At 47.7% G+C, this 286,637-nt stretch overlaps 5 protein-coding genes and 2 long non-coding RNA genes across 9 annotated transcripts in view; 4 read left to right on the top strand and 3 right to left on the bottom strand.

The window, feature by feature from the left end:
* SAP30L (SAP30 like) overlaps positions 1-4,003 on the top strand; it is a 15,029-nt gene extending 11,026 nt beyond the window's left edge. Inside the window, exon 4 of the mRNA XM_030328723.1 lies at positions 1-4,003. This exon is cut by the window's left edge and continues 1,287 nt beyond it. The gene's annotated coding sequence lies outside the window, so the exon portion shown is untranslated.
* A 14,567-nt stretch (positions 4,004-18,570) lies between these two features.
* On the bottom strand, positions 18,571-21,316 carry HAND1 (heart and neural crest derivatives expressed 1). Its single transcript, XM_030306438.1, has 2 exons — positions 20,731-21,316; positions 18,571-19,210 (listed from the first exon to the last, which is right to left on the bottom strand). Exons 1-2 carry the CDS (start codon positions 21,280-21,282, stop codon positions 19,106-19,108), a joined length of 657 nt encoding a protein of 218 aa, XP_030162298.1. The 5' UTR covers positions 21,283-21,316; the 3' UTR covers positions 18,571-19,105.
* A 3,214-nt stretch (positions 21,317-24,530) lies between these two features.
* Positions 24,531-49,584, top strand: LOC115521488. The gene is made up of 5 exons (XM_030326792.1): positions 24,531-24,672; positions 38,909-39,106; positions 40,266-40,373; positions 41,282-41,403; positions 48,247-49,584. The coding sequence occupies exons 1-5, from the start codon at positions 24,531-24,533 to the stop codon at positions 48,298-48,300; spliced, it is 624 nt and encodes a 207-aa protein (XP_030182652.1). The 3' UTR covers positions 48,301-49,584.
* Positions 49,585-128,923: 79,339 nt separating this feature from the next.
* On the bottom strand, positions 128,924-197,522 carry LOC115523063. The gene is made up of 4 exons (XR_003971630.1): positions 196,408-197,522; positions 194,024-194,219; positions 130,881-131,027; positions 128,924-129,534 (listed from the first exon to the last, which is right to left on the bottom strand). It is a non-coding gene; the product is annotated as an uncharacterized LOC115523063 (long non-coding RNA).
* LOC115523070 lies at positions 150,235-161,543 on the top strand. Its single transcript, XR_003971631.1, has 2 exons — positions 150,235-150,360; positions 161,294-161,543. It is a non-coding gene; the product is annotated as an uncharacterized LOC115523070 (long non-coding RNA).
* Positions 197,523-197,843: 321 nt separating the features above from the next.
* Positions 197,844-254,051, top strand: LARP1 (La ribonucleoprotein 1, translational regulator). Its single transcript, XM_030328665.1, is given in 21 exon segments — positions 197,844-198,511; positions 198,513-198,714; positions 230,824-230,885; positions 231,136-231,201; positions 232,156-232,330; positions 233,256-233,384; positions 233,461-233,568; positions 233,767-233,929; positions 234,832-234,976; positions 237,691-237,865; positions 237,970-238,139; positions 240,007-240,399; positions 241,213-241,336; positions 241,460-241,572; positions 241,574-241,666; positions 242,120-242,226; positions 243,115-243,266; positions 246,676-246,820; positions 248,354-248,463; positions 248,659-248,786; positions 250,292-254,051. Coding segments are annotated over 21 exon segments (3,210 nt in total). The 5' UTR covers positions 197,844-198,271; the 3' UTR covers positions 250,502-254,051.
* Positions 254,052-257,509: 3,458 nt separating this feature from the next.
* On the bottom strand, positions 257,510-283,332 carry FAXDC2 (fatty acid hydroxylase domain containing 2). 3 transcript variants are annotated; one of them, XM_030328680.1, is made up of 9 exons: positions 283,210-283,332; positions 270,914-270,958; positions 267,708-267,799; positions 267,489-267,592; positions 264,533-264,654; positions 259,829-260,034; positions 259,240-259,345; positions 258,683-258,849; positions 257,510-257,764 (listed from the first exon to the last, which is right to left on the bottom strand). In XM_030328680.1, exons 2-9 carry the CDS (start codon positions 270,956-270,958, stop codon positions 257,608-257,610), a joined length of 999 nt encoding a protein of 332 aa, XP_030184540.1. In that variant the 5' UTR covers positions 283,210-283,332; the 3' UTR covers positions 257,510-257,607. The 3 variants fall into 3 exon arrangements, with proteins under 3 accessions (XP_030184540.1, XP_030184551.1, XP_030184559.1); XM_030328691.1 differs by lacking the exon at positions 283,210-283,332 and adding an exon at positions 283,015-283,060; XM_030328699.1 differs by lacking the exon at positions 257,510-257,764 and adding an exon at positions 258,153-258,330.
* Positions 283,333-286,637: the final 3,305 nt, after the last annotated feature.

Genomic DNA, 286,637 nt, shown 5'->3' with positions numbered 1-286,637 from the left:
AGATTCCTCTATCTTCTTATATCAGAGCCAAAGTCTCCTTTGAAAGCAAAGCTTTATACCCAAAAATATGCTTTTGAAAAAGTTTCTAATCAGTGTATTAGGGGACAAAGGATGTGAATAGGGGCTGGGAGAAAAAGAGAAGAAAAGGACTTGGATTCTAATTTCTGACCGTCTTGACATGTACTGTGGTCAAAAGTATCATTTTCTTACTCAGTTTCAATTGTGAGTTCTTTCTTAAGCCTTAAATTGTAAAAGGAGCCGTGGATGGCCTGGCCCGGCAGAAAGTTTTAATGTCCCACAGATGGCTTACTCTGGGCATCCGCACAGAGAAGTCAGAACAAAACCCCACTAAGCAGGGTGGTGCACTTTCTGAAGGTCTCCGCTCTGTGAGGCAGAGGGCCATGCTCTCTGTGGACCGGGGACAGGCCACCCTGTCACTAAAATGCAGTGTGTTCCATTGCAGCAAATTTTCACCAGTGTTCAGAATGCACGTCTAGCAGATTACAGCCTTTTTAAATATGTATAAATGAATGTACATAGAGCATACTCTAGACTATGAGGGGATCTTATTTTAATACACCCGGCTATGGATGGCACATCAAGGTACTCTCTGAGTGTTTTTAGTCATTCAGATTCAGTATGTAGAGATTGTCGTACTGCGTGTAGCTGAAAGATGTTGGTGTGTGGACATCAGGAAGGCTCAAAGGTTATGTGGTTTGTATGGGTTTTTTCCTAAGAGGCTGAGTTAGAAAGGCTTTGGAGGCATCAAACACCAAGCACCCCCCCCTTGTCAAGGGGAGTGTTTTCTCATCAGGCTGCAGTTTGGGGGGCCAGATAGGCCTAGAGGTTAAGGCACTGGTAACCCTCTGTCTGGAAAGGTCCATCTCTTGTCGAGAAAGTGTACCTTTCTGATGTGTAAGTGAAAATTGCAGATGTGTAGATCCTGTCACTGTTTCTTGAACAGCAGGTCCGTTTCCCAGTGGGGAGAGACAGCAGTACGTTTCTGTACAAGAAGCTGTGGTGTTAGGATCCATCTGTTCACGTGTATCGGTAAGCGCGCTCTGGTTCCAGCCAGAACCCCGGGGAGACTCGCACCTTCGGCCAGACGCTGTGCCGCCTCTCCTCGGAAGAGGTGCTTTTGGAAAATGGAGGTCGTGGGTATCTTTTCACCCTTTGAAAACGTGTCAGATGAGAGAAAAGACAAAGCTATCTGAACTGACGTTTCTCATGTGTGCAGAAATCTGTTCTTTCATCAAACCACTAAGCCGCTTGCCTTAGCCTCTTCTGCAGTTTCCCATGGCTTGATCTGTGCGCAGGAGGCTTCTGCCTATGGGAAATGGCGGGGCCCTCCAAAGGAGTGGGGTTTGGGGAAAGCAGTGTTCATCTTGGCTGCCTACATTTTTACGCACCTGCCAAGGACTCTTGCGCTTCTCTCCACCTGTAATGTTGCAACATTGCCTTCTCTCCTCTTGGTGCTCCTGGGCAAAACTGGAACGTGAAATCCAGAGCGGACGTTGTCTTCTTAAAGAGTATGGTGCCTGCCTCGGTCCACCCTGGTGTGGTTCTTTCATATGCGCTGAAGGCTGTCACGTGGAAATGTCAGCATCCTGCCACTCATGTCGCTCTGATTTAGGGTTTTAAAAAAACAAATGGACAAACTTCTTATTTCAGCAAACACACTCTTAGGTTGGCAACAGCATGTGAAAAAGATCGTAGCTGAATCCCATGAAAGATTGAAACCAAAGGCTTCAAGATTGGCATTGTAAAATGACAAGGAATTTCACTTATGTGTTAGAGCCGCCAAGTTGGTAGATGTTCCTGACATAGCTAAATATTCACTGCTAGCCTTCCAGGGAACAGATATTAATAATTGTTTGCAGCTGGAATGTCACATCTAACCTTGGCATTTCCGCTGCTTATTTTGTGGGAACTTCTTGGTTAATATCCTGCAGGACAACCAGCTGGTAGACGAGGGAGAAAGTAGGAGAGGGGACTTACTCGGGAGCCCTTGTCTGTTGAAGTAGGCTGTCCAGACCGTGGATCCCAGCAAAGTTGCTTCATGGAAGTCCCCTAAAGGCTCTCAGTCCTTATAATGGTGAGATCCAAAAGTAGGGAAAGGGTCTTTAAGTCATCAGTCCGGTCTCCCCACAGGTGCTGACATTCTGCCTACAACTGTCCCACCAAGGATTTGAGCAGTCTGGGTTTAAACATCTCTGAGGACAGGGAACTCACTACCTCCTGGGGAAGCCTGCTGTATCTTTGTAAACCTCTGGCTTTTCTGTGTTCTCTGTAATTTCCATCTTAGTCTGTCCCCAGTAGGGGCCATGTGGAACAAGTTGTTCATCTTGGCCAAGGACCCAATCGCTGGCACTGTCCCATGGCCTAGCAGCCATCTTTTGGAAAGGAGCAGCTGGCAGATGGACACTTTGGTGTGCTGACTGTCCTTCCCCCTCAGCATTGGTCCATTTAGTTCCTTGTTGAAGGATGTTGCGGAAACCCCATCAGCCTGTTTATACTCATTGCCGCTGAAGCTAACGGAGGGGTCAAGAGAGGAAGGGATGCTATCAGCCTGATAAATAACCTAAGAAGGGGTGAGACCCTGGTTCCATGCTTGCCACACAAAAACGGATGCTCACATCACTCAGGAAGAGTTTTAGCTAGAAGATTGTAAAACACTGCTCCCTGTGGAGTGTAAAGTTTCCACGGCTACTGAGGGCTTGTACCTTAAAATTTCTGCAAGTTCTTCACACGTTTTTATTGAGCAAATGAAGCTTAGGATACCTTGAGGGGAGGGGTACACCACATGTCTCTGTGTCCTAGAAGTGCCATACTTTCAAGCTGGAAAGTCCTTTAAGGTTGCTGGTGCGCCCTCATTCATTTTAAAGACAGGAGACTAAAATTCAGATCAACTTGCCCAAGTCACATGGCACTGTCTGGACTAACATCTCATCCTCCTGACCTGTCCAGAGCTCTGCTCGCTCTCTGACTTGCACAGGACTCAAATCCTGTCTAATGTAACTGCCTTCAGATTCTTGAGACCTGGCCACTGAGCAGAGAGGTTCCCAAGGCCATCTCTTCAGGGCTGTGAACCACCATGCTGAGCTGCTCAAGGTCGTGTGAAATGATTAGGAAAGCAGTCAGCTGAGTTTGCACAATGAATGTGAGGGGAGAACAGTTCTAGCTTATGACTTAAGACTGTGATTCAGAAGCCCTTGCGGGAGACATAGTGTTGCCCTAGAATCTAAGTTCTCACAAAATGGGCTTGCTCTGTGATCTGTTGGTCAGGCTTCTGCCTTTCATGTGGTCCTCTGGGGTTGTGTCACTCAGATGGCCCTGACTCGGACAGACACAGCTCTGACGCCCTGTGATTCCCAGCCTCCCGGCCCCTGTTACTGGGCTAGGCAGTTGAACTGAAGGACAAAAGTAAACTCAAGGTCATGGCCTGGAAAGCACGGTGTTTGGGGGTGCCTTTTTAGTCCCTTCATTTTATTGCAGACTGTTCCCAAGTTCAAGGTTGGGTCAAGTTGATCTGATGTTTTGAGATGGAGTCTAGTCTGGGGCAAGGTGGAACCTCTTCTTAAGGTAGAAATGTCTGCAATCAGTTATTTCACCTGGCTTGCGTCTTAAACCACAAACCCTCCGGTTGCTCTCACTCCATGAATGCATCTTCGCCAATGGCGGAGGGTCATACAGGACCCCTGTTTTACGTGTCTCCTCTCCATTATGCCCATCAGAATGTTTTCAGGGTGTGGGTTTGTTCTCCATTTTGTAACTGCCTTATCAAAAAGCAAGTGCCCTTCCATTCCAGGCCTCCTCATACTGTACTTGTTTCCTGCCAAATTTGGGGGATCACTTGTATTTTAATTTTGTAATCTATGGCTCTGTACTGTTGAAAGGCTCTCCATTCTGTGGGGTCTCCTTAGTATGTACGTGACTTTTCATGTTGCAATATCACACGGATGGGACGGCCCGACTTTCACTCTTAATAAACGATCTGAATGAATAACAAGAGACACATTCTGTTGTTCTCCTTGACCGTCCACATGGAATTCAGATGCTTTCACTTCTGTATTTGGCCCCTGGCTGTGTAGTTACAGCAATTGTTGCCAGCAGTTTTTCCTCCAGACTCTAACTACTAGCTCCTACATTCCCCCTTCCCATCCCAGTGCACGTCGAGTAAGTTTAGGTCACAGAAGTTTATTCCTGCTCTCCCACTCATGTGGAAAGAGATTGAGGGGTCCGAAGGCCGGAGTGTGGAGCCTGAATGCTGCACAGCGAGCCCGACACGCTGAGCAAGGAGCTTCAGTCTGGGTCTGCAGTTATCCACGTATAAAGCGAAGGCCTTGAGTAGCCTGGCTGGAGGGCTGCAGGTTGACATGCCCGCAGGGGCAGCCGGGGAACTCACGTCCCTCCTGAGGGCAGCCACCACTCTGCTCCGGCAACTCGTTGCCATCTGGGGATGCCAGCCCTGTGGGCCCAGTTCTTGAGATTTCACAAGAGGAGCTGGTAATATGGATCTTCATATAAAGATCTCAATGTTCAAATGTCTCAAAACTTATTTTTCACAGGATATGGACTGGCGTGTCTTTACCTATAGTAAAGGCTTGCTATTTAGAGTTCGTCCATCATCTGAATGCTTGTTAGACATGAAGAATCTCCGCCCCCCCACCTGCCAACTGTCTACTCAATCAGCTCTGTGTTTTAACAAAGGCCCCAGGCAAGTCACGTGCTCATGACGGGGTTAGCTGACTGGGTTGTGCTTGTGGAGGTCCCCGAGCCCTCATGGGATGAAGTCCCTTGCCCAGCCAAGCCTGAGACTTTCACATCTGCCATTAGTGCCACTTTAGCACACCTCTGTCCTCAGAATGAAAGGGAATAAAATGCAATAAATATGTATTTTTTAAGTTTAGTTTTTTTGTTTTTTGAGAGAGAGCGCATGCATGCAGGGGAGGGGCAGAGAGAATCCCAAGCAGGGTCTGTGCCGTCAGTGCGAGCCCCACGTGGGGCTCAAGCTCATGAACCATGAGATCATGACCTGAGTAGAAATCAAGAGTCGGGCGCTTAACCCACTGAGCCACACAGGTGCCCACAGTGAATGTTTGTCTTCATCTTACTAGTTAACCAGAAGTAATAAATACTAACTCTGAAACTTTAAACGGCATCAAAATTGACAGTGTGGTTGCCCTCCTCTCCACCCCACTCCCATTCCACTTCCTTGTGTGGAGGGTGACTTTTCAGGGGGCATTTTGGGGGCATTGCAGGTGGGGAGTCTTAGCTGTCCGTGGGAGCCCACAGGATTAGTGATGGATTGCTGCCGAAGGCCGCCATTATTTAGGTGAGTCCTGAGCTGATTTCCTTCAGACAACAAAGGAAGTCCTAATTTTCATACCATGTTCTCTCCATGTGAGTGTAACATAAATAGTTCTCTCCATTCCTTTGCGTGCCCTCCCATTCTTTCACAGAGAAGCATCGGGCTGCCTGATGTCCTCTAACCCCGCACCCACTGAACCTCAAAGAGGCGCTTTGTTCCCAAGCTTCCCCTAAACTGACCTCTGCTGGAGTCCACCTCCTGTGAGGATCCGTAGACATGAGTCGTGTTGGAAGGATAAACCCATGTCTTAACGTGCAGAAGTTTCACTAGGAACCAGACACCCTTTATTCAAAATAGACTCTTAGAATATTGAACATCAGATCGTCTGAAGTCCAACGTTTTTGCAAGTGTGGCTCTTGCCACCTCCCGCCGCTAAGAATCCCCTAAGAATGCCGTATACAATGCCAATTCCTGGGCCTCCATCCCAGATTGTCCGAACAAAAAGCTCAGGGGCTGAATTCCAAGAATGTGAATTTTTTAATTTCCCCGAGCAAGACTTAAACTCAATAAAGAATCTGGTCCAGAGGTTACAATCCAGCAGCTTCAGCCTCACTGAGAATACTTGTTAAAAGTTCCCAATGAGATCCCACTAAATAAAAATCCCCTCAAGTGGGGTCCAGGAAACCATTTTTATAAAATCTCCTAGAGCATTTGTATGCACATCCAGGTTTAGGAACCACTGAACTGAACCCTCACCCCCAAACACACACACACACCCAAGACTCAGGACAAGAAAGTAACTGTGTTCCACCTGGAACAGCTCAGAGGTGGCAGAGCCTGAGCAAATAGAGTGACATGCACAGCCACAGAGACACTGTTAAAACGCATCACTGGAACGGATACTCTTCAGTCTGGATAAAACCAGAATGAAAATAATCCACCGTTCCTAGCACTCTGCCTGGCATATTGGACAACATTATAAATGTCCAGAATTGAATCTTCCATTTGCTTAACAGTTTTTAGTTTATAGGGATCATTAACATCTAGAAACAATACTATCAAGTGCATTCCAGACAACACGCCGCTAGTTTTTCCTGCATTGATTCATTTCATCTCACTACAATTACATAAAATAGGAACTGTTGTTAACTCCAATTTATAGAGGTGTAAATGCAGGCTTGGAGAGGAGGAGCTTTCCCAAGTTAAAAAGCTAGAGGCACTCCTGGGATTGGGTCCAAGGGTCATCTGGTCCGAGGGACATGTCAGCCTCACCGTCCAGGAAATCAGGAATGCCACACTTGGAAGGAATAGAGCCGCAGTTACCCTTGTCCAAATCAACTGAATTTACTAAACTTTAATGAGGGATTCCTAGAAGCCACTAAGACTCTAGTTAGGAAATTTAATAGGGTTTAATGGAGGTTAACAAGGTACATCCAACTTTCCAGCCAGGTTTTAACTTCCCAGAGCTGAGCGGAGATTAACAAGCCCAGGAGGTGTAAAGGCACCTGCGTGATTTAATGGGGTTAATGAAACTGTCAGAGGTTGGCCGAGAGGGACAGAGCCAGAGCATGCCGCTGTGAATGACTCAGTCTGGTTGAGGTCAAGAGACATTTACCGAACAGCTGAAGCCTGTCCTGTCCTGCCCTGGGCACCACAGGGGTAGCTGGTAAAAGAAGGCCACAAGCACCATGCCAGCCTTGGTTAGTCCTGGTTGGTGGGATTTGGAGTTTTCCTTTCCTCTTTGTGCCTTCTTGGTGTCCTCTAAATCATTTTTAATGGGCATGAATCATTTTCACCAAATCTATAAAATTAAAGCAATGTTTTAAGTGCCCTCAAAGTACCTTTTCTCCACATGCATAGTTTTTAGGTTATATATTCCTCAAAGCTGTAGAAAATAGAAAAGTAAAAACAACCACAATAATACAATCTTAAATTTGGGCAGCACTTAACTGGTAAAGGGCCATCACCCATCGTCTCTGTGGGGTTTGTCATACCCTATGAAATCATGCTATTTGAGGTCATACTGGTCAGTGGGAAAGCCAAAGTAAATCCTCTCTTCTGCCTCCCCGATTGGTGCAGTGTTTTCACTGAGCACCTACTATGTGACAGGCCTAATGTTAAGCACTTTACATCCCAGCACATTGCCACATAGGTGCAAAAGACTAGTCTCACGACCCTAGATGCCACTTTTGCACACCTAGATGATAACTATTATTCTATTTCCTAGTTTAGAAAGGTGAAATCACTTGTCCAAGGCCACCAGAAAGTGGTGGGGACAAGAGTCAAATACAGGTCTGTCTGACCCCAAAGTGCGGTGTGCCAAGATGCTTGCTCGTTGGACAAGCTATTGTCTCATGGGAGCATTGTTCAGAGCAGTGAAGAAGTCATATAAAAGGGAACCGGTTCTGAAAGTATTATAATAAATATGTCAACACTGAAAAATAACATCTAATGACATGGAAGGGCTTTCATATCAGGTTAGAAATACTAGACAGGGGCACCTGGATGGCTCAGTCGGTTGGGCGGCCGACTTCGGCTCAGGTCATGATCTTGCGGTTCGTGAGTTCTAGCCCCGCGTTGGGCTCTGTGCTGACAGCTCAGAGCCTGGAGCCTGCTTCAGATTCTGTGTCTCCCTGTCTCTGACCCTCCCCTGTTCATGCTCTGTCTCTCCCTGTCTCAAAAATAAATAAACGTTAAAAAAAATTAAAAAAGAAATACTAGACAGGTGGGGTGCCTCAGTGGCTCAGTCATCAGTTAAGCGTCTGACTCTTGATCTCAACTTGGGTCTTGATCTCAGGGTTGTGAGTTCAAGCCCACACTGGGCTCCATGCTGGATGCAGAGCCTACTTTAAAAAAAAAGAAAAGAAAAGAAATACTAGATATGTATACTATGTAGATATATATGTGTACATAATATATGAATATGAGTGATATACAAATGTGGCTATGCAGATGTACATGTTGTATGTATACGTGCTATATGTGTATACACACAAATACGTGTTTCTATACACACACACACACACAAACACACACACACCCCTGTATCTGTGACTGTGGCCATATCTGTAGGCATATCAAAACACCTATTTACCAGCTCCACGTATAGCCATACTATAACTGTATCTATATGATTCAGAGGAAGGGGAACATAGGAAGGAAAAGGCTTTGAAAATCAAGGGAACTTCCTAGAATAAAAGGCTCCTAAGCAGGCCCTTGAAGAAAATGCAAGGTTTCAGGGAGGCAAGGATGAAGGGCAGTCCAGCTGGGAGCCTAAAGCCCCAGATACCAGAGTGAGGAGCATGGACTTTGGAGTCACCAAACCTGCTATTACCAAAAACCACACCAAGCAGTGAAATATGGCCAAGAAAATGTTTGAGTGTCTGCTGTGTGCCTGGTGTCTGAGGGAATCTGGAAAGGGGCTCCGTCCCCCGGGAGCTGGGAATTTCAGAGGAGTTCATTCTCAGACAGGGATGGAAAGTAATCCTTCCAGTGCTGAAATCCTAGGATCTGCAGGAGAGCTTCGGAGCCTGGCACCGGCCTTTCTTCTGACAAAGGAGCTGTGCATACTGGGCTCGTGCCCTCATAGAGAAGCCGGTGAGGCTTAGCAAATGTAATGAGCTTAATTAAGCTAAGACAGCTAATGAGACTTCCTGAGGGTTCACGATGACTGGGAAGATGGGACTGTGCGAAGGGAGCAGCAGGAGGACACCTGTGCCCAACCAGACCCCTCTGAGGATCCTGCTTCGGGGATGTGGTATACAGGGGCGGACCAGGCTTCAGGGGGAGCAGTGCAGTCAGCTGGGCAGGGGTTGGACTTTGCCGTGTCAGCAAGAAACCGCCTGAAAGTGAAACCGTTCCTAATGAAGCTTAGGGGAGCCCAAAGGATGAGGACTGAGGAAAGCAACTACCGACACATCCCCAGCCTGTCTACTGGGGTTCATCTCAACTAGAAGAATTTGAGCTTCACTAAAGCCAATTGAAACGGCTAAGGGGCACCTGGGTGGCTCAGCCGGTTAAGCGACCACGTTGGCTCAGGTCGTGAACTCCCGGCTCTTGAGTTCCAGCCCATGTTGGGCTCTGTGCTGACAGCTCGGAGCCTGGACTCTGCTTCAGATTCTGTGTCTTCCTCTCTCTCTCTCTCTGCCCCTTCCCCCACTTGTGCTCTGTCTCTCTCTCTCAAAAATAAAGAAACATTAAAAACATTTTTTTAATTTAAAAAAAAAAAAGAAACAGTTCCAAAGAGGCTCCACCACCATCAACGGTAAAGGTATTGATTTCTGGTTGCTAGTATCATTTTCAAATGCATACTATTCTTCTTTCTAGCAAGGAATATTTCCAAAGCTGTATATGGAAAAGTGGTCAGGACATACCCGCAGAAACAATAGCTATTATTTGTCAAACACCTACTCAGTGCTAGACACCGTGCTGGAGTATTTATATGCAGGTCATGATCCTCATACAAATCTGCAAAGAAGCAATTATTATCCTTGATTTTCTGATGGGGAAACTGAAGCTCAGAGAAGTTAGATGGCTTACCTGGGGTCTTAGGGTGAGCTGGAATTTGAACCCGTGTCAGTCTGACTCCTTGGTGCAACCTCTACTGCATAGAGAAGTCGAATATCAACAGTGTGGGGGAGATGGGGGGGGCAGTAACAGCTGTTAGAACTTGAGATCCCAGAAGTCTGGGGCTTTCAGCGTAGGGGAAAAGCCCTCCGAATTAGCCCCGTGCAGTAGTGACAGAAGGGTTTGAGTTACCAAGAGTGTTAGGTTCGGTGGCTCCTCTCCAAAGAAACAGAACAAAGTGCGTGATGCATTTTAGACTTTATACAGTAGGGAAACACAGACCCTTGCTCCAGCGTGCCTTTAGGGAAGAAGGCCTCCAAGGTCCCTGGGGAGTTAGCCTCATTCCCAGGACTCCTAGCTCTGTGAACTGTCTGGGTCCCCTTTCTGCTCCCCTGGGCTGCCAAAGGAAGTTAGAAAAAAGTGTGCCTGGGACTCTGGAGCCACTGCCTAAGGGAGTCTGGAGTCCTTACTGGTGTCTGTATGCTGAACACAGAGGAAGGAGTACGGCCACCAGGTGGCGCCCGCCCCCTAGTAGCAGCCCGAGGCCCCAGGGGAAGGCTCAGGGGTATTTTCTGTCCCCTCACAGGTACTGTGTTTGGTGAGTCTTTGAGTCAAACCCTTGTAAAAATCTAAACAATCAAGGCAGAAAGGGACTTAGATCTCTGGTCTGACTCGCTCGTTTTACAGAGGACACCAAGGTCCAGTGCGGGCAAGGAAATGCACAAGGTCGCACAACAGGCTAAAACCCCTTCTTTTGACCACTGGCTCTGGTGCTTTTCTACCACACTAAGTGTTGTCACACTCCCATGAACACCTCCCACACCCCACCACTGAACTGCCAGAATACTACCCTGAGGCAAGAGCTGTAACTCCAGGGGCTGGGGAAAGCCAGGCTCCTTTTCCTCTTCCCTCCATTCCCTGTCGCTTCCGAATCAGGCAGCCCAACCCCAAGTACAACAGAGGCAGTAACACTAGTTCATGCTTACCACTGCCCACTCTGGGCCAGGCTGAGCGTTTTCCACTCATCATCCAGTCATTACTGAATCATCACATCTCTGTGAGCCGTCCTGCTTTCCCTTTCACAGAACAGGGCTCTGGGTCTCAGAGAGGTTAGGAAATCTGTCCAGTGCCACACAGCATATCGCACCAGCTCATCTGGTTGTGAGCACAGGCCTGGGGGTCAGTCCAGACCTCCCTGTTCACCTTGGCCCTGTCTTCTGTGCTATATTCTCTGTTTCAAAACACTTTGAAAGACCTTTTCCCATTTTAGCCTGACAAGAGTTCTGTGGATTGAGAAAAGGCATCATTAGCCCATGGTAAAGATTAGAAAACTGGGGCCCAAGATGAGTGGCCCAAGGTCACCTGACTCATGGTAGGCTTAGAGCTGGAAAGAAGGGCTTTACCCGCTGTGTGGAATACACCAAAAGACATTCCACACCTCACTGCCCAACTACAGCTCTGCTGATGTCTCCTGAACTCATGGAGCTCAGCAGCTGAAACTGCAGGCTTGGGAGACAGACGAACCTGGGTCTGCATGCCAGCCCTGGCACTCAGTTATGATTGTGCATGAGTTACCTACCCTCCATTCCAGTTAGGAAGAGTAAATGAGCCTATAGACGTTGCATACCACTGCCTGGAACACAGGAAGTGCTCAGTAAATGGTGACTGTTTATCGATATGATTCACTAAAGCTCTGTGTTTAATGTTCCTGCTACATGAGCCTTAAGACCTGCATTGTCCAATACAGCAGCCATTAGCCGAGTGTGGTTATTGAATGCTCAGAATGTGGTCCAAACTGAGATGTGCTCTAAATATAAAATACGCCCCTGAATATGAAAAAAAAAAAAGAATGTAAACTATCTCATTAATAATTTTTAGAGTGACTACATGTTGAAATTGTATCTTAGACATACTGAATTAAATAAATAATGTATAAAAAATATAATATAATGTTCCATTTCACCTGTTTCTTTTACTTTAAAAAAAATTTTTTTAATGTTTATTTATTCTTGAGAGAGAGAGATAGAGCGTGAGCCGGAAAGGGGCAGAGAGAGAGAAAGAGACACAGAATCCGAAGCAGGCTCCAGAGTCTGAGCTGTCAGCACAGAGCCCGATGCGGGGCTCAAACTCACAAACTGTGAGATCATGACCTGAGCCGAAGTCAGACGCTTAACCAACTGAACCATCCAGGGGCCCCTCTCTTATCTTTTTGTTGTTGTTGTTAATATCATTTTTGAGAGCCAGAGCTTGTGCAAGAGGGGGAGGGGCAGAGAGCGGGAGATAGAGGATCCCAGGCAGGCTCTGTGCTGATAGCACCCAGCCTGGTATGGGGCTCGAACTCACGAACCACGAGATTATGACCCAGGCCAAAGTTGGATGTTCAACCGACTGAGCCACCCAGGCGCCCCTCTCTTTACCTTTTCAATGTGACTCCTAGAAAAATTATAATTACATACATGGCTCACATTTGTGGCTCACATTGTATTTCTACTATACAGTATTGCCTTCGTTTCAGGAATTCAGCTGTTGCAGCCTGCCTGCCCTGCTTTACCTTAATGATGTGGAATACAAGGGCTTTGAACCAGGAATCCACTCACTGGCTGGGTGGCCTTGGGCAAGTCATTGCGACTTTGTGCCAGTTGGAAATGCAGGTTTCCCTGCTCTCCGAAAGCAGAGCATTCCTATGACACCTTTTGTAAGCCAAAATGGCACAAGGCAAAGAAGCAATTCCTATTAATCTATGTGGGAAAAAATGTGGGCATTCCCAGACCCCAGAAATAACTTCCTAAGCTTTTGTGATACCTTAGGACACACCTTGCTAATGGATGCTCAAAATTAATAGATATAGAGCGCAGATGCTCACAGACACAGTCCAAAGCTCTGGCAGCTTGATGCTGAGATGCTGAGTGTAATTCCTGGGGAAGGAGCTTGGTGGGGCCACTCTGGCTGCTGGGGGTGCACGCTGCCTCTATGACGCCTCACTGCAGAACAATCACTGAATGCAATTTTCACTTTTTGCTTTTTTTTTTCATAAAAGCAAAAATTCTCAGGGCACCTGGTGGCTCAGTTCGTTAAGCATCCGACTTCGGCTCAGGTCATGATCTCACAGGTTCTTGAGTTTGAGCATGAGTCGGGCTCTGTGCTGACAGCTCAGGGCCTGGAGTCTGCTTCAGATTCTGTGTCTCCCTCTCTGCCCCTCCCCAGCTCACACTCTGTCAAGCTATCTCTCAAAAATAAACAAGCATTAAAACAACATTTTTTTAAAAGCAAAAATTTTCTTCTAATCTTTTGGTTAGTAGAAAACAGGTACTAACATAGGTCTTTCATAAAGCAAAGTGGCAGAACACAAACTTCCGAAAAGAGGGGGATACCTGTACATCCTACCTTTCTAAAATAAGAAAACAGGGGGCGCCTGGGTGGCGCAGTCGGTTAAGCGTCCGACTTCAGCCAGGTCACGATCTCGCGGTCCGGGAGTTCGAGCCCCGCGTCAGGCTCTGGGCTGATGGCTCAGAGCCTGGAGCCTGCTTCCGATTCTGTGTCTCCCTCTCTCTCTGCCCCTCCCCCGTTCATGCTCTGTCTCTCTCTGTCCCAAAAATAAATAAACGTTGAAAAAAAAATTAAAAAAAAATAAAATAAGAAAACAAACTGAAATAAAATCCTCAATGCCTCACAGGCTATTGTGAGGATGAAATAAAATAATAAAAAGATCTACCGAAGACAATGTGGTCCTTTGTATGTCTTATCATTCAGTCCTCACACACCCCAGGAAGTTGGAGCAATGATCTCTCCCACTTCATAGGTGAGGAAACCAAAGCTGGGAAATATCCAGTCACTTTTATAGAGTCTCTTGGTCATTGTATTGTTCTATATCCTGCGCTAGAAGCCGAAAGTAAACAAAGGGCAAAAAGACTACAACTCGCCTCCATGACCTTGGACAAGTCCCTCTGTTCTGTGGGTCTCAGTTTCCCCTTCGTGTAAAATGAGGGAAGTGTTCAGATGGTGGGTGAGGATCTTTGAGGTCCCAGTGTTACAGGGCGGTTTGAACATTTCAGTGAAAACAGGACTTCTGGAACTCTTCGAAAGTCCGATGACTTCCATTGTCCATTCTGTAGGGATAAATGTGCATTTCTGTTTGTTTTAATAACATTTGTAGGAGCTTTATATAGTGTCTATGTCTGCTTACATTAGACGCTGTGTATTATAGTTAAGAGTCTTTCACCATTTCCCATATAAACCTTGTTTTTTATGGGTTTGGGAGAGCTCAGCTGTAAAAACTCTCTCGGCTGAAAAAAAAAATTTTTTTTCAAACAAATTAGGTTTAAATCAGGAGACTGGTTTCAGACACTTTAGACCCTGCATATTTTTTCTTCCCAGTCACTTTTCATTTAAAAATGAGACTGGCTGATTTCTTAGTTTCGTTTCTTTTATGGGGATTTTGCAAGACCAAAAGCTTAACTGTTGGTTGCATGGAAAGAATGGATCCAGAGCCTTTTCCAAGGGAGCCCCGGGCCTGAAGTCTGCAGATGGCCTTCTAATCCTAGCTCAACCTTTGACTGGATGTGTGACCCTGAGCTGGTCATTTCACCTCTCTGGGCTTTCCTTTCTCCTGGCAGTGAGGAACACGATCCCTGCTCCGATCCCTTCTAGTTTATGGGCAGAAGCGTATGCTCGCAGAAGTGTAAGTTCCAAGGAAAGATGAATGTGCTATACAAATATCCGAGGCTGGTGCAAAGAATAACATGCTGAGTTTTTCACCAGCAGAAAATACATTCCTGGAATCAGAGTGTTCCAGTCAGGACAGGACCTAGCGGTCCAGGAGCCTGCCGCCTTCCTCATGTTATAGATGGGATCCACTCTGAGCCGGGGGGAAGGAAAAGAGCTACTGGTGAAGGCTGCGGTTAGAATCCTGATTCCTTCCCCACCCCACTTCTTTCTTTCTCCACCTTACTTTGGGGACCAAGGAGGATTCAACTGAGGAGGCTGTATTTTTATGAACACACACACACACACACACACACACACACACATCCTGGAGGTGCTCTAAGATGTGGGGAAAAGCCCCGTCTTCGTCTCTGCTGCAGCCAGAGATGCCCTTTGATCCAAGCCTATCCACCTTTTACCATCTGTGTGACTTTGAACAAAGCCCTTCACCTTTCAGTGTTCTGCTGCCTCAGTATTAACCTCATACAATCTTTGGAAATAGTACATACTAAGGGCTTAAATAATTTCCCCTACAAATTTCAGTTGTTGTGGATTACTTCATGCATTAATAAGTTTTAAATGTAAGAAAAATAAATCAATAAATGTAAGTAAAGATTATATTTACTGTGTGGAAGGCATAATAAAACTTCACAACAAATATTTACTATTGTATATTAATTGGTGATGATTATTAGAATTCTTTCTCATTCATTATATTTATACCCACAGTGCCTAGCACAAGGTGGGTGCTCGATTAATGTGCGTTGCATAAAGTGTATGAAAATTACAATGGTCACAGGAGAAATTAGAAGGAAATTGCAGCTCAATTTTTTTGTTGTAAAATACTTATTTGTTGTTTAAAAATGTAGAAAAATATAGCTAAGCAGAAGGAAAAGTCAAAATTATCCTTATTCCCAAAACTCAGAGATAGAGGTGTAAATGTTTTGATGTATATTCTTCCAGTTTTTCTCCACGAATGATATTTAATTAGCTAGTTTTACATAAAGCAGGTCTCAATAAACAACCTTTAGCAACCTGGAAGGGTTTTTTTTTTTTTTTCTGCACTTAATATATCATGAACAATCTCCATGTCAGTTGCTACACTTTTTCAAGTGACTGTGTTGCAACCCACTGTACTGACGGATTTAATTACCACTTCTGTAATTATAACACATCAGGTGCCTTTTGTATTTTTCACTCTTTAGCAGAATAGTCCTGCAGTTAAAGCTTTGTAACATCAGTGGGTATTCCCTTACAGTCAATTCCTGGAATTTACTTTTAAATTACTGACCATTCCATGTTCTCCCTAGATTAAAAGGCGGAGGGTGATGTTAATTCAAAAATACTAATGACACCGCCTCTGCCTCAGCTGGATTGAGGTAGGTTTCTGACAAACCGCGCTGAACCCTGGGAGAGAATGAGAAAGCGAACGCCAGGCTCTAGAGCCATTCCATGGAGGGAGCGCTGAAGAAAGGTGAGAGGCTAGAGAGCCGGCGAGGGGGTGAGAGTCTGGAGAACCCCTGGTTTGTGAGGGCTGGGCTTTTGCAACCCGCGAGGGAGGGCCGCAAGTGTGGCTCTGGCGTTCCATGGGACAGTGGGAGGGCATCCCCGTCACCTTCGCAATGGGCAGCCCCCGTCCTCCGCTCTCCCTGAGACCATGGGGCCACATGGCTGGGACTGAATTTGAGGCTCCAGCTATGTCTTCTGAAATGCGGCTTAGGCCCGGCCCGATGGGGTTTTCTGAGGGGGCATGGTTATGCCAAGCTTGGCTCTGGCTGCTGCGGGCGGTACCCCTCGGTACCCTCTCCACTTACTGGTCAGGGCTCCAAGAAAGCAGAACCCGGGTGCGCATTCCTACCGTGCCTAGGATACCTCCCGGGGCTAAAAATAGTCGAGGGAGCCGAGCTCTGTGTAAAGCCAGAGAACCGGCAGTGAACTCAACTGAAGTCCTGGGTTCGAATCCAGATAAGGTCCCCTCCGTATGGAGGCACCTCGATCCACTTGCTCTCCGAGTCTGTTTCCCCCATGCGTGCCAGGATTTCTAAGGGGTTTCTCAGCCCTCGGAGAGAAAAAGAAAAAAAACCCTCGATTTTTCTTTGCTCCTTCCCGAGGGCCTTGGGGCCTCGGGGCCGGGGACTGAGGCCGGGGGGAGGGGTGGGCCGGGCGGCTCATTACCGCGAGGTGTTGCCCTAGTTAAGTCGCGGGCCCGTTTGATCTGGCGGCGGGTGGCGAGAGGGAAAAAAGGAAAAAGTAGGGGGGTCAGCGTAAAGAGACGCTCACACCTCCCCCACCGTTTCCTCGCACCCATAAAACACCTTTTATTAACTCCTTCGCGTCCGGAAGGGCTGGCGTGGCCCATTCAGCTCCTGCCACGGTGTTTACAGCCAAATCTAATGGGGCCCCATATTCACCCCGATGCCAGGACGAGGCGCCTAAGACACGCCTGATCCCGGAGCTGCCTGGGGTCTCCTTTTTTGGCGCGCGCCCCAACGCGAGGGCCTCCAACTCCAGAGCAAGGAAACGCCCAGAGACCCGCGCGTGCGTCTGCGCGCCTCCCTCGCAGTGAGCGCGGAGACCCGGGCAGGCACCGCAGACCACCGGTTCCCTCGTGCAACTGTGGGAGCTGTTAGGACACGTAAAAGCGCTTAGCCTAGAGCCTAGCACACAGTGGCGCGCAAACAAGACTAGTTATCTGTACACTGTTACTTGGGGACTCGTAACGCCAGCGTTTGCCTGCCCCACTTTAGCCTTCCACGCATCCTCGCCTTAGCAAATGCACCGCTTCTACTCATCCCCACACCCAGTCATGGGTGCGCACGAGGGGTCACGAAACCAGCTGTCGTGCACGAAGTGCCCTAATTAGCATGCACACACACACTCCCCCGCTTTTGCACAAATCCAGATGCTCTCTCACAAGTATTTGTTGAGTGCTTTCTTGATGGAAAGAAACTTAACTGTCTCGCTGTAACCATAAGCACTCACAAGCTTACTTTACTCACGGATAAAGTAATCGCTATGATTTGTCATGCGTGCTGGGAGCTGCCCTAGGCAGACCCTGTGGTGGCCCCCGGCATAGCTGTGGCGCTCCGTGTGAGTTCCTGCACTATTACACGCACACCTATAAGATCAGAATCTCACGTACAGGAACATATTCCCCAGTGCAAACCGCTCCCCCTTCCAAGTTGCACTGCCTTCGGATGCCGGTGGTTTGTGTGCCAAGCCCCCTTCCCAATAACCCCAAACTACTTACTGCTTGCAGATACTGGTGTGCATACTATCCTACACACAAGCCCCAGTGCTGACCCACATAAATCCCAGACTGTCCTCTCTGGGTCTAATTCGTTTCCAGTGTTCCCTTCTGTGGGTTCATTATATTCTAAGAACTTTCTTTGTCCCACGAATAAATCCTTTATCTGCCCCCTTTTCCTGACTGGATTCGTAACTTGGTTTGACATTTATCAAAACAGAAGTCAGAACAGGAGGTTCTCTACCTAGCAGAAATGATGGGGCCAGTGGATATACCCACCAAGACATCACGCAGGCTACCTCCGATTTCAGAAAATCTTTTATTCGTCAAGAGCATAGATACTGCTTTGGCAAAGGGAGGGGGCGGTGAGTGGTCTTATAGGTTTGAGGTAGAAAAAGGGTAGGGATGGGGTAATAAACACCTGAGCACAGCAGGCATGGTAGGTAGTTTAAATACATAAAAACTTTTCAACATAGGGAAAAGTTTTTATTTAGGAAGGAAGGAAGGAAAGGAGAGAAGAAGGAAAGGAAAGGAAATGAAGGAAAGGAAAGGAAATGAAGGAAAGGAAAGGAAAGGAAAGGAAAGGAAAGGAAAGGAAAGGAAAGGAAAGGAAGGGAAGGGAAAGAAAAGGAAAAGGAAGTAAGGGAGAGAAGGAAAGGAAAGAGAGAAAGTGTTTCCCTTGAAACTAAGTAGGAAGTGCAGCGACAATAAAATAAAATAAAATAAAACAGCACTGTTTGTAGGAGAACAACAACAAAAGGCACCCCTCCATCTTCCTGGTTTGCTTCTCTTTCCCTGGCAGAAAACTATTGATTCCTCTTATTGCATTTTAATTAGGAAAGAGAGCGCCTGGGGGGTTTTGACGCAAAGCTGACTGGAGAACGAGGAAGAGAGCCAGAAGGCATAGTGGAGAAAGCATGGGGGTTCTAAATTCGCCCCAAGAGGGTTGGAAGGGTGCTTTTTAGCGCGCTGGAGTCCCGCAGTCCCTTTCTCCCGCATTGTGCAGCCAAGAGCCACTCTCTCAGTTTGGGGGGGGGGTGTGGATATATATATATATTTCTCTTTCTCTTAATGTATTAAAATCAACTTCAAATGACATTGCACGTGCGATCCAAGTGTGTTGTTGCAGCCAGCGACCTGCCAGCTCGCAGCAGAGGCTCTGCGGGATGCGCCCTTATAAGCCCCCGGCACCCAGAGCCTGGCCCTCGCCGCCGCCTTCCTCTCCTCCCGGGGCTCCGGGTGTCGGGCAGCGGTGAAGGGGTCCTCGGCGCGGCCTCAGCTCACTGGTTTAACTCCAGCGCCCAGACTTGCTGCGGCCAGCCTGTGCGCCCTTTAATCCTCTTCTCTCCTGGGCCCAGGGCAGGAGGAAAGCCTTCGTGTTGCTGCTGCCAGAGGACACACACAAGAAAAGAGGCGAGAGACAGGTTTAAATTTTTCTGCTCCGATCGCCCAGGCTTAGAGTTGGGGTGGGGAGAAGGTTTTGGGAGAAGTAACTGGGCGCCTTTAAATAAGTGACGGATTTCTGTTTGCGACATAGACAAACAGGCTCGTAAATTTGCCTTTATGCGCCAGAGTTCCTGGGGGCCCGGATGGGCTGGGCCACTTCTGGAGGTTTGGTAACGAGGATTTTCTGTGCCTGGTGAAATTGATGCGCGTAGTTTTGGCTTTAGGGCGCCAAAGGATGGCCGCAGAGGCGTTGGAATGGGAAGAGTGGGAATCGACAATTTTCCCGCTCTCGGACCTGCTCCCCCTACAAGTCCCACTCGCTTTCCAACCTAGTTTAGCGTCTGGGCTGGCTACTGGGTTGAGTCTCTCTGCTAGTGGACTGGGAGCCTCAGGTGGCTGGGCGAAGTTGGAACCAGTGGGCCTGGCCCGCCATCCTCCTTCCCGGCTCTTAGCAGAAACCAAGCGGTGCTACTTGAAGGAGGCGGCGACCAGCAGTGGGTGGGGATACGCCCAAAAACTCCCGGCGGGCAGGCATCGCCCCGGCCTGCCTTTCCTACATCCCGACGGCTGTTTGGAGACTCGATGCCTATCGATCTTTCCCAGTCTCCCCAGATGAGCTATCCCTAGTTTACTACAGCCCCTGTGGGTCAAAGAAAACCCGGCGGGGCTCTACAGCCAAACGTGCGGCGGGCCTGAGCGCAGCAATTTAGAGAAAATAGTTCGCCAGCCTGGAAATCGCCTCCTTCGGAGGTCCCAGAGCCCTAGCCCAGCGGAACCGCGCTCCAGTAAGTGTCGCCCTCACTGGAGAGGATCGAGTAGGGACTGCGATCTCCAAAGCCAAAAGCAGTAGGTGAGACCCGTGCCTCTTGGTTGTCAGCCTTTACACACAAAACAATCAAGGTCGCCCTCAGAACTAGCTCGTGGGCAGTGGGGCAGTGGGACGCGCCCCGGAATGGGAGTAGAAGACCTGACTTGTTTTACCCCAGCTCCACCTCTGAGTCCTCGGGTAGATGACCTTTACCTCCCCGTCCCACTCCGGGCCTCAGTTTTCCTATCCGTACAACAATGGAAGTAGCCTAGCCTCTGCAGCAAAAACCCTTGGAAAACAGTAACTGAGTCCACGTGCATAAATCGACACTCAGGCACATTAAAGTAACAAATTCCTGCAGCATTCTTAACGTGGATTCCCGGAAAGCCCGGGGATGGATCAAGACCCCTTTGAAATTGGAAGCGAAATAGAAGATGTGTGCATTTTCTCGGGTCTGAATCTTCCCTACAATTAATTCAAATATGAATCTGCTTCCCACCACACACGCGATCCCACACTACGGCCTCAGAGCTCTCCGCAGCCTCTCAAAATCGCACACACAGCAACGCAAACCCCTTCCGCTCATACAGGGCCTGCGGGTGCTCACCCAGCCCGCACCCTTGGCCGGCGCCTGCAGGCCCCCTGACTTACCAGATCCCTTTTCCGCTTGCTCTCGCGGCCGCCATCCGCCTTCTTGAGTTCGGCCTTGAAGGCTTCGGGGTCGCCGGCCTGAGCGTCCTTGGCCAGCACGTCCATCAGATAGGCGATGTAGCTGGTGGCCAGGCGCAGCGTCTTGATCTTGGAGAGCTTGGTGTCGGCAGGCACGTTGGGGATGCACTCGCGCAGCTCTGCGAACGCGCTGTTAATGCTCTCCGTGCGCCTCCGCTCCTTCTTGGGTCCCGAGCCTTTCCGCCGGCCCAGCCGGCCGCCGAGCGCCTCCAGCCGCGCGGGGCTCTGGCCGGGCCTGGCGTCCGGACCGTAGGCAGCGGTGGCCGCCGCGGCTGTGGGCGGTGGCCCGCCGGCGGGGAAGTCTGGGGCAGCGTCAGCGGGGCTCAGCAGCCAGCTCTGGAAGTAGGGCCGCTCCTGGTGACAGCGCGAGGCCGGGCCGAAGAGGAAGGGTTCGTGGAGCATGGGGTGCGTTGGGTGTGGGTGGTGATGGTGGTGATGGTGGTGATGGTGTGCGTAGCTGCCCACGAGGTTCATGTTGGAGCGGCCCCTGGCCTGCGCCTCCAGCCCGATTAGCGCCGCCCCATGCGCCCGAGAGACTGCCGGGGCCACCCGTGGGCTCTGGGGCGGCGCTCTGCTGGACGCCGCTTTCGGAGAGTCTGGGGCAAGGCTGGAGACAGACGCGCAGCCCACCGGCCTCTCTCGAGCTAGGACGCCGACGCCGGGAGACCTATTTAACCCTTCTTCGGCCTCCTCTTCAGGGTCTGGCTTATATAAGGCCACGGCTTTGATGTCAACCTCTCCCCGGAGCCAATGGCAGGGGGGCGGGGAGGAGGAAAAGGGGTGGCCGTCCCTGGCTTTAAGCTCAGCTAGCACCACCGGACTCTAGGCCGCCTGCGGGGACAGGGAGGCGGCCCCGCCTCTGCCTCCCCACCCCCAGTTCCCGGCTGGGCGGAGGCGGGGGCTACGTACTTGAGGCACAAGCCTGTCAACACCCTAGACGGTGGCTGCCACCTCCTTCCTGTGGACCCAAGGAAAGGCATCCAGAATCATCCAGCGAAAAGAAGGCCTTCATGTAGAGCCCACTCCTTGATTTTACAGATACGGAAACTGAGACCCAGACAGAGAAAGTTTCTTGTTTCTAGACTGTACAGAATTCAGAATCGAAATTCTAGCCATTCTCAGTCCTGAGCTCCATCTACTCCCATGAGCCTCAGAGTCAGAAGATGAGAGGTCCTTGCTGGAGGCAGCATAGGCCCTTAATGGTCTCCCCTAAGCACCCCCAGCCCTTAGTCATCATTCCCACCTGGCAGGGACTGTGAACCGTACTGTGGAGCCCAGTAGGGCATGCTCTTCTGCCCAAGGCATCTACACCATCCCAAAGACTGCCACTGGCTGGAGAAGACTGGAGTGTGAGGGAGGGGGAAGTGAAGGAAGGCAGGCTCCAAGCCCAGAGGCATTTAATGATTTGTTCCGGGCTCCAGGGCCTGAGAGTCACTTTTCTCGCCTCCGGGCGCTAGATGCAGTCCAAAGGCTGGATGGAAGGCCCGAAGCACAGCCACATTGGGTCACTCCACCCAGATCGTCACTGCTTGAGAATGTTCCCTTGTCTAAAGACACCAGCACCAGGGCTCACACCAAGAGAAATCTGCGTTTGGCAGTAAACACATAGCGAGGGGACCACGACCTCCACGCTGTTCACAAGGCTGGCACAGCCAGAGTACTGCCATGGCAGTATCTCACACCCACCAAAGCAGAGGGACATCCTGGCTGGGCAGACCTCCGCCATTTCCCCTCCCAGCTAGGGCCTCTCTGAATCTCCAGTTCTCTCCACAAGGGCCTTTCCCAGGGCTTTCATTGGGACCTGGAAATCCCTGGGTGGTGGTGTTTCTCCTAGAATTCTCTTTCACCTCCCACGGAGGTAGCTTCCCAGCTGATGCCCTCATAACTGGGCGCCCCCATCCACACCAGCCTTTCCCAGCCAACCGCCTTCCCTAGGTGGGGCTGAGGGAATACGCCTTTCTCTCCAAAGTGATGTCCAGGCGCAGGCAGAAGATAAATATGTGACTGCTTTTTCCAAAGGACAAATTCACTCCTTTATGCACTCATTCAACATTGTTTATTGACCGCCCTCTATGTGCCGGACCTACTAGTACAGAGGCAGAGGGAGAAAGGTCCACTCTCTCCTTGTGGGGATAGGAAAGGTAAGGCCCAGAGAAGATCAAAGATTATCCTTGGGGTTGGTAGCCCATGGAGATGTACTTTTCTCCTGCAAATACGTGGATCCAGGAGGGGACACCACAGGAGAGAAGAGGACAAGTTCCACTTCTGCCCAAGTCCTGGGCAGGTTCCACTTGTGGGAGCTCGGCAGGGCTAGAGGTGCACAGGGGTGGGGGGAAGGGAGGTCCTGGTTTCCTGCCTGAGGCGGGCTGGAAACCCGCCGCTCTCCCGGGCGCCTGGCGCCAGCAGCGCCGGGGTTGGGCCGATCGCAGAGCCGGAGGCTTGCCGGGAGGGAGCTCCAGGCGCCTGGTTCAGCCTCGGCTCCACGGGGTCCGCGCCTGCCTGGCCTGGAGGCGCTCACCAGTGAGGGTGTCCGGGTAGAGAGTTGTAATTACCCTGGGGAGAGGGACCTCCGTCCTCAACACACACCCAGCCAACCTTCACCCGCAGCATCACGCAGCAGCACACTGGGGCTCCTGATAACCCATGCGCATATATGTGCACACGGGCTCACAAAAATCACTGGCATCCACAGAAGCCCAGTATCCACACAGACGCCAAAAAGTATGCGTGTTCCCACGATAACACATTGACACCCACGAGACACACAGCACTTCAATATTCATGCATTCCTAGAATTTTATACATTATCTCTCTGTCACCCACAGGGCACACATCCCGATTCAGATGTGTTACAGCTAGGAGCCACTCCCCAACCTGTAAGCAGGCAGGCATAAAGATACCATCACTCAGTAGAGGCACACGAATTCTATGTAAGTAGCTCACAGCTGCAGGGTTTTACCCATAGTCTTACGCCCACGATTGTGCACAGGCACACCAATTTGTATTTTCTTACAACTCCTCACAATTATCAACACAGCACGGACTTCTGAAAACCTCATCATACATTTCACGTATTCTCCATGTGGAAACTAAGTCTTCAGTCCCGAAAACATACCCAGGTGCACAGCCGCAATGACTACTCTGTACACACAGGTGCTCAGACGTAGACGTTTTCACATGTGTGCAACACTACACACGGTCACACGGATTGCAAACACTTTAAGACAGCCTGACATATATTCTATATTGCCTATACAACCACATTCACAAGCCCTGGAAATGAAGTTGAACGATAGAGGCACACTGTGCCAGCACCCACATGAAGGGCAAGCACTCATATATATACTGGCAATTATGCACATACAAATTCACAGCTCCAGCACCCACCCACACACATCCAAGTCGGTTCCCCCACCTTAACACAGATCACTCGGGGGCCAAATACACCCCCAGAGATCTTTCCTGGTTAGTGTGGTAGGAAATGCATTATCACTATTGGACGATGACTCCCTTGAGGGCCCTGAGAGTGACCGGCAGCCTCTCCTGGGCAAAGAGCAGGGTGCCCCCCAGTCACCTGGGCTACAGAAAATGCTGTTTCTGTCCCCGCACAAGCCCCACCCCTGGGCGCGGAGGAGTGGAAGCCGTCAGCCAAGCGGCGCCCGCACTGGGAACGCAGCCCTAGGGGACCCGCTGGGGCTTCGGGTTTGGCGGCCTCCAGCAGGATGGACGCCACCGAGATCGCCCGCGTAGACCGCAAGGCGCCTAGGCTCCAGCCTCGGCCTTCAGGAGGACTCCAGTGTACTTTTAACTTCAGCTCGGCTCAGGTGCGTTTGGAGTGCGGCAAAACTCGGCAATGGGGACCTGGTGAGGATGCTCTCTCCGCCCCAGGCCGAAACTGCTGATTGAGAGATAAGACACGTGCGTTCCTTTCCCTTTCTGAGCCTCAGTTTCCCCAGTTTCAGAAGAAAGAACTGATAGTCTGGAGTTTTCATTCCCAGTTCTGGACTGTTGCACGGACCCCACCCTTGTTGCTCTCTGCGCGGACGCAGGCTTAGCGCTCCACTCTAGGAGGCCTAATGGGAGGCCCGGCCCAAATCTGCAGACCCAGGATAAGGAGCTGCGCAGTCCGAGCGGCCTACGCGCCTGGCCACACGCTCCAGGGGGCCCCCCTCCCTTCCGGTACCCCGCCGTGCTCACCCGGAGAGCGCCTTCTGATGGTCTGGCACTCTCAGCGTTTTCAAATGCGCGCTTTTTCCTCCAAGTGTGCTAGTGAGGTCCGGCAAGAACTCTACCCCCATCTTACAGGGCAGAGAGCTTAAGCACAGAGAGGTTAAAAAACTGCAGTAAAGGAGTGCTTAAGAGAGACTGGCTACGGAATCTGGTGCACTTGGGTTGAAATCCGCCACTGTCGCCCCTCCTTATGGGAACCTTAAGATCCTCAGTTTCCTCCTCTGTAAATTGGGACACGGTAACCACCCGCCCAGAGTGCTGGCTTAAGGCCGATTGAAATAATATAGGTGAAGCTCTTAGCACGATAACAGTAAACCTGGATAAGTAGTGCTCTGTTTGGGGGACTAATTTAGCAAGGGAAGAAATGGAGTTTGGGAGTCCATACGACTGCATAGCACTGGACAGGGAGAGTCCAGGCCACTGGTCACCGCTCGAAGTTTTGTGTCCTGATCTACCCAAGCCTGTTTCTGACTGCATTGGAGTCTTCCTCTTTCCCCAACTACCCTACAGAACCCCACTGCCCTAAGGCTGGAGGTGAGGGAGACCGAGCTTTGCCAGATGTGGGGGTTCTGTCGCCAGAGACTTGAATTGCTTCCCACCCACCGGCATTTCACTCGTTGTATGATTTGGGGGGAGTTCGGGCGCCCTCCGAAACTCAGTTCCCCCATCTGTACAGTGGGCTGGCTGTACCAGCCGCTCCGGAGTGACTTCGACCTGGGCCTAGGGGTCCTTCTCCTGACCTTGCCCCACTCCTCCCCTTACTCCCACCTCCACCCCTCGCCTCCACCACTCGCCCCTGGACAGGAAGGCCTGAGAGCCTGCGCCTCAGCGCCCACCGCAAAAACTTCTCCCACCGAGTCCCGTGACCTTGACGCCACCGGCAATCCCCGCACCGGACCCCTTATCTAAATAGGGCCGTAAATCAAAGACCTGTCAGGGCCCGGGTAATTACAGGAACTCCATAAAAAGGACCCGGCCGGCCGCCTGTTTATATTAGCGCCGTGTAAAATATTCTCGCTGTCTTGGGGAATCGCGTCGCGCAGTAACGCACCATAAATCAGCCCGCGGGCCATTTACCCCGCAGCTTGAGCGCGCAAATCCCTTAAACATTTCTCTGCGGCATCTAAAGAGTGCCTAGGGCTTTCCAATCTAGCCCAATCCGCTTCCTGGGTCCGGGGACAGTTACGGCAGGGGAGAGAGAGAAAGCTTGTCGATTGATTTCTCCTATAACCTCCTAGTGTGAGAGGACTCCTGGACTTCGCTGATGTGGGAAAGCAGCAAGTCTATGGAGAGATCTTGTTAGGACAAATAGGGGAAACCGGCGCAGAGAGGGAAAGAAGTTTATCTAAGGGCACACAGCCAATGAGTGGCAGAGACGCCGCTGGAGGCCAGACCTCTAGGGAAGACCCGACTGATGGCAGCCTCTGTCTCGCCTTATTCCCCCCTTTCCTGGGATGAGGACTGGTCCAGCCAGAGAGGGTCCAAGCCACACGCTGACATTCCATTCTCTACCTTTTCGCCTCGGGGATCCCTGAGCTTCCTGCAACTGCGCGCAGCATTCTGTGCGTTCTTGCGTGAAGCGGGACTTCTGGTTCCCTATATGGGCCCCTTGTTTTACAGGTGGCAAAACACGGGCGCAAAGGTTGGGGCGCAGCTAGGAATGAAGGCCCTCCGTTACTAAACTAATCCATTTTCAGTTTGCCTCCATTCTTTCCTAAAGAAACACTAAGAGAAAGAGAGAAAACGGGAGAGAAAGAGCGCATGTGTTGGGGGTGGGGGGCAGGGAACGAGAGGCAACCCTGTCCATTCTTAGGTTTGTAACTGCCTCAAAAATACACAATCTATTTAAGGTGAACCTGACGCTGCCCATTGTCTAGTAAGTAACATAAATCAAAGTTATGGAAAAAGAATATTAAATTTTCCGTGTCTTCCCTCGGGGCTGGGACCTAAGGAGTCCGGGAGAATTAAACATCTTCCTCCCCCATTCCCTTTCCTTTCCCTTCCGAAGTCCGTAAATGACAACGTGTTTACACAAGTTTTTATGTCGTCTAAGCTTCGTCCCGGCTCCGTTTCCTCCTCTGTGTATTTTCCGCGCAGAGAGATGTCTGCTTCAGGACACGTTCAACCTAAACAGAACCCCGTCTGATTGGAAAACGTATTTATTTGAAAAATCGTAACTCACAGTTTTGGTGAAAACGGCCCCCAAATTTATGGGATCGTTTGGGCGCAGGCCGTAAATTAAAAGCACCGGACACCCCCTTCATCCCCCTCCCCCCTGCCTCGTCCCGAGGCAGCTCCGGTCAGCTTCTCCGGAGCTGGAGCGGGAGACAACCCCCTCCCTGCTCCAGTCCCTCGCGTGGTTAGTTGCCTGTTCGCGGGCAGGTGGATTTCCTGGTTCCTTTCCACGCAGTCCCATTGCTTCGGGGCAATTTCATTCTGCTTAGCCTGGCAGCTAAGAGTTTCAAGTGGTCAGTTATCAGTGTTCTGTTGTGCACCCTCTGTTTTAAGGGTTCCAGGTTGTTCGTTAATTGCACGCTGGTTAGTTTCATGGTGCTAGGTTGCAGGTCGCTGGGGCTCCTCCACAATTGATCAATTGTGTGCCAGGCTGTTTTACACCAAGAGGCTTATCTCTGGTCAGTGTCACCAAGGTCAATTTCACCGCCTGGCCTGACGTTTCTTCCCAGGTCAGAGAATTTGTTTCCTTTTTCAATCCAACATGAATGCCTTGGAAGGATGAAATCAATCCATTCCACCTATCTTTTGGATCCTGCTGCTAGCCTACCAGGGTAGGCTGAGGGTTGGGGGAAAGCTGGAGCTGGGACCCTGTCCCCAAACACAGATGCCACCATGGGCTGGGGAGCCCTGTAGTCCAAACACAGCGGAAGCACAGGGCCTTCACCAGCAATCCTGGAGTATGCTTTCTCCCGGAAATGCATGGTTGAGCCACATCTCTCAGTCTTTTTTACTAGGGATCGTGCACTTCTCTGGCAGCATCCCCATGGGAAGGAAAGGGCGGGGGAGGGCAGGACCTCAGTTCCAGACTTGTTCCTTTAAGCACAGCTATCTCAGGGAGAGGGGGTTGGCGATTCACTCCAAACTTTTGCACACGCTGGAGCAATGCAAGAATGGTGGTGGAAATCTGAAGTTGTGCAGCATCTCATCCCAATCTACAGGTTTTCACAGCAAGCCTGGGCCCTCAGCCACTACCTGGCAAGAGTGACCTATACATGGTAGTATTCAGTTCAAAGAAATGCAATACGTTTCAGTAGAGAAAACCCAGTCGGGTCAACCTGATCTGTTCTGGAAGATTAAGAACTGGTAGGAGGTAGAATTGGTCAGAAATGGTGAGATGACAGGATTGTTCTCCCATTATCCCGCCTTAAAACTTGGGGCTGGGGGTATAAGAAGGGCTCCTCCTTCTCGAGCCTCATTTCTCCCAATCTAAAATGGAATGGGTAATGGGATCCACACTTTGTACAGCTGCTGACAGGACCGGAGCAAGACACGGACTTTTAAAATTTTTTTTTCAACGTTTATTTATTTGTGGGACAGAGAGAGACAGAGCATGAATGGGGGAGGGGCAGAGAGAGAGGGAGACACAGAATCGGAAACAGGCTCCAGGCTCTGAGCCATCAGCCCAGAGCCTGACGCGGGGCTCGAACTCAAGGACCGCGAGATCGTGACCTGGCTGAAGTCGGACGCTCAACCGACTGCGCCACCCAGGCGCCCCAAGACACGGACTTTTAAAGGTGCCTGGAGGCCGAGGTATTAATCCTGAGAAATCTGTGCTTGTCTGATGGAGAAGTCCACAGGAACTCAAATGTTTGGGCACTGGACTGGGGGGATGGGTCAGTGGCCAGCTACACTTACTGGTGAATATTCTGGCCTCCTCAACTCTTTCCTTCTGCAGATAGGCATTCGGAAACTGAGTCTGCGGGCAAGAAACTGCATCATTATTAGTCTTATTATTTTAAACGGGGCCAGGCAACATCCGTCATCTTTCACATAATGGTCAATTGTAAACACACTTTAAGAGAGAAACACAAAAAAGGGATTTAATGTTGACACTGGGAAAATGCTTAGCTCTGGCGTTGCTGGGGAATTGGCAGGCTCTCTTGTCCTTTGGGAGAGAAGTTAAGTGCTTAGTGTTTTTTTTTTTTTTTCTTCTTTGCTTTTTCCATTGAATTTTCAAATCTCTCAGGGGTCTTCTTTGTCTCTTTAGTTTAAGGAGAGAAGTCCTTGCTTAAAAAGTCAGGGGTGGATGAAAGGATAAAAGGGCTTTGGGAGGGAGAAGGGGTGGGGCAGGCATAGTTGGCCTGTCTGACCAGCAGCACCTTCCCCAGCGTCTGCTCCCTCTGCTCTACAGATCCCCCTGCTGCATTAGAATGTGGTTCTGGAGCAGGAGGATGAGAAACCAAACAGAAGGTGGGAAAAGCAGAAATGAGGAAGAAAAGCATACCTGGTAACTGAAGAAAAGGGAAGCATCCTTTTGTTTCCCCTCATTATCAAACGTGAGAGGCAGCTCCCTTCCAGAAAGTCCAGTCCAACCACCCCTTCCTGGTGGGAAGGTCACTCCCTAGCCACGTGAACACCACACCCACACCCCCATCAGATCACCTACACACACCACTGGGCACAAGATTGTCCCCATTCTCTTCCCAACACCATTCAGATCATGGAGCAAAAACCACGAAGTCACAGTGGAAATCACCCCCAAACTCAAACCAACTGCTGGTAGTTAGTAAATTCATTTTCATCCATGCAAGCAAGGCCCTCGGAAAGTCTATTTTAAAAAGAACAACAAAGGTGGCAGGAGAAGAGAGAACAGAAAGGAAAGCCTAGAAACCAGAGCAGAAATTAATTTAATTACCTCCTCTCCCCTGCTATAAATTCCACAGAGGAAATCAAATCTTTCTGTGCATGTGTATAAAAACCAATCAGTCTATGGAGCTCGCCAAAACCCATTATGTCTCAAACTGGGTATCCTAATTGAATGAATCTGACTGTACCAGGCAACCAGGAATCACCCGAGCCAGGTTTTTCCGAGCCTTTGCCACGGAGCCAGAGAGGATAAACATGAGTTGGAACCACACACTAATCAGCTTGCTTGCAGAGAAGGGGAACTTTCTCAGTCTCAGCGCTGGCAGATGCGTCCTAACATTTTGCGTCAGATTGTAATGGAATATTTCTCGTAAACAGCCAAGTGTCTCTCCCAGCCACTCACCTGACATGTTTCTTGTTGTTTAACTTCAGATCTGACAGATGATGATAACCTGGAAAAGAGAGAGGTTACAAATGCCGAGGGCTGTGGGGCTGGGCAGTGTAAAGGGCGCCCGCTCCAGAACTGGGACAGGGCTGTGATTTGTAGGGCCAGGAAAAGGCTGTTATGCAACCAGAGGCAAGCAGGCGCTGGTGCGGGACGGAAGCACGCAGTGAGAGAGCTTGGGCTGCTTGCTCTAAGGCCATGTGCCACTTGTTTAGTATCCCCTGTTGTCAGATGGAGGATGCCCCCTCCCTCTAGCCTCCCCACTCCCCCCCCACACCCCGTCTCAGGGGCACACTGATTTATAGCACCTGTTAAAAACACGTAATGGATGCAATTAGCTGTGGCACTAGAGGAAAAAAAGGAAGGAGTTGACTTTATTCCAATAAAAGATAAATGTGTTTGTTTTCATGAACTTAGTTCATTCATTTAAATTTCTGAGACCAATTAAAAAAAATCATTGCTGCTTTCTTTGCTACATGGGAATCATGCTATGATTGGTTTTCATTGGCATTGGTTCTTGAAGTCGAATGGGTATTACAATCCCCTTGTTGAACATGTTTCCAAGGCGGGGAAATTTGCAGGATTGGGATGGGCACAGGATATGCATTTCTAATAAAGCTCATTCTGATGCAGAAACCGTGCTTTGAGACTACAACTTGCATGAATATGGTAGGGGCTCAAGAGTAACCTATTTACCAACAAATATATTTTCTTGTTAGCTGCGTGACTCTAGCAGAGTCATTATAAACACACAGTTAAATGTGATACATGTCTATCGTGGAAAATTTAGAAAATATAGAAAAGTAGAGGAAGAAATGACAGTTTCCTGGATCCTAACAAGCTATTTCAACTCCCTGAGCTGTAGCTTTCTCCACAGAACCCTACAGACTCCAAAAAGAGACAATGGTCTTATCTTCACCTGTCCGACCCTTAGCACCCAACACACAACTGGCACATAGTAGGACCTCCAAAAAATATCCGCTGAAAGAAATAATTGGTTATATGAAGCTGTGGTTTAGATGATTTCTAAAGTCACTTCCAACCCTAACATTCTATTTTTCATTTTCTGCTCTAGGGGAAAAAATGTAATTGCATAAACTCAGATATATTTGTCACTGGGACTCTTGACGTTTAAACATGTATATGCTTTCTTTTTCCCGTGTCTTGTCACTTGATCTGACAGCTTTCTGCTTGCTCTGTTTGATATTAGGTTAGGGTTGTCCTTGCCTGAGGCAGTCCGGCTGCCACTGTGGATTGGAAGTGAGTCGGGTGGTCCTCACCTTGTACCAAACAGAATGAGCAGAGGAGATTTTTGAAGACTCTAGCAAAATTGCATGAACAGCCCAAGAAAGAGGATGCTGAGCTGTTTGCAGTTCACAAGTGTGTAGTTCTTTCCTGAAACTATGAGGCAGACCCCTCCCCTTCTGTCACAGCACACGAACATCGACGGCTGCATTAAGCTCTTACTGTGTGTCGTGCACTGTGCACACATCTCCCATTTAATCCTGGAAGTGAGGCTGTTAACTCCATTCTATAGATATGCAGATAGACCCAAGGTCACTCAGCTAGGACACTGGAGAAGTAGGATTCAAGCCCAGGTCTCTATTGACTCCAAAGTCCTTGTTTTTAACCACTGTAATGATGTGTGTGTTGAGAGTGGGAGAGGGATAGTTAATACCCTGAAAATATTTTTTATTTCTCCAACAAACAATACTTTAACAACAATAATGTACTGTCATTAAAGAATATGAACCTGCCACCTGTTTCACTCCCTCACCCCCAAATACCATATACTAAGACTCTTTCCTGTTACACAGAGTTCATGTTTATCAGGGTTTTTTTTTAAGTGTATTTATTTATTTATTTTTTTTCATTTTTGGGACAGAGAGAGACAGAGTATGAACGGGGGAGGGGCAGAGAGAGAGGGAGACACAGAATCGGAAACAGGCTCCAGGCTCTGAGCCATCAGCCCAGAGCCTGACACGGGGCTCGAACTCACGGACCGCGAGATCGTGACCTGGCTGAAGTCGGACGCTTAACCGACTGCGCCACCCAGGCGCCCCTAAGTGTATTTATTTTTGATAGAGAGAGGGAGAGCGTGAGCGGGGGAGGTAGAGAGAGAGGAGGACACAGAATCTGAAACAGGCTCCAGGCTCTGAGCTGTCAGCACAGAGCCCGACACGGGGCTCGAACTCATGAACTGTGAGATCATGACCTGAGCCAAAGTCAGACTCTTAACTGACTGAGCCACCCAGGTGCCCCATGTTCGTCAGTTTTAATGGTGCTTTAATGGTTCGTCAGTAGTATATGGTGCTCATCAGGCTGCATCTAAATAGATAACTCGCCATAATGAGGTTATAAACCCCATGAAGCGAGGAGTCAAATCCGTTCTATTCACCCGTGTATCCCTAGCACTTGGCATAGTACGTAGGCCTAGAAATCACTAAGTAAATATTTGACTGAACGAATGGTAACTTGCTTAATATAGACAACTCTGAGGAGATGCTTCTGGCACTGTGATCATCTAGAAGTTAATCATCACACAGTCAATGCTCAGCAAGATGTGGTTGAAGGAACAATCTTTTAGGAGGAGAGCTGGCACATGGAATTTTTAAAATAAAGTCTCACTTAAATTAGTAAAATGGAAGTAAAATAGCTTCTGCACCTGAGTTAAGTCCCTTGCTATGCTCCATAAGGAAGGCCATGTTTTCTGATCTCAGCTCTGTGCCCCTAGCCCCCAGATCCTCCCCGGAGACCATTAAGTCCCAAAAGTCTGTGTGTCTGTAAGGTGCTAAGTCACATGTCCTCCGCCAGAGCTAGCCCTGGAGTCAAATGCCAATCACGTCTGTCGGGATGATTTGCTTCTAGAAGTCATAGTTGTCATAGTTGGCACTACTCCCATTTATATTTTTAGAATGGATTTCTAGGAAAAATGTGAATATAGCATAATGTTGAGTTTAAAAAGCAGGAGACAAAATTAAATATACTGGGCTTTTTTTTCCCTTTAAAATAAGAAAGGCTTTATTTTAAAAAAAAGTGTTTTGTTTTTTTTTTTGCACGCGCGCAAGAGAACACATGAGTGGTGGAGAGGGCCAGAGGGAGAGAAAGAGAATCTCAAGCAGGCTCCATGCTCACCACAGAGCCCAACACAGGGCTCAATCCCCTGACCCAGGGATCATGACCTGAGCTGCAATCAAGAGTTGGACGCTCAACCATCTGAGCCACCGAGGCACCCCAAGAAAGGCTTTAGACAAAACAAATAGCATGAATCCACATCCAAATGCAAGTGAGAGATTTCACTGGGTTTTATAAAAGAAATTTGCACTCGGGCATCAACTAGAAACCAGGGCCATCACATAGGCATATGCAAGAAGACATCCCAAAATAATCATCATTGATGGAATCATTGGAATTATGGATGATAATTTTGCCTTTCCTCTACTTTCACACTTACTGTAATGGTGTATAACTAAAAAATAAATCCAGGGCACCTGGGTGGCTCCATTGAGCATCAGACTCTTGATTTTGGCTCAGGTCATGATACCGGGGTCATGGGATTGAGCCCAGCATTGGGCTCTGTGCTGAGTGTGAAACCTGCTTACAATTCTCTCTCTCCCTCTGCCCCTCTCCCTGGCTCATGCTTTCTCCATAAAATGAAATGAAATGAAATAAATTCATACTCCAAACTAAATATATAACATGAAAAATAATTCCTGTGAGAGGAGACAGTCAATAAGAAAAAGTACCAAGGTAACTTGGGCAATAAAAATAATTACCCCAACAATAACATTTATTTGACACTCATAATGTGATAGGCAACATATTAAGACCGTTACATGGTTGATCTCATTCACATCTCAAAAGTACTTCATCAGAAAACTGCACTCATTATCCCCATTTTGCAGGTAAAGAAACTGAGGCACAGAAAACTTAAGTAACTTGTCCAAGCTTCCCCAGCTAGTGAGAGGCAAAGATGTGCTTTGAACGCATGGATTCTTTAAACACATTTATGAAAGGATAGAAAAAAGAAGGAAGGAGAGAGGAAGGAAAGACTGAGGAGAAAATTTCTCCATTGGTAAGAATGAAATGGAACCAGTGAAATGGGTATCAGAGATATCTGTTCGCTAACCCTGCATGGAATCACCTTGAGGGCTAATTAGAAGTGCAGAATCTTAGCTTCACCTCAGACCCACTGAATCAGAATTTGCATTTTTAAAATATTTCAAGGGATTCAGAGACACATGAAAGTCTAGGAAGCTCAGTTCATATAGAATCCATTTGAAAAAAAAAATAGAGAAAACCCATTTGTGTTTGTCGGGACTGGTACCACCTTAGAAATAGGGACCTAGCTGCATGAATCCATGTTTTTCAACTTGGGCATAATCCCTGTTTCCTCATCGGGAAAACACCTTGCTAGATTGCAATCAGAATTTTTTTTTTTTTTAAAGAATAGAATAGAAGCTATCAGAGGGCATCTCACGAAGGAAGGGTAGATGTTACTGCATGGAACCTTTATATTAAGTATGTGTGTGTGTCCTAGGTCTTGAGCTGCAATGTCTGTCTTATGAACTCTTTACCAAAAAAAGGTTTTAGCGTCTGGCCTTCACCCTGTGGCCTGAGGCAGCCTTGAAATTCCAGGCTGACATTTAGAGGTGTGGTGGACCCACTTCCCATTTCTGCTAAATGTAGAAACTCTGACCGAAAAAGTTGGGTGGGTGGAGGGGGCGGAACATCTCACAAATGATCTATCTTTCTGTCCAGATGCAGAAACCTGGGCCCAGAGAGGAGAAGGACTCGCCCAAGGTCACACAGAAAAACTGAGAATTGTGCCTTTGGAAAAAGGAGCCTCACAAGATCAGCTCTTTCATTCACTTTTTGTCCCAATCAAGGAAGACCTGAGTGGCTGGATTGGGATCTGGCCAGGAGGCCACGCAGCTGGGGGACATGACTCTGGAATGTGTTGGGGAAACAAGACGCCTTCTCTTCCAGGCCCGACAAGCCAACAGGCCGATGTGTGGCCAGAAAGGGCCCTGGTTATCTGCTGCCCGCCTCTGTTTCGTTTGGTCTGTCAACTCCAGCAGCAAAGTGCCCCAAACGTGTGAGGCTTGATAAAGGTGGGAAGGTAAGAGGGTGGAGGTGGCAGGACATCAGGGACCAGAGCTTGAGAGATGTTCCAGAACCTCTGCTTCTACATTTCCTCTCAAGAGGCTGGGAAAGCCAGTCAGACCTTCCTAGCCCCCTTCATAGCCTCCCCTCCCTGCTGATTGTGGCTGAGACCCTGAACTTCTCTGGGTGTCTGGGTCCACTCCATCTCAAGCTGAAACAGGATAAGATCTTGAAACTTAGATGCTGAATCAGAGGATTTAGAAATTTTAAAAGAAATCTACCCTTTTGTTCTTCTTTTTGTATGTTTTTAAACTCAAAAAGTAGTATGGAGAACTTGGGGAAGAGAAGAAAACAGCTATAACCCTACCACCCCCAAATAGCTGTCACCACTATGATGTGTGTGGTTTTCAAAATGGAGTCGTAGAGTCTATCCTGTTTTGTCTTGCTCACTTAGCAAGGGGTTGTGAGTTTTATTTATTTATTTTATTTTTATTTTTTATTTTCTGGTCAATGAATATCATTTACTTTATATTACCTGGATATTTGATGATAATAAAGAATTATCATGGGTTGCCTGGGTGGTTCAGTTGGTTGAGCATCTGACTCTTGATTTCGACTCAGGTCATGGTCTTGTGGTTCGTGGGTTCGAGCCCCACGTCGAGCTCTGTGCTGACAGTGCAGAGCCTGCTTGGGATTCTCTCTCTCCCTTTTTGTGTCTTCCCTGCTCACACTCACTCTCTCTCAAAACAAATAAATACACTTAAAAATTTTTTTTAAAGAATTATCGTTAGTTTTTTAAGTATGACAATGACATGGTGCCTATTCTGTTTTTTACACAGTCCTTCTAGAGATACACTCTGAGCAGTTTCTATGTCAAATGGTGTCTGGGGTTCCCTTCCAAATAACACAAGAGAGTGCACTTGGTGGCCGTGGAAATAAAACAAACCTGGTCATTGGTTGAGAATTGTTGACACTCTCTTGTCTACCTTCTTAGATAAGAGGTTTTATCAATATTCTTCTGTAAGAGTAGGGGGGGTTTTGTTTTTTGTTTTTTGCCTATTTTGATCACAGATCCCTTTGAAAATTTTAAGCAGGCTATGGACCCACTTCCCAGAAAAATCCACATTCCCATATCATACCCACAATGGTAGGAGGTTCACAGTCCCCTGAAACCCGATTGGGTATCCCAGGTTAAGAACTCCTGAATTACAACATGATTACGTTTTAAGATTGCATAGTATTCAGGTAGCTCTATCATCATTCACTTAACCAATTCCCCTATTATTAGAAATTTTTATAATGACTGAATTATTCTTTAAATTTGTTTTTAATCTTTATTTATTTTTGAGAGAGAGAGACAGACAGAGAGAGTGCAAGCTGGGAAGGAAGAGAGACAGAGGGAGACACAGAATCCAAAGCAGGCTCCAGGCTCCGAGCTGTTACCACAGAGCCTCACATGGGGCTCAAACTCATAAACTGTGAGATCATGACCTGAGCCGAAGTGGGACACTTAACCGACTGAGCCACCCAGGCGTCCCAATGACCGAATTGTTCTTAATGAAACATTCTGCAACCTGTATCTTTGCATGTATATTCCTGATGACAAAGTCCTAAAAGTATCAAAGGACACGCCTATTGAAAAGGTTTTTCTTACAGAATATCACGTTGTCCCAGGAAGTATAGTTCATGTCTTTTCAAATCCGCTTCCATCATTGGAGTCAAGATCTCTGGGGTGAAGCCGGGGCTGCATGGCAATCCGCCCTGACTCTCCGAGGCTGTGTTCCCACCTGCAAACGCAGGGTTAAACTAGCTGACGCCCTGGATCTCCCACTCTGTTCCATGATTCTTCCAACCTCAGAAATTCAGGCAAACGCTATGTGCTCTTCACAGACCCTATACTTCTGCCTTTGCTTGAAGGGCGGACCCCACGCATCTAACAATTCTTGCTGCCCATGGACCTCCTCCCCCAGTTGACCTCTGCCCACCAGGCGCTCTTCCTAAAACCTCCACAGCCCAAGAGGCCAGCTTTAGTGGGCTCTGGAGTCAGATTTTTAGGGTTGGAATCCTGACTCCAAGCAGGGTGTAACTTTGGGTAAGTGGCTAAACTCTGCTGCCCTCTCTGGGTGTTTAATATCAGTACTACCTGACAGGGTCGAGTGAGGATGAATTGAGCTAGTACGTGTTAAAGTGCTTAGTACAGTGCCTAGCACATAGTAAACACCATCAAATACTTGCTATTGTTACTACACCTCTTGCTTCCCCAGCCCCCTCTGAGGACGCTCCTTTGCCCACAGAGTGTTGTAAGGACCCCTCTCCAGCACCTGTCCACAACCTTCCTTAGAGCCTATCTGCCTGTGTCCCCTCATACACCCTGTTGTTAAACCAAATCGAACAATTCCTATCTCCACCCCTCCCATTACTCCCAACCATTATGCCGTAAGTGTTCCTTCTTGGCGCCTTGGCTGGAGTTTTTTTCCCTTCATCCCAAATGCATCTCCTTCTAGAGCCCTCCAGAGGAAGATCCAGGGCTCCAATCTACTCATGCCCAAGCCAAGACTGAGCCTCCGGAAGTCCCTGGTCATACACGGCCCTTCCAGTTCTGGAAAGCTCACTGGTTCCGGAATGAGACCTGGAAGTTCATTCCCTCCTCTTCTTGCTTCATTTATGCCCTCTTCGCATCCATTCCCAGAAGCCCTGTGTGTCACCCTCAGCACACTGCCCCAGCTTCCATAACCCACACACCTCACAGCAGCATCACCAGGAGCCGCCATGTTGTGGCCAGAATTTGAGAATCCAGGCTGAGAAGCCTACGGAGAAAGCCTCTTCCACCCAGCCTGGAGAGCTTGGCTAGATCATTTGCCCCCTCAGACACTCCCTTTTCTCATTTGAGGGGTGTGACATGTCAGAAGTACTAGAACCTTTGGAGATGGTTTTATGCAGATCTGGGGCTGTGCAGCCCAGGCTGGAACCCAAGACTCATAACAAAGGGTGACCTTGGGCTCAGGCTCACCAAGCCCCAAAATGATGGGGCTGGGTTTTCCTACGAGACCCTCAGGCCTAACATTCAGCCCCCACTCTGTGAAGGCCACCTATCTGAAATGTCATCTCCAATGTCTTTCCTCAAGTGGACTCTATTAGAACACTCAACAGGTACACTTCAATGCAGAAGGAACTTGTGTGCTGCTCACTCTGTCCCTTTTCGTTTGCTCTGTGGGGCTGGTTTTCCTGCCGCTGTATGAAAACTGGGGCAGAGCCCAGAGTTTTCTAGTCCCTTTAGGTAGTGAAAAGTCCTGCAGCCACCTCCAGTCACTAAATATCAGGTTGGTTCCGTCCCCCCGACCCTCGCCTCTCCACACTGTGCTCGAGCCAGCGCCCTCTCCCTACAGCCGTCACCCCCAGCTTGTGGGTGTGTTAGCTCTGGCAAAGCCTGTAATCAAGGAGGAAGCATATTTGGCTTCCCTCTTTATCTCCTGCCTTGTGCATCTCCCCTCCCCGCAGAATTCGATAAGCTTGATTTCCAACCCTCCGGGGCGAAGCAGTGCGGGAAGACAGTGGTTGCCTGCCGAGGTAGCCCGCCGTGGCTGCTTTGGCCGGGGCGGGCAGCTACAGTGGACTTGAGGCCTCGGGCGGCCCTTCCAAGGCTCGCTCCGCCCTCCCTGAGGCTCTGCAGCTCCTCACCTGCAGGTCCTTGGCAAGGTGGGTGCAGCTCCATACTTGCGGGTGGCTTTCTCTTTCCTCAGCCCCTAGGCATCCAGCAGGACCTCCTCCAGCCCTTTCGGCTTGCCCTCAAGGAACCCCCTTGGAACAGACCCTGAGATAAGCTTCCTGGCGCTCTCTCTCTCTCTCTCACTGTCCCATATGAGCCCACACCACACTGCACAGCCCTTGTTCCAATAAGCTCTGGGAGAGGGGTACCCAGTGCGGGCCTACCGCTTCATTCTGCCGTCAGAGCAACTGACCAGCGCAAAGGCATCCCATTCGGTGGGACAGGCGGGGGTCAAACAGCAGCCTGTTGTGTCCACTGAAAGGTGGGAGACATATTTTGAGCTCTATGAGTAGTTTCTCTTAGTGTCACCTTCCTATCGCGAGATGAAGGGGGAGGTATCCTCCAGCATTCATTTTTGAGGACAGGGCGGGGTGTGGGGGGGGGGGGAATCGCAGCACATCAACAGCTCTGTAGAATGTCCCCCTCATCCTCAACTACGTCCAGTCCTTTCAAACCAGCCACAGTGAGGGACTGAGAATAGCCAGTTTTTGCCTACCCTGGTTTGGTACCTTACTTTGGAATGTGGCATCTATAATATCTTGGCCTCTCACTGCCACTTCCATTTTAATATCCTGTTACACTTATTTTAACAATGGCCACCATTAATTTGATGCGTATTATACACAGGCAGGCTCAGGACTGACCATTTGTGGTGAATATTTGCTCCCCACCCCCCAGCTTTCTGTGTCCAGTTCTTCTGCAAACAGTGCCCTGATTCCTTTTCAGTTAATTAATTACCTCTCCCTCGCTGTGTGTGGGCTGTTAGGACATTCGGTAACAGAGACTACGGCAGGTGCTCTCAGTGCCCTGCCCAGACTCCCCTTCTGGGCTAGCGCGCCCTCTCCGTCACACGGATGTTGGTGCTAATGGCTCTCAGCTGCCTCCTTCTCCAGATGATACCTGAAAGGGTGTGCCTCTCCCCCTGGGGGTGGCCTGTGGTCAGTGACTGACTGATAGAGGATAAAACCCAGCGTGTGGGCCTTAAGGGTGGACAGACTATGGTACAAACCATGCTCCAGCCTGCCCGTGGGATCAGACAGAGACTAGACTTCTGAAACCACGTCTTTGACCAGCTTCTTCCCTCCCTAGTGCTGCTGCCTGCCCGCTCTTCTCCTGACAACACCCTCTCAGCAAAAAAACAATCGCACAGGAATCCGCATCTGGAGCTCTGCTTCCAGGGAACCTGCCATAACCCAGGTAGGAACGGGACCCAGGGCAGACAAGGCTCCCAAGATACTGGATATAGGATGGGGAGGAAAGAGGTTGGAATCTTACCGCTCCAGGCGTGGCTCTCTGGCAGAGTTATCCTTTATTCCTATCTTATTTCCTGGTCCTTTAGTTTTTCTTTGGATCCTGAGTACTCCATGTCCTTCTATCCTTTCTCTTGGTTCACTTTTTAGCGAGACTCCCTTATGACTGCCACCTAAGAACTCTACACATAGAGCATTTAAATGTACCAGCGCAACCCTCCAATAACCCTAAGTGACAGGTGTTATTATCCTTCCCATGTCACAGATGAGGAAACTGAGGCTCAGAGAAGTTTAGTGACTTGCCTTAGGTTCCACAGCTAGGAAATGAATATTACCAGGAGCTGGGTTTTGAGCTCGGGTGTGTCTAACACCAAATCCTTGCTCTTGACCATTGTGATGTGCTATTTCCCTGGGAGAGGGCGAACTGAGGTGGGCCCCAGCCAGGGATACTCCCTCTAGGTTAGGCTAATATGCAGTTGAGCCAATCACCATTGCTCTTCGTGTGTGTGGGGGGGTGCAAATGGGCTAAGTACTTGGGCTCTGGCGCTAGGTTGGAATCCAAGCTCCACCACTTGCTAATGGTGTTAATTGGGCAAGTTACCCGAGCTCTCTGAGCCTCGGTTTCTTCATCAGGTCGGTGGAGATAATATGCCTAGATAGGATTCTTGGATCGAAGGAGGTCCTGAAAGGAAGTGTTTGTTCAGCCCGGTTCCCAGCATGCAGTGAGCACTCAATAAATAGTGGCTCTTATTGTTGTGTTGGCACTTCCTGTCATTCAGGGGTGACTTGGAACATATTTCAGCCAATGAAGGGCCAAAGGAGGCCCATGGCAAGGACTGTTTCTTGGGATCCCAGTGTTCTCCAGGGCCTTCTGTCCTTACCCTGGGTGGACCTGTGAGACATCCCTCCACGGGCCTACAGAGTGCTACAGGCCAGCAGAGACCAGGCAGGAAATGCAACTGACCGGAGTGGACCAGGTAGGGGCTGTGTCAAGCTGGAGGGCAGGGCCCTGTCTTCAGGGGGCAGCAGTGCTCAGGTGGCACTTGCTTGTGGCCATTTGGGAATTTGGGTGCAGAGTGGCCAAATCCTGGAAATCTCAAGAAAAGCAGGAATCTAGGCTATTCTATGAAATTTCCGAATTTTTAAATGTTTTCACTTAAAATACATTTTTTAAGTTTTTTTGAGAAAGAGTGTAAGTGAGTGGGGGAGGGGCAGAGAGAGAGAGACTGGGAGAGAGAATCCCAAGCAGGCTCCCTGCTGTCAGCCCAGGGCCCAATGTGGGGCTCAATCCCACCAACTGTGAGATAATGGCCTCAGCTGAGATCAAGAGTCTGCTTAACAGACTGAGCCACCCAGGTGCCCCTTAAAACACTTTTTTAATGCTGATTGGGCCAATTAAACCCATCTGTAGCCAGTTGTGGCCTCAGTTTGCAACTCTGGGTTAAAGGTTTTGGTGGATGCTTGTGTGAAAGCAAGAGCTGCTGTCTCCCTAAACCAGCCGTGTCCATCTCCAGAGCCTGAGGATCGGGCTGGGTTTGGGGGCTTCTTTTGGCTTTGGCTGTTATTGGTTGTCAATGCGAATTCAGAAGGAGGGTCTGACTTCATAGTGTGAGTCCATCCTAGGTGACTAAGACCCGTTCCCTGCTCTTGAAGAAGGTAAGGGTTCATGGGGTGAGATTTCAGTTCACCAACTGTGCAAGAGGAAAGAAGCCGTGTGTGTGTGTGTGTGTGTGTGTGTGTGTGTAAAGGAACAGTGTGGAATGATCCCCAATGGGCTGTTAGCATTGGTTACCTCAGGGGGAGGGGCGGGAAGGGGCTGGATAACAACCTTCCACGTGCACACATTTGTGTGCTGTTGGGCTGCTGGTTTTAGTAAGCCTGTACTGTTGTCGTCACCTGAACGTCATACAGTTAGGGAAAAAATATAAATATAATTACATGCGCACCTACCAAAAAGACGATCATCTAAATTATGGAATCGAGGGGACCTGGGTGGCTCAGTCGGTTGAGGATCCGACTTCGGCTTAGGCCATGATCCCGTGGCTGGTGAGTTTGAGCCCCGCTTTGGGCTCGCTGCTGTCAGCACAGAGGCTGCTCTGGATCCTCTGTCCCCCTCTCTCTCTGCTCCTCCCCTGATGGGGCCCTCAAAACTAAATAAAAAATGGACTATAGAATCGTCTCACTTCCTCCCAATATAATTTTTGTCAGTTACACTGCCATACGTGTCCACTGTAAAAAATCAGCACGTGCTTGATGGTAAAAAAGGAACAACTTGAAATCGCTGGAATTCTATCCGCCATGAACATTCCGGTGCGAGGGCTCTGGACCTGGGGCTCATGAGGAGAGTGAGCATTTCCTGTGTGCCAGACCCTGTGCTGACATTTGGCAACTGTCGTGCCGATTCTCACCCCACGACGAAAGTCCTGCCAAGTCACACTCAGGACACGGTGCGTTCGTGGGCCTCTTCCCCGGGAGATGCTGGGTCAGTGGAGCCGGACAGAACTGGGAATCTGAATTAAAGAGGCTCCCTGGGAAATCCTGACGCAGGTGTTTTGGGGACCACACTTGGAGTTGAGCCAGTCGCAGTCCACCCTGCTCATTTCCCAGCAGCAAGACCGGAGCCATAGTGACTTGGTCAGGGTCAGCCGGCCCTTGTGGCCGAGCTCAGACTTCGGTTCCATGCTGCCCCCATACACACACCGTTCTTTTGGAGCTCTCCTCACCGGGCTCCTGCAGCTTTCCTCATGCCGACGGATGTTATTGTTTTCTTATGCCTCCAATTAAACAAAAAATCCTGTCAACGGGCGACAGGCCTACTGCACGGAGGCATTAACCAGACCCGCAACCCGACCCGGGGCCTGCTCCTGTGGGTAAAGCACATTCCCTCCACATGTCTCTCTTGCGGGCTCTCTCTCAATAAGAGGCCCCACGGAGGCACCATCGGCCCACATATTGGGTGCTACAACCCCCACAGAGGCATCTGGGAGCAGGAGCACCACCCCCCCCCCCCCCGCGTGCAGCCTGTTGCCATGGCAACCCTGCTGCAGCCTTTAGGCCCACTGAGGTAGCCTGGGCACCAGGAAGGTTGGAGCTGGGGAAACTGAGGCCCAGAGTGGTGAAGGGCCTGTCAGAAGGCTGGAAGTTACCCATCACGTAAAAGCAAAATCTTCTACCAGTTTTATTTCAGCTTAGGGTGTTAAGCTAAGTGGGAAAGGATTAGTAATCTTGGGGGAAAGTTCCACAAGAACAGGGCCTGCAGGAAATGGGACCATTACTAACATCAGGGTTCTGCTTCCATTCTCTGGCGCTGAGGGACAACTGTGGTCTCCCCAGTCCTCCTGTCACCTGCAGCCCAGAGTCTTGTGTAGGCCCCTTGAGGAGGAGGTATGGCCTTACATCTCAGGCCTGGGAAACTCTTTCCAACTCCTTCAGATTGTAGATAGGGAAACCGAGGCCCAGAGACTAGGTCACACAGACTCAAACTTGTCCTCTGGGCCCCTCACGAGAGCTCTTCCCACAAGGAAACCATTTCCCAGCTCACACTCCAGCTTGGGGAGCCATTTCCCAGCACTGCCCAGCTGGCCTTGAGGGCAGAGCCTGAGCCTGGGTCACTGACCTCTATGGGTCTCGCCATGGCACTCGAAGGTGAGCAGAAAGCAGGGCTGGGGGCCCAGTTGGGAGAGCAACAGGCCCCTGGTGGGGCAAGTAATCCAGAAGACACATTGTAGACAGCTGCTTCAGCTAAGTGCTAGACTGACCCTTGAGGGAAGGGCATTGTCCTGTGAGGGCCCTCAGGTGTAAAGACTGCGGGCCCCACATGCTGAAGTTGACTCTGTCACTCTGGCCTGGGAAGCCTGCCCGGCACGCCGCGTGTCATACGCCAGCCCTCTCCCACACACTCCTCTGCTGTTCTCTTGGTTCCCCGAACACACTAGGCTCATCCCTGCCTCACGGCCTTTGGGCTTGCAGTTCCCTCTGCTTGGAATGCTTTCCCCCAGCTCCAATCTGGCTTTTCCTTGTCACTCACATCTCAGCTAAAGTATGACCTCCTTAGTGAGGCCTTCCCGGCCCACTCCGACTAATGGCGCCACCCTGTTCTTCTGTCACATTGGCCTATTTCATGCTGCTGAGAATTTACCACTGTCCTTTTGTCATTGGCCCCTGTCTGCTCCTGCTTTCTAGAATGTGAGGTGCATCAGAACAGCTATCTTGTGCATCCCTCAGTGCCAGTGACGAAACCCAGTGTCTGCATATAGTCGTGCTCAGTAAATATTTATTAGCTTGATGAATGAGTGAATGAATGACCTGGTGTATACTGAGCCCTCTCACAACAGCGGGAAGCAAGGGGAGGCCAGACGTTTATCTTTGGGTGCTACTGTAGAGGTGGCATGCTTTAGTCATGAAGAGAAACTAAGAATCTCTACCTTGGTGCTTGCTTCCTGTGTAACCCAGAGAAGGTTACTACACCTCTCTGAGCCTCACTTTCTCCATGATGGCGGTAGTGGTGCCTAGTGCATGAGGCAAGTTGTGATGGTTATATGAGACGCTGTGGTCAAGAATTCAGCCAGAGCCTGGCAGACAGTGAGGGCTCCATAGTGAGTCCTCAATAAAAGTCTTTCGCTGGGGGGTCGGGTGTCATATATGGCTTGACTATTCTAAATGTTAGTCCTTCTGACTCCTTGACACATGAACTCTTGGGTGACATGTGCACTTGCTTAAGCATCCTTGGCTGTCCACCACCCACTGCACTCAGCAACTTCCCTGTGTCCCCCCTGAGCCCTCAATCTCCAGGACTGGGGACAGCCATGTTGTCTCCCTCATGTTGCTGGCAGTGAAGGACAGAGAACACGCTGAGCCCAATTCGCAGGGGATGTGACACCCAGGTGCCCAGGAGAGGCAGGAGGCAGGGAGTTGCCGGCTGCAGGCATCAGGGAAGGCGTCTCTGAGGAGACGGGGCTTGAGCTGCACCTGACCAAGTGGGCAGGACTAGGAATGAGTGGAAGGGGTTGGGGGGTACTGCCGGCAGGCAGAAGGGCAGAAGTAAGGGCCTGGAAGAAGGGGTGTATTGATTCCTTCGCTCCTTTGTTGGTTGGAATGTTTAATGATCACCTAGTGTGCAGAAGGCCCTGGCTGGGCCCTGTGCTGGACAAGATCCTCCATCGTAAGAGTTGAGCCTGGTAGGAGGGCAGACAAATAGGCAGGCAAAAACAGTATAAAAGGGAGACAAGGATGGGACACCTGGGTGGGTCGGTTAAGCATACGACTTTGGCTCAGATCATGACCTCATAATTCATGGGTTTGAGCCCCACATCGGGCTCTGTGCTGATAGTGCAGAGCCTGCTTGGGATTCTCTCTCTCCCCCTCTCTCTCTGCCCCTCCCACTTCTCTCTCTCAAAATAAATAAAAACTTAACAAAAAAAAAAGAGAGAGAAACAAGGATTCACAGGATCTCCTGGGTGTAATCGTGTCTACTAGGGGTCAGGGAAAGTATCCTGGAGGAAGCAACACTTAAGCTGAACCTTAAACAAGGGGCAGGACAAGTGTTCCAGGCAGGGGGAACAGACTGTGCAAAGACTAGCAGCTAGAGAGAGAGCTTTGAGTTCAAAGACCTAAAAGGCATTGTTAGGCTGGAGCCCCACAGAGGAGGGTGAGCCTGTGCAAGGAAAGGTGGCAGGAGCCGGGTCAAGAAGGGATTTAGTCAGCCGTTATCCTGACCGAGGCGGGGAGTCCCTGACCAGTTTAGAGCAGGGACTGTGTGGTCAGACCAGAGCTGCTTTTGCGAAAAGGTCACTCTGCTGTGTGGAGAGGAACATGCCAGGTGTAGAGGAGGCAGGAGGGAGATGGGTTAGGTGGAATGCTGTCAAGATGAGCGACACAGACAGCGGGAAGGAGGAAAGTGTCACAGGAGGACTTCCTTCACGGGACTAGGCGTATGATGGGGTGGGTGGGCAGGAATGAGAGGGAGAGAGGCAGCTGGATTACCAAAGGAGAAGCACTCTAAACCTCTGGCTCGGAGATGCTTAAGAGGCATCATTTCTCAGGCTCCCTGGTGGGATAGCATTACAAATGCTCTCCCCCACAACTGGGGGAGAGCATTATAAATGACTGGGCTGGATAAGAAGCTCAACAACGATGTCCCGAGTGCCTACTACGCGTCATGCATTGCTCCGGGTGCTGCGTGTATAGTGTGAGCAAGACAGATGATGTCCCTGCTCATATCCTCCTGGAGGAGAGGGACAATAAATGAAAGCACAGATCTCATGGCACATGGTAAGAAATGTTTCAGGCGACGATAAAGCGGAGTGAGGTTAAGTGAGGGGCAGAGAGGGGCTGCATGCAGTTTCACATAGGGTAGTCCAGGAAAGCCTCATTCGTAAGGCCACTTTTTTTTTTCTATTTTCACCCTTTAAAAAGCAGCATTATAGGGGCGCCTGGGTGGGTCGGTTTGTTAAGCGTTCGACTCTTGATTTAGGCTCAGGTCGTGATCTCACAGTTCATGAGTTTGAGCCCTGCATCGGGCTCTGTGCTGACAGTGCAGAGCCTGCTTGGGATTCTCTCTCTCTCCTCCCTCTCTCTCTCTCTCTCCCCCCCCGCCCCTCCCACTCTTCCTTTCTCTCTCTTAAAATAAATAAATACACTTTAAAAAACACACAGCATTGTAGAGATGTAATTTGCATATCACACAGTTCACCCTTTTAAAGGATGCAATTCAGGGGCTTTTAGTGTATTCACAGAGTAGTGTGACCCTCACCACAATGTAATTCTGGCACGTTTTCATCATCCCCAAAAGAACCTCCCCACTACCACCCGCCGCAGCCACGCCCCCTTCCTCTTTACCCCTAGCCTCCAGCAACCGCCAATCTACTTTCTATCTCTGCGGACTTGCCTATTTGGGACATTTCATATAAGTGGAATCATGTGCTAGGTGGTCTTTTGTGACTGGCTTCTTCTACTTAGCATGATAATTTATTAAATAATTAATAAGGCAATGTTTGGGCACAAACCTGTAGGACACGAGCAAGTCGGCTGTGCAGATGTCGAAGATTGGCACTCGGGGCAGAGAAGACCGTGGTCAGTGAGTCCCAAATTGCCCAGTGGCCATAGAACAGGAAACATTTACTCCAGCCCCACTTCCCTGGGCCCTTGTGGGGAAGGAGGTTTGCTGGGTGGGGGGTGAGGACCACTAGGTCAGGCAGCTGGGGGTGGGGGCACCTAGAGTGCCTGTTATCTAGCCTGGGTGGGTGGGTTGTAGAGATAGCCTCTGATACCCCAGGAGACTTTGAAAGTCTCCGCTGGGGCCTCAGTATCTTCATCTATAAAACTGGGGGGGGGGGGGATCATTTGGCCTCTCCAATCATGTGGAATTGGAATGACATTCCAAAGGACAGGTGTGAACCCGGATAGATCAAAAGCCTCGAGGTGGAAGGATGTGGTGTTACCATGATGGTTTGAGGCACTGGGGGAATAGAGGGGTCACTGCAGGCACAGCTGGGCCTGTCATTAAAAACCAGCTCTCTGTCACTATCTCTTTTCCTGGAGATCTCCTGGGTCTGCACCAGGCCCTTAGGGATCTGGATGGCCTTTTAATGAGATTTTTGCACAACCAGAGGGTGAAGACTGGAAGAGATTTCTTTGTGCTCATTGGCAATTCTGGATTTTTCTCAGCTGGGTCAGAGATGGGGCCTGGGAAGGCGTGCTGGTGCCTGGAGCCAGCTGTGGTCTCCTGCTCATAGCACTGCGGAGAGCAGATAAAGGAGTCTTGGGTGAGGTCTCGGCTCATAGTGACCTTTGGCAAATTCCTTCTCCCCCGCGATCCACAGACTCCCCCAGACGAGGACACAGACAGCATAGTCTGGAGCGCCCCACAGCTATGACACTCCAGGACTCCAAACCCCTGGAATCACGGCAGAGGAGAAGTGCCTCAGGACACTGAGACTCAACATAGGACCCACGGTTGACATATGGTCTGACAACAGAGTACAATTTTTCTCTTACTACGAATTAATTTTTTTCATTTGTAAATATTTTAGTACATACCTCTGAAATGTAGGGTTTTTTTTAAACAAACTATAATATCATGATAATATCTGTATCAGCCAACTGTTGCCACAATAATGCTGAGTAACAAAACACCCAAACTCAGTGGTGTACAAGACAGGCTTGTGGTTGTCTCTCGGATGTCTATAGGGCATCTGGGTTTGGCTGGAGTAAGTGGGGCTTGGTCCCAGGTTGCTTCTGGGCTCAGATCTGTTCCTCATGTCTCTTGTTCTTATGGGGCCAGAGGGCCGGGCTGGGACGTGTTCTTCCTCCCAGGGCAGGAGCTAAAGATCAAGCCTATCCAGGCAAGCACATTTCAACTGGCTTTTTGGTCGTATTCATCAACATCCACTGGCTAAAGCAAACCCCATGGCCACTCCCAGATTCAAGGGGGAACATAGACTCCACCTCCCATTGGGAAGAGCTGCAAAATTCCCCAGAGTTTCAGGGAAGAGTGAAGAATTGGGTCTATTTTTGTGATCAGCCAAACCCAGCATCTTCCACAAGAGACGAATGAGGTATGGATGGATGGATGTTTCTTTATGAACTCTAGATTCATTGCAGTTATTTATCCTTATTAATAATCCTTTTTCCCCTCCTGACTTTAGCCAGTAAGGCCTCTTCAGTTTTGCATGACCCCAGCAGGCTCTGAGAGCTTCCCTGCTCTTTAATATTGATTATAAGATGTTCCGGGCTCATCTTGCACATTTCCTGCCCTTGGCCTGGAATCAGCCTATTAATTATTTTTAAAAGCTATACATTTATAAGGTTTAAAAGTCAAGCCATTTTTTAAAAGTACAGAATATACAGCAAACTCCCTCTCCGCACCATCCCCTGCCCCTTTCCCCAAGCTTTTCGTTCCCTTCCCTAGAGGCAGCCACAACTATCAACGTCCCATTAATTTTTCTGGAGGTACTCTATGCCTAATTAAGTGCATGTGATAGGTGTCTTATTTTTAAAACACAAGAAATAAGTTCCTGTTTTATTTTACATTTTACAGTATGCAATAATTTCATTTCATAGTAAATAATAATAATAATAATAATGTTGCCGCTTATATGGCATTTACCGTGTGCTAGGAGAGCTGAAGTCCAAAGGAAAATCTGCTTAAATCAGAAGGTTTTGATCACACCCTGCCTACCATCTCCAATTCCAGGGCCCCAGACACACCCATCGTGGGATAATCGTGTTTGGTAGTGTTTCCCCAAGTACGGTGAACTACGTGATTTTACATAGTACAAACTGAGCATAATTATTATTTTAATAGTTATGGAAATATTCTACTATATAAGAGAAAAAAAAAAAAAAACAAGGATAACAAGGAACCCTTCAGTGTCCCCTGATTGTTTCACGGGAGCCCTGGCTCCATTACTGAAGCTGTGTTTGTTTGGGGCCAGCTCCTAGCTATCTCTGAGCAGAAGGAACTCTGCTTTCGAATACGGTCCCCATTGCTGTCTTTCCAGGTTGCTGTGAGCAGGTCCCTCTATCTCTCTGCATCTCTGCTTCTTCCTCCAAAGACTCAGCCTCCAAGGGGAATTCTGAAACTTTCATTAGAATCAAGACATCCCTGAGCATTATCAGCTGTTAAGTGCCATCTGTGCTAAGCCCTTCCTTGTAGAGAGGGGAACACTGAGCTCTGAGAGAAGGGGCTGGCCAGAGGCCACACAATGAGTGACACAGTGCGGCCATCTTTATTTTACACCAAACTGTGTGAGGAGCTGAGTGTTGCTGGGGCCGGCGAGCTGCCACTGTGCTCTGATCCATTGGGAGAGGGGGAGGATACCTTCGTTCTAAACTCAATCAGAATTAATGGATTAGGGAGGCTTCACCAAGGAATAAAAATACGTCTTCAAACAGTACAAAACAACAAAGTGAAAAGTTAGTCTCCGTCAGGAAACCTCTCTCCCACGCCTCCCTGCTGATGTCCCTCTCCAGAGGCAACCGCTGCTGGTTTCTTGGTTTCTTGAGTATCTCTCGAGAGAAACCCTGCTCGTACTGAGGTAGAAGTGTGTCCTTAAAAAAGGATGTGCGGAGAGTTTCAGTTGGGGATGATGAAAAGGTTCCACAGGACAGTTCCATCATCACAAGATGATGGTTCCCCAGCAACATGAATGTCCTTCATGCCACTGAATCGTACGCTTAAAAACTATAAGATGGTAAACTTTAAATTATGTGTATTTTATCACAATTGTAAAAACAATGAGGTGTATATTATCCACATTTTTTTCCCATCTTTGTCAATTAACCATGTATTTGGGAGATCATTCCACCATCACCCCATGAAGTGATTTGTTCCTGGCCATCTTGGTTAAGCTGGGAACTATGCTTCCCTAAACACCCCTCCTTGTAAGCATTTCCGGATAGAGTTGGCCAAAAGAAGAATTTGTGGGGGCGCCTGGGTGGCTCAGTTGCTTAAGCATCTGACTCTTGGTTTCAGCTCAGGTCATGATCTCAAGGTTGGATGAGATGGAGCCCTGCATCGGGCTCTGCACGGACAGTGTGGAGCCTGCTTGGGATTCTCTCTCCCTCTCTCTCTCTGCCCCCCACAATAGATAAGTAAATAAACATTAAAAAAGAAGAAGAAGAATTTGTGGACATTCGGAAGGTGGAAATGAAGCAGCGGGCATTCCTCTCCCAAGACTGAATGCCCACTGATGGCCCTGCTGACCGGCAGGGGCTGGGCCCACCACCCCGGGCAGTGAAGGTGGGCCATAGAACCCTCTCCCTGGTTCTTCCCATCTACCTGTGCCCCTCCTGCATTCCCATCCCCCAATTGTGTAAGAGTGTGATTTCCATAACAAAGCCCTTTCTCCAGAAATCACAATTGTGTTGTTTCCCTAAGGAAACACTGACTATTTCACCTATGTTCTTCCTCATCTTTTTTTTTTTTTTTTAATTGTGGTAAAATACACATGACATAAAATTTACCATCTTAACCGTTTTTAAGTGTACGAGTCAGTAGCATTAAGTACATTACATCCTTGTGAACCCTCTCTCCTGAACTCTTTTCATCTCACACAACTGAAACTTGGTGCTCTTTCCCTCCTGCCCCGAGCCCCTGGCAACCACCACTCTATGTCTATGGATCTGACGTCTCTAGGAATCTCACATGGGTGGCATGCGCATCACATTTCATTTGTCCTTTTGTGGCTGGCTTATTTCCCTGAGCGTCATGTCCTCGAGGTTCATGGCGTGGTAGCCTGTGTTGGAATTTCCTTCCTTTTTAAGGCTGAATAGTACTCTGTTGTCGCATAGCCCACATTTTGCCATTGGTTCCTCCCCTGGCAGACACTCGTTCGAATCCTGCCTCCCCCTGGGGACACAGTAAGTAGGCAATGAAGGAGTGCCATCACCCTCCCTGTGGCCACCTGTGGGAGAGCCACAGCTCACCCCTTTGGTCGTGCAACCCTCAGCAGCCCTCGGGCTCCCCACTATCTCCTGGGCCTGGCATGTAGCCTATCTTAATCCGTCTCTGGCAGCCTTCCCATTCATGCTGCCACCACACAGGACATGGAACAGACCTTCCGCCTCATCGGGCCCTTGGCACAGCTTGCCGTGTGTATGCCCTCACGCAGCGTGCCGAGGGCCCATGGGGCCAGGTCACATGTGGGGTCACTTGCCTCCAGCTGCAAAAGCAGGAACGTTTTTTCCACATACTGTTCTCGCGTTTGTGTTTTCACACGGTGGGGTTTGGGGCACCGGACTGGGGGGTCAACACACCCAGCCTTTCCTCTCACACTGTGCCAGCCCATTCTGTGAATTTAGACAAGCCTCTTCCTTCTGTGGGCCTCCCTTTCCTCTCTGTAAAATGCAGAGACGATGCATTGACTGACAGAGACCATCCATTGCCTAGATGGTGTCCAGTGTGGCCCCAGAACACCCAGGCTCTGATTTTCCTCCGGCTCCTTCAGTCAGCATCCATTTAGTCACCTGTCTGTCCATCTGGCAATGACTTCTCTTTAGTTCTTCATCTTTTTGGTGTTTCTTCTCATTTCCCTGTGTCATGCTTGCACGTGGCAAAATTTTCAGGGTAGGGCTCGGGAAGTACTGTCCCTCCTGGCCATGTCCTCTGGACCAGTTGTTTTCAAAGGGAGGGGACGGTGCCCCCAGGGACATTTGGGAATGTTAGGAGACATTTTGTCTCGGAGACAAAATAGAGGTAGTGCTATTCCTGGCATCTAATGAGCAGAGGCTGGGATGCTGCTCAGTACCCGTCAGGACACTTAGTCCCCACGACAAAGACTTATCCAGCCTATAATGTCAGCAAGTGCCAAGGCTGAAAAGCCCTGCTCTAGATATTGGTGCTGTTGATATTTGTGGGGTATTTTCCTCACAATGTCTATGAACATACAAAACATAAATGTGCATATTTTTCAACCCAAATGGGTTCGAATTGCAGCGTACTATGGACAGTGACATTTAAAGTTAAGGGCCCAGTTGGAATTCGATTGTCAGTTAGTCAGGGGCAGGGCTAGGCTGGACCCAGTGCTGGCCTAGAGCTCTCCAGCTTAAGCAGCACTTCTGATAAAAGTGTGTGCTCTTGGCTTGCTTGCTTGATTCTGTTTTCTTCTGGTGGAGTTGGGGGCAGGTCCAGAACAGGGGAGGCCACCAGCCCTGTACTGGAGGGTGGCAGAAAGAGTTCTGTACCAGTTCTGGAGGCTGGGGGCCAGCCGGCTCTGCCCCAGCTGCCCTGATTTCCCCATCTCTCCACCCCACCTCCCCACTGAGTTGGCCTGGCTCTCCGCTAGGCTTCAAGCAGGCCCTGCCTTATCTCCAGACGCCTGTTATCTGCACACCCATCTGTGGACAAATGGCCGGCCCGGCTGGCTCCTGGTCACCCCCGCCTGGAGGGGGCCCTCCTCTCAGGCCTGTGTCTGGCAATTTGGGCTGGAGCCCAAGGTGGGGGGTCTCACAATGGAGGAGGCCCAACCCAGCCCCACCCCTGGGGCTTTCAACTCCAGAATGAGGCTGCTTGAACATTCCATTCACGGGACAGGAATCAGGGCCAGGAAACTCATCCCATCCCACTGCCCCTTCGCTCATTTGGTTTTATAGCAGGCCTTATAATGTGGGTGAGGGCTGGAACTGTCAGCAGTTGGGGAAACTGAGGTCAGAGAGGGGATATAACTTGTCACAAGTCACATAAGGCAGAAGCACTGCTAGGAGTAGAACAAGCCTCCCTACCTCCTATTGTGGCCTCTGAAGAGGAGAGCCCACAGACACCACACTCCTGGCTCAACTTTGCCACAGAAGCCAGGTGGCCGAGATGCAGTCACACTTCCTTTCTTTGGGCCTTGGTTTCTGCACTTCGCAAACAGAGAAAAGTGAGGGTCTGCTCCCAGCTGCCAGGGTCTGCTCCCAGGCAGGTGAGTGGTGGGGAGAGTGAAGCAGGGACTCTGAGCTCACCCTGGCTGGACTCAAGTCCCACGCTCCCCACCGATGCTCAGCAGGACTTTGGGAAATCCCTTGATCTCCCTCTCTTGGCCTTGGCTTCCCCGTATGAAAAATGGGAAAACAGGAGCCCTTACCTCACAGGATCTTCGTAAGGATTAAATGAGTTAATCTACATAAAGCCCTTGGCACAGTGCTGGGCACATAATGGGCGCTCACGAGTAAATGGGAGTTACTGTAATTTTTATCAGCGGTCTAGTAGCGTAGGAGAACACAGTATAGTGCCTGTAGTAGCTGGCCGACTGTGTGACCTTAGGCAACTGACTTGACGTCTTTGAGACTCTGTTTTCTCACCTGCAAAAATAGAGGCAGTGAGGGGCATGTGTGGCTGAGTTTCTGGAGAGGGGCTTGGCACGGAGCATGGCTCCAGCGGCCGGGCCAGGACGGGGCGCTCCGGGGACCCGCAGGGAGGAGTGTCTGCAGAAAGACAGAGACAGGCTGTGGGCCTTTGTTTACAGAGCCCATCTCTTCTCTGATGGATGCAGCCAGCAGAGTCTGTTTGCAAGTTCCTCCTGGAAACATGAATCAAGGTCTGTTTGGAGAACACGCGCGCTCTTCTGTCAAACATTCCACCCGTGCTGGGGCCGCGGAGCCCCCGGGGCCAAGAGCAGAGTGGGTCCCAGATGGCACACAGGGACAGAGCATAGGCTAGGGGACGGAGCCAACCCGGGGAACTGCACAGCCTGGGCTCCGTGACCTCTTGGACAGACGCCCTGCCTGGCCTCAAGGAGCTCTCTAGAAAACAAGATAAGACCTAGACTCCACCAGAAAACAGGGAGGGAGAGATAAGGACCCATCTGCTTCTCCTCTGGTCCCCTGTGATCTTCCACAGCAGCGCCAAGGAGATCTTTTCAAAATGTAAATCTCATCGGCTCTCCCTGGCTCACAAGCCACCAGTGGCTTCCCTTGCAGTTGAGTAAACATCAGGTTCCTTACAAAGGGCCTCTGAGGCCCCATGGAACCTCCCCCTGCCTGACACTGGACCCTCTGCTCCAAGCACCTCATCCTCTAAGACCTGCTTTCCCTCCCGCTCCTCAAGCAAGCCTGCCACGGGGTGCCCCTGACGGTCCCCTCCCTGAGGCCCCCCTAGCCACCCTGCTGGCTCCCATCGGATTTGGGGTCATATGTATATTTGTTTGCTTGCCCTTGTCATCTCCATTTCCACTGGGGCGGGGGCGGCGTCTGCTTTCTGCCTCAGCATGCCCCCAGCCCCGGGCATGAGGCTTGCCACGTGGAAGGCTCTGAACAAATATCTCCTCAGTGAACGAACGACTGACCGTGGGAAGAAATGGTATCTGAAAATGGACAGTCAGAACCAGCTGGGGGGTCAGAGAAGGCTTCTGGGGAGATGGCAGTACAGCCAGGTCTTGCTGATTAGGAAGCCTGAATGGCGGAGACAAGAAAAGAGGAAGGACAGTGTTTAGGCTGTTGGGTGGCAGGGGGTGGCGGCGGGCACTGGGTAGGGGGCCGCTTCAGGGAGGGCGGCACAGTGTGGTGGGGAGACTGACGCTCCCAATTCAGCCACCTTGGCCAAGTCACTTCAGCCCTCTGAATCTCAGTTCCTGAAAAATGGAGGTGATGATACCTATTCACAGACAGAGCATGCAAGGAGCAAATGGGGTACGTGGGTAAGCCCCCCAGTCAGAGCTCGGTAGATGGTAAGCATCACAATTACAGATTTTCAGCTCATGGCCATGCCACTCTGAAGAAGGAGGTATCACTGTCGGCATCGTTTTCCCGTAGTAAACTCATTTGATTTGTTTTTAATGCTACATATATTTTCAATGCTGAAACAATCTCAGGTTTACAGAAAAGTCACAAGTACAACACATGGAAGTTTTCCCCCTGAACCAGTTGAGAAGCAGTTGCTGATAGGATGCCCCCTCTCATCTGAATACTCTTGTGTGTATTTCCAAAAACCATGGACAATCTCCGACCACCCATAATACAGCCATCACTGTTGGGACATTAATGCATCCCTACCATAGAATCCTCAGACCCCATCAGAGATTCTGCCCTGGGCTAGAATCACATGTGGCATTTAATTGTCGAGACTCCTTGGTCCCCCTCTTCCCACCCCCCCCCCCACCCCCGCCACGGATGAGGGTGCTGAGCTCCCAGCTTCCTCTAGGTGGCATACAACTCTCTGAGGAAAGGAGGGAACCCTAGGTGAATTAAGTCCAAGGGAAGGAAGGATGATATTAGACCGAGTAAGCCCTGTCTATGGGGTAGAGTCCCCCAAAGGAGTCATCATTGCACCCCTGCTCCCACTAGAGGGGGAACCAGTATTCATTCATTCACTCATTCATTCGTTCATGGGTCAACAGGCATTTCTCAGTGCCTCCTCTGCTGATAGCTAAGGCTCAGCCTTCTGAAGGTCACAGCACAAAGAGCAAGGTCACTGGACTCAGAGGTCAGGACACCGAGGTTCAGGCCCAGCTTTTGCTCCTGATTTGCTGTGAGACTTTGAGCATCCCTCTGGGTTTCAGCAGTTTAAAAAATGCAGGTGCCGGCTTGGCTAGATTAAGGTTCTGTTTCATCACCCCATGCCCATCCCCCTCCATCTTGAACCCATCTCTAAATGCACCTGGCCCTTTGCTCCAGACCCCTTCTCTTTCCCATAAAAAAGCAACCAAGGTGTGGTAAGAAAGACTGCTCACAGGCAGGTGAGAATATAGTTTGAAAGGACCTGGGGGTGTTAGCATGGTGGGGGAGGGGCTAGCACCAAACAGAAAAATCTCTAGCCTCAGGGATGGGGAAGGGGGAGGGAGAAGGAGCTAGAAGGCTGGGGGGCTATCTTCCCCCACCCCACTCCCAGAGCAGAATGGTGCCTCTGCCCTCACTCTTCAACTTCTGTCTCCCGTGGCTGACTTAGCAGGGGTGTCTTGCCCACTTGGAAACTACAGCAAGGGGTATGACTGTTTTCAGGTGCCCCCTTGGCCACAAACTGCATCCCCTACAGCAAATGACTTACTTTGCTGTGCCTCAGTCTCTTCATCTGTTAAATGGGTGCCAAACAAAGCCTTTCTCCTAGGGAGATGTAGCCACACTGTTGATTCAAATGCTTCCATACGCTTCTGTTCCTAAGAGCAGGACAGATGGAAGGAAGGTGTGAGGAGTCTCAGAACCCTGACTCAAAAAGAAGATCCTGTGGGGGAAAGGGGGCCCAAAGGGTGTTTATCACAGATGAGGAGCCTGTTGGGGCTTTCTGTGTCACCTACGCTACTAATTCTTCAGCCACAGACAGCAAACTCCCTGCAATGTCCAAAGCACTGCCATATCCATGACCTCACCTGACCTTCATCTCGATGGGTAGGGAAACTGAGGCTTGGGAAAGGAGGTGCGGCATCTGGCTAGCTGCAGAGTCAAGCTGTAGAAGAGAGAATCAGACAGCCCTGGATTTAAATCCTGCTCTGTCACGCCCAAGCTGTGTGACTTCAGGCAAATCACTTTACCTCCCTGAGTTTCAGCTTCTTCATTTATCCAATGGGGATAGCTGAAAATTGTTTTGAGGGTTATATTAAATATGTAGCATGAGAGGTAGGGTTTCATCTTGGTTTTGGTAATTTTCAGAGTGAGACATACCTTTCCTGGTTCTAAGTGACCATCTTTGGGGAGTAGGATTTTTCTTTTTCTCATCCCACCTGTCTCTTCTCACCGATGTTTTCCCTGGCTCCTCCTCCTCCCCCATCATCTCATATCACAGTCTCTTCCCGATGACTTCCTGGTTCAGCTGTAAGCACCATGAGGTCAGGGATCCGGTGTGCCTGTCTTTAGTCCATCTGGGCTGCTGTAACAAAGTTCCGTGGACTGGGTGGCTTGTAAACATCAGAAATTTATCTCTCGCAGTTCTGGCGGCCAGAAGTCCAAGGTCAGGTGCCAGCGTGGTCCGCTCTGGTGAGGACGCTCTTCCCAGATGCAGACTGCAGACTGCCGGCTTCTCGTTGTCTCCTCACGTGAGGGGGCTCTCTGGGGTCACTTTTGTGAGAACGCTCATCTCATTCATGAGGGCTCCACTCTTGTGACCCAATCAGCTCCCCCAAACCCTACCTCCTGATACCATCACCTTGGGGATTAGGATCTCAACATACAGATGTTTGAGGACACAAACATTCTGTCCACAACATTTGCCATTGTGAGCCCAGCAGGTAGCACAGAGCCTTGCCCTGAGTAATGGTGGCATTTCAAGTGCTGGCCGTGTGCCAGTCCAGGCTCTTCTTCTCCTCACAACCCTCCAAGGCAGAGGCCACTACTCTCGCCCCCATCACACCAATGATGGGACTGCAGTTCAGAAAAGGGAAGTAACATGCCCAACAGAGACGGGTGTAGTCTGGGGCAAGAGAGGCACCCAGGGTGCACAAATTTAGGGACGCTCAGTCTCAGGGTCACACCTCCCTCAATTCCGAACGCTAGGCTCTCACTTCATGCTAGCCCTGCTGCACAGGGTCACACAGCTAGGAAGTGGGGACGCAGTGTTTCGAACTCACGCCTGCTTAATTCCAGGCCTCTTAACCACAGTGAGCTCAGCAACTGTTGGCTGTTTACAGAGCACGTGGTACCTGGGAACACTGGCCACTAGATCCACGTGGCTATTACATGACTGTCAACAATTGCCTTCTAATCCTCAGTCCCTCCTTCTGACATCCAGCTTTAGGTTGCCCCCACCCACGTCCCACCAAAGCCAGCTTCTTGGGACCTTTCCTAGCTAGGCGGCGTGAGCTGTGCTAACCGTTTCCCAAGTTCTGTTACTCAATTTTTATCTTCCCTGCCAGGACCAACTCCCGTGTGCTATTACTGTGGCTGACATCTTGGCCAACTGCCCACACAAGCAGCAGAAACCTTCAGTCCTGCCCCAGAAGGCCCGAGAAATGTCTCTGTGCCCAGAGGTCTTTGAGAAAGCAAACCGCTTCAAGGGGAGATATGAGGGTAAGCCTGCCCCCCCTCCCCGATCCCCACCCGCTACCCTGGGCCCTTCATCTGGACAATAACAGCTCCTGTCTCCAGAAACCATTCCCGCAGGTCTCAGCTGAGTGGCAGGATTATACTACAGGGTGGCAATTAGCCTGATAAAGCGATGACCTCACCCTCTGCCTCTGGCCAGAGCAGAGAGACCAGCTAGCTGGAGCCTGCCCCTTAGAGCTTCTCCCTCCCCCCCGCCAACAAACATGGGGCCTGCCTTGCTGTACGTAGAGTCGGGGACCCTAGTTCAAGGCCTTGGGCAAGTCTCTTCCCCTGTCCAGGCCTCAGATTGCCCATCTGTGAAATGGAGCATGTTCTGACCTTCATGGGCTTGTGGGAAAGTAATAATAAGTAGACTAATAAGTAGAATAGAATAATAAGTGAGAAATTGCTTTGGCCTGGGACTTCTAACCACAAACAATCCTAGGACTTTTTCTGGAATATTCCTGAAGGAACAAATAAAAGGGCACTGGGCCAGGGAGTGAGAAGGACCTGAGTTCTGAGTCCTGGCTCCCATGTTCACCAGTTATAGGCTCCCAGGCAAGCTACCTCTGTTTCCTCCTCTGTAAGATGTGGCGCAATGTCTGTGCCTTCCCCTCCTTGCATGTGGTTATGAGAAACAGGGACACGTGAGGCAGGAGAGCCAGCTGCTTAGGGTAACAGCTTTCAGGTCAAATAGACCTGGCTTCAAGTGCTGCCTCAGCCACTTGCTAGCTGTGTGCCCTTGGGTAAGTTACTTAACCTCTCTGAGCCTCTGTTTCCCATCCATTCAATGGACAGAATAATAGTTCCTACATATAGGCCTGTCATGAGGATTAAATTAAACAAAGCAAGTAAAGTATTCGGCATGGTGCCCGGAAAATGGTGAAGGGACATGGGGACAGCTGTGTGATCTTGAGCACGTGTGTGACTCTTTCTGAATTTGGTCTCCTCACCTGAGAAGTGACAGCAAGACAGCACAGGCAAAGCTAAGAACAGCACACTAGGTTTCAAGAACATTCTGTGGAATGGCAGAAGGGCTCCAGCCATTCTCAACTCAGAGTCGGGTGTCACTCTATATCTTGTATCCAAAGGCCTCTGTCCCTTCTCTGCTTAATGTAGAGGCAACGAGTGTCGGCCATGAAGCCAACTTAGCAGCTGTGTGACCCTGGTCAATTTAGTGAACCTCTCTGTGCCTCATTTTCCTCATCTGGAAAATGGGATAATAGTTGTCCCTACCTCACCCAGGTGTTTTGAGGACTAAACACATTAATGTTTTTAAAGTGATTGAAACAGTGCCTGACATCCAGTGTGTGCTCAATACACATTAGCTTGTATTTGTGTTATTTTGAAGTACCTGTTTCCCCCTCATCTCAAGTTGCCTTTGTAGCAGCTGGTGCTCGGCGAATTCCCTAGAAGTGCATGGAGAAGCCGTAGAGGGTCAGGGAGGAGCGTGAAGTCTGGCCCTGACACTTACATATTCAGTGTCTCTGGCAAGTCCTCTCCCCGTTCAGGGCCTGTTTCCCCAAGTGGGAGGATGAGAGGGCGAGACTGAGAACATTCCAGAATTCTAGGTCGCAGGGTGGCTTAGTCCCTGGAAAGGACTCCTGAGGGACTGTTTGCTCACTAGCCTCCAGGAGACCTGGCAGAACGGAGGTTCTTGCCTTGGTGGCCCCTTTGTCTCCTTCACTCCACAGCTCCAGCCCTGAGAGAAAGTGGAGCGTGCCTGGGCCATCCCATGGGTGCAAAATCCCTCAAGCTCTCACACAGACAGATACAAACTGCGCTTGACACATGGATGGGCGTGCAGGCATGCAGTCAGACAGCACATGCCCCCCAACACCTCCCTGAGATGGCCACAGACAGGCCAGTCCCCCCCCAACCCCTTGATGTGGAAGGACTTGGCCTGGTGCTTTGCACATAGTGGCCCTAAGCAGATGTTTGTTGACTGACTAAACAAATGAAACCTTCCTGGAGGGGTGCCTGTCCTCAAACAGACCCAGCCAGACCAGGGTTTCCAAGAGCACGGAATCTCAGCCACCGGAGGTACGGAGGATTTTAGATCGCTCTGGGTGAGCCCATTCTAACTCTGCTAGTTACACATTCACTGAAACATGCCTTAGATAAAATGCTACCAGTGGTTACAACGAAATGACAGAGTAATAGAAACTTTCCTTGGGGCGCCTGGTAGCTCATTTGGTTGAGAGTCTACCTCTTGATTTCGGCTCAGGCCATGATCTCATGGTTCACGAGTTCGAGTCCCATGTCAGACTCTGTGTTGACAGCATGGAGCCTGCTTGGGATTCTCTCTCCCCTCTCTCTCTCCCCATGCCCACATGTGTGCTCATTCTCTCTCTCTCAAAATAAATAAATAAACATTTTTTAAAAATTCCTTATTTTTAGAAGCTTCGTTTCAAAACAAAACTTGTTTAATTAAAAAAAAATCCTTTACATAAAAATTTTGCCAATAATGATACAGATGGAACTCAGATGTGGCTTCACCTTGGATGCCTAGGATTTGGGGTGCTGCTGACACACTCACCATCCAGTCTATACCTCTCTTCACCATTTTATGAACAGGGAAGCTGAACTGGGGCTCAGCTCAGGGAAGGGTCTTTCCCAAGATAACATTTATTTGGATTCCCAGAGAACGGGGCTCTTGGTTTTGCCTCTGACTGACCTTGTGACGGTGCAGTTCATCCCTGGCCTCAGATTTCTCAAGTGTAAAATCAGGGAAATTTAGCCCCACACTGCTTGCCTCCCAAGGTGGCTGTGAAGATCTTGAGATGATGGGAGGCAAAGAGTAAGAAAGCACTTTGCAAACAGATTTAGGGCATTGCCTTAGTCAGGGGCGGAGCTGAGTCTAGAACTCAGCTCTCCTAGGGTCCCATTCAGGCCTTGCTCAGGGCAGGACACAGCATGGTGAAGGGAGACTGTAGGTTTGGGAGCCAGGCAGATAGGTGCCTAAGTTCAGTCTCTACCTGTTTCTTCTCTCCTTCAACATTTTTTGAAAAGGTTATTTATTTATCTGAGAGAGAGTGAGAAGAGGAGGGGCAGAGAGAGAGGGAGAGAAAGACGATCCCAGGTGGGCTCTGTGCTGCCAGCACCAAGCCCGATGCGGGACTCGAACTCACAAACTGAGATCATGACCTGAGCTGCAGCCATGAGTCAGACACTCAACCGACTGAACCGCCCAGATGTCCCATAATTCCTTCAACATTTTTTTGAGTACTGAATACTCAAACAGTACTAAATACTAGGAAGACAATGGAGAGCTGAGGGAGGCAGGCATTAGTCCAAAAATTATACAAATAAATGTAATATTAAAAGTGCAGGAAGTGCAACACAGCATAGGTTCACAATGTGGGAAGGCTATTTGTCAGGTAGGTCAGCACATGCTTCCCCAGGAATGATGCTCAAACTGAGGCTTGAAGAAGTAGAGGACGTAAAGTGACAAAGAGGCAGGAAAAGCATTGCAGGTAGAGGAAACGACCAGTGCAAAGGCCCTGGGGCAGGAGGGGCAGGTTCACTGGAGCGACTTTAACATGGCTAAAGTACGGAGTCCCAGGTGACGTGTCCTCAGCCAAGCGAAGCTGGAAACCTGGCAGGGGCAAGCATGCAACATTCAAGGCCAGTTAGGATTTGGGCCATAATTGTAACAGCAGTGGGAATCCATTAAAGGCTTTTAAGCAGGGAGTGATATCCATTTTGATAAGCTCACTGGCTGCAAGTCAAGTGTGAAAGAAAAGAACATAAGAGAGGACTTCCTTTACAGAAACCAGAACATACAATCAAGTCCCTAAAATAAGATCGTTGTAGTATTGGGAAAGGCACAGGCAAATAGACCCATGGAACGTGACAAATGATCCAGAATTAGATTCCAGGATACAGATGTTAACATTTGACAAAAGAGATACCTCATGTCAGTGGGAAAAGGATAGTTTATTTCCCAAATGGTGCAGGCCCCAAAATACAACGCCCCGGAATAAATAAAAGTGAATCCCCATCTTACACCGTAAAATGCTATATTTCAAAATGGATCAAATATTTAAATGTGAGAGTTAAAATATTGCAAGAGATTCCAGGAGCCTGCATGTGTGAAGTAGAGCAGGAGTCAGCAAACTTCTGTCCATGGGCCAAATCCAGCTGGCTGCCTTCTGTTTTGCTTTGCTTTATTTTGTTTTGTTTTGTTTTTCATAACAGCTTTATTGAGATATAATTCACATACCATATAATATACCCGTTTAAAGTGTACAATTACATGGCTTTTAGTATATTCACATACCTGTGCAACCATCACCAAAGTCAATTCTAGAACATTTTCATAACCTCTAAAAGAAACCCCATACCCATTGGCTATCAACCCCCTATCTCCTATCCTCCCCCTACCCCCTGGCAACCACTGATCTTTCTGTTTCTATGGATTTGCCTCTTCTGGACATTTCACAAAAAAAAACAATCTAACAATAGGTGAGCTTTGGTGTCTGGCTTCTTCCACTCATAATGTTTTCAAGGTTTATCCATGTTGTAGCATGTATCGGTACTTCATTCATTTTTATAGGTGTATGGCTATACCACATTTTATTGATCCTTCATCAGTTCCAGTGATCGCCATCCGTTGATCGACATTTGGGTTGTTTCCGCCTTTTGGCTACTGTGATTAGTGATGCTATGAACTCCCTGTACAAGTTTCTGTGTGGACTAATGCTTTCGTCTCTCTTGGGTAGATACCTAGAGTGGGATTGCTAATGCCTATTTTTGTAAATAATGTTTCATTGGAAACTTTTCTTAACATATTGTCTATGGCTGCTTTCTTGCTATAATGGCAGTGTTAAGTGTTGCAACAGAGAACATATGCCCTGGGAAGTCTGTCCTTTTACAGAAAAATTTACCAACTCCTGATATAGAGGCAGAGGAAACCTTACATTTCAAGGCTGAAAGTGAACAAGATATTTTGTTTAATGTTTATTTATTTCTGAGACAGAGAGAGACAAAGCAGAAGTGGGGGAGGGGCAGAGAGAGAGGGAGACACAGAATCAGAAGCAGGCTCCTGGCTCTGAGCTGACAGCACAGAGCCTGACGCGGGGCTTGAACTCACAAACCATAAGATCATGACCTGAGCTGAAGTCAGTCGCTCAACTGACTGAGCCACCCAGGCGCCCCAGGAATCTATTTTTTTTTTAATGTGTGTGTATTCATATAGATTTGCAATCCTTATTTAGTATGGCAAAAGATACTAAAAGTCATTAGGCAAAAAATAGAGCTTGAAAAAAAATAACTCAAGGGGCACCTGGGTGGTTGAATAATCCACTGACTCTTAATTTCAGCTCATGATGTCACAGTTTGTGAGTTTGAGCCCCATGTCGGGTTCTGTGCTGATGGTGCAGAGCCTGCTTGGGATTCTCTCTCTTTCCCTCTCTCTGCCCCTCTCTCTCTCTCAACTAAACAAAAAGATTTTTTTTTTTTTTAAATTTTTTTTTCAACGTTTATTTATTTTTGGGACAGAGAGAGACAGAGCATGAACGGGGGAGGGGCAGAGAGAGAGGGAGACACAGAATCAGAAACAGGCTCCAGGCTCTGAGCCATCAGCCCAGAGCCTGACGCGGGGCTCGAACTCACGCACCGCGAGATCATGACCTGGCTGAAGTCGGACGCTTAACCGACTGCGCCACCCAGGCGCCCCAACAAAAAGATTTTTAAAAAAGAAAGAAACAGTGATAAACTACCCCTGTATATGTATAGGTGAGTACAAACACCTAGTTTTGAAGGACTAAGGACTGATAAAAACATGATAGGACACATAACAGATGTTGGCATGGGGTGCTGTGGGGAGAGGAGGAGATGGAAAAAGAGGAACCAAACAGAAAAGAAAGAAAACTCCACTGACTGGATGAAGTCTATTTCTGATCACTTCAAGGTGTTTATGTAAACTATATGTACATACATATGCATGTGTTATGGGCAAATGCATAAAGAAGTTAACAGGCTTGTAAAACAAAAAGTCAGCAGTAGGACAGAACTGCGGGGGTCACAGAGGTGGCAGGCAGACCAGCTGGGAGCCTGTGGCATCTTTCCAGGCAAGAGGCGATGGGAGCTCAGGCCAGTGTGGTGGCAGTGGGCATGGAGGGGAAAGAACGGGTTTGAAAAGCACTGCAGATCAAATGGTCTAGACGGGGAATGGTGAGCTTAAATTCCTGTTTCCTCATCTATAAACTGGGTAAAATGATACCCCCTATTTATCAGCATTATGAGGATGATATAAAGTCATATATGAAATGTCCAGTGAAGAGTATGCCCGTCACTGCTTCACCCAGTAAGAGTCCCCCAGGAGCCAGCCACCTAAAGGCCAGAGCCTGCCTGGTGGGGTGTCACCATGACCCCACAGACCACACGCTCTATGCGTTACCCAGTGGAGGCTGAAGTCTGGGACGTTCTGGGCATCAGGGCGAGGTGGGGTTGTTGGAGAAGGTCCAGGGCTGGATGGAAAAGGAGGCTCACATATCTTTGCTGTTACAGTAGAGGTGAAGTGGCTCTCCAGAGGAGAGTCCTCTTCAAGGTCAGAGGCACCTGAAGGCAGGGAATTCAGATCCCAGGGGCCCAGGACATAGCCTCTTGTCTCCGTGCCCTGATTTGGGCATCAGAACTGCACCTGTCAGTTCAGTTACTGAGTGCCCACTGTGTGTAAGAAAGTCCCTCAGAGAGTTTTCTCTAACAGAAAAAAAATCCAGGTGAGGAAAAGAGCCCCAGAAATCCATAAATACCAAACAGTGGTGATCAAGCCAAATGAACTGAACAGATAGTGGGTTATGGGGATTCCAAAAGACGGAGAATCCCACTTATATTAAAGAGTGCTCCTAGAAGGCTTTTGGGAGGAAGTGGCTTTTGAAGAAGAAGCGGAGGTTGGAAATGTAGAAGAGGGCAGATTTTTTTTGTTTTTGGCAGATTTCTTTTTTAATCTTCCCTTTTATTTTTGAAGGAAATTCTTCCCATTCTTAATGGATCAACTCAAAGGCTGCCTTCCTGCTTACTGGATCCTGCTGGTTGGAATTTATTCATGTTTTCCTAGTGCCCCCATTAACAGAGCTTTCTCAACAACGCAAACTGTGTGCTTTTGGCCAGGCATCTTCCTGTCCAGCTGGAAGGTTTGAGCAGCTTGAGGGCAGGGGCAGTGTCTTCAGTGTTATTTCCCTAGAGCCACGTGGTGCCCTGCCCTTAGGATTCCAAACACGGTGTTGAATAAGGAAAGCGTAAGCAGTCTTGCAGATAATATTCATCTGACCCCCCAAGTTCTTGGAGAAATCCATACTTTCCTCTATTTAAGAACCCAGCAAGCATTTCCCAGTATCGTTATTTCCTAAATCAGACCATGAAAATATGTCTCTGAGAAACAAGGAATAGGAGACAGTGTATTAAGCCTTTACCAGACGTCCGGCACTGTACAAAGTGCTTTACAGATCTCATCCATATAACCCTCAAAGCCATTCTTTAAGAAGAAGCTTTTGCCTATGCCCATTTCACAACTGAGAAAAAAACTGAGGTAAGTAAGCCCAGAAATTTCTATGGTCATGGCAGATGTAAGATCAGAACCCCAAACACTTGGGTGCTGTCCCTCACATATATATAGGACTCTGTGTCCGTGCACATGCATGAAGAGTTTCCAAATTTGTAAAATTAGGGATTGGTCTCGATGACCTTGGACAGCACCTTGTGCCCTGAAAAGCCAAGGATTCAATTCCATGAATACAAAGATGGTCACTTAAACTTGACTCTCAGGTGTGATTCCCCACTGGGCAGTTGAGAAAACAGCCTTGGCAAGGCCCTGTGGCTGGCACAAGCCCTCGGGCTTCTTGGTAGTGTGGGGCCAGGTGCAGGACCTGCCTTTTCTGCTCTTGGCCCATTCTCTTTCCCCCAGTGCTTTGTTTGGCATCTTCCAGCCACCCTTACTGTGGTCCATGAGATGGCTACGATCTGCTCTTGGGGTCTTGGAGGAGATGTGAGCCATTCCTCATTACACGCATGTATGATCGCCTTTTTTTTTTTTTTTTTTAAATACCACTGAGTGCCACGGGCCAGGCACTGTGCAAAACACTTCACAGGCAGTGTGCTTTATCATTCACTAAAATCCCATGGGGTAGGCATTTACGTTATTCCCAGTGAATACACAGGGTGCTGAGGCTTGGAGGGGTTGAGTGGCTTCCCCAGCTTACTTAATTAGGGAGAAGAGCTGGGATTTGATCTCAGGTCTGCCTGATCCAGAGATACTCACAGGCACAGCTGGGTAAAGGCCTCCGCTAAGGGTCTGAGTGGTAGAGAGCATGCTTTTGCAAACTCACACTGGGGCCTTGGAATTTAAATATCTATCCTTGTGCCCAAAGCCTTGGGGGTGAGACACTGCTCTTTGTGGCGACTCCAGGTCCTGAGGAGTATTTTATGGGAGGAGGACAGTGAATAGGTGAGTAGAGTAGGAGACAGCAATAGATGTAAAGGTTGCTAGCACTTAATAAATATTCCATTCCTTCCTTCCTTTCTCCCCTCCCTCTTTCCCCTGGATGATTAAGAGCCAGGCTTTGAAGTCAGGCTGACCTGACTTAAAATGCTGGGCGAGCAACTGACTAGCTATGTGGTCTTGGACAAGCCACTTAACCTCGGCTTCAGCTCCCTCATCTGCAAAATCGGGACAGTGACAGACACCACCTCATTGTTACGTGAATCGGGAAATCTGAATAATGGGCTTAGCCAAGGGCTGAGTGCAGAGTAAATGCTCATTAAATAGGTAGCTCCCAGTCCAGCCCCTAAATGGCTGCGTGACCTTGGGTAAGACCCTTCCTCTATGGGCCTCAACTTCCCAAATTGTATAATAAACATGTTCCACCAGGTCAGTGGTTCCCAAATTGTGGTACACTAGTGGTAAGCTAGATAATTTTATATAACACAAAGTGAACATTTGTTGTTTTACCTTGTGAATATATTTTAATGTAGAAAAGAATTAAACTAAGATACCAAATACCTGATTTCATGGATATTGTCTGGATTGAAGCTAAGAAGAAAAACAAAAACAAAAACAAAAACAAAAAAAAAAAAACGGATTTAAAGTAAATGCCATTAAATAAATAATAGATCAGGTGGTACCAGGATATGGCAGAAATTGAGAAGGTGGTCCTTGAACAGCTGGGCGTGGGGAAGTCTAAACTAGACGATCTGGCTTTGATTATATGGCTGCCCAGAGAAACTCAGGCTCATGATCGACTTGCCAGAGGGATACCTTTCCCCCCCTATATTTTTAAGTGGCCAGGTTGCTGTAAGCCCCATTGCCAGCAGTTTGGGCTAATGCCCTTTCAGTACGCAGCACAAAAATAATATAAATAACTCATCCTAGGACTTCAAACATGCCACCTCAGATGTATGGTGGGAGATTACAGGTTCCCAGGACGCAGCCCCTCCATCATTCCCCTGGCTTAGAAGCTTGCTGGAGAGCAGACATCAATGCTTTGGTTTTATGGGCAGCCGGGCCACGTGACTAGGCCCCAAATCCTTTGCTTTATGGGTTGTTTACACATTCCTGGTGAGAAACGGTTTACATTCTGGGCCCTGAGCACACTCCTAAATCAGCTGCCCGGTTCTTGCAGTTGGAGGTGAAAGAGACCTGTGTGTCGGTGGGCACCAGGAGGCAGGCTAGAGGAGGCCTGGGGAGGGGGCCCCTCCACTTCCTGTCTGTGGCACCTGGAACCTATTTCTGAGTCAGTGGGGGGCGCTGTGCAAGGGCCCGAAGTGGGTAGGACCCCGAGGGGGTTCCAGATGCACAGTTACTCCAGGTGTGCTGGGCTCTCACTCCATCCGGGCACTTGGCACGCATTAGCTCACTAGGTTCTCACACAGCCCTGGGAGGTGGGAATCCTTCTCGTTTTCAGATGAGGCAGAGGCTCAGAGACGAGAAGTGTCCTGTTCCCTATTACACAGCTGGGGAGTGTCAGGGAAGGATTCAAACCCACTCTGACGGAGGCGAAGGCTGAGGTCTCACCGCCGTACTTTCTTGTCACTAGGGCTCCATAGAAACCATTTGGGCTGGAATTTAGGAGGTGTCTCCTGGCTCGGGGAGGGAGGATTAGGAGATGACAATTTCTGTCTGGGTTTTGCTGCTGACTTAGCTAAGTCACCGTCTGAGAATCCCACGTCACAGAGTTGACCTTATGACCAACGCACAAGATGCCCTGGGAATCATCTGGGCAAGTTCAGGGCATCCGGTGGGCCCCTGCTTGCCCCTCCCACTCCACCCCTCTCCTTCCTTCCTCCCTCCTTCCTCTTCCTTCTTCTGGGCCCCTTCTCCTATCCCCCTGCACCCTGAAACAGCCCTCAGTGTCTATGGGTTTCTCTTGTATCTACCTCCTTGTGGTTTGTACCCACCGGCCCCCGCTCTGGCGTTGGCAGCTGCATGGGCTGCTCCCAGGAAGGTGCCCGGATGTTGAGGGCGCCTCTCAGCTCCAAGTCTTCTCCAAGCCACCCCAGTGCCTTCAGGAATTGCCCACGTGACGTCGTCTCAAGCCTCTTCCTCCTCTTGGCTGCTGCCTTTTGAGCTCGGGGCAGGAAGGTGACCCAAAGCTCAAGAGGGAAGGTAGCTAGCAGCCTGGGTTAAGGAATCTCCTTCTCCCTCTGGATTGAGAGGCAATTAGGTCTTGCCGAAATCCTGCGGGCTCTGTGGTAAGGGAGACGTGGATTACAGTCCCGTCCAACATTGGATCACCTCACTCAAAGCGGTAACATTTCAGCCTCTGCTTTCTCCTCTGTAAAATGGTAGTGATGATTGCAGTAGACAGCTGGGGTTTTTTCCTACCCAGCAGCCTCACCCCCAAACCCGGCCCCGGTACCCCCAGTGTCCTGCAGGGCACCACTCCTCTACCACCCTCAGCCCAAGCGGTTTGGCCCAAATTCCACCCTTGACTCGAAAGACTCAGCGGCTCAGCCCTCCCCTTACGCCTCCCTCCGGTGATTGGTCCAGGGATGCGCATGTGGCCCAACTCCAGCCAATCAGAGTCCAGATGGGAGAGACTCCTGCCTTCTCTTTTCAGTAGGTGTAAGGCTGTGAAGGACATGTGAGCGGTGATAATCTGTTTTGTTGTTTTGCTACTATGGAGGTACAGCATGTTCTGAGAAGGGAGCAACCCACGTTGCAGAACCAGGCCAGGAGACAGCAGTATTATTTGAGTGCCTTCATTAAGCCGTGGCTGAACTAGATTCTTTTGACTTTCCAGGTACCAATAAATTCCCTGCGGAAGTTTAATGACAATAAGTGGGGAAGGAGAAACTCAATTGGGTTGCGAAGAGAATGGCCTTGCTTCCTTTGGGGAAGCAGTTGGCCTCCCTGCATGATAGGGTACCGGCCCCTCAAATCCCTTCCTGGAGATACAGGTGGAAAGGTCTCCCCCGACACCAGTGCCCAGCCTCTTAGCACCCTCCGTGCTCACCTCCAGCTCCCCCCACTCTGCTCTCTCTCCGTGGCCCTCTTAGGTGTTAAATGGGGAGAATTTCAGTCCAGAGTGAATGTTTACGGCTTACTTGAAACCCTTAAAAATAAAAATTCATCATAAACTGACAGATCTTTAAATTTAACTGCGCAAACAGTGCCACTATAATATTTAAAGCTCCGCTTGAATGGCCACTCTATCAAAACCACATGGGCTTCCACCTGGCTCTCTCCCTTCCACTGTTGAATTTGAGGAAATGCTGGCAGGATGTTTATTTGGGCTGAAGGCACAGACCCTCCTTGCTTTGGGTTAACCATTTTTACAGGACTGTTCATATTCCATGGTGGACGGCCCTAAGTCTTGGGCCTCAAGGTTCTGAGTTTCTTCCCCTGCATTCATACAGAGGAAGCATAGCAAACAGTTGATGGTGTGGGCTTCAGGCTTGCAGGGTTGGAATCTTGGTTCTGCAGGTGACTAGCTTTGTGACATTCAGAATGATACCTGATGGCTCTGTGCCTTAATTTCTCCATTAATGGGGAGTGATGACAATTCCTCCTTCTTGTGAAGACTAAATGAGTTAATTTATGTAACACACAATCCTAACTGGAATATAGTATGTCCTCAATAAACATGTTCGTGTGTATGTGACCTCAGGTGCAGAGGGTTGAGTTAATACAACTTCTCACCATCCAGTTGATTGCAGATTGCTATCAATTCATCTCACACATAATACTATCCTGAATATAATAGAATATGTTCTTTATGGACTTCAGTGGAATCTATAGCTAGGAATAGAATGGCCAGATAATATATGCATATGCCCAATTTGACTGAGAACTGTTAACTACTAACTCCTGTCCTTGGCTAATTGTCTCCTAAGGCTATTTTCTGGTTCATTGTCAAGAGTTCACTTTTATTCTTGTTAGTTTTGGGCAGTGCAAATTACCTTCCTTCATCTGTCATCCCTTTACTATACCTACATTATTCTCCACTTTAAAAATCTTTAATTTTGATAGATCCAGACCCTTTTACCTTATGTGGAGTGTTTTCTAGCTTTACAGAATTTTTGTTTCGAGTTATGACGTGTGCACGAAAATGCACCGAGTTTAAGTTGGGTGAGTTTGGACAAGTATATTATTCACTGATGTAACACTACCACAGTAAAGATGTAAAACATTTCCATCACTCAAGTCAGTCTCCTACAAAAGGCAAATGCCTTCCTAATTTTCATCACCACAGATTAGTTTCTCCTGTACTAAAGCTTCATCTAATAAATAGGATCACAGATGTACTTTTATGGCTGCCTTCTTCACTCAGTGCGTTTTTCAGACTCACTTATACCATTGCAGTATCAGTAACTTGCTCTTTTTTATTGCTGAATAGCATACCATTGTAAGATGTTGTTTATCCATTTGCCTAATTATGGACATTAAGGCTTCTCCATCTTTTGGCTATTGGAATAAAACTGCTGTAAATATTCACACAAATTTATACACATATATAACGCATATTTTCATTTCATTCCTAGGAAAATAATTGCTAGGTTATAGAGTAAATGTATTTTACCTTCAAAAGAAACTGCCAAAGAATTTCCAAAGTGGTTTTACCATTTTACAGTCCAACCAGAAATGTAAGATCCACATCCTCACCAACGCTTGATGTTGTCTGTGTTTTTAATTTTAGCCATTCTGGTATATAGTGAGTATTTCAGATTGGCTTTAATTTGCTTTTCCCTATATCTTATGATGTCGAGCACCTTTTCATGGGCTTATTGGCCATTTCTATATCCCCTGTAGTGTATCTATACAACTCTTTTGTCTTTTGTATTAAATTGGGTTGTTCTTTTCATTGTTGAGTTGTTAAGAGTTCCTATATATTCTGGATGCAATTCCTTTGATGTGTGTGTGTGTGTGTGTGTGTGTGTGTGTGTATGCACATATATTTTTTCTCTTATCTATGCCTTATCTTTTCATCATTAAATGATGTCTTTTGATGATCAGAAGTTCATTTTTGATGAAGTCTAACTTATCAATTTTTAACAGACTATTCTTTTAAGAGCAGTTTTTGGTGCATAGCAAAGTTGAGTGGAAATTTACAGAGTTCCCACATAGTCTCTGCCCCAACACACGCATAACCTATTGAGATCTCCCCAAGAAATATTTGTCTACCCCAAGATTGAAAATTTTCTCCTGTTTGCTTCTGGATGGTTTATGATTTTAACTTTTGCATTTAGATCCTTGATTCTTCTGGACTTGATTTTGGGGTATAGTATGAGGTAGGGATTGAGATTCATTTTCTTTTCACACATACATCTAGTTGTTCTAACACAATTTATTGAAAAGTGGTTTCTTTCCCCCATTGAACTGCTGTGGAACTTTTGCTGAAAATCAACTGACCGTATATTTGTGTGAGTTTATTTCCAGACACTATTTTATTTTATTGATGTATATATCTCATCTTAGGCCGCTACCACATGGCCTTGATTATTGCAGCTTTATAGTGAGTCTTGAAATCAGGTAGGATAAGTCTTTCAACTTTGTTGCCTTTTTTGAAGATTGATTTGAATATTTAAGGTTGTTTACATTTCCATATAAATTTAAGAATTAAATTGTACTTCAAGAAACTCTTGCTATAATTTTTTAAACAATTTTTTTAATTGAAGTAAAGTGGACACACAATGTTACATTAGTTTCAGGTGTACAATGTAGTGATTTGACCATTTTACAGGTTATGCTATGCTCACCACAAATGTAGCTACCACCTGTCACCATACAATGCTATTGCAATACCATGGGCCATATTCCCTACGTTGTAACTTTCATCCCCGTGACCTATTTATTCCACCACTGGAAGCCTGAACCTCTCACTCCCCTTCACCCGTGTTGCCCACCCCTCTATTCCCTCTGCTTTGGCAACCACCAGTTTGTTCTCTATATTTATAGGTCTGTTTCTGCTTGTTTGTTTTGTTTTTTTTTAGATTCCAAATATAAGTAAAATCATATGGTATTTGTCTTTGTCTGACTTGTTTCACTTAGCATTTAATACCCTCTGGGTCCATCCCTGTTGTTGCAGACAGCAAGATATCATTCTTTTTTTTTTATGTCTGAGTAATATTCCATTCTATATAGAGAGAACACACACACACACACACACACACACACACACACACCACAGTTGTTGTTTTTTTTAAGTCTACTTATTTATTTTGGGGGTGGAGGGAGGGGCAGAGAAAGAGAAGGAGAGAGAGAGAATCCCAAGCAGGCTTCACACTGTCAGTGCAGAGCCCAATGCAGGGCTCAAACTAACAAACCATGAGATCATGAACTGAGCTGAGATCAAGAGTCAGACATTTAACTGACTGAGCCACCGAGGCACCCCCACAGCTTCTTTATCTATTATTCAATCAGTGGATACTTGGGTTGCTCCTGTATCTTGGCTGTTGTAAATAATGCTGCAATAAACATAAGGGTGCATGTATCTTTCAAATTAGTGTTTACATTTTCTTTGGGTAAATAGTCAGTACTGGAATTACTGGATTGTATGGTATTTCTATTTTTAACTTTTTGAGGAACCTCCATACTATTTTTCCACAGTGGTTGCACCAATTTACATTCCCAACAATAACTCACAAGGCTTCTCCTTTCTCTACGTCCTTGCCAACACTTGTTATTTCTTGTCTTTTTGAAACTAGCCATTCTGACACATGTGAGGTGATATTTCACTGTGGTTTTGATTTGCATTTTCCTGATGACTAGTGATGTTAAGAATCTTTTCATGTGTTGGCCATCTGTATGTCTTCTTTAGAAAAATGTCTATTTACGTCTTCTTCCCATTTTAATAGGATCATTTTGAGGCTTTTGGTGTTGAGTCATGTAAGTTCTTTATATATTTTTAATATTAACCCCTTATCAGATACATCATTTGCAAATACCTTCTCCTATTCAGTAGATTGCTTTTTCATTTTGTTAATGGTTTCCTTCACTGTGCAGAAGCCTTTTATTTTGATGTGATCCCAGTAGTTTATTTTTGCTTTTGTTTCCCTTGCCTGTAGAGACAGATCTAAAAAACGTTGCTAAGGCCAATGGCATATAGATAACTGCCTATGTTTTCTTAAGAGTTTTATGGTTTCAGTTCTCACATATTAGATCTTTAATATTTTGCAGTACTTTTGAATGAGATTATGTTGAATCTATACATAAATTTGGAAAGAATTAATATCTCAACAGTATTGAATCTTCTAATCTATGAACATAGCATAGAGTTCCATTTGTTTAGGTCTTTTTAATGTATTTTATCAATATTTTGTAGCTTTTGGTATAGAAGTATTATACATCTTTTAACAAAATTATTTCTAAGAATTTTATGGATTTTAGAGTTATTGTAATTATATTATTTTTATTTAATTTTTAAACTGTTCAAGCTACCATAGAGATAAAAATTGATTAAAAATTTTTTTCAATGTTTATTCATTTTTGAGAGACAGAGAAAGAGCACAATTGGGGGAGGGGCACAGAAAGAAAGGGAGACACAGGATCCCAAGCAGGCTCCAGGCTCTGAACTGTCAGCACAGAGCCCCATACGGGACTGGAATTCATGAACCGGGAGATCACGCCCTGAGCTGAAGTCAGACACTTAATGGACTGACTGACACCCCTGGGCACCCCTAAAAATTGATTTTTTTTAAATATTGACCTTGTGTCCTGAGTTTAGTAGTTTCTATTGTAGATTTCTTAAGTTTTTCCACACACAATCGTATAATCGGTGAAAAAAGACAATTTTAATTCTTTTCCAAGCTGTATTCCTTTCATTAATTTTTCTTTTATCATTGCAGTGACTAAAATAAACACTTCGATGTTGAATAGAAATACTGAAAGGAGACAATATTTTGGCTTCATTCTTAATCACTTCCCAGCGACTGTCGTCTTTGTTACCACTTATGAATGGCATTATATTTTTAAACTGTATTTTCTAGTTGACTATTGCTGGCATGGGGAGATGTTAATTTTTGTAGGTGGAATTGATTTTTCTAAGTCAATAAACATAGTCACTGCAAGGGCCCTTGCAGTGTGTGCCCCCCTCTCCCTCTGTGTCTCCCTCGTTCTCTGCCCCTCCCCCACTCACACCCGGTCTCTCAAAAATAAACGCTAAAAAACTTTTTAAAAATATATAGTCACTACAAATGGTGATAGTTTTATCTTTTCCCTTTCAATCCTACTTCTCTTAATTCTTCATCTTCTTTAAGAGTTTTGGCCAGTTCCTCCAGTACACATCTAAGAACCACTCTTGTGAAACAGGAAGGATTTGAAGCCGTTTTTATTTCTGTTTTTGTTTGTTTATTTCAAGTTCTTATTTAAATTCCAGTTAACCTATAGGGTAACATTAGTTTCAGGTATAATTCAGAGTATAATTTAGTGATTCATCACTTATATATAACACCCAGTGCTCTCATCACAACAAGTATCCTCCTTAATACCCATCACCCGTTTAACCCATCCCCCCACCTACCTCCCCAAAGCTGTTTTTATTTCTATTTTTAAAAATGAGGAAACTGAGGCCCAGAGAAGTCAAGTTATTTGTCCAAGAACTCATAAATACGTGCTGCTTAAAAAGTATAAATGGGGTGCCTGGGTGGCTCAGTCGGTGAAGCGTTGGACTTTAGTTCAGGTCATGATCTCTCAGTCCGTGAGTTCAAGCCCCACATCCGGCTCTCTGCTGTCAGCACAGAGCCGGCTTGGAATCCTCTGTCTCTCTCTCTGACCCTCCCCTGCTTACATTCTCCCTGTCTCTCAAAAATGAATAAACATTAAAAAAAATTAAAAAAAAAAAGTATAAATGTAGTTAAAAAAATAAATAGTCCAAATTCCTTGAAGCAAAGTTAGAAAATAGAGACAAAAGGAAATAAAATACACATGTAGCGGTCATCCAAAGACTTAAGTGCCATTAATATTTTAGATTATAGCTTTTCAGACTGTTGACAATAAAATATATTTTACTTAAATATGATTAGACAGTAATGCTGTTTTGTAATGTGTTTTTCCACTGAGCAATTATCAGAAACATATTTTCAAGTCAATGAATACATTTAATGTTTGCATAGTATTCCATCTGATGGCTGTAACATAGTTAAGATAAACATTCCACAATTAGGGGGAAGGGCGAGATACCTACTTTGGTTTCAGTTTTTCACTCTTATGAACAACACTGCAAAGAATTTCATTGTGACTAAATTTTTACCCCAAATCTAGGATATGTTCTTTAGTACAAATTCTTGAAAGTGGAATTGCTAAATCAAAGGCCCTTGATGTTCAGGCCCTTGATATCTGTTGGTAACACACGACTTTTAACGGGTATATAACAGATAATTCCATGTTGGCATTTTTTTCCACTTCCCGTCGTATAGGATCCACTAATCTTCTCACTGTCTCTACCCATCATCTCCCATTTTCTAACTGGACAATCCCAAGCCTGATCTTGCCTCAACCTCATTGTAATCATTCAACAACATCCAATGGTTACGTATTGAATACCTACTATTTTCCAAGTTCTGGAGATACATGCTCATGGAGCCTATGTTCTAGTGGGGAGAGACAGATAATAAACATAACAAATAGGTAGTTATAGGGCCTGGTCAAAGATGCTGAGTGATTGGGGAAAAGAAGACTAGAGGCAGATGATGGGGACCAGGAGTAGTAGTGAGAGATGGGGAAATAGTTTGCAGTCTTACAAAGGAGGGTCAGAGTAGGTCTCTGAGCAGGATTAGACTTGATTAGAGGTGAAGGAGACAGGAGGAAGGACATTCCAGGCAGAGGGATCGGCAAAGGCCCTAAAGCAGGAACTCCCCCTACCTATCAAAGAAGAGTGAAGTCAGAGTGGCTGCAGCAGAGTGAGGAGTGGGAAAAATAGGTCAAGGGGGCATGGGGGGAATGCCAGGTTATACAGGAACTTATGAGGTTATGTAAAGACTTTGGCCTTTGCTCTTAGTTTGAAGATTTTGAGCACAGGAGTGACATGGTGTGACTTTCAATTTATAAGAATCACTCTGATTGTTAAGAACAGACAATAGAAGCTGGGAGACCACCTAGGAATCTCCTGCAGTAATCTAGCCAAGGGGTGATAGTGGTTCGGACCAGGGGTGGGCTGTGGAGGTTGGAAGAAATGGTCAGGCTGTGCAGGTCTGAAGGAAAGCCAATATTTACTGTGGAATGTGTGACTATCTTCTGTTGGCCCCTCTGGATTCAGCTTCTGGCTCTCCCCATGGTCCTCTGTGCCCTGAGAGGCTGACCTGTATGAACTGCGTCAAGTCTCGTTGCCTTCTATTTCCCGTTGGATTTGGCTGAAAGGAGTATTGGCTGGGGGTCTGAGGGAAGGAGGAGCGTGAGGCTGGGCATATTTCCTCAAGTCCCTCCTTTCTGGCTTTGCTGCACCTTCTACAAGTGGCTGCAGCTCGAAGCAGCTCCCTTTACCCCCCAGACCTAGGTGGTAACAGCCTGCTTCTCTGCCAGCCCCAGAGTCTTGCACTATGACTGTTGCTTTTCCAACACCCCGCCCATAAATTTATGGATAATCTCTTTCTTACATTCTCCTCAAAACACCCAATTTAAGTGTGCCATCTGTTTGTTGCAGGGACAGGAGGCAGGTCATGAATGAAAGTGGAGTTGGCTTCAAGATCCAAGGTCCACAAGGTTCTCCCTTTACATTCGACTCTGTGCCCCAAACCTGGCCGAGGTGGTTTTGGGGCCTTCATTCTCCTTGGAAGTAACCACATTGCATACAGCTTCAAAAAAGTGGAAGGTAACAGTAAAAATGGTCATATTCTCCCACCGGCCCCAGATCTCCAGACAAGGGCTGGTATGGAAAGAGCACTGGACAAGGAATCAAGAGGTTCCCTGGTCTGGTTTCTGTGGATTACCTCCCTGAACAACCATTAACAGGTCACTTGATGACTCAGAGCCTCAGTTTCCTCATCTATAAAATTGGCAATAATGAAACCAAACTCAAAGAATTGTGGGTAAAGATCAAATAACAATGCCTGCCTCAACAGCATGTGATCTGGCCTGTGAGCTGGGGGGCAAAAAGCCACAGTTTGTATTCTGACCTTGTGGTTTACAAGCTGCATGACCTTGAGGAAGTTTCCAGCCTCAGTTGTCTCACCTATGAAATGAAAATAGTATTAACATCTCCTGCAGAGCCTGGCAAGTAAGCTTTCAATAAGTGTTACATAGCTGACAAATATTAAATTGTTTCCTTCGCCCCCCCCCCCACCGTCTGTGAAATGGACTCAAACTTAAAAAAAAATATTTTTAATGTTAATTTATTATTTTGAGACAGAGGGAGAGAGACAGAGCATGAGTGGGGGAGGGGCAAAGAGAGGGAGACAGAATCTGAAGCAGGCTCGAGGCTCTGAGCTGTCAGCACAAAGCCCGACGCAGGGCTCGAACCCACAGACCATGAGATCATGACCTGAGCTGAAGTCAGACGCTTAACCGACTGAGCCACCCAGGCGCCCCTGGACTTGATCTTTTTAGTACATAAGATAACTTTCTTTTACTGATTGTGGTTTTCCCTCCCCACAATATGTGGGCAAGATTCATCCATTTTGACATGTGTGGGTCTTGTTTATTAGTTCTTACTGCTGTATGGCATTACATAGTATGACTTTGCCACAACTTATTCATCCATTCTCTCATGGATGGACATTTCCATTGTTTTCCACCTCGGGGGGCCACAAATAATGCTACTCTGAAACCCTGGTGACGGCCTGCTTGTGCCCACATCCAGGTTTCCAAGTCTGAATGAGTGTCTTTGCAGTCTGGCCATATGCGGGTATGAGCCCAGTTGAGAAGGGGGAAGCGGAGGGTACAGGGAGGGGCTGGCCTGGGGTCGGGATGGGGGTGGAAAGGAGGCATGGGGGAGCTGACTCTTATTTAACAGGTTTTGAAGGCTTTGTAAGTAACAGCTCTTAAAACACAATATTTTGAAGATTTAAGTGTAAATGAACAGAGCCATATGGATTACATTTGCCTTAAATTACACAGGATTTAAAGCGGGGCTCAGTGCTCCAGGGCAAAGGTACAGGCGTTTCATGGCTTGCCTCCTTTGCTTGCCAAGGACCTGGATTCCCCCCACCGTCCAGAGCTCTGGCTGTGGAGCAGGGCAAACACTAACTGCCCAGGTGCCCTGGCCACAGTCCGGGATACAACGGAGCCTCAAAGCCTGGGCCCCAGGATGCCCTAGTCCTAGTTCTTGCTCTGCCCCTGCTTTGCTGTGTGGCCTTGGGCCAGAGGCTCTGCTTCTCTGGACTTTAGTTTCCTTCTTTGTAAAATGAGATGTCTAGGAGGTGGTATAACAGTGATTAATCAGAGTGATTAAGATCTGGGTTTGAAACCATCCTTTAACCACTTTCTGGCTGTGAGACCTTGGGCTAATTATTACTCAGCCTTTTTATGCCTCCTTTCCTCATCTATAAAATGGGAATATTAATAGTATCCACCTCATAGGTGGTTGTGAAAAATAAATTTGCCAGTAGTATACCCGGCTCCTAGGAAGCACTCAGTTTGCACCACTTTTGTTTTGTCTTTATGGTCCTTAGCACAGATGGGTCCAACCCTGATTTTCCCTGTCATTCCCAGGCAGAGGTGATGGGAGTGAGCCTGACAAATGAGACAGGGTTACATGGTGCCCAACCACTTCCCATTCTTTTAGCAACATTTCCGTTATGTGGCTATTAGTTCATATCACTTTATTTTTTTAAGTTCATTTATTTATTTTGAGGGGGGAGGGGCAGAGAGAGAGAGAGGGAGAGAGAGAATCCCAAGCAGGCTCCACACTGTCCACGCAGAGCCCGACATAGGGCTCGAACTCAAGAATCGCAAGTTCAGGACCTGAGCTGAAATCAAGAGTCGGGTGCTTAACCCACCGAGCCACCCAGGTGCCCCTGTATCGCTTTAAATGTGAGTACCTACACATATGCTTATAAGGGGATCGTGCTGAGTCATAATCTCCTTTCTTAACTTTCACCATACCACATATGTGTTTCCATGTCATTAATCTTCATTGACACCATTTTTCTGTATCTGAACGGGAACACAGTAAACCAACATGTACCAAGCGCTTACCATGCAGCAGCCTCAGTGTTAAATATTTTCCATGCATGTTCGCATTTAATCCTCAAAACAAGAAAATGAATATCGTATTCTGATCATCTCCATTTTACAGCAAAGGAAACTGAGGCTTGGGAGGCTAAATAACTTGCCTAAAATATCACTCAAGCCTGGACCTGCTGACTCGGGAGCGTAAGTGCTGACCTGCTCCCAGGCACTGCCTGCCCTATCAAACTACATCACGAAGTGACTTCAGCTTCCTATTCTTGGACACTTGGATTTTTTTTTTTCTGGATTTTCACTCTTATCAGTAGTATGTGATAAATATTCTTAAACAAAGATCTTTGCCTACATTGTGCTCACTTTTGGGGGATAAATTCCTTGAAATGGACGGCCCAGTGTTTGGGGCTTTCCTTACAGAGCTGAGGAGACGCAGAGGCCTCAGCCTAGTTGGAGGCTCGGAGGCCCGAGGGAGAGGCAGGAAGCCCTGGAGGGGATGGGCCCAGCTGGAAGGCTGGGATGCCTGACTAATCCACAGACCATGCACACTGCTTTGGTTTATCTGAGGCCTGGCTTCCCGTGCTCCTGCAGCTCACCCTGGAACCCCCAGGAATTCAGTTCGTTTCCATCCTGGTTTTGCTGACTTTGCTGAAGTCTCTGCTCAGTGGATCAGCTGCGAAACACAGTCACACACACACACATACACACACGCACACGCACACACAGCCCTCCAGGAATCAGGCAGGAGGGAGACACTCGTGGGGACGAGGCCAAAGAACCTATGAAAAGTGGGCAACCCGAATTTACACAGAAAAAAAATTCCCCAGAAAAAGCTGTTCGCCAGATTTACATAAATCATTTCATCTCTAAACTGAGCTGGGTTAGTTGAACCTTTTCGTAATGGCTTTATTGTTTTTGAAAAAAAAAAAAAACTACGTGTTCATTGTTTTTAAAAATTCCTCACAATAGATACAAATACATTTGAAGATATAAAAGCATTTTCATATTCTCCTTTCGGACTGGCTGTATATAAAACAGCTTTTCAAGCGCTTGCTAAAATGCATATTCTGATTCAGGAGTCCTGGGCTGGGCCTGAGAGTCTGCATTTCTAACCTGCTCCCAGGGGAGGCCAGTGCTGCTGGGCCATGGCCAAGACTGTGGGCCCGGAGGAGCATGAGGTATGTGTGCTAATACAGAGCCTTCTACCATAGAACTGCTGCTCTCTGGTGACTGCTCAAAATGTTATGTCAGAGCTACAAGGGATCATCTGATGAGAACTTCTGAAGATAGTGGGGAAACTGAGGCTACTGGGGGAATGAGACAAGCCCAAGGCCAGGGAGCTCGAGCCAGAGCATGACAGAAGGCTTCAGATTCCTTTTGTTTCTACAGAGCCCAGAGCTTAGTCAGCTTTGACTGTGGGACCAGCGAAGGCTCCGAGAATGGCCGAAGGGAACTGTGGCCCCTGTAAGGAACGAGGCCAGCAGGCAGAGCACAGACCCCATGCCAGGTACCATCTGGACGCTTTGCATACGTACACTCTCAGAAAATCCCCACTGTGACCTTCGCGGTAGCATTGTCCACTCCATCTTACATAGGGAAACTGAGGCTCAGAGAGCACAGTGGTCTGGGTCTGCCAGAGGTCACACAGCAGGTGAGTGAGGAACTGGCATCAGGTGTGTGTGTATGAGAGAGAAAGAGAGGGAGAGACCCAGCACTGCCTCCCAAAGTCCCCTTTCAACTCCTACCTTCAGGGTCTCTGCCTTACTGTGCTTGAACAATGGTTCACTTCCCATCAAGTGAAAACCGGTCTTATTTGTAAGAAACTGTAGGAAATAAATGCAAGAAAGTCATTCAAATCTGGGTCGATCTTAGCACCCTGCAGAGTGCTAGGCCTGCCCTCTTTGTTAAAAGGGGAGATTAGCAAACGTTAGAGAGGTGTTGGGGACAGACTAGTACCACACTGAGGCTTTCCTCTGGATGAAGGAGAATAGTTTTGCAGTACAGGAGTTGGCCTTTGGCAGTGTTCTGGGTGGATTCTATCTTTCTTCCATCTCCTGGGCCCACTACAGCACCCTGCTCTATGCTGCCTTTCAGCCCTGAGCCCAGTGGCAGCAGTCAGGACTGGCTTTTGGGACTGGCACCTGGGCCGGGTTTGACATCGTGGGAGGCCTAAGCCTATGACATCTCTACTTAAGTCCTTTGCTTCCCAGGGGGTCCAGGGGCCTGGGAGTCCATGAGCAGGCAGCCTGGAGCCAGGACATGCTCCCTCCCAAAAAGATGACCCACCAGCTTGTTTGTCTAATGTGACCACTTTGGAAAAATTGTTTGTTCTCATCCTGCTAAAAACAGCTTCAAAGTGACTCCTGTCTAGACTGTGCCAGGATCGATTATCAGATCCTTGACCTGATCCAAACCACAGGGGGCATAGTCATTTGCTTTAATGCAATTAAAGCAAAATATAATAATGTATCCAGGCCAGGGACCAGAACAAGTCTCCCTGGAAGGTGGGAGGAGAAAGCAGCTCTGGATAATTTCTTCTCAACTCCAAAGTTGCGAGTGTGGACTTTTCCTGCCTTCGTCTCCAAGGCAACCTTGGGCTTTGGTCTCTCCCTTGTCCTGCTGAGTGCCACCAGGTGAGGGCAGCCTGGGGGGGAGTGGGGGTTGGAGGAAGCAGGCTTGGGGTGGTATGTGGAGAGGATACTGCAGAGCAGAGTCCAGGAGGAGTGAAGCCGGAGAAGGAAGGGAAAATGAGAAAAAAGATCACAGGAGAGGAGGAAAGAAATGCAGCCAGCTCAGTAATTCCCAGATTCTTTGACAAACCCCCAGTCCCAGGGAGAACAGGGTGAGCCTCGTAGGTCTTCCCAGAGGACAGCAGCAGGTGCAGTGATCTCAATTTCCAGAGGAAGTCACCAGGAAAATGGATTTTCAGTTCTCAGCCACAAGAAGCAGGAAGATCAATCCCAAGGCCTTGGCCTTGTGGTCAGGCACGGCCTTGCTGGCCTCACAGCTCTGTCCAACATCCCAGGTTCCGGAGAGGGCGGGATGACGGCTCACACCTTCGCCCCTGCCTGTTCAGACATCTTTAGGGAATTCTTCAGCCCTTACCACATACACGCGGTCTGGGGGGACCTCCACACTCTGCCCGTAGGGCTGCTGTGACAAAGTCCCACACGATGGGTGGCTTCAACAGCAGAAGTTTATTCTCTCACAGTTCTGGGGGCTGGAAAACCCAAAATCAGGGTGTTTGTTGTGCAGGAAAGGTGTATTCCAGGCCTCTCTTGTAGGCCTTCTCCCTGTCTGTTCACATCGTGTTCCCTCCATGCGTGTCTCTGTCCAAATTACCCCTTGTAATAAGGCCACCAGTCCTCGATGGGAGCCCACCCTCATGCTCTCATTTTAACTGCCTTACTCCTGTGAGGACACTGTCTCCAAATGCGGTCACGTTCTGAGATACTGGGGGTTAGGATTTCAACGTAGGAATTTGGGGGGTGGGGCACACAGTTCGACCCACAGCACAGTCCATGGGGAGCTCCCCCTGCAGTCCTGGCAGGAGGAAGAGGAGGACGAGGCTCTGGTGAAGGCCAGCTCGCCCTAGCTCCATGACCTTGGGAAACCTATCCATCTTCCCGAGCCATCTCCCTGTGCTCATCTGTGCAGTGGAAGCCGTAATGCCGCCCCCACTGGGTGGAAACCTACATGAGCTCCAAGTGCCTTTCTTCTCATGTTTATGTGAATTCCGCAGCTACGAAGCATCCTTGGAAAGCTTGTGTGCTCTCCCTTGCCACACTGAGGTTCCCTGAGAACTGAGAACCGCTTGGCACCCCAGAAAGTATAGCCCTTATACCTTTTCTGACTCCTTCCCCCTCTTCCTGCCGCTGCTCCTGCTTCCTGTTTGATTGATTCCCAAGGCTGTCCTTCTTTTATTGTTATTGGCTACCACTTATTAAAGACTTAACTGTACAGACGTGAGCCAAGTGCTTTACAATTTTATCTCATTTTTTTTTAAGTTTATTTATTTATTTTGAGAGAGAGTGTGTGTGTGTTCGTGAGCAAGGGGCAGGCAGAGAGAGTGAGAGAGAGAGAGAATCCCAAGTAGGACCCGTGCTGTCAGCACAGAGCCCGACTCAGAAGTCAGTCTCACAAACCATGAAATCATGACCTGAGCCGAAACCATGAGCATTGGATGCTTAACCCACTGAGCCACACAGGCCCCCTAATCTTTATGTCATTTTATCCTCACAGTAACCCAATAGGATAGGAACTATGAGTAGCTCCATTTTGCAGATGAATAAACTGAGGTTCTGAGAGTTTGGGTAAGGCCCAGATGACAGACCTAGGATGTTAGTGGGGAAAATCTCAGAAAGGCAGATCTCAGCTCCGCAGAAGGAAGGCCTCTAGAGTCTAAGGAGAAAGGGATTTGAGTAGCTGCAGAGTCAGTGGGTCTCCTGGGCCGCGTGCAGAACCCCCTCTTGAATACCTTGAGGCCTCAGCCCAGGAGAGACCTGAGGAGAGCTAGAGGCTCTTGCAAACCCTCCGAGGCCAACATGCCTGATGCCCTGCCAGCAACTGCCCAGTATATAGCGGCTCAACACACGCATAATAAATGAGTGATTGTATCCGTCAACTGCAACCATAAAAACAGCCACTTTTGTTACAAAGTGACCATCTGCCAGGCTTGGGCTAGGCTTTTGACCCACAGTTTCTTATTTCATTTTGTTCCTCCCACTCCCTACAGATAGGTGTGATTACTATCTCAGTTTTACAGCGAAGAAAGCTGAGACCCAGCGAGGTTTGGTAACTGGCCCAAGTCTGCCTGAATCCAGGGTCGGAAGCGCTACATGAGGGGACTCAAACCCTGCCCACAGAAGGGGGCATGTTCATCTAACTGTTCCAACAGCCGTGGGTCCCCAGAAGCATTCATCACATAGTGGGTCCTTAATAAATGCTTAATGAATTAATGAACTGATCCATTCATCAAACCTAGCTCACTGAGACATAGCAACCCAACAAACAACAAAATCTCTGGGCCCACAAGATTCCCTGAGCCTAGCACTTGGCACATAGTAGGTGCTCAGGAAGTATTTGTGGGATGAATGGCCGTGTGACCCCTAATGTGAGCAACTCTGCACATAAATTTCAGCTCCAGGCACTTTGAAGTTCCCCCAGGGGACAGCTGCTTTTCTTGTTATCGAGCCCCCCCCCAGCCCCACCCCCGCCCCTACCCCCCCTGGCCCCCTGGGCCCATCCAGGCCAGGGACCTGGGGCCGCCAGAGTCAAGAGATAAGGATGATGGATGGCCAGTCTCCTGGCTCCACAGAAGCCTGGGGTTTCCTGGGAGCGGGAGACAGTCTAGGGATTCTAAAGCCCCGTGGAATTTGAGTGGAGAGAGCTCTAGGAGGGGGTGGGGGCGGCGTCCGAAGTGTCCCTATCTTTGCGGAGACGCTGGACCCGACAGGAGGTTTCGGCACCCCCTGACTGCCTTGATCTCCTTCCATGTCGACAAGGCTTCCTTTCAGCATGTATTGGACACCAGGGCTCGTCGTTAGGGCTTCCAGTGGGAGGCTGCAGGGTGGTGTCCCCCCGCTAGCCCATCCTGCCCCCTCCCCTGGGACACCGGGCCCGCAATCTGGAGGCAGGACATGCTTGCTTCCCGCTTTGTAATCTGGGCGTTAATTGAGTCCCTGGCAAAACAAAACAAAACAAAACAAAAAATCACTTAACGTTTTGTATCCCTAAAACTTACACAATGCTGTATGTCAAATATATTCAATAAATTTAAAAGAAAAAGAAATCACCTCTGGACCTATGTTCCCTCGTTTGTAAAATAATCCTCAGGGGAGGTGTTCCCTGCCAGCAATGCTGAGACAGGGTCCTAAGTAACTACGAGGGAACCAGCTGGGGCTCAAGACGCTGGATTCCACCTCGATGAGGCGGCCACCAGCTTGCCCTTGGATCCAGACAGTACCATTCATTGGTTTGTGTAATTTTAAATCCCTGATCCCCGAACCGAGAGGCTTTATAGCTTCAGGTAGATTCTGAAGGCTGAGCATGTTAGATTTAGAAGGAATCTGAGAGGGGCGCCTGGGTGGCGCAGTCGGTTAAGCGTCCGACTTCAGCCAGGTCACGATCTCGCGGTCCGTGAGTTTGAGCCCCGCGTCGGGCTCTGGGCTGATGGCTCAGAGCCTGGAGCCTGTTTCTGATTCTGTGTCTCCCTCTCTCTCTGCCCCTCCCCCGTTCATGCTCTGTCTCTCTCTCTGTCCCAAAAATAAATAAATGTTGAAAAAAAAAAATTTAAAAAAAAAAAAAGAAGGAATCTGAGAAACTGAAACTTGAAAATATTTTTTGTCTTTAACTTTAAATATGTATACAATTATATATGTATATATGTAATATAATTATATATATTATATATACATATATTTATATTATTTATATTTATTATATGTATTATTTATATTTATTATATGTACATATATTTTTTTAACACAATACTTGAGTATATCTTCCTTGTTAAAAAAAAATACAGATAAAGTGCCCAGACAGGGTACCCTCAATCCTGGATACCCTCAATCCAGGGTACCCTCACTTCTCTTTCCAGAAGCCATCATTTGGGGATGTACCCCCCAAAGCACCCTTAGCACCTTTTCGTATATATCTGCTCACCCACAGAAGATGGGCAGAGTTGTCTATACTATAGAGGGTGGGGGTTTGTATACAAGGAATCAGCCCACCCTGGTCTTGATACTTTGCTTCCACCACTCAGCCCTATGGCCTGGAGACCCATCTGTGCTAGGACATACGGATCCATCTCACATCCCCTAACTGGGATACAGCTCATGACTGGGTGGACCCGCCCTCCAGGTGAGCTCCAGCAAGAAGAGACTTGGTCTGTTTTGTTCACAGATGCTTCCCGTGTCTAAAACAGGGCCTGGCAGTAGTTAATAACTATTCCATGAATGAGCGAAGAGATGAACCAATGAACAATCCAGGGCGTGTAACCCATCCCATACCGGGGGATGTGTCATTGCTTCCAACTTTTCACCAACGCAAACTGCTGCAGTGAGGATCTTCGGACATGGTCCCTGTGTTCACTTTGGAGGAGCAGTCACTTTAGGGGCTCCCAAAGCCCCAAAGACCTTCATACAGTATGACTCCATGCATGAGAACAGGGAGTCCAGAAAGGGCAAACAAGTCACCCCAAGATCATCTGGCACACTAGGAACTGATTGACTCATTGACTTCATTGACTCTCTTTGGACCTACACTTTTCTCTGTCACCAACCCTTGCTTGTGTGCCTCAGGAGGGTGACTTTAAGGGCCCAGGTCTGATTCATGTGGCATGGAGAAGGAAGACCCTCCAGAATCAGAATATTTTTGTCATGGGGCTTTTGTCCGATTATTGAGCTTTTGAAGGATCTGGGGAAATCATGTTTCCTCCCTGAGACTCTGTTTTATTAATATATAAGAGTGATCGAAGATTCTTGTTTAACTCTTTTTTTTTTTAGTGTTTATTTTTGAGAGAGAGACAGACAGAACGTGAGCAGGGGAGGGGCAGAGAGAGAGGGAGACACAGAATCCGAAGCAGGCTCCGGGCTCTGAACTGTCAGCACAGAGCCTGACGCAGGGCTCGAACTGAAGGACCATGAAATCATGACCTGAGCCAAAATCAGACGCCTAACCAACTGAGCCACCCAGGCGCCCCAATTCTTGGTGAAGTCTTGAAGTGAGGACGACAAGAAAGAATTTGCAAAACAGAGAAGAGACATAGGAATCTGAGAATTGGTTTATAATATAGAATTTTTTTAAACAAATTTTAGGTTAAAAGATATAGAATGTTTCCACTTTTATAAAAAAAAGAAAAAATTGCACATATATATTCAATATATGTACTCTTTATATAATGTACATTGAGAGAGAATAAGTTTGTATTACTGCAGAAAAGGTGACAGCAGTTACCCAGCAAATGTTAATTGTCAGTGCTTTCCTGGGAGTTCAGTATTGCAGAGGAAGAAAGGGGAACCTAGTAACTATTTTCTTACTACACCCCGTTTTGATTTTGTAAAAACTTAACAGAACAAACATATATTTATATATTAAATATGTAATCTCAAAAACATCAAAAGTGAAAAGATAAATGTTACTATAGGGAAAAAAATCAAAGCAAAGGTCGTGAATAATTCACTTGCAAAGAAAAAGGACAAATAGCTAAACAACAACAACAGAAGGCTAACTCTCAGAGTGATCAAATAGGTACAGATTAAAACAACAATGGAATTCCTTTTGGGGTCTATCAAATTGTAAGAAGTGATATGAAATAAAGACCAAAAGGTCTGCAGTTCTTGCCCTAGAGAGAGGGTAATCGTGATGGGGATTATTAGCAGGAAACGGAGGGGGTCGGGGGGTAGCCGTACCCCTGATGGTGATAAGTCCGTCCTGTCCTGCTCCCTGGTGCTCTGAGAGAGCCATCTCCAGGACAAGCAGAGGTGACAGGGCAGAATCCCTGCTTCCTTTGGCTTCTACCTCCTCCCCATCATAGAGACCCAGCGTGGCGTCCACTGGCCCACTGCTGCCCACCAGGGACACTCTACTTTCATCAGACCTAAATCCCCCTTCTTCTGATAAAGAGTCCTGGATCCTGTGACAAAACCAGGAAAGATCGGGAAGGTGCCGGGTACAGGCAGACCATTTCTTCCTTACTCCCAAAGGAATTGCTAGGTTCAGAAGGGAGTGCCCATTGTGGGGTCAAAGGTCATCTCTGTTCTGCCCCTGCCTCTAAGCAGCCCTGCAGGAAGGCTTTATTTGGGTGGGCTTTTGTGGGACTACAATGCCATACTAGGAAAAGCCATTAGCAATCAGCTGGTGCAATAGCCCAGTTTTATATAAGGGGAAACGGAACACAGGAGGGCTTAGGAGAAATTTAAACCACCCAACTGATGAGATCGAGCTATGCGTAGAACCAAGGCCTCTTGACTCCAGGTCCAGTCCCCTTTCTGCTCAGATTCACCCATTGCCATATCTTTTTTTTGTATACTGGATCTGTTCTTTAATCTCTGCACATCGAAATCTATGATCTCCCTGGCTATGGCTACAACTCCCGCTTGTTCAGTTTCAGAAGATATACATTCACAATGTAGAGAATATACGTGAGAGGAAAAAAATATTCTGATACAGCTCTCCTAGCATTAATAATAAACTGTAAATATCAACCCTAAGGAATGAAATTAAATCATTTTAAAGAGTAAAAAATTTTAAATAAAACAAAGGCCCCTGATGATATCACAATACACAAATGCAAAGCATGAGGAATCGTCAGTGTGTTTGGCACAATGCTCTCATCTTTGCTTTACTCAGCACGTCCCCCTGACCGAGAGATCTGCTCACAGAGAGAAGGAAGGGGGGTAGAAGAAACTCCATGCCCTAACTCAACCGCTATCACAGAATTCATGTGAAGTAGTTACTTACCTGCCTAAAAATGAGTATTGGTGTTAAGCAGATTCTCTTTTTAAGTTCTCAGGTAAAGACTTGGGCGCCTGGGTGGCTCAGTCCGTTAAGCGTCCAACTTTGGCTCAGGTCATGATCTCATGGTTCGGGGATTCAAGCCCCACATCAGGTTCTGTGCTGACAGCTCAGAGCCTGGAGCCTGCTTCGGATTCTGTGTCTCCCTTTCTGTTCCTCCCCACTCTCACTCTCTCTCTCTCTCTCAAAAATAAATAAATGTTAAAAAAAAATTAAATGCTCAAGGAAAGACTATGAAATGGTGGTTAAAGGTAGAACTAGGCAAATTTTTTTGGTAAATAGCTAGATAGTAAATATCTTGGGCTTTGTAAGACATATAGTCAGTTTGCAATGACTCTGCCCTTGTAACTTCGAAAGCAGCCACAGACAATGTGTAAACAAATGAGCGTGACTGTGTTCTGATAAAACTTTATTTATAAAAACAGGAAGTGGGTGGGGAGGGTGGGATCTGGCCCACGGGCTGCAGTTTGCCAAGCCCTGGTTAAGAGCGTGGGCTTGGGAGTTGGACTTGAACTGGAATCCTAATTCTGCTGCTTCTTCATTTGTGAGACCTTGCTCGAATGGCATAATTATTTGAGCCTCATGTGTAGAATGAGGATAATAATTGTGCCTGGTCATAGAATAGCTACTCAGTGGAACACCACTTCTCTCAGGCATGTTGTAGGAGCTCAGTAAGCGGGACCTAAACAGGTAGGACACCACCCGCTCTGCTGGAAGAGGCCTGGGTTCCCATTCTAAATTGACTGCCCCAGCCATTTATCCTTCGTCAGAACCGTCACTTAACATGTCCAAAATACTGTTTCCTCCCCCTGTGAAACGGGAAAAGAAACCCCTTTATCACCTGGAGTTTTATGTACATTTTCTTACTTAACTCTCAAAACAGCTCTTGTAATTGTTACTGTCCCCATTTTACAGAAAAGGAAGACTGAGTCACGGAGAGGTGAAGGGCCATTCAGGTAGTAAGTTCTAGAAACAAAAGATCTACGGTCATGATATTTCTTTCCACTCAGCCATCTTGCCCCCTCAGAAAACGAGAAGAAGGCTTCATAAAGCGTTCCAGTCCACACAGCTGTGAACTCCTGTGTCACCCAGCTGGTACCTCAATCTCCTCCCTACATCCCTGCCCAGCCTCTGCCTCCACACCACCAGAAGGGGGGAGTTCAGTAGTGCCCTGAACAACGCATTTCCTCTTTGGTCAGCACTGACTGTGGTGAGGTCATGGGTTGAATGAATCTTCACTCCTGTCGCTTCTATCAAGAGTCCACGGGCTCTCCCTGAGGACCCCCCAAACCGTTATCACCCTTTTTCTCCTGGACGCTCAATCAAGGTGTGATGACAACTTTTACATCCCCTTACTTCCCAGACCTGTTCTTGCAGTCCAGGGGACATGGCATGGAGGCCCCTGGCCTTCCTGATGCCCCACCCGGGGCCTGCTCTGGTATGTCTATACCCTCGGAAGACTGTGGCGCCCAGAACAGCGTTCCTGCCCAGCGGGCTGAGATGTCACGAAGGTGAGTCAGCTCATTCCCGTGATAACATCTGCACAGCCAGCCTGGGAGGCAGGTGTTTCTTACACCAGAGGGGTGGGTTTGGGACACAGAGGAGCCTCTTCGGTCCTTGCTGAGCCTTCCCCTGGGGCGGAGAGTAGGGGTGGGGAGAAGGAAGACCCCCCTTTCCAAGAACAACTTTTAAGAAAGGGGTGTATCAGTGTGACTCTTACAGAAACTGGGTCTTCGGGAACCTGCATGAACAGCTGAGGCAGGAAGGACTGGCTCTGGAGGGGGCAAGGCCATAGTGGAGACAGGCTGTGTGATTTCTGAGGCTGTGAGGTTGAGGGGGGCCTCATGACGCCAGGGTGATGGTTCAGAAGACACCCGTCCTCCTGGCTGCTGGACGAGGCCACTGAGCTGGAGCCAGAATACGTGGATTCTATTCCCAACCCCTTTGACAAATTCCTGTGACGTTACACTGAGCACATCTTCTCTCTGGGCCTTGGTTTCCCCTGTGCAGATGACTGCATGGGGCTCCCTCAGCCTCTCCAGGAGACAGTGTGGCATAATGGGGGGAGGTGAGAGCTCTCAGCGTGAGTCCGCATCTGCCTCTCCTGGCTGCTTGACTGTAGGCAAGTCACTTCACCCTGAACCTTGGTTTCGTCATCTATAAAACGGGATAATGGCAAAGGGCCCCATGTGCCTGGTCCTACTCAGTGATCAATAAATGGTGTTCGCTGTGGAGTTTATCTGGGGCCCATCCCCCTCCGTATTCTGAGATTCTACCGGTAGGTGTGGGGGAAACGGGGCACATGAAAATGCTGAATGACCCCCGGGTCCAATGTTGAGGGACACTGGGGCTTTGGCCACCCCTACACATGTCCTGAACATTCCTTCTTTCAGTCCTTTGCCTCCCCTGCTTCCTCCCCATTCCAGAACACCCTTTCCGCTCCCATTCTGCTCTGCCCACCCTCCAGGGCTCTGCTCAAGGGCCATCTCCCTGCAGAAACCTTCCACGGCCTCTTCCTCCTCTGACACCATACAGCTTCTCTTCGTAAAACCCAGGCTTGGCAGCCTTATATTTTTGCATTACCTGATGGGTAATGTGGAGCTGCAGCAGTGGCGAGGGGAGGGGGGTTGAGGGGGTTGGGGGGTGGGGTCCGACTCTCCCTGAGGCACAGTACCCTAGCACCCATGGCACATTTGGGGGCCACAAAAATGTTCTCACGCTTCCTTTTAAAAATCAAGATTAGAAAACAAAACAAAAATTGTAATAATGAACATATTAACAGTGAATCCAACCTGAATAATATTCATCTTTATACCAACACGGAGGTATTTTAAAAATACTTTTTGGTGGCGCTTCCTCCACGAAAGGCGCAGGAGGGCAGAGGTACCCAGAGCGGCCCCGGCTGCCAGGCTGTGCAGGCCTCGCTGGGCACCCAGGTCTGGCACAGGTCTCTGCCCGGAAACGTTGGACTGTGAGTTTGGGGGCAGGGATGAGGTCAGTGCTGCCCACCACCATATCCCTGGTACCTAGCACATGGTAGGTGCTTGATACAATATGTACGGTGGAGGGATGGCAGTGAGAAGGTGTGTGTGTGTGTGTGTGTGTGTGTGTATGTGCACGTGCCTGTAACACTCTAGTAAGGGTCTTTCCTGCATACCTCTGCACAATGTGCCTTAGCAGAATCAAACCCAGGCGCTTAGAATCACAGACTCATAGGAAGTGGGAATTTAAAGGGATAATTGATCCATTCCACAAATATTTCTTAAGCACCCACGATGTACAGGCGCTGTGCACAGGACCTTGGAGGACACTACCAGGGGGCCTTATAGAGGCTACTCAGAGCGACTTCCGGGGCTCTAAGAACATCTGAATGTGTAAGTAAAATTTGGAATCCGCACATGTAAAATGTCCTTCCTAGACAGATCTTCTGACATCAGACTGCCAAAAGGCCAGTGTCTCCAAAATAGGAAGAACCACTGTTCAAGCCCAGGATCCAAAAGGCTTTTCACAGTTGGAGACATCAAGGGCCAAGACAAGGAAATGACTGGTTCAAGGTCACACAACTAGTCAAGGACAGAGGTGGGCCGCTCCCAACCTTGACATCTCCAGGAGAAGACCCTTTTAGCTATTGGCAAGGGGTGGCTGGAGAAGGGGAGCAATGGAGCTGATTCTATGGGTCTCTGAATTCAAGGACCTCCTCTGCTGAAGCTCCAAGCCCCCAGCATACATGCATGCACACACACACACACACACACACACTCCCAGCTGTCTTTCACAACATCCCCCAGGTTCACCCATCGGAGGCCTGGTGTTGGGCCTGCCTCAAGTCAAATGCAGATAACCTCTCCCAGGGATGTATAAACATCCAGTGGGTGTCCAGGGCAGAAGAATGTGGAAATGGGTTCTTTTCCGTCTGAGCACTGGACATCTTCTGCCAGACTGTGTCGAAGTTACCGTGACCTCTCAGATCTGGGCCTGAGGTTCTTTGATTCCCCATGTCTTGTGGCCCCAGATGTTTTCTCACTGTAAGATGCGATTCTCAGCCTCAACAAAGAAGGTTTCCCAAGGCTGGGATCCCACACTCTCTGCACATGCCTTTATCGGAGCCCCACACTTCCCATGGCTTGCAGCCCATAAGCTAGGGGCTGCCAGCTGTGGGCTCGCCCTTCCTTCTAAAGGGTGTTAATGGTGGTACCTACGGGAGATTTTATGTGGAGACAACTGGTTTGAATTTAGGGGGAGGACACAGGGGAGCTAATTAGAAAGCCTAGTTGTGGTAAATAGATATTTGTTTTATCCCACTTTTTAGAGAACTAAATCTTAGAAAAACACAACCGACCTTGAAATTAAGCAACACCTTTTTTCCCTCAGCTAAAATTTGTTACCAGGTTTTCAAAAAAAGCAACTTTCCAAAAATTTGATCAAAAGAATCAAGCAGAAATGGGCTGAAGCTCTGTCCAAACCGAGGGACCAGAAAGTGTGGTGGGCGACCCTCCCGGCAACTCCAGGGGCTGTGGGTTTAGTCTCAGCTCCTGGGAGAAGGAGGGGAGGCAGGTACAGGGATGGTGGGGAGAGCTTTGTAGAACCATGCCTGCGCTCTGCCCAGCATTCCTAACAAAGCGTTGCAAGCTGTTGCCAACGTTCGGAAAGGGAAAAAAAATGAGCCCACCCCATTTTTATTTAAGTCTTCTGGTTGCTATTTGCCAATTCTACTTCATCTAGGAGAAGGACAGAGATGATTTCTGGATGTGTTTGAAGTGGCCTGGAATCCATTTTTTAGAAATAGAGACTATGTCATTGAATTACATGATACCCCTTGTATGGCCAGCATGCATGTGCGCGCGCGCACACACACACACACACTCAGCGCTGCTCAAATGACACCCTCTTCACACAGCCTTCTCCTTGGCCCTCCACCCAGACTCTCCTTCTGTTTCCTCAGGACTTGCAGAGAACTTGGCAGGCCCCTTTCTTCCAGAACTTCCTATGTTCAGCCTCACACTAGAATTACTCTTGCAAACGAAAATCTCTTCCAGTTGTCAAGAGAGAATTCAAAGGTTCCCTCACACTAACAACCAAGAGTAACAGAATCAAGTTTCTTTGAGTCAGAGACACCAATAGAACCTCCTCCCAGGACAGTTGTGAGAACGAAGGGCCTGTAGATTGGCCCTGCACATAGTGGGCACTATAAAATCCATAATGGCGGGAAAGGAAATGCTTGAGGCTGTCACTCCAGCCAATGCATCTTCCCCAGAATAAATCTGAGACTGTAACGTATTGGAATATGTACAGTACGTAACATATTGTATCTGGGTGACCAATGACATGCCTTTTGCCGACCAACCAAGCAACTCCATAGAAAATGGGACCGTAGAAAATGGGAATTAAAGGGATCATTTATTCAGTTTTAAATTCAACTCATAGTTAGTAGTTATGTTATTAATCTTATGGTTGGGTCCCAAATCCTAAACTTGTATAGTCATTGACTCATGAATACTTCTGACAATAGGCCTCCACCACTGACATGGTGTGGAGTCAGAAAGTGCATTCTGGTGTTAGGCTGAAATCTGCATTCCTAAAACATTCATCCACTGGTGACCCACTTCGTTCCTTCAGGAATTGTCAAATCTTCTGCTCCTCTTCCCTGGTGGGCCTTTAAGTCAAGTGAAAACAGCTCTCTCCTGGCCATCTCCACCCTAGCCTCCACCCTGAGGGCTAAAGTGAAACTTCTGGAAAAGACAAGAAAATTCCCCTGTGTTGTTACAGTTCATATGAACTCTCAGAACGTGTGTGCATCTTATATTTTTATCTGCCAGAAACAGCCCAAGCTATCCCCAAATCCTGAGTCCACGAGCTTCAGTGGCATGTCTGGGCTCCAGTAACACATCCCCCAATGGATGTGGGAAGCCAGAGTCACCAGGTTTGTGCCACCTCCCAATCGACTTGTTCCCTCAAGGCCATGTCCAGATGAGAAAATCCCCATTTCAGAGAAGGGAGAAGGAAAGAATCTAAATGGCATCAGGAGAACTGGGTCCCCACACAAACTGTCGCCTCTCTTGGACTCAACTTCCCCATTTGTGTAATGGACCGAGTGATCCCTGAGGGCCTTTCTGGAAGTAAAGTTCGGTCAAAGGAAAGGGATGTGCTACCTCCGGGAAGAGGTGCCTGGTGCTGCTGTCCTGGGCTTCCCACGGCAGCTACATTCTCCATCTGCCAAGTTCTCCTATGCCAGGGAACTGCACCTGCTGCCTGGCCGGTATTCCCCTGCCCTTCACAAGGCTGACTTCTTTCATCCATCAGGCCTCTTCTTAAACGTCACCTTCCCTGAAGGCTTTTCCTGGTCACCTCCAAACAAGCTGGTCTCCCCTCCACCCTCTTCCTCTCCTCCCAGCACCGGTCGCCGGTCACCATCACAAATTACTATTCCATTGTGTTTGTCTGTAACACTAGTCTCTTGGTAACGTCAGCTCCACGGGGACAGAAACCCTGTCCGTTGTGTTTACTACTGCATCCCCAGTGCCCAGCACAGGGCCTGGCGTGTAGTAGGGATATCAGTGCATGCTGAATACACAAACAAGTGGACAAATCAATAAATGGGCCTGGCTGGTGGTGCCCTGTGGACTATTCCCCTCCCATGAACCTCTTCCTGCCCCCCTTCCCTCTTTCTCTGCCTCTCTTCCTTCTTCCTTCCTGCTGTTCCTGCCCTTCTTTTGCCCGCATCTGTCTTTTTTTTTTAAGTTTATTTATTTATTTTGAAAGAGAGTGAGCAAACTGGAGAGGGGCAGAGAGAGCGAGAGAGAGAGAATCCCAAGCAGGCTCCACACTGCCAGTGCAGAGCCCTACGTGGCGCTTGAACCCACAAACCGTGGGATCATGACCTAAGCCAAAGTCAGGTCCTTAACCGACAGAGCCAGTCAGGTGCCCCTAATACACACTTTTTAAAATGAAATGTGGGGGCGCCTGGGTGGCTCAGTCGGTTAAGCGTCCAACTTCGGCTCAGGGCGTGATCTCAAGGTCCGTGAGTTCGAGCCCCGTGTCGGGCTCTGTGCTGACAGCTCAGAGCCTGGAGCCTGTTTCAGATTCTGTGTCTCCCTCTCTCTGACCCTCCCCCGTTCATGCTCTGTCTCTCTCTGTCTCAAAAATAAACATTAAAAAATTATTAAAAAAATAATAAATAAAATGAAATGTGTATTGTTTTTGTGTGTGTGTGTGTTTATTGCGATAAAATATAGATAACATAACGTTTACCATTTCTAAGTGTAGGATTCAGTGACATTAAGTACGTTTACAGTGTTGTGCAACCATCACCACCATCCATTTGCACAACTTTTCCGTCACTCCATCAGAAACTCTGCCCATTGATCACAATCTCCCCATGTTCCCCTCCTCCAACCCCTGACAACCACATCCCACTTTTGGTCTCTATGAGTTCGCCTATTCTAGATACCTCATTCTAGTGGCATCATACAACATTTATCCATTTGTGTCTGGTTTATTTCACTTAGGAAAGTGTTTTCAAGGGTGACCCCAATTGTAGCAGGTGTCAGAATTTCGTCCCTTCTTGCCACTCATTCCACTCATACCACACGCTGTGTAACCACTCACCGTTGATGGACACTTGCATTGTTTCCACGCTTTGGCCATTGCATAATACTGCTATGAACATTAGTGTACAAGGATCTGTTTCAGTCCCTGTTTGTAATTATTTTGGGTATATACCTAGGAGTGGAATTGCTGGTAACATCGTAATTCTACATTTAACTTTCTAGAATTGCCAGTTTCCCACAGGGCCTGCACCATTTTACATCTTCACGGGCAGGTGCACAGAAGTTACAATCTATCCATCTCCTCGCCAACATTTGTTATTTTGGGGGTTGTTTTGCTGTGTTCTTTAATAACAGTCAAGTGGAATCTCATTGTGGTTTTTATTTGTGTTTCCCTGATGACTAATGATGTCAAGCATCTTTGCACGTGCTTGTTGGCCATTTGTACATCATTTTTGGAGAAGTGCCTGAATAGGTCTTTTGCCCATTTCTTAATTGAGTTGTGTGTGTGTGTGTGTGTTCTTAATTTGTAGGAGTCCTTTATAAATTCTAGATATTAATTCCTTATCAGATACATGATTTACAAATATTTTCTCCCATCCTATGGGTTTTCTTTCCATCTCTTCATAGTGTACTTTGATGCACAAAAGGTTTTAATTTTGATTAAGTCCAATTTTCATTTTGGTGTATGGCCTGTACTTTTGGTGTAGTGTTTAAGAAATCATTGCCATATCCAAGGTCATAGAGATGACCTTATATTTTCTTCTTATATTTTCTTCTAAGAGTTTTGTAGTTTTAGCTGTTAAGTGTAAATGTTTGATCCATTTCGAGTTAACTTTTGTACATGGTGTAAAGTCAGGTCCAACTTCATTCTTTTGCATGTGGTTTTCCGGGTTTCCCAGCACCATTTGTTGAAGAGACTGTCCTTTACCCATTGGATGGTCTTGGTACCCTTGTCAAAAATCAGTCAGCCATATACGTGAGGATTTATTTCTGGGATCTAAATTCTCTTCCCTTGGTTTATATGTCTGTCTTTATGCCAGTACCACAACTGTTTTGATCACTATGGTTTTGTAGTATGTTCAAAATCAGGAACTGTGAGACCTCCAACTTCGTCCTTCTTTTTCAAGATTGCTTTTGGCTATTTGGGGTCCTTTGCAATTAGTTATGAATTTTAGGCTGGGCTTTTCTATTTCTACAAAAAATCCTATTGGGATTTTGTTAGAGATCGCACTGCATCTGTATGTGTGTGTGTGTGCATTTTTAAGTTATGTGATTGTTACTGTTTCTTTGCTTTATCTCTTTTTACCCTGTTTTCTAGATCCAACCATGTCGCTGGGTGAACATTTAGTCTGTCCTAACTAACTTCTGCCAAACTCTGTGATTACCCATCCTCTGCCCACGGAGGGACTCAGGCGCCTTCCCATTCTGCACGACCACAACAAAGCTGCATCACACCCTCGGGCAGGCCCCCTGTGGGTGAGAATCCCTGTGACGTGTCCCCAGTGCCGTTATCTGAACAGTAATTGTGATCTGCCAATAGTTAGGGACCCTTCGGTAGGTGCCAGGTGCTGTGTGAGCACTTTATATGGATTCTCTCATTCTGTGATTACAATAACAACTCCATGAAACATGTACTAATATTGTCATTTTACACGTGGGAGAACTACGGCTCAGAGAATCACAGTGAGGACATGTTAGATGGAGCCAGATTTTGGAAGCAGGGCAGCCTGGCTGTGGCACCTGTCAGCCCCACCATTACACTGCAGGGCCTGTCCCCACCAGGGGACATTGGGGCCCAACTTACAACTCATTTAGCTCCCCCATGTGCTGACTGCATGCCAAGTGCCCAGTGAACACCTGGGCTCGGGGGACTCAGAACCCAAAGAGAGAAAGGGACCACTGAACATCACCATCAACAGCTGGGGGGGAACAGAGGCCTGGAACTCGGTGACTTGACCCCTGCTCATTAGGATACTCCACACCAGGGGTCAGGAAAAGGGTCACAGTGTGCACATCTCCCACAGCGAAAGGCCCTCTGGCAGCCCATAAATCCGGCTGGACCCCGCTTATCCTGTTTACTGGATTAGTGGACTGGGCGTCTCTGTATAAATCATCCAGGGTGATTTACTGGGAGGCCCTGGAAGGTCCAGGCCCCTGGGGAGGGGCAGATAAGTGCCGCCTGAGCCCACTGGCCTATCTCCCAGTCCCGGTGAGGGCTGATGACAGGGACCCACTGCTCTACCGCCCCCACCAGGGTGAGTCCCTCCGCATCCACGTGTCAACCTGCCCCTTTCCTCGCAGGCTCCTGGCAGAGTTGAAAGGTTCCAAAGGCAAAGGCACTGGTACTTTTGGGAACGGTCTCCATCAGAAAGTGTAAAGAAGGATGAAGTACAACAGGCGATTTGTGAAAGAACAAAGAAGCCAAACCGTGAGGGAGCGGAGGTTGCCATCTTTTTTACATGAAATGAATAGCTACCTTTCCTGGACTGTTTACCCTGTGCCAGACACCCATTCACCTTCTCTTACATCATTTTACTCCACAATAAATGTACGAGTCCATTTTACAGATGAGGCCACTGATGCACAGAGAAGTTAACTGACTTGGCCAGGGCCAAGGTCACACAACGTGAGTCCCAGTAAGGAAGATATGATTCAAGGCAGGCAGTCTGCCGCCAGAGCTGCGAACCTCACTTCACCATTGCCCCCTCCGTTCATTCAGCGGAGACATGGATGTGGGTTAGGGTTTGACCAAGCAGTAAGTGGAGCAGAATTCAAGAGATGGGCTTTGCAGGTGGCAAGGCCAGGATTTAGGTCTCGGTTCTGCCACTTACTAGCTTATGACACGGACCAGTCACTTAACTCTCTGCGCTTCAGCTTCCTTGTCTATAAAATGGGGGTAGTGACAGCACCTCCCTCATAAGAGGGCAGGTCCCCTTCTGTGTATTTTGAGTAATATTTTTAAAATATGCTTGGCATGGGACGGCTGGCTGGCTCAGTTAGTAGAGCATCTGACTCTTGATTCCAGGGTCGTGGGTTCAAGCCTCACGTTGGGTGTGGAGCCTACTTAATATATACATTCTTGGTACAATGCCAAGCATGTAGTGAAGCAGTCAATAAATGCTAGGCTATTACTATTGTTGTTTGTTTATGTTCACCATGATCTTAAGAAGCTCATGAGCCGATGGCGGAGACCCAAACTTACACAAGGAACTTCAGAGAGGTTGGAGCATAATACAGAATGAAGGTCCAAACCAGAAGGGGTAGTTAATTCTAAGAGGAAGGACCAGAAACCTCATGGAGAAGGTGGCTAAACCTGAGCCGTGAAACACAAGCAAGACTTCCTAAAACTCTGAAGGTGAGGAAACACTGAGAGAGCTTCCTTAGCAAAAGTACATGATGAGTGATGGAAGACATGCCATCACCTGCCATCCCATGCTCTGAACATGTCTCCCCTTTGGCTATGATCTCCATATCAGTTGAGATGGTGTGTAAGTCTTCATCGGCTTCTCCATGCCTCCCGATAACAAATCACAACAGATTCCCAGTACATGATGGATGGATGGATGGATGGATGGATGGATAAAATGGATGGACAGGAAATAGGAGAGTGGATGGATGGATGCATGCATGGATGAGAATGTGGTTGAAGGTCAGGTGCAAGAATGGCAGCTGCCTCATGAGTTCCCACCTCAGGGCCTTGCCCTTGGGGTTCTCTCTGCCTGTATTATTCTCCAAGATATTCCCTTGGCTTAGCTCTCATTTCATTTTAGGCTATGGTCAAATGCCACTTTCTCAGGAAAGCCTCCTTTGACCACCTAATCTAAAATAAAACCCACTTTGACTCTTGCCTTCCTATATTTTAAATATAGCATACTAGATATGCTCCCTAGCATACTAGATAATTTGCTTGCATCAAGTGTAAGCTCCAGGGTATGAGATGCTTTCTCTGCTTTGCTCACTCCTCTGTCGACAGCACCTAGTATATGGCCTGGCACACAGTCAGCATCCAGTAAACATTTGTTGAAGGAGCTGAAGGTTTAATAAGCAGCTAGGAAGGAAGGGGGAGGTCCAATCTTGGAAATATCTGAACCTCTTTGCAATGGTTGAAAAAGTGCTCTGTAAATGATAATGCTGATACTTTCTTTCATTGGTTCCACAATGAGAGTGAAGTTCTTCCCATGAGCATCTCACTCTCCTGTCTACTCTAAGATATTCACTGTTGACAACTTGGGGCTAGAATTGTAAACCCCACTTTGATGGATGAGGAGATGGAAGCTCAAAAAAGCTAAGAGACTTGCCCAGGATCATACAACTACTCAACAGCGGAGCCAAATATTTTATCCGTTCCTCCTCAGGTATCTATTATGTACCAACTGTGTGGACCATGGGACATTCTTTCTTGGGACTGCAGTTCCCCCTACCCCAGGTCCACCCTGGGCAGGGCCAAGTGGTGTGGTCTCAGGGGACCAAATCACAAGCACTACAAGCAGAAACACTTTCCTTGTGAACCCACATCCCGGTTAAGCCTGCTCAGCCCACATGGCTCCCGGGCAACCAAGATGGGGAAGGATGCCACTCTGGGCTGACTGGAATGTTCTCAGCACTTCAGCTGGGCTCTCTTGGCTGCCCAGACGTCCTGTTTCTCCTCTCTTGCTGACCCAGGTACCCAGTGTGAATAGGAACGTTCCATTCATACCTTAACTGATACTCAAAGTAACCCATGACCTATTATCATCCCCATTGAATGAGGGATGGAAATGAGGTCTGGGGCACTTAAGTGGCTTGCTCAAGGCTACAAGGCTAACAAGCAAAAGCTGTGACTTGAACTCTGAGTCTGTGTCCCTCTGATTCAGGGGCCCATGTTCCTACCTTGCCCCCCCCTGCACCCCATCCCCAGGCCCCCTCCCTTCAACTCTGCCTCTGCCACTGCCCACACCTCTCTTCAAGAGTCTCTACTTTATGCCGCCATCTCCTTTCCACTGTGCCCCTCACCCACCCGCCCCTTCTCCCTCTCCCTCTGCGAGTTTCTTCCCCCACATCCACATTCTCAAGTCTCCCCCATTTTCAAAAGAAGGTCCACCCCAGTTCTTTTTCTCCTTCAGGCTACCACTTCCTCTTTCTCCTTAATTTCATCCACAAACTTCTAGGGGGAAAATTATTTTATGTGTCCTTTCCAGCCAGTACTCCCCACAAATGACGTAGTCATTAGACAGACTCAGATCTCAGTGCTCAATCTGCCACTGGGTTATAGCTTGACCTTGATTAAATCACATGTCTCTCAGCTTCCTCATCTGTAAAACAGGAATATTGATACTCTTCTCTCCTAGGCTCTTTGTGATCCTGAGATAAGATAAAGAATCTAAGTTACCTTGTCATTGTCCCTGTTCACCCAGCCCTCCCACAGTCCTGGCATGTGTAGACATAACATAAAATAGCTGGTGGGTGAGAAATTGAATGAGTTAACATCCTTCATGTGGGGCCTTGCCTCCCCATCACCCTTTCCTGCCTGGGCCTTAGTGCCTATGATGGCTTTGTGTGTGTGTGTGTGTGTGTGTGTGTGCGCGTGTGTGGTAAAATATACATATCATAAAATTAACCATTTTAAGCATTTTTAAGTGTACAGTGAGTGACATCACACTTTGATGCAAACTACCACCCATCTCCAAAACTTTTTCATTATCCTAAACTGAAACTCTGCACCCATTAAACACTAACTCCCCCATTCCTCTCTCCCCTCAGCTCCTGGTAACCACCATTCTGCTTTCTTTCTCTGTGAATTTGGCTCTTCTAGGTACCTCCGATAAGTGGAGCCATACAAACATTTGCCCTCTGTGATGGATAATCTGATGTGTCATCTTGGCTAGTCTATGGTGTCCACTTGCTTGGTCCCATAGCAGCCCAGATGTTGCTGTGAAAGTATTCTTTAGATGCGATTAACATTTAAATCGGTAGACTTTGAGCAAAGCAGGTTGCTCTCCATAATGTGGGTGGACCTCATCCAACGTTTGAAGACCTTAAGAGGAAAGACTGAGTTTCCCTGGATAAAAAGAAATTTTGCCTCCAGACTGCAACAGAGAAATTCTACTTACGTTTCCAGCCTTTCATACTCAAGACTGCAACATCAACCCTTACCTGAGTGCCAGCCTGCTGGCTTCCCTTACAGATTTCAGGTTTACCAGCCCCTACAATCACATGACCATGAACCCTCAATTTCAATCTCTATCTCTCATATATATATATATATATATAGTGTGTGTGTGTGTGTGTGTGTGTGTGTATCCTATTGGTTCTGTTTCTCTGGAGAATCTTGGCTGATACATTAGCCCTGATCCCTCTACATGAACCTTATTCCCATCTTCTCATCAGCCCAGATATCACCTCCTCTAGGAAGCCTTCTGGAGCATTCTCACATGGGACACTTGTGCATTTAGGTGGCCACCTGCATGAAAGAGACCTGAGCAGACAGCTGGATGCAGGCAAAGTTCCTGGCTCCTCCATTCCTTCACTCTGACCCAAGGGGTCTTGGTTCCCCAGCTGGAAGCTTCCAGGGCACGCCAAGGATTTCTGTCGGGTCTGGGATCTGACAGCAGGACACCCACTTCTGCTCTCTGGCTTCCTGGTGCCCAGTGGAGGCTGTGACGAGGATGAGGAGGACAAGACTGCCGCTTAGGACCCCAGACCCCAGAGGCTGTACTACAAGGTGATTGGGAGCCAGGTTTGGAGCGGAAATCCTGCTTGGTTTTGAATCCCAGCTCTGCCACTTACCAGTCATTGTCACCTCGGGAAAGCCAATAAGGTCTGTCAGACTTTCTCTTCTTCACAATGAGAATAATAACGCTTATCTCTGAGGGTACCCAGAGGATTAGATGAGGTAACACAAAGCACCTGCACAGGGTAATCACTCTATAAATGACAGGTACTATTATTGTTATTGATGCTATTTTCATTGTTAACCCTGTGGCTTCAGGCAAACGGCATAACCTCTCACGGCCCCATTTCCCGGTCTCTAAACTGAGGACAAAAATAACAGGAAACGCTTCCGGTGTGGCTCTGGGCACGAAATGAGATAAAACATGTAGAGCGACCCTCTGTACACAACAGCTATTATTAGGCAACAATATTTAGTAGTATTATTGTTGTTACTATTATTATATGGGCCCGCCCACAGAGGTAGCCCCTGGATCCCTCCGCCTAGGAGGGATCTGAGACCCTGGGTGGAGGAAGAGCCCCGCTCAGAGCCCCCTCCCCGCGCCCCCGCCGCTCAGGCCCCTTTGAAGTCCCCAGGGGCCCCCGGGGCCCCGTGATAAATGTCCCAGCCCTATAGGTTATGACTTGCTGCCAGATTTGACGTTAACCATCATGCCCTGGCTGGGTGTTTGAAGAAAGTGGCTAAATGCTGCTGGGGCTGATGGGGGAGATAGCCGCCGAGGCCCCGTCTTTGAAAGCCGGCCGCCCGGGCGAGAGCTGGCGAGGAGGCCGGCTCCGCTGCAGCTGTTTAGTCTACCAATCACGGTGGTGACAGCGAGTCTGTGCGGCCGCGGGGAGGGCCGCGCGGGGCGGGAGGGGCGCCTGCGGCCGCTAGGGCGTTCCCGTCGCTTTCTTTCTTTTCCTGGGGGTGTATGTGTGCGTGTGCTCGGTTCACACCTTTGCGGTGAGCAGGGAGAAGGCTGCAGGGGACAAAGAGCCGGAATGGAAGCCCAGCCCCCCGCCCCCAACCGGGGGCTCGCTGCTGCCTCGCCTCCCCTTGTTTCCCCTAAAACAGAAGCGCGTTTCACGAAGAGGTTCATATCCCAGGCTCCAGAGTCAGCCGGGCGCTGCCTGTTTTTGCAGGGAGTCCTTGGCAAAGATCCTTGCCTTCCCCAGCCTCGGTTTCCGCATCTGTAAAATGGGGGTGAATAACGGCACCTCCCTCATAGGGTTCCGCGACGCTGAATATGTGTGAAGCGTCTTGCACAGAACCAGGCACACAGGCGAAGGCTGGGCAGATGGAAGCTGATCCCCCACGGTGGTTGGGGGTGCATAAAAAGAAGAGCCACCTTTGCTGTGGGGCTCCCAATGTGTCCCCAGACTCCTCATCCCAACTTCTGGTTCACTCCACCCTTCTCCATTCGTTTGTTCTTTCAAACAACTTGTCTCCAAGGCAGAGAAGCATCATAATTAAAAATAATCGCTACCATTAGGGAGCCCTTACTCTGGGCCAGGCACCGTGCGGAGCACTTTACAGGTTCCAGCTAACCCGGGAGGAAAGCGGTGCCATGGAACCCTTTCACACGGTGCAAACCCAGGCTCAGTGAGAAGCCCCTGGCTTAGTGAGCAGCAAGAAAAAACACCAGCCCAGTTGTCTCTTGGGTCACAAGTGGCGCTGCAGACGGGGTGCTGGAGGACAGAGGTGTGGGTTCTAAGGCCACTCGATAGCCAGAAATGTCCCTCATCTGTAAATCGGGAATAACGACACCTGACTTATAGGGTTGGTGGGAATTTTAGGTAAGATAACAGTGAACGGTGCCTGGCGCTTAGCAAGGTCTTAATAAATGGTAGCCCGTGTGATTTTTGAGCACCTCCTCTGCCCCAGCCTGTGCTAGGAACTGGAGACCCAAAGCTCATCGCGTCAAAGCACGTGACCCATCAGGACACACTAGGTCTCCCTTTAGCGACAAACAACCCAGTGCTTAGCGCAACCAAGGCTTAGTTCACACTCATGCTACGTGCCCAACACAGGTGAGCAGGAGTTTCTGTTCCGCCAGGCACTCGGGGACAGCAGCTGGTGGCCCCTCCACTTACACATGCGTTTCCAAGGTCACTGGCAAGGTGAACAGAATACGGTGAATCACACACTGACTCATAAAGTTTGTATCACCAACATTTTATTGGCCACTGTAAATCACTTGGTGATGCCTAACCTCAAAGAGAAGTACACCCTTATCATGGGTTAGAAAGAGGGAGAAAACGACCACCACAAGTCCCATAGTCCAGGAGGGGAGGAAAATATGTAAACAGCTATCCTGATGAAGTTATGTCCTCACTAAGCACTGTGTCAACACAGAGGTCAGGGGAGGCTACATGGCAGAAGTAAGCTAAGAGCCCAAGCCTGGCTTTTAGACCAGTCGATGGTTCTTCCACTGGGGGCAAGGATCCACGGTTGGCTTTCAAGGATCCAGGAATCGCTTGAAACTGCAAAATCTTACAGGTAGGTGGGTTTGTACATTTTTATGGGAAGAACATCTAACTTTCATGATCTGAGACTCTGGCCACCAGATGATGTCTGTGCCTTTCTCCTGACATCAGCCCCTTCTATTACAGTGTATCTTAAAGTGCAGTGTTTAAACCACTGCAGCACACAGTCTGGGAAGTTGTAAAATATGCATAGTCCCGGGACCAGCCCTGAATCAGAATCTCTGGGGGTAAGGCTGGGCAATCTGAATTTTAACGAGTTCTCAGGTAACCCTGCTGTGCCCCCAAACTTGGAGAATGAAGCAAGTGAATGAGGCTGTGAGTGAAGCATGGTGAGTGAACACACAAGACCCTCTGTGGCCAGAGAGTGCTTTATAGTTTGCACAGTGCGGCCACGCACTGTACCTAGTTCAACTGGCACAGCAAAAGGGTGGAGAGAAGGCACCAGGCTCTCTGACCGGCACAGAGGAGGGGTTCAGTGTCACTGAGAGAGACAGAAAATGCAGGGGCAGCAAAAAAAAAAAAAAAAGAGAAAGAAAGAAAGGCCTAAAAATATGCACTCTGGAATCAGACATCCCTGGGGTCAAATCTCATCCTTGCCAGTTACCAGCTGGGTGACCTCTGACAAGTTCCCTACCCTCTCTGGGCCCACCTACTTCATCTAGCCCCAGAATGACGGTCTCAGCTCCTTCACAGGACTGTGCACATAGCCTAGGCGCTCTAAAGGATCGCCAGAGAATAATAACTGTTAATGATTCCTGTGCTAGGTCTCAGGAACTCCCTTCTTAAGGGGAGCAGAAGGAAAACCTGAGGTGGTTCCACTCTGGAGTTCTAGAGGCCGAAATCAAGCCCAGGCACAGCCCCTCCGCCTCCTGTCCTAGACACCTGTGCACGCACACACACTCGCCCTTTTTGTCCTTGATACCGCTGTTGAAGCCCCGTCTGACATAGTAGTTAGACACCTCCCGACCCCCGACCCCTGACCCAGGACTCAGGGCCAAGGGTCAGATCGGTGTTTCCCAGCCTCGTCTGTGCCAAAGAAGAACCTAGCAAGTGTGTTCAAGATACAGATTCCCGGCCCCACCCCTGGCGGTTCTGATTCTATGGCTTGGGGCCCCAGAAACTGCAGTTTAACATGTTCCTGGGGATTCTGACTCTCGGCCACGTCCTTGAGACAATGCTCGGAACTCCAGTTGGTTCAGAACATGCAGGTTTGGAATGTCTGATAGGGAGATGGAGGTCCTGGCTCACACAGGACCCTGTGCCCGGCAGGGATACAGCCCCAAGATGAACCCTCTCCTCCCCAGCAAGCTACCTGCCCACCCATCTCCAGGATGCCCTGTGCTACCCTTCCCCTTGCAGCTTGGGGCAGGGAGAAGGGGCAACTGTATCTTTAGGTGACTTGGGTGGGGGAAAGAGCCCTGGACTGGAGTCAGGAAACACAGCAGGGGAGACTCCTTGGCTCACCCCATAACCTTCAGGCACTCAGAGCCTCAGCGTCTGATCTGTGGGGCTCACTCCCCTGACTGAAGGAGATCAGAGGAGAAGCTTTGGCCTCCGGGTGCTACCCTGCACAGCACCCCTTCTGAAGCCCTGCACCTAACTTTGTTTTCTCGTCTTTAAGTAGGGCTCCATAAAATCCACTCTGGACCCTGGCCAAGATAGTGGCTATGAAAGTGCCAAATGAGGGACAGACCCAGCAGCGGCTCTCACCCAGGAAACTCAGCACCTTAAAAAGGGGAGAGATAAGGCCTCCTAGGTTGCTCCCAGAGCACCCCCTCCTCTGCCTGCTTTGATTTCTCCACTTCTCTCCCAGCCAGAGACCTGCCTGGGAGTTTATCAGCAGGGAGTGGCAGGGCCTGCTAATCACAGGCTGCTCTGGGCCAGGGGATTAACTCTGCAGACCTGAGCTGGCCCGGGTCAGGGGCCCCGGCTACCAGCTGTGCCCCAAGGGTTCTCAGCTTCAGATTGTTTATGGGGAGGAGGAGGGGGGGAGGTTATGGGACCCTGAGGGAGGAACCCTCCGCAAACTTGCAACAGAACCACAGCAGCAGAGAGATTAAAATTAAATGGAGCACCTCATTCTCCTGCTTAGGACTCTCCAGGGGGCTTCCTCTCTGTGCAGAATAAACTCCAAACCCATGCTCCGCCCACAAGGCCCTCCTGGCCTCTCTGAACTCAGCCCTGGCTCTGGGGTGCTCCAGCCATGCTTGCCTTCTCTCCCTCCTGGACCACCACCCCCTCCCCAGCTTATTCTTGCTCTGGGACTCTGGACCGGGCTCTTCCTGTGTCTGGAACCCCATTCCCAGATCTTCAAAAGGCTCTCCCTCCAGGTGTCATCTCAAATGGCTTATCGCAGAGAGGACTTTCCCCCCTGCCTTCCTGAGGGAGGGCCGTCCCTTCCCACGGTCACATTATTATCCCTCTGTTTTATTTTTCAATCAGAGGCTGAAATTCATATCTGTTTTCTGCTTATTTTCTGCCTCTGCCAAGAGAGGAGGTGAACTGAGAGCCTCTGCCCAGTGCTTAGGGGGAGCCACCTACTGGGGGCTCTGAACAATCTGCAGAATGAGGGCTATAGACCTGTCAAACCACTGTCCTGGGTTCTGGGCAGGGACTGGGGATGGGGATGGGGGGGGGGCGTGCCAGGAGCCCTGCTCTGAGCCCATGTGCTTCCCATTGTGGGAGAGGAACTGAACGGGTGTATTTAAAAAGGCAAGCAACACCTGCCGGTTTCAGGTGCAAACCTGGAGGCTGGGTTGGAGGAGGTGGTTCCATACCTCACCAAGTGGTAGGAAGGATGCCTGGGGAGCTTGTTGCAAAGATGGCTACCTGGACTTTGCCTCCAGGAGCAGGTAGGATGGGAAGGATTCTTGGGCCCCCGTGGTCAGAGAAGGCTTCCCAGAGGGGCCATGCTGTGAACAGGGTGAACAGGTACATCTGGGGTTGGGGAGGAGAGGGGCAAAGGGAAGGCTGGGCACCTCCTCTTGCGCCCAAGTGCGAGACCCCAAGGTGGAATATGGTAAGACTTGGGGAGGCCCTGGAGAAAGGGGAGGAAGGGCAGGGCTTCAGACCCCCTGCTGCTCCTCCCAGCCACTCTCCTCCTCCCAGGATATCCACCACCTCCTGCCACAGAGGCAGTTCTACCCCTCAGCTCACATCACCTGGCATCAGAGCCAGCAACCCATCCCGGCAAGAACTGGGCCAACTCTCAACCCCTGCTTCCCCCACCCGGTACAGTGAGGTGCTTGGTGTGAGAGCACTGCTTGGCCCCCTGAACTGGGCCGGGGACCATGGTCCTGCCACATGGAAAGTTTGGTGGCCACAGGAAAGTACTTAAAAAGAATCTCTGAGCCTCAGTTTCCTTATCTGTAAAATGGGAGGGTTAAACACGCTAATGTGTGAAAGGCCCCCAGACCACCGTCTGGCACACAGCAAGTGCTTAATAACTGCAGTGAATGTTTTTGCGGCCCTTTCTCCAGAGCCCAAAGCCTTGGGCCCCCCGCGCGGGCCGCCCACCTAACCCTGGCCTCTAGCGCCACCTACCGGCCAAGTGGCAGAGTGGCGGACTCAGGGGCCGCGAGTGCACGTGTCCGATCCGCCCCCACTCCCTGCGGGACGCGGGCGGGCCCCTCCCTCCGCGGGCCTCCCCTGCCTCATCAGTTAAAAGGTGATGTCCTTTGGCGCTCACGTCAGCTTGGTTTGGGGCTTGCAGAGAGTCTTCGGGGCGGGGAGTGGGGGTGGGGGATGCTCTCCTGGAGGGACTGGCTCGGCCCGAGTTCAGAAGACAGGTGCCCAGGGCGGACGGGGGCCGCTGCTCCGGCCGGTCACACCCCTTCCACCGCGGGCGAGCTGCTGGACGCTGTCCGCTGGGGTTTCTGACAGGTTCCAGGCTCGCCCCGCGCCCCCGGCCGCTGCACCCTCGGAGCAGGGGAGAGCGCGTGCGCCACACCCCCGCTGCGCCCATGACGCGCAGTGTCCCAGAGCCAGACACACGCACTCACGACGTTAATTTTGTTTTTTTTTTTTTTTCCGGCTTGATTTAAGGTCTGCCCCCTGAACATTTCCCCTCCCCGGAGTGTCGGCTCCCGCAGGGCGGACAAGGTCCTCAGCTCTTGTGTCAGCCGGTATCACCAGGCAGGGGGCTGGCACGCAGCTCTCCAGGGCTACTTGGTGAGTTAGTAAATAGAACGACACTCATGACGCACCCAGTCACGCCCAATCTCAGTCACGCTCTCCACCGGCGCGCGCGCACACACGCGCACACACTCGCTCCAGCGAACGCGCGTGCACCCTTGGCGTGCAGCGAACGCATCTGGCGTCCTGCCAGCCTCCCCGCCCCTCCCTCCTCTGCTTCCTGTACTAAGGGCTCCATCCAGCCCTCTTGAGGCCATCAGGGGAGGGAGTCCGGAGGGGTCCCAGTGACCCACAGGGAGATGCAAGGATTTTATGAATCTGCTGCCTGTAAATTCCCACCACCTATATCCGCCCCACCTCCCTTCTCACTTGAGAGAATTTCCCCACCCTCTGCTTGCCCTCCAAGGTTCTCCTCCAAGTAACGAGGGCCATTCAGATGGGACCGTTCCCCCAGCCATCACACACACCATATCACCACGGCCATTTAGACTGATAGGCTGGAGTCCCACCTCTGTGCTGATCAGGTAGCAAGTGGCCTTGGCCACTTGGACAAGTGACTTGACCTCAGTGACTTCCTCGGGGAAACATGACTAATAATAGACTTCTCATGGGTTTAAGTGACAGTGAAAAGAGATAATGCAGTATAAGTCCCTCAATGCCTAGCACCTGTGAAATGCTCAGAAAATGGAGTTATAGTTATTATAGGGCCCTTAATATGATTAGTTTTAGAACTGCCATTTAGACTTAAAATAGCAGAACTAGACAGGCTCTGACAGAACCCCTACTGCAATGGTTTCATTGCAAGCTGGAGACAAAGAAGCCCGGAGAGGGGAAGGGGCTTGCTCAAAATCACTCTGCCAGTCAGTTGTAGAACCATGTCAAGAATTCTGATGTCTCAGGCAAAGAGTTCTTAGACAAGACACCAGAAACACAATCCACAAAAGACAAAAGATAAACTGGACTTTATTGAAATTAAGAACTTCTGTACTTTGAAGGACATTGTTAAGAAACTGAAAAAATAAACCACAAATCGTATACCTGATAAATCACTAGTATTCAACATAAAGAATTTGCAAAATTCAATAGTAAGAAAACCTAATGTTAAAACGGGCAAAAGGCTAGAAGAGACACTTCACCAAAGAAGATATATGCATGGCAAATAAGAATGAAAAGATGCTTGTAATTAGTCAGTAAGGAAATGAAAATTAAAAGTATAATGAGCTCCTACTACACACGTATTAGAATGGCTAAAATTGAAAGGGAAAGCTGACAATACCTAGTGCTGATGAGGATATGAAGTGACTCATACATCAGTGGTGGGAATGCAAAAGATGCAAACACTTTGGAATATAGTTTCACAATTATAAAGTTAAGCATACACTTATCATAAAACCCATCAATCTCGTTTCTAAGCCTTTATTTACCAATGAGATGAAGATTCATGTGCGTACAAAAGTCTGTACATAAGTGTTTGCAATAACTTAATCATGATCGTATAAACTGAAAACCCAAATGTCCACTGGTGAAGAGATGAAAATATAGCACAAGCTTACTCCCTCCCAGGAAATGCTGTTTCTAAGTATTAAGTACCATTTGATCTGACCAGGATCCCCTGGTGGAAAAAAAGGTGTGCAGAACTTGAAAAATATTGTTGTAAATAAAACCACAGTGTAAGTCATAATATCAGTATCTCCAAAACAATATCAGTCCCTCCAGAACAATTTCCTAGTGGTTCTGTGAAAGTCACCTGCAGAATTTGAAAAAAAAAAAAAACAAATTTTAGGGTGACTTCTGGAATGGTACTTAGGAATCTTTGAGGGTTTTAACTTTTTTGTTGTGATGTACAATATATATCCTGAAAAGCGCATAAAAAGGGATCATACAGCTCAAGTAGTTTCCGTAAAATGAATATGCCCATGTGCCTAGCCGCCCCGTGAGGAAGCAGAACAGTGCCCACACCCCCAAATTTCCCTTACCCCCTTCAGGATCACACCACCCTCCCTCTTCCCCCAGAAGTCATACTAACCGCTCTGCCTTCTTCTTCTTCTTCTTTTTTTAATTCATTTTTGAGAGACAGAGCGAGACAGAGCTTGAATGGGGGAGGGGCAGAGAGAGAGAGAGAGAGAGGGAGACGCAGAGTCTGAAGCAGGCTCCAGGCTCTGAGCTGTCAGCACAGAGCCCAACGCGGGGGATGTGGGCTCGAGCTCACGGAGTAGACTGCGAGATCGTGACCTGCACTGAAGGAAGTCAGATGTTTAACCGACTGAGCCACGCAGGTGCCCCAACCGCTCTGCCTTCTAACACTAGTTGTGCCTGGCTGGGGACTTGATGTTCATGAAATAATAATGCATGAACTTGTGTTTGCTTCTTGCTTCCCTTGTTGAACAACATGCTTTAAAGATTGATCCTTGTCATTGTACGGAACATTTTTAAAGTCAGCTCTGCTGATTCTTAAGCTCATCCAGGTTCGAAAATCTTTTCCAAGAAAGCTGAGACTCAGAGAGGGAGAGAAATTCATGGAAGGTCACACAGGCAGTCGGTGGAAAAACTGTGATGGGCTCATCTGACCCACATCCTGAGCTTTTTGCATGTCCCTACATCTGTTATCTATGGTGCTGGGGACAGAATTTTGGTTTGTTAATCACATTTAGATGGCAAACAATGTGATAGGATATCACCATTTCTCCTACCCTGGGCAACCTCCACAGGAAACCACCCAGCACCCTGGAGGAAAGCCTGCCACTTGAGCTTGAGTAAGAAGCGTGACCACTCTATGCCTCAACTTCCCCAGATGTGAAATGGAGATAGAAATACCAGTACCTAATTCACAAGATTGTCAAGAGAGCTGAGACAGAGCATGGAATAGTGTCTCCTCAAATGGCCTCAATAACTTAATGGTAGCTATTTTTATTATTTCTCCTTACTCCCCAGTGGCTCACACTGAACCAATACTCAGGGTGACAGCAGCAGCTCAGATAAACCCACGGCAAATTCCCTCACAGTGTCAATGGGACACAGGGGCATCATGGGAGAAAGTTCAGTAGAGAAAGCGTGTTTAGGAAGGGCACGCAGGGTGGTCCGGGGGCTCCATTTTAGCCACTGACTGCCTTGTAGCCTTTGGCAAGTTTCTTCCTCTCTCTGGACTCCAGTTTCCTCCTACTTAAAATGATGGTATGGAACTAAATGGTCTCCAGGTATCAGAGCCGAGAGCTCAAGTTGGTGTATCTACCGGTGCCCCTCCTTGTCTCTCCCTGAGTAACATCCTCCTGCCCATGGCCTCTGCGCCTCACCAGAGTAAGGGACCCCACCAAGATACTGTGACCTGGAGAAATGCACATGTACCCTATATCACTGGCCATGGGACTTCTTGTGCCAAGGCTCCCTGAGGCCTCTTCCTAGATCCCTAGAAGTCTCTACCCCCCAGGCTAAGAACCTCCAATCTCTCCTACCCTTGAGTTCCAGACCCTTTTCTCCCAATGGTTCACAAGCACTTAAAAAAAAAATGCAGTTTTATGGAGACAGAATTCACATAAAGTGTACCATTGAGTGCGTGTTAGCATATTATGATAGCTGCACAGCCATCACCACTATCTAATTCCAGAACATTCTTATCACCTTAGCAGTCACTCCCCATTTCCCCCCTCACCTGGACAACCATTAATTCTGTCTTTATGGATTTGCCTGTTCCAGACATTTGATATAAATGGAACCATACAACATGACTCTTTGTGTCTGGCTTCTTTCATTTATCATAATGTTTTCAAGGCTCATCATGTTATAGCCTGTATTGGTACAAAGCTTCTTTTTATTGCTGAATAATATTCCATTGTATGGCTGTATGTCATAATATCTATCTGCTTGTCCACTGATGGATATTTGAGTTGCCTCCACCTTTTGGTTATTGTTAATAATGCTGCTGTGAACATGGGTATACAAATATCTGTTGGAGTCCCTGCTTTCACTTCTTCTGGGTATCTACCCAGAAATGGAATTGCTTTATCCTATGGTAATTCTATGTTTAAATTTTTGAGGATCCGTCAAGCTTTTCCACAGAGGCTGCACCATTTCTCATTCCCATCAGCACTATTAGAGGGTTCTAGTTTCTCCACACCCTCTCCAACACTTGTTTGTTTTTTTTTTTAATTTATATTTTTTAATGCTTATTTTTGAGAAAGAGAGAGACAGAGCATGAGTTGTGGAGGAACAGAGAGAGAGGGAGACACAGAATCTGAAGCAGGCTCCAGGCTCTGAGCTGTCAGCACAGAGCCCTACGTGGGGCTCGAACTCACGAATGGTGAGATCATGACCTGAGCCAAAGTTGGAGGCTTAACTGCCTGAGCCACCCGGGGTGTCCCGTTTTTTTTTTTTAATGTTTATTTACTTATTTTGAGAGAGATAGAGACAGCACCAGTGGGAGAGGGACAGAGAGAGAGAGAGAGAGAGAGAGAGGGAGAGAGAGAATCCCAAGGAGGCTCTGCATCATCAGCACAGATGTCTGATGCAGGGCTCAAACTCATGAACTGAGAGATTGTGACCTGAGCCAAAATCAAGGGTCAGGACCCCCTCCAACACTTGTCTTTGATTACAGTCATCCTACTGTGTGGGAAGTGAAATCTCATTTGCATTGTTTTGATTTGCATTTCCTGGTGACTAAATGATGTTGAGCATCTTTTCATGTGTTTATTGGTCATTTGCATGTTTTGTTTTGTTTTTCTGGGGAAATGTCTATCTTTATCCCAGTACCACACTGCTTTTACTATAGCTAGTAAATTTTAAAATCAGCAAGCATGAATCCTCCAACTCTGTACTTTTCAAGATTGTTTTGGCTGTTCTGGGTCCCTAATGTTTCCATATGAATTTTAAGATCAACTTGTCACTTTCTGAAAAGACTCCAGCTTTGACTTTGTAGGAATTGCATTGAATTTGTAGATAGATTTTGTAGGAATTGCATCAAATTTGCAAATAATTTGGGAGCGTATTACCCACAAACATAGGATGTCTTTCCACTTCGGTCTTCAATTTCTTTCAATGATGTTTTACATTTTTGTTAAATTTATTCCTGGTATTTTATTCTTTATGATGCCTTTGTAAGCGGAGTTGTTTTTCTTAATCTCCTTTTCATCTTTTCCATGCCAGTGTATAGAAATACAATTGAATTTTGTGTGTTGAAAAAAAAATGTATCTAAAGAACCTTTCAAAATGCTGGTTCACAGGCCCACCTCTATAGAGGCTGTAGTGAGGTCTGGAAATCTGCATTTATTTAGATGTTTGTTTGTTTATTTTTAGAGAGAGAAGAAACATGCGCACACATGCGTAAGCAAGGGAGGACAGAGAGAGAGGGAGGGAGAGAATCCCAAGCAGGCTCCACGCTGTCCGCATCGAGACCAATGTGGGGCTCAAACTGAACCATGAGATAATGACCTGAGCCAAAATCAAGAGTTGAATGCTTAACCAACTAAGCCACCAGGCGCCCCTGGAACTCTGTAATTTTTTTTAATTTTATTTTTTATTTTTTAAAATTTACATCCATATTAGTTAGCATACTGCAACAATGATTTGAGGAGTAGATTCTTTAGTGCCCCTTACCCATTTAGCCCATCACCCCTCCCACCACCCCTCCAGCAACTCTCAGTTTGTTCTCCATATTTATGAGTCTCTTCTGTTTTGTCCCCCTCCCTGTTTTTATATTATTTTTGTTTCCCTTCCCTTATTTTCATCTGTTTTGTCTATTAAGGTCCTCATATGAGTGAAGTCATATTATTTTGGTCTTTCTCTGACTAATTTCACTTCGCACCAAACCCTACAGTTCCATCCACGTAGTTGCAAATGGCAAGATTTCATATATATGTATATATGTGTATATATATATATATATATATATATATATATCCCACATCTTCTTTATCCATTCATCCATCAAGAGACATTTGGGCTCTTTCCATACTTGGGCTATTGTTGATAGTGCTGCTATAAACATGGGGGTGCATGTGTCCCTTCAAAACAGCACACCTATATCCCGTGGATAAATGCCTAGTAGTGCAATTGCTGGGCCGTAGGGTAGTTCTGTTTTTAGTTTTTTGAGGATGGAAATCTGTAACTTTAATCTTCTATTTGGCGTCATTTTCCCCCAAAGTGTTTCAGTGCATTTAGATTACAATATTTTGTTTTACATAAGTGCTATCATACTGTGTATATTGTTCTGCAACTTGGTTTTTCTCCAATAGCATACTTAGGAGATCATCTGCACATCCATACACACACATTCTGTTTAATTGCTGCACGGCGTGACAGAGTGTGGCCATCTCTCAGCTGACTTCACCATTCCTCTCTTCATGACTGTTTCCTTTTCACAACTGTCTTTCATGTCTCCATCTTTCTTACTACATTGTCTCACTACATTATTCAGTTCTTCAAACAGAATACACAGGCTCTAGAGTCAGACCACCTGGGTTTAAACTGCAGTTCTGCCCTTCACCAGTCATGCAACCTTGGGCAAGTTCCCGACTTCTCTGTCTTCTGTAAGGTGGGGGCAATGGTAATTGAGGCTGATGTGAGTTTCAACACAGAGCTCACTTAGCTCAGGCACCTGGTACACAGTAGGTGCTCAAGAAATATTGGTTGGATGTATCAGCAGATGAATAGTTTGCCCACAAGCCCCTTTGTATCCCCTACAACATAATGCCCCTAAAGAATAAAGAAAAGTGCCATAGTTAGCAGAGGTTAGGAAATGGCTGCTTTAGAATGTTTGTGTTTCCCACAGACTAGGGACACAGGAAACTGGATCTGGAGGCAGATCCTTGTGGTCACCGTGCAGATCGGTTAAGCAGGACTTGCCATGGGCTATTGTAGTGCCTCTAGCACAGTCATGGGGACTTCTATTACTCAGGGAGCCAGGGTTTGCCTAGTAGCAAAAGGTCCAGCTTTGGAATCAGACAAATTCCAGACAGAACTGGATTCAAGTCTTGATTCTACAACCTGCTAGTTGCATTGACCTTGAGGAAGTCACTTAATCTCCCTGAACTTCAGTTTCTTCAATTGTAGAATGGGAAAGTGATGCTGCTTATCTGGGGAGACAGTATGAGGGTCACTGTAAAGAGTTTGCCTTGGTGCCTGGTGTATGATGATACTCCTCACACGTTGGTCCTCTGGACCTAGCTGTGCCTGAAGCTATTGCCCAGCCTCCACCACCACCACTCCCTGGCTTTTCACTGCACTATAATGATGCTCACTTTGTTGGTCCTCTGGACCTAGCTGTGCCTGAAGTTATGGCCCGCCTTCCACCACCACTCCCCGGCTTTTCAGTGAACTGAGCCAATAAATAATTTTTGCTTAAGCCCATTACGGTTGGGTTTCTGTCCTTCACAGCTCAAAGAATTGGGCTAATTCACAGAGTGAACTTTGTTATAAAGCTCCATGCGCTGACCCACTATCCAACTCCCAGTTTACATGTGACCTGAATAGAACAAATAACCATATGCATATAGACAGTCACTTTAGGATAAAATGAGTTCAGTGTTTCACCTTTCCCATCTCGTTCTCCCTTTTTGAAGTCCCATTTCACATGGTCTCGGGAAGTAGAATTTAATCCAGCTAATCACGGTTAAAGACATAGTCTTTCATCCTGGCCCTTGGGGAGCCCTTCACGAGCCCTTCTCCACAAGCATCCTCCCCAATTCCCTCTGACTGAGGATGCAGTCTCTCTATCTGCATCATGGGAGGCAGGGAAAGGATAACTCTGGAGCCATCAGTGCTTTGTTTAAAACCCAGTTCTGGGGGCACCTGGGTGGCTCAATGGGTTAAGCATCGGACTCTTGATTTCAGCTCAGGTCATGATCTCACAGCTGGTGAGTTCGAACCCTGCATCGGACTCTATGCTGACAGTGCAGAGCCTGCTTAAGATTATCTCTCTCTCCCTGTCTCTCTGCCCCTCCCCTGCTTGCTCTCTCTCTCTCCCTCTCTCTCTCTCTCAATTATTAAACTTTAAAAAATACAAAAAATAAAACCTAGTTCTATTGCTTCCTAGTTGTGTGACCTTGAGCAGGTTACTTGCTCCCCTGCTTTCTTGGCACTTCAACTACAAGGAAGGAAGGAAGGAAGGAAGAAGGAAGGAGGGGGTAGGGGGCAGGGAAAGGGAGGAAGGAATGAAGGAGGAAGGAAGAAAAGGAAGGGAGGGTGAAGGGAGGAAGGAAGGAAGGAGGAAGGAAGGAGGAAGGAAGAAAAGGAAGGAAGGGACGGAGTCATTCCGTCCACAGTGCTGCCTTCTCTTTATCCTTCCTGCGGTCTGTTACTCCGTCTTCCTCGCCCCTTCTCCGTCTTCCTGTCGGCTTCTTCATCCTACCTCCTCTCCTTTCTTCCTCCTCCTTCTTCTTATCTTCTTCCTTCCGTCTTTCTCCTGTCTTTTCCTTCCTTCCCTTCCTTTGCCTTCCTCCTTCCTTCTTCCTCCTACGGAGGTTTCCAGTCCTTTCGTCCGGAAGAAGGAAGGAAATAGAGACAACAATATCTACCTCAGGGGAATCTGACACAAAATATACAAAACGCTAACACAAAGCCTGGCACACAGTAAGACTAAAGAAAGGGTAGTCATTGTTAATAGTAGCAAAACATTTAGCCCGGTGCCTGGTATAAAGCAGTCAAGCACTCAATAAATATCTGTTGAAATGAGTTAGATTCAAATCAGTGTCATGACAATTGAGGGAGGGAGGAAAGGAAACTGTGGTATATTTTAAGGGCTTTTAAAAACATTTAAGATAAATAAATAAATAAATAAATAAATAAATAAATAAATAAAAACATTTAAGAGAAATTAATAAACATGGCAAGTAGACCTTGTTTGGCACTTCATTTGCATAAGCCAACTGTAAACACATTTCTTGAATATTGGGATAATTTAAATTTTGGCGAGTGTAATAATCGCTTTGTGATTACAGAAGAAATTGTTTCTCTGTTTTATGAGACGCATACTGAGGAATCTAGAAGCGAGAGACACGACTCCTGAGATCTGCTATACGACACTCTGCACAGAAGACGGTAAAGGCGGAGAAGGATGAGCGATGGATACGTGTGGACAGTTGTTGAAGCTGAGTGATGGCACACGGGGGCCGACCGCACTCTCTGCTTTTGTGTAGGTTTGGAAATGTTCACAAGTGAAAACAAATAGGGGACATTGACTTTGAGCCCCCCGAGGGAAAGATGAGCTCTACTCCTCGTCCAGGAACTCAAGCGTCACGCAGTAGGAGCACTAAGACACAGGCTTCAGGCAAGGTGAATGCTGTAAACCCCAAAATGGGGGGTCCCAGGGACAAGGGGCGCTCAGCCACACCCCTCCTGGGAGCCTGCGTTCCTGGTGGGAACGTTTCCCATCTGAGAGCCACACAGGCTGACGGAAGACCCCCACAGACCCTCTGCCCCACCCACTCTCACACACACAAAATTGGCCCAAGGACTAGGGGGGAACCAGAGCTGGTTTTGATGATACCCCTAATTAAATGAGGGCTGGTTTGGGTTAAACTTCCTAAGTAAGTTGTTATTCAGTCATTATTGTGAAGCTGTTGTTACGATGGCATCTAGAATTTGCAGTCATGTCAGCACCACCTGATGTTCGAGAAGTTCACCTCGGGCACCCTTGTGGGTCAATGGGGTCCCTGAGCTGCCCCCCGCCCAGAGGGCTCCTGGCTAGCTCTGGAGGAAAAAACATAGCACTGGGTGGGGAGTCAGAGTCCAAGCCCCAGTCCTGACTTTGCAGCCTACTTGTGAGTGGCAAGATGAAGCACTCAGTGTAGGGATGGGGGGGGGCCTGTGGGGTCCCAAAGACCGGGCACAGAGCAGGTGCCAACTGTTGGGAGCAAACTGAGGTCCAGGCACCACCGCTAACTAGCTCGGTGACCCTTGGCCACATACTTTGTCTGTCTGAGCCCCAGTTTCCTAGTTTATCAGATCGAGAGGCAGATCTCTCTGGGTCTGACTCAATGCCACTTCCAGAAAGGAAGTGTTCTCTGTTCTGCCCCAGTGCCTCCCCAGTTTGCAATCATACCTGTTGACTTGCTTATGTCCTGTGTCCCTTCCCAAGCCCACGCCCCAGCTGTAAGCCCCACGTGGTCGTGTTCTGTGTAATTTACCATCCTATCACCAGCTCCCAGCCCAGCGCCTGACGTAACGGACCCCCAAGTAAGTATAGACTGGATGGATGCATGAAAAGGGCTTAGCCCTGGTCTGATACATACTATGTGCTCAATAAATTACAGCTATTCTTAGTAGTCGTCGTAGTAGTCTAGCTAGTATAATTCCTGAGCTTCCGTTTCTTTTCTATAACATGAAGAAACTCATATTTACGGCCCCAGAAGTATTCTGAGGACTGACAGGGTTAGTGTTTGGAAGGATTTCGATTAGGCAGGGCTAATGCAATGAATTGCTAGCAAAAATCGTCTGGAATGTAGAGCGAATGCCAGGGAGCTGCCAGACCTGAGGGAAGCAACGCTAAAATGGGTGCAGGGACACGGGTGACTGTGTTCAGCAGGGTTGACGTGTCTGTGAGATGGCAGGCACGATCTTTCCTTCCTTTGATTTTCAGTCTTGATACAAATGTTAAGACTTTTACGCTGTTGGAGAGCAAATAAAAGTGATTTATAGTACAGAATTTTCAGTTGTCTTTTAACCCTTCTAGAACATGTCTAACAGTTGTGGTTTCCCCTTCCAGAACACAACTTGGAGACAACTTGGGGAAGAACAAGGAAATGAAGGGGAGACCTCAGCTTTGCTTATGGGGACAGCTGTTCGCTGCTGGGGAAGGTACAGGAGACAAGGTATTCCCAAGGTCCCAGGAGACAAAGGTCATTGGGAGTTGTGGAAAAAACTGCTCACGTCCTACCTCCATTATCTGTTCTCTGAACTGAATTTCCTGATCTCCTTTGCAGACCGAGAAGACCAACAAGATTAAAGCAAAAGTCACTGGGTAGGAAGGACTTCCAAGCTTGAAAGACAACTGAGTAGGATGAGAAGTGTGCCTTTTACCCTTTTTCTTGTATAGAACTCCAGAACTCAGATGTGATGGCTAGAGTTCCAACAGCCATCTTGGACCATGAGGTTACCTCAAGGAAGGAAGCCTAAACATGGTGGAGCAGAACAATCCTAGGTTATTGATGAGATTCTGGAACAGCCATCTCCGTCATCGACTGCCTAGCTCTAGGCATGTCATTATATGAGAAATTTAAAAATTGAGTCAGATTTTTGTAATCAGAAGCTCAGCACAGTTATTTACAGGCTGAGAAATGATGGAGGAAAGGGCCTACCAGAGCACCCAACATGTAGTGAGTAAATGGATGAAATAATTAGTAAGCTGGGAAAGGAAGGTTGGAGGGAGGGAGGAGGAAGGAAGGAAGAGAAAGGCAGAAGGAGAAAGGAAGGGAGGCAAAAAGGAAGGGAGGAAGAAAGGGAGCCAGTCTGTGATGGCAAAAGAGCATCTCTCTGATCTAGAAACGGGTTGAGGGTTTGAAATGAGGGATCTTTTTGGCAAATTCAAGCCAAGACCCTCCACATGCCTACCCTGTAGAGCACCCTCTTGGGAGAAGCCAGTGGAGCCGTTTTGTCAAAGGGAGTCAGAACCCCCTTCCCCGGGTTCAGACTCCCTCAGACTCCAGTGGATGTTGAAGAAAGACCTGGGCCCCAGGTTCATGTCTGCTGCAAAGGACTCCACACACATCTCCTTCCCTAGATCGGCTAGTTTCTGCATCTGGACAGTAAGACAGCTGCTCCGGAAGGGTTTATCCAGCTGTGACCCACTCAGTATTCTGTCTTTACACTTGCCCTCTCCCCAGATGGCCTTTCTTATGATCATTGTAACCACTGTGTGCTGAGTATCCTCCTTTTCTCCTTTATTCCTCAGGACAGCACAAGGAAAGCTCAGTATTATTATATAAGACAGGTTATACCTTCTGGGGCCACACAAACCAAGGAGTGTAGAGCCAGCTTGTGTACCCTTGTGGGTATGACCCCAAAACTGTGCTGTCAGCTCTGCGTTTCATTCCCTTTCAGAGCTTTCTCTTCACCGTGTCCCTGAGTTGAGACCCCAACAAGAGGAGGAAGCTGGGTGGGAGTCGGGGATAAGTTGAGGGTCCTCTGTGTCCCCACCACACCCCTAGCCCCTTCCCATCTCTGGCTCCAGTGTGGAGAGGCGGCCAGCCACTCAGCCCAACCCAGGCACCTCTGGGAAGACACAAATAAAAATAAAACAGTAATAACTCGGGCCCCAGCGGGTGCATAGGCAACAGCTTCAGCCAATTAACATTCCTTCGGGGTTTGGGGAGGGCCCCCCCTTCAGCAGCACCTCATAAATGTCAGGAGGGGCTTGGGAGTGGCCAGGGTTTCTCCCAGGCCTGGGTGAGGGCAACACCCTGAGCCAGGCCTATGCCTTCTCGGTGGTGTAGAGATGGGTGGGCACAGCCTTCCAGGTGCTGAAAGAAAACCAGAGTGAACTCCCTGTCTGGGAGTGCTAATCAACATCCCAAGGTCGGGGAGAGATTTATGGTGATAACTGGCGAAGCTGCCTGATTTTGTCCTGGAGTACGCTAAGCCTTTTCCAGCCAGGAAAGAGGGTGACAGGCACAAAGGCAGCCCCTCCCCAGCTTGATTCCCTTTCTACACAGATAAGAGATGACAAAGTCTTGTCCGATCTCCTCACATCGCTCATCGCACCCATTTCACAGGTACAGAGAGTGAGGCCCAGAGACTGGACATGACTTGCTCAAGATGTCGGGAAGCCAGTATGAACGACAGGGAACACACCATCCTCTGTGCCCTCCTCTCTGTACTCCAAATGTCCTACCCACACATCCCAGCCTGTGGAGGGGATCTCCCCAGCTCCCACTTCTCCCTCAGAGCTCAGCTTCCCTGCTGCCCCCCGCAGGAGCTGGACTTTCTGATCCCTTCTCATGCATCTCCACATTTTTCCTTCAGAGCACATTTTGCATTGTATATTGGTTACTTTCTGACTCCCCCACTAGGTTCTAAGTTTCCAAGGCAGGGGCGGGGTCTGCTCTGCTCACTGTTGAGTGCCCAGCATAGGGCCTTGTGAATGGATGAATTAACAAGTAGATGAATGTCCCATCTCTGCTTGAAGGCTCCCAGGTCCCTGGTGGGACAGAGGGTTTTCCAGGGCCCTTATTTGGGTCCTTGAGGGCAGTGCTTCTAGCAGGCAAGGATCCCAAATGTGCTGGCACATCAGAACCTCCTCGGGCAGCTTGTGGCCACAGCCGGAAATCCGGAAGGAGGAGTGCTGGGAAGCTGCATGCTAGCAGGTGCCTTGAGAGAGTCCCATGATCCCACGCAGATCGCTTCACCGTTCTGAGCCTTGCTTTCCTCATTTGAGAAATGGGAGGAAATAGACCCCAAAGGGCTGCTGACAGGAGTTAAGTGGGGCTTTGTAAAGGGCTACAAAGTCACACACGGGGGACTGCTATCGTGCACACCAACTCCACCACTGTCATCGTCATTGGTAGTTTGGGACAGGATCAAGGAGGCCCTGAATGCCTGGGTGAGGGATATGAGATTTAATGTCAGAAACATGTGTTGATTCATTCATTGATTCAACTAGTAGTTACTGTGTTCCCACCATGCTCCAGGCCCCAGGGCTGGGCACTAGGGAAACAGACACTGCCTCTGCCCAGGGATGTCTCCTGCCCAGGGGCCCCAGCGCTCACAGGGCCAGGCAGCTCCTGTGGGCGGGTGTCCAGGGCTGGGTGGCCCACAGCAAACCAGCAGCCAGAGTCCACACCTGCGACAGGCAGCCTCTGCTCAGCCCCACCTGGAGGAAGTCAGGCCAATGGAGGCAGAACCTTGAGTCTTTCACAAGAAGCTGGGAATTTGGAGGTAACTCTCCTTATTCTTAAATGCCGGCCTCTAATTCAGAAAATTAGTTTAAGCTGGGAACTGAAGCACCGAGAAAGAACTACTCACGGCGGGAGGAGGAAGTCCGTCAGCCTGGGGAGGGGTGGGGGTGACCCCACCGAGGGGTGACCTGGCCCAGGTTCCTGGGTTTTGCTCAGAATGGCAGGGACACAGGTTCTGGCCGTCCTCCCCCTTCCCTCCCTGAACAGATGCCCCCTGGGAGAAGGAGCCAGCTCAACACCAGAGTCCAAGGAGGCACCACAGCTGCTTCCAGGGCTGATCACCCAGGTAAGCAGCAACTCCGGGGGTGAAAGTTTGAGAGGCTCTCCCAGGGAGGCAGAGACAGAGAACCACCAGGGGGCCAGACCAAAGCAAGTCCCACAGCAAGGAACTGCCAGGCCGCGGGGAGAACCAGCCTGCAGGCTCCCTGCCCAGAGCTATTTCCTCTCTCCCAGGACACCTCTCAGAGGACTTGCTGCTGCTCTCTGTCCCCTTAAGGGGAGGGCAGGGGAGGGGGCGGGGCTGGGTTCGTCCTCCAGACCCGGGATCAGAGGGCGGGCAAGCTGGAGAGGTGGAGGACAGAGGTGGGATCTGATCTTATTTCGTACTTCCCCTCCCCGACAGACACACACCCATAGTCTCAGCACGGAGCTGGGCACGTGCAAAAAGTGGAAATTAAATGTGTGATGACAAACCGTACTCTCTAAGACAGGGGAAGCTCCACCATGCTTGGCAGGTGGAGTTCTGTATCTCCCCTGTCCCTGCACCTCCACTTTGGGGAGCCCTGGGAAGTGGGGGGGGGGATTTCTCAGAGCCGGTGTGTTGGGAGCGCCACGATCACCGTGACCTCAGTTGTTTGCGGGCTGGTGACACCTGCTGTACCAGTTCCGAGCGCTCGCGGCCGAGAGCGGGGCGCGCTAACAAATCCCGCCACGAGGGGGCGATAAATCCCAAAGCCTGATGCTGGGGACCTGGAGGTTAGGGTCCTAGAATTTGCGTGCATCTTTGGGCCCGAGACTCGCCACGCGCGCTTGGACCGCACATCTGCTAGCCGTCGGCTGCTCCTCCGGGCGGGCTCTCTAGAGTTTGGATGAATGTGCATGAACAGGGCGAACGCTCTGCGAAGACTCGTAGCCCCCAATCCTGAGAAAGTGATGGCGCGTTTGAAAAGCTGGCATGGTGGGAGGAGGGGGCTAGAAAATGATGGAAAATCGGGAAAGGCTACGGTTAAGGCACGTGAGGAGACTTCTCGTCCGTGTGGCTTTGTCTCCCTCTAGTGGAAATCAAGGGAGCTCTAAAAATCTCATTAACCTGGAAGACTCCTCGGTCTATTTTCCTCTTTGAGATCTCCCGCCCTTCCTCACCCTTGCTTTATACGCTTTGTTTCTTGTTCATCTTTTCGTTTTTTTACTATTAAATGGCCATCAATAAGGAAATGGAGTACGAGCCAACAAATAAAATAGTAAAATGTATCTGGTTCCTCGCAGAGTTCCAAATCCTACTGCTAATTTACTAAACCAAGTTATGAAATAATATAAACACATAACTCCATGTTTACATGTGCATATATATGAGTATGAGTAGCCTGAAAAGTTTGGGGGAAGATCTGCAGAAATGCACACCCAACGCCATGATTTCTGAGGAGGAAGAGACAGAGATTTTGCTTTACCTGTAATGTTTGCATTGTTACATGAGAATGCACTTTGTGAAATTAAAAATTAATGAAAGTAGCCTTTTTAGTATAAAATTATGCCTTTGGAAAGAATCACAGTATTCAATATGTATTTAAATTGCTAGTTACAAAGTAATACATATTGTATGATTCCATTTCTTTCAATAACATGTGTGCATGCATGGAAAAAAGGCTGGGAAAATATAAACAAAATGTTTACCAGTAATTATTTCTGAGCGGTGGGGTCAAGGCAATCTTTGTTATTTACTCAATCATCTTTGTCAGTGCTGTTGGTCTATACTTTCGTTTTTAATCTTTTGTGATACTTGTGTTGTATGGGCATACCACGATTTATTTGACCAATCTCTTACTGATGGACATTGAAGCAGCTTCCAACATCTTCCTATTGTAAACAATGCTGTTAAGAGACATCATTCATGACATAAGGATAAATTCTGGAGGGGGATCCTCTGGGCCAAGGAGCATGGCACATTGCATTTTGATATATATTACCAAACCCCTTCCCAGGAATGTTTGACTCATTCTCAATCCCCCTACCTACACGTGCAGACATCAGTGTAGAGAGTGTCTGATTTCTCACGTGTCCCCAATCCTGAAAATTGTTATTCTTCATCCTTGGCAGTCTGATGGGTATAAAAGGTGACTTTGTTTTCACTTGGGTTTCTTTCATGACCAAAGTGGTGAGATAAGACTGGTTTTCCTGATGCTTTTTCTTTTCTTAATATGTATTCCCAGAGCAGTACTGTCTTAATTATAGGTAAAAAGCCTTTATACTAAGTCTGGCTATCTGATAGGAGACGTGTCCCTTCTGCGTCTTCCAGTTTCGTGAATTTCTTGACTGTTGTTTCCTCTTCCATGTCGTTCTAGAATAAGTGTATTAAATTCTGGAGAAGACCTCAGTGGTGTTTTGATTGTATTGCTTTGCACTTATAAGCTGGAAAAAGTTGACATCGTCTATGGCTAATCATGATATATCTTGCCATAAGTCAGGTTTTTTTTTTGTTTGCATTCTTCATTCAAGTTATCTAATGGCCTTTACAATGGTGACTCTAGAGTTACATCCTTAGCCTACAGCACACGGTCAGGGAAACAAAGATAACAACCACCAAAGGAGAACTGAAAAGCAGGACCTGACTCCTAAGAGTCTAGTAACCATATGCATCTGCCCACAGTTTTGCAGGCAGTGGAGTGTTCTGCAGAAGAGGGCCGGCCACGGGTTCCATCCCCGTTCCTCCCTGACGTGCTTGGGCAGGTCACTTGTCCTAGCTAAACTTTAATTTCTTCGTGGGTAAAACGGATTTAATGATAGTGGCCCCCTTGTGCTGACAATTGAGATAATGTGTTGTCTATAGAAGTGTTAGCCCAGTGCCTTGCATGCAGGGATGAGGATTTTTAAATGTGGCCTTTCCACCTTTCAGCTGTGGCACCAAATACTTGCTGTGTGATTCGGCCATATTCACCAACCTTTTGGTTCCTGGGGCTTTTTTCTGTCGTGAAAAGGGGTGACCATAGCATCCAGTCTCGGGATTTTGTATGTGGGTTGAGAGTGGATATTCCTGGGTACAATAAATGCCAGACGAGGGTGGCCATTTCACTCCAGTGATGTCACTGGTCACGTGCTCTGCTGGGGGGTGGGGGGTGCAGAGAGAAGCCCCAGGGGGGTGCTCCTCAAGAAGGGAAGGCATAACTAAACCAGGGACTATGCAGTGGAACGGGCCAAGTGGGCAAGCGGCACCCTGTGCAGCAGGAGCACCCTGGGGACCGGGCTGAGGGGCTGGGATGGGGCAGCTTTGGCCCAAGTAAAGGGGAAGTGGAAAAAGCTCTGAGTTTCTGAGGCTAACTTGGCTGCTTGTTCTAGGGTCTCTTGCCTTTGCACTGGGGCCATGTGACTCAATGGTACCCTGGTGGTACACCTGCTACAGTGCCGCCTCTGGCCCGACTTTGGAGGAATAAAGATGGCTCGTGGCCCCAGAGTTGCCCCCCCCAGAACTGACTCCCCACCTGGGAGACTGGTCAAATGACCCCTGCTGGACGCTCCCTGCTCAGTAACCCTTGCTGCTTTTTTTTTTTTAAACCTCCCTCAGCCCTCTCCGGGTCCATGCAAGGTGCTTAACCTCTCTGAACCTGTTTGCTCAGTGCTAACATGGGAAATGGCAAACTTCTTCCTACAACCAGGGGCATTGAGACTATCAGCTTAGCTAATGGGTGCAGAAGGGATTTGTGGAGAATAGAGCACCCTGCAAATATAATGTCCTTTCTAGCCCTGAAGGCTTGGGCCTAGCTGTCACTTAGCCTTACAAGGCTGGGTTTCCTTGTCTGAGAGTTGGGGGTAAAAGTGACACGTCCCCATGAAGTTTCTCACTGATGTATTCATTCATTCAGCCAGCCAGCTTGGGGGGGTGGGCAGTGCTAGGCACTGTGTGGGCCCCAGCCATGCTCAGGCCAACGCACCCCCTCTTTTAACTCCACCCACCAGCTGCTGTGTTATCCTGCTTCAGGCAGGAGAGGAGGTTCCTGGTGCTAAGCCAGACACCAGAGCTCGGCAGAGGGAGAAAACTGAGGACCATGCGGGCATTTTGCACGAGGCTACATTTATTCACCCACAAGGGACTACCCCTTATTATGAAATTATCTCTTTGTATCTAGACAAATTGTAAAAAAAGTCTATTTCATTTATGAAGTTATGGTAACCAGAGGTGGGAGTTGATTTTCTAAGTGTTCTTCTCTGGCAAAATTAAAAGTTGGCGACTGGTGTGGCAGGCAGAAAGGTTCTAGAATGGCCCCCTGTGATCCCCTCTTCCTGGTATTCAAGCCCCTGTGTACTCTCCTTTTGTGCAGGATGGGCTGGGCCCAGTGAGTCACTTCTAACAAATAGAATACGGCAATAATCACTTCCACGATCAGGCTACAAAAGACCGTGACTTCCACCCTGCTCTTGCTTTCACGCCCGGCTTGCACACTTTGATGAAGCAAACTCCCACGCAGGAGACATTGATGCGTGGAACTGAGGAACTGAGGGTGGCCTCTGGCCAACAGCTGGGAAGATATCAGTCCAACAATCCTTGAGAGTAAATCTTGCTAGCAGCCACATGACCTTGGAAGAAGGTAGCTCCCCAGTTAGTTCCCTTCAGATTACTACAGCCAGCTGCGGGCCTGGACTCGGATGAGAAGACAGGAACATCTAGGACACAAAATTGGTTGTAAAGCAATTTGTTAGAGAGCAACAGTCAGTATATATCTCAGTATATTTTTTTTAATGTTCCTGGTAGGTGCGATCCAAACTTCGGGCACGAGTGGTGGTAAGAAAGTGCTCCCTACAACTCCTTTGCAGATGAGCATGTGAAATGGTAGCCTAAGGGTGGGGAGGCAGCTCCTGGGCAGGCCTGCAGTCTCATCTTGGCTGGCGCTCTCTTAGCCAAGTGACTGCGGGCAAGTTACCTCAACCTTTCTGAGTCTCGAGCTCCTCATCTGTGAAATGGGTGTAATACAGCTCTCCTAAGCAGTAAGGAGATAAGTGTGTAAATACCAATAATTACCATTTCTAGGATGTTCTTTTGTGTCAGGGCCAGTGTTAAGTGCTTTACATGCATTATTGCGTTTTATCCTTACAAAGGTATGAAGTAAGCTGTTACTACTCCCCTTCTTGAGATGAGAAAACCGAGACTCATAGAGGCCCCGGGACCATTCCGGAGTCTGCCAGTCTCCAACCTCAAGGCACAGGAGTGCCTGACGCTTTGCAGGCCCTGGAGGAACCCAGAGGGACTTGGGTTGTGGAGAGACAGGGTGCTCTATTCTCCACAACGAATAAAGGCAGGAAGGGAGCAGAGAGCGCTCCAGTGTGTGCTTTCTTACTGTGACCGCTAGGTGACAGCAAAGGCAGGCAGACCAGCCTCCAGCACTGAAACTGAGCTGAAAGTTGACTCCTGAGAATAAATTAGTTCCGCTGAAAATGGATTCCTGCTTTATTTCCCTAAATATTTATGGACTGCTTGTTATGTGCCAAAGGATTTATAATAATTACATTAAGGCTCCTCACAGCCCTGTGAGGTTTGTTATTCCCAACTTTCAGGAAGAGGAAGCAGGCTAAGTCACTTCCCAAGGTCACACAGCTAGAAAATGGCATGCATTAGGTTAATCATTTGGCGTGACTCTTTCCAGAACTTTCCCATGCCAATAGACTTGAGTTGCCATATATGTGACTTGTTAATAAGGGGAGAGAGTTGCGGTGCCTGGGTGCCTGGGTTGGTTAAGCGGCCGACTTCGGCTCAGGTCATGATCTCACCGCTCATGAGTGAGTTCGAGCCCCGCGTCGGGCTCTGTGCTGACAGCTCGGAGCCTGGAGCCTGCTTCGGATTCTGTGGCTCCCTCTCTCTCTGCCCCTCCCCTGCTCATGCTCTGTCTCTCAAAAAATGAATAAATGTTAAAAAAAAATTTTTTGTTTTCAAAAAGAAAGGGAGAGAATAGTTTTGTTTTACATGTGTTTTTCAGAGTTCTGTTTTTGCATGTTCTTCAACTTGCTTCTCTCACCAGCAGTGAATTTTGGAAACATTTCCAAGGGAGTCCATGCTTTAGTTTTCCATAGCGTGGTTGGATCACACGATGTCTAGATAATCAACCTCTGTGGACAATCATTTGAAATACTTCCAATACGGTTATGCTTTTACCTGCTCCCTCCTGAAAAAAAAAAAAAAAAAAAGCTTTCACAAACATGCATGAACAGATGAGCCTGTGGTAGCATTTCTGTTCCATTGATTCCCAGGAAGGTGACCCATGGGTTGTTGGTCATGTGTGTGGTTGTGTGTTGAGAGAGATGCTAATCACCCACCTGGGGGGGGTGTGCCCACTATCATTCTCATCCACAGTGAGGGGGGAGTCTGTCTCTCCAGCCCTGCTGGTGATCAGTGCTCACACTTTTTGCCAATTTAATACAAATGATTTTTTGGTATATATTTCAGCATCCTTCTTCCTTGAGGTGGGTAGTGAGAGTTTGGGGAAGCAAGAATGTCCCAGCGGGAGCGCCCGGGTGGCTCAGTCGGTTAAGCGTCCGACTCTTAATTTCGGCTCAGGTCATGATCTCACAGTTCGTGAGTTTGAGCCCCGCGTCAGGCTTTGGCTGGCAGCATGGAGCCTGCTTGGAATTGTCTCTCTCCCTCTCTCTCTCTGTCCCTCCTGTTCCGTCTCGCTCTCAAAATAAATAAATAAACTTTAAAAAAAGGAATGTCCCAGGGGGAGAGATGAGAGAAAAAGTGTCCCCTCCCAGGCAGACACTCAGGCTGAACGCATACCCCCTGTGTGTGCACAGGGCACAGACACATTAAAAAGCTGCCAGTCTTTTTTAAGTTGCTGTGTACAAATCCCATCTCCACAGCCAGACCACAAGCCCACTAGGTTACGTTTGTGCTTTTGTTGACATAAGCTGAGAGATTGCTTAAGGGCGGTGGCTATGAGAGGGATGAATGGGCGCGGGGGGGGGGGGGGGGGGAGGTAGGACTGCAGGCAGTTGGGAAATACCACTGGGGAGAAGATGGAAAAGGACAGGCAGGAACTTCTAGGCCCCACCCTGTGACTTCAGGCGCAGACGGAGACCCCTAAGCCTCCTTACAGTGCAGAGGGGGTTTCCAGAATGTGGAGCTATCCCTAACTTTAGAGACCCCTGGGTGAAGCCCCTCCCACTCACCTGGCACAATCAGGCCTTAGCCCCAGGGCTCCACTCTGCCCCCTATCAGGAAAGAGCCGTGATTATCCCCATTTTACAGATGAAGAAACTGAGGCTCCACGAGGTGAATACACCCCGTGGTGTCAAAGAAGTGGTGAGCGGTACAGAGCGGGCATAGGCTCAGGGAAACCAAGCTAAGTGGTCCCGGGGGCTCGTAGGCGCACAGGGGAGGTGGAGACTCCCCAGTCAGGGCCCACAGCAGCAGAACCAGCAGGCGCTCCCAGGAAGGGAAGCCTGGGTGTCACTCTTGTCCCACCCTCTCCTGGGGCTGCCCGCCCCTCCCCGAGGCACATGTTATCTGTGTCCTGGGCACACAGCTGCAGACTCTCACCAGCTGAGGCCCTCCCTGGCAGGCAGCATCTGACCTTTGGACATGTAAACAAACCTTGGCCTGGCCCAGGGTGGCCCTGGTCGTTGTCCTTGGGGCCTGCGGATGTGGGTACACGCAGACAGGCATGTGCGCATGCGTTCAGCGTCCTAAGAGCGCCTTTGAGCCTCCACGCGTCCACTTGGAGTTGAAGCTGGGGGCCGAGGACGTCATGTGCATCCTGCTGTCTGCCTACACACTAGGGACTCTCAAGACTGGTTTCAGGGCCCAGGTTACTTCCTAAAAGAGGACCAAGCTGGAACCAAAGGATCGCAAGGGAACCTGAGGATCAGAGAGGGCATGAAATGTGCCCAGAGCCACACAGCAGACAGAGCCAGGGCCATACAGACCAAGCAGGTCACACCTTCTCTGGGTCTCAGCAGCTTCGTCTGCCCAGTGGGGAGAAGCCTGCTTACACTTCTGACTCACCACCCCATCCCCCTGCTGTAGACCCTCACCCTGCTGGTCCTTACCACCAAGCTCCTGTTATCTCCAGGGCCACAGAGCCTGCTGATTTCTGGAACAGGGCCCACCCTCCCTGGGGGGACCAGATGGAGGGGACTGCAAAGGGCTGCTCAGGCCTGATACGGGTCTCAGTGTGCCCCAGTCTTTATCAGTGGGCCTTGGGGCTCTGCGCAGGCATGTGGCCCCGTCTAGGAGAGGGAGCAGTGAGGAGACGGTGCCGGGATCCTGAGCAGATGAGATACAGGACAGGAATGTTTTCAGTAATTTTTTTTTTTTTTTTAGTCTATACTGCTTTCTCTGATTGGGAAAGTAATTTAGGCAAGTTACAGTAAACTCAACAGAAATAGTTTTGAAAGTGAAAGTACCTATAAATGCACCTCCCAGACGTAACCCATGGGCCCAGATTGGGATCACCCTTGCAGATTTTGCCTGTGCATAGACTAACATTGCCAGTTATTGGCTACACTGAAATCATACCGTAGAGCTCAGTGTGGTGGCTCAGAGTGTGTCCCAGGTCCCAACAGCGTGGCTCCTTGGCTTCATACCCAGAGTCCCGCGTGGCCTCATCTCTTTGGACCTCAGTTTTCTCTTCTGTAAAGCCTCATATGGACATTGTCGAGGTTTAACAAAGTAATGCAAGTGAGGCTCTTAGCCTGGGCCTGGCCCGCAGTGAGCTCTCAACAAATGTCAGTGTCAACAGATCTGTCACATAATTTGCCTTTATTTTTCATTCAACAACAAAACATGGACATCTTTCCATGCTGAGGCCAAAGTTGTAGCCCTCTTGTTGTGACAAATCCAGAGCTTTCTTTGTGTGTGTGAACCATCATTTTGTTTTTTAATCAATTTTATTATGGTATAAGTTGCATACAATAAGATACACTCATTTCGAGAGTACAGTTCAATGACTTTCAAAAATTATATAGTCATGGGGCACCTGGGTGGCTCAGTCGGTTAAGTGTCCGACTTCGGCTCAGGTCATGATCTCGTGATTTATGGGTTCGAGTCCCACATCGGGCTCTGTGCTGACAGCTCAGAGCCTGGAGGCTGCTTTGGATTCTGTCTGTCTGTCTGTCTGTCTCTCTGTCCCACCCCCGCTTACTCTCTGTCTCTCTCTCTCTCTCTCTGAAAAATAAACATTAAAAAAAATTTTTTAATTATATAGTCATGTAACCATCACCATAATCAAAATCCAGACTATTTATGTTACCCCAGAAGTTCTTTCATGCCCCTTTGTAGTCAATCCTTTGCCCTCACATCTTGCCCCAGGCAACCCCTAGACTGTTTCCTGCCCCTATAGCTTAGCTTTCCTTTTTCTGGAATTTTGTTTCAATGGATTCATACAGTAGGCACTCTTGGGGGCTTCTTCACCCCATCCAGTGTTTTTGAGCTTCACCCACATTGTTGTGTTACCAGGAGTTGACTGCTTCTCATTGCTGAGGAACATTCCTTCATGTGGTTGTCTCAGTTTTTAATACTGTGCACCTGCTGTGGGACATCTGGATTACTTTCAGTTTGGGGCTATTATTCCCTCGTGTTTAAAACTCCAATGAGGAAGCGGACAGAGACGGTTTCTAAATGTTTACTCTTGCCTTATAAATGATACTGCAGGGAGTAGTCGTGCACATTTTTATGGTCAGTATTGCCAGAGAAATGCCATGGCACTAGAAGCACAATAGAAATTTTATAAGAAATAAAGCTCCCCCTCCAGTCCAGCTGGGGACACAGAGGCCCAGGCATAGTGAACAATGTGCCCCAAATCACCCTGTGAATCAGTTTGCAGGCAGGAGAAGACAGAACACAATTCTGTGCTTACCCATCTGTCCCCAGGGCCTCAAACAAGGAACACCCCCAGTGTATCCCCTAACGATGTTCAAGACCTCGATGATGATGATGGTGATGACGGTGATGTGGTCACAGTGTTGACTACCAGTATTGAAAGCTAGGTAGTGTTCTAAGTGTTTTGTGTCGATCGACTTACTTTAATCCACACAATACCCCAATGAAGGAAGTAAAATTGTTATTTCCATTCTATAGTTAAGGAAACTGAGGCACAGAGAGGTTAAGCATCTTGCCTGAGGTCACACAACAGCACATGGGCCTGAGTCCCTGCTGAGCAAGGGAGGAGGGGTGGCTCAGTGCATACAACCAGAATCAGATGCCAAGTGGCCTGGGCCTTCTGTCCCCAACTTGCTGTGTGGTGCGAGTGGTCCAGCTACGTCTCTGGGGCCCAGGTTCTTCATCTGCCAAAAGGGAAAGGGAGCAGTGTGGCAAGATGGTTCTCAGGATCCTCTGACAGTGTGGTTTAGACGATTTTCTAGGGCTGGGATGCCGGGAGAAACAGGGAGCTGGGGGCTTCACCCACCAGCTAAAGGGGGTCAGGAGAGGAGGTGGTCTGGTGGCTTTTCTAGGCGGGATATTGGAGGTCTGATCTAGGTCCCAGTGACCAGGCTGCTGACCCTGAGCAAGGGATCTGGCCTCTGTGCCCTGGGGCAGGTGAGGCTGGCTCTCCTGTCACACTGCAGGTCACTGCTGGCTTACACGCCCAGAGTCCCTGGGCATCTGGGCCCACCACCTGAGAGTGATGTGCTCCTAGTCTGGAAGCCCCTCCTCCGTCCTCCAGGCCACGTGTCTTCTCCCTCCCTTGGCCCTCCCTTCAGGACCTGTGCTATATCTGTACCACACCCCCCCCCCAACCCCTGCCTCCAGCTTCAGTGAAACCACATCCATGGCCCTGCTCACAAATCTATGCCATCTAAAAGATGTGAACTATATACGACATTTACTGAGCACTGTTTTAATTTGCATAAATTAACATTTAATCCTCCCAATGACCCTGTGATATAAATATCATATCATCACATTTCACAGAGGGACTATCTAAGGTTCAGAGGGGTTGAGCACTTTGTCCCTGGTCACCCAGCACATACAGGGATAGCCAGGATGTGGGTCCAGGCACTGTTTCCAAGTCCAGAATCTCGACAACCGCACTACCTCTCCCTTCTTGGGGTACCCCAGAACCTCTGGCTCCTTCCTGATCGCATTCCTCCTACAACACCTGTCCATCAGCGAGGGGCTGGAGTGCGATGCTGCTGTTAGGAACACACTTCCCTAGAGCCGATTATCTTGGGTTGATACGACTGTTACCGGCTATGTGCCTTTGAGCGAGCCTCATAACATCTCTGAGCCTTATTTTGCTCATCCATAAAATGGAAATGACAACAGGAAGCACCTCACAGAGTACTGACCACTGGTTCTAAAGTATGGTCCAGGGACCCCTAAGTTCCCCAAGACCCTTGGGATCCATGAGGTCAAAATTGTTTGCACTCTAAGACCAATGTATTACTTGGCTTTTTACTCTCATTCTTTCATGACTGTACAATAGAGTTTTCCAGAGGCTACGTGTCACGATATCTCACAACAGACTGAATACAGAAACAAGTATGAGAACCCAGCTGTCTCCTTTTAAGCCAAACATGAAAGAGATTTAGAAAAGTGTAAAACAATGCTACTCTTCACAATTTTTTTTTCAAAAATAAGGTTATTTTTCATAAAATAGGTTCTATATTAGAATGTGTATTGTTATTTTTATATTAATCAATATTTATTATATATGTTTTAATTTTTGATACAGTGAATGTTGATAGATATAATGACCACAAAAAAGAAGATCTTTGGGGTCATCAATTTTTAAGAGTATAAACGGGTCCTGAGATTAGAAAGTTTGAGAACGGCTCTGGGAGTACAAGGCACTGGCTACTTTTGTGGAGAGAGAAACGCTCGACCTTAAACTTGCTAAAACACATCATTCTTTTTCACCAGGGCTGTATCTCCCCTCCTCTGCCTGCCCTGTTAGAGGTCACTGCTAAACCGCAGGTGGCTGAACACTGGCCAAGAGACACATGTCAGACCTTGGCCCTGGTTCCACCATGGTTGATTGCTGTGTCACCCTGGACTAGACCCTGGGATGTTCTTGGCTTTCCTTTTCTTCACCTGAAGGACAGGCATGGTCAGCCAAGCAGATTTCTCGGGCACCTTGAATTGCTAACATGTGAAGAAAGTGTGAACAGTCTATCCTAAACCTGCCAGCCTTGAGGTTGGAGCGTGAGAACACTGGGAGGAATGCAGCCATTTGCCCCCAGCCTGGGTGGTGACACTTGCTATAGCCCTGGTCAAGAGACAGGATGCCAGTGTGGGAAAAGCTCCACAGTGGGTACTTCTGGTCTGGGTTTCTAGCCTCTGCAAACTCTTTGTGGTGCAGGACCCGCAGCCTCATAGCGCCTCAGCAATGACATCTGTGAACGGGAAGATTGCTTGCTGATGTTCTAGCTGGGACCGGGGAAGCCCCAGTCATGCACACCTCCTTTCCCTTTGTCTTATCATCTAGAAGATGACAGGGTACAGAGAACACTAAACAGGGAGAAGGGCTGGATTGGAAGCTGAGCAGCCTTATCTGACTCTGCTACCACCCCAAGTGACCTCAGGCAAGTCCCTGTCCCCATCTGAGCCTCAGCTCCCAGGAATTTGAAATGGGCGCCGCCTGGTTGAACTTAGAGTTGGCTTCTGCATGCCCTGCAAATCTGATGGCTGGTTGGGGATTCAGCAGACACTCCTTCCTCAGGGCCTCATATCCCACACTGAAATGCCATCCCTAAACATCCTTGTCTTTCTCCAGAGGGCCAGTCTGTTCCTGAGTCACTTAATAAAACTTTATTCAGCACTTACTATTAAGAAGCCACAGGGCAGACTGGAGCCCAGATATTTTCAATTCTTTGTATTCCATTCTACTTAATCAGGACTCCAGGTACATTGATTTGCAGCCCAGGGCTGCACTAAAGAGAAGAGAGGAATGAATCATGGTCTTTGTCTTATAATATGCCTGGGACCTCACTAAGAGAGGCATTTGTTCATTCGTTCAACAAATACCCACTGAGCACCGACTTTGTGCCAGGTCCTGTGCTATGAACAAAACAGACCCAAGCCCCGCCCTCATGGAAATTACAGTTTAGCAGAGGAAGCAGACATTAAACAAATAAACACACAAGTACAGGTATTATTATACATTCCGATGACTTACATAGATGGTATGAGGTGGAAAAATAGGAAAGATTTTTCAGTGGGGATTGTGAACAGCTGTTACTAACACATCTTAAAGAGAGTAGCATAAGCACATAAGAGTTTACTTCTCATAATGAGCAGTCTGAAGGTAGTGGCTGCTGATATTGGTTCAGTAACTCAGGAACAGAAGCCTCTGTTGTACCTCATGTTCCCAAGATGGCTGCTAAAGTGTCAGCCTTTACGTTTGTATTCCAGATGGAAAGCATGGAGGATGGGAGAGCAAAAGGGTACACATTGGTTCTCTATCCCCCTTTTAAGGAGACTTCACAGAAATCCACACAACCTCTGCTTATATCTTATTGGCCCGAACATAGTCCCATAGCCACACCTGGCTGGAAAGGAGGCTGATAAATGAAGAAATGAGCAGGGTATCCTTACTGAAATGAAAATTCTGTATGAAGAGTGAATGGGAAAAATGATATTGAGTAGATGTATTCATTGCCTATTGTCACCATAACAAATTAGTAGAGGCTGGGTGACCTAAACAACAGGCATTTATTCTCTCACAGTCCTGGAGGCTGGAAGGCCAAAGTTGGTATCACTGGGCCAAAACCAAGGGGTTCACCAGGCTGCACTCCCTCTGGAGGCCCTTCAAGAGAATCTGTTCCCTGCTTCTTCCAGCTTCCAGGAGCTGCTGGCATTCCTTGGCTTGTGGCCATGTCACTCCAGTGTTAAAGGCTAATTATCTTCACATCTCTGTCTGCTTTTTCTTCATGTTCCTTCTCCTCTATATATGTGATGAACCTGTCCCTGTGTCTCTCTTATGAGGATACATGTGATCGCATTTGTCCTGGCTCCCCCCACCAGATTGCCCAGGATAAGCTTCCCGTCTCGAGGCCCTTAATTTAATCACACCTGCAAATGTTACCCTCTTTCTAAACAAGGTAACACAGGTTCCAAGGATTAGGGACGGATATCTTTGGGGGCCACTTTTCAGTCCTCTACAGTAGGGTACCTCACTTTCTGTTCCCTGCAACTCCATTTAAACTGACGGGTGCCCAAAGAAGAGATACCGCACCTGAGGTGGAAATGGCACATGGGAGTTAGCCTGGGGAGGAGTGGGGAAGAGTGTCCCCAACAGAGGGAACAGCATGTGTGAAGGTCTGAGGTGACAAAGAGCTGGCCATGTGGTCAGTGGGACTGGTAAGGGCAGAGTGCAGGAGAGAAAGATGAGCTGGGGTCCGAGAGCACGGAAGCCATGTAGGGTCGTTGTCTTTATTCTATTTTATTTTTTAATTTGTTTGTTTGTTTGCTTGTTCTAGTAACCTCTACACCCAGCGTGGGGCTTGAACTCATAACCCTGAGACCAAGAATTGTATGTTCTTCTAAGCCAGCTGCTCCTATTCTATTTTTATCAATTTTTTTAAGTTTATTTATTTATTTTTGAGAGAGAGAGAGCATGTGGGCACACATAGGCACGAGCAGGGAAGGGGCAGAGAGAGAGGGAGAGAGAGAATCCCAAGCAGGCTCCTTGCTGTTAGCGAGGAGATGCTCAGGCAGCAATTTGAAGACTGATGTTGTCGCCATAATCCAGGGGAGGAAGGATGGCAGCTTGGTCAGGGCTGTAACTGGGGGCCAGGAGCAGTGGTCAGAGAGGGTATAGGGGTTGGTGATAGATTGGATGGGGTGGACCTACACCGTTGATGCTGGACCATAGGATTCAAGGCTCTCTCAAAAAATAAAAACAGAATCCTGTAATTCTATGGTTGAAAGAGACCTTCTATCATTTCCCATTTGGGGAAAATGCGTCCCAGAGAGGGAACTATGAAGGGGCCAGAGTGGGCCCATGGAATCCTGAGGGGCTTCCTGGAGGAGGTAGAGGTTAATAAGCTCTGGATGGAAAAAGGGAAGGGTTGTAGGGGCACGTAACATATTCGGCCTTATAATAGCACTTCAGGAGCGCCTGGGTGGCTCAGTCGGTTAAGCCTCTGACTTCAGCTCAGGTCATGATCTCGCGGTTTGTAAATCTGAGCCCGTGTTGGGTTCTTTGCTGACAGTGTGGAGCCTGGGGCCTACTTCCAGTTTTGTGTCTCCCTCTCTCTGCCCCTCCCCTGCGCTCTCGCTCTCTCTCTCTCTCTCTCTCTCTCAAAAATAAAATAAACATTGGGGTGCCTGGGTGGCTCAGTCGGCTAAGCGTCCGACTTCAGCCAGGTCACGATCTCGCAGTCTGTGAGTTCGAGCCCCGCATCGGGCTCTGGGCTGATGGCTCAGAGCCTGGAGCCTGCTTCCGATTCTGTCTCCCTCTCTCTCTGCCCCTCCCCCGTTCATGCTCTGTCTCTCTCTGTCTCAGGAATAAATAAACGTTAAAAAAAAAATTAAAAAAAAAAACAAAAAAATAAAATAAAATAAAATAAAATAAACATTAAAAAAAAAATAGCACTTCATTTTTTCCAGGTTTCAAATCTTGCCTTCTCTTTCTTTTTTTTTTTTTTTTTTTTAATTTTTTTTTTCAACGTTTATTTATTTTTGGGACAGAGAGAGAGAGAGAGAGCATGAACGGGGGAGGGGCAGAGAGAGAGGGAGACACAGAATCAGAAACAGGCTCCAGGCTCTGAGTCATCAGCCCAGAGCCTGACGCGGGGCTCGAACTCACGGACCGCGAGATCGTGACCTGGCTGAAGTCGGACGTTTAACCGACTGCACCACCCAGGCGCCCCATTGCCTTCTCTTTCTAGCGTGGGAGCACTTTGGGCTGGGGATGTGTCTGAGTTTATTCACCAAACCCAAGGTATGTAGGACAAGATAGTGTGAAGGTCACAGTGGAGAGCAGATGACCTGGGACAACCCAGTGCCCTTCTAAGCCTCAGTTGCTCTATCTATGAAATGGGGGTAATCACGGTGCCTACAAAATAGGATTGTTCTGAGGATTCAATGAAGTAGAGAATTAAATATAGGGTTTAGTAAAAAGCTAACGAAGCTTAAACCTGTCAGAGCCCCTCACTAGCTCTCACACTTCCCCTGGGAGGGGCCCTCAAAATGCATTCACACAGTGATCAGAGGGTGTGGGGCCAAAAATGTAAGATGAAGTATAACAGAGGTGTGTCAGGCAGTTAATTAGTGAAAGTGTTATTTATTTGGATTTTGTGATGTTTACGGAATTGGTCGCTTTAAAAACTATGTTATTTGCTGTGCTTTCTTCTCACGTGCTAAGTAAACATTCCCGTTGGCACTAATTTCATATCTAGAATTGCATGTCTTGCACTCGTCTTCCTAAGGAAGGCTCTGAAGATTGTGTGAGCTTCGGGCTTCACCACCCCTGCGCCCAGCGGCCCAGAGGCCCAGCGGCCCAGCGGCATGCGCTGTCCCAGTCTGCCCACGGATGGACTGAAGGTCGCCTGTCTGGAACCAGTGCCGAGAGCAAACGGCAGGCACCTAGGGCCATCTCTCTTTCTACCTGTAAACTCTCTTCCCAAGACTGAACCCTGTGGGGGCAGGAATCTCTTCTTCTTGACCCTCAGCAGACCCCCAACACTCACCGCAGCACCTGGCATGGGGCAGGCGTACTGTCCAGAGCAGGTGAATGAATGAACATGAAGGAATAAAGGGTGCCCCTGCCTGGTTCTTGAGACACAGGAGTTGGGGACCAAACCTGAAGACAGGACAGTTCATGAGCAGGCTAACCTGAGCTTTCCCAAGGACTCCTGGGTGGGTTGACCCTGGACCAAAGCCCCCCCTCGGGGCTGATTCAGAGAGAGGACTAGATGGCCTTGGCTGATTAGAAGAACAAGTTCTACCCCCATTGCTGAGCCCCAAGAGCACCTCTCAGAGAAGCCTCTGGTTGGGGCCACCACACCCCTGACTGCATGTCACTGGGACCTGCCCCTTTGTCCCCTGACCTTGGACTGAACTTCAGACTCAGGGCAGGCTACCTTGCGGGTTCTCAGGGCACAGGGTAGGCAGAGAACAAATCACCTGGAGGTAAAGTGGGAACTGACACGGTTTGCTTAACCTCTCTGTACGTCGGGTTCCAGATGTATAACTTCGAGCAAAATTTTTTTGTGTGTTTATTTATTTATTTTGAGAGAAAGAGAAAGGCAGAGAAGGAATCCGAAGCAGGCTCCACGCTGTAGTGCAGAGCTTGATGCAGGGCTAGATCCCATGAAACCATGAGATCATGACCTGAGCTGAAATCAAGAGTAGGAGGCTTAACCGACTGAGCCACCCAGGTGCCCCTTGAGCAAGCTTTTACTTCACCTTTCTGAACTTCAACTTCCATATCTATAAAATGGGACAATAATAGTTTCCACTTCAGGCTTGTGGTGAGGACAAAGTGGGATGAGCCCTCTGTAGCTTTTAGCACAAGGTTTGGCACATAGGAAGGCTCAACAAATACCATTTATTATTATTCTTTCTTATTATTATTTCTAAACACCTATTTGTGGAAGTTTTCTTTGATTTAAGGTGAGATGAGAAAAATTAATATGGGAGAAAGCCTATTAATATTAATATCTCCATTTCCTTTTGTTTTTTTTTCTAAATTTCCATTAATGTGTTGCTTTTACAATAAGAAGGCACAGAAGCCACATATAAATTACAAATACACCCACTAGATCTGTTTAATAAATACTGTGAAGAAAGAGCTGAAATGTTAATGGTAATTACCCCCTCTGGGTGTTAAGAATAAAGATGGGTAATTTTTATTCTGTTAGTAATACATTTTCCAAATGTTCTACAGTGAGTACGTGTTTCTTTCACTAAGTTACTGGAAACAAGACTAAAATCTTATTCAACTCTCTATTCTGTGATTGTGTCCTTCCCACTAGTTTCACATTAAAGTGTTCTTTCTCTGAAATCATGATCAGAATAGATCATTCATTTTTTAAAATCTATTCTGGGAAAAATTTTAAATGGACATCCCTGTTCCCATTTTTTTGCCTGCAATTTCATTGGTCTGTGAAGTCCTGTTATCTGATACCCATCCACTGTTCTAGATGAACTACCTTATTTTAGAGATGGGGAAACTGAGACCTAGCAAGATGAGCCTTCTAAAAACACAAGCTTGCATTCTAAAAACACACAAAAAATACAAACAGTAATATTACAAACATCCAAGTCTCCTCCTCAGAATTGACAACTGTTAAGAATTAGTTATATTTGCTTAATCCTGTGTTTTTATTTTTTTAATTACAAATAGACTCAACGCCCCGTTTGCCCCCATCTCTGCCCTGTCCCTCCTCCCCACAGCCCCTCAGCCAGCCCACTATCCACTATCGACTATCGTATGCAAAACACAATATGGGCAGTATTGTTTAGTGTATGTATTTCAAAATTACATAAATGGCATCAAACTGCACATATCATATCATTCCACCACTTGCTTTTTTCCCTCCCTTCTCAGCATTATGTTTTCTAGGTATATCTGCATACATATATACTCAGAATCATTTCTCTTTAGTATTTAGTATTCTAGCTGGTATATCCATTCCCCTTTGAGGTCCATGTAGGTTGTTTCCAGATGACATTTCCAAGGTCACAGAGGAGTCAAATGCCCTTTCTACTACCCAACAGCACAGACCCATAGTCACTCTGACAAATACAGTTCAGAATTCAGAGCTCCACCACCGTACCCCTGGTCACGGGTGGGATCCAACTGTGTCCCTGGACCCAGACTCCTCTGTTCTCCTTATATCCTGGGGCCCCAGAGATTCAAGGCAGCTGGGCTTCACAGTATGGGCAAGAGGGGGTTTACAGGCAAGGGTCTTTCCTCAGGGACAGAATGCTAAGAGACCCCTGGGCACTCCTGGTCTGGACTTCGTTATTCCAAAATGTGGTTAGGATTGCCAGACTGTTTTCAGTGATCAACAGAGGACAAGGCCTGTGGCAGTCATCCGTGCTGTTCACCAAATATTCCAGTTCTCTCCACTTGGGGCACACAGGAGAACACACGTCACTTCCCCTTTAGAGTTAAGCCTATAGGATTTGCTTCATCAAAAAAAAAAAAAAAAAAAAAAGAGTGAGAGGAAGTAACAAGTCACTTCCAGGTGAAGCTTGAGGAGCCAGTGTGCCTTTGACTACATTCTCTCTTGCCTCCTGGAACGGCAACCGGCAGTGTTCAGGTTGGGGACAACACACAACAGAACCTATGGCGACCCCATGACCAATGCCTTAAGCCCTTATCTCGGGGTTGTTTGTCACTGCAGCATAACCTGGCCTATCCTGCCTGCTACAGGGCCATGTCTGGTGGGCCCTACCTACTGTGAGCCTAGTGATAAGCTGTCCTTTTTATTATTATTATTGTTTATTTATTTTTGAGACAGAGAGACAGAGTGCAACTGGGGGAGAGGCAGAGAGAGAGAGAGGGAGACACAGAACCTGAAGCAGGCTCTGAGCTGTCAGCCCAGAGCCCGACGCGGGGCTCGAACTCACAAACCATAACATCATGACCTGAGCCGAAGTCAGATGCTTAACCGACTGAGCCACCCAGGCGCCCCAGGACCTGTCCTTTTTTTAAACACAGGTTTGCAGAGTGCAAGATAAGTACTCCTCAGGGGCCCTAGTGGAATAAAGAACTTTAGGGCTGAGAAAACAAGGAATTCTCCATCCTTAAAAAGCACTCTGAGTTAGACAAAAGCCTGAAAGTGTCGTTGTCTGGCTGAGTTTCCTTTGTCTGGTGAAGGATTAAATGAGGTACACAAACAATAGGTACCTAGGACAGCCCTCAGCATGTGATGAGCTCCGGGCTCCAAAATGTTCACTGAAACCTCATTGGTAACAAGAAAAACTTAGAAGCCGAGTACACAACAATAGGGGAAATAGTTAACTAATCGTATGTCCATATATAGTCGTCCCTTACTTTTGGAAAGGTTGCATTATGCCACTTTGCTTTTACAAAAGATCTATGCTAGCACCTACCTTAGTACTCCATGAGCAACTACAAGCCAGAGCCTGTGCAGCTAACTCACTCCTGAATTCCTGATCCACAGGAACTTGGGAGATAATAAATAATTGTTTTAAGCCACTAAGGTTTGGGATCGTTTGCTACATAGCAATAGGTAACTAATACAATTACACAATCACAGCACAAGGAAAAATGATACCTTGGATATCTTTAAAGGAAAACAAAACAATTGCCACATGACTCTCTTGGTCCCCGAGAGTTGGAAGAACACTTCGGCACAGACCATCCTCTCTTATACGCTCACCTGGCCACGTTCTCACAGCTCCTGATAAGCACCCCATCTTTCTCTGGCATCAGCTCTAAAACGGGCCTCCCGTCTGTCCCTGTGATGGCATTCTGTACCTTTCCTACAACCCAATTCAAACAAAAAGCACCAGAACAATATATACCCTGGCTCAGAATAAAAATAAACTTCATACACTGATAAAAACTTGGCACCACCCCTCGGAGGTCATGAGACCACAGTCCACTGTGCTAGGGATTTCATCAAAAGCTGAAAAAGGGCAACTTTTAAGCCGACCCCCTCCTTCTGCCCAGGCACCTCCCTGCCTTCTCCATGCCTCCCATATTTCCTCTGCACACCCCAGCTGGAGAGGAGCCCCCCTTCCTATGGAGAAATCTGCTTTCAGCGGAGAAGATCAGGGTGGTTAGACTTTGCAGTGACAACACTCAGGTTCAGATTCATCTTAGCTCTGTCACCCTGAGTAAGTCACTTAGCATCATGGTATCTGAGCTTCCTTTCTCTGCTGTGAGGCTAATAATAGCACTTTCCTTCCAGAGCTGTTGAAGGGATCCAATGAGAAAAAAATTGTCCGGGGCTTAGCACAGGGCCCGGCAAATAAATAAGTGCTCATTTGCATTCATTGTTCATCAAGAATCACAGCAATAGTGGTAGCTGCTATTTATTCAGGGCTCAGTAGATGTCTTGTATCCTTTACGTGTACTATCTCATTTAGCCCTACCAGATAGGGCCTCTCAGTATCCCCACTCTAGACATGAGGAAGCTGAGGCACAGAGAGGTGAAGTGCCTTGCCCAAGGTCACACAGACTCAGGTAATGAGGTGCCAGAACCTCTGTCTTTAACCACCTTGCTCTACAGCCCCCCAAGAGGAAATGGACGGAAGCCCTGTGAACATAGAACACCGCGGGGATTGCAGGAGAATAGGAGTGCAGGGAGAGATAGCACAGTACAGGAACACACAGGCAAGAGATGAAAGTTTCCGGAGTGCCAGAGACAGGAGTGGTGTGAAAGTCCTTTGCAGGTGTTGTCGCCTCTGTCTTGTCTGTAGCAGGAGCCTGAGGCCTCCTGCTTGCCTGGCACTGCTACGGCTCTCCCCTCCAGCTGCCATCCAGGCCCTTGCCCAGCAGCATGGATGCCCTGCCCAAGCCTGGACAGGCAGAGCCCTGCTAATGGCTCCACCTTGCCTTTCCTGAGCACCTGCTCTGGCTGTAATGTAGCTCTTGCTCGTTAAAACCAGGCTCTGCTGATGGGGAGAGTCAGGCTGTTTTATTTGCAAAAATGAAACTGCATAATGATGATAGCGTCAAACGGGACCAGTTTTGGCTCAACACTATAGCATTGTATTCTCACTGAACCAGGAAAGCAAACTCGCAGAAGCAGCAGCAGCATTTATAGCTCTGGGCCAGAGAGCTGGCTGGCGTGGGGCCTTCTTTCTCCACATTCGCACCCCAGGAAACCCCTGTGACTTGAACGATAATAGTAAGGGCTGTAGAGGTATCACTGAAGTGCCAAGCTTTCTGTGGCTGGGGTGCATAGAGGTTCAGTTGCTGAACAAGGTGGCCCAGCTGGTAAACCTTCTGTTTGTGGCAAAGGGAAGGGGCTACCTGCACGAAAATGAGGGTCGCCGTGACAGCTGCAGCCACTGACCTGGTGGAGACAGTGCAGCCCCTCAGGAAACATTTATCCAGGGGGGCAGTGGTTCTCAGTCGGGGGGGGAGGGGTGATTCTGTCCCCAGGGGACATTTGGAACTATCTAATGTTGATTTATTTTTGAGAGAGACAGAGACAGAATGCGAGTGGGTTAGGGGCAGAGAGAGAGGGAGACACAGAAGCAGAAGCAGGCTCCCGGCTCCAGGCTCTGAGATGTCAGCACAGAGCCCGACGCAGGGCTCGAACTCACAGACCGCGAGATCATGACCTGAGCCAAAGTCGGACGCTCAACCGACTGAACCACCCAGACGTTCCGACATTTGGAACTATCTGGAGACATCTTGCTTGTCACAACTGGGGAGGGAGTTGCTACTGGCATCCAGTGTGTAGAGACTGACGATGCTGCTGGACATCCCACAGTGCCCAGCGCAGCCCCGCATCACTGGATTATCTGGCCTCAAATGTTAATAATGCCAAGCTTGCAAGACCCTGGTCTAGCAGTTGAGAAGGAGGCAGCCTCTGGAGTCCGAGGCACCAGAGGCACCTTCTTAGCTGTGTAAACAGGAATAGGCACTTGACCAACTCAGTTTCCCCTCTGTAAAACTGGGGATATTAGATATCTGCCTCACAGAACTGAACCAATGCCCATTCATGACTTTGGGGGTCTAGCATACAGTGAGTGCACCATAATGTTGCTATTGTTAATTACCAAGGACGTGCACTCTGCAGAAGAGCACTGGCAAGATAAACAGTGAGGAGGCCACTAGAGAAACAGACCAAGCACCTGGGAGGGCCCAAGGAGGCCGCAAAGAATCATTTTGGCATTCAAGGTCTTGCTTTAGCCTACATTGTTGGCCCAACCTGTCACTACTCTGGATGGTCACTGGGCTGGCACAACCAGATCTTTTTCCTACTTCCACGGTCCCCACCCCATGCCCGCCAAGGGCCTCTTCCTCCAAGAAGCACCTCCACTAGCCCAACCCTTAAGAATCACATGGCCATGGGGCGCCTGGGTAGCTCAGTCTGTTCGGTGTCTGCCCTCGGCTCAGGTCATAATCTCAAGGCTTGTGGGTTCAAGCCCCACGTCAGGCTCTGTGCTGACAGCTCAGAGCCTGCTTTGGACCCTCTGTCCCCCTCCCTCCCTGTCCCTCCCCCCTTCAAAATAAAGATGTAAACTTAAAGAATTACCCGTGGGGCACCTAGGTGGCTCAGTTGGTTAAGCGTCTGACTTCCACTCAGTTCATGATCTCACAGTTCGTGGGTTTGAGCCTCTCATGGGGCTCTGTGCTGACAGCTCAGAGCCTGAAGCCTGCTTCAGATTCTGTGTCTCCCTCTCTCTCTGCTCCTCCCCTGCTCATGCTCGTCTTTCAAAAATAAATAAACAGTAAAAAAAAAAAAAAATCACATGATCCTTAAAAAAAACAAGGAAATCCTATCATTTGCCACAACCTGGCTGGATCTTGAAGACATTATGCTAAGTGAAATAAGTCAAAGAAACATAAATACTGTATAATCTCACTTAAATGTGGACTCTAAAAACAAAAATAAAAAACAACTGATAGAAAAAGAGATCAGGGGCGCCTGGGTGGCGCAGTCGGTTAAGCGTCCGACTTCAGCCAGGTCACGATCTCGCGGTCCGTGAGTTCGAGCCCCGCGTCAGGCTCTGGGCTGATGGCTCGGAGCCTGGAGCCTGTTTCCGATTCTGTGTCTCCCTCTCTCTCTGGCCCTCCCCTGTTCATGCTCTATCTCTCTCTGTCCCAAAAATAAATAAATAAATGTTGAAAAAAAAATTAAAAAAAAAAAAAAAAAAAAAAAAAAAAAAAAGAAAAAGAGATCAGACTTGTGGTTACCAAAGTGGGGGGCAGAGGGGGAAATGGAGGAAGGTGGTCCAAAAAATATAAACTTCCAGTTAGACTAGGGATGTAATGTACCACATGATGACTATAGCTAACACTCCTGTATGATACCTCAGAACATTGTTACGAGTAAATCCTAAGAGTTTTCACCACATGGAGAAAATTTTTTTCCTTTTTTCTTCTTTCTTTTCTTTTAATTGTATCTACGTAAGAAGATGGATGTTAGCTGAACCTATTGTGGTAATCATTTCACAATATATGTAAATCAAGCCATCATGCTGCACACCTTCAACTTACACAATGTGTGTTAATTATTTTTCAGTAAAACTGGAAACAAAGAATCACATGCTCCTTATCTCAGACGGAATCCGCAGGATAGCTACAGAGATACATCAAGACACACACATAGTTACATCCATACAGACTCCGAAAAACACATACGTTCTCATTCATACACACAGACACACACTTGCAGCCTCAAGACATACTGGAGCCCTGGTCAGACCCAAATGTATTCTCATACACACAGACACATCACCATAACACAGTCTCACCAAGACACATGCTCTCCCGCTCCCCGGCCCTGCCCACATATGACATTGACACATAAAAGCAATACACACCTAAGGAGTACGTAGTCACATACACAAATATATAAATTCTTGTACATATATATATATTTACATACAAACTCAGGCGTGCCCCTAGATCTCACCGACACACAAGTTTAATATTAAGGCACATAAACACCTATACATATACACAAAGACACATTCTGGGCACACAGATGCATACGAAGCTATCAATGCACTTACATGCATAAACATACGAGTACATACATCACCCAAGACACACACACACTCCTATACATCCTCCCAAACACACATGAACACACATAAAGACATTAGCCCCTCATAGACACACAAGTATGTTCCCACAGCACGTTTTATTCATTCATAGATTCATTTATATTATCAGAAAGTTGCTAAGGAAACTTCCTTAGGGCACCTTCCAAATCCCACCTTGTGTTTCCAGCTACTTATTTGTGTAAGCCCAGCACAATGTGCCACTAGATCATTTCTCCCTTTAAATTTGCACTTGTGGATAGGCGACGTAGGTTTTCTCTCACCCGCAAGGCCCCAGGATGCAGGGCTCCGGCTCTTTCATCTCGGTCTCTTGGGCTCTTGGGCTACCTTTAGTGGCTAAAGGTGCATTCCCTGGCACTGCTCCAGCAAGGGCAAGGGTGGCCTGTGGGTGTGGCTAGGGGGTGTACTTCCACAAGCGTTTTCGAGAGAGGGGATCAATGGGGGGTAGCATACGACCCTCCCTTCTCCTCCCAGCCGCGCCCCTCCACTATTCTCCACCCCGCTTCCCGCACCCTGCTAGCCAGCAGTCCGCAGGCCCCCAGCAGCGGGGGGGTGGGGCTTCGGCCTCCCGGAGCCCCGCCCCTTTCTCTCCTCTCGCCTCCCCTCTCCGCCCTCCCACTCCTCCTCTCCGCCTCTCCCCCTCCTTCCCCTCTGCTCCGCCCCTCTCCTCCCCCCTCCCTCCTCTGCCGCCTCTCAGCCCCCTCCCTTTCCCGTCTACCCTCCTTCCTCCTCCCTCTCCTCCCCACCCTCGCCCTCGCCCCTCCCCCGCCGCGCCAGGGCCGCCGGAGGCTGAGTCATCGCTGCGGCGTACGGCGGCAGCGGGCGAGCAGGTAGGGAGAGTGAGAAGAAAGCGACGTCGTGCGCCCCATCACCGGCACCGCGAACGGGTCGGAGTCCCCGTGCAAGCCCCTCTGCCGGAGAGGCCTGGGAGGGGGCACCGATGGGGGCCGGGGCCGCGGTGGGGAGGGGTGGCCAGCCCCGGAGGGCGCGGATTCGGCCGCTCTTGCAGCAGCCGCTTTGCGGCATTCTAAAAGATCTACACGTAGAATGGAGTCCTAAGCTTACCACATTAGGGTGGCATCCAGGCCAGGCATCTCAAGCTGACGGCCCACGGGCAGATGTGCCGTGCTCCTGATCTCTTATGTGACCCACAGAGTGTCTAATTTTTAGCCAGATGCCAGCATTGAAAAACCATATGATATTTCACAGAGTGGGAAAATCAGATTCGCAACACTTGAGAAATTAGAATCCCTAACAACACTGGACCCCTATTTCCCAGGACAACAGTTGCCTAATGCTAGGTGTAGCTGCCTTTTTTAGTCAGGGCATTGCCTTCAGTCATTGCCACAGTCCCCACTATTTCTGTTTCATCTCCTTCTATCCTTTTCTATTTCACCTAGGCCACTCAACTTCCTTTATGTTACCTGCCAAACCCTTGATCTAGCGACTCCTAGTTCTGTCCAAGCTACCCATTTCTCAGATGCCGGTGAGGAAGTGGAGGTGGAAGTTTCCCAGAGTCACACAACATGTGGCCTTAATGCTAAAGAGATTCCAGCTTTTTCTCACCCATTAATCTTTTCTGACAAGCCATTTTGCCTCCTCAGATATGCAGACAGAGAAAGGGAATTGTCTTGTGAAAGGTGGGTCCCAGAACATGATCTGGGGGTCAGAGTGGGCCCCCAATGGAAGATGATTTGGAGCAGAAATTAGCCCGGAGAAGGGTCAAACGGCTTTATATTTATTCCTGGGTGAGATCATAGTAAGAAATTGAGCAGAAACCCCTCCCTGGAGTTGATGGTATATTCTAATAGTCTTTCTCTTGGAGTCACAACAGAAGGCAAAACTGGGGCAGGTGGATGGATGGAACAGTTGGCAATTCTGACAAATTTGGTTATAATAAGCTGTTTTCAAGTCACAGGAGACCTGGCCTGCGAGACACTAGGCTGTTGTGGAAGGGTTATTATTGCTTGGACTGCTTTCTAGTGCTTCTCAGCCTGTGATGTGTACAGGGGTCTTGTAAAATGTAGATTCTAAGTCAGTGGTACTGGGATAGAACTTGCAAAGCCTACACTTCTGACAAGTTTCCAGATGATGCCAATACTGCAAGCCCCGAGTCCCCACCCTGACCGGCAAAGGCTCTGGACTCCTTGTGCCTTCTGTTTATTCATGAGGGTCATTGCTACATGGTAACCCAAAGGAGGGGCTCAGAATCCCGCAGACCTGGGCGTAGATCCCTGCCCACCCCTGAGTTGCCAGGTAATGTTGGGCAGATGGCTCATCCTCTGTGGGCCTCAGTTTTCTTCATCTGTGCAATTGGAATCAGAAAATACTGAGAATACTTACTTCCTTAGGAGGCTGGGAAAGGAAGAATGGACTGGACACGTGGCCCCAGCATAGTGTACGGTTCATGATGGATGCTCTGTAAAGGTAGTTTCTGGTATCGTGCACTCTATGGGCCTGCCCATGAGCGGTGACACCCATCAGTAGCATGGTTCGAGAGGGGGAGTATATAAGACATTTCAGGATAAAAATCAACCCCCCTAATATGGCCTAGGCCATGCATGGTATGATCACTACCCAGCCCACCCCTTCCTGTCCTTCCCCTCTCTGTCTCATGCTGGACATTTATTAGGTGTCTGCCACAGTACTTTCCTCAGAGGCCTGGCACATGCTGTTGTTCCTCATACTTCTACCTGCCTGGCCTCTTATCCTGCAGCCTCAGTTCCAATGTCACTTCCTCAGAGATGCCCTCCTTGACCCCCAGAATCTTTCAAGTAAGGATTTCGGGGGTATATTCTGGTAGAAAGGGAGAATGGTTCCATCTCTTGAGGCTGCACATAAATAGGGAAGTCACCATTTTTACTTAGATTCTACATTTATTTAGAGCAGCTTTTGGCTGGGTGGGGGAGGGAGGTCGGGGGGTCAGAGGAACTAAACACTGTCCCCTGCCTTTCTGCAAATTAGAAAAGGGCACAGCTTGGGCAAGCAAGCAGCTCTCGCCTGCCCTCTCAGCTGGTTACCTTTGTGCGGTATACAAACTATGCAACCTTATGTAGCAGCCCGAGTGCTAATGCTTCCTTCCCCCAAGCTGCCTCGTGACCTGCTTAATCCTCCTGCCTGGATTAAGCTCCTTTATAAACTTTCTTAACTTCATAAAACTCATCACAATTGGAATTAGGTATCTTGGGAATGGTTTATTTAAAATCTTCCCCCTGTAGTAGACTCTATATTCCATCAAGGCAACGTCTATCCATCTAGTTCTGGATTCCCAGTGCTTAGCCTGGTGCCTGCAACAAAGCAGGTGCTCCATAAATATTTGTTGAGTATTTCAGGAGCTCATTATCTACCAGGGGAGATCGGACTCGTGGAAATAGCTATGGCATGAGATGGACAGGCACAGAGCTGAATGACTGGTGCAGCCCCAAGGAGGGAGATGTCCCTTCCAGCAGAGGTCACCCAGGGGTGCTCATGGAAGAGGTGTTTTAGCTACCTGACAGAATAGGTGGAGTTCACCAGATTCAGATGGGTGGGACGGTGTTCTTGGCAGTGGGAACAGCAAAAGCAAAGGTATAGAGAGAGAGAAGAGTTCAGTGTGTTCCTATGACCAGTCACAAATTACCATCAGCAGACTGGCTAAATGTGTTTTGTGAATTAGCTGCCAATATTTTTTTAAAAATCATGAGATTTCACATAAAGATCCGGATTTCCTGATCTTCTTTAAAAAACTGGAAGATGCCACCAACGAACAATTGACTGGCACTGAAAAGTGACAGTCCCTTTGGAAAGTCTGTGCTTGCTGGAGTTCACCACAGCCCCTACCTTTCCCCAGTGCGTTCTTACACCCAGCTTTCCTTGCTTATTACTCTTCCTTCGTGGCCCACTGTGCAGCTGGCTAGAAGACCATTTGATTGACCCACTGGAGATGTAAGGAAACTTGGTTCAGAGGGTACAGGCATTGAAATGCCAGACTAAGGAAGTTGGCAAATACCAACTGAAGGAAATGAGAAGCCATTGAAGGTTTTTGAGCTGTAAACCTTTAGCTGTAAATCACAGTAAAGCTGTGGGGGGACTCAGAAGTTCCTCATGGCCTGTAAAGAACACCCAGAAAAGGCATAATAACCCAAAGTGAGGGAGCACGAATGCCCCAGCTCTTTTTTTGAACTGGTAAATAACAGGCCTCCTCAGTTAACTAAGTGAGCTGGTAATGGCCGGGATTTCAGGGTCTTCTACGGCTCCACAGAGCACAGCCCACAGCTGCCCTGGCCAAGCCAGGCCTGACTTCATAAGCAGGAACTCTGGGCCAAGGAGGCTGGTGAAGTTCTGGAAGCCAAAAGAGTGGGGAGCTCTGCATGGGGCTTTCAAAGAAGATAAAACGTGGACTGACCCATGGTCGGGAGACAGGGTGCTTCCTAAAGGCAGAATATTAATCTTAAAAGGTTTCTGATTACTCACACATAGGTGACCTCTAACTTGCTTTTGCTTGGCCTTGATTGTTTTCAAACACATTTAAAAAAAACTGTAGTTTTCTTCTGTTTACAAAAATCGTATGCTTATTAGAAAAAGGAAAATTTAGAAAAATAGAGGTGAAGGTAATCATCAGTAATCCTGCCACCCAGAGGTAACTCTGTTAATATGTTGGTGGATTTCCTTACCTTTATTTTTATTTTTTTAAATTTTTTTAATGTTTATTTATTCTTTGAAAGAGAGAGAGAGAGCACGAGCAGGGGAGGGGCAGGGAGAGGGAGCCACAGAATCTGAAGCAGGCTCCAGGCTCCGAGCTGTCAGCACAGAGCCGGATGAGGCACTCGAACTCCCGAGACCACGACCTGAGCTGAAGTCGGATGCTTAACGGACTGAGCCACCCAGGCTCCCCACCTTTATTATTTTTTTCAGTGTATTTATACTTTTAAAAAATGAAGTAGGGGTCACATTTCATATACAGTTGATTGCCCTTTTTTGATGAACATTATCCTATGAATGTTTTACCGTGAGAATATAATAATGCATCTTTCTGTAAAAAATTTAAATAAGAAATTTACAACGGAGAAGTAAACATTGCATGTTGGCATCATTTTTCTGGGTTATTAAATATGCTTTGAAAAAAACATTTTATATGCTTGTTTCCTTCCATTCTCAAAGTAGTCAGGAATCTGAATTTTTTGTCTTGCAAGGCAGATAAAAGAGGAATTATTACCCCCCATTGGAAGAGGATACTGAATCACAAAGATGAAGTGAGTTATCCGAGTAAGTAGCTAGTGGGGGGCTGCACTACAACCCCCAAGCCTTCTGAGTCTAGGTTAGTGCTGTGGGGAAGGGGGTAACCAGGCTGCTCTTCCCCACCCCAGTTATAGTTAGTTTAGATCATGTCAGCTGTGCTTTAGATTCTGTGAATCAAGGAAGGCTTTAAACAGTGCAGTTAATCTGGGTGGACTTTGTGGAGAAGGCAGGTTTTATTCAGGATCTGGAATGTTTGTCCGATTCATAGGTAAATGAGTGCCAGGCATCCAAGCCTCCCGACTCCCAGATTAATAATAATAACCAGCTTGGGGAACCTTGGATGGCTCAGTCTGTTAAGCGTGGGACAATTGATTTCAGCTCAGGTCATGATCTCATGGGTTAGTCAGATCAGATGGAGCCTGGTTTGGGGTTCTGCATGGAGCTTGCTTGGGATTTTCTCTCTCCCTCACTCTGTGCCCCCCCCCCCATGCACTAAATAAATAAACATTTAAAAAATAAAAATAATAACCAGCCTTTATCATGTGGCAAGCACCTTGCTAGGCTCTTGAATACTTATGTTACTTAATCCTCATACCAAACCCTAGGAAGCACTGTTATTTTCACCAATTTAAAAATGAAAAAATAGGGGGTGCCTGGGTGGCTCTGTCGGTCAAGTGTCCGACTTTGGCTCAGGTCCTGATCTTCCAGTTCGTGACTTCAAGCCCCGCAGTGGGGCTCTGTGCTGACAGCTCAGAGCCTGGAGCCTGCTTCAGATTCTGTGTCTCCCTCTCTCTCCGCCCCACGCCTGCTTGTGCTCTGTCTCTCTCTGTCTTTCCAAAATAAACATTAAAAATATTTTCAAAAAAAATTTTGAAAAAATAGAAGCACAGAGAGGGGGAAGTGCTCAGCTCAAGGTTGCACGGCTGGTGAGTGAGGGCAGAGATTTGAACCAGGCAGCCTGGCCCCAGAGCAGTTCCACTCCATCCCCGCACCTTCCCTGTCTAGGCTGAAGGGAGAACAGCCAGAGCCCAGACAGCTGGGAGTCCCCAACACGGTGGGCACCCCCACCTCCCCGACTGGTCGTGCCCCTCAGGACACGCAGGCCAGGAGGGGATGACAGACGCACTGGCTGAGGGGCTGTGCCACAGGAGCCAGCCAGGGGTCTGCCCGGAACCCCCGCTTCTGTGGCCGCCCCGTCCCTCAGAGAGGCTTCCTCAAATGGGGAGATAATAAATTTTAAAAAGGAGGTAGTCCCCAGAGTGTTTGGCATTCCCAGTGGCTAGTCCAAAGCGGTTTTGTCTTGATCCCTCTTTGATTCTGAAATAGACTCCATCCTGAAAAAGAAGCGGATTTAGAATTAAGAGGCACCACGCAACTTCTAGTCCTGCCTCTGCTGAGATCTGACTGATCCTGGGCCCGTCGCTCCCCCCCCCCCCCCCCCCGCCCGCTGGCTCTCGGAGGTTAAAGCTGGTCCCTCCACCCGGTCTTTGCCACTCACGACTCACCGCGATGTGGCCGACCAGTTGCTGGGACGGGGAGACGATGCGGTGGAAACCGGGGCGGCTCGCAGGGCGCTGGGGTCCCGGAGTGCCGCGCCCAGCCGGCTCCAGCCCGCCCCGGTGGCTGAGTGCGCACGGGAAGGCTGCAGGCGTCCCGCAGAACCTAGCCCACCCCACCCCCTCTTCCCACCTCTAACCCCTTCCCCCAACCCTCCGACGCCCGGGAGAGTTGAGGGTCCGCGCACAGGTCCGGGAGACACTTGAATTCCTCCCTCGATCTCTGTTCACCAGAGTCCCGCTCGCCTGAAGGGACGCCCACCCTTCCCCCTAACAGCTCACCCCAGCAGCTGTCCACTCATCCTTCACAGGGCTGAGTTCCAGGGTGTGCGTTCCCAGACACAGCCATGCCCAAACCCGGAAACCTTCACTGGCTCCCCACTGCGGCGGGAAGAACACCCAAACTCAGAGTGACTAGAAGGCCTGTCTCCACCTGCCCCCAACCTGCCTCCCCAGCTGCTTTGCCCTGTGACCTCAACACAGAACTTGGTGATTTTTAAATGCAGAGGCCCAGGAGTCAGGCACCCAGATTCAAATCCCGAGTCTGCCTGTTTCTAGCTATGTGACCTTAGGCAAGTTACCACATATCACTCAACTGTGACTCCACACCCTTAAAATGGGGGTGGTAGCACCCATTCCATAGGACTGTGTGAAGAATTAAATGAGTCACTTAGGATAGTTCCTGGAACATGGTAAACTCACCCTAAGTGCTTGGTGTTGTTATGACAGCTCTCAACCACATTTGGCTACCACCTCCTACTTCCTAAAGCCAATCATTCTCTTTCCCAACACTGTGCCTGCATGTATACCTGGAAAACCCTTCCTCTTCCCTTTTCTCCACCCGGTAGGCTCCTACACACCCTTTAAAGCCCTATTCAAATGTCACTGTGGGGGCGCCTGGGTGGCTTAGTCAGTTAAGCACCAGACTTCAGCTCAAGGCATGACCTCACGGTTCGTGGGTTCGAGCCCCGCGTTGGCTCTGTGCTGACAGCTAGAGCCTGGTGCCTGCTTCCGATTTTGTGTCTCCTTCTCTCTCGCTGCCCCTCCTTGGCTCACACTCTGTCTCTCTCTTTCTCAAAAGTAAATAAACATTTAAAAAAATTTTTTTAAACGTCACTGTGAAGACTTAACCATCCTTCCCAGTTGCTTCCTCCTCTACCTGCCTGTCACCACCTTAACCCAGGGACCACACAGTATCCCCAGTGGTGGGACAACCAGCATTTCATGCCTCCCAACAGGATGCAGTAGACTTCACAGTTTTACCTATTTTGGCTCTTGCCGAAAATGTTGAGTGTAAATATAATCAGGTCTTTAGAGCTGGCTGCAGTTTACTGGAATTTCAGGGGTAGAGGAACACATTAAATAACACCCAGAAAAGCAACCAGACAAATCCAGAATGTGGGACAATTTATAAGACAACTGGCATGATCTCTTAAAAGTCAATGTCGTGAAAACAAAGCAAAAGCAATGGGAGAGGAGGTTCTAGATTTAAAGAGATCTAAGAGTCCAACAACTAAATATGAGATGTGATTCTTTTTAAAGTTTTTATTTTAACGTTTATTTATTTTTGAGAGAGAGAGCGAGTGCAAGCGGGAGAGGGGCAGAGAGGGAGACACAGAATCCAAAGCAGGCTCCAGGCTCTGAGTTGTCAGCACAGAGTCTGACAAGGGGCTCAAACCCACAAACTGAGATCATGACCTGAGCCAAAGTCTGACGCTTAACTGACTGATCCACCTAGGCCCCCCATGTGATTCTTGACTGTATCTTGGTTCACTTTTCTTTTAAAGCTATAAAGACCATGTTGTTACACAATGGGGGGAATTGGACTATGAATTGGATATTAGATGATGTAAGGAAATTATTGTTAATTTTGTGAGTTGAGATAAGTCTACTGTGGTTATGGAAGGAGAATTCTTATGGCTTTTGGAAATGCATGCTAAGTGTTTAGGGCTCAAGTGTTAGAATATCTGTAATTCACTTTAAAATGGTTTAGCCACAAATTTAACATATAGTGAGATGAGGTAAATATGGTGAAATGTTTACAGTTGTTGAATCTACATGATCAATATGTATTCAGTTTACAATTCTTTCTACTTTTCTGTATGTTTCAACATTTCCTTAAAAAGGGTTTTTTGGGGCGCCTGGGTGGCGCAGTCGGTTAAGCGTCCGACTTCAGCCAGGTCACGATCTCGCGGTCCGTGAGTTCGAGCCCTGCGTCAGGCTCTGGGCTGATGGCTCAGAGCCTGGAGCCTGTTTCTGATTCTGTGTCTCCCTCTCTCTCTGGCCCTCCCCCGTTCATGCTCTGTCTCTCTCTGTCCCAAAAATAAATAAACGTTGAAAAAAAAATTTAAAAAAAAAAGGGTTTTTTAATACTGAAATATAATTGACATGTAACAGTATATTATTTCAGGTGTACAACCCATGATTCGGTCCATGTATATATTGCAGAATGATCACCACAATAAGTCTAATTACCATCCATCACCATGCATAGTTACGATTTTTTTTCTTGTGATGAGAACTTTTAACATATACTCTCTTAGCAACTTCCTAATATACAATATTATAACTATAGTCACCATGCTGTATGGTATAGCCCCAGGACTTATTTATTTTATAAATATATATTATGTATATAAATACACACACACACACACACACACACACAGGTATATACCTTTTTATAAATACATAAAGGTTTTTAAAAAGCTCCTTCCCCTGGGCTCCTATAGCAGGTTTCTGGGCCTTCATTAAAACACGAATCACAATATTTGGAGGTGATGTTTGCCAGTGGGTCTTGCCATTCAGATTACAGACTATGAGCTCCCCGGGGTAGGATCCAGATGAACTGTATCTCTCTCGTGGTGCCACATTCATAATAAACAGGCGATAAACAGGTGTTGAATGAATGGAGACTGTACTATTGCCATAGTGCATGATTCCTCAGTAAACTTACTCTTAGGAATCTCCCAGAATGAAAAATGATAATGCAAACTTTTATTGAGAACTATATACCAAGCTTGGTGCTAAGTTCCTAATTTTGTTCATCGTGGATTTTTTGCATTCATTTTGGTTTTTAAAATATTGTGTTCAAGTATTATTTACCTAGGTTACTAACTTTGGGGGGCCTCCCCTATTTTAGTGCCTGAAGCAAGTGAGGCACCCTGGTATGATCCCTATAAAACAGGGTTTGGGGCACATGTCTGAGTAATGCCCCATTGCCCTCTGGGAATCCTTCCAGATCCTATCACTTTATTTGTCTGACAGAATTGACGTTTGTTTGGTCTCACTGTACCATTGCTCTTGTCATCTGACCTAAAGAGAGGGTTTGCAATCTGCAGTGCATATTTATTTTGCTGCCCCAGCAACATTCTCCCTGCTCTGGCAACAACAACTCTATGTTGCTTGGGGACCCTCCCCTCCCCATCCACCGAACTGACTCCAGCCTATTGCCTAGAGGTGGGCATGTGACTCGCTCTGCCATCAGAGCCTTGCAACCACTGGCCATAGTCGTGGCTTCAGAGTAGTCATATGACTCAATTACAGCCAATGAGACTCAATTCTGGGGGTTTGATCTCAACTTTGGAGAGGGGATACTTTCTCTTTTCTGGTACTTGAGATGGGATGTAAGCCACGTGGGGTGTTGAGCCTCTCTGAGACTGGAGCTCGTACAGAAGACAGCAGTATGGAGTGATGGAGTCAGGGAGGAGACATCCTGATAGTATTGGAGCTCCTGGATCCAGCTGTACATGAAGTAAGACTGCTATCTGGACTTAAGGGATGTGTTGGCCAACTTTTGCCTAAGTCAGTTTGAGTTGTCTTTCTATCACTTAGATGATTCACTCCCTCTTGCCTGCTGTGTGGTCAGGTTGGTCCCAGGGGATGCTCTGGTGAAGCCCAGCACCTATCACCAGACTTCCACCGTGAAGTTCTCCATCCAAGGTGCCCTTCATCACAGGGCAGCCGTGGGAGGCAGAGGATTGAGAGCAACAACAGTAGCCCCACATAGCATTCCTGAGCACTGGTGCACTGTTAGGTCCTGTGGTTAAGATTTCCACATCTATTTACTTCTTTTGTCCTATAACAACTCTGCGAAGTAGATTCCATGAACTCCAGGCTGAAATCGTCCATCTACTTCTAGCCCAACTGTCCCAAATCGCCAACCAGAGGCAAAGAGAAGGCTCCAGTTAAACAGCAGACAAAGGCTGCTTCCCACTCCATTTTGTCTCTCTTGTAAATGGGTAGACTTCCTAGGGGGCAGGCTCTTTCTAAGAACAGCTGAGCCTGGGTATTAGCAAACCCCTCTCCCTATGCTTTCTTTTTTTTTTTTAATTTTTAAAAAATGTTTATTTTTGAGAGAGAGAGAGAGACAGAGCGCAAGCTGGAAAGGGGCAGAGAGAGAGAGACACACAGAATCTGAAGCAGGCTTTGGGCTCTGAGCCTTTAGCACAGAGCCTGATGCAGGGCTCGAACCCACAAACTGCGAGATCAGGACCTGAGCCCAAGTCAGACGCTCAATGGACTGAGCCACCTAGGCGCCCCTCCCTACGCTTTCTCATAACACTGCCAGCATCTTGAAATAAAGGGCCTAAGGGCAGCTTCCTTTGGCCTGGTAGTGGACTCAGCACCTTCGGCAGTGTTGGCCCTCAAGATTGACAGATGGGTTGACCCACTGGCTGTGGCCATCTTTGCCATCTGTGTTCATTTATTCATTCAACAAATACTCATTGAGTGCCAGGTATATGCCAAATCCCATTCCAAGCACTGGGGATAGAATAGTGAACAACACTGGGGGCAGTCCCTGCCTCCAGGTTGCTGACAGTCTTGTCAGGGAGGCACACATTAAACAAATAATTGCACATGTAATTATTTAATTACAAGCATGATAAGCACTGAGAAGGAACAGTTCAGGCTGTTATGAAAGTGTGCAACAGAGACATCTAAACCCGTCGGCTAACTGTCTGACCAAGCAACTTCATTCGCTTCCTAGGTATTTTTTGATTGACTATTCGGTGCTAGGCACTGTGTTGGGTGCTGAGTGCTGGGCAGAGTGGGGAAGCAGACATAGCCCCTGCCCACGAAGAGATCGCTGTGCATAGCAAATACACCATCTGACCGGCTGTGTCTCCAGCCTGCAGCCTGTGAGCAGCTACAAGTCGACAGCTTTGATACCAGCTTGAAAGAACAACTTCGCTCCTGCTTCTACAGGAGAACCAAATACATTTAACTGGTTTCATTCATCTCGCAATCCTTTCTCTGATCCTTAATGGTTTTCATTCTCTAGGGTTGGGGAAATTGGGACCGATGGTCATGGGGCCAAGTGGGAACATGTTTTGTTAGGCTCTGTAAAAATAGGGTCTTGGGTGAAAAATATGCGTGGTTTCATTGAGAGGAGAAGGCATCAGGAAAAGGAAGGAACTGGATATTGAAACTCCCTGTGCCCCATGGCTCCAGCATACCGGGGACAGGAGCTCGGCTTTGAGGGCAGGCCTTTTATGATATTTTTGGCTGCCTGGCCCCAAGGGTGCAGACCAGAGTGTGGTGCCCAGCTCGCCGCAGGGAACTTTCTGGATGGCCTTATTATTCAGAGCATGTGATGCTTTGGCTCCAGCAGCCTGAGGTAGTCAGGGATTCTGCAGCGCTGGGAATGGGGTTCTCACTAAAAGAGGTGAGAGTGTGTGTGGGTTCAGACCTAGCAGGTCTGGCCTGGTCATTTTTAGAGCCAGCTTCCCTGCAGGATCAAACAGTCAGAATCACTTGGCCCCCTGGGCCCCAATCCGGGCCTGAAATGTGACAGCATGGGGAAAAATAGAAAGGAAGGCGTGGCCTCTGACTATCCCCCACTGGACTGAAGCACCCTGTCGGCGAAAAACGCAGCTGATTCTTTTTTGTGTCTCCTGACACCCTGGGATAGATGGCTTGCCTGGTCAACATCATAGCTCCTGTATCTTGAGGGCTTACCCTGCACTAGGGATTTGTTCATTTAACCCTCACAACAACCCCATGAGGTAGGTTCTACTGTTACCCTCATCTCACAGGGAGCTGGGGCTCCAGTTAGTGGAGCAGGATTGACAGAAATCAGAGCTGTCATGTCTCAGCCAGAACCTCCGAGAGCAGAGACAGCAGAGTGAGAGGGTGGTGCAGAGTCCTTTACGTGTGCCTTCTGTGGGGAGGGCCCGGAACACAGAGCAGCTAACTGACCTGGGACAAGTCTGCAACTTGGTACAGAGCCTCGGCCATCCTGGCTGTAACAAGTGTGGATTTAATCATTTGAGAGCAACATAGAATGTAGCATTTTGTCCTTTTTGCTAAGGCTTTTCCTCGTATCAACAATAGTAAAAGCAAATAACCTATCCATTGAGGTTTTATTCCTTTACAGTCACTGGGTCAAGTGCTTTATGTATTATCATTTCATTTAATCCTCCTATTGACCTAGGAAGTATTTATTATTATACTTCTAAGGAAAGAGAGTAACTTTGCCAAGGTTACAGCTAGTAAGTTGCAGAGCTGAGATTCAACTTAAGAATGTATGGCTCCAAGATCTGTTTTCTGCTGAGCATCAGAGACCTGGTTCAATTCCCGCTTCCTCCACAAACCAACATTGTGCCTTGGCAAGTCATTTAATTTCTCCGGGCCTCATTTTCCACATCTGTAATATAGGTATGTTGGACTCAATGATATGTCAGGGTCAGGCCCTCTCTAGCTCTGATATCTAGACTTTAAACCCTTTGAGGGATATCACGTCTATATCCTCAGCACTCAGCAAAGGGCCTGGCCCAGAGTGGGTAACAGGTCAACATAGGTTGAGCTTAATCTATCCTGATGGGACCCTGGCTCCTATCTCCACATGTAGTTGCTATTTCCAAATCTCTACATTTCATAGCCTCCCCCTACCTCTTACGGTCCAAAGATACCATAATTTATCCATTTGGGTTGTTTCCCATTTTTCCTATTAAAAAATGCTTCCATATATCTCTTAATGGGCTGAAGTTTCCTTGGAATGAATATATATATATATATATATATATATATATATATATATATATTTAGAATTTTTAGATCATGGGATGTATACAAAACCTGCTCAAAAATTATAGGAATTTATATTCCCACCAGCTGTGAGAGTTTACCTTTTCCCCTGTATCCTTTCCAAACTTAGAGTTTGTCAGATTTTTAAAAATTTGTCAACTGGTTAAGTGTGAAATAGTATAAATATATTTTAACTTTTCATAGTGGACAGTTTCAAGTACCAGGAAAACCTCATTCCGGAAACATACTTATAATCCAAAGCACTTGTATATCAGAGCAAATTTCAAGAAACATCGGGTCAGTTGAGATCATGTGACATTTGGCTAATGTGCTACTCGTATTGCAAGACATCACTTGTTTATCAAGTTAAAATTTATTAAAAATGTTTGCTCGTCTGGCAGACCGCTCTCAGAACAAGTTAGTCACAATCCAAAGTTTTACTGTATTTATAAAATAATAGAATCGGGTAATAAATTTATGTACCTGCCACCCACCATCCAAATCCTTACCAATTTTGTTTCTTTATATTTCACCACCCATTATTTAAAAAAAATTTTTTTTAAACGTCTATTTGTTTTTGAGAAACAGATAGATCATGAGCATGACAGGGGAAGAGAGAGGGGGAGACACAGAATCCGAAGCAGGCTCCAGGCTCCGAGCTGTCAGCACAGAGCCCAACGCAGGGCTCGAACCCACAAACCATGAGATCATGACCTGAGCTGAAGTCGGACGCTTAACTGACTGAGCCACCCAGGTGCCCCATCACCACCCATTATTTTTAACCAAACCTGAGATATTATTCCATTTTATCTTTAAATATTTCAGCAAATATCTCTAAAAGATAAGGATTTCCTCTTTTAAACATAACCACAATGTATCATCAAACATCTCCAAATGTCAACAATAATTCCTTCATATTACCAAATATTCGAGTCCATGTTCACATTTATCAAATTACTCTCTATATTTTTTTTCTTTTTATGCTTGCTTGAATTAAGATTCAAACAAGATCCATACAATGTGATTGGCTAACATTTCTTAAGTTTCTTTTAATCTAGAGGTGCTCCCCTCTCTCTCTACCATTCATTTGTTAAAGAAATCAGGTTGATTTTCCTGTTAGACTTTCCCCCAGTCTGGCTTTTGTTCATTATGTCCCCATGGTGTCATTTCACGTGTTCCTCAGTCCCTGTATTTCCTGTACACTGTAGTGTGGTCAGGATCAGTTGGGAAACCCATGGTCCGTGGGCCAAATCTAGCATCTACCTTTTTTTGTAAACAGGATTTTGTTGGAACACAACTCTGCCCGTTTGTTTAGCTATTGTCGGTGGCTGCCTTTTGTGTTCCAACAGCAGGCTTAAGTACTTGCAACAGACTCTAGACACTGTATAGCCTGTAAAATTTAAATTACCCGGCCCATTGGAGACGAAGTTTGCCAACACCTACTCTAAAGGCTTGTTCAGATTCCTGCTTGATTCTTGGGCCATGCTTTCTTCATAGGATATGGTGTTTAATTAGATCAACTAATTCATAAGGAGTTGCAAAATGGTGATATTCCAAGTTAATCCTTCTTCATTCCTGTTTCCCTTTCTTTATTGGAATGCTTACATAAAAAGCACCTTCTTCTCATCTACTACTTGGTTGCCTGAAGCACAGTTCGTACAGGAAAGACAGAATAAATGCTTAATTGTCTCTCTTGATTTTCAAAATAATGAATTGATTTCCTAATATCCTCCAAAGATGATCGCTGAGGTTTTTTGTTTATTTTTAAAATATCATTATGAACTCATGGACTTAAATGTGTTTGATATTTTCAATTCATTGCAGTTAATTAGACTGAAATTGTCTGGACTTTGGCAAGTGGGACTCCAGATTCCCTTTGCCACGACTCTGGTTTCCTTGATTTGCGTTAAAAGTCTATGAACATGTACATTTTCTGCCCCAAAGCTGGAATCAACTATTTATTTATTTATTTATTTGAGGAACCTGGGTTCCTTTAAGGGGAAATAGTATTTAGAGACCACAGTCTGGGCACTAAAGATGCTCACTCAAGTGTTGGTTGTTGTTTCTAGACCTGAAAACGATAGGCAGAGCTAGGGAATATGGTGTGTGCTTTCAAATCAGTTACATCAGAAATTCATACTGGAACTTCCAATTTAAATCCAGGATTATAAAGTTTTTACTTAACCCCTGTCGTCTTTCACTTGTATCTCCTTTCTCTCACACCAAAAGTCCTGGTTCTCAACACCACCAGCATGAAACTCACTGGCTACCCCACACTACGTATCCAACAGTTTCAGAATAACAATCCCAGTGTTACCACCACAATACGATGACTGAAAACAGGCAGCCCTTTTTTTCAAAATCAGAGTAAAAAATTCTGAAAGTGGAAGTGGAAAGAAATTCACCGGGAAGGGTCTGTGCTGACCCCATGTCACTGTATGGCAGTTTGCATTGTTGCTGGGATTTTTAGTACTATATTCTGTTGGTGAGGATTTGGTTCCTCACTGTGGGAAACTCTTAAAATCGTAGCCCTTGCCCTTTGGGAACTGACACATGTCTACAGAGTTGGGGAAGCATGAGGTTAAAGCAGTGTAGGCTCATAGAATGATTGTTTTATTGGTAACTTAAGTGTGCTGATGAACTCCAGACTTCAGTTTCCGTCCATAATGAATGAGAATAAAGAAAGGAAGGAGAAATTTGCAAGAGGGAATCTTGGGCAAGCCATTGCTCTGAGTCATTTCCTTATCTACTAAAAAGGGAGTGCAAGGATCGGGCTATACTCTAGCCATGGCAGCGTCTTTCTCTTCTCCTAATACACCTGCCTCAGGGCCTTTGCACTTGCAGCTCCCAATGCCTAGAATACTCTTGCTCCAGCCTTCTAATGACTGGTTCCTTGTTATTATTCAAGTCTCAGCTTCAATATCACCTCCTCAGAGAGGGCCTTGCTGACTAGATAATCTAAAATACCCCTCCATTACTTTATCATATCAGCCTATTTTATTTCTTCATGGTACTTTTACCTATCTAATCTGTTTACTGGTTTATGTCTATCTTTCCTCTTCTAGAATGCAAACCCAATAAGGCCCTTGACTTTCTTGTTCACTGGTGTATCCCTAGGATCTAAAACAGGCCTGGCACATAATAGGAATGAATGCCTGCTATATGAATGGATGAGCTAGATAATCTCCCAAGTCCTTTTTAGCTCTAATATACACTCAATATATTGAGTGTAGACTACATACAAGCATGACTGTACCGTCTTACAGATGTGGAAACTGAGACAGTGAGTGGCTTGCCAAAGGCCTCACAGAGAAGAGGGTGGTGTGGTCCAGAGGCACTGTATGGAAAGTCAAAAGCAACAGACTCAGGTTTGGGTCCTCATACCATCCTCCCCTGTCAACATTCCTTCCAAGAGCCCTGTGAGCTGGACAAGCCATTTCATCCCTCCAAGGACAGTTTCTCCATCAAAAGAGAAGACCTACAAATAACTCTGGTATAGGGCTACCGTGAGATAGTGAAGCTTTGTGGACTGAATGGCCCTAGGCACTTTGCAGAACGTTTATCCGGTCTTTACCTCCAGCCGGTCCTGGGGTTGGGGCGGGGATAAGGAAGGAAGCCCGGGAAGGAAGCGCTGTGGAAGAAGGGAGAGCCAGCTGGTCACCACGGTTTGTTTTCTCACCTGAGTCCCCAGCCCTCCCCTAGCCTGGCTTCTCTCACCTGCTCAGGTAAAGAGGTAGGGGGAGCCTCGCTCAGCCAATGAACGGCAATTATTCTCTTAAAGGCACCCAGCAGCTGGCAGGGAAACCAGCCATGCCACCTGGAGAGCTCCCTGCTGGGGGCCAGAGGCAGCTGTGCCATTTAGGTGTACTTAAGCCCTCCATGGCCACTCTGTGACCCCAGGGCCTGGTGGTTTCATGTCCGGGAGAGTGCTTTCTTCAGAGACGCCTCCTTCGCCTGGCCCAGCAGAGCTGGCTTTCCAGAAGGCTCCCATGCCTAGCTGCCCTGGCAGACGCCCAGGGAGGAAAGACAGCGTGGCCTTTGGCAACTGCTCGGCAGGAAGGAGCCCAGAGGTGTGAGGGAGAAGCCATTTCCCTGTCCTGACCCCCTTCAACAAACCCTGGTGAGTCCTGACGGTCTGGGTTTCTCCAACCTCAACAGAGCAGGGCCTGGTAGGAAAATGCTCCCGCCAGAGGGGCGGAAACCTCGGGTGCTGGTTCCAGCCCTGCTGTGTGACCTTGAGCAAGTCACTCCAGCTTTCTGAGCCTCATGTTCCCCATCTGGGAAAATGTGGAGCTCAGATCTCCATGTCAGCTTTCTCCTTTTCTTATTCCCACCCCCCTTACACCCATTGTTTTGCAAGATTTTTGTCTGCCAGGCTGTACCTGTTACATAATGTCATTAATTGTTTTTCCCCTTCTTTGTTAATTGGGACCGTGTAATAGCCAATCAGTGTTTTCTGGTCAGCAGGAACAAACCGCGGTGATACCATTGAGCTGATATAAGTTAAACCAAAAGAAAAGAAATGTGGTGTTTTGGTCTGCCTGTGCGAGCTTATCTAGAGTCAATGTTTGCTTTCCATTTGGCCTTTTGAAATATGAGAAATAGGGCAATTTTCAGAGAATGGGGAGCCTTAGGTGGGATCTGGCTTGCATGGTTTATGAGGGCACCAGGCAGAAACACTGCCATCACACCCCAAGCCCGGCTCTGGCCTCTACAATACATGAGATCCATTGTTGAAAATGGGCCTGCAAACTTCCTATTTGGGGTTGGACCACTCCTAGGAGACCCCACACTGGGTTCATTCCCCCTCTGACAGGCTGGACAACCCTGGGAGAGCTGAGGTGTCCCTCAGGCCTCCGCTAGGGGTCGGCCAGGGGGGTGATGGAAACAGGCAGGTGTGAGCACAGAGCCTGGAGTCCAGGAGCATAGGGTGGACACAGCTTGTGCTGGGAATCAGGGCACAGGGCTAGTCTGCATTGACTAGCTCTGTAACCTCAGGCAAGTTGCCTAACCCCTTTGAACCTCCGTTTTCCCAGCTGTAAAATGGGGATTGTAATCTTGACAATGCTTGCCTATCAGGATGATTCCTAGGGCCAAATAAAATAGTGTATATCCTGGAAGCTCAGAGTCCACAGAGTTTTAAATGCATCCCAAATTCAAAAACCGAAAAAAACCCCACAGACATGCATTTTAGAATTGACGAAATAGAGTAATGGATGTTTTATAAAATGTGACCTGCGTGATAGAGAATTATTCTGAGTATGATGGATTATGGTTGCTTGTTAAGTTCTTTTACTTTTTTTTACAATACCATTTATTGGGACTTTTTGAAATACAGACTCATATAAACAAAAAGCAGGTGGAAACAGCTCACTGAGTCATGGTATTTTCTAATGACTCCTGGAACTGAAACCCAGGCCGGGAATGTGGCCCTCATGTATGAGGCAGTCTAATAGGTGGCTGGCGCACGCGCTTCGGAGTCAGACGATCTTGTGTTCCCATTCAGACTTTAACACCTACTGGTGACCTTGGGTGTAAGTCACTTTTCTCTACCTCAGTGTCTTCTAAATTCTAGAATGAGGTGGGAGTGGAGAAAAATCAAAAGAGTTGGCTGGCTAAGTGGTAGTGGTGGTGGTGGTAAGTTGGGGTGCAGCTTACAACAGGGACTCAGAACCCACACACTTGTTCCCTTAGAGTCCCAGGTCGGGAGGGCTCCCGATCCTTAGAGAGGACTGAATAAACGGATTCAGTGCAAGACATTTGGGTCTGTCTCCCCATCCGTAAAATGGAACCCCTCCCAGCCCTGCCATCATCCGGGGCAGCAGGAAACTCCTGGAGACGCCGGAGGAGCGGGTCTTTGGAACCAGTCCATGCCCCTGAGTGCAGGGGTGGGGGTGGGGGGTGTTGTTGTTCCTTGCTTCGGGGGCCCAGTCAAGGGATCAAGCCCCTCCAGTTCGGTCATTTGAACTTCTTTTGCCCTGTCCGTCTCCTGAGGCTCCCTGCTGAGCAAATCCGGCTCAGGGAATGCTGGTTCAAGGGTTGTGACAGCACCTCCCCTCCCAGTGAGCCTGCAGGAGAATGAGAAAATAGAAGCTTCCCAGGAGCAGGAAAAGCAGCCACTCTGGCCCAGGCTCAGGACAGATGGTGTGTGACAGTGTGTGTGTGTGTGCCTATTTGTACACACGAGCTAACAAAATTCAAGGTGAAAAATTCTAAGGCTATGAAGGCCCCCATCAGGTTTCATTAGCCAGTCCCCTGCACTGGGCAGGCCTCTCTTCTCAACAACACTAGAATGTTGTAGCTGCACCCCAGGGAAGCCTCCTAAACATCTTTCCTTGGTAACCAATCTTGGCATCTCAAAATCCTCCCGAGGGTGAATGCAGATTGTGTGTGAGCACGTTTGAGAGCCTTGGGTGTCTATGTTAGTTGCATGGACACTGAGCACCATGACCTTGCAGGAAAATAAGTCTGAGGTGGATAGACTGGGTGCTTTGGGGTTGGGGGTCCATCTGACCCATCACCATGAAGCTTAGAGGCACTTTGGTAGAGGAGCTACATCTACTGAGCACCTACTCTGGTCGAATGATTGTGCTAAGTGTTTAAAATTCATTACCTCATTTAATCCTCACGGTGTTCCACTTTAGTATTCCCATTTTACAGAAGAAAGCACCAAGACTCAGGGAGGCTACACATCTTGCATAAGACTGCTCAGTTAACAAATGGCAGAACCGTGATTCAGGTCTGTGTACAGCTAAATCTAGAGCCTGTCCCACCCAGAGTTGCAAATCAGGCCAAATACTAACGTCCCAGATCCAATTTGTTTGGTCTACACAGTGTTTTATTTTGTTTTAGCCCTTTAATTTTTTTTTAATGTTTGTTTATTTTTGAGAGAGAGAGAGAGAGAGAGAGAGAGAGAGAGAGAGAGAGCGAGCAGGGGAGGGGCAAAGAGAGAGGGAGACAGAGTCTGAAGCAGGCTCCAGGCTCCAACTGTCAGCACAGAGTCCGACGTGGGGCTTGAACTCACATACCGGGAGATCATGACCTGACCTGAAGTCGGATGCTTAACCGACTGAGCCACCCAGGCGCCCCCTGTTTTAGCCTTTTTAAAATTTAGATGACCACATGTGAAAATGGGGCTATTTAATATCAAAATCTCGATTCTGACTTCTCTTTAGAAATCAGGGGAATGTGGGGCTCCTGGGTGGCTCAGTTGGTTGAGCATCCGACTTCAGCTCAGGTCAGGGGATCTCACAGTCCGTGAGTTCAAGTCCTACATCGGGCTCTGTGCTGACAGCTCAGAGCCTGGAGCCTGTTTTAGATTCTGTGTCTCCCTCTCTCTGCCCCTTCCCCGTTCATGCCCTGTCTCTCTCTGTCTCTCAAACGTGAATAAAAATGTTAAAAAAAAAAGAAAAAAGAAAAAAAAAGAAATCAGGAGAATGTGGCACTATAGATCCACATCCTTCCATGCCAACAATCAACTTAAACTGATTATCAGCTGCTGCCTTTCTTTTTTTTTTTTTTAATTTTTTTTTTTTCAACGTTTTATTTTATTTTTTTGGGACAGAGAGAGACAGAGCATGAACGGGGGAGGGGCAGAGAGAGAGGGAGACACAGAATCGGAAACAGGCTCCAGGCTCTGAGCCGTCAGCCCAGAGCCCGACGCGGGGCTCGAACTCACGGACCGCGAGATCGTGACCTGGCTGAAGTCGGACGCTTAACCGACTGCGCCACCCAGGCGCCCCCAGAGGTCGCATGTTCTATTGAAAGGCAGCAGCTGTGGGCGCCTGGGTGGCGCAGTCGGTTAAGCGTCCGACTTCAGCCAGGTCACGATCTCGCGGTCCGTGAGTTCGAGCCCCGCGTCGGGCTCTGGGCTGACGGCTCAGAGCCTGGAGCCTGTTTCCGATTCTGTGTCTCCCTCTCTCTCTGCCCCTCCCCCGTTCATGCTCTGTCTCTCTCTGTCCCAAAAAAATAAAATAAAACGTTGAAAAAAAAAAAATTAAAAAAAAAAAAAAGAACATGCGACCTCTGGCTTGCTGCAATCCCCATCTACCCAACCCACTGTCTCATTTATGATACCAGCCCGGCCCCACAGGCCTGGAGAGACCTGGGCCCCAGTCCTAACACTTGAACTGGCTATGACCTTATGTAAACTATAACATTTGTCTAGGCTTTAGCTGTAACCTGGGATAGTTAACACTCTGAAATAACTTTCTAAGTGGCTTTCTGTGCTGTTTGGGAGAGAAGCCACAAGTCTCCAGCATATCGACATCTTGCCCACCTGGCTGTGTGCATGAGTCCATGTAAATTACACTAGGAGCTGTGGGTGGTGTTCACTCTTTGTCACCATCACTCGGCTGCACTACATGTCTGATCTTAATTTTGTGACACGAGACATTTGGGGACAGGTAGGGCCTGGCGGTACTGATCCTGGAGTGACGCCCATTCCCGACACTGCTCAGAGTTTGACTTCCATGTGCCTCTGCTCATCTCTTCCAGGAAGTCTGACTGAGATTTCACCATCCAAGTGTCCTATTCTGACCCCATTTTTGCTACAGAGTGCATAAGAGAAAATCCACAGCCCATCTTTGTCTGTTACACACACACACACACACACACACACACACACACACACAGGCCTATGAGTGAGAAATAGTCACGCTTTAGGTGTCTGCACGTCTATCTAGGGTCTTACTTGGGTTCCTGGGATTAAATCTTTAGAGGCACAGACTAGTACAGATAGAAATGTGTAGGTCATCTTGTCCAATAATAGCAAATATGCTTCACTTCATTTGCTAATTCCAATTGATCAGTAGAGTGTCGAAAAGGCTTCTGAAGCTGCATGGAATGATCGCACGCTGATACCTATCAGCAATGTCTACTGTGGGCATGGCAGGACTTACGCCAGCACTCATACCTGGGGAAGGGAGGTGACCTGCCCAGAGTCCCTCAGCAAGGCAAGGAAGAGTCAGATCCAGAAGCAGGGTCGCTCTTCCCCTCAAGGCCACTGTTGCTTCCACTATAGTAGCTCAGAGAAGAAAACGGAGACTGGGCAGAGAAATGAGAAACGAGACGAGGGCCCACAAGTCCTGGCTCCCCCAGAAGCCTGGCTGGGACTGGGGCTGAGGAATTCAGTTTTGTCCCACTAGACCGAGTCCTGCCAGCCTGGCCTGTTGGCTTCTGCTCCACTTCTCAGAGTCCCTTTGCTCCTGCCCCAATTTCCTGTCTCATTTTCCTCAGGCTCAGAGTGTGCACATCGGAGCGCAAGGCCTCCGGAGATCCTAGGTCCTACATGCCCTCTTTTGGCAGCCTTCATCAAGCTCCCCAGCCCCCTCCATTCTGAAAGAGAAGTCCCAGGACAGGGGCTCTTAACCTACTGATGCCATGGACTCCTCTGGCAATCTGTGAAGTCTGAAGGACCCCTTTTTCACGATGTTTTTAAATGCGTCAAAGAAAATACTCAGGACTGTAAAGAAAACAAATCATATTGAAATATGGTTATCAAGGTATTTTTTTAAATTGTATGGCATAATAATGTATACTTCTTTATTAACTTACAAATGAGATCTGGCAGCAGATATAATAACTATTGTCATTTTAAAGTAATGATGAGCATAAATGATAGTTTGTGAGATCTATGACAACTATAATGTGATAGGAAAATATCTGATTTCTCTTAGTGACATGGTCACAGGAACTGTCAATATTACTCTAGTCACTGTCGACATTTGTAATGGAATAAAGCGTTTAACTTGAGTTAGAGGTTAGTGAAAATGAATATGGAATTTTTCATTTTAAGTTCAGAGACCCCAGAATTCTATTTGTGGACCCAGGTGGAGAATTCCTCACTCTAGGATGTTCAAGTAGGAGTTCTCCAGTCCTGTGGTTTACAAACTCTGGGCCATGGAACCCTGGGGATTCTGAAAGTGTCATGGAGGTTGCCAGATGGTGGGAGCAGTCAAGACCTCTGCTTCAGCCTCAGCAGGTTCTTTTTTATTTGAGTTCACGTTAGCGATTCATGTAAGTTTCCTTTGTAAATAAGGGATCGCCTATTTGTGTCTGAATGTCGAGAACCTGCACTTGGCCCCACCCACCTCTTCACAGGACATTAAAGAAAGCCCAAGTGGGGGTGTGAAGGTGCTGGAGGCAGGCTTGGGGCTGCGGAGCCCAGGGGAGGCAATGGGAAGCAGCTGGGCAGAGGCAAACTTCCCACCACCTCTGCCTGCCCATCAGTTCAGGAAAGACATCTTCTCTGGCCAAGTGCGGGGCCAATGATTAGGAGATCTGAGTTGGAGGTTCTAATTGTGCCACGATCTTAAGTTTCCCATCTACAAAACAGACAAGTGTTGGGAGGACCAAGTGAGAAAACATTTTAAGAAGCATAAAGAACTATTGAAGAGATTTTAATATATTTGTCTCTAAGCCTGAGACCCTTTTCTCAACTCTTCCTTGAGGTCTTGTTTCCCATACTAACAAAGCAGATAGTCCCTCAGGCCCATGACAGTGTAACTCCAGTCACCCAGCCCACGATACAGTTAGATTTGTGGTGGAACAACCAACTGGGCACCCAGTCTGCCAACTCACCCCCTTAATTCCTCCTCTTTGCTCTCCCTACTGCCATGTCATGATCTCTGGCCTGCGTTCTCTAACAGCCCCCAGGCTCTCTCTCTCTCTCTCTGCTCCAGTCTCCCTTCCATGGAGCCCAAACACATTGTGACCTTAAGTTTTGGCCATGTCCTTCTTCTGCTTCAAGGCCCATGGTGTCCCTTCCCTGCACACCAGTCCAAGTCCAGCCTCCAGAGTATTGTACCCCAGATTCCTCAGGGGATCTGCCTCTAGCCTCCCCACACTCTTCCTTTCCCTAGCATCCCTACCTCCTCTTACAGGGAGGCTGTTGTGCTTCTGCTGCTGGTCTTCCCTGCCTTCTCCATGAGCCCAGATGATAGTGCAAGCCCTGGGAGCTGTGGGGAGAAGAGATGATTTGGGACACTAGGAATGCTCCCGGAGGCTGAGCTAGCAGGCAGGGGGAAGCTGAACATGCACGGGACTCAGAGGAGTTCCGTTGACGGGGACACCGGGTAGGTGTGGCTCTGCCCTCTGTCAGGGCCAGGCAGGGGTTAATTTCAGAGACCAGCCTGTAACATGTGGGGAAAGCTGGGAGCACCTGCACAGTCAGAGAGAGTACTATTTGCTACACTAATCTGAACCAGAGACAGGAACTAGGTCACCAGGAACAGAATACTGCTGAGTGATGGGGAATTCATAGAATCCTTGATTCTTAGAATGTCAGAGCCAAAAGGGACCATGTAGATCTTTCCTCTAGTCTAATTCCTTTCTGCTTCAGACAGAAAAGTAAAGCCCAGAAAAGGGTCATGGCTTGCCCAAGGTCACATGAGTTGAGGCAGAGCCTGGACTGGAGCCAACGCCTGATTTTCTTCCCAATCTCCATGCTCTGGGCTCTGGCCTCTGGACTCCTACCCGGAGACTGAATTAGCTGGTCCAGGACTGATTTACCAACAATGGGTTAATGTGTCACTTTTGGGCAGTGCAATGTTGGCTCTTACTGGAGACTGTCAACATCTTAACCGAAAGATTCTCAGCTGGGGGACAGTGACAGGTTACAAGTGTTCTGAAATATAGAGCCCTCAGTTCTCAAGTGGCCAGGTGGAGCCTGGGGCAGCCAGAGCCCCCAAATCTGATGAGACGGTCCCCTGCAGGCCTCAAGCAGCCTCATTATTATAGTCCAGAGGATGTCCAAATGCTATTATGTACTGTGATAGGAAAAGTTGGGAAATACTGCCTCAACCCCAGAGCAGGAAAATTTTAGGGGTGGTGTGGGCAAAGTGGGGAAAGGGAGAGTCTAAAGACACAGGTTCCAGTTCTAGCTATACTATCTCCTTCTGACTAGTATATTCTGGAGGAAAAATAAAAGGAGAAAAAATAAGAGATGCTATTTATTGTGCCACATTTAATCTTTCAAACAGTTCTGTAAGTAGGTACTATTATCAACTCCATTATACAGACGAGGAAACTGAGTCAGAAAAATTAAGGGTTTTGAATAAGATCCCAAAGTTAGGAAATGGCGAAGCTAAGACGTGAACCCAATCTGTTTCTCTTTGGATTCTGTGCTCTTAACTGCTCTGCCATAGGGACTTGTTGGGGGACTAGTGGAAGAGAAAGATTTGGAGTCTTTCAGCCCTGCTGCCCTGATTTCTGAACTGCTGATTCTCCATCCACCCCAGACTACCAGGCTTCAGGGAGGCCTTCAGCATGGGGGAAGCCGGCAGTAAGGTCCTGAAGACACCTAAGAAGACTACCCATCCCCCCCCCCCCCAGCCTTCATGGGTTTGAGCTTATCAGCAGGACTTGGGGGTGGGTATTTTGCATGATTCCTCTGGGAGTAAAGCCCCCAGCCCTTGGGGAGGGAAAAGTGGTGTGATATCATTGGTTGCTGCACTACCCGTGAAACTCATAGAATTAAGGCACCTTGTTTATCATGCTGACACCCCCTAAAGAATAATTCCTATTTACAGACCCAGTGACCCTGCCAAGTACTTTATACACATTGGCTCACTTTAATTTTCACAGTAGCACTTTCTTGAGTAGCTTCTATTATCATCTCCACTTTACCAGATGAGGAATCTAAAGCTCCAAGAGTTCATGTAACTTGGCCAAGGCCAGACAGTTGGTAAGTGGCAGAACCAGGATTTAAACTCTGGTCTATTTGACACCCAAACTCATGATGGTCTTGACCATCACATTACAGAACAATCTGGTAGAGTGGGGGAAAGCACTGTTCTGGTTCTGTATTCAAGACCCAGGTAGGCCACTCACTTCTTAGTAGACCTTAGTCAGGGAACCTTTGGGCAAGTCTTCTCTGGGTCCAATACCTAGGACTATAGAAGGGTCATTTCTTTTCTGTCCACAGGTTAAAATTATATAAGTAAAAGCAATATATAACTGTTATCCATTTGTTCAAATGGTGCTATTAAGAACTTAAAGCAAGGGGGCCCTGGCACTATGGAGAGGGGTAAGGTATGGTTTTTGTCCACTTAAAAATATAACATAAATGTTAGATGAGCAAGGGTTTTGTATTTCCAACAGTAATGGAATAGCTTATTGAAGACCAACCTTCCCACTGAGAATTGTTAAAAGAGGTGGACAAAATAAATGTGTGTGTGTGTGTGTGTGTGTGTGTGTGTGTGTGTGTATTTGAAGGTATTAGAGTGTTACCAAAGCAACATGGACCTGAGGGCTCAAGATTCCAGAGATAAGAGAAATGCAGGGAGGTAAGGCCCATATTCAGCTGCTACTTTGCCCTTCAAGGCATATGCCATTTCTCAAGATGATTAAGAAGGTAAGCAGAGACTGAAAATCTGAAGGTGTTATGAAGCTGAGATATAAAAAAATGGATTTCAGGGTCCACCAAGTAGGATTGTTCCTAATAAACACCCCAAGCTTTCAAATGGAATCCCACAAAGATTCTACCCTAGGAATAGAGGCAAATCAGAAATAGACTAGCTCCACAAAACTGAAGACTAGCATATAATCAATTAAACCCCTTACAAGACTTACAAGACCCTTGCTTGCCAAAAGTAAAGGTAAAAAATTCTCTGAAGGAAGATAATACCATTTGGGGTCTCAAATTTTCCTATAGTTTTTTCACACACAATATCTAGCATTCAATAAAAAAATCACCTGACATCAGTAGGCAAGACTAAACGGCTGAAAACCAAGACTAAAAGTAGATAATAGAAATAGGCCCACAGAAGATTCAGCTATTGGCATTATAAGACATGGACTTTAAAACATGTGACTTACATATTCAAGAAATTAATTGATAGGATGGAGAATTTCAGCAGAGAACTAGAATCTACCAAGGAAAATCAGATGAAAATTCTAAGCCTGAAATACAGTAACTGAAATTAAGAAGCCAAGGGGTGCCTGGGTAGCTCAATCGGTTAAGCATCTGACTTCGGCTCAGGTCATGATCTCATAGTTTGTGAGTTCAAGCCCCACATTGTGCTCTGTGCCAACAGCTCAGAGACTAGAGCCTGCTTTGGATTCTGTGTCTCCCTCTCTCTCTCTGCCCCTTCCCTGATTGTGCTCTGTCTCTCTCTCTCTCTCAAAAATAAATAAACATTAAAAATAATTTTTTAAGAAGCTAATAGATGGAGGGGTGTCTGGGTGGCTCAGTCAGTTGAGCATCTGACTCTTGATTTTGACTCAGGTTATGATTTCATGTTTCATGGGACTGAGCCCTGCATTGGGCTCTGTACTGACAGAATGGAACCTGCTTGGGATTCTCTCTCTCACCCCTTCTCTGCCTCTACCCCCACCTCTCTCTCTCACTCTCAAAATAAATAAATAAATTTTTTAAAAGTCTATTTTTAAAAGATGGATATAACAGCAAAGTATATTAGCACAGCTGAAGATAAAATTAGTGAACTGAAAGACAAGTCAGTAGAAAGTACCCAGACTACAGCACATGTAATACACAAGAGAGTCATATAAAACATGGTGAAAATGTCTAAATATGTGTAATTGAAGTCCCAAAGGAGAGTGGGAGAAAAAGAGGAGTAGGAAAAAAAAGGAGGAAGACGGAAGGAAGTGAAGGGAGGGAGAAGGAGGAGAGACCCAAAGAGAAATGAAGTGATACTGAAAACAGTATGTTTTGATGGTCAGTAATTTTCCAAACCTGCTGAAACACATCAAGCCACAGATTTAAGAATCACTTTAAACCCCAAGCAGAATAAATAAAGAGAAAACTGAACTAGGGTCTACTATGGTATAAATGCTGAAAAACAAAAATAAGGGGGATATCTTGAAGGTAGCAATAATGAAATTGACAGATTCTCAACAGAACTAATGAAAGCCAGGAGGCAATGGAATAACATCTTTAAAGTGATGAATGAGAACAGATACCGTATGAGCATAAATGAATGGTTCTCAAGTTTTATTGTGGGTATGAATCACCTGGCCTGGGGCTGGGAGAGGAAGGGTGTTAAAATTTTAGACTGCCAAATCCCACCCCAGATATTTGGATTTGGCAGCTCTGGAGTAGAGTCAAGGAATAGACTTTCAAAAAGTATTCTGCTGTTTCTGATGCTGTTGAACTATGGTAGGTTGTTTGCAATGATGGCTGCCATGTTCCTCCCATTCCTGTGCCCGTGCCCATTTGCAATGTGACTTTGCCACTTTTCTGATCAAGAGATAGAGTTTATTTTTCCTCCTTTTGAATCTAGGCTTGCTCTATGGCTTATTTTGACTGATAGATATCAGTTAAAGTGATGTTATGGGACATCTGAGCCTTGGCCTCCAGAGTCCTTACATTTTCAGCATTCACCTTTTGGAACCCAGCTGCCATGTTAAAAAAAAAAAAAAATCAAGACTATCCTGCTGGAGACATTTGGAGAGAAAGCCACAGACAATAGCCAGCATCAACAACCAATCTCACAGTTGGAGGGTTTGAGCCCCATGTCGGGCTCTGTGCTGACAGCTCAGAGCCTGGATCCTGCTTCAGATTCTGTGTCTCCCTCTCTCTCTGCCCTTCCCCCATTCACGCTCTGTCTCTCAGGAATGAATGTTTAAAAAATTAAAAAATAAAGAATTATTAATTATAACAGGGGGCTGGAGTAACAAGGGACTGACTAATAAGAAGTAAAGAGAACTCTAAAGAATTTCTACAACAATAGCAAATATAAGAAGCAGCCACTATCCCTCGGGTGGACATAGAGCACCTGAAGAAGAGCCTCCCCAAGGCCAAAATCCAGATCTCATTGCAGAGGACATGGCTGTGGCCCACACAATGGCAGATAAGTCACTGTGGTACCACACCAGGCCAGTGGACATGGCAGAAATCATTCTTTTAAAGTTGCTAAAATTGTGTCCTGTTGGGTTTCAGAAAAGCCATTCATAGGGAAATGTCTCATCAGAGACACTTTGATACAAAATCACTTAAGAGAGATTCCTGGGGAAGCCTCGGGCTGCCAGGTACTGCTGGCCACGTGCACTCTCCGAGCCTGATGCTGGAGAAGCCATGCCCGGCAGGCGCTGGGCATGGGAGACCCACACATGCCTCAGGGAGGGTGGTGAGCTGGCAACTAAAACCAGGAAGCAAAACACTTTCTTACTCTAATATCTCCCCAGCACCCTCTACTGTCAAAACTGAGCATCCCGCCAGCTGGCAAAATAAACAGATATTTAAGGGCCCAGATTCGTTTTCCCTGAGCAGGCAAAAAGGGTGAAGTGCACAGGCCATCTTGGGCTATTTAGCCCAAGTCAATCTCTCTGACTACAATCTCTTCAGTGACCTTAGAAAAGATGGCACTATCTAGCTAAGCCCAACCCAAACCGCCAACTTTCAGAATTATGAGCAAATAAGTGTGATTGTTTTTAATGCCTAAGTTTTGGGATCATTCGCTTATTCAAAATATTGTAATACCAATGTTGCAAGAAAGCTGCCTTGTTTTCCACTTCCCACTCTTGCAACTTTCTTTGTGCTATTTCCTCTGCTCAAAGTGACATCCTTGGCCCTCTCTACCTGACAGATTTATTTGCCTACAACCACTTCATTAATTAATGTTTTATTGATGTATAGCACATATGTAGAAAAGTACACAGTAATAAATGTACAGCTTGATACATTTCGCCAGGAGCTTATACTGTGTTACCTGCAGAGAGATGCCTCCCGCTATGGTCCCTTCCACTCACTAGCCCTGCCCCCAAACGTAAACAGTGTTCTGATGGCTTATACCATGGTTAGTTTTGCCTGGTTTTGCACTTTGTATCAGTGGGTCATTGTGTCTCTCTTGTGTCCAGCTTCTTCTGCTCAACATTATGTTTGTGGATGTATCCATGTTGTTGTGTGTAGTGATAGTTCATTTTCATCACTGTATACTTTCCATTTTGGGGAATTCAGCATAATTTATTGGTCCATTCTATCGATAGATACGCAGGTTGTTTCCAGTTTGGGGCTATTTTGGAAAATGATGCTTGCACAATGCCTTTGGGTGAACATATGGACGTATACATTTCTGTTGGTTATTCTTAGTAGAACTACTGGGTTGTGGGGCACTCTCATAGTATATTAAAACTTCTAAAAATCAAAATATAAATGACACACACAGATCAACAACCATGTGAGCAGAGAAAAAAACCAAATATCTGTGCATAGAATAAAGATACAAGAAGAGAAAAATAAAACAAAATGTTGACATAGCTTATGGGTAAAGGGAACAGGAGTGATTTTGCCTCTTGACATTGTCTTTTCCAATAATTGTGTAATGACCATGTATTACTTTTTTAATTAAAGAAACATTCAGTCCATTTGATCTCCGAAGTCTTGCTCAAATGCCACCTCCTTCCAAGTTGCCTTACCATGGCCAGATGACTGTAGCTAGCCCATGTCCTACTTCATTTTTATACTCTCTGGAGCAAAACCACATCACAGCAGGAGCACATTACCTTGCCTAGGGAAGGTGCTCTCAAAATATCTGACCCTTTCCCTACAGTCAGAGAAATTTTAGCAACGGCTCACATTCCTCAAAAGAGCACACCAGCGTGCCAGTAGAAGAGGCAGGAACATGAATCCAGATTGCTGTCTCCCTTTTCAACTTGAAAACACCCAACACACAAAGATTTTAAGCAATAGGCCTGGTGTCGCTCAGCAAATCATTGGTAGGGGCATTCTACACAGGTCATCCAAGAAAGAGGAATCTGCTGCACAGCATACAATCTACCAACTATATTCTGAACAGAGCAAAAAGGCAGGGGTGAGAGGTTAAGAAAAAAGCAAAAATTTGGAAACCTCAGCTTTGCATTACCGGCTGTGTAGCTTTGAGCAAGTTAATTTACCTCTCTGAACTCCAGTCCCCTCTCTATCAGATTGGAGGGATGAGAGTGAACTAATTTATGGGATGGCAAATAGGGTGTGACACTGATTAGGTGGTGGTAGCTGCCTAGAATGCTATGTTGAAAACGATTCTGAGGATAAGTCCAGGCTTAGTGAGAAAGAATGCTGTCATTGATTAATAATTTCTGCCATGAGCAGGGGGTTTTAAATTGGTTAGTACCAATATGTTTATTACATATTTATTTGTCCTTTTTAAACAAATGGCTCTTCAAGATCCTTTCTAGCCCTGTGTTCACAGTTCCTGGGTTTAGATCTGTTCGTGTGTCTGGTGGGCATCATATTGTTCCCATAGGCAATTCTCTTGATTCCAAAGGCAAAGGAATTTTAATTATCTTCTAAAACCATAGACTTTTCTCCAGTAATGTATGTGATATATATTTAAACAATCTGTAAGACTCTCAGAGATCCTTAGAGATGAAAATGTTTGAATAAAAAGTGTTAATTACATAATCACAATCATTCTTTTGAGATAAATCATATTATTACAGTTACCATATTTGACAGCCTTTCCTGTCTGCCCATTGCCCTCCCCTCAGGTTGGAGACGGCCCTGGGAGGTGGGTGTGTGTCCTTCGTGGTTGTAGTGGGCAGTGGAGTTAGTATCTAAGTGGATAAGGTGAATGCCCTGGATATAGTCCCACAATCCCAAAGCACTCAGAATCCCCAGTATTGGCTCTGTCTGGACCCATCTGGAACATAATGTGGCCTGGAAATTCTGGAGGGAGGTCGACCTTTGTCTTATCTGTGAAACAAATATCCTACAACCATCAGGAGAGTGGTAGGGGTGCTGACTGAACAATTTAACACATAAATTATATGTTCATGGCTGCTGAAGGGGCCCATGCACAGGATGACAGGTTAGTACATCATGTGGGTCTAGCAGAATGCCCAGGCTGTCAGAAACACGGGCTTTGGAATCAGACTGCTGTGGGTTTCAACACAGCCCTGACATTTATAAATGAGTTTGTACCAGCTACTTAACTCTGTTTCCTCATCTGCAGAATGGGTTTAATAGTGGTACCTATTTCAAAGAGTTATTGTATAGAATAATTCATAAAAAGCACAGATTAAGTTTTCCCTACATAGGAAATATCACTATTGCTATTATTATCTTAAAATTAATTATTAGCAGTGATTTCTAATTATATATACAATAAAACCTCAGAAATGTGAGTTCCACTTTTGTAAATTTTGTGGATAAACAGAGGGACTGGAATGGGATGAAACTTTCATTATTGTTTTAATAAATAATATAACGCTTCCTTTAAAAAAAAGTTAGAGGGGCGCCTGGGTGGCTCAGTCAGTTAAGCGTGTGACTTCGGCTCAAGTCATGATCTCACAGTTAGTGAGTTTGAGCCCCACATCAGGCTCCGTGCTCATAGCTTGGAGCCTGGAGCCTGCTTCGGATTCTGTGTCTCCCTCTCTCTCTGCTCCTCCCCTGCTTGCGCTCTGTCTCTGTCTCTCTCTCTCAAAAATAAATAAACATTTAAAAAATTTTTTTAAAAAGTTAGAAAATACAAATGGTAGAAAAAACAAAACCAGTACTCAGAAATAGCCTATTGTTCATCTTCCAGTGTGTATTCTAATGATAATGTATATATTAAAGTGGAAAAGGATATTTGACAAAAATAGGATCATACTGAACAGGCCGTTTTATAACCACTATTTTTCAGTGAGTAAAGGAAGGTCTGCAGGCAAATATATCGGTTTCTTGTTTGTTTTTTGTTGTTGTAATAAAAAAACATCTAACATAAAATTTACCACTTGGAAGTGTCCAGTTGTGTTATACATCTATTGATATCGTTGTAAAACACATCTCTAGAGCTTTTCCATTTCGCAAATCTAAAACTCTATGCCCATGAAATAGCTCCCCCCTCCCTGTTTTTCCCCAGTCCCTGGTAACCACCATTCTACTTTCTGTTGACTACCTCATTATTTTTTTTTAATGTAAAACCCCGAGGTCGGGAATTGCATGCTCTGTTGACTGAGCCAGCCAATGGATTTGATAGACTTTGACTAGTTTAGATGCCTCATTATAAGCGGTATCACACAGTATCTGTTGTTTGGTGCCTGGCTTACTTCATGTAGCACAGTGACTTCAAGGTGCATCCATGTTGTAGCATGTGGCAGAATTTCTTTTTAAAAAATTTTTTTTAATGTTTATTTTTGAGAAAGAGAGCAGGAGCGGGGGAGGGGCAGACAGTGAGAGAGACACAGAATCTGAAGCAGGCTCCAGACTCCGAGCTGTCAGCACAGAGCCTGACTTGGGGCTCGAACTCACGAACCGTGAGATCATGACCTGAGCCGAAGTTGGACGCTTAACCGACCGAGCCACTCAGGCGCCCCAGAATTGTCTCCCTTTTTAAGGCTGAATAATATTCTTTTGTAGGTAAACACCACATTTGTTTATCCATTCATCCATTGATGGACATGTGGGTTGTTTCCACTTCTTGGCTATTTTGAATAATGCTGCTATGGCCATGGGTGTATATACCCATGGTGTATATATATATGTATATGTATATATATATATATATATATATATGTGTGTGTGTGTGTGTGTGTGTATAAATATCTCTTTGAGACCCTGCTTTCAATTCCTTTGGGAATATATACACAAAAGTAGGATTGCTGGATCATATAGTAGTTCTATTTTTAATTTTTTGAAATTAATAATAGTAAGTGAACTATTTCACATTCCCACCAGCAGTGTACAAGGGTTTCAGTTTCTCCACACCTTCACCGACACTTGTTTTCCTTCCTTCCTTCCTTCCTTCCTTCCTTCCTTCCTTCCTTCCATCCATCCATCCTTTTTTGATAGTAGCCATCCTAAGGGGTGTGAGATGAACAAATGTATTGTTTTAATACAATTCTAGGGAAAATGTTTAAAGTCTTCAAAAGAACAAACTCTTTGACACTGAGAAGTGTGGAATCTTCCTTTTTATATATAAGCAACTAACAAACTGTTCTGAAACTTATCAAATCTAATCTCATTAAACATATTATGCTTTGTGGATTAACATCCTCCACCTCCATCACTCCAAACTTTATGGTGTTTACTTATTAAAGGATGCTTATTAGTTTTGTGATGCTGTAGAAGGTGACAACCCTATGTACTTAATATCTGCTGAAAATCTAAGCTGCCTTCAAACATCTCTCTCTTTGATGTCTTCCAGCTGTTTATCTCCTCCTTCCCTGTTTATCTCCTCAGTTCCCCACCACTGCCCTCTCATCTTGAATGAAGGGTTCTCCATCGTTCGGCTTCCCAGCCCTGCTCCAACCCCTTCCCCTCAGCCCTCCCCCTTAGAGGCTGAAATCCCCCTGACTTAAGTCACATGCTGGGTTCCAGGAACCCTCAGATCCTTGTCCCCAGATCCAGGCCTTCCCTTAACCTTCTCTGGCACCTGCTCGGGGAGATCCGTGTGTGTGTATGAGATGTGGTACCATAAACCACCATTCCCTTAGCAGTCTTTTTTTCTTTTTTTTTTAATGTTTATTTATTTTTGAGAAAGAGAGAGAGAGAGAGACCACTCCTGAGTGTGCACGTGTGTGAGTGGGGGGGGGGGGGGGCTGGGCAGAGAGAGAGAAGGAGAGGGAGAATCCCAAACAGGTTCCTTGCTGTCAGCTCAGAGCCTGACATGGGGCTCGATCCCATGAACCATGAAATCAAGAGGTCGCTGCTCAGCCGACTGAGCCACAAAGGCACCCCTCCCTTAGCAGTCTTGGTCTCCACATGTGCCTCTCACCAGGCTGAGTATCATCCTTTTGTAGAGATACATTCTTTCTCTCACAACCTGAGCCCTACATGCCAGCCACAATCTAATCTGGACCTTCTGAAGAAGCAGCAGGCTGTTGCAATGCCCACAGAAACACAGCTGAGAGACCATGTTGGCTCTGACATGCTGCCTTCCTAAGGGCTTTTCTTGAGTCCTTTACATTTTACATTATTTCTGCCTTAATGCTGGCCTTAGACACTGCCTCCTTCATTAAATAGGACTCTGCCACACCATTTTATCATTTTTTTTTATTTAAAAAAATTTAATGTCAATTTATTTTTGAGAGAAAGACACAGAGTGTGAGCGGGGAGGGTCAGAGAGAGAGGGAGACAGCAGAATCCAAAGAAGGCTTCAGGCTCTGAGCTGTCAGCACAGAGCCCGATGCAGGGCTAGAGCTCACAAACTGCGAGATCTGAAGTCGGCCGCCCAACAAACTGAGCCACTCAGGCGCCTCACCATTTTATCGTTTTAAAAACGTGAGTTAAGTTTAAAACAATATACTGTCCAGATTTTAAGTATATAATTCAATGAGAGGTTTTCTTCTTTTTCTTTTCTTTTTTTAAAAGATTTTATTTATAAATAATCCCTACACCCAACATGGGTCCCCACAACCCTGAGATCCAGAGTCCCATGTTCCACTGACTGAGCCAGCCAGCCTCCCCCAGTTCAATGAGTTTTGACAAATGTGAACCCCTATGTATTACAAGATTTTGAGACACAGTAAGCTAATTTAGAGAAACTGCAAGACTCCATAGAACTGCTGGAAAGAGTATAGGGTTTGGAGTCAAGAGACCTGGCTACCTGGTCAAGCCTCTGCCATTAACCAGCTGTGTGACTTTGGGCAAATGCCTTCCCCTCTCTGGGCCTCTGTTTCTGATCTGTGCAGTAAGGTCGATTCTAGGGGCTTCCTCATGCTGTAGGCCCCCAAGGCATGACAGGGGTCGAACAGAGATCACACCAGGCTTCCTGAAATCATGCAGGGCTACTGTGTTCTGCCTACATTTGCAAAATGAACACACCTCACCTGGGTCCTTCCAACCAAATCTCTGAAGAAGAAAAGGGGAAGAAATAACAACAATAAGCAAAGACACCAGAAATCAGCCAAACCGAGCTCTACATCCTGTAGGAATGTACCAAATGGCTTATAAATAAATCCTTCTCAAATTTGTTTGCTCTGGTACATTAACGAAAGAAGATTCTGAAGGGATTAGCTTCAAATTCACAACAAGTATCAAAAACACACTGTTTGCCAAATAGGTTGAGTTTAGCTATTTTGCTGTTTTGGAGCTAATGTGCCTTTGCTAAAAGAGGAAAGAGCTCTCTAATAAAATAAGAGGGGCATGTCGGTGGCTCAGCTGGTAAAGCTCAGGTCATGATCTCCTGGTTGGTGAGTTCAAGCCCGACATCGGGCTCCATGCTGACAATGCAGAGCTCACTTGGGATTCTCTCTTTCCCTCTCTCTGCCCCTCCACTGCTCTCTCTCTCAAAATAAATCAATAAACTTTATTAAAAAATAAGATGAATCCCTCATATCTATAGAGCTTTTTTTTTTTTTTTACTTCTCAAAGCTGCCTTGTTTATTTCTCATTTGATCTATACATCAGTTCTCTGACAGGAAGCAAGACAGGGATTTTTCTCTTTCCTTTTTTCAGGTGGGGTCCTGAGGCCTGGAACAATGAAGTGGATATTCTCATAGATACCAGCGAGCCCACCCCCTAGATTCCCAGCCCTGTGTGTTTGGGCTGGGCCCCACTATCTCTTTTGCAAACAAATCGATCAACACAAAGAACAGAGTCCAAGAAGATCTAAAAACAATAATAACAAGAACACTTCACAGGTAGCAGTTAACAGAAACCGACATTATCACCTTCACTCTATTAATGCTTATGGTTTTCTCAACAGCCTGATGAGGGTTCTCCCTATTTTGCAGAAGATGAACAGAGGCACAGAGAGGGGTCATGGCTTGCTCAGGCTCACATAGCAAGTAGGTTACAGAGCTGGGATTCTGCAAACCCCCTGGCTTACAGCCCAGACTTTTTGCCCCTATGCTACACTGCCTCGTGTTCCACCAACCATCTGATTAAAGGACTTCCTAAAGCTGTTCACTGGTGAGATGAGCAGCCCTAAGAGCCAGCAAGGCCCCTATTCTGAGCACTACAAGTAGAACCCAGGTGACCATGACCACTAGTGAGCAAAGTTTAGAAGGCAGTTACCTTTAAGGCAGAGGGCCGGGCCAAACGTCCAGAGATTATAGGATTTGATGAAAACTCCCAAAGATTGCAGTCTTTCACATCAGGACAGTGACAAGGCCTCTTGGCCCTTAGGCTTCCAGACTGACCAGCCTCTCCCAGGTGGCTGTGCATAGATCATCCTGAAAATCTGACAGCATGGTTCCCAGCCCAGGGACTGAGGAGGAGGGACAGCAGAACACAAAATGACAGGGTGTCTGCTGCCCGATTAAACCAGTGCGCGGTGTGCAGGGCCACGGTGCTGCAACATACTAGGCTCACTCCTGGGCCCGAGGCCCAGATATTAGTCACAGACCCGTAGTCAGAGCTCTAAAGGCTCCCAGCAGCACCCCATTCAAGCACTGCTTTTCACACGTGGGGAGACGAAGGCCCAGAGAAGGGAAGCACCTTGCTAGAGGCCACACAGCATTTGTTCAACCAAATATTAAGTGCCTACTGTGCGAAGCACTGTACTTGGGACTGGGAATTAAGGGTGAAAACACAGCCACAAGCTTCAGTTCCGTGGAGTTCAGACATTAGTGAAGGAAATGGGCAAAAGGAGGTAAACACATAAAATCAGAGATTGTGATCTGTGCTATGAAGAACATGGAGTGCTTCAGCCAAGTTGATCGAGGAAGTCTCTCTGAGAAGGGGCCCTCTAAAGCTGGGGCTTGAAGGATGAGAAGAGTATGGTGTTCGAGTGTGTGCATGTGCTGGGCGGGGGGTGGGGGGGGCATGTGTTCCGGGCAGTGGGAACTCTTTGCCCTAGAGCCCCTGGGCTGGAAGGAGCTCTATGTGTTTAAGAAGCTGGCATTGGGGCGCCTGCGTGGCTCAGTCGGTTAAGCGTCCGACTTCAGCTCAGGTCATGATCTCGCGGTCCGTGAGTTCGAGCCCCGCATCGGGCTCTGGGCTGATGGCTCAGACCCTGGAGCCTGCTTCCGATTCTGTGTCTCCCTCTCTCTCTGCCCCTCCCCCGTTCGTGCTCTGTCTCTGTCTCAAAAATAAATAAACGTTTGGGGCGCCTGGGTGGCGCAGTCGGTTAAGCGTCCGACTTCAGCCAGGTCATGATCTCGCGGTCCGTGAGTTCGAGCCCCGCGTCAGGCTCTGGGCTGATGGCTCAGAGCCTGGAGCCTGTTTCTGATTCTGTGTCTCCCTCTCTCTCTGCCCCTCCCCCGTTCATGCTCTGTCTCTCTCTGTCCCAAAAATAAATAAACGTTGAAAAATAAATAAACGTTAAAAAAAAATAAAAAGGAAGCTGGCACATGGCAGGCAGGGGGAGAGGAGCAGAGAGGGGGGAGTGGGGGGAGTAGGGGGAGTAGGGGGTGGGCAGAGTCTCGAGCACATAGGGTCTTGTGGGCTGAGGTGACAGGTCTGGAGTTTATTCTTGTTGCAATACAAAGTCGCTGGAGGGTCTTTTGCAGGAGAGTGGCAGGCATGCCTTAACATTTCCTGCTTTTCTTGTTTGAAGGGCCTCCTGGGAGCCCCATCACCCTGGAGGCTGGCAGAAAATGCATCAGGCAGTGCTACTCACACAAAATGAGCCTGGCTCTCCCTTGTCTTTATCTAGGGATCATCTCTACGCACTTTACCCACATTAAGTAATTAGACCACTCACATTATTTGAGGTTCCCCCCTTCCTACCATGTGTCACAAATCTAGAAACTCAAGTGCTGTGTGACCCTGTGGGAATTGGAAAACCTCTCTGATCCAGTGACTGTCACTGGGACAGGCAGTCAGGAGGCTTCATCAGCTTGCCACAGCCTTTTCCCACCTCATTCCTGTGACCAGCACTCATCCTCTTTGTCATAGAGGTATGAAACATTAGAAACTGCTATCAAGACTGCTAGGATGGGAAGAAACTTCCAGGACCTTCAGACTTTTTTTTTTTTTTTTTTTTTTTAATGGGAAAACTAAAGTCCAGAGAAGAAAAGGGACTTATCTAGGTTCCATAAGAAATAGCAGCAGATGGGGCGCCTGGGTGGTGCAGTTGGTTGAGCGTCCGACTTCAGCCAGGTCACGATCTCGCGGTCCGTGAGTTCGAGCCCCGCGTCGGGCTCTGGGCTGATGGCTCAGACCCTGGAGCCTGCTTCCGATTCTGTGTCTCCCTCTCTCTCTGCCCCTCCCCCGTTCATGCTCTGTCTCTCTCTGTCCCAAAATAAATAACGTTGAAAAAAAAAAATAAAAATAAAAAATAAATAGCAGCAGGGCCAGACCTCTTCCTACATCCCTTTGTCTGAAACCACCCCAGCAGAAAGGGAGTTAGTGTTTCTCAAAAGGGGTTCTCAGATTTGCTCTGTGTCACATGAGTTTGGGGAATGCTCTCCTTCTGAGAGATTTACCATGAATGCTAGAGGCCCCAAGACACCCCAGAGCAAAACATTTATTTAACATTGCTTAAGTAAGCCCAATGTTTTCCCAAATAGTTTGATGGCAGATTCCATCTTGGTGGATTATCTATTCACATTCTCGGGAATTTCCCTTGGGAACTGCCACCCGGAACAAAAAAAGCCCCTGTCTACAGACCCTGCCATTATCATTATTATTCTTGCTATCATTATCATCGAGGGCAAGGGCCATCCTTCATACTCCATTCAGCTCATGTGATCACACCTCCCTCCAGGTGTCCTGCATGGTGCTGAGTACTCAGGGGTGATGACACAGATCAATTACTCAAAAACAGTGATAATGCGTATTGACTCTGGACCTCCTGAGTCGCATGGCCTCATCTGAGATAAGGGGCAGCTTATTTCTTTTCTCTTCTTGACCAAGGGAAAGGCCTGCGGAAGCCTTGGCAGGGAAACTCATAAACATCCCTGAAGGTCACCAAATGCTAAAGCAATCTGTCCCCCCCACCCCGTTTATACTGGACAAAGCCCATTCCCTAATTTTAAGTTTTAACTCAAGTACAGCCACCTCCAGGAAGGCTTCCCTGACTACTTCGTCCCTGTCCCTCTGGCCTGTGCTCCTCTCTGCCTCCCCTTTAGTTTCCAGAACTTGTCTATACCATGTGTTTAGTGACTGGCATTGTATCAGCCTGTGCAGGGATCTAAATAAGGGTAGTCGGCTGGTTGGCTGGGAGTCACAAACACCAGAGGAGGGGTTGGGCCTGAGGCTCACTAGCGTGTGCTGGGCCCATCTAATCACAGTTAAATTCAATTAAAAAAAGAATACTGTGTGGGCCAAACAAAACATGCCTGTGGACTGAAATTGGCCAGAAGGCTGACAGCTTACAACAGCTAGAATATTATCTGGAGAAGGAAGGCATTGCATTTGGAATCTAGAGAAGTCCTGAAGCTGCCATCAATTAGCATCAGGACTCTGGATAAACACCTCATCTTTCTGAGGATTGGTTTCCTCATCTATAGATTAGACACTTGCTCTGATTTTTTTATGGGATTTTTGAGAATTATTCTCTTGATTCTATGCTACTATAATAATAGGGAACATTTGTTCAGTATGTACTATTTGTGAGGTACTGTTCTAAGCACTTTGCATGTGTTAACTCACTTAATCCTCACAATAACCCTAAAGGGAGGTGTTTTTTTCATCTCCAATTTACAGATGAGAAAACTGACACAGAGAGAGGTGAAGGAGGAACTTGTCTGAGGTTACAGGGCTGAAAGGTGGCAGAGCTGGGACTATAAAACTCTTTCACAGATGTTGGTTTATTTAATGTTCTCAAAAGCATAGTGAATTTTATCAGCTAACTATTTTCCTTTCACCATTTTATAGATGGAAACAATAAAGCTCAGAGAAGTGAAGTAACCTGCCTAACATCACACAGCCAGAAAGTAGACAAACCTAAACTTGGACCTAATTCTTTTGACCTCAAACCCTTTACCTTTTTTCCCCTGTGCTATAGGCAAAGGACAGGCAAGTGGTGTGTGAACAGAACACCGTGCTGGTGTAGAGAATTTTGTTCCCTGGGGCAGAGACCATGTCTTGCCCTTTATTGTTTCCACTCTAGTCCCTAAGTCAGGGCCCTTCTCTTCTGGGAGCTCAGTACTTGTGACTAATTATGGTCATGTTGCCAGGAAAATTGCTGTCTGCCTTTGTTTTGGCTGCTAATTTCTACCTGCCTCCATGAACTGAGATGTTCCCAGTCACTGGAATGATTGAACATGGTTACCTGAGTTTGTCTGACTGGTGTGGTGGGAGGTTTGCATTTCCAATGCGTGCTGTATCTCCTGTGGGATGGTGGAGGGGTCTGGAATGAGAGGGTGTGACCTGGGTTCTCATCCTGATTCTGCTGTCCTGGGATCCTAGAGCATTTATCTGAACTTCTGTGAGGCTCAGTTCTTCAGCGGCCAATTGGAGACAATCACATCTGTCTTGTCTCCATGAAAGCCCTTTGGGAAATGCAGTGTGGCACAAACCGAAGATGGGCAGATGTGAGCAAACCATAGGTGCTCAATAGATGACACAACTAACTGTGTGAAGGGCATTTGCAAATGATGTGGGGACAGTGCTCATAATACAGTGTTAAGGCAGGGAAGCAAGAAATAAAACTGCTGAATTTGCAGTACTGCCTCAATTAGATAAAATATACATAGAGAAAAGACCAGAAGAAAATACACCAACACGTTGCCAGTGAGTGCCTCTGGGTTGTGGGCTTATATGCGCGTTTTGCTTTGTTAGACTTAAAATACTTTGTTTGCTAAAGTTAGCACATTTTATTTTCACATTATATTTTATCATTTCAAAGTATATATATAATTTATATAATTATACTAAACATTTATTATCTACATTATATATTAAGTATACGTGAAAGTTAGCACTTGGTCCTTGACAGTATCATTCTAGTTCCTGAAACACTGATGTGATCAGGAGCGATCCTGCACTCATTCATTCATTCATTCATCCATTCATTTGTCCAGAAAATACACTGAGGGCCTGCTGTGAAGGCACCACTGATGACTACAATAAGAAACACTAAGAACAATGGGATGCAATCCCTGCCTTCAAGAAACATAATCTAGATGGAAGATAAGACATACTTATAAGTAACCATAATTGAGGGCAGAAAGGAAATAAACAATACTATATGCTTTAGGGAAATTGCCACTAGGAGTTAAGACTGGGGAGAAATCAGGGTGCCTGGGTGGCTCAGTCAGTTGAGTGTCCGACTTCAGCTCAGTCATGATCTCGTCGTTCATGAGTTTGAGCCCTGCGTCGGGCTCTGTGCTGACAGCTCAGAGCCTGGGGCCTGCTTCTGATGTTGTGTCTCAGTCTTTCTCTGTCCCTCCCTTGCTCATGTGGTCTCTCTTTCTCTCAAAATTAAATAAACATTAAAAAATTAAAAAAAGAGTGGGGAGAAATCTATTCTAATTCTGGAAATTAAATAAGATTTTGTGAAAAAGTTGGCATTTTGTGTTGAGCCTTGAAGGATAAGTAGAATTCTGGACAAATGGAAATGGAATGGCATTACTGGCAATAATAAAAGCAACAAAAGGTAATGTTTACTTACTGCATACTATGTGCAAGCATTGTCCTATTAAATTATACACATTATCTCCTTTAAAAATCACCAGAGCTCTATGAGATAAGTAGTATTATCATCTCCAATGTACAGATGGGGAAACTGAGGCTTAGAGAGAAGTTAAATATTTGTTCAAAGTCAGCAGACGGTCAAGCTGGGATTCACACTCAGGACCTCACTATGAACAGGAATGTCACAGTGAAAGAATTTACATGAATTGAGGCAGGAAAGCATGGGGGCCACAGGGTGTAAGACCAGGAGCTTCCCAAAAGCAGGGAATTTGTGTATCTTGCTCACTTCTCTATGTCCAGGGCCTAGGCAGTACCTGGCACATTGTAGATGCTTAATAAATATTTGTGGAAGGAAAGAAACAGTGAGTGGTCCACTGCTGCTGGGGTATTGGGTGTGGTAGAGGCAGCAGGACAGGGAGGGGCGAGAATGGGAGTTGTTAAGCAGAGGCAGGGCTCGATTCATGAAAGAGTCCAGCGAACTGGCTCAGGCAGTGTCGTAGGCTGCATCGAGGCGGGAGGCGGGGGACAATCAGTGGACAAGCTCATCATGAGACCATCTGAGGAGTGTAGGCATGCCAGGGAGGAGCGTGGGGCTGGGGGAAGGGGGAGGAATGGAGGAGAGAGAGGCTGAGGTGAGCCTGTCTCTGCGTCCAAGTGGTGAATGTGTTGGAAGTTAAATTCTCTGTCAGACCTTCTTCATTACAAACCCATGCTCCTCTTCTACTAACCCCCTGGGGAGGCTTGGCTGCCTCTGAGCCTACTTCCTCATCTGTAAAATGGGAATAATCATACTTACACAAATTGTGTTGCTCTGGGGGCTAACGAGGTACTACGGGAACACACAGTACCCCCGCCATCCCACCTCAGTTAACTATTGCTGTTTGCATTTACTTCACAAGAAGAGATCTAGGCTGAGCCTCCTCCCATGAAGTGAAATAAATTTTGTGGCATGTGCCAAAAAACCCAAGAGTTCTCAGAGTTTGGAAAAACACTCCCCAGCTGGCACTGTTCGTACAGGCCAAGGCCCCTCCCTTGCTGACCCCACCCACTCCTCCATGTCTGCTTAGAGGCCTCCTGCCCAGGAGCCCCTGATATCAGAAGATAAGTTATACAGCCCAAGTTCTTCCAGAAACACAGGTCCTTGGAAAAATCAAACTGAAAGAGGAGAAAAACCGTACATCTATGTGTATTAAAATTTTTCATCCTAACACAGATAACTCAAGGAACCTCACCACCTTTTACCAATGCTTCCCCCAAAAGAATGAAGTTTCATGGAAACTGTACCTTTCTTCAACTTGATAAGCCAGAGAGGCAGGTATTATGCTTCCCATTTTGTGGAGAGAGAAATGGAAGCCCGGGAAGGCAAAGAGGCTGCCCAAAGTCATTCAGCAAAGCCAGAGATGGTCTGCAGCTTATCAATCAGGTCTCTAGGCTATCTGTCCCTCATGTGGCCTCTTCTGTCTTCAGGAAGTTGTCAGCACTGGGAGCAAACAAGCACATAATTAAATACAATAGGTATTTGGGCCCACTTTATAATATTTATTTATTTAAAAAATTTTTTTAACGTTTATTTATTTTTGAGACAGGGAGAGACAGCATGAATGAGGGAGGGTCAGAGAGAGAGGGAGACACGAATCTGAAACAGGCGGGGCTCGAACTCTCGGACCGCGAGATCATGACCTGAGCCGAAGTCGGATGCTTAACTGACTGAGCCACCTAGGTGCCCCCATAATTTTTATTTTTTAAGTTTGATTTTCTCACTGTGTGTCTCTGTGTTTTTAAGCACATGGGGTGCTGAAGCCCTGGGTGCCACACAAGTTAGTTTGATTCTTGTCACTTTCTGCCCAAAGCAAATCTTGTCTTACCTCCTTTTTGGCCTGAGGTGAACTATTGCTTAATTACTTGCCCCTCTCCCCCCCATTAGAGTTTACTTTTGGGGCAAACAAGATTCCATATCTTTAGGATCTTCCCTAGGCTTATGTATTTGATGGGTTCTCCATAATTACTTGTGAATTTTGCAATGGAAGGAAGAGAGGCAGGCCTTACAGTGTGGTATGGGGGTAAGGATACGGTCTGGGAAGTTACACTGCCCTGAAAAAGGTCACTCTGATATTCAGCTGCTGCCTGTGACTCCAGACACCCACCTAACTTTCTTATTTTCTTTGATGAACTTCAGTCACCTTCATTTGTGATTGAAGATAACAGCTACCTGGCCTTGGCATGCCTGGCACATAGTAGGGACTCAATAATTATTTGTGGCCAGAATTAACACCTATCTCATTGCGTTATTGTGAGAATTAAGTGAGATAATGAATGTCAAGTATTTCTCATAGAACCTGGCATATAGTTGCTACTCAGTAAAAGTAACTACTAATTTTGGTCATTATTAACATTTAGAACTGAATATAGAATGCCACATTGGGTCAGGAATTTTTAAAAACTTGAATTCAGGGGCATCTAGGTGGCTTGGTCAGTTGAGTGTCCAACTCTTGATTTCAGCTCAGGTCATGGTCCCAGGGTCATGGATCGAGCCCCATAACAGGCTCCACGCTCAGCATGGAACCTGTTTAAGATTCTCTTTCTCCTTCTGCCCCTCTCTTGCTCACACACTCTAAAATTAAATTAAATTAAATTAAATTTAAATTAAATTAAATTAAATTAAATTAAAATTAAAATAATAAAAACCTGAATTCAAATCCCAATTCCAACATTTTATGTAGAAAAGGCTACTGGACGTAGGATCAAGAAATTCAGGTGTGAGACCTGGTTCTGCCATGAACTAGCTGTGTGACCTTGCTTAAATAACTTCACTTCTCTGAACCTCTCTGCCCTCATCTGCAAAACAAGGAAATTGAGTAATCGTTGAGATTCCTTTTTCCAGCTCTAACAGCCTTAGTTTAAGATGTAGTCTTTTTATTTTGTCTCTGGCCCCAGTTCTCCCATTTGCAAAATGATGCACTGGTGTTTAGGAGCCCCTTTCTGGGGCAGAGCAGGCCCAGTGCATGCAGATCCCAGTGCCCCTCCAGCCTTCAAACAGCAGGCCTGGTGGTGCTTGTTCAGCTCAGACTGATGGCTGGGTAGTGTGAATGGGATACTTGTGCACACAGTCCTGGTCCCCTCACAAGTTACATAGGGGCGCCTCTACCCTCCAACTCCAACTATAGGCACATAGAAAAGAATGACCAATGACCATAATGTCCCTTATTAACAAGGTTCAGAGAAGGTCTAGTGTGAATAACCTCTTCAGGAAATACCAGTTAAGTATGATAAAAAATAGTGCATTCCAGTGGCAAGGTACAATAATTTACCTTCCGATTAAGGGCATATATAATACAATTATGAAGAATCCTGCTCAAATTCATTGAGATTCCTGTGATCATTACCTTCCTTGGTACCTCTTTTGAAGCACCAGTCTCAGTCTCTATAATTTACACCGCACTTTGACTAACGTCTCATTTGACCCCTCACAGAAGCTGAGAGGGTAGAAGCAAGTTAGGCATAATTTTACCCCCATTTCACCACCAGGAAAGGGGTGCCCATGGAAGGTTGGAATGCTGACCAACGTGCAGAGGCTGAGTTGCAAGTTATGGAAGAGCTGGAACTAGACGTCAGATTATCCCCCAACAGCACCTCCCCCCAATAGTCATGGTTACAACCAGCCTCATCACCTGGGGCAATTCCAAGAGGCTTTTCAATAAGCCTTTTCCCATATCCAGCAGGTCATGTATTCTAATCCTTGCCTTGGAGATGGCCAACATTCCAGGCTGTTATGTCTTGAGGTGGTGGGATCACAGCCAGTCAGAACCAGGAATTCTCCAAGTGAAGTGTGGGACCACCAAATGGGTAAGCATCCAAGGAAGTTTGTTAGACTTGCGGGTTTCAAGGTCCGATCCCAGACATATTCCATTCGAAAACATTTGGAATCTGCATTCAAGGTTTTCCCTCATCATCCATACTGAAGTAGCTGATCTAGTTTAACCAACCACTGTAGTAGTTATTGTCTTCATAGAAAGGAAACAAGCATTTATCACTGTTTATTGTCTTTCTCCACCTCGGAGTGTAAATTCCAGGATAGAGACCTTGTTCGCCTGATTGCCAAACTCTTTCCTAGAACCCTTCAGGCTCTCACAGTACGAGGTTAGTAAATATTTATTGAATGTGCATTGAAGTTTGAAATCACTGTCATTTACCATTGGTTCGTTTTACAATAGAGAAACTGAGGTCCACTGAGGAAATGACTGCTGCAGAGTTGGTAAGGGGCAGGGCCAGGGCCAGGATAAAATCTCAGGTATCTGAGTCCCAATCACGTTGGTTCAACTCCGCCCTAAGCAATTCTTTAGAAAAAAAACATTTCCTGCCCATGAATATTCGGTTTCGGGGGCCTGGCCAGGTTGGGGGTTGGTAATTCCGTTCCCACTTCGTCGACACTCTTGTCCTCGTGGGTTAAGGGCCTGCCTTCGGGGCCGGGCGTCGAACCGAACTCCGGGCAGTGTCCTGGCCGTCCGGGGCCGCGGGGAGGAGCCCAGTACGGCCCGGAGAGGTGAGGGCGACTCGCCCAAGGTCACCCGGGCGGGCCCGGAGGGGCCAGGCCCGCGGGGCACCAGGGAGCTGGCGGCGTCGGCGCGTCCTCGAAGTGGATGGGCACCCCTCTCCTTCACTCTGTAAATCCGGGATGACATTAATGGCTCCTTCTCCCGAATTCGGTGCACTTAGCCTAAAGAGCGCGAGCAGGCCGGGTCGGCCGCGTGGCCCGTTCCCATGTGCTCCACCTGCGAACGCTCTGACGTGCTGGCCCTTTAAGACACCTCCCCCTCTTCCCCCACCCACCTCTCCTGCCCCCCTCAATGCCCTCCCTCCCGAATTGCATCAGGCACGTGCTCGCCCCCGTCCGGTCGGAGCACCCCTCACCCCCCAGCCCGGGAGGTGCTCCGAGGAGTCAGAGGCTAGGGGCGGGGTGGGGGGCGGGGCCGCGAGGCTGTGCGCGCGCGCTCCCGCCGCCTTCGCCCGCCCGTCGCCGAGGGCCGGCCTCGGCGGGCGCGTCCCCGCGGCGCCGTCCCCTCCCCTCGCCCGCCGCGTCGCGAGGCGCGCGCCCGCCCGCCGCCTGCCGCGGATCGCGTGGTCGCCTCGGCTCGCCGCGCCTCTCCCCCGTCCGTCCATATTGCTGCAGCCCCCGAGCCGGGAAGCCCGGGCCGCCCCGGCGGCGGGGGGGAGGGAGGGACGGGACGAGAAGCCTGCCGGGCTCGGGGTGGGGGCGCCCTGCGAGGAACGGGCGGGGGGGGACGCGCGCCGAGGAGGCCTGGACCGCAGAGTGGGGGGCCTTCCTCCCCCCCCCGCCCCGCCAGTGGGCCTCGGATCTACGGCGGCTGCATCCGACCGCGAGGGGGGCCGCGCCTAGCGTGAACCCCGACCCTTCTCCGCAGGGACTGGGGCCCAGCGCCCCGAGGAAGGCGTCGCGGTGCCCTGAAAGCCAAGTTCGAGGCGGGGGAGGCAGCCTCGGGCGCGCCCGGCTTCTCCGGGGGGGCGGGCGCGCAGATGGCCACTCAGGTGGAGCCGCTGCTGCCGGGGGGCGCCCCGCTCTTGCAGGCCGAAGAGCACGGGGGTCTAGTGAGGAAGAAGCCGCCGCCGCCGCCGCCCGAGGGCAAGGGCGAACCCGGGGCGAACGACGTCGGCGGGGGGGAGCCGGACGGCGGCGCCCGGAGATCTCGGCCGCCCTGCGCCAAGCCACACAAGGAGGGCACCGGGCAGCTGGAGCGCGAGAGCCCGCGGCCTGCCGCAGCCACCCGGCGCCGAGGGCCTGGCCGTCAGCGACGGGGAGGAGGGCGGCGGCGGCGAGCCGGGAGCAGGCGGAGGAGCGGTCGGAGCCGCGGGCGCCGGGCGCCGTGACTTCGTGGAGGCCCCTCCGCCCAAGGTGAACCCGTGGACTAAGAACGCGCTGCCGCCGGTCCTGGCCACGGTGAACGGACAGTCCCCTCCAGGTGGGTCTCCCTGTTTGCTATCCTGGGTCCAGGGGACCTCTTCCGGGGACTTGGGCGTCCCCTCCCCCAGCGGCCTTCAGGGCCCGGGGTCCGCCACTGGTAGTGGTGACTCGGGATTTTTTTTTAATTGCCTCTTGGTCGCCGTGCCCTCCTTCCGACATACTCGGGAAGCTGCCCCTGCCGGAGGGCCCAGCCCTCGGAGCCCGCGGCCACCGCCTGGCCTCAGCGGTTAGTGGGCAACGGCGTGGTCCGGGCCTACCTCGCCAGGAGAGGGTGGGCGCTGGTTTCGGTGAAAAGGGCCCACCTACCCCCCTCCCTCCGCGTGTTGGGTGTCGAGGACGGTTTCTAGCCTAACCCCTTCTTGGGAAGCCCCTTTTCCCACCCCGCCCCATGCTCCCCGTTTTGGTAGCGTTGCGATCGTCCCCATGTGTAAATGTTTAATGAGCATATGTCATGGGCAGCGAAGCGCCGGGTGATGAGTTGATACCAGACCACACGGATTCGGGATTTAAAAGTTAACAAGTTTTGTTCTCTGTAGACGATTATAGGCGGTAGAATCGCCATTGGTGACGGGTTGAGGGGTCCGGTTACGGGGAGAATGATGAGAAGAGGAAACCCAACGTGTCATTGAATTCGGTGGTTTCCCTTCCCGATCCCGGGGACCTTCCGCCTCGAGAGGGAGCCGGATGGCGAGTGTGCGGGGATCCAGTTAGGGGCTGGCGGAAAATGTGAGGCGAGGAAAGGGGCATGCGGCGACACGAGGGGCGTGTGGCGACGGGGGAGGGAGTGGCCGGGCTGGGCGGGGCGGGTGACAGTTGGGCGCCATGCGCCGCGCCGCCGGCCCGCGGACCGCTCGCGGCCGCTGGGCCTGTGCGTTCGGCGCCCGCCGCCGCGCTGGGGGTGGAAGGCGGGTGCGGGCCGGCGGCGCGGCGCGGCCCGGACTGTGCGTGTGCGCGAGTGTGAGTGCGCGGCCCCCCTTCCCGGCATTCCTCCGCAGCCGGGACAACGTGGTGCCTCCCCGCGCGGGGAGCGGCATGTGACTGCCGGCCAGCGCTCCCCGCGCCCTCCCTCTCCCCGCTCCGGATTTTCGGACCTAAGGACCCGGCCACTTGGGAGATCCCGGCGGAGCCGTAGTCAGCGTGGGGAGGGGGGGGCGGGGAGGCGGTGCAGATTTGGAGGCTCGTCTGGGCCTCCCTTTGCCGAGACTCATCGTCGGCTTGGGTGGGGGCGCGCCCTACCGCCTCCCTTTGCCGGCGCATAGATAGGCAACAGCGGATCTGTTTTGGGTCCTGTGAAGTGGACCAGTGTCAAACCCGCTGTAGTATAATGACGGCCTGTGGCCGTAGCGTTACTGCTTTTTCAGTGTTCCTCTTCTGTAGTCGCTGGTTGAAGCTGACTGGTTTAAACCATCAAAATGGGGAAAGTTGAAGGGAGATTAATGCCTTCACATTCAAGGGATTAGAATCACCCTTAGTCCTAGGGAAACCAGAGCAGCCATTCTGAAAATGTCATGTTGCAATTTTATTTCTTTTAAGGTTGCTTCATTTGGAGGAGGGGACATTTGAGGTTTACTAATAGTACCTCAAACTGTGTTCTCTTCCTTCTGCCCGCTCCCCTTCCCCCCTTTCCCTTCCAGAACCCTCTTATGCAAAGGGCAGTGCTGAAACCTCCCATTTTCTTGCATATCCCTCCCGATCCACCCACAGTGGGAGGGAAGGCAACTTTTAAGACAGTCTTTGGTCCTTCCCCCCTCTTTAAAACTCAAAGGGTATAATCATCCCCAGGAGAGAGCACTCTTCAGAAGTTTAAATGGGGCTACTCACCCTGGCTGCTGCTGCTTAGCTAATGGTGAACCTGCCTTGTGGGTTTTAAATCAGCCATGACATCAGGTGGTATTGGGTGCCTGAGCTGGCATTTTGTGCAAGTGCAGGGGCCCTTGGTAGGGTGCGTCACTGGGGTTATTGATCGTGGGAAGAAGACAGCTTGGCTGGCATCTTGCCTTTCCTTGGAGTGGAGAAGCCAACTTGCTTTAAGTGCCCAAAGCAAAATTCTGAGTCTGGGAGTTTTGTTCTGTTCTTGTTTTTCTGGAATCATAAGGCAAGAAAGTGTTTTGTCTACTCATCCGTTTTTGAACCTTTGGACTAGTCTTTGACAGACTAACTCTCAATTAATTCAGTAGCTTCTCTGTTGTTAGGGCTTGGGTGCTTTTTGAGGGAGAATTTTGTGACTGAATTGTCTGATAAGGTTAGATGGTGGCCCTTTCTTTGGAGTCCACATGGATTGCTAAGGCCATTTTTTCAGCCCTGATATTATTTGCAGCTTGGACAGGTTTAAATGTGACACCAATGCACAGTGTGGTCTTGGGAAATTGTGTGTTCTGTGATGCATATGTTTTTGGGAGTCTACAGAAATGAGTGCCTCATAAGCAAAGCTAAAAGCTTCCAAAGCTTGCTGCAAATGCCTATTTTTAGCCCTCCGTTTGGCTCAGATGCTAGTGTTTTTAGTTCTTTAAGGGACACATGCAGTAACTAGTAATAAAGATGTTTTTCAATATCCCCCTTTCTTGTGCTGTTTTCTATTCTGGTTTAAGCTTCCACATCTTACATTTGTAGTTTTCAAGTCAGGATTTGCATTTTGGCTCTTTGTATTTCCTTCCCCTAGAATATTTTGAAGTCGTTTAAAATTTTTTCCTTCTAGCCACAACTCAATTTTGAGTATGAGAGAAGCAGGATGGGAAATGATGCATGCATAGCAAAGGTTCTGGGGTTAAAACTGCATTGGCTCAAATGTCAGCTCTACCACTTGGTAGTTGTGCCTCCTTGGCAAGTTGCTTAGCCATTATGTGTCTGAGCTCCATTTGTATAAGAGGGATTAAATTATGATTTATTTGCTTCCTGGGGTTGTGATCATTCACTGTGGTGGTAGCCCAGTGCCTGGGAGACTGGGAGACTATGGGGCTTTCCAGGCCTTTTTTCTGGGTCTCTGTTTTTGCAACCTGTAAGATAAGGGCAGTGGACAATGCAGTACTTTCCTTTTCTGGTATTGTGTCACTAGTCTGTGAAATACATGGGACCCATGTCCTTAAAATGGAGTTTTGCTTATCCGCAGACACAAAGGGCATATTATGGATAATCTTAAAGGTTGCTGACCCAAAGAATTGGCTCTTTTTGCTCTGGAATGTGGTATGATGCATGTTTTAAAAATAAATTTTAATTTGTTTATTTGCCTTTCGTTAAAAGCTACCTTTGGGAGAGTGCCCATGTGCTCTCGGGGCAGTGGGGAGAGGCTATAACTGAACTAAAAGTTTGCTGTGGCTAATGCATGTGCAGTGGGTTGAGACTGGAACGTGTCCATCACCACAAGCTTCTACCCACCCCAGCAGGGGGAATCAGTGGGTTGGTTGTGTGGCACCTTCATCTCCATGTCATATGAAAATTAAGCAGTGCTGTGGTCTTTTTCTTGACTGTAAAGGAAAGCCTAGGCAGAGTCTCAGCCTTGAGTATTTATGTTCTGGGCATCACTTTTGTGTGTGTGTTCCTTTGAAGTGCAGCTAACTGATGGCACAAAATAAAAGAAGACTTACAATCCCAGCTAACCCAGGGCACCCCAGGGATTCTGTACCCCACCGAGCTGGCCCCAAATAAACCTCTACTCTCTTTCTTTACTTTTCTTCCTAGGTTTAGGCCCTTTCCCAGATCCCTCCTAGTTGCACTAGGGTGGGGCATCTCTGTGGATCTGGAGTATCAGTTTTCACCATAGCATCAGAGCTCCTCCAAACCTTGGCCTCTTCCCTCCCCACCTTGAGAAGTGGACTGGGAGGAAGCACGAGCTCTCTCTGCCTTGGAATCGTACCAGTCTGCAATTTTGAATCCCAGCTTTACCTGTTTTGCTGCAGCTGCTGCTGTTTTTTTTAAATTGAGGTATAATGGACATATTGGTTTCCAGTATGCAACATCATGATTTGATATTTGTATATATTGAGCTTTGCCTCTAACTTGCTGTGCAATCTTGGGTGAATTACTCAGCCTCTCTGAGCCACTATTTTCTCATTCTCAAATGATATATTGATAATTAACTATTTCAAGAGTTTGAGAACTAAGGAAGATAACGTTTATAAAGCCCTTAGTATGATGCCAGGCACAGACCATCTATGTAAACTGCTATTTAATACTTTTTATAATAAGTGATGACCATTATTAAGCATGCTTGTTCCACTTCTGATTCTGCTGGTGACCAGCCTTGTGGATACCAGCCACCCCCATGCTTTCTCTGCCTCTGTGTCTTCTTCATCTAAAAATGAGGGAATCTGATTAGGTCTAAATGTCTTCACAGTATTTTTAGTATCATAAAAACTTTCTTTCAAGAAATCCTTTCGCATGAAAGAAAGAAACCAAAAGAGAGCCTTTTGTATGTGTACGTGTATGTCTGTCGTGGTGGTTAGAACTCCAGTTTTGAATCCAAGTCCTGAGAGGGCTTAGACTCTTCTGGCTTCACAAAACCTCGGTGGATCACTTGGGGTGCATATCAGACATTGCGGAGCAAGCAGACGTATGTGCCTTGTAGTACCCTATTAGGAAGCACACAGCACTGCTTATGAAAATCTCCCCCCACCAAAGAACTGAACCCAACCCAATAAAACCGTAGATGTGTAGATGTAGAGGAACAGATTGACCACGAGGTAGCAGTTATCTAATTTTTGAACGTGAGCGATTCTACAGGACAAACAACCAATAAATGACATTTTTTAAAAAGGGAACTGTTAACAGACAAAAAGACTTGAGACATCAGTCAGATGCATTGTGTGGATTCTGATTTGAAACAGTTTCAAGAAGGTACTTTGGTGACAACTGAGGAAATCTGATCACTTTAGATGACTATTAAGGAATTACTGGTCAGGGGTGATGAGCTCCATAACTGTTTATATTGTGCACCCTTGGCTAAGAACTGCTAGGTTAGCCTCCATAAATGAGGGTTTAAAGCTGTTTTCCTGCAGTTCAAATTTCTTTCTCTTCTAAAGAAAGCACACAGTTAGGACCCTCTGAAGGGGAGGTAGGGGGTGGGGAGTTGAGTTGTATACTCTGGGCAGTGAGTGCCTGCCTGGGGAAGGAGACCTTTCCCTGGTCAGGCTAGGGTTGGTCTCTGCAGTCTGACCCCTAGATCTCCTGAGGGGTGGAGTCTCTTGGCTGACCCACCCACTGACTGCTGTGGGACCTAGGCTAGAGTAAGCATTTTAGAGCTGTTACTCAGCACTCACTCCCTCCCAAAGGGAGGCCGGCAGGGAGAGGAGGAGGAGCGGGCCTGAAACCACAAAAACCTCTTTAAAATGGAGAGCTCGGCAGATGGGAGTGCCCCTGTTTGCAAAATCCAAGACAAGCTCACAAAGTGGGTAATTAGGGTGCTGGGGCCTCAAGAGGGCTTACAGGTGCCTCAGTCTGGGCTCACAAACACCCCTGGCTAGTCCAGAGTTACCTGACAGAGTGGTCAGGAGAGAGGATGGCCTTACCTTGCTGGGGGTTCATGAAAGGAAGTAAGTTTTGACACCTGGCTAATGAAAGCATAGGAAAGAGCCAGGTGAAGGAGCAGAAGGAGAGGTGATTTAAATCTGAATAGGGGCAGAGAACCTGTGTCTTCTCTCACTTGGTGACCTTAGCTTGCCTAACCTCTGTTTTTCTTACACACAGAATGGGACTAATCTCTGTACTGAGGTTGTTTCGAGGATCAAATTAATACAAGTATGGGGTAGCCTCGTTTATTAGATAAAATGTCCCACACAGGTGTAAGCGATTTATGTTCCAGAAGATGCATTCCAAAGCCAGATACGTGTACAGTGGTTTCAGTGACCTCATCTGAGGAGTTATTCGTGACTTTCCTGACTGAGTATGGATAATCAGGAGGTAGCTTAATTTTCAAGTAACACTATTTGCAGAAGTTACCAGGGCCATTTGGCCGACTTGTGGCGGATAGCCTAGGGTGTCTCCCTGAGGGATTTTCTGAGAATTCCAGGGACGTTCTTGACTTGTTACCTTTCTGTTGGCTGTACCTCTGGACTGGCAAAGCTGTAGGTATAGGTGTGAGGAGCGTGGGTCTTTATTGATGAATTTTGTAAAGCCAGCCATCTAAATCTGTCACATGTAGTGAGGGGCTTCTCCATCTCAGTATGAGGTACTGTTAGTAAACCCAGATGAGCCCCTCCATCAGAGGTCCTGTTTATAGGGCACTTTGTAATAACCCTCCGTACTTGTGGTAACCACCTTACCCTCCAGACATGCATTCCAGTAATTCAAGGTAGGCTTTTCTCTTCTGTACTTGAAAATGAAGTTGCAACCCTCTCAGAGGAACTGAAGTCCCCCCATAGCCAGGAACCTTCTGGATGAATGGTCCACCTGGGCTCTGTATGGTTTTTGCTCTCCTTTTCACTGGCTTAGTTAAGCTCCTGGTGATCGCAAGATCGTTAATAGTGATACCATAGTCCCCACTTATTGGGTACCTGACATGTTCTAGCCCATGTCATCTGCCAAACAGGTTATCTTTTATCCCACTTCACAGATGAGGAAAGTGAGATTCAGAAGTTAGTATGGAACTATCCTCCTAATTGCTAGGATTGAGAGTCTTGGGGTAATCCTTGCCACCTGTTTAATTTACCAGTACATCCTTCTGGCTCCTAAAAACTGGATCCATAGCTAAACACTTCTTACCACCTCTTTTTTTGCGAGCCTGATCCATACGACATTGCTTCTCACCTAGATTGCTGCAGTGGTCTCCTACCTGGTCTCCTGTCACTCTTGCTCAAGATCCTCTCATGGCTTCTCATCGTGGAATAAAATTCCAAGTCCTTTGAGTTCATCCTCTCAGACTCCACTTGATGTGGCTTCCCACACCACCCATCTCCACCCCCCCCCCCCCCCCCAGTGCTCTAACCTTATCTTTTGCCACTTTTCCCTTCCAACAGCATTGCAGCTTGCTTTTCCTAGAGTAGGTTGTGTACTCTCTGCTTTAGGGCTTTAGTTCTGGAATGCTCTTTCCTCAGCCACATGGCTCCCACCGTCACTCTTTTCAGGTTCCTGTTCAAGTAACACTGTGATGGAGAGGCCTTCCCAGACCACCCTGTATAAAACAGCAGGCCTCCATCCCGTACTCTGTATCCCCATCCTTCCTACCCTGCTTCGTTTTTCTTTTTAAACCCTTAATCACCATTGAGTCAGGGACTTGGATATTTGGCTACTGCTTATCCCTGCGTCTACAACATGACTGGCACATAGTAGGCAGCTCAGGGAACATTTAATTAGTGAATGAATGGATGAATCTCTTACTTTGACAGCCTCACAGTACATTTTGAGTTTGGTAGAGAAGATGCCGTGGTGAATAACAAATCTGTGCTGGGAGAGAAGCACATGCACTCACAATCCAGTATGGAAGGTGCTGTGTAAGAAGGTGGTGAGATTCTCTGGGAGTGTAGCAGGGGCACCTAAGTCAATCAAGGTCAGAGAATTCTTTCTGGAGGAAGCAGTGGCTAAATCGCTTGAAATGGGAAGGATGGATAGGAGTTATTTGAGAAAAAGACTAGAAAGAAAGTTCATTCCTGGTGGAGCAAAGGCCCTGGGGTTCAGAGAATTGAGTAAATTCCCTGTGGCTGTACTGTAGATGATTTAGATAAATTGTGATTTTAACTGGAAGGCAGTGGAAAGCCATTAAATTTTTGTTTTATTTTTTATAGGAACCAGAGAACAGTTTATTTTTATTTTTTTACTGTTTATTTTTGAGAGAGCACGCACAAGCATGAGAGGTGCAGAGAGAGACAGAGACACAGAATCCCAAGCAGGCTCCAGGCTCTGAGGTGTCGGCACAGAGCCTGACATGGGACTCGAACACAGCTGTGAGATCATGACCTGAGACAAAGTCTGATGCTCAACCGACTGAGCCACCCAGGCACCCTGGAAAGTCATCAAAGATTTTAAATGAGAGAGTGGCATGGTCAGATTCTTTTTTGAAAGATTACTTTGGCCACATGAGAACCTCTTAAGAATAGATGGTTTGGGGTTTCCTGCCTGATCTTTTGGGGCAAGGTTCCCAGATTACAAAAGGGAGCAGATTCCCAAGTCGTTCCTTAACTGTTGGGCAGTTATCAGCTGTCATCCTTTAGGCGTAGGGAGCAAGCAGCTCCAGTTTATGGGATTTCTCTGACCTTTCAGAAGGCCGCACTACTGGAATGCATCTCAGTTGTCGGAAGAAGCACAGTTTCTGATGTACTGGCCTAAGCTGAGCTCATGCTTGAGCTTAGCGCCACCAGCCCGCTTGACACTGATGCAGCAGGAGAAGCAGAAAGAGGAGGAAGCGCCGGAAGTAGTGGCAGGGGACAGGCTTGCAGGTGGTGTGGCAACTCCCATCCCCACCAGGGGAGGCGCCCGTGCCGCAGGACTTCCTAGGCTTAGGCCGCCTGCTGTCAGCCGCTCTGCGGGCTTTTCCACAGATAGCCACATGCACGAAGTTTCTTTCCTTTAGAGGCACCTCCCTTCAGCTTAATTCTGCTGTTTTTAGACTTGTGCTGGGAGTAGTGGGTCTGCATCTGCCCACAGATAGGCTGCTGTAGTGAGTCCCTGAGGATGCTCACCCAGCCCAGTGTCCAGTTGTCAGCTCTGTCCCCATTGCTGTGCTCTCAGGGGCTGGGATTTCCTTTCCTTTTTTTGTGAGAGGAAGGAGTATGTAGAGCTGGAAGGGACCCCAGAAGTCATTGAATCTAAACCCTTCGTTTACAGGCTGTATACCTCAGGCCTAGAAAGGAAGTAGGAGTTGCTCAAAATCACAGTTCAGAGAAAGGCAGAGACTTGAACCCAAGCCTCTTGGCTCCCACTCCAGTTCAGTTTTCACTCCACCTCTGGAGGAAGAAGTAGAATGGGGTGGTTGAACGGAGCCTTGGGAGTCCGTCAAGCGCAGTTTGCGTTAGCCCCAGCCGCTTAGCAACTGGGTGTCCTTAGACAGGTTGGTAACTTTTAGGCTTCAGTCAGTGGCGTTATATCTGGAGTCCTCATGTGCTGGAGTCTTTGCTGAAATGGGGTAGGTGAACATGAGAGCTTAGCCGGAGCCTGGCAGATAATTAGAAGTGATAGTTCTGAGAGTTTTGAGGACTTGGTTTTGACCTAAGTTGTCTTCTGGAAACAGAAGTCAGGTGCCAAAGCCAGCCTTTCTCTGTCTTCCTGGATCCTTTGCCCCTTGATCCCTTCTGTTGGGTCCTGAGCATACATGGGAAGACAGCCCATGCTATTTCTTAGAGCCAGCTCTTCAGACCCTGTCTTGGGGTGTCAGGCAACTCTGGTAGAGGGGGATCAAGGAGTCAGTGGGGGTTATAATCCTGTAGCAAGAAGCCCACATTGTGGTGCTTAGGAATGCACTAGCAGTAGAATGTCAAAAAAATGGACTCATGTGGTTTGCAGTGAAATCCCGCCCCCTACTCTGTCTTTGATGGCTTTCTCCAGCTTTAGGGGTGAATGGGGGAGTGGAGGCCTCTGCTTTTCCTGTTCTCTGTATATGTATTAACAACAGCATGAGGAAGAGATACCAATTATGTGCATGGAATAGCCTGGCTTAGGTTTTCTCCGAAGTGGGGCTGAGTGTAGGGGTAGAGTTTGGATGCGGTGAGAGCAGAGTTGGGTGTGGGAAGCCGGATGCTGCTGCTAGGGAATGTGGGAGGGAGACAGGAAATCAGGAACACACAGAGGAGGCAGCTCACTGGGATGCATGCACCTTTCTGTGAGGAGGGAATGGTTGAAGGAGCTAGGATTATTTTTCCCAAAGAATCAAAGCTTGGGGTGGGTGGAAATGCTGGCGGTTCTGAAATACAGCATTTGAATAGACCTACTTCCTGTGTCCCTATGGGTAGAGCTCTGATGGCAGGTGGGAGGTAGAGGGTCAAGTAATAACTTCCAGCAGTGCCCCCATGTGGAATCAGCTGCCATAGGAGGTACTGAGTTTCTTGATGTGGTGATAATATTTAAACAGGTTGGATGGTAATGTACTGTAGGGCTCTCTCTGCAGCTGCAAATTTGCAAAGTACTTGCCCAGAATTGTTCATTCAGAAGTTTTTGAGTACTTATAGGTGTCAGGCCCTGAAATCCATGGGTAGACAATTCAGGGGCTGTAATTTTGGGGCTTACTTCCTGAAAGGCAGAAGTCACCAATGGGCATTCCTCACCTTATGTCCTCAGGCCCAATCCAGCCTACTGACAGGTTTTGATTAGTCTTGTGTTTTAAAAAGTTTAATCACCTATATTTTATTTTTTTTAATTTTTTTTTTTTAACGTTTATTCATTTTTGGGACAGAGAGAGACAGAGCATGAACGGGGGAGGGGCAGAGAGAGAGGGAGACACAGAATCGGAAACAGGCTCCAGGCTCTGAGCCATCAGCCCAGAGCCCGACGTGGGGCTCGAACTCACGGACCGCGAGATCGTGACCTGGCTGAAGTCGGACGCTTAACCGACTGCGCCACCCAGGCGCCCCTAATCACCTATATTTTAAAATCAAGAAAATATATCTGGAAACCTAGAAATTTGGAGCTTCTCTTTAAGAGAGTAGACTCCACATGCAAAGAAACAAAGAAAACCCATTGAATTTTGTTTGTACTTTAGATAGATGAATAACATGGCATGTGAATTACATCAGTAAAGCTGTTATGGGACACCTGGGTGGCTCAGTTGGTTTTGGCTCAGGTCATGATCTCACAGTTTGTGAGGTCAAGCCCCGAATCAGGCTCTGTGCTCTGCGCTGACAGTGCAGAGCCTGTTTGGGATCCTCTCTCTCCACCCCTACCCTGCTGGTGCACGGGCAAGCCTGCATCTCCTCTCCCCCCCCCCCCCCCCCCCCCGCCCAATAAATAAAAAAACTTAAAAAAAAATAAGCTGTTATAGAAATAAATGAGAAGATCTAGCCATACTGAACCTTTGTTCCTTTATGACTGCTGTCCAGTGGCAGTACCTACTCCACTTTAGACAAGGACACCAGCATGCAGCCTGTGGGCCCAGACTTTGTATGTTTCATCATACAAAGTAGAGAGAATAGTAGTCTGTCCAGCCCGCAAATTGAAAAACATCCTTATGGGAGAAGAGTTTGAGAGGAGAAGGTAGAGAAGACTTTAAGGCCTAGGGCAGAAATTGGAGGCCCTAGAGGGGGACTCTGTACCCAGGACACCACTGGGTATTGTGTCCTGATGTTCCAGAGCAGTGATAGAAAGCTGTCTGAGGGCTAAGGGATGGGGAAACTGGCTTATGTTAGGTCCCATTGAGCCTTCACTTTCCTCCATCTGTAAAATAGATATGGAATCTAATCTCAATCTCTAAGGTCTCTTCCAGCTCAAACACTGTGTAGGTGTGGGAGCGGCTCAGGCAGATGTTACTAGGTCTCAGATGGAAAAGGAAAAAGATCCTGGCTTCGAATCATTGGTGTGTCATTGGTGCATTGAATTCTCGCTGGGGGCAGAGACACTGGAGAGAGTCTTCACCAAGGCAGGCCTGCTTCTCATACCATTTTCGGTACGAGCGCTGTAGTAGGGGTAGAATAGAGTAGAATAGAGAACTCTGGGCAGGAAACTGGAGACCAGCCTTCTAGTCCCAGCTGTTTGGCTCACTTACTTGCTAAAACACTTAGAGCAACCTACTGATGAACCTCTTTGGATTTCCTTTTCCTCTTCTGTAAATGAAAGTGGTTAAGCCTGAAGACCTTTCAAGGTCCTTTCCTGCTAGGGTTAAGTTCGATATATCAATTTGGAGATGAAGACTACAGTGTGTTGAGAAAGATTTCCTCTAAAGGGAATTGCTTTCCCTCACCTGATTGGACCGGCTTTAGTGTTAATCCTGAGAGCTTGGCCAGGGCTGTGGGATTTTTCTGCCTAGACATGAGGCATTCTGCCTTAGGCTTCTGGAAAATGCTGGGCTAAGATGAGCTGCCCCAGAAGGTTGTGAGTATTCATAGCAGTGTGTAAACAGTGGTGATGCCTTGGTGTCTCAGTCAGTTAAGCATCCGACTTCAGCTCAGGTCATGATCTCATGGTTTGTGAGTTCGAGCCCCACATAGGGCTCTGCACTGATGGTGTGTGGAGCCTGCTTGGGATTCTCTCTCTCCCTCTCTCTCTCTGCCCCCGTCCTGCTCATGCGCTCTCTCATTCTCTCTCTCTCAAAATAAATGAATAAACTTTAAAAAATATATACCAAAAAAAACCACAGTAGTGGCGCATCTGGTGACAGAAGTGTTCTTGAGAAGATTCGCCATCTCATACCTGGTTACACCGGGTTGTTACTGAGAGCTCCTGCTCTGGCCCTGAGATTTAGAACCAAAGTCTGGTGGAGGCTGGGGTCAAAGTATTAACTGGCTCAGTGGAAAAGAAGCTGGCCCATCTCAAGAGACTGAGTATTCAGAATCATCAGGCTAGTCAAGAAAAATACTAGGGCTTGAGCCTAACCTTCTTTTGTGTGAAAGGAACTAAGCTGGCTACCACCAAAGTGAAAATCATTCATTTAACACGTTTATTTGAGTAACCTACTGAGTATTAGACCAGGGCAATACTGATGGGAACAAGACAGAAGGGAGCTGCCTTCATAATTTACATTCTAGTGGGGAGACATAGTAAACCAATGGGGTGGTTCTTGCTATCTATTGCTGCCTACCCAGTCACCCCAAACTTGGTAACATAAAAAAACAACCATTTTGTTCCTCGATTCGTGTGTAGGTTGGGATTAGGATAGGGCTCAGCCAGGTGGTTCTTTTCTGTATGGCAGTGTTAGAGTAGTGGGTGTCCTGGTCTGGAGGGCCCACCAAGCTTCACTAGCATTTTTGGTACCGAGGCAGGGATGGCTGGAAGTCTGAGTTTAGCTGGAAGTGGAGGGCTCTCAGGTGCCCTCTCCAATGTGCTGGTTTCAGAGCAGTAGGACTTACTGTGCAGTGGCTTGTGCTCCCAGACAGAGCTTTCCAAGAGACAGGAAGTAGATGTCAGTATTCTGAGGTCCCAGACCTGAGCACTAGCACAACGTCACTTTTACCGTGGCGTGATGATACAGGTTACGGATCCTGCTGGGAATGAAGAGAAGGGGTCATGGGCCTGGCCTTTCAGTGGGAGGAGTGTCAGTTTGCAGCCATCTTTAATACTACATGGCAGCTTCTGGTAGCGGTAAGGGCCGTGAAAGAAACAGAGTAAGGCAGTGTGCTAGAGAAGTGTTGGGGATGTGCGACTGAGGACAGCTTCAAACTCCGCATCAAGGAATGCCTGTAAGGGTGAGTGAGCCAAGATGGGATTGATAGCTTGGTGTGGGTATTCTTGCCTGGAGGAACAGCCAAGTACTAGGTGGTAATGAGTTCAGAGTTCTGCAAGGAAAGGACCAAGAGACCTGTGTGGATGACAGGTGAGAGGCTCAAAAACTCAGAAGCAAGAGGCCTTGGGAGGCCAGCTTAGGGAGTTTGGATCCTGTTCTGAAAGCATTGAGAGAGGTAGCATGATACAATTTCTGCCTGAGGGTTACTTTGTTTTATGCAGAATGGACTGATGGGGGGGTGGGGTGCGTGGGCAGGGAGAGGCCAGATCGGAAGCTGGGAGACCGCTTGGAGACTTCTCCAGAAGTCCAGGGAAGAGGTGGAAAGGCATGGAGGATGGCATGGTGACCGGGCCTGATTTTTTTTTTTTTTTTTTTTTTTACTTTACTGTTTTCCTTTGAGCTTAGCCTACTTTAAAGAGGAAGTTTTCTGATTGCTGTTTCTTACTTCCTCTCGTCTGTCCAAAAGGCAAATTATTGTTGTATTGTGCCCATTAATAAGAAGAGGATGGCCTGAGGCAGGCAGAGGTCATTCCCCTGGTTCTGGGTCTCTGGGCTGCAGGGCCGCAGGGCCGGGAGGGGTGTTGGTGTTGCCATGCTTGGCGGCTCCCCACCCCACCCACCCCCACGCCTGTCTCAGGCTCCATGCCCCAGGGTGGAGGTGGAGTGAGAGTGTGGGGGAATGGCATGGGGGCACCATCAGGAGCTCTGGGGCAGGGGTGGCAGGGCCTGGGGATGGGGAACAAGCCCGACACGAGCTCTCAGTGTCACAGTTTTCTGTTCCGACTTCTTGTCAGAAACTGCAGTGGCTTTCTTGTTTCAGGTAAGATCTTCAGGGTGGGGTCAGAGCAAAGTCTGTGGGTCCAAGTTCTGTTTTCAGCCCTGCTCTCTTGTTTCTCCTGGCTGGACCTTCATTTCTTGACTTGTAAAAAGGGATTGGGTCCTGTGGTTATGAATGTTTTGCTCGTCTGTCACTGATGTGCCTTTATCATGTCCCTGGGCTTAGCCAGATGTCCTAGAATCTGCCTCATAAGTAGCTTGCCTTGAGGACAGATGGGCCAGGGAGCCAGGCCAGACTGCCCCAGACTCTCCACTCCTGACATATTATCAAACTTGTGAGCCACCACACCATCTCATTCATTATCTAGGTTCATTTCCACAGTGCTGTGGGATCTGGAGTTATAATCCTCGTTTTACAGATGAGAAAACAGAAGAGTTCAGAGAGGTTCAGTAATTTGCTTAAGGCCACGCAGTGTTTTATACATAGCTAGGATTCCAGCCCATGGCAGACTGACTCCACAGTTCTGCAGTACTTAGCATCTGACTTTGCGTTCTTCCAGACCACAGAAGTATACATACTTCACCTGGAAAACTGTTTCTGGGAGAGGGAGGACCACACAAATCTTCAGGTAGCAAGAATCTCTTTGGGACTCTAGTGGCCCAGCCTGGAGTTCCCAGTTCTGCCCCCGGCCACCTTTAGTGGGTGTGAGCCAGGCCCTGGAACTTCTGATCTTGCAGAGGAGCCCTGGCCCCTCTTCCCCCAGAGAGGTTCCTCTTCAGCTCTGTCAGGCCACGTGCAGCCTGCTGGAAAGGGCCCTGCTGACCTTGTGGTTTCTCAGGCATGGCCTCTGGGCCCATTGGGGGGTGGGAGGCGGCGGGGAGGCTCTCTGGCTCTTCCCAAAGGGGATGGGAACTGCTATTATGTGTTGGGCCTTTTAACTTCTTTCAAAGGGAAAATCTTTTTAGCTTATTCAGGCAACACCAATTCATTGTAGAAAAATGTCCACGAGCCACCATAAACACTACTAAGCAACCACATCCTTTAAGACCAGTGTTGCCTAATAGAAATACAACACAAGCTGTATATATAATTTTAAATTTTTTAGTAGTCCTATTTCTAGAAAAGTAAAGACAGGTGACAATTTAAATGATATAACCCAAAATAAGAGATTATCATTTCAACATACAATGAACATAAAAATTATTAGTGAACTATTTCATATTCTTTGTACTAAGTCTTTGAAATCTGGTGGGTCTTTTACACGCAAAACACTTTTCAATTTGGACGTAACAAGTGCTAGTATCCACATGTGGCTAGCGACTGTTGTATTGGAAAGCACGTTTCTATATTTTGATGGAGTGATACATATATTTAGATATATATACACACAAGCCTTTTTAAAAAATGGGATCATACTATCTCATGAGCTGGATTCTCCCTCCCACCCCACTTAGAAACATAGGCTTTCAAGGGCACTTAACTGCTTATAATCCTCAAAGCAGCCCTTGATAATAAAAGAACATTTTCCGGATGATGGAGGTTGGGGAGCTGGCAGGCACACACACCCCAGCTCTTCCGCCTCTGAAGCCTCCACTCCTTCGCTGCCCCCTGCAGGCGCCTGGAGTTGATCTGAGAGCACTGAGCCCAGTCCAGAAATCACACGTACCACGTGCATATGTCTGCACACACCACGCACTTTGCTGACGAAAGCAGGCCCACATCGGGGAAGCTACTGACTGAGGCGGTCATGCAGGGATGCAGTGTTTCAGACACAAGCACACTGATGCCCAGGTCAGTGCTCTTTCCACCACACTCCTCTGCCCTCCAACAGCTTACTGCTTGGATTTGCAACCAGCCAGATTACGAAAAGAAAATCTGTGTGGGGTGGGCAGAGACTTTTACTTGGGTTTGTTCTGGGGTGCTCCCAAGCCCACAGTACATCCCCAGTGGAGGCTGGTCAGCAGTGGAGAAAAGAGCAGCTAGGCCACAGTAGGTGCAGAGAGGGGTATGGTTTGACCTAGATGAGGTTGGGACTTAGAAATCTGTAAATAATTGATTAGTTTGTCAAATCACCCTGCCCCCGTGATGCTATTGCAAGGATGTACCTGCTTCACACCAGGCCACTTGGGTGGCAGGAACCTCATTCCTTGGCAGGTCTGAGATGTTTAGGAGCCTGGTTTCATTCCCCACCCCACCCCCACCACACACACACACACACACACAAAATTGTGCTTTAGTTTTTCAGACTGTAAAATGGGGCTCCCTTCTAAGTGTATCACTTACATGCCACTGGCCACCCCCTTTCCCTTTGTAGGAGGGCTGGGGATGAGCAACAGACCTTGGATTAGCCCTCAGGTAAAGGGGATTAGCTGAAGGTTTTTCATTTTGTTTAGTTTACTTATTTATTATTTTGAGAGCATGTGCGCTGGAGAGGCAGAGAGAATTCTAAGCAGCCTCCTCACTGTCCGCACAGAGTCTAATGCGGGGCTTGAACTCGTGAACCCCTGAGATCATGACCTGAACCGAAATCAAGAGTCAAACGCTCAACCGACTGAGCCACCCAGGCGCCCTCCTCCCCCCCCCCCCCCCCGCCCCGATGATTAAGGTTTTGAGGATCCAGGGAGGCTGGTCTTCTCCCCTTTTATTGTGACACCCAGGAGCACTGAGCCAAATCTCCACAGGCTGGGAGGGGCCTGCTCCAGGGAACGAGGAGATGGCTTCGTTTGTACTCCTTTGGGAGCTCTATTGCCTGAGGTAGGATACTGTCCAAGATGGCAGCTACCAAAGCTGAGGTTTCTGAGCCACCATCCATTTATTTATCCCAGGGTCTAGTCTTCTTCATCAAGTCCTTGGATTGAAAAGACTGGTACTGCATTTGGGATAGCCCTTAAGACTTCACAAGACTTTACGTGTAAACACTTCTTTATTCATATTTCCCAAGTGCCCTTGAGGTGTGTGGTCGTTGGCCTCCTCTTAAAGATGCGGGACTCTTGTCAATCTTTCCAGGAGCTGTGAGCACAGCAGTTTGTCCATGGAGCCGGAGGCCCTCTGGCCAGGCATGGGGAAAGGAGTGTGCGGGCAGTGGCAGCCTGGGAATGCTGGACTGCTGGCTGGGAGTGGAGAGGCTGCTGAAGTTCCCCATTGGCTGCAGCTAGGCTTGGGAGTTCTCTGGAATGTTCTCTGCCATTCCAAGCCTTCTCTATCCCACCCCCTGATTTGCATCATCATTGCCCCTCTGAGGTAGCAGCTCTTTGGAGATTGTAGACTTGAGGAAGGCCAGAATCCAAAGGGGCTCTGGAAGCCATCTGGCTTCTCCTTTTATAGAAAACTGAGGCTGTGTCTTGGCCAGAGTCTCCCACTTGGCACTAAGGGAATCATGATGCCCGTGCTGGGTCTTTTTTCATTCTGCCTTGTTCTTTTCAGGGAAGGAGAAACAGGAGCCCTTTGCACTGTCAGTGCTGCAAGAGTGTGGATGAGGAGAGGATGAGGTCTGGCAGCACCAGCCTCTAGGGCTGACAAGCACATGCTGGGGCTCCTGGGGCTCCAGCTGACCAGCCTCCAGTTGGCTTCCCTCCCCCACATGGGCCAGCGGATGACACACCCTGAGCCCTCAGAAGGCCAGGAAGGCGTGCCCAAATGGAGGAGGTGTTGCCCAGAAATGCTCTAAATTTCCTGAAAACAGGCCCACCCTTCTACTCTGCTTTACTGATGAGCTCTTTAAGCTAGAGCATAAAGCATGGTTCTGGGAAGGGTGGGGGCACTGAGCAAACTTCCAGAACTAGGTACCTAATAGGAAGCTCACCTCAGAAACTGAGCTTGGGGTGGGGTAGAAAAATTTGTCGGTGGCCTTTTAAAAAAATCCTCTGCAGTGAATTTTATTGAATTCATGGGGAGAATTCCTTTATGAAAAATAAAAAATTAAAGGTGTACAGGCCCGTTTTGTGAGACAAACCAGTGATGAAGCCTGCTCGGGTACACAGAGATACCTCTAAACTTCCAGGATAATAGCTAACAAACAAATATTGAATGCTTACCATGTGCTAGGCACGTTTCCAAGCACTTAACAAATATCAACTCATTCAGTCCTCACGGTCCCATTAGGTTAGAAACTATTCCCATTTACAGAAACCCAGAATTAACAAGGTAGAAGAGCTGTTGGAGTCCAGGCTCTTTTTTTTTTTTTTTTTTTTTAGTTTATTTATTTATTTTGAGAGTGAGCGGGCACGACCAGAGGAGGGGTGGAGAGCGAGAATCCCAAGCAGGCTCTGCGTTGTCAGCACAGAGCCCGATCAGGGCTCAGTCCCACAAACAGTGAGGTCATGACCTAAGCTGAATCAAGAGTTGGACCGACTGAACCACCCAGGTGCCCCTGGAGCCTAGGCTCTTAACCATTGCACCACCCTGCTGCTGGGGGTGAAGTAGGCAGTTTTCCTGACTCCCAGCCCAGTGTTCTTTCCACAGAGGCACCCATTCCTTAATTCTCAACTTGTGTTTCTGCTTTTTGTTCTTCCTGGGGCTTGCCTTAATTCCTCTAGAAGAGCCCATGCCTAAGGGTTGCAGATCTTTTCGGAGGTGAGGACCCAGCGGCTTTTGGACGGAAAGCATGTTGAGCCCACCACACCCATGTCAGCTCTAAACGTCAGCTACTAGTTTCATGGGCTGGGTCCTTGGTAATCTTACCTACTTTCTATATCCACAGTACATAGTGTGTGTCATATATACTTGTTAAGAAGAAGAGCATTTTTTTAGTCCTTACCAAATGACATTCCGGGGAGACTTGCTAATCCTGGGCTTTTCTTGAGCCCATTTACTACCTGAGGATCCTTGATACAGCATCCCAGGCAGTCAAGATCAAGCAGTCACATGTGGAGTTTCACATTAAAGCCCTTGTATAAATTGAACCCTGAGAGCATAGAGACCGTCTTGTTCACCACTGCTTCCCTAGTGCCTTGCACACAGACCCCTCCATACCCAAGTTCCCAATGGTCAGGTGACACAATAGGCTGGTCGGAACATAGGGCTGGGATCTCAAAAAACAAGTTGATATTCTTGGGACAAGTCAGGAAGCTCGCTCTGGGGAGAACTGCATCTTCCTACCTCAGACTGTTTGAGACTTAGACACCGTGGTGCATGAGGAAGTATCTTAAAGCCGATTAGCCCTGGTCAGCAAGGGTAAGGAAGGGTAGTTTACCTGGATGGGTGGTTTATGCTCTGTTCAGCTCTCCTGTGCCCCATAGCAGAAACTATACAAAGTCCCTGCTTTTTCCACCACGCTTTCCCCTCTCTTCCCTGTCCTTTGTACTATAAGGTATTTACAGTTTTCTCCATCCTTTCCTTTCTGATCTGCTGGAGGAGGCAAAATCCTCTTGGGCTTGGTGCTGGCGAGGGCTCAGGCCTTTGGTTTGCCGGTGACCCTAGAGCATTGCCTTTCAATAAACAGTGCTTTGATTCCTGACTGTGCTTTGCCCTTTTCCCCCTGTGCTGAGGAATGGCATCCCCACCTGGCAGATAAGCTAATAGTCTCAGAGAAGTGGATTCTGGTGCTGGTGGCTTCAGTTGCCTGATGGGCCCACAGGTTTGAGCTGGAGACCTTTGAGAACCTAATACTGATCTCCTGCAGTGCTGAAAGAGGCCTAGGGTAGTCTGAGATTTCAGATCCTTGGGTCAGATACTTTCTCACTGTGTGACTTTGGCTAGCTACTCAGTCGCTGAAACTGGGATGGTAATTCCACCATTGTGAGGGTCAAAATGCACAAAAATCTGCAACAGGAAGCTTGAGGTGAATGCTTAGTAAGTGATAGCCATTATTGTGTAGCGGACCCAGGCCTCAGGGCGCTGGGTGAGCAAAGAGCAGGCTTAGCCTAAGAGCGTGGAGGCTGGCTGGCTGTTAAAGAAGGCAGGCAAGCTATTCCCTTCAGAGCCTCCGTTCTTCTTCTGCACAGCCATAGTCTGGAGCCTGTTGTGAAACTGAACCCCGAACCCAGCCCAGATTGATCCTTTGTGACCTCCCGTCTGTCAGGACGCTCAGCTTATGGCTTCTTGGCCTGACCAGTCTTAATTCCTGATGCTAGAGATTGGACTGGGGTAAATGGAGGGGATGGGCTTCTCATGTACCCCTCCTGTGGCTGCTGTTTGTGTGTGTAATTAAAACATTCTCCCTCCTGCTCTTGTGAGCCAGGTCATTTGTGTCTGCAAACATGAGGCCCTGGACTGGGGGTTGGGGACCAGGGTTCCTTCCCAGCAGTCTCCGTTCTAACATTAATTGGCATCAGCACTGCATCGGAAACTTGTTAAAACTGCAGATGCCCAAGCTCTGCCTTCCTCACCAGACTGATTCCTGGAGCTTGAGGGACTTCCAGGAGTATGCATTTAAACCAAGCCTGCCCCTCTTCGCCAAGTGGTATTGCCAGCCTGCTAGCTCACTGTTCCCAGTTTCCACAGCTGTGAGGTGAGGGTTTTTCATATAGCCTTGTGCTCAGAAACCCCAGCTGAGTGGAAGGTTAACGGGTAGGGGGCTTGGGTTCCGTGTCCATCAGACCAGCCCTGCTACATCAGAGCATGCAACTCTTGATCTCGGGGTTGTGAGTCTGAACCCCATGTTGGGTGTAGAGATTACTTGAAAATAAAATCTTTAGAAAAGAACTTAAGTGTACCTTTTAAAAAGAACATAAATGTAAATTTAAAAATATTAAATATTTTAATTTTAATCATCAAATTAATTATATTGAACTTAATTATAAATATATGGATATGATAAATACTAATTTTAATTAATATAAAATATTAAAACAACCCATGTACCCACTACCAGTTTAAGAAGTGTAGCCCTGATTTTAAAATACTAAATGTGGTGTTGTGGTTCTGGTAACCCCTATCAGAATTAGCAGTTGAAACTCACTGGGTTAAGTTAAAAAATTTCCAAGTATGTCCAGAGAAAACCTGCCTTAGAATTAGCTAGCAGATTCCTGTCCCTACCGTTTCTGAGCAAAAATCTCTGGAGGGTGCGACCCAGGAATCTACATTTTGATAAGCTCCTCAGAGGATAGGTAGTTCTGCATATTAAAATCTTAGGGCTGATGTACTTTGTAGCAGTGGTTTTGGAGGTAGATTGTGCCCCTGGACATCTGGCTTCAATTAGGTTGTAGTTAGGATGATCAGTGAATACAGGGATAAAAATCAAAGCATATTAGGCCTGGAAGGACCACAGATGACAGGCTCCCCTCCACCCCAACCACAGGCCTCTGAATGGCGAGACTGAAGACACCCAGGTGGGAACTCATGGCCATCTCCCACCACAAGGATACCAGTACCAGCATCCAGTCTCCTGACTCCCTAGCCCAGGGCCCTGCTCACTACCCCACTGTCATGGAACATGAGCAGTAGTCCGTCCTTCCTTCCTTCCTTCCTTCCTTCCTTCCTTCCTTCCTGTGGTGGTCAGGTTTAGCAAATAAAAATACCAGACACCCAATTACATTTGAATTTCAGATAAATGGTGGATAGTTTTTTAGTATAAGATGTCCCAAATATTGCATAGGAAAAATTACTTGCTGATATGAAACGCACATTTAATTAGAGATTTTTTAAAAATCTGGCAACCATTATCCATCTCTCTCTTTTTTAAAGCACTAGAGAGATTCAGGAGTTGCCTCAAAGAGCCAAAAAAATAGCCATGTATTTATGATAGTTCTGTGTTTCATGATGATGTCATTTAAGCTGTAAATCTGTGAGCTAGCAGCTATCATGAACCTCACAATGAGAGATTAAGTCTGATGCTAGAATTTCCCATGTAAATTGTCTTTTTGCCTCCATCATGAACCTGCTTGTTTGGCTCATTCTTGTGTGTCCCAGTTAATGCCTATCAAATTACAAGCTCCATGAAAGGTTGGTCTGGTTTAACCATGTCCCCTGGTCTTGTGGGTTACTTATTTGATGCAGACTGGTGATTAGAACATCTTTGGGTGAACTTGAGTCCATGCTCTTAACTGCTGCTCTGTCCTGTTCTTAAAGGCCCAGCAGCCTGGTAAATTGGTGATAGAGTGGGTTTTGGATAGGACTCAGACCGCCCCCCCCCCCCGCCACTACATTTGCTGAAGGGGAAGGGACTGTAGAGTAGAGTAATAGGGTACCTGGCAGTGCTTTGAGAACATCTGTGAGAAGGGGTGGCGTGTCTGCAAGTGGGGCAGCCCCTGTCTCCTCATCTATGGCATCCCAGGGCTCTACTCTTTTCCAGTCGGGCTGTAGCATGTGACACTGAAGCAGTCCCCTGGCCCAGACCCCTCAAGAGGGGCAGATCAACTGCTTCTGGGAAGCAAGGCCTGCCTTTTTGAGCTGGATCAGTATAACTAGCCCATACCTAAGACCTCCCAACTTGCCATCTGTTTCTGGGGTACCTGGCAAGTCTCTTCCATCTCTCTGGGATTTCCTGTTGCCAAGTATACCTACCCTGCAGGGCTGGAGCTGTTAGGGCTCAATGATTTCAGAGAGCAGGAAACTGAGGGCTAGTGAGGGAGCCTAACCTGGCATACTGCATGGGTAAGTGATCAGGACTTGCCTACCCCACATCTTCCAGAGGGAGCCGAGAGGTTTGGCCTTCCCGGGAGAAGTGTGAAGAAAAAGATGGGGGCAGAAGTGAGGTCCCCCTCCTAGATCCATTTCAACAAGAGCACCCCTCCTTTTCTGTCATATATTACAATTTCATGTGAGAAATTGTTGATCTTAAAAACAGCAGGGTGGTTCCTGGAATGCTTGGGTTTCTGAACCTGCCCCCCCACCCCCCACCTCACCCATGCATGATATGCCCCTATGCCATGAATGAGTGTCGAGGTGAACAGAGCGTATTTTGTTGAGGCAGGAAGTTGGCTTTCCCACCAGCTGGAAAAGCTCTGGATTTAGAGGCAGGAACTGGATATTCGGTGCCAACTCCACAACAATTTACTGGGCACTTTGGGCACAGCCTGGTCCCTCCTGGGCTCAGCTTTCCTGTCTACAAGGAGAAGAGTTCTCAAGTCCCTTCTAGCCTTGCCTGGGTCTGAGAGCCTCTCCACTCCAATAAAGTGGTAATCCAAAGTAATTTGGGGAAGGCAGGGGACTCAGAAGCCTCTTGAGAATGTCCTAGATTAAGACAATAAAAGTGAATTTGCATTACCTGAAGTGGTGGGTTACCAGGGGAAAACCAGCTTTGAGGTCAGCAGCTTCCCACATCAGAACAATGGAGTCAGGTGGGCAGTGGAGGGTTACTTGTGCCTCAAAACCTTCCTGAAAGGGGTGGCTCCTGAAATCCAGGGCCCAGCTGCCCAGTGCTTGGCCTGTCCCTCAAGAGAGCATGCAGGAGCCCACTAGCAGAATATGATGCACGAAAGAGGTGTTTTTTTTTTTTTTTTTAATGTGAATTGATTAGCAGTATTTATAAAGCCAGAAATTTCTTTTTAATCTATTTTTTTACTTTCCTTGAAAACTCAGAAGCTCTGGAACACTAAGTGTGTGTTTGAGGGTAGAGCCTTGGCTGCTTTTGCACAGATGCTAACCCCCTTAGCTATAGCTGTGCTTCCCAGCTCGCCGGGGTTGCCAGCCAGACTTGTGATTTCTGGTGTGGCCCGAGGCCTGGGGGCTTAAGTCTGGGACCTCTGGGAAGTTCCTGTGCTGGTTCGTCTGCCACATACCCTCGCGGTCCTCTGTTTTCCACGGCTGGCCCGTGGTGTTTGGATTAAAGCACCCTGATTCCAATTCTGAGTACAGAACGCAGGTCTAGACCCCAAAGGGGTTGCAGCTGCTGGACTGTACAGCTGTGTGCTGCTCAGTCATAATGCAGAGGGGCACTAACTTCTGTTCCCTTTCAGAGTTCTTTGAGAAGCACCTGTGCTGCTGTAAATTGCTTCATTCGGTAAATGTTTACTGTGGGCCTGCCATGTACATGCTGCAACCCTGGGTTTCAGAGGCCAGTGGGCACAGTGGAAGAGATCCCCACCCTATGGAGTTTGCAATCATTGTCCACAAAGGATGTGTTATAGGCCGACAAAGCCCAGGGGAAGGGTCAGGCAGTACCTGGGATTCAGTCCCAGCTCCGGAAGTTCATAGCCTGCTGAACTGTGGACAAGTCATTTAGCCTCTCTGAGCCTTAGTTTCCTCTATAACCTGGAATCAGCATCATACCTCTCTCGAACGGTTGTGAAAAAGAAATGAGTTACCGTATGTAAAGAACTTTGGCACCTTCCAAGGATGTATGTAATACAGGCTCAGTAATTGATTAGTGAGGTTGAGATACAAGTGCAGCTGTTTCAGGGGGTGGCTCTGAAGACCCCAGGTTACAGACTGAATTAGGACTTGATCCAGAGTTGCTAGTTGGGTAGTTCTTTATAATGGGCACTCAACAGGGAAGGCTTCCTTGGAAGAAATCTGAAAATAATGCTGAGATGTGTGAATAACGTCACACAGAATATATACTGTGTGACCCTAGGCAAGTTCCTTGCCTCCATTTCATTTTCTGAGTGACAGAACTAATAGTGTCTTTTTGAGGCAATTTAGTAAAATCACACATAACAAAACAACTTAGACTAGCACCCTGTAAAAGGGGGTTGTTACTATTATTACTGCTCTATTTAGAACCATATGTGCTCTTCAGAAAGGCTGTGTTAGGGTGCTGGCACTTGGAGACCAGGGGCTTCACTGGCTGTTTGTGTCTTCCAGTTGTAATATTATTAGTTAGCTTTTGGTTGGACTTTAGGGGCTAGGACCAGCTGTGGGGGCAGATTCCATGTCTGATCATGAAGAGTGGGGGCATCAGGCCCTGGGTCACCACAGGCTAAAGATAGTCTACTGAGGTTGGGCCTGGTCCAGGCCAGGCAGCATCATGTGACTGGAACCCAGCAATCCTGCCCCTCCTCCCAGGCCAAGGGGCTCACACTGGGGCTGGCAGCTTCCTTTGAGCAGAGCCTCTAGATGGTCTGATGTTCTGAAGGCCCCCCCCCCCCCACACACACTCACTCACTCCTGCACGCAGGGATGCCCTCCAGTCCCTTCGTGTGTTTCATCTGCAGGTCTGGGGTCTGGGGGGAAGTCGGGGCAGGAGGGCTGGGCAGAGAGAGACCTCTGAGAAGTGGCGGCAATGGCAGCGACAAGAACTGGTGAACAAGGTGTGGAAGTTAACCCAGTGTACTTTTTACTCGGTAGAAGAGTGTTTCTGCTTAAGGGGTGTTAGGATGAGTGGGGTTAGGCTGAAAGGCCTGTGGTCCCCAAACTCTTCCTCCATGACTCTGCCCTCAGGCTGGCTTAGGAGGGATGAGCACAGTTGGGCGATGTAACCCAGGCTCCTTCTGCCTCACCTTCCCCTTAGATGGTTTTGCTCCCTTCCACATTTGGGGTCTCAGTTTGCAAATATCTTTGGCAAATAATCTTTCCACCGTGTGCTTTAGTGTCCTCATTTATAAAATGAGACCAGTTATGGGGCGCCTGGGTGGTTCAGTCGGTTGAGCGTCCGACTTCGGCTCAGGTCATGATGCCACAGTTCGTGAATTCAAGCATCACGTTGGGTTCTGTGCTGACAGCTCAGAGCCTGGAGCCTGCTTTGGATTCTGTGTCTCCCTCTCTCTCTGCCCCTTCCCTGCCCATGCCCTGTCTTTCTCTGTCTCTCAAAAATGAATACATTAAAAAATATATATTTTTTTAATAAAATAAAATGAGACCAGTTAGAAAAACAAGCTCAGTGTTAAAACAACACGTGGCACCTAGTAAGTGCCTAGTACATATCGTGTGCACTTGTTAATATTATCACCACAGCTTGTTGCTAGCATCTCTTTGATGAGAAATCTCAGTGGTTGAGGTCTTGCCTTCTCTCTCCTCACCCCTCCAGACCTCATGTTACTACCTTTTGTTCAGTTGAGGAAGATGAGACGCGGAGAGGGTGGTCAGTAGTGCCCCCCAAGATTATACAACTGAAGAGTGCTGGAGTCTGGACTAGGACCCAGCTCTGATTTCAGGTAATCAGGTGCCTCAGAGTCAAGGCAGGGCTGGGCGTGGGGTTCCTCTGGAAGCCAGCAGTGCCAACGATACTTGTTCTTTGCCTCCGGAGAGCTGTGGCTGAAGGTGGAGGATGAAGCTGTAGCCTCAGGAATTAGTACTCGGAAAACAAAGCCTCTTTCCTTGGTGTGAAATCATAGAGGAGATGGGTTTTGTGAACTTACCACTCATTCAACAAGTCAGCACATTGCCAGGCCCTGAGCTAGACGCTGGGATTACTGCTGTCAGAACAGTCTGCTTCCTGGCCTCAAGGAGCCACATAGGGGGTGACGGTTCCAGCGCTGTGAGAGCATGTAGGAGGGACACTTTACTTGAGGTCTGAGAGGGTCCCCGAGGAGATTGACCTCATGGCCACATACAGATTAGCAAGTTGGTGAGTGTCAACTCAAGAAATACAGCCTAATAAATAACCTTGTTCCCCAAAGTAGAAATTCTTTCTGGTTAGGCTAAACTCAGCCTATTCAGCTGCCAATCTCCAAGAGATGGTGCCAGCCCCAAAATAAACATTTGGCCCTCCCCATTCTTCTGGCACTGAGGCCAAGATCTCTGACCATCCATTCTCAGTCCCACAGGCTTTCTCCCATCCGGCCTAGGCCCATCTTGCCTTTTACCCACATTTGTCCCCCAGTCTCATTTCCAGCTTCTCCCTCGTACTAGTTCTTTGTTACCATGACCTGAAGAGTTTGACTCAACCCGTGTGCCTTCTCACCCTAAAAACCACTGGCTTCCCATTGCTTGACCAAGTCTTTGCTCCTTAGATTTCCTAGATCTAGTCCCTCTGGGTAGCTTTTATTTCAAAGGGTCAGCAGCATTAGGATGTTTCTAGAACAAGACAGCATAGAAAATATTTCTTTTTATCTGGCTTTGTAGTGGGTGTTGATGGGTTTGGCCCCTGGGTAGGCTGAGAGAGATTCTGGAGGGCGAGCTCTGTCCCTCTTCCATGCTGAGTAAAAAGTTGAGTCACTAAATTTCTTCAACTGAAAGGGAACTCCAGGCCCTCCCTGTGCTCTTCCTTCCTCTACTGCAGCAGGGGCTGATGTCACAGCCCACCCCCACCCCGCCCCCCAGGACTTGTGGTGAATCCTCTTTCTTTCCTCTTCCCCTGGGAAACCTGCCCTGGAGCCAGGACGGCTTCTGGAGGGCGGTGTCCAGAAGAAGGGCCAGGCTGGAGCTGGACAGGGGATGGCATTTGTAATCTGAATCAGTGAATTGAACCACTTGATTCCCAGAAGTTGCTCTGATTCTTCTCATATTAAGAGATTATTTGATGGTCTCTTTTTCTCTTTAACCCTGAGGATGAGGGTTACTTGGCCATAGTAAACTTGGTATGTGAATCTGAATTGAAATATTTAGCATTACTGTATGCTGAGCACTCTTATGCTCTGTTCCTTTAACTGTCACAGCAGTCCTATGAGATAATGGTGACTTTAGTTTTACAGATGAGAAAACTTAAGTTCAAAAAGCTTCTCTGGGTGCCTGGGTGGCTCAGTCGGTTAAGCATCAACTCTTGATTTCGGTCATGAATCTCCTGGTTCATGGGTTCGAGCCCCACAATGGGCTCTGCACTGACAGCACGGAGCTTGCTTGGTATTCTCTCTCTCCCTTCCTCTCTGGCCCTCCCCCACTCGTGTTTTTTTTTCTCTCTCTCTTACTCTCCCTCCCTCCCTCCTTCTCTCTCCCTCTCAAAAAAAACAAAACAAAACTCAAAGGGCTTGTTAAGGGGCAGAGTATGTAGGGCCTCCAGCCAAGTGCAGTGGATGACAAAGTCCATGTTCTTATGATGGGCTGTCTGCTTTCCTAGACAAGTGTTTGAATGAAGGTGTGACAGTTGAGGAAGAGAGAACCTCAGAGGGTTAGATAGTCAGTGTTGTGCAGTCAGCCTCTCCGCTTTGCAGGGAGAGCCGCTCTCTGCCCTGCTCACCCTCAACGCCCACATTCTGCCCCCCCTTGTTTCCTGGTATCTTCCATTAGCCATCGTGGTTTAGCTGCCTTGGTCCCCACCGCTCTCAGTGGAAAAATAGTGGGTTTGCCATGCAGATACAGGTGCATAGTCTTCTGGTGTTCCACAACCACACATAGAGATTTTGGTGTGCTTCATTTAATACACAAATGCCTGTGTATTTAGGGAAGCCCCTTCACCCCCTGGAACTAGAGTCATTCAGTATTGGCTCCTGGCTCAGGATGTTCCTGTGGGACAGAAAGTAGCTTTTCTCCTTTTCCAGATGTCTGTTAGCCCCCGACTTGTTTTAATCAGGAGGAATGTACTCCTAGGGCCTCTGTCTGCCATCTGGCTCCCTTAGAATGCTGGACCTCAAGTAGGGTCCATCTCTCCACAGTTCTACTTCCTTCTGTACATGAGAACCTTTCCCTGTCTTCAGTAACCCTGTTTACCAGGAAACACCAGGGAAGCGCCCTAAGATTGCACCAGGAAGGAGTGGGTTGTCGTTTGTTTGTTTCTTTGTGAAAGCCAAAGTGCGAGTAGGGGAGGGGCAGAGAAGGATAGAGAATCCCAAGCAGACTCCGCCCTGTCAGCACAGAGCCCGACATAGGGCTCAAAATCACGAACCTGTGAGATCATGATCTGCGTTGAAATCGAGAGTCTCATGCTTAACGGACCGAGCCACCCAGCCACCCAGCCACCCAGCCGCCCCCAGGAAGGACTTTTGACCCTACCAGTGGCCACATGGGATTTGTGGCAAGCTGGAGGGAGCACTTAAACAAAAAGAGTGGAGACCTGTGGCTGTCATCCTGGTTCTTCCCTAGGGAAGCCCCTTGAGGGCCTCTGCTCCCTATCTGCAAACAGGGGGGATTAGAACCATGGGTCCTTTTTTCTCACCTTCTACAGTCGTTTTCTTGGGCAGATGCAGAGTGGCGAGTTTAGTGTTTTTTGAGCTGGGCTCTGGTCACTGGCAGCTGGCACAAGTTTGAGAACGCAGAAATGGGAGGAGGGGGCTTGTTCCCTCTTTGGGCTGGGATGATGCTGGACTTAGGGACTGGCACCTGCATAAAGGATTGGTTTTCCCTGGGAACCATTTCAGATGCTAGGCCCTGTATATTAGGGAGCCGGAGAGAGACTTTTGGTTGGTTACCTGGTGAAGGAGGATGGCCTGAAGGGGACCCAGAAAGGGATGTGTAATTGAAGTCAAAAAGCCGAGTGTTTTTTCTTGTCTCCCGCAGGGCCTGAGAGCAGTGCATCTGACTGAGCCCTCCTGCCTTTGCTTAAGCCCCACAGGATCTTAACAGATCTAGGAATTTTACGTAAAGGCAGAAATAGTCCTCTCTCCCTAGTGGACTTTTCTGTCTGTCTGGGAGACTTTGTTCCTCCTTGGAGCGGGGGCAGCATGAGGATGTAGCTGTGAGCAGAGCAAGAGCAGGGCACTGTGGGTCCCGGGGGCAGAGGGAGACTAGCTAGGGATGGGCCTTTTTCAGCAAACTTCACACAGGACTACTTGAATATTCCTGTGTATGCTCAGACTAGCCATATTCCCTCAGTCATCTTGGGGCTAGTGGGAGAATGGGGACATTTCCCAGGATGACAGGATGACTCTCCCATTAATCAGAGACTGAACTTTAAGTACTTTACCACGTCCCTTTGTGATCTCGGCAAATGGAGTGTCAGGCAGGGTGATCGCAGGATAGGACTCTTTCCAATTTTAAGAGTTTTTCTTAGGTTTATTTTTTATTAGAAGAAACAGACAATGCCCTGAAAAACTTTGCCTCACTTTTTCGAGGAAAGTCTTCAGGAACACCTTGCCCTATGAGCCTGATTCGCCCTTTCCACGTCTTGTTAATGAGCTTGAAGTTGCAGGTCCTTTGGCCTGCTCTTGTACTGATAGCAAGCAGGGGGGTCCTTGGAGAAGTGATTACTCCCGTAACTCAGGTATAGTCACAGGAGATAACCCTGGGGTGGCTCCCTCTACCCAGTCCTGGTTTTGTTTTTGTTTTTTTAATATTTTAGTTTTTATTTATTTTGGGGGGGGGAGGGGCAGAGAGAGGGAGACACAGAATCCGAAGCAGGCTCCAGACCCTGAGCTGTCTGCACAGAGCCTGATGTGGGGCTCGAACTCACGGACTGCAAGATCATGACCTGAGCTGAAGTCGGACCCTTAACCAACTGAGCCACCCGGGCACCCCTACGTGGTCCTGGTTTGAAGCACCAGCCTAGTCTGGGAACTGGGTGGTATTAGGCTTCTCAGAGCCACCGAGGATCAGCAAGAAAGTCGGTGCATAGTAGCTCCCCGATCTATGGGCTCCATCCTCTTGGCACTGAGAGATTTCTGGGTCTCCACTATCCAGTACTGGGTGTAGAGGATGTTGTGGGCTGGGTTCCATAGCTCCAGCTCTCAGAAGGCATGAGGGGTGTCTTGAGGGGGCAGTGGTTCTGGTAAGGGTTGGAAGCCAAAGATGCCATGGCCTCATAGTTAGGAGTCAGGCAGGGACTCGTTCTACTCATTAAGAGAACATGGGTGTGCTCAAGGACTAGAAAACTCCTTTTGAGACCAGCTAGGCAGATTTCTCTGTTCAGGGACTGTGGGGGCAACATGATGGGAGAGAAGTGGGTGAGTAGAGCCCCAGGATGTACCTTTCCCGTGGGTCTCTGAGGGAGGAAGGGTTTAGAAACCCTTGTTCTTCAGAAGTGTGTTGGGAAAGCAAGTGTAGGTGTCGAAGGGACCAGACCTATTAGAGTTCTTCCTTTAAACAAACAAACAAACAAACAAACAAAAGGTTTTCTTTTTAAAAAGCCCATGTCTCATTGAAATGACTGGAAAATTCCAAACAGAATTAAATCACTGTTAACATACTACTTTACTCCTGATGATACTTAGTTATATGGCCTTCCAGAATTCTTGTGAATATGTGCATATACACATTTTTTCTTTGCTTTACAAAAATAGAATTGCAGCTTTTCTCACTTACTGTGTTTCACATCTTTTATCTCTAGTAGAACATTATCTTTTTAATGACTGCTCTAAAAATTGCTTAAAATTTTTTTTTTAGTGTTTATTTTTGAGAGAGAGACAGAGTAGAGTGCAAGCAGGGGAGGGGTAGAGAGAGAGAAGGAGACACAGAATCTGAAGCAGGCTCCAGGCTCCGAGCTGTCAGCACAGAGTCCAAAGTGGGGCTTGAACCCACAAACCATGAGATCATGACCTGAGCCAAAGTCAGACGCTCAACTGATGGAGTCACCTAGGCACCCCTGCTCTAAAAATTGTTAAGCTTTAATTTCTGTAGCCAGTTTTCTACTGTTGGAAATGTAGGTTGTTTTCAATTTTTTGAACTTACAAACAGCACTTTTGTTATGGACGGCTTTGTATATAACTCTAAACACTTGTCTAGTTTGTACTGATAAATTCCTAAAAGGAACATTGAGTCAAATGGGTCTCATGTTTTCTTTGGGAACTTGGAGAACAGCAGAGTCTTTCCTAAGTGGCTAACCTTTCTATTGACTGCAGGTCATTGAGGACAGAGCTGGTCCTGGTGGGGGGTGGGGATGCGTAGAAGAGAGAGCCCTGGATTTCTTGACTGCCAGCTCAGGGTTCTCCCCTTACCTTCCCCATGATCACTAGCCCAGGTCTGCTCACACACAGACTTCCACAGTGTTAGTTAGAGCCAGAGAAGGTCTTTCAGATCCTTCCTTCGTGGAACCTGCTGGGATTAGGGAGCCTTTAATTACAGAGCCAGCTCTGGCATGGCCCCAGTCTGTTGTAGACTTACCCTCTCCAGGCCTCAGTGCCCTCTTTATAGGAGAGTACAGAGCTGGGAGGGCCCTCCTGCCTCACTTCATGGGTGTTCATGGGGTGTTGTCCATTGGTTGTTTCCATGGTCTCATTTTCCACAACTTCTTCAGAGAGAGGCTGGTATACTTGTTACTGGTGTTTGAGCACGTGTCCTTCCCTCTTCACCATGTCTTCCTCCTTTGGAAACCTGCAGGTTGCTTGATGGAGTAGAGGCGGTCATGAGGATGAGCTAGCGGTGGCCACCTCCGTGGGCTGTGCATAACCATCTCTCCCTTCTTGTTCCCACAGAACATTCTGCTCCAGCTAAGGTGGTGAGGGCAGCAGTTCCTAAACAGCGCAAAGGCAGCAAGGTAAGGAGTAGGAGCGGGCTGCCTAAAGGGGGCTTCCTTGAAGAAAGAGGTGGTGGCCTCTTCTGAGCTGTGAGGTAGTTCTGGATCCTCTCAATAGCGGGGGAGCCCCTCTGGGCCTCCACTGTGGATGGTCCTAGTGGACAGATGATTGTGGGTTCTGATCTCTAGGGGGAGCTGTATTTTGTTTGGGTGAGGGGCTGAATGGCAGGGGCATGGCCACCCCAGGGCCTTCACAGAACGTGCCTTGCAGGTTGGTGACTTTGGAGATGCAATCAACTGGCCCACACCTGGAGAGATAGCCCACAAGAGTGTGCAGGTGAGTCTTTGGGGAAGAGTGGGCAGGTTTAAATGCTATGTACAAATGCACATTTGGCCTAAGTTCTCAGAGCCTCGGGTCTTAACTTTCTTGGTTTTTTCTTTTGAGAGGAGTGGTTGGTACAGTATGGGCAACTCTGAAATAGCTAAGGATCATCATCATTTGAGCCCTTGCTGTATGTCAGGGACTGCCAAGTGCTGCTTACCATTTCAACGAATCCTCACAGTGATTTAAAGATAGGTCCTTTAGTAATTCCCGTTTTACAGATGAGACCACTGAAGCTAATAACCAGCCGTTGGGAGAGGCTAATAACGAGCCCTTGATGGTCAGGTGGGCCTTGGAAGTCAAGTCTGTTGTATTATTATTCCAGAGCCTGTGTTCTCCATCAGCTATACTTGGGTTGCCAGTGAGTGAAGCAGAAGAGTGGTCATTAGGCCAGGTACCCACCTCCAGACTGTATGTCTTGGGGAAGCTTATGTAGTGCTCTTTAGTCCCAGCAGAGGAACTCCTGATCAGTCCCCCCCTTCCAGTGCTTTTGTTCTGGACTGATGGCCTAGATCACTCACTGGCTGTGGCCATTGGCCTTCAGTTCACACACAGGGTTGCTGTGGACAAGCCAAGGACTAGCATCTCTTTCGTCCCACAGACTACCTGGACGGTCTGGTCCTATAGGGAGTAAACGTATGGCTCCTGTATCCTGGTGGGTTGTCTCAGTTACTGAGACTCAAGGAAAATGAAGAAACAGGTTGTTTCCTACTTCCTGCCTGTTTGAGCACACTTCCCAGTGGAGGCATCTCAGGCATAAAAACAAGACCTAAGAATATATGTAGTCCAACCTGCCGTTGCATGCTGCGTCTTCCCTGCCCCACCTTTCTAGTGGCAGGGGTCCTTCTGCCCCATCCTAGGAGGCTCTCTGATTCACCTCACCCCCTGTTACTCTGCTTCCTACTGCAGCCACAGCCCCACAAGTCCCAGCCTGCCCGGAAGCTGCCCCCCAGAAAGGACATGAAGGAACAGGAGAAAGGAGAGGGGAGTGACAGTAAAGAGAGCCCGAAAACCAAATCGGATGAATCTGGGGAAGAGAAGAATGGGGACGAGGACTGCCAGCGAGGGGGCCAGAAAAAGAAAGGTGAGTGGCTTGGAACAGGCTTGGGAGAAGTGTGCAGGCAGAACTGTGAAGTATCAGAACTCGGGGCTGCTGGATGAGTTTCAGGAGCCCCGGGAAGTCCTTGGGAGGCTGAGTGGTGTAGGCCACCAGGCCAGCAATCTTCACTTCTGCCTGCTGTCCATCAGTTCCTTCTCTTACTTAACAAGCATCCGGTAAGCCCTGTTCTCGGCAGTTGGGCTCCAGCAGTGCACAAGACAGATGAGGTCCCCGCCTCAGAGGAATCTTAATGTATCTTGTTGTATTGCTGTCCCATGTAAGATTTCATTTAAAACAAGAGTTTCCATTGCCCTCGCTAAGATGTTTAGGGTACAAGTTTGGCTGCTTTGACAGAGATTCAAAGTAACAGTAGTTTAAACAAGGTAGAAGTTCATTTCTCTCATCTGACAGCTGAGTGTAAGTAGGCCAGGCCTAGAATGGCAACTATTCCTTTCCTTTCATCTTGCTGTGATGTCTTGGCTCTTTTCATCCAAGATGGCTCACTCTTTCCCTCTTCATTCCACTTAGCAGGAACGGGAAAGGGGAGAACAGTTCCCTTTTAGGGACTCGGCCTGGAATTGACTATTTTCACGGAGCTCTCCATAGACAGAATTTTGACAATGTCTACAGGGAGCCTGGAAGTGCAGTCTTGATTCTGGGCAGCCATGCGTCTGGCTCCGGAAAGGGGTTCTCTGACCATGGAGACATTGATATTAGGAGTCAGCTGTGAGTGTCTGTCGCACTGAGGTCCATGGCTTCCTTATTTTAGAGATGAAAATGAGGTCTAGTGTGGGTCATCAAATTGTGAATCAGGTCTGTTGCTCGAGACAGCAAAGAATGGTTGGGGGTAGGGATGGCTAGGAGAGACCTCTCCTTCAAGCCTGCCTCATGTGCCCATGCTGTCCTCCAGGGAACAAACACAAGTGGGTTCCGTTGCAAATAGACATGAAGCCTGAAGTGCCCAGAGAGAAACTGGTCTCGCGCCCTGCTCGCCCGCCAGAGCCACGGCACACGCCTGCCAACCGCGGGGAGATCAAAGGTATGCACCGCCCACTGTGGAGGGCCTGGGCATGGGGGTCACCCTCAAGCCTGACCCAGCGCCCCTCTCCCCATAGGGTCTGAGCCTGCCACCTACGTGCCCGTGCCCATGGCCCCCCCCACCCCAGCCTGGCAACCAGAGACCAAACCGGAGCCTGCCTGGCACGACCAGGATGAGACATCGAGTGTGAAGAGTGATGGGGCTGGTGGGGCGCGGGCTTCCTTCCGTGGCCGTGGACGGGGGCGTGGTCGCGGCCGGGGACGCGGCCGGGGTGGCACTCGAAGTACGTGAGGCCCCTTTGGGCTCCGGGATGTCCGAGGGAGTGTGGCGGGGGCGGCGGGCAGGGCTCTCCTCTCCCTTATGGCGCCCATTTCCCCCATAGCCCATTTTGACTACCAGTTTGGCTACCGAAAGTTTGATGGTGCAGAGGGGCCTCGCACCCCCAAGTACATGAACAACATCACCTACTACTTTGACAATGTCAGCAGCACTGAGCTTTACAGCGTGGACCAGGAACTGCTCAAAGACTACATCAAGCGCCAGATGTGAGTGGACAGGAGCCTTCTTCCTGGAGGGATGCGTAGGGGCCCGGGAGCCGTCAGAGGTGGCTGCTGGCAGAGTAGGGATGGGCAGGTCCTTCTGGTGCTAGGGACAGTGCCTGCCCCTGGCTGGAGCTGAAAAAGTTAACCGCTGCTCATCCTTTAAAAGTTAAGTTTTCATAATAAAAGCTAGTTTTTCATAAAGGTAATATTTATTGCAAAAGTAATACCATATTTGCCTAAAGAAAATTTAAAATGATCACAACAAAAAAGGAGAGGCAGTGTCCAGAGTCCAGCCCTTTGTGCACTTCTGTTTATAATGGCAGCACGGTCAGAACGCTAGCAAACACCTAAGGAGTCCACACAGTTAGTAAGGCTTGCTATTAAGTGCTTTCTAGGCATCCTCTTATTTAGTCCTGCGGCTATCTTGTTCCTACGAGCTGGGTCTTCTCTCCAGTTCGTAGGTGAACAAACAGACCCAGAGTGTTGCCCAGAGTTTCATGGCTAGTATTTCAAGGCACAGATTTGAATCCATTTCTGTCTGATGGCAAAACCCTAGCTCTGAACCACTCTGATGGTCCCTCAGTCGGGGGAGCCATACAAGGAGGTGGATCATTTCAGTAAAGTGCAGTAGTATTTTAGGAGCAGAGGAGAAAGTGGCCAATAACATTGGAACTGGGTTTTAAAGGAAGATGAGGGGTTGGCCAGGCATACGAAGAAGCCGAAGGGCAGGGGGAATGGTTAGGGAGCCGTAAAAAGATAGCATCTCTTTTCAGCCTGCAAAATTGTACGTTCAGCTGGGTCAGGGTCGGTCAGAGGCTATGTGCGGTGGCCGGGTTGTTCCGAACAAGAAAAGCAGACTCCTAAATGATGCTGCAGCAATCATCTGTCTTCTCCCCTCCACCTAGTGAATACTACTTCAGCGTGGACAATTTAGAGCGAGACTTCTTCCTGCGACGGAAAATGGATGCTGACGGTTTCCTTCCCATCACCCTTATTGCTTCCTTCCACCGAGTGCAGGCTCTTACCACTGACATTTCACTCATCTTTGCGGTAGGTCTCCCTTCCTGGGGCTGGGGTGCAGGGGAAGGAAAGATCCTTACTTAAGGAGCTAGAGTTTGGGCCACGGCAAAAAACCCTGGAGGAGTCCCCATCTGATGAATTCTGCTAAAGTCGCAGGGCTTGGCCAGCCTCTCTGCCTCCCTTCTTGCCTCTCTCTCTCTCTCTCTCTCTTATTATGGAAAATTGCAGATATTTCAGAAGTAGACAGCATGGTATGATGAACCCAGCCTCAGCAGTTACCACCTCATGGCCCATCTTACTCCATCTATCCCCCATCTGTGTTTCCTCTTTCAAATTACTTCGCAGAAAATGTCAGGTAACCTGACATTTCGTCCACGTTTCAGTACTTATCTCAAAAAGATAAATACCTGCTAAAAACCTAGTCACCATGTCGTTATCACGTGTACAAGTATTAATTCCTTCATATGTCCAGATACCCAGCCAGTTGCAAATTCACCCCACTCGTCAAAACTGAGACCCAGGATCCAGACAAGACCCATATGTTGTCTTAAGTCTCCCCTTCCCTTCTCTTTTTCCTTGCAGTTTATTATTTCAATAAACTCGGTTGTGTATTTTGTCAAATTTCTCATGGGACACAGTGGTGTCATTTAGCATATTCTTGTATATTCCAAATTTTTTGTAAATTGGTGGTCCAGAAGCCTGATCAGATTCAAGATTCAGGTTTGGGGGGTTTTCCTCCCGTCTTCATCGAGAGTAAAGATCATGATAGATTCTCTCAGGTGGCACATAGCGTTTCATTTGTTCTCTTGTGCTAGAAGCTGCTATTGATGACTGTCTGGTATTTCATTAGGGATTGTAAAATGGTAAGATTCTAATTCTGTCAATCTGTCTTCATTTGTTACCTGGAATACCTCTTTAAGGAGAAACTTTGCCTCATCAGCTATTCAGTTACCAAGAGGTATGGTTTGTACAGAAAGGGCGGATAAATGCTTGAACTTTCCTTTGTTAACCAGTTTTCAGAATTATGAGTTGATCCCTAATAGCTTTACAGGTTTGGCGCTTGGGATTGTTTTTTTGTTTTGTTTGTTTTTTTCTTTTTCTTTTTTTCCTTTAGTATCTTTTAGTACCATTACAGTGTTACAACCTGTGAATTCAAACATACTGCAGTTTTTTCAACCCATTGCAGTTCATATGCTGAATCAAATTGTCCCATCTTTGGCTAGTGGAGCCTTGGTTCATCTTGTGCGTTTCCTGCCTCAGTTAGGGAATTGGCCATATTTTCAAGAAATTCTGGGTCCTCACTTCTGGGGAAATGGTATTTATATACTACAGTCTGAGTTGATTGTTGCTGTTTTGATTGGTCATTGTTTTCTGGAGTTTTTTGTTTTTGTTTTTTTGTTTTTGTTTTTATGCATCATGAGATAATACCGATATTTTCTTTTTTTTTTTTTTTTTAAGTTTGTTTTTTATTTATTTTGAGAGAGAGTGAGCCAGGGAGGGGCAGAGAGAGAGGCAGACAGAATCCCAAGAAGGCTCTGCACACCCAGCACAGAGCCTGATAGGGGGCTTGACCTTCCAACCATGAGATCATGACCTGAGCTGAAATCAAGAGTTGGGCACTCGACTGACTGAGCTACCCAGGCACCCCTCTACTGATATTTTCCATTATAGTTCAGGACTACAGGATCTTTATTCAACCCCAACTATCTTCTATTTGTAATACTCCTTTATCCTGTGCCCCAAATTCTAATTGCTGATGACATCAACATAATTATTCATTTGTTTTATTCAACAATTTATATAGCCTATTCTTGTAATAATAACCTCTACTACTAAAAACAGGGTTTTTTTCTTATACACTCAAATGACTGTATTTTCAAGTTATTACTTGAAATAATCTGTGTGGTCATGTGTCTAACTTGATGTGTATTAGTTTTGTTAGTTTCATTTTGCTCTCGAGTTTTAGGGATTGCTTTTTTCCCCTCTAATTTCTAATTTGTTTTACATTTAGGTAAAACATTTACATGGTTCAAAGTCAACATGGTATATTCCGAGAAGTCTGATTTAAAATTCTCTCACTTCCACTTTTTTCCCTTTATTTTCCTGTAGGCAACTTGTTTTGAATCCTTCCATTAAAAAAAAAAAACCTAAGTAAAAGTCTCTCTGTGCATTTATATCCTACCCCTTTCTTAGTTAAATGACAGCATATAGTGCCTGTATTTCTTCACCTGTTTTTGTTTTCACTTACTAACTCTGGGAGCTGACCGCATAGTAGTACATAATAGGAAGATGCTCTTCATTCCTATTTACAGTTGCATATATATCTTTTCATATATTTGCCAGCATATCTTTGGTATAGATTTCTAGAAGTGAGAAGCCTGCACTAAAGGGCAAATGGCCGGATTCCTTTTCTCCAGAGGTTGGCCTTTGCATTCTCACCAGCAGAATAGGAGAGTGCCTCTTTCCCCAAACTGTCTGTGCCAGTATTTCTCTGGGGACAGATTCCTGGATGCAGAATGGCAAGGTCAAGGGACAGGTGGGTTTTTCATGTTGGTACCCTCCTACAAGTTTGCACAGCTCCTTTGCCCACCAGCTGTGGAAGATGGTGCCAGTTTTCTTATACCCCTGCCAGCACCAGACTCCTGCCTGAGCTCGTGGGGCCCAGTCCTTCGTCTGCCAGCTTCCAAAAATCTCATTCTGTCCAAGTCTTTCCTCTGCATTGTCTCCCTCCTTCTCTCCTGCAGGCCCTAAAGGACAGCAAGGTGGTGGAGATCGTTGATGAGAAAGTGCGCAGGAGGGAGGAGCCGGAGAAGTGGCCTCTTCCTGGTCCCCCAATAGTGGATTATTCCCAGACCGATTTCTCCCAGCTTCTCAACTGCCCCGAGTTTGTGCCCCGTCAGCACTACCAGAAGGAGACAGGTAGGTACTGCAGACCTGTAGGTGCCTTCCTGTTGTCCTTGTCACCCAGCCAACTGGCATCAGGAGGACTAGAAGGTTGAGGGTCTCACCTTTCCACCCTCCAGAGTCCGCACCTGGCTCTCCCCGCGCAGTCACCCCAGTGCCAACCAAAACAGAGGAGGTCAGCAACCTGAAGACACTGCCCAAGGGCCTGTCTGCCAGCCTGCCTGACCTGGATTCTGAGAACTGGATTGAAGTGAAGAAGAGGCCGCGGCCATCCCCAGCACGACCCAAGGTGTGTGGGACGTGGGCTGGAGCATGGAGAAGGGGATATCGCCTGGGTACAGGGCTCTGAGGGGCTAGCTGGCAGGCTGGGTGGCTCAAGGTGGCGATGTGATCTGAGGTCAGCAGTGACTGCAGGAAAGCTGGTAGGACTGTTTCCCTTTCCAGTGAGGACCACTGCTCAGGATAGCCCTAGCTGAGTGGGATTTTCCATGGGAAGAAATCATACAGCCCCGGGCAGCAGTGTCCCAGGTTTCTTGATGTTTGGCTCTTATTTTTGCCCCATCTAAATTGCTGGGGCTGCTTTAATGCCTAAGTGTGTCCTCATTGTCCCCTGTATAAGCCCCTCAGGCCCTCTGAAGAGGGGAGAGGAAACAGACACACGGCCTGGATGTAGCGTTAGTCTAGACTAGAGCACCAGTCTCCTGTCACCGATGGCTGTTGACCTTGGGCAGCTCGTTTAATATCTCAAGTTTTTAGTGTTCCCATCTTCACATGAAAGAAAGGAGGGCTTAGACTGCTCTAGAAATTATAAAGCAATATGCCAGTAGTGTGCATTGAGTCCACTGTTAGAGAATGGTTTCCATTTCCGACTAAAATGAGTGCCCCCTTTCCAGAAGCGGATGTGTGCTCTGTCCCATCCCCCACCTCCTCTTAAAGATCTCTTTGGTCTGAGGCTTGTAAGGCGGCTTCATAGATGACCTTGGACTTTGGGGCCTGAAATTCTATGCCCCCTTTTCCATTGTGCCACTGTGACTGTCTCCCTTGTCTCCCTCTTGTTCAAACCCCAACTTCCCTATCTCTTCTGGCTGTGATCCTTTGACCACAGAGTGTCAGGGATCAGGCCAGAGTCCTGAGGACCTTTAGGAGGTCCAGGCTTACAGACTGTGAAGGCTTTGGAAAGACAGGCAGGCTTAGCCCCCATTCCAGAAACAGAGCCCCGCTCGCACCTGGCCTATCTTGAACCTTAAAATCGAGTAGGTTTGGAGTTTACATGGGAAGCTTTTTGCAAAGCATGGAATTGACTTTTTGGATATAGATTATGAAGTAGACAAATGCTTCTGCGCCAAAGTCTCAGATAAATTCAGTCTAGCAACGGTCTGAAATATTTTCTTTTGCTGAAAGCACCTTGTTGTCTCTTGCATCTGGAACATGCTGTTCTTCCTGCCTAGCACACTCTTGGTCCCTGCCTTCACCTGGCTTACTTACACTCATCCTTCAGTAATTACAGCCCCCCGGAAGCGTTCCCTGACTGTCCCCACCTCTAGTTCGTTAATAAGTGCCTCTCCCTATGTACTCCACAAATTCTATTTATAGTTAGTCTTTACCAATACCACATTACACTTGGCTGGCTGGTTGTTTGACTTTTTCTCCCACTAAACTGTGAGCTCCTGAAGTTCAAGAATTGTGCCTTGTTCATTATTCTGCTTTTAGGTTCTTCATTCAGGGCCTGGTGCCAGTGGGTGCTTGCTCACTCATCAGATAGTTGAACATCTGCTGTTGCTAGGTCCCAGTCTAGGTACTGGGGATATGATGAAAAGCAAGGCAGCTGTGGCCCTTGCCTCATGAAGCTTCCGTTTTCTTAGATTTTGGATAGATGGAACAGATGGATCAACCTGTTGAACTTCTGCTGTGTGCTCACTCCCAGGCTAGGTGAATGAGAGCACAGGTGGCTGCAGGGAACTTGTCACCTCATTGTTTATGAGTGACTGTGTTGTGAGCCGGGAGAGAAGAAACCTGGAGTCCTAGGGGACTGGCTCCAAAGCTGACAGCTGCGGCTTGGTGGCATGGCCAGTGCCCCTCTCTCGGCGGACAGCTACAGAGGCCGGTCCGAGGGCACCCCGGTGATTCCCTCTCCCCTTGGTCTGTCCCCATTTTAGAAGTCCGAGGAGCCCAGGTTCCTCCACCCGACCTCTCTGCCTCCGCAGCTGCCCGCTCAGCAGCTGACGTCCAAGGAGCAGGATGAGCAAGAGGAACTGGATTTCCTGTTTGACGAGGAGATGGAGCAGATGGATGGGAGGAAGAACACCTTCACCGCCTGGTCTGATGAGGATTCTGACTATGAGATCGATGACCGGGATGTCAACAAGATCCTCATCGTCACCCAGACGCCACCTTACATGCGCCGGCACCCTGGGGGGGACCGCACTGGCAACCACACCTCTCGTGCCAAGATGAGCGCTGAGCTGGCCAAGGTCATTAACGACGGGCTCTTCTACTACGAGCAGGACCTGTGGACTGAGAAGTTCGAACCTGAGTATTCCCAGATCAAGGTGAGGCTCGGACACGGCACTGGGGGTGGAGCCTGGGGTACCTGTAGTGCGTGGGACAGGGGAAGGCTGATGAGCGGTGTGGCCTTGGGCACAGAGCCTCAGTTGTCCTCGTGTATGGAAAGGGGGTGGTGATGGACGCCCTGCTGGAGCATTCGGTGAGAAGAGACATGTAAACACTTTGTAAGCTGTGCCAGGGCAGGAGATGACTGTTGTGCCAGCTGAGCATTGCGTTTAAGGTCGTAACAGTCGGCCAGATGCCAGTGGGGAAGAGAATGAGGATTCGATTGGCACTTCTAGTCTCAAATATTTAGGCCCATATAAAAGTTGAAAGGCCTTTTAAGGCGCTTGTTTTGAGTAGAGAAGATAGAGAAAAGACAGGCTTTTTAAAAATCACTGTTGCCCGGAAACAGTCAAAACTTTCTGTAGGTTTTTACAGAGCGACTGTGTGTGGTGGTAGGTGGGCCTGAGGGGAGCCTGTGGAGCAGGTAGCGGTGTGTTTGGTGGAGGTGAGGAGACAGTGGTGGGAAGGAGGTCGGGGGTCTGCAGTGAGTTCCGGAGAGCTGAAGTCCTCGTCTCGGTCTCGCCGTAGAGAGGGCCGGGCGGGCCCTAACCCTTTCTGGGTGGGCACGCTCGTGCCCTGGTAACTGGGGGTGGGGAGTGAGGAGACTGCCGCTGAGAGCCTGGGGACCAGAATTCCACGTATGTGGACGTGGGAGCTGCCCTTTGCAACTTCCTGCAGATCCCGATTCCTAAACAGGCCGGGGCAGTCTTCTTACTAACCTCTTCTCCCCACCCATCTTATATCCTCTGCAGCAAGAAGTCGAGAACTTCAAGAAAGTCAACATGATCAGTCGGGAGCAGTTTGACACACTAACCCCAGAGCCCCCCGTGGATCCCAACCAGGAGGTCCCTCCTGGGCCACCCCGCTTCCAGCAAGGTGAGAGGTGACACCTGGAACCCTGGCCTGGGTGGGAGGGTCTGCAGCCCTTCAACGGGGAGCCTTCCAGGGACAGACGGTCACAGGCCTACCCCTGCTTACTGGCCTGCTCTGCCTCTGCAGTTCCCACTGATGCCCTGGCCAACAAATTGTTTGGTGCTCCTGAGCCCTCCACCATCGCCCGTTCTCTACCAACCACTGTCCCGGAGTCGCCAAACTACCGCAACGCCAGGACCCCCCCGCACTCCCCGGACACCACAGCTCAAAGACTCAAGTCAGACATCACGGTTTTACCCAGTAGTGAAAGAAGGACGGACACTAGACGCCAAGGTGAGGCTCTCCTGCCGGGCTGCTAAGAGTCTTGGGCTCACTTCACCTCTTTCCCCTGCTTTGCTTTTTACCCTTGCTTAAGCCAGGAGACTGCCAGATCCCAGACCTGCTCTATATTCTTAGGCAGCTGGGCCCCCCCCAGGATCGAGTGGCCACATCTGAAGAAGGGACCGGGTGTGGGAGTGGTGATTCCATGTAGCCAGGATAAGGCCTCAGGAGGATGGACCAGGAGTGGGTCCTTAGGGCTCCCAAGCCTCAGTTTCCTCACCTGTGAAATAGGCATACCATTTCCTGACTCATAACTGTGGACATCATGTGAGAGAATAGATATGAAAATGCTTTGTAAATTGTGAAATAACTCACACACATGAGAGGTCTTGGTCCTACAAGTGCTTGGTGCTCCTAGAGTTCTGTGAGTGCGATTAATAACAAAATCTGGACTGGCCTTTGCAGATGCCTCGGAAAAGGAAGACAAGACACAGCTCGAACCCGCCCCTGGAGAGTCATGTGGGCTGGGTGATGGATTCCCGTGAGCACAGGCCCCGGACTGCTTCCATCAGGTGCCAGGGCAGTGGGGAGGAGAGATGAGGCCGACTGCAGGATGGGTGGGAAAGCCAAGCAGCTGATGGGACCAGGAAGAACGAACCTCTTCGGTCTGTAAATTAAAGAAAGGGACCGTTAATCTAAATCCAAAAATCTGGAGGAGTCTAGAGAACTTAATCCAGAGCCTGGGAAGATTTTCCTAAAGAAGTGGTGTTGCATCTACATGGGACCAGAGTGTCTTCAGAGAGAGAATGTTTGTGAATGATTTCAAAAGTGTGTATCTGCTGCCTGCCCCAGGATGGGGCCGTCATTAAATAAAAATACAGATTCCTGGGCCCTGCTTTCGATCTACTGATTCAGCTTCTGGGGGTAGGGTTTAGGTGGCTTCCCCCATCCCCCAACCCCCAGCCCCAGGAAAATTGTCCCAGTGTTCTCTGTTCAAGAGCAAGGTTTGGAAGCCATTGACCTATATATGCACTCTACTCCCTGCAAAGATGGCACAGACTGAGAATGGTCATGGTTTTAAAGAAAACATATAGATGGATTAACCCATAATAGCTTATCAAAGAAAGTTGAACGTGAACTCTGGATAAATAAATGCTTAGAAGCTCAGGTTTGGGCATTGTGCCGATCTGGGATGTTAAACAGCCCCGTGACTCAGGACAAGTCTCCCAGTCTCTGTAAGCCTCACTGACTACTTTGTAAAACGCACCAAAGGTCTGTGTGTGCAAAGAGTGATTTGGGCCCGTGGATGTAAGTTAAGGACCTAGCACAGTACTTGGGTCTCTTTGCTGCCCTACGAGAAGCTAGATCTTGGCTGATGGAAGGACCAGAGGGGCCCCTCCTAAACTGATGGCTAGCTGTTCCAGGGAACCTGGTGACATTGTCTCTTTCCTGACTTCTAGTTCCAGCCCTTCAGAAGGGACACCTGCAGTTGGCAGCTATGGCTGTACCCCTCAGTCATTGCCCAAGTTCCAGCATCCTTCCCACGAGCTGCTCAAGGAAAATGGCTTCACACAACACGTCTACCACAAGTATCGTAGGCGCTGCCTTAACGGTAAGAAGCACAGGGGCAGAGGGGCTGAGCCTCTGGGACCACTACTTAGATCTGAGTGTAAGGGTGGTGGATCAGGTGATTGTTTTCTCTGACCTTAGATCAAGAAGTGACACGACATTGCAACAAGGAGGATTGGAGCTAAACTCAGGCCACGTAGTTGGGAATACAGAAAGCTAAAAGAATCTGCTACTCAGAATATTTTGTTCCTTGATCTTCCTCTACGGATAATAAAAAAAAATATCAAAAGTTTACCTTTTTTTACATTTTTTACATTTTTTACATTTTTTTACATTTTTAAGTGGTTGTGAAGAAGAAAGAGAAGAACTTTTGACGGAGACAATATCTGGCCTGTAAAGCCTAAAACATTTACTCTCTGGCCTTTTGTGGGAAAGAGTTTGCTGACCCCTGCTCTAGAAGATGGTATAGGGAAATAAGCTTTCTAGATACTCTCATGTGTTTCTTTTTATCACAGAATGAGATTTTTATTTTATTTAAAAAAATTTTTTTTTACATTGATTTATTTTTGATAGAGGTAGAGCACAAGTGGGGGAGGGGCAGAGAGAGAAGGAGACACAGAATCCAAAGCAGGCTTCAGGCTCCGAGCTGTCAGCACAGAGCCCAACGCGGGGCTCAAACTCCCAAACCGCGAGATCATGACCTGAGCCGAAGTCGGAGGCTTAACTGACTGAGCCACCCAGGTGCCATGAGATTTTTTTTTTTTTTTTTTTTTTTTTTTTTTTAGAGAGCGAGTGAGTGGGGGAGAGGAGCAGAGGAGGGAGAGAGAGAATTTTAAACAGACTCCGTGCTCAGAACAGAGCCCATTGCAGGGCTTGGTCTCACAAACCCCAGGGATCATGACCTGAGCTGAAATCTGGAGTTGAAGGCTCAACCGACTGAGCCACCTGGCTCCTGAAATGTCTTTTAACTATAGATTTCTGTCAGGTTGGCTGTAAAGATGCTCAAAAGCAATCTCCCCCCCCCCCCCCAATTTTTTTTTTAGAACAGTGGGAGGGGAAGAGAGAATCCCAAATAGTCTCTGTGCTATGAGCACAGAGCCCGACGCAGGGCTCGATCCCACGAACCATGAGATCATGACCTAAGTTGAAAGAAATCAAGAGTCAAGACGCTCAACCGACTGAGCCACCCAGGGGCTCCACAGAAGCAATCTTTAAAAATTTTCTTTTTAATGTTTATTTTTTGAGAGAGGCAGAGTGTGAGTGGGGAGGGGCAGAGAGAGAGGAGACACAGAATCTGAAGCAGGCTCCAGGCTCTGAGCTGTCAGCACAGAGCCCGACATGGGGCTGGAACCCACAAGCTGTGAGATCACGAACTGAGCCGAAGTCAGACACTCAACTGACTGAGCCCTAGGCAACCCCCCACAGAAGCAGTCTTAATGCTCCCTTGTATTAATTTGCCTCACCTCTTTTCATTTAGCAAAACATGGCTGCTAAGTGCTGCTTTCGTCTGCCTTACTTCCCTCTGCGTTTGTGTATGACAGTTTTATTGAGATAGGATTCACATACTATACAGTTTACCCATTTAAAGTGAAAGGTGCTGTGACTTTTAGTATATTCAGGAGTTGCACGTCCATCAGCAGAATCGATTTTAGAACATTTTCATTACCACAGAAAGAAACCCTGTGCCCCTGACCAGTCATTTCCCATCCCCGCCCCCACAGCTCCTTCCGGGCCTGCACAACCACCAGTCTGAATGGTTTGCCTTTTGTGGGCTTTTCATATAGATAGAATCCTGTATCACACCATTCTTTGTGACTGGTTTCTTCCCTTAGCATACTGTTGTCACATTTCATTTATATTGTAGCATGGTGTCAGTACTTTATTCCTTTTCCTTGCCAGATAATATTCCATTATTATGGGTATGGCCTGTTCTGTTTATTTGTTTGTCAGATGATGGACATTTGGATTGCCACTTTTTGTCTATCATGAATAGTGCTGCTGTGAATATTCGTGTACAAGTTTTTGTGTGGACATAGGTTTTCATTTAGCTTGGATAGAAGAGCGGAATTGCAGGGTCATATGATAGCTGTGTTTAAACCTTTGGAGGAATCGTGAGACTGTTTGCCAAAGTGGGGGCACCATGTTTTCGTTCCTGACAGCGGTGTATAGGGCTTCTGGTTGCTCCAGTCCTCCCAGCACTTGGTATTGTCTGTCTTTTTTATTACAGCCGTCTTCATAGGCTTGAAGTGATAAGTGATACCTCCTTACGGTTTTGATTTGCATTTTCCTGGAAGCCATAACGTTGAAAATTTTTTTCATGTGTTTATCGGCCATTTGTATACCTTTGGAGAAATGTCTGTTCAGATCCTTTGCCTATTTTTTGACTATTATTTGCCTTTATTAACAAGTTATAAGAGTTTTTTATAGATTCTAGGTACAAGTCCCTTACCAGATTCATGAGTTGTAAATACTTTTTCCCCACCCTGTGGGTTGATTTTTCATGTTGTTGATAGTGTTCTTTGAAGCACAGAGGTTTTTAGTCTCTCTCTGTCTCTTTTTTTAATTTATTGAGAGAGTGTGCATGCACACGAATGGGGGAGGAGGAGAGGGAGAGGGAGACAGATTCTTAAGCAGTCTCCGTGATCAGTGCAGAGCCAGAAACGAGGCTCGATTTCATCATGACCGTGAAATCATGACCTGAGACAAAGTCAAGAGTCAGACGCTTAACCAACTGAGCCATCCAGGCACCCCAGGTTTTTCGTTTTTCGTTTTTAATTTTTTTTAATGTTTTATTTATTTTTGAGAGACAGAGAAAGAGCCAGAGTGTGAGTCGGGGAGGGGCAGAGAGGAAGACACAAAATCTGTAGCAGGCCCCAGGCTCTAAGCTGTCAGCACAGAACCTGACACAGGGCTCGAACCCAGAAACCATGAGAGCATAAACTAGTTGAAGTCGGATGGATGCTTAACTGAGCCACCCAGGTGCCCTTTTAGTTTTTTTAATGATACTAAATTTATCTATTCTTACGTTGCTTGTGCTTTGGTATTGTGTATTTTTAATGGCACCATTTTGTAATTGTTAGATTCCTAAAATAATTGTTGGTAGTGACTAATCAGTGTAATTTGTTGGGTTGTCGGATTATTTGTTCATGCTTTTCCTTATTCTGACTACACTTGAGAGCAGTAGCATTTGAGATGAAGAGCTAGACCAGGCTGGCCTGATTTAGAAGCTGATGCCACCTGCTTGTGGCGAGGCTCAGGCCCACTGCCTGGCAGCAGGGCCTGACACAGAATAGCGCTTAATGACCATCTCCTGAAAGACTGAAAGGACAGGGGATGAGCAAGGGAATTGGGGGGGACAGGAGAAAGGACCAAAGTCTGACCCTAGGAGCATTTGTCCCCTCAACACGGGCAGCCTGGCCCTGAAAGGTCTTTCCTCCTCTGTCCCCAATCAGAGCGGAAACGCTTGGGCATTGGCCAGTCTCAGGAGATGAACACTCTCTTCCGCTTCTGGTCCTTCTTCCTCCGAGATCACTTCAACAAAAAGATGTATGAGGAGTTTAAGCAGCTTGCTCTGGAGGATGCCAAAGAAGGCTACAGGTGAGCAGGATGTGAGGAGTGTGGCCGGGGGCGGGGGGGCTGCTGGTGGGTCCTGTGGGAGGTGAAGCATTCCTGGTGGGTCTGCCTCCAGAGCTATAACCAGAAATCTGTTTTGCATACACATTTGCTTTATAAAAACATGATTATTTTTGAATGAGTAATATGTTTACATGGTTCAAAATTCAAAGAGGACAGAGGTTATATAGTGAGAAATCTCCTCATCCCTGTCCCCATGCCATCTAGTTGCTTTCTCCACAGATAGCCAGCATGGTCAGAATCCCGAGGGGCTTTCCTAAAAATATTTGCTTGTGTGAGCAAGGACATACCTATAGTCTCCCACCACCCTACTGTTGTTTACCCAAAGTATAGCCTCTATTAGATAATAATTTGTACCGTACTTTTTAATGTATTTAGATCATCACATGAATGCCTTTTTGTATCTTATCATTTATAAGCATGAGCGTGTTTCCACGTTCTTAAAGTATTTAACTTTTAAAACTTTCTTACAGAAATTCTTACATACCTTTTGCTGAAAGTTTAGAAAATATAGATAAGATCATTTGAAAATTCCAACTCCCAGAGATAACCATTGTTAATAATATTTAAGTGTGTGGCCTTCTAGACTTTGTATGCATGGGTAGATGTAAAATTTACATATTTGTTTATAAAATGGGCTCATTCTGATGTAACACTTTGAAACCTGTCTTTTCCACTTGGTGATATATCATAAGCATCTCAGTATGCATCAGTGTGTATTTACATTATAATTTTTTTTAATGTTTTATTTTTGAGAGAGAGAGAGACAGAATGTGAGCAGGGGAGGGGCAGAGAGAGGGGGAAACACAAAATCTGAAACAGGCTCCAGCTGCTCTGAGCTGTCAGCACAGAGCCCAAAGCGGGGCTCGAACCCACGAACCATAAGATCATGACTGACCGAGCCACTCAGGGGCCCCATACGTTATAATTTTTAATAGCTTATATTCTGTTGTACAGATTTATATTATTAACTGTCTCTTTAAGACATTTAAGTTTTGTTGAATAATGTTAATGAACAGTTTTGTACACCTGTAAAATAGAAACAATGTATTTTTGGTCACCTCCTTGACATGTTCCTAAAAGTAAAATTTCTGAAGTCAGATAAACAAACCTGCTAATTGACATGGTCACGTGACTTTGCAGAGCGCTCATCTCAGGGTATTGGCAAACTTGTTCTGTGATGGGACGGATAAGAAATATGTAAGGCTTTGCAGACGTAGGGTCTCTGTCGCAACTACTCAGCTCTGCTCTTACAGCAATTGAATGTGGGCAGAGGGCTGTTGTTTGGCTGAAGTTTGCTGACCTCTGGCAAACAAACCATAAACTGCTAGACCCACTTAGACTAACGTTAAATGTTAGCCTTTTTAAGGATTTTTTTTACCATTTTCTCAATAATCCACGTGCTTAAACCATTTCCTCATTCATTTATTATGCAGGTGCAATCCCGTTTTACAAATAAACTGTGTCCTGATTTCACTGACTTGTGCTCTCCTACAGATATGGTTTGGAGTGCCTTTTTCGATACTACAGTTATGGCCTGGAAAAGAAGTTCCGGCTAGACATCTTCAAGGATTTTCAGGAAGAGACGGTGAAGGACTATGAAGCTGGTGAGAGCCAGAGTTGGACTCTGCAAGCCCCAGTCATCTAGGCCTTTTCTCCCTCCTCCCTCCCCGGGGCCACCTGGGTCTGGCTGTGTGTCAGTCACCTCACACCTCCCGCTCCCCTGAACCTCTTAATTCTCAACTCCTCACCAGCCCCGCTTCTCTCTACCTCTCTCCACCTCTGCCTCCTCTTTCCTGCAGGCCAGCTCTATGGGCTGGAGAAGTTCTGGGCCTTCTTGAAATATTCCAAAGCCAAAAATTTGGACATTGACCCCAAACTTCAAGAATACCTCGGCAAATTCCGACGTCTCGAAGACTTCCGAGTGGATGTGAGTGAAAGTCTCTTGTCTTTCTTACCCTTGTCCTGGAAAGAAAACTGGACCAGAGGTCAGGATACCTGGGTTCTGGTCCCAGCTATGCCACTAGCCCAGAGACCCTTTTCCCCCATTTTGGCCTTAGTTTCTTTGCCTGTAAAATAAAGAGTGAGAAGTGGACACTGACAGCCAATTGAAGGGGATTATGCAAGTTGCTCCTCCCTCCTTCCCATGGTCCTATAGCTAAACCATCATAATGCTCTCTCTCTTTTATCTTAGTATGCCCTGGTTAGCCTGGGATGAGTGCCCTAGTAAATGTACTTGCTTTTTCTGGAAGAGGCCAGTTCCAACCCCGCACCAACACAACCCCTGTCTTCTTGGAGTGGGTGACTCAATGGTGACATCCAGTGGTGGGTCAGGGTTATTGCTACTGGGTATAATCAGGGAAGCCGTAGCTTTGAGTCATGGATGTCAGTCAGAGACTCCAGAAATGAGTGAGACTCGTTCTTTCAAAGACTTTATAATATAGTAGAGATGTGCCAGTCATCTTATTCCCTTCAAACCTTTTAGCCAAAAGACAAATAGCAATAATAGTCCTCTCATCTATTAAAAAATTGCCATTAATTGAGTGATTACTGTGTCCCAGGGGCTGTGTTAGACACTTGATATTGACCTGATTTTAATCTTTATAATGTGGTGAAGGAGGCAGAGTTCATTGTTACAGTTGCTGTACCAGTGGATAAATGGAAACCCATAGCCACCCAATTAGATAGTGGCAGTGCCCTTCAGGCCTCCCAGTATAAAGATGAATCTGTTGTTTTCTGTCCTTAAGCATTTCCTCCTCTGGGGGTTGGAGGGGCATGTGTGCAGAGAAGCCTTGCAGTGGGAAGACCTGTGGAAGTGGGACTAGAAGGGCTCAGCTTTGACCCTCAGAAAGGGAAGGAAATGTCCTTGAGGTCACCAGACCTTTGGCAGAGGTAAGGCCAGACTGGATCATGATCTCTTAGATCAGTGTCCTCTTTCTGGCCTGGAAGGGCCACAGGAGCATGTGGGCCTTCTGAGCTGAGACGTCTTAGCATATTGCATATTGCCACATTCCATGCATCATTGCCTGAGAAGCAATCCCTTCTCAGAGGGGAGCAGAAACTTGTGTGGGTGAAGGCCTGGGCTTCAGAGTTAGATAGATGGGCCTAGTCCCGCCTTGTCTCCACCAGTTATGTAATTTATGCAGCCCTGGGCAAATTATTTTTCTGTGCTTCACTTTCCTCATCTGTAAAATGGGATGATTGTGTCTCCATCAAAGGGTGGTATAGACTCCCTGAGTAGGTTCTGGTGCATAAAGTAGCATGGGGCTTTGGCATCTTGGCATGGAGATGTGCCTCATAAACTGGTAATTAGTTTTTAAGGTTATAACTGTTATCTGCATTTGGAGGTAAGAAGTCTCTAGAGAGCCAGCCATGGCAAGGAAAGGGGTATGGGTAGTGGCCCCTGGTCACCTGTGACTTCCTCTTCTGTTACAGCCCCCCATGGGTGAGGAGGGCAACCACAAACGACACCCAGTGGCGGCAGGAGGTGGCGGCGGTGAGGGCAGGAAGCGGTGCCCTTCCCAGTCTTCCAGCAGGCCCTCCACCATGATCAGCCAACCCCCCACACCACCCACTGGCCAGCCCGTCCGGGAAGATGCCAAATGGACAAGCCAGCACTCGGACACACAGACTTTGGGAAAGTGAAAAAGCCCCTTAGCCCTGGGGTTTTGGAGGGGGGGATGGGGGGTTGGGTAAGAGTCCATGGGGGTGCCCAGTCCCAGGAGAGGGGACAGAGAAGGGACAGGCCTAGAGTCATTAGCATGGGCCTTTGTGCTGAGTAGCAACATGTACACCATTTGGGCTATCAGAGGTACCCCTGGGCAGGAGCCTCCACACACCCCCTTCCCCCTCCTCTCTCCATGACTCTTCACATCCTAGCTTCTTCTAAGGGGGGAGGGAAAGGGGGGAGATTTTTTTTATATATATATATATATATATATATCAAGTTTTAAATTATTGATAGTTCGTCTGGATTACCAAAATTACTCTGCAGCCCTGCCCACGGCTGGTAAGCCGTAACCCTGGTTCCCACCCACAGCCTCCTCCTGCTCCCCCTCAACCAACTATGCAGCCCACAAGAAGGCCCTGTGGGCCCCATTGCCCAGCACTGTCCCATGGAAGGCTCTGGCAGCGTCCCTGGGCCCCAAGAGCACCAGCCCCCTCATCATCTGGGGCTTACCATCACCATGTTCTCCCCCTGCTGTCCCCACCATGCCCTTCTGCCATGTTCTGGGAGAAGGAAACCAAAGGATCTAGAAGTGGGAGTGGGGGAAGGTTTCAGCCTTTCTCCACTCCCCTCTCCCCATGCCCCTTACTCCCCAGCCCAGAGAGACGCTGCTCATACCAGAAAAGACTATTGAAAGATGATTTATTTTATTTTTCTCTGACCTTTCCATCCTTGGAAAAATGGAAAAACAAAAACAAAAAAAAACAAAAAAACAAAAAAAAACAAAAAAAAAGACAAAATCGACCATAAAAGACCAAAAAAATAAATCAGAAAACCCCCACCTAATCCACAGAAAGTGATGTCTTTCCCCTGCCCTTGGATTTTGTTTTGTTTTGTTCTTGGAAATAATATTTTTTTAAAAGTTGCCTTATTGTGGAGCGGGAATCTGAAATACCCAAATGCCTGTTTTCCTCGGTGGAGTCAACTCGAAGAGCTCACACCTTCTCTGGATGTGCCTGGGCTGGATTGGCTAGAATCTTTCTCTGGACTGAGTTGCATGTACAGTGCCTCCTGCCTGTAGGCAAGAGGGTTGGGGGCGGCTCAGATCAGAGCCTTGCCTGAAATACCCCTGCTGTTGCATCGTTTGAAGCTGACGTCCTGTGTCTATACGCTGCTGCCACTGTCGTGTCCTCGCTCTGCTTGCTGTTGCTTCACGACAGGCCCCGTCCTGCCGTGACACCCTTCATCTGCCCTCGGATCCCCAAGGCCAAGCGTGCTTCAAACTGTTGAAGAAGAGCATTGGCCTGGATCTGGGACACACTTGGCCTCAGCTTGACCGTCTCCCCAACCTCAAAGGGGAAAGGTGAACACCTGGCAGCTGAGGCTTGGAAATACGTTGCCCTGAAAGATCTGAGGCCTCGAGGAGGCTCTGTCTCATCAAAGGTGGAGAAGGATGCCATTCTCCCTGGGGTCTGGTGGGGTCTCCCCATCTTGCATCCCCCTTCTGCAAGCCATCTCTGCCCATCCTCCAACTGACCCTGCCTGGGAACGAGGGACAAGGAGGATTTGGGGGCTGGGGGGAATCCTGCCAGTTGGAGAAGCCCCGCGGCAGGAAGGTATATGTGGACATAGAGTATACCTGACTTCTCTTCTCCAGCCACTGACTGCTTGGGTTGGGCTGTGAGTGATAACGGACTGGCTGGAGTCTACTGGCATCCGAAGCTAGGGAGGGTGACCGAAGGACTGACCCACACAGACTGGGCTGTGTGTTGGGTGCGGGCGTGATGACATAGTCACCCCCAGTGTGGACCGGGCAGCACAGAGAAGTTGATGGTAGGGTTGCTCAGTTGCTGACACTTCATTGGCCCTCTTTTTAACTGTTTGCTCTGCTGGGCCTGAAGATTGGGAGTCGGAGACAGTATCCCAGGCTGGCAAGGGCTTGCCCTCTGTCACGGGCACCTCATTGCTTTCAGCCTGTGCCCTCTCCCACCTCTGCCCTCCCAGTGGTTATTGTGTGGGGAGCCCACCTCAGTTCCTGTTACCCGGTTGTCTTGAAAGCCAAGGATGAGTGTGTCTGGTCACTGCTCTAAAAGTGGGATCTGAGGCCTTTCCCTGCCCAGTCTGGTGCCTGCCCCCCGTTGTACCAGACACTGGACTCCTGCACCCCCTCCTCCTTCCCTTTATCCCCCTTCATTCCTTCGGGTCGCTCAGCCCAGTACTGTATCCAGCACCATAGAACCTCAGTGTTTGTCCTCTGCTGGGTTTGGGGGCACAAGGAAGCCTTGGGGGTGTGGGGAAAGGCTGTTCTTATCTTGAGTTTACTCCCAGGCCAGGGGGCTGCCATCCCCTCCCTGATCCTCCCACAGACACCCCAGAGGGAGGAAGCCCCTTTGGGGTGGGGAGGTGAGGACTTCATCTCAACGTAGGCTGAAGATGGGGGGGGGGGGAGGAGGGCTTTTTTTTTTTTTTTTCTTTCTTTCTTTCTTTTTTTGTAACATGTTAGGAGTTAATGTTGCAAAGAGTAGTTTACATCTTCACTTTCTGAAGACACTTGAATTTAGGACCGACGTATCTGTGACAGGCATGCCGGGAGTGGCCAGAGCCATCAGGGTTGGCCGCTCCACACCCACCACCCTCCTGTGGGGGTCCAAGACCTGAGACACAAAGCAGCAGCCTGCCCAAACCCTTCTGCTCATCCTGTACCCTTCCACGATCGGTCCATACCAGGACGACCTTTGGGCATCAAACATCACAAGGTCTGTGTGCCTCAGCCCTGCTAAGGGGCCGGTTTCTTTCGCCCTCTCCTGAATCTGGGAGCAGATGCACTACCAGAAGAGAGGGGCTGCCTGGGCCTGCCCCAGCCTGGACCCCCGGGGCTCGGGTCCAGGTGCCGAGCCCCCATGTCAAAGTTGTTAACGTTTTTGTTTTGTTCCATTGTAGCTCTTTTTTTTTTTTCCCCTTTCCTGATGATTGATTTTACAAAAGAAAGTAAGCTGCTCAGAAGGCCCTAGAAGTGGGGAGGAGGGGCAAGGAAGATGAACTAGGGCGGGTGAGGGTGGTTTTTTGCCAAAAAGCCTGGGTACAACGGTCTGGGTCATCTGGTGCCCTCCTGAGTGGGACCCCAAAGTGTATCCTGTCTGGAAGGGTCCCTGGATTTATTTGCCCCAGCCCCCACCCTCTCCTTCAGCCATGTTGATGGCAGAGGCAGAGAAGATCAGAACTTATAGCCCATTTCTCACTGGAGAGGAAAACTTGTCATCTGGCTTTGCGGAGAAGGTTCCACCTTATGCTCATAGTACATTATCTTTACCATGTGCTAGGATATCACATTTAAAAGGACAAAAAAAAATGTAAAATACTTGAATGAGCTTGTATTATAACATTAATATTATTGAGAATATCTGCTTTCCAGGCTGAAGTGATTCATTCATTATTCTAGTCCTGCTTTAGTCCTTTGTAATTTGTGGTAATTATGCTTTTCTTTTTAATACAAAAAAATGTATAAAAATAAAAACTTGAAAAGGCAAAGTACTGGCTGGTCTCCCATCTGGGGTACAGCTGTTGAGGGATGGAGCCTGGTTAGGGCCCCCTCAGATCCAGGGGAACCCTGCACTCAGGATGTGTACATGAAAGCTTTGCAGGGCTCTGCCATTGCGCTTTTGGGGAATCTGCCCGGGGAATGGGCTCCAGAGGCTGCTAGTGAATACATCCAGGAATGTATTCATCCAGGAATTCCTCCGTGGTTTTGAGAGCGTCTGCCAGCCTGGAATTCACGTCCACCATGTGTCTTAAAACATGGCAGCTATAGCCAGTGCTAGAGAACAGAGAGATGCCAGTCCAACAGAATCCCAGGGTTTCTGCCCACTTGTCCCACTCTCAGGATTTCCATCCTCTGGCTGTGGCCTGGCATCTTGTAAGGAGATCACTAGGAAGGTTGCCGTGATTCCCTGTGGAGGGTCAACACAGCCCCTCTCTGAACGGACATCCCTGCCAGAGTAGAGGAGAAACAGGTCAACACTCTGGCCTTACAGGAATCCAGGTCAACCACTGAGCCTGGAGGATTGAAGCTGGGAAAGGATGGAATGATGAACACACCCTGGCCTACTGAGGACGGGCCCCTGGGTTGTTGGTGGCTTTTCCCTGACTCTTGAGGCCAGGTGCTGGCAGCGGTAACATTCTCAGTGCCAGTCTGGCCTACGTGTATATAAAACTAGAAGTGAGGCGTGTCCTTCCTTAACCATTAGTCTGACAGCTGTCTCCCATGCCTGGTGCTTGAGCATCCCATCAGAAATGTTCTTCCAGAGAATTCCGCCATTCTTGAGGCGGGCAGTTACTTTAGAACCTCCAGTGGCCTTTGTAGAGTTTAGGAGTTGGGAACCAGGGCTTCTGTAGACTGACTTGGGGACAGGAAGACAGACCCACTTCACAGCCTGGTAGGGATGCTCATGAGGTTGGCCACCACCAGTTGTTTAATTGCACTGCAGTAGCTCCCAGATGCATGTGATCAGGAGTGCTGACACTAGGCATGTAATGGAGAGGAAGAAATGGAAGCATCTACTGGGATTAAAAGGAGCCTAGTTTTTTTTCCATTCCTTTCACTTTCACATGATCTGCTGGGAATTTTGAGACCTCAGCCCTTTATTTTTTTTTTTAATTTTTTCAATTTATTTTTTAAGTCTGTTTATTTTAAGGGAGAAAGCAAGCAGGGCAGGGGCGGGGGGGGGGGGGGGGGGGGGGGGGGAGGGGAGAGAATCCAAGCAGAGTCCACACTGTCAGGCGCAGAGCCCACTGCAGGGCTCCAACTCCCAAACCATGAGATCATGGTCTGAGCCAAAATCAAGAGTCAGATGCTTAATCGGCTGAGCTACCAGGCACCTCAAGACCCCAGCCTTTTCTTAAGCCTCACTTGTTTACCAACCTCAGGGCCATTCTGTTTGATGAAGAAGAGGATAGGGCTGGGACCCTCTGCCAGAGCCCAACCACCTGGCTGCCAAAAGGGATGAGACACCGACAGCCTCTTGCCCCTTGAAATCCAGAGACCTCAAAGGGGAAAAGAAATGCATCCGTTCTTCCTCTTTCTCCACGCTCCTCATTCCCTACCCTTCTTAAGTGTACAGAAGATGGACTATTTTCCGTATGTTTACTTGTGTAGGAGCAGGCTGCAGGAGCAGGCGAGCAGCCGTGAAAACGGACCATTGGTGCCGCAGAAGCTGTGCTGCAAGCTCAGGGCATGAAGTGTCCTGAAGAGCTGTCCTGGGGACAGAGCCAAGCCCACCAAGGCCTGAGGAGGGTGGGTGGGGTTTGGAAGGCCAAGGAGGAAGCTGTAAGTGCCCAGTTGGTCCACTAGGCAGATTTCGAGTGGCAGGGCCAATAGGAAGGGATCTTAGTTCTACTTCAAGAGTTGGCCTTATCCAATGCTAACGTATTCTAAAACAATGGATGGTTTTCTTGATGGAAGAGAACTGAGAGTTCAGGAACAGACCCAAATATATGTAAGAACTGAGTAACAATATGGTGGCCTTGCAAGCCAAAGATTGGTCTTCAAATTGTTCTTGGGAGCCACAGGGCTCCTGGCAATGTCTGCTAAGGGAAGGCCAGGCTGGGGACTGCGGCAACCCAGGCAGCTCTCTGGTTTTGTTTCAGGTAAGTTTCATTTGAAATAAATGGTGTTGAGACAACTGGTTAATCATTTGGGTGGGGGGGGGGGGGGGGGGGGGGTGGAGAGGGTTCTGCCCTTTTTTAGCTATGTTTTTCTTTTTTCTTTTTTTTTTTTAATGTTTTTTTTTTTTTGAGAGAGGAGAGAGAGAGAGACAGCACGAGCAGGGGAGTGGCAGAGAGAGAGGGAGACACAGAATCTGATGCAGGGCTCAAACCCACAAGCCATGAGATCATGAACTGAGCTGAAGTCAGACACCTAACCGTCTGAGCCACCCAGGCGCCCCTCAGCCATGTTTTTCTTGCCTTCTCACTGGAGGAAGAGGGTTTCAGCCTCTTTGGTCCTACTTCAGGGAGGCTAATAAGGGGGCCTCAGGTGGGTGTCCCCAAAGGTCAGGAACTCTGACCCTTCCCTCAGTGGATAAAAGGGCCCCCAGCGTAGATCAACAGGGTTTAGCCTTTGGTTTCCGCATATGGCTGAAGGTAGGTGTCAGGGTCCGGTCTGCACCTCTTTGGTATCCCAGTTTTAATCCAGGGAGGGGCTCTCTCTGATTGGCATTTTTCTTTTCATAGAGGGATGATGTCTGTAGTGGAGCAGAGTTGAAATGGGGCCTTTGTTGGCTGACTCAGAGTGTGTGTGTGTGTGTATTGGCAATGGGGGTGTCCTGGCCCTGGCCAGAGTAGGGTATAAGAAAAGCTTTTTGGTGCAGGAAGGGGCAAAGCAATACCTTCTGGTTCTCTCACCCCCTGGCACCAGAAGGAGCTCTCTCTGGAGTTGGGAGTGGCTTCCAGTCTTACTGCCACCTTTGCATTCTTTGTGTCTTGCCTAGGCCATAAAAAAGTCACCCGGGGTCTCACCTCTCCCTTTCCACAGCAAAGGACCATGGGGGACTTGCCCCGAGCCCTAGTAAGGTGGTTTCTTCCTTCTCACTGGCCTCCATTCTGGGGAACTGTTCTTGTTTCTCCCCCTTAAGCCAACTCCTGGTCCTGTTGGACAACAGAGGCTGTTGGGGGAGCCCTGGCCCCATCCTTGGCCCTACCTTTCTGGGAAGCTGTGCTTCCCCTTGCCACAGTGGTGCTGTCATTAGAAAATGCATGGCTGGGGCACCTGGGCGGCTCAGTCAGTTGAGCATCCAACTTCAACTCAAGTCATGACCTCACCTTTCATGAGTTCAAGCCCCACGTGGGGCTCACTGCTGTCAGCACAGAGCCCACTTCGGATCCTCTGTCCCCCTCTGTGCCCCTCCCCTGCTCATGGCTGTCTCTCTCTCTCTCTCTCTCTCTCTCTCTCTCTCTCAAAAATAAACCTGTAAAATAAGACAGAAAGAAACTGCATGGCTGAAGGAGCGAGTTAGATACAATCAGCACACTTCGGGCCACCTTAGCAGTCCACTGAGGGGGACAGCCAAGGTGGCACTTGGGCCCTCTCTCAATCCATCTTCTTCGGGGGATCCGGGATGCTCTCAGACAGTGGAGTGAAGCCCAGCAGGAGTCTGTGTCTCTCGTAGGCCTTGGTCTGCTTAAACATGGTGTCAGTCCCATGGAGGTGGTCCAGCAACCCCAGCACCCCGTAGCACTGGTTGAACCTGTTGGAGAGAGGAAGGTGCTGGAGGTCGGTGCACTGACTGACTTTTCATTTGCGTCAGCCTCACCCACTTCTAGGCCCCCCTACCCCACAACCATTCCCAACCATGCTGACCACCTACATTGGAATATTCCAGGGAGTTGCACACATCCTGGGGCCACTCTGGACTGAAAATCTATGATCTGCCTTTGAAAAGCTCTCTATGTGAGTCCAATACTCATAAGTCAACCTGTGGCAGAGCTTGGCTTGTCCAGGTAGGTTCAGGGACCATCTCCATCAGAATCCCCTGGAACACTCACTAAAATGCAGATTTCCAAGTCCTCCCCCATGACACACACACACACACACTTTGATTCAGCATATTTGGAGTGGAACCCGAAAACCTGCATTTTATCAAAGTATCTCAGGTGCTTATGGTGCTGGAGGTTTGTTGACCACACTTGAAAAAGCCTGGAGGCTTTCAGAGAGCACGCAAGTCTCCTTGAACTGCATACAGGATTCTTATGCATACATGCATTGTTGTGACGGTGTCTGTAGCTTACGTTTGATATTCAAAGGGTCCAGGACCTAAATAGAGGTTAAAAACACACAGCTGCTGGAAGACCCGGGGTCAGAAGGAAAAGAGCAAGGAGGTCTAGGTCCAGCATGGTCATTATTTTCCCAACCTCCAGACCTCTCCCTTCACTAGCACCAGCACATTCCCCCCACCTCCAATGGAGCCCAACACGGGGTATGAATCCACAATCCTGAGATCAAGAGCTGAGCTGAGATCAAGAGTCAGACACTTAACCGACTGAACCACCCAGCCGCACCTAGCACTGGCACATTTAAACTGAGACATCAGGGTCTCTACCAGAAGCCTCAGGGGTGAAGGTGAAGGCTATTGCCCAGGGACCCACAGTGGGGAAGGAGGCCTTACCTGAGATGGTGGTAGTCATGGAATTCAGGTGAAGGCAGGAAAGGTAGGTGGTAGCCACAGTGGGAAACAGTGGTGCAGATGAGGGCCAAGGAAAACCACACGGCAATGGAGGACAAGTGGGAGCCCATTAGGATGGGACCCAGTACCACTGGCAGCATGTTGGAGGCCTGTAAGGGTAGGGCTGTTTGAAGGTGGACCCAAGAGAGATGGAGGGGACCAGCTGTGTGTCTAATTTGCCCCAGGGTGTCACCCAGGGTGTCTACTTTGCCCCAGTCAAGACTTCCTTGACTCAGATCTGGAGAAGCTAAAAGAGTTGCAGAATGTTGATTTGCCCGCGTCATTTAGCTTTATAACTTTGGGACAAGTAATTAACTGTTTGAGATAAGTTATGTTGGGCATCTCACATAGCCTACCATAGGCCAGGCCAACAATAAATGGTAGCTGCTGAATGGGAAGAAGAGAGAAAGGGCCAATGTCTAATTCTCTGCAGGAGACCTTAGGGTAGGGGGTTGGGGCCCTCTGCCCTTTGCCTCTGGGGAGAGCAGAGCTCTACTGACCACATGCTCGATAGGGTGGGCGTACAAAGAGATCACGCCAATGGGAGCTGTCCACTCATGGTGTTTCTTATGGATTTTCTTGTACAATGTTGGGTGGTGAAGGAGCCTGGGAAAATAGTTAAGTTAATAATCTGCCAATCTCCCTTTTCCCTTTCCCACCAGGCCATGAGAAACCAAAGGTAGGAACTAGGAGTTCTACCTATCAAGCAAAGTTGCAAACACATTGGACTGGCACTCAGACCTGCCTTCGAGCTCTACCCCCACCTCTTATGCTGCATCATTTGGATTACTTTGCCTCTCCCTACCTCAGCTGCATCAGCCATGGTGGGGATGATGCCCACAAAGGATTCAAAAAGGAAATGAAAGTGCCCTGCTGCACACATGAATGCAGAAGGCTCTCTTCTGGACATTTCTCACTTGTTGCAACTTGTCAGTTGTGGCACAGAGATGTCACCATGTTAACTAATAAGCTTTTGAGGCCCAGTGGTGGTGGTCCTACATCTACAATTCTGAGGCCTCCATTTCCTCCCTTAAAAGTGAGCCCTAGGAGAGGGAGAAGCCAGCTGTGCTCCGGCAGGGCCCCGCTCACCGGTGTGAGTAGTAGAACAGGACTTCGTTAATCAGAGTGAAGATAGCCAGCTCCAGAAGGAACCAGTGGAAGGTGGGTAGCTCTTGGCGGCAGGGGTCTCCCCGCACCTTGATGATGGGATAGAGGAAGACCACCATGGGGACAGATATCATGAACTGGTTGAAGAGAACTGTGCGTATAGACTGGCGTAGTTTCATGGCGTCCACCTGCATCAGGGAAGGAAGGAGGGAGATGGACAAGAGTGTGAGAAGTAGGTCTTTCCCTTCTAGAAAGTAGGCTGTACTGTGACCCGCTCACAGGAGGCCCTCACTCAGGGTGGATGCTAGGCATGATGTTTGGCCATAGCTGGCAGCCCCTGACTGCTGCCGAAGGTCTGAGGTGGAACCATCTGGCAACACGCCTGCCCTTGGAAACTCCCTTCCCGGTAGCCATCTCCTAGACCTGAGCCTGCGTTCTCCTCCCTGCAACTGTCACCGCTGTTCTCTGCATTTCTCTGGCCAGGCCCCACCTATTCCTGACAGGCACCTTAGGGCGCCTCTAGGGTGCTTGGAGAAGGCTGTCAGCTCTCAGGTTGATATCCTTATTCAGCCTCTGGGCCCCTCCTCATCCAGGAAGGCTTGATCAGAATGCAGAGATCAAGGTCCTCTGCCTCCTTATGTGGCCCAGCCCCCTAGACAAGGCCCAGAGTGAAGCATTTGTGCAAGAATCAGTAACCCCCTGACCCTTCCCTTCTTCAGAGCACTGGGGCTCCCAGGAATAGCCCCATGACCACAGGTCACTTCTCAGGTCCTGAGGAGCTAGTGTCAGATTGGTCATAAGGGATTTCTCCCTGAGTTCTCTTTGTGAGCTGGAGGGGTTCCAGCTGCAAGGTAAAGCTGGGTTCAGAGTTATCCTCAGTCTTCAGGCCTTCCTCTTCCTCTAACTTTTGCAGGCACTGCATATATTGACTGACTGGAATCCACTCTCTACGCTTTCAGTTCCATCCCATGGTGAAACCAGGTCTGGCCAGCCTGGTTTGAGAGCACCGTTAGACAAAGCCGTATACCTCTTCTGGAAACCTCGACCAAGAGGAGTGTGTCACATCTGTTTACTCCTTCATTTATTTGACCGATACTTCTGAGCACCCTCTATGTCGCAGGCAATGTCCCATGTGCTGGGAAGGAAGCAATAGTCAAAACAAAGATTGCTTTCTTCATTGAGTTTATATTCCTGGCACCAGTAATTTTAAATAGAATGGTCAGGGTAAGCTTTGTGGAGATGGTGAGGTTTGAACAAAGAGATGAGGAAGGTGAGGGAAACAGATACCTGGGGAAGAGAGTCTTCAGGCCAAGGGAACAGCTGGTGAAAAGGCTCTCAGGGACATTGCAGGTATACTTGACTGCAGAGGAGCGAGCGAGTGAGGTGGGGAGAAGTAGGAGGTGAGGCCAAAATGGTGGGGAGGAGCCAGAGCATATAGGGTCTTGTAGGTCATTGGGAAACTTTGATTTTTACTCCAAGGGAAATGGGGAGGGGGGGGGCGGTCACTGTGAGAAGACAAGTGACAAGCTCTTAACAGGAATCCTCTGGCTGCTGTATTGGGAACAGACTGTAAAGGAGCAAGAATAGACACAGGGAGACCAATGACAGTTGCGGTAATATTGACAGAAGACGGTGATGGCTCAGACCAGGGTGGTGGCAGTGGAGGTAGTGAGAAGTGGTTGGATTCCGGAACTATTTTGGAAATAGAGCCAACACGGTTCCTGACAGATCGGATGTGGAGTATGAGGGAGAGAAAGTAGTTGAGGACCAACTAGAAATTGAGGCATTGCCATGAACTCAGACTGGGGAGGATGTGGGTAGCAGTCTTTGAGGGGTTGATCAGAAGTTCTCTTGGGGACATGTTGGACTGGAGATGTCCGTTAGACATCTGCGTAGAGATGTCAAAGAGGCATTTGGCAACTTGAGCCTGGAATTCAGAAGAGAGTTCTGGGCTAGAGACAGAAATGTGTGAGCTGTCGGCATATAGATTGTATTTAAAGTCATGACACTGGAACAGATAAGTGAGGGTATGAAGACAGAGACAGGGAGCAAGGCCCAAGCCCTGGGACACTCAGCAGTAGGAGGCTGGGGTGGGGAGGGGCGGGGGCAAGAGGAACCAGAAGGGCTGGAAAAGCCAGGTATGAGAAGATATAATAAGGATATAACAGGCCCACTAGTTCTGATGAGATAAGCCCACCTGCCAAGAGCTATTTAGGCGAAACAGTGCCGTGGTGGGAAAGGCCCCACCAGAGGAGGTTCAAAGAAGACGCGAGATGATAAAGGTTTGTGGCTATTTAGGAGATACAGGCTGAAGGATTTAGGATGAAGTTTTGTAACGTCTGGAACTTACTTTCAGATGGTTAAGCTAAAAAGTATAGATGCATACATAGCTATATAATTTTACATAGAGATAAAGCAAATCCTGTAAAATATTTAGAATTGGTGGAGCTAGGCGGTGTGTAAATGAGTGATCATTGTACTGCTTTTTCAACTTCTGTGTCTATGCTTCCAGTTTTTCATGATTACAAAATGTCGGGGGGGAGGGAGGAAAGTGGATGGAGAGGAACTGGAAACTATACAGACAACTCTTTCAAAGAGCCTGGTTGCCAAGGAGAGCAGAAATAGGAGTGGTATTGAGTCTGGAGGATGGGGGCAAGGGGGTTTGCTTTGGTTGGATCTTAAGATGGGAAAAATTACAGCATGTTTAATAATCCAGAGGGAAAGAGCCTAGGAGAGGGAGGGGGAAAGGGAAGAGAAAGGAGAAATTTCCTGAGGTAAACAAGAGGTAATAGGGCATAGCACTTGGAGAGGGGAGGAAGGGGTTAGCAACGGAAGCAAAGAGAGTGCACCTGTTGTATCAGGTGAAAGGTGGAGCTGGAGTGGGGAAGTCTGTGGGATCTCTCTTCAGCTTGCCCCTGTTTACTTAGCGAAGTAGGAAGTCGGGGATGTGAGGAGGGAGGAGGAGCTTCGAACTGGCTATCCAGGAAAGTAGAGAGCAAGCAGGGGCGGGGAGCTGTGCGCCTGAGGTGGCAGCACTGGACCTAGAGTCCGGTGAGACGACGCCCCGGCTCTGCTTCCTAGTGACGCTCTGCCCTTGAGCTAGTCACTGCACCTTTCTGTGCCTCGGCTTCTGCAAAATGCAACCTGCCCTTCCCTGTGTGCCTCTCCGATCACTGTAGACGGTTACAATGAATGTCGTCATGGTAGGTAATACTCTTGACAGCTGATGTGGCCTGGTGGTTAAGAGTACGAGTTGGGTCAGAGAGCTTGAGTGTGAATCGTCTACCCATGTCCCACCTCAGAGCCTGTTTGATCATCTGACCCATGAAGGCTATTACAGTACTTGGCCTTGAAGACCTAAGCCTGTAGCCAATGGTGCCTGGCAAGGAGACCGCCATGGTCTGACAGATGAAGGGCTCTCGACAGCCAAGCACTGGCTTTGATAGGCTCCGGTCCATGCCTGCCACGCTGGATCCGGGGGAGGCCCCTGGCTGGCTGGCAGCTATTGTGTCCAGTGAGGGGGGGTTGTAAGCCCGGCCAGCAGCCCTGGTTCAGGAAGGGGCTATTCCGAAAGCTTGGGTCCGGGGCACTTTTTTTCTGCTTTCTGGAGTGCTGGGCTGGGGCAGAATGCCCTGAATGCTGAGGTGAGCCACCCAGGCACCTGGACAGCTAATTAAAAGATAATTGTCTTCTCCGGGAAAGGAGCCAGAATGTGTTTTGGGTGGAAACTGGACAAAGAAGCCAGGTTTAAGAATCAGCTCCCCACTGCACAAGAAAAGGCTCTTGGAGGTTGTCAAAGCACCAAGGGGGTGACTGGGCTCCGGGCACAGTGGGGCTCATTTCCCGTGGTGTGTAAGTCAAAGATGTGTGTACTGGCCTTCTCTCCCTTCCCGGGCCAGGGGTTCCTCATAAGCAGAGTCCAGGCCTTGTTCACTCTGGATCTGCTACGCACCAGCAGTTAAATGACTGGGGAGAAGGACCTGCTTAAAATCCAGCCACTGCCCACACATTCAGAACCCTCTATTCACAGTGGGCTAGCCACTGTCTCAGCAGCTGTGTCCCTCACTCATGACAGCTGTCATCCGCGCTTTCAGCCTCCAGCCACCGCCATCCCTGCTTCGGGTGGCCGAGGTGGGGGGCTGTCTAACACCTCTGCACTCAGCCCAGTGCCAAGCTGACCCCATCATTTTGGTTCCCCAAATGCTGGCGGCAGTGCTGTGGGGGCAGTGCAGGCAGGCACAGAGCTGGCGCTGGGAATCAGGAGACTGGAACATTCGTCCTGCCTGGCTGGCTCTGAGAAGTGGGACAGATTACTTCCTCTCTCTAAGCTTCTCAGCTGGGGAAGCCTTGTGCACAATAACTTGGCTCACAGTGGCCATGCTCTCTCCTGGGCCTGCAATGAGACTTTTTTTTAAGTTTATTTATTTATTTTGAGAGAGAAAGAGAAGCGGGAAGGGCAGAGAGAGAAGGACAGAGAGAACCCTGAGCAGGCGCCACACACGGTCAGCACAGAGCCCGATGTGGGGTTCGCACCCATGAACCACGAGATCAATGACCTGAGCCGAAACCAAGAGTCAGACCCTTAACCGACTGAGCCACCCAAGCATCCCTGCAGTGAGAATTTTCAGTGTGGCTTCAGCTCTTGCTTTCTGTGCTTTGACCAAGACAAGCCACAGCAACACTCACTGGTTCATTCTGGCCAACTTGAATTCGGTAGCGGGAGATGAAGTTCGGTTTTCTGGCTGTGTCAGCCACCAGCAGAAGCCCGTTGAAGCTCCAGAAAAACAGACCAGGTACTAGAATGGTAGCTAAGGTTGGGAAGTAGAAGGCAACAATCAGAACAATTAAGGTTCTCACAGCACATGTATTAACTGAACACGAGCTTGATGGTGACGAAGGCTGCATTGTAGATAGTCCCTTACCAGGGAGGTCTTGGAGCTCCGGGCCATAGGGCCTACCTTTAGTCCTGGGGTGACCAACTAGCTGGGGGAACTCAGCCAGGTCACTTAAGGAGTGTCTCTATTGTCTTAGTTGTAAAATGGGGACAACAACCTTCTAGGTAGTTGAAGACAAAAAAAAGAAAAATACAAAAATTTGTTAAATATAAATAAAATTTATAATACATGTATAACCTATATAATACAATAATAAATAAACTACAAATAAATTTAGGTTGACATCTGGGAGTCTGTGCCCACTGAACCCTTTATGAATTTGAAGGAAGGTAGAAACAGAGGGAGCTCCTGCTGTGATTCAGTTCCCAATGAGCCACTGGACTAGGAGTCAGTTGGGAGCCTAATCCCTATTAACTGAGCAGTGGGACTTCAGGAATCCAGTCTGCATTTCCCAAAGTGGAAAACTCATCTCTCAAGGCCCTCCTTGATTAAACAGCGTTCATACCTAAGTCTCTTGGAGAGCCATGGTCCAGACTAGCGTGCCAACGGCTCTAAAAATCCCTGCAGTGGAGAAACCTATTTGACTTTGTTAAACTCAGCCTTTCCCAGTCTTTTTTTACCCTAGAACTTTTGTTTTCTCAGGCCACCTAAGAATAGGGTGGCCATGCATCCCTGTCTGCCCAGGATAGTTTCAGTTTACATCTAGCAGTCTAGCATAATTGTTAACAGTGCCTCATTTACTCTCACAGATGTCCCTATTTGGATGATAAATTGTATGGCCACCCCACCTATTCACATCCCACAGCACTGATGTTCTACAGGATACTTTCAAAAATGCTGATCAAGATTTAAAATTTAGATACGGGTTTTTTTTTTTTTTGGATCCACATCCCACTTTCCTGGCAAAGTCATTCCAAGTATCTCTGATATCCAACTGTGAACAAACACTTTGCCCCCCCTGTTGGCAGTTATTGGAGTGACAGTACAATGTTACCTAACTCTTGTGCTATTAATGCTGCCCATGGTTTGCTTCTTCCTTCTAAATATCCCAAGGGGCAAGGACATTTTACTTAACTCTATGCCTCTGTACGGCTCCTCCAGTACCCTTCTTGCTGCCACCAGAAACCCAGTACCTGTGGCAGGTGGGATCTGAGAAATATTTGGCCAGCACTGTGGGGAAATATGATTAACACAATGTCTTGGAGAGCAGTTTGACAGTATCAGAAGGTATTAAAAAAAAAAAAGCGAGTGTAACAGAGACAGGAAAAAAGAAAAAAGGACACACGTATATCCATACACACATCCTTTACTGCATTAAAAAAAAAAAAATTGTAGTAGAACGCTTAAGGAGCCTGAATGTCCATTTATAGGGAATGGACTAAATAGAAGAGTATCTCTATACAATGGATTAGATGAGGCAGCTTAAGATAATAAGTCGGTCTATACTAACTGACATGGAAAGATGTCCACAATCTATTCAATGAAAAAAAAATGGTGTCTTAAAAGTTCAACCATATATCCAATATGTAAGACATTTATACTTATATATTAACTGTGGTTATTTCTTGGGTATGGGATTGGGTGAGTTTCATTTTCTTCATGCTTATTTGAATTGTCTGATTTTATTTTTAACACTGAACATGTATTTACTTTTATTCTCAGAAATAACAAGCTTTCTTATTTTGGAAAAAAAATGTTAGGTCGGTAGTTGCCTGGTGGGCCATCCATCAGGGTGGCTGCCTGCTTGCGAATCCAAAAGCTCCTTGAGGGATATGGAATAAAAGCCCCAACAAGAGAAGATCTTGAACTTTCTTCCAGTTGTAACACTTAAAATTGCAAATACTTAACCTCCCTGGTATTTGCGTATCATTGGGGTGAAAGGTAGTTTTCCTATCACTGCAACAGAAATATATCAAATGTTTCACCACCACTTTCCCCATATACGTTTGCAATCTGCATTGTTCTTTTCAATGACTGCATAAGATTGCATTGAACCTGTCATAGTTAATGTTTAGCCTGTTCTCAGAGTTCTCCTTCCAGCTGGAAAAAAATTGTCAGGGACGTTTTATTTGTACTTTTGCTTTGTGACAACTGGCACTTTTTTAAATCTCCCCTTCTGGACTATGACATAGCTTTTGAACTGACGGAAACATTTCATCTTAAATACCTCTATGTCCTCCATATAAGTTTGGCACAGACTAACAGTAATAAATATTATTTGAGTGAATGAATGCGTCATTGAGGACATTCACTATTGCAGACAATGCTGTTAGAAATATCTATGTTGAAATGATACCTTTTCTTTGGCTTGTTGACCGCCATTCACACTGCCGGTAAATATTGATTAAGTGACCACATGCTGTCAAGCCCCGAGAGCTAGATTTCACTAGATACCAGGACATAGTCTCACAGGATATTGAGCAGCTCTCTGTGCTGTGGACCTGACATCCAGAAGCAGGATTATTACTCTAAACATGCATTCAGTTTTACACAAATCACTTCTTTTTTTATTTTTCTATTTTGGGAGGGGGAGATCTCAAGTTCTTTTCTTAGATGTCCTTAGGCATCCATTACAGATTGCCCACAAATTTAGCACTCTTTGGGATTAACACTGTCTTAAATTGTAAGTCTTCATTCCTTGGGATAAAGAGCTGAGAAATCTCAAAATAGAGAAGAAAACAACAGAAAAAGAATTAAGCTATAATCATGTACCCAAGCCCTAAGCACTGGTGGTCTGGGAACCTCACCTATAATGTAGAGGATCCACTCCTTCCCTTCGAATGTAGACAGGAGCCTCTCCCATTGGGCTTGCTGAAAACAGCCAGAAGCATCCCAAAATCTCTGAAGTTGCCTTGGGAGAAAAATCATTCAGGTTTCTGGGTGAAGCTCCTTACTCCATGCTCTGCCTCCAGACCAGCAGCACCCTGCCCCCAGCTCCGGAATTAAAGCTGGTTGTGTAGACTTACCCTAAGACCGAGTTCGAGAAGGCCACAAGCAAGAGAAGGCCAGAGCCCAGGATGAAAGCCGCCTTCTTCATGGAGCCCCAGATGCGTTCCTCCTAGAGGAGGACAAGAAAAGTGTGAGGCCCCAGCAAGCCTCCTACCGTCACGGCAGGAGTCACAGCCCACAGTAGTGAGCTGCTACCCAGTCCTGGCAGGAATGATGTGGGATCAGGATCTCCACCACGTCAGCGTGGTGCATCGGCTGACCTTTTCCCAGCCTCTACGGGAGGTTCTTCCTGAGCAAGAGCTCTCAGGCTGTATTTGGGTGTGTTTATAAAAATAACAACTCAAGGTTGGGGGAGGGAAGAGAACAAACCTGACCCCAGAGAAACTAGCGAACAGTTTTGTCACCCCGAGAGGGTCAGGTGAGCCTCCCGCAGTGGTAGGCTTTCATCACCAGTCCTTCTGTGGAACAGAAATGCCCATCACTTATCCGGTGGAATCACCCGGGAGCTTTTAAAAAATCCCGATGACCGGGTTCCTCTGCAAGCTGATTTCCTAAGAGTCTCCAGGGTGAGACCTGGGCTTCTATGTTTCTGAAAGCTCCCTAACTAATTCCAGTAGGCAGGCAAGGCTGAGTCAGCCATCACAGAAAGATCTGCAGTCTGTGATGAGGGCATAGGGACTTCACTGTGTTCATGGGCCAGGCCTCTTTCCCCATCCCCATCACCCTCTTGCTTGTGAAGAAAAGAACGAACACATGTTTTGACTTTTAATAAGGCCTCTGTTTCTGGTGAGATTAGCCTGGGATGCCAGTGGGACAGGATAATGAGAAGAACAGACCCTTGGCAATCACTGGTCCCTTACCTATGCTCCTCCAAAAGTCTAAAGCAGAGACAGATCATTGCAAGCTCGATGGCCAAACAAGGTGCCAGATTTGGAGAGGGAAAAATACTGGCTGTCAGGTGTGTCACCAATTTCCATTGTACCATGGACAGAAATTACAAACGTCCTTTACATGTTCTATTCTAGATCTAAGCCCAGATGGAGTCTGGTTATATTTCATGGGACAGAACTGGATGGTGGCCTACAGGTATGTGCCTGAAGCTTATCTGCAGTTTGTGACTTGTACCACGTACACAGGGTCAGGGGGGTGCTGTTGGGGGAAGCCGATCCCATAGGGACACTACATTTTATTTTATTTTTTATTTTTTATTTAAAAAAAAAATTTTTTTAACGTTTATTTATTTTTGAGACAGAGAGAGACAGAGCATGAACAGGGGAGGAGCAGAGAGACAGGGAGACACAGAATCTGAAACAGGCTCCAGGCTCTGAGCTGTCAGCACAGAGCCCGACGCGGGGCTCAAACTCACGGACCGTGAGATCATGACCTGAGCCGAAGTCGGACGCTTAACCGACCAAGCCACCCAGGCGCCCTGGGACACTACATTTTAATCCAGACTTTGGAGATCTGAAGGAGCAGCTTGTTTTGACTGACCCATTCACAGCAATCTGAACCTGCACTGGATTATTTATTCTCAGCGTACCCCATCCCACTTCTGATCAGAAGACCAAGAAGAACTAAATCATTTTCCACGGCTGGTGAAAAGTTTTTGAAGCGCTGGTGCTCCTCAGGGTCTTGAACTCTGGAACTGAACTTTTCCCTCTCTCCTGGAGGGCTTGATGGGCAGGATCAATCAGAGGAACTTGTTCTTTTAAATAGGCCACTGAAAGGTCGCCCTCAAGCTTGCCAGACATTTAACTTGGACTTTGCCTTTATTCCTTTTTTAGTATTCAGAGGATCCTTTTCATGAACTTTTCCGGATTCACTAGGAATTTTTCATTTCAGTGTAATCAGATCAAGCTAAATGAAATTAAAAACCTCAATTTTAGGGTCACCTGGGTGGCTCAGTCAATTTAGCATCCGACTGGCTCAGGTCATGATCTCACAGTTCGTGGGTTCGAGCCCCGCGTCAGGCTCTGCACTGACAGCTCAGAGCCTGGAGCCTGCTTCAGATTCTGTGTCTCCTTCTCTCTCTGTCCCTTCCCCACTCCCACTCTGTCCCTGTCTCTCTCAAAAGATAAATAAACATTAAAAAAATTTTGGGTGGGAATGCAAACTGGTGCAGCCGCTCTGGAAAACAGTGTGGAGGTTCCTCAAAAAATTAAAAATAGATCTACCCTATGACCCAGCAACAGCATTGCTAGGAATTTACTAAGGGATACAAGAATGCTGATGCATAGGGGCACTTATACCCCAATGTTTACAGCAGCACTTTCAACAATAGCCAAATTATGGAAAGAGCCTAAATATCCATCAACTGACGAATGCACAAAGAAATTGTGGTTTATATACACAATGGAATACTACTTGGCAACGAGAAAGAATGAAATTCTGCGATTTGCAACAACGTGGATGGAACTGGAGGGTATTATGCTAAATGAAATAAGTCAGTCGGAGAAAAACAGATACCATATGTTTTCACTCTTATGTGGATCCTGAGAAACTTAACAGAAGACCATGGGGGAGGGGAAGGGAAAAAAAAAGTTAGAGAGGGAGGGAGCCAAACCATAAGAGACTCTTAAAAACTGAGAATAAACTGAGTGTTGATGGGGGGATGGGTGATGGGCATTAAGGAGGGCACCTGTTAGGATGAGCACTGGGTGTTGTATGGAAACCAATTTGCCAATAAATTTCATATTAAAAAAAATAAAACCTTAACTTCATGATAGGCTTAGCCATTTTTTTTTTCAGTAGTTGTGGTGTTTTCTCTCTCTCTGGCAGCCCAAGGCAACAGAATAGAAACAGCCCAAAGGGCTCTGTAAAGTGCAGAAGTTAGCTGGGGTCGAGAGCCGCTTCCCAGTCCTACTTTCTAGCCCCCAGTGGGCCTCTCCTGTCTCTGGAGCAGTTACAGAAAGGGGTGGTTTCAAAGGCCTGAGGCACGGGACATTCTTAGGGGCCAAGAGGGAATGGGAGCACAGCTAGCGGGCTTTTGGGCCACTCTCATGCGGTCCTGCTCCCTCTCACAGGCAAAGGGGCTACGGTTACATGGCAGCCTGAAGTCCAAGGGTTTCTGCTCAGCTACTGAAATGAGCACCACCACCACCCATGTGTCAGCTACCCCTAAACCTTGGGGGAGACCTCAGATACGCAGCACCTGCAGATATGGAAAGAGTCACGGGCTGCATTCTCCCCAGCTTGGGGAAGTGGAGGTGGTGCTGGCATTTACCTGTTTGGGCTTCTCCTGTCGCATACTTCCAGCTTCTCCCTTCATCTGGAATAAGAAAGCACCCTGTGAGTCATGATGTCATGTTCACGTGCAACCAAGCAAGTAGAGAATGAAGAAAGTCAAGGTGAATGGCTAGCCCTGATTTAAAAAAAGAAAATTAAGTTTATTTATTTTGAGAGAGAGAGAGAGAGAGAAAGAGAATCCCAAGCAGGCCCCACACTGTCAGTGCAGAGCCCAACATGGGGCTTCCTCCCACAAACCATGAGATCGTGGCCTGAGCCGAAATCAAGAGTCGGAAGCTTAACTGACTGAGCCACCCGGGTGCCCCACCAGATGTGATTTTTAATGCTGGGTACTCATTAAAAGTCACCTGGGGAGTTAGAGAACCTCTGTCTGGGCTCCACCTCTGGAGACTGAGTTGGTGTGGGCATAGGTAACATGAATCACAGAGAGTAGGCAATGGGGGACTCGATCTTCGTGGAACTAGCTTTCCAAGAGATGGGCTGTGACTAATCCTTCTTTTGAATAGTTTCACTCCCAGCCTCAGCACAACCCTGTCTCACTCAGAATAGATCTTTCCGGGGCGCCTGGGTGGCGCAGTCGGTTAAACGTCCGACTTCAGCCAGGTCACGATCTCGCGGTCCGTGAGTTCGAGCCCCGCGTCAGGCTCTGGGCTGATGGCTCAGAGCCTGGAAGCCTGTTTCCGATTCTGTGTCTCCCTCTCTCTCTGCCCCTCCCCCGTTCATGCTCTGTCTCTCTCTGTCCCAAAAATAAATAAACATTGAAAAAAAAAATTTATAAAAAAAAAAAAAAAAAAAAAAGAATAGATCTTTCCTCCACATCTCCACAGTATCCTAACTGCCAATGGCCCACAGCCCCAAGGAGCCAGGACTGAAGCCAGGACTCTGCCTGGCTGGCTGGGACAGCTTACACAACCTCCGAAAGTCAGGTTACCACACATGTGGGCTGCAGTTTTAATGCCGATGAAAATTGAAGCATTTTGCAAACTGTAATAATGATTCAGCGTCTCCAGGACACTAGGTTTGCCAGGAGCATTCAGACCAGAAACCAACTGTGTATTTATATATAGGAATTGTTAAGACAGCCAGTCTTGAAATCTGATACCTTCCTCAAGGTCATGTCAGAAATGTGTCTATCACTTATTAGTTTTATGATCGTGGTCAAGATGTCCTCTCTGGGCCTCAGTTTCCTTAGCTGTGAAATGGGAATAAGAACAGGGTATCCCACTCATGTGATTTCTGCTGGGAAGCTGTAAGCGCCATGAGAACAGGCTCTCTGTGTAGCTTTCCATGGGCCTTTGCTGAGTAGGTACTTAGCATATGTGCATGGATGAATCGAGCAGAGGGTCTGGTTCACTGGGCCAGTGTTTCCCTAGATGTATCTCAGGAACTCCTATGTCTCAGTCATCGGAGGTTTGCTGAAACCCAGATTTACTGGCTACACTCTAAAGCAGGGTCTCTTAGTGTGGAGCCTGGACACCTGCATTTTAGACTTGTTCCCGAGGTGATTCTTCTGAGGGACTTTGCTGCCAGCCCTGGCTAGGTATGCCATGTGCTGTGAGTTGGTCAGGATAATGGTAGGAGAGTGAGATAAAAATTGGCAGCAATCACCTGAGGTGTATGGGGCACAGGCTGGCCCCGGAAAACATCTTCTCACCCACTCCTACTCCCATTCCCTCTTCTTGGCAGAAAACGGAAGCTGGAAGTTTTGACTGCTGCAGGACAGTACTTCCCTAAGTCTACCAACTGGGGGAGATATCACCAACATGATGAAATTCAACTCACGTTTAATCAACTAAGTAAGCACCATCCATTGGGTCCTGCTCTGAGCAAGGCCCCGCGGTGGTACTGAACTCTTTATATACTATGTTTTTTCCTATACATGCATACCTGTGATAAAGCTTTATTTACAAGTTCAGCACAGGAAGAGATCAACAACAACGATACAAGTTATAACAATATACTGGAATAAAAGTTATGTGAATGTGAGTGATCTCTCTCTCCCTCTCTCTCTCATTCTTTCTCAAAATATCTAAGATCCTTCCGGACAGAAATCTTTTGTCCACGTTCATACTCCCCAGCATGGCAGCCGTGATCCAACTGCACCTGCCACAGACTTGCCTTTGCTCATGGTCACTACAGTTTGGTCTCAGGCAGCCACGGCATCAACATTAGCCTTTATTCTCAAGAAATTGCTTGGTTTTCCTGATGGTTTGCGTCTTTGGTATGTGTTCTTGCAACTACTGTGTGCCCTTCTGAATGCATTTCCTAATCTTGGCCTTTTCCAGCATTATCTTGACATTCTGATAGTGTTTTTGTGATGAACTTAAAGCGTTTCTCCATATGTGAAACAATGCCATGACTTCTCTGGGAACATGGCAGCCTGGACAGTGACTAGATTTGGCAGTCGGGGGTGGCTGGGGATTGCACTTGCCCTGAGTTGCCAGCCAGCTTGACTTTGTTGAGTGTCTCACCACCTGTTTTATTGTAAAGCTTTAATAATGACAAATGTGGTGCTAGCCTATCAGTAGGCAGACATATATAACAGGTTAGAAAGTCCAGAAACAGACCTAAATCTATATATGTGTATACACATATATATGGGAATTTAGTAGATGATAAAAAGAAGTCAATATAAATGGACTTTGAATTGAACAGATGCTGAACCTCCCCTATGATAAGAGAAGTGTGAACTGAAACTACGAGAGATTATTTCTCACCCATCAGCAGGGCAACAATCCAAAAGTTTGATCGCATGAGCTGCTAGTGAGGCTGAGGGGACTTTGAAACTGTATTTGTTCTCTGTGTGTCAACTATACTCAAAATAAAAAATGTCTTTATTGATATGTAATTCACATACCATACAATTTACCCATTGAAAGTGTACATTCATGTGGCTTTTAGTATATATTCACAGAGTGGGGCATTCACCACCAGGACTGATGTTAGAACATTTTCATACCCCACAGAAAAACCCTGCACCCTTCAGTCATCAATCTCCAGTCCCTCTCTCCTTCCACCCCCACCCCAGCCCTAGGCAACCATTAATCCACTTTCTGTCTCTATGGATTTGCCTATTCTGGGCATTTTTCTATAAATGGAATCATACACTATGTGGCCCTTTGTGACCGACTTCTTTTACTTGGCATGTTTTCAAGATCCATCCAGGTGGTAGCATGTATCAGTATTTCATTTTTTTTTTTTATTGCCAAGTAACATTCTATTACATGGAGAGATCGTATTTTGTTTACCCAATCATCTGTTGATGGACATTTGGGCTGTTGCCACTTCGTGGCTATTACGAATAATGCTGCTATAAACATTCAAGGACAAGCTATTGCATGGATGTATGTTTTTATTTCTCCCAGATATGTACCTAGGGGAAGAATTGCTGGATCATCTGGTGACTAGATTTAACCTTTTTGGGACTATAAAGTGGTCGCACCACTTTACATTTCCAAAAGCAACGTATGAGGGCTCTAATTCGTTTATGTCCTCACCAACACTGATTATGGTCCCTGCCAAATAGTGTCATAACTATGACTGTATTTGTCATCACTATTTCTAGCTGAAGAGCGTTACAGGGCACCTGGCTGGCTCAGTCAGTAGAGCTCGCAACTCTTGATCTCAGGGCTGTGAGTTGGAGCCCCATGTTGGGCGTAGAGATTACTGCATACGTACATACATACATAATACATACATAAGTAAGAGCATTACAGATCATCTGGTTCTGCCATGTGACGAGGGTGAAGAAACCTAGATAAAGGAGGCCAGGTGACTTCCCAGAGTTTGTAGAAGGCACAGCCAGGATCAGAGCCCGGCTTCCAATATCTCTAAGGATATTTTATTCTTTTGTGTTTGATTGTACTCAGTTTTATTATTCTGGATGCACGTTTACCAGCTATGTCCTTAGGAAATACTGCTTCCCTTTGACTCACACTTCTTATAGATTACTTAGGCTGGAGAAGGGAAGAGAGAACAGTGACCTATGAAGTGCCTTTAGGGGGTTAAGGAGTTAGGACAGCAGAAGGAGGTGAAATAAATGTAAGCCGCTTGCCATCTCCAGGAGATGACGTTACGCAGCAGGGATGCAGTTAGTTCAGAGGAAAGGTCTGTCGAGGAGAAAAACTAAGACATTGGATACCCAGTCAGTGAGACAGCCTCTGATATAAGAAAAGGCACAAGAGTGGGGCGCCTGGGTGGCTCAGTTGGATGAGCGTCTGACTTCGGCTCAGGTCATGATCTCATGGTTGAGAGTTAGAGCCCCGAGTCGGGCTCTGTGCTGACAGCTCAGAACCTGGAGCCTGCTTCGGATTCGGTGTCTCCCTCTCTATCTGCCCCTCCCCTGCTCATATTCTGTCTGGCTCTCTCTCTCAAAAATAAACAAACGCTGGGGCGCCTGGGTGGCGCAGTCGGTTAAGCGTCTGACTTCAGCCAGGTCACGATCTCGCGGTCCGGGAGTTCGAGCCCCGCGTCGGTCTCTGGGCTGATGGCTCAGAGCCTGGAGCCTGTTTCCGATTCTGTGTCTCCCCCTCTCTCTCTGCCCCTCCCCCATTCATGCTCTGTCTCTCTCTGTCCCAAAAATAAATAAACGTTGAAAAAAAAATAAATAAATAATAAACAAACGCTAAAAAAAATCCCAATAGCCAAATTATGGAGAGAGCCCAAATGTCCACCAACTGATGAATGGATTAAGAAGTATATGTATACACATGTATACATGTATACACATATATATACATACATATATACATATGTATATATATGTATATATACATATATATACATATGTATATATATACATGTATACACACACATATATATATAATGGAATACTACTTGACAATGAAAAAGAATGAAATCTTGCCATTCGCAACATGGATGGAGCTGGAGGGTATTCTGCTAAGCGAAATAAATCAGTCAGAGAAAGATTATGGTTTCACTCACATGTGGAATCTGAGAAAGTTAATGGATGAACATAGGGGAAGGGAAGGAAAAATAAGATAAAAACAGAGTCAGAGGCAAACCATAAGAGATCTTAAATACAGAGATCTTAAATACAGAGAGAACTGAGGGTTGATGGGGGTGGGTGGGTGGAGGACTGGGTTAAATGGGTGATGGGTATCAAGGAGAGCACGTTTTGTAATGAGCACTGGGCGTCCTACGTAAGAGATGAATCACTGGGTTCTACACCTGAAGCCAAGACTACATTGTATGTTAATTAACTGAGAAAAAAAAAGAAGGATTCTGTTGACCTCTCCCTTCGATAACAAGTTTTCTCACTTGTCCTGAGCAATTCCTGTTGGCCCGATTCCGAGTTCGCTCCACATCCTCAATGTGGATAAGGGCCCATTCCAAGAAGCCACCCTCTCCCCAGTGATAAGATTCTTTGACGATCCAGGGTTATTTTTAATCTGGCAGTTTGCTGCCTGGAGTTCTGAAAAGCACAGATCTCTCAGCATGAGGAAGGAAGTGGTGCTAATACCATTTTGGGGCTAAGCCTGTCAAGTGCCTTAATGATAAGGAACCAAATGTCAAAGGAAGCACCTCAAGCTGAGAAAGACTTGGGGATCTAAATGTCTGCAAACCGTTTGCAGACAGGTAGAACCTTCCTATCACCATGAATCTCCCTCTTCAGTTCTTGTGACAAAATGGGAAAGGTTCCATTGACCCTGTTGAGATAACCATCCCTTTGGGGAAAGAAATGGAGGGACTGGGGTTTGTCTGTTAAGCTTTCAAAACTAACATACCAGGGGAACTTTGCTTACAAGTAAGAGTCTCACCATTATCTTTTCCAAGAGCTTGCAAAGCTAATTTGATCTTTAGAAGCTCATCCATTCCTTTCAGGAATTTTTATGAAGAACTTACTTTGTGCAAGGAACCCTGGACATGTAAAGATAAATGAGAAACTTTCAGTTTAGATACATAAACCCATCATTCCAAAGTCCATATGGAAAATACTGGGCTAGAGGTCTGGACCTGAACTGAGTAGATCAGGAGATCTGACACACCTAAGAAATCTTAAGAGGAGGACAATGCCAAGGTTTTCTCTGTGCTCTTAGACATATGGTCTCCAACCTCAAAACTGAATCTTTTCCTCCTATATTTCATTTTAGCTTATCCAAGGGATGCTGGGTTTTAGTCAAATCATACTTAAAAAAAAATCAAGATAAATGTCACAAAAATAGACACAAAGATCAATGGAACAGAACAGAAAACTCAGAAATGAACCCACAGTTATACGTGGGTAATTAATCTTCAACAAAGCAGGAAAGAATATGCAATGGGAAAAAGACTGTCTCTCCAACAAATGGTGTTGGGAAAACTGGACAGCAACATGCAGAAGAATGAAACCGAACCGTTCTCTTTCACCATACACAAACATAAGCTTAAAATGGATTAAAGACCTAAGTGTGAGACCTGAAACCATGAAATTACTGCCTTTGCTTTCCTTGAAGAAAGTAATTTCTCAGGCATTGGCTACAGCAACTTTTTTCTAGATAGGTCTCCTGAGGCCAGGGAAACAAACACAAAAATAATTACTGGGACTACATCAAAATAAAAAGCTTTTGCACAGTGAAGCAAACAACCAAACTAAAAGGCAATGTATGGAATGGGAGAAGATATTTGCAACCGACATGTCTGATAAAGCGTTAGTATCCAAAAAATATAAAGAACTTCTAAAACTCAGTAGCCAAAAAATTAATGATCCAATTAAAAATGGGCAGAAGACATCAGCAGACACTTCTCCAAAGGCATACAGGTGGCCAACAGACACATGAAAAGATCCTCAACATCACTGATCATCAGGGAAGTGCAAATCAAAACTACAAGGAAATAGCACCTCACACCTGTCAGAATGGCTAAAATCAATAACACAAGAAACAACAGGTGTTGGCGAGGATGTGGTGAAAGGGGAACCCTCACGCGTTGTTGGTGGGAACACAAACTGGTGCAGCCATTGTAGAAAACAGTATGGAGGTTCCTCAAAAAGTTAAAAATAGAACTACCCTATGATCCACCAATTGTACTACTAGGTATTTACCCAAAGAATACAAAAACACTAATTCAAAGGGATACATGCACCCCTATGTTTATAGCAGCATTATTTACAATAGCTAAATTATAGAAACAGGCCAAGTATCTGTTGATTGATGAATGGATAAAGAAGGTGTGAGAGGTGCCTGGGTGGCTCAGTTGGTTAAGTGTCCGACTTTGGCTCGGGTCATGATCTCACGGTTGGTGAATTCAAGCCCCGCATTGGGCTCTGTGCTGACAGCTCAGAGCCTGGAGCCTGCTTTGGATTCCGTGTCTCCCTCTCTCTCTGCCCCTCCCCCACTCACGCTCTGTCTCTCTCTCTCTCTCTCTCTCTCTCTCTCTCACACACACACTCAGAAATAAATAAAACATTAAAAAATTAATTTAAAAAAGATCTCTCTCTCTCTCTCTCTCTCTCTCACACACACACACACACACACTGCAATATTATTCAGCCATAAAAAAGAATGAAATCTTGCCATTTACAATAATATGGATGGAGCTAGAGAATTTTATGCTAAGTGAAATAAGTCAGAGAAGGACAAATAGCACATATTTTCACCTATATGTGGAATTTAAAAAAACAAAACAAGTGAGCAAAAGGGAAAAAAAAGAGGGGGGGGGAGCAAACCAAGAAACAGACTCAACTATAGAGAACAAACTGCTGGTTGCCAGAGGGGAGATGGTCAGGAGATGGGGGAGACAGATGATGGGGACTGAGGAGGGCACTTGTGATGAGCACATGGAAGTTTTGAATCACTATATAGTACACCTGACGCTAATGTTACACTGTATATTAATTAATTGGAATTTAAATAAAAACTTAAAAAAATCAAAATAGATGTATGAATCTACCACATGGATATCAAAACTGCCATTGGAAATATTCCCCACTCCATTATTTAGTTCTCCGAAAGAAGCAACATACTTCGTATGAGGATACAGATGATAAATTCCTACAAAGACATTAATGTACAGTTTTCCTCTTTGAAAGCAATGGTAAGTTTTTTTTGTAAAATGCAAACAAATTTTAGGCAATCCATTTTGGTCCTCTGATCCCTGCCTTTTTGCTTTGACTGCCAGTAAGCTCAGAGTTAAATTTAATATTCAATTGCACTTTGGGATATTTTTTTCTATTATATAATCCTGTATAAAAATGATGTATGTACAAAGATGTTCCGTGTAACAGTTTATAATGGCTAAAGATTAGAAACAAGTTAAATATCCATCAGTAGTGATTGGTGAAATAAACTATATAGAACGTCCAGTAGTGAAACATTTGTAGCCAGTAAACGATGTGTGGAACATATGCATGCGTGTGTGTGTGTGTGTGTGTGTGTGCTGTTAATGCAAGCACAGAATAATACACAGAATATTAGACTATTGCTAGAAGAATATCTAAGAAACCGGTTACAATCGTGGCTTCTGGTGAGGTGAACTGGGCAGCTGGGGGGACAGGGGAGGAGGAAGGGTATCTGTTTGCTATGTGCCTTTTGAATTCTGTGCCACAAGTTATATTTTACCTATTCAGAAAATTACAGAACTGTCCAAAAGTTTTAAATAAATTCAATGCCCATTCGTAGGAAACATTGTATTGAAGCTTTGTAGGGTAATTAGCTCTCCCTGTAATTAGCTCTCCACTTCTCTAAATCAGATTAATTTCAATTTCTGAAAGGCTTTGAGAAGTCTTTGTTTCCCCTGAAAGTGTACGCCGATTTTTCCATGTTCATTTTCCAGGAGAGGAAGATTCATAGCTTTCGTTAGATTATTAAAGGTGACTATGATGAAGAACTAGTGCCCTGTTTCTTCTTCTTCTCTCTCTGTCTCTGCCTCTTTCTTTCTTTTTTTTTTTCTTTTTTTTCTTTTTTTTTTTTCTAACAGCTTTACATGATCCCAAAGCAAAGCAATGGCAATAAAGCAGCTGGTTCTTTTCTCTACAGATCACAATGCAAAACAGTATGAAAGGTATTTATTGAATGCCTGGTGGCTTCTAATCAGTTTTTACTTATTTGCAACCATTCTGTTGTATATATCCCTTATTGGAAGCTATCTCAAATTCCTTTGAGATGGAGACTGGGTATAAAGTATAAATAAACAGAACCAGATATTAAAATTAAAAACAAAAACTAAGAGAGCCTAGGGTGACTGTTCAGTGAGACCTTGACCCTGGGAGGAGGCAGCCCTGCTTGATTCCAAAAGGCAGAGTGCTGACGCCCAATGTATCCATGTTATGGAAACTGAGTGTGGCTGGCCTGAGTGATTAGGGGCTGATATATAAGCGGGACCTGGGAACCCTCTGCTCCAGGTAAACCTTCTGGCCAAAGGAAAGGTGACTGCTTACCTTCTGATGGTGGGAAAGCTCTTTTTGGCTGCAGGAATCACAGCATTTAACTGTTGACCTCTGATTTCACTAGAAGCAATGAAACATTTCCCAGCAGGCCATTTGTTCTTTGGCTAGGCTAGTATGCCCACATGCTATCTCCCAAGATATTTGTCTAGGTGGTTGACCCTTCTAAGCTACACAACCCCACATTCTGTTGACTATTTTATGCCAAAGCAGCTTGTCTTCTGTGTCTCTCTACACGCTAGCAGACATGTTTTCAGTTTTAAGTGGACACAGTCTGTCAGAAAGGTTCTAGGAGAGACCCCAAACATGGCAGGCCGATGTGTCTTCAACCAAAGACATTCCTTAACGTTGCTTGCCAATGGTCGTGCTCAAGCTAGAAATTCTGGCAAACAAAATCAACCACAATGATTACATATTTAATTCAATATCCTTCTACTTTAGAACAATGAATTGATTTCGCTTTAAAGGGAATTTGATATATATTGTGAGATTATCCAAATTAGATACTCTTAAAGTATGGTTCTTTTGAAAATAAGATGATTCTGACTAGGCAAGCTTCTTACTGCAGAATCTCCAGCCTAGGAAAGTGATAACAGTGAGGCTACAGCTGATGTTCATGACCTCCGAGAATCCGAGCAGAAGAATGGGAAAGGCAGAGATTGTTTAATTTTAAATTTTATCTGCTGCCTGATTCTTTCAGATTTTCTCTCAGATTCTAGGTCCCTGAATATTCTGCATGGTTGATGAGTGCTCCCATTTTCTAGGTATAAGATACAGCATCTTTATAGGACTGTGCACTGTTCGTTTGTAGACATTTTGTGAAATTGTTAGAATTATTTACTTTTAGAGGAGAAAAAAAGACAAACAAGACCTCATTGATCACCTAATCTACCCCTTCTATTTTGTAAGCCAAGAAGATAGGCCTCTGTAGCAGAACTGGCTTGTTTCAAACTCCACACAGTTTCTGGAAAAATCCAGGCTTCCTGAGACTTTGCCGGACACTGCATGTGTGTCTGGAATAACACAGATTCTCCTGTGTGAGTGGGAAATGACACTGGGAGAGGGCTACGGACAGGACTAGAACTAGCCCATTACTTCAGCGGGGCTGTTCGTATTCTTGGGAAAAGCTGAGCAGTCTGTCTCCAGGACTGAGGACACTGACCGGAAATGTACTTACACAGCTTAAAGCCTCTGGTGAGGAAGATTCTAGGGAGCTGCTAAGAGCAATGTCTGTATGCAAGTGAGGATTTTCCAGATGAAAAGACATGCATTCAAGAAGATGAAATGCCTGAAGGAAAAGGTTAAGCTCCGAGCCAAAAAGACCGTGAATCTGGATCATTCTACAAGTGTTCCTCTCACTGCTTTTGCTTGCTGCAGGGGACTTGCACCCCGTGAGTTAACTGTTTCCACTTGATTGCGTGCCTGTGACAATGAGCTTGCCTTTGTTTACTGTGAGATCCGCAGCACCAAACAGATACTCAGGAAGTATTTGTTGAATAAATGAAAGAAGGGGAATTGAATAAAAAGCATTGTTGGGGCGCCTGGGTGGCGCAGTCGGTTAAGCGTCCGACTTCAGCCAGGTCACGATCTCGCGGTCCGTGGGTTCGAGCCCCGCGTCAGGCTCTGGGCTGAGGGCTCAGAGCCTGGAGCCTGTTTCTGATTCTGTGTCTCCCTCTCTCTCTGCCCCTCCCCCATTCATGCTCTGTCTCTCTCTGTCCCAAAAATAAATAAACATTGAAAAAAAAAATTTTAAAAAGCATTGTTTTTTGCCCTCGTAAAGTGTCTAACATTTGCTATTAAATACATCAGCCCCTTTTCCTTGTCCTTGTCCTAAGTCCTTTCCTTTCTTAAAAAAAATTTTTTTTAAGCTTATTTATTGAGAGAGAGAGAGAGAGAGAGCACTTGGGGAAGGGGCAGAGAAAGAGAAAGAAAATCCCAAGCAGGCTCCACACTGTCAGTGAGGAGTGGGGAACTCAGGAGCTGTGAGATCACGACCTGAGCCAAAATCAAGAGTTGGACACTTAACTGACTGAGGCACTCAGGCGCCCCAACATTTCCTTTTCTAAGGCCAGAGGCTGATGCTTGGAGCATTGCTGTTTTACCAAACTGAATTGAATCTTGCTATCGCAACCAGAGAAATCTAGTTGGAATTGCACATAAAACTGAAGCAAACCACAGTCTATATCCTGTCTTGCTTGCATGAAGCCCCAGAGGGCCTGTGTGAGCACCCTGAACACCACCCCCATCTACACACACTGGCTGCACCCTCTCGCCCAGTGAGCTTGGGAGAGTCCTTCCAGAGGCACTGCCTAGCTGCTAGTAATTCTGAAGCTGTTGATAAATTCTTACTTAGGACGTTGCAACAAGACAGCGTTGACGTGGCTGCCCACTCCCAGCTCACACACATTTCTTGGCGCTTTACAGTTTCAAGACATTTAAAACGGGCTGCGTGCCTTCCAGGTGATCCTGGCAGGTTCAAGAAGCAATTTGATGGCAGTTGTGGGAGCTGTGTGAGAAGCAATTTGATGGCAGACTTCCCGTTGGATTTTGCCCTTTCAAGTTCTGACTTGAGAGCTTCTCCTTTATTCACCTGGTTGTGAAGCCAAACCCAGTCCAATCTGACAGGCCTGCCTGTCAATTGCTAGAAAAACAAGACCACTGAGGAGGTGAATGGTACAAAGGCAGAGAATGCATACCTTAGCGGGAGGCTTGTAGGGACTCCGCCCTAAGAAAACGTCCCAGGACGTTGGTCGGAGGCAAACCTCACCTGTAGGGTAAGTGGAGAGGCCAGGGAGGCAGCAGAGGTGACCAGAACATTCTTTGCCTTTAAGTGAACTCCGATGCGTCCTGACCCTGGCAAACCGCTGCCCTCCCCAGCAGGTCCCACTCACCTGCGCAACGGGCCGATTCCCAGCTCCGCGGAGGTCACAGCTCAGGCTTTCCCTCTCTTGCCTTCAGCCCCTACCTAAGCGGCTGCTGGCTGTCACTGCACCGCCCATCCTGGCAGCTCTTCGGTGATCGAGTTACGAAGCAGCCGACTGGCCCGGGCCAGGCACGTGACGAGAGAAAAAGTTTGGGTCTGTGTGGACTGGAGACAAAAACGCCCTTCTGGTCGAAGGACATCTCTTGAAAGCGGAGAGGAAATGCGCACTTCAAGTAGGAGCCTCAAAGAGCCCGTTCGGCCAAACTCTGAGCTTTTTAACCCCCTCTTTTTAAAAACTTCCTTCATCTTCCCTAGCTTAAGAAAATGTTGCTGTCCCGTAGGAGGCTGGTGCATTAAAAAATGTGGTTATATATACAAAAAATCAAATCGAATCAGATTTTTAAAAATAGGGCGCCTGGCTGGCTCAGTTGATGGAGGCTGCTGCTCTAGATGTCTAGTGAGTTCCAGATCCACGTTGAGCGTAGAGATTAATTTAAAAAAAATAATAAACTTAAGATGTGGGTATCCTATACTGTGGAAGGCAGAAAGTAGGCAATTCAGGGGGACAAAAAGGTTACATGGACCAGAAGATCTCATTTTCTCATTTTTATTGTTTCTGTTGCTGCTGAGGGCAGGCAAGGAGGAGAAATTCATCAACTACGATATCACTATATATTCTGGTGAATCTAGATGCAGGAAACCTACTCCTGTAGAGGTTAAGTTTACATGTTGACTGAAACAGCTAACATTAGGATACGGGATCCATGACCTGAAATGGTGAGCTCTTTTGAAAAAGAACAGAGTTTTATTTTAAAATTTCTAAAAACTATTTTTGAATAGGCAATATGTGTACCTGATATAAAATACAAGAAGATCAAAGAGTGTCTATAGTAAAAAGTCTTTTTTCACTCTTTCCCAGTCCTTTAATTTTCCCAAGAGACACCTTCTGTGACCAGTGTTTTGCATATCCACCCAGAGCTTGTCTGTGTAAATATAAACATGTAAGTCTCCCCCTCTTCTTTAGAAACAGCACACTGTACATGCTTCTTCTGCTCCTTGCTTTTTTCACTTAGCACGCAAACTTGGAGATTGTTATATATAGTTCCTTTAAGAACTACCACATTCTTTTTAATAGCTTCATGCTGTCCCATTACCCACATGTGTCATTATTTGGCCAAAGAAGGACTACATCTTAGTCATCTTTCCCTGCCTAATTCCTGGCACCATGTAAGGGCTCAGGAAACATGCAATTCTTGCTCACAAATTAATTAATTTTGTATAACTTATCCATGTTTTTTCTCCTCTCTCCTTTCAGAGGTAGCAGTATTTTTTTTTAATACTCCAGATATTTCTATAACGTATAGATTTCCCTGCAGACCAAGTCTGCCTTCTGCACTGATCAAACCTTGCTACCTGATCCAATGCCCACCTTAATCTAGCTCCTTTCATATAACAGTATTCCCCACTACTTCCTACTTTTTTTTTTAAGTTTATTGGAGGGAGAGAGTGAGCACACACGTGTGTGCATTGTTTGTGTAAGTGGGGGAGGGGCAGGAAGCAGAGAGTGCTGAAGGGAGAGGATCCCAAGCAGGCTCCACACTTGAGTTCAGACCCTGACGGGGCGCTCGATCCCACCAACCACAAGATCATGACCTGAGCCAAAATCCAGAGTCGGATGCTTAACTGACTGAGCCACCGAGGTGCCCCTACTTCCCACTTTCTAATGCTCTGGGCATCACTGTTATGTGGACACATTGTTGATCACTTACTATGTGGAGAATTTGTTTTTCTCTATCTTCTGTTATCCCGACCCTTATATCATTGCTCATAGACTTTCCCATCCAGACTTTCCTTCCTGGTCCTGTCCACGATTCTACCTCTGGTTCTTTTCTTCCTGAATGTTTTTAGCTTATGTGGTCAGTGTTTCCCTAGAGTAGCAGGCAATTTTTTCTATAGTCATTTCAAGCAGGAGCTTTGTGTATCTCGGTGGTATAATTCTGGTGCATAGTAGGTCCTCAGTAAGGCTTGCATAAATGAGAATCTGTCTTTGGTCCTCCTGGGTTTTCTCTTCATCCTGTCTTTCAGGAATGGCTCAGCTTTCTTGTCACCCCAAGGTTGTGTAAGACGCCCCTCTCCTGGCTGCTCTCCTTTAAAGGAAGTGCTCTTGAGAAGAGGTCCTGAGATCCTGGAAGAGGGTGGTCTGGGTTCAAACTGAACGCTGCCATCCATCAACTTTGTATTTCAAATCCAAAAACAGTTGACTCTTAAATAACACAGGTTTGAATTGTGTGGGTCTGCTTATATGTGAATTTTTTTCCATATGGTACAGTAATGTGAATATATTTTCTCTTATGATTTTGTTAATAACATTTTCTTTTCTCTAGCTTACTTCATTGTAAGAATACAATATATACGGGTGTCTGGGTGGCTCAGTCGGTTAAATGTCCAACTGTTGATTTTGGCTCAGGTCATGATCTCACAGTTCATGAGTTCTAGCCCTGCGTGGGGCTCCCTGCTGACAGCAAGGACAGTGTGGACAGTGTGGAGACTGCTTGGGATTCTCTCTCTCCCTCTGTCTACCCCTCCCTGCTTGAGAACTGTCTTTCTCTCAAAAAAAAAAAAAAAAAAAAGAATACAGTATAGAATACATATAATATACAAGACATGTTAATTGGTTGTTTATGTTATCAGTAAGGCTTCTGGCTAACAGGGGGCTATTAATAGTTAAGTTTGGGGTGCCAAAAGTTATATAAAGATTTTCAACTGTGCAGGGCATTGGAGCCCTTAACCGCTGCATTGTTCAAGGGTCAACTTATATTTCAAACATTTTATCTTCCTACACATAATATACTTTAAGAAATGCATCTCAGGCACCTGGGTGGCTTAGTTGGTTAAGTAGCTGACTCTTGAGCTCAGCTCAGGTCTTGATCTCAGGGTTGTGATTTCAAGCCCTGTGTTGGGCTGTGTGCTGGGCACGGAGTCTACTTAAAAAAAATGCATCTTGGCTTTGGGAGTAGATTCATGATTCATCACTTACATACAACACCCAGTGTTCATCCCAACAAGCACCCTCCTCAATGCCCACCACCCATTTTCCTTTCTCACCTGACCCCCATCTCCTTCCACCCTCAGTTTGTTCTCTATTTAAAAGTATCTTATGGTTTGCCTCCCTCTCTGTTTGTAACTATTTTTAATTTCCCTTCCCCCATTGTCTTCTGTTAAGTTTCTCAGCTTTCACATATGAGTGAAAACATATGATATCTGTCTTTCTCTTACTGACTTATTTCACTTAGTATAATACCCTCCAGTTCCATCCACATTGTTGCAAATGGCAAGATTTCATTCTTCTTCATTGCCGAGTAGTACTCCATTGTGTATATGTGTGTGTATATATAT

The sequence above is a fragment of the Lynx canadensis genome, chromosome A1, assembly GCF_007474595.2.
Source record: "Lynx canadensis isolate LIC74 chromosome A1, mLynCan4.pri.v2, whole genome shotgun sequence".
In the NCBI taxonomy this organism is placed as follows: domain Eukaryota; kingdom Metazoa; phylum Chordata; class Mammalia; order Carnivora; family Felidae; genus Lynx; species Lynx canadensis.
Note: the sequence above shows the minus strand (reverse complement) of the source record. Positions and strands in the feature narration are given on the sequence as shown.

Coding starts and splice junctions, on each gene's coding strand:
- FAXDC2 (XM_030328680.1), bottom strand. CDS start 270,958: ATGAAGGGAGAAGCTGGAAGTATGCGACAGGAGAAGCCCAAACAG. Junction 267,800..270,913: donor GACAGGAGAAGCCCAAACAG/GTAAATGCCAGC, acceptor GTCCTCCTCTAG/GAGGAACGCATCTGGGGCTC. Junction 264,655..267,488: donor GTGGATCCTCTACATTATAG/GTGAGGTTCCCA, acceptor TCCCAACCTTAG/CTACCATTCTAGTACCTGGT.
- HAND1 (XM_030306438.1), bottom strand. CDS start 21,282: ATGAACCTCGTGGGCAGCTACGCACACCATCACCACCATCACCACCAT. Junction 19,211..20,730: donor GCAAGCGGAAAAGGGATCTG/GTAAGTCAGGGG, acceptor GTCCTCTGGCAG/CAGCAACACGAAGGCTTTCC.
- LOC115521488 (XM_030326792.1), top strand. CDS start 24,531: ATGGACGCCACCGAGATCGCCCGCGTAGACCGCAAGGCGCCTAGGCTC. Junction 24,673..38,908: donor AACTCGGCAATGGGGACCTG/GTGAGGATGCTC, acceptor CCCTCCCCGCAG/AATTCGATAAGCTTGATTTC. Junction 41,404..48,246: donor AACTGACCGGAGTGGACCAG/GTAGGGGCTGTG, acceptor CGCGATCCACAG/ACTCCCCCAGACGAGGACAC.